This window comes from Plectropomus leopardus, chromosome 15 (assembly GCF_008729295.1).
Source record: "Plectropomus leopardus isolate mb chromosome 15, YSFRI_Pleo_2.0, whole genome shotgun sequence".
Classification (NCBI taxonomy): domain Eukaryota; kingdom Metazoa; phylum Chordata; class Actinopteri; order Perciformes; family Serranidae; genus Plectropomus; species Plectropomus leopardus.
In genome coordinates, this window is record NC_056477.1 from 6,955,218 (window position 1) to 7,217,695 (window position 262,478).

The 262,478-nt window shown below is 38.6% G+C and overlaps 10 protein-coding genes across 29 annotated transcripts; 6 read left to right on the forward strand and 4 right to left on the reverse strand.

The window, feature by feature from the left end:
* Positions 1 to 574: 574 nt before the first annotated feature.
* Positions 575 to 8,006, forward strand: mtrf1l (mitochondrial translational release factor 1-like). 2 transcript variants are annotated; one of them, XM_042502247.1, is made up of 8 exons: positions 575 to 1,647; positions 2,311 to 2,390; positions 2,572 to 2,676; positions 2,964 to 3,042; positions 4,862 to 5,025; positions 5,572 to 5,689; positions 6,305 to 6,441; positions 6,914 to 8,006. In XM_042502247.1, exons 1-8 carry the CDS (start codon positions 1,218 to 1,220, stop codon positions 7,112 to 7,114), a joined length of 1,314 nt encoding a protein of 437 aa, XP_042358181.1. In that variant the 5' UTR covers positions 575 to 1,217; the 3' UTR covers positions 7,115 to 8,006. The 2 variants fall into 2 exon arrangements, with proteins under 2 accessions (XP_042358181.1, XP_042358182.1); XM_042502248.1 differs by having other exon boundaries at positions 1,569 to 1,647; positions 2,311 to 2,424.
* A 1,001-nt stretch (positions 8,007 to 9,007) lies between these two features.
* desi2 (desumoylating isopeptidase 2) lies at positions 9,008 to 31,688 on the forward strand. The gene is made up of 5 exons (XM_042502203.1): positions 9,008 to 9,598; positions 20,957 to 21,029; positions 21,219 to 21,312; positions 25,058 to 25,199; positions 29,139 to 31,688. Exons 1-5 carry the CDS (start codon positions 9,551 to 9,553, stop codon positions 29,415 to 29,417), a joined length of 636 nt encoding a protein of 211 aa, XP_042358137.1. The 5' UTR covers positions 9,008 to 9,550; the 3' UTR covers positions 29,418 to 31,688.
* Positions 31,689 to 36,733: 5,045 nt separating this feature from the next.
* LOC121954678 (cytochrome P450 3A30-like) lies at positions 36,734 to 44,851 on the reverse strand. The gene is made up of 13 exons (XM_042502340.1): positions 44,667 to 44,851; positions 44,458 to 44,551; positions 44,094 to 44,146; positions 42,893 to 42,992; positions 41,399 to 41,512; positions 40,583 to 40,668; positions 40,321 to 40,463; positions 40,101 to 40,225; positions 39,940 to 40,024; positions 38,106 to 38,266; positions 37,734 to 37,960; positions 37,156 to 37,318; positions 36,734 to 37,062 (listed from the first exon to the last, which is right to left on the reverse strand). Exons 1-13 carry the CDS (start codon positions 44,735 to 44,737, stop codon positions 36,988 to 36,990), a joined length of 1,497 nt encoding a protein of 498 aa, XP_042358274.1. The 5' UTR covers positions 44,738 to 44,851; the 3' UTR covers positions 36,734 to 36,987.
* A 3,277-nt stretch (positions 44,852 to 48,128) lies between these two features.
* mrpl57 (mitochondrial ribosomal protein L57) lies at positions 48,129 to 53,383 on the forward strand. Its single transcript, XM_042502334.1, has 2 exons — positions 48,129 to 48,262; positions 52,188 to 53,383. The coding sequence occupies exon 2, from the start codon at positions 52,203 to 52,205 to the stop codon at positions 52,512 to 52,514; it is 312 nt and encodes a 103-aa protein (XP_042358268.1). The 5' UTR covers positions 48,129 to 48,262; positions 52,188 to 52,202; the 3' UTR covers positions 52,515 to 53,383.
* Positions 53,384 to 55,055: 1,672 nt separating this feature from the next.
* On the forward strand, positions 55,056 to 102,999 carry kcnh1a (potassium voltage-gated channel, subfamily H (eag-related), member 1a). The gene is made up of 13 exons (XM_042501914.1): positions 55,056 to 55,305; positions 59,870 to 59,896; positions 63,341 to 63,464; positions 67,130 to 67,236; positions 67,609 to 67,737; positions 69,416 to 69,534; positions 69,793 to 70,185; positions 83,589 to 83,746; positions 85,371 to 85,642; positions 91,802 to 92,001; positions 94,443 to 94,695; positions 96,933 to 97,129; positions 102,130 to 102,999. The coding sequence occupies exons 1-13, from the start codon at positions 55,233 to 55,235 to the stop codon at positions 102,997 to 102,999; spliced, it is 2,922 nt and encodes a 973-aa protein (XP_042357848.1). The 5' UTR covers positions 55,056 to 55,232.
* Positions 103,000 to 111,710: 8,711 nt separating this feature from the next.
* Positions 111,711 to 133,410, reverse strand: hhat (hedgehog acyltransferase). Of its 2 annotated transcripts, none has more exons than XM_042501582.1 (11): positions 132,919 to 133,410; positions 132,758 to 132,822; positions 131,572 to 131,685; positions 131,278 to 131,472; positions 129,807 to 130,019; positions 128,419 to 128,596; positions 126,878 to 127,028; positions 122,962 to 122,997; positions 118,492 to 118,693; positions 117,838 to 117,976; positions 111,711 to 112,638 (listed from the first exon to the last, which is right to left on the reverse strand). In XM_042501582.1, the coding sequence occupies exons 1-11, from the start codon at positions 133,037 to 133,039 to the stop codon at positions 112,553 to 112,555; spliced, it is 1,500 nt and encodes a 499-aa protein (XP_042357516.1). In that variant the 5' UTR covers positions 133,040 to 133,410; the 3' UTR covers positions 111,711 to 112,552. The 2 variants fall into 2 exon arrangements, with proteins under 2 accessions (XP_042357516.1, XP_042357515.1); XM_042501581.1 differs by having other exon boundaries at positions 117,838 to 117,982.
* Positions 133,411 to 134,834: 1,424 nt separating this feature from the next.
* Positions 134,835 to 140,523, reverse strand: myoz1a (myozenin 1a). The gene is made up of 6 exons (XM_042502493.1): positions 140,286 to 140,523; positions 138,363 to 138,449; positions 137,568 to 137,755; positions 136,800 to 137,079; positions 135,708 to 135,873; positions 134,835 to 135,624 (listed from the first exon to the last, which is right to left on the reverse strand). The coding sequence occupies exons 2-6, from the start codon at positions 138,445 to 138,447 to the stop codon at positions 135,393 to 135,395; spliced, it is 951 nt and encodes a 316-aa protein (XP_042358427.1). The 5' UTR covers positions 138,448 to 138,449; positions 140,286 to 140,523; the 3' UTR covers positions 134,835 to 135,392.
* A 4,080-nt stretch (positions 140,524 to 144,603) lies between these two features.
* Positions 144,604 to 158,242, reverse strand: synpo2la (synaptopodin 2-like a). Its single transcript, XM_042502794.1, has 4 exons — positions 157,863 to 158,242; positions 152,957 to 153,108; positions 151,930 to 152,648; positions 144,604 to 149,536 (listed from the first exon to the last, which is right to left on the reverse strand). Exons 1-4 carry the CDS (start codon positions 157,962 to 157,964, stop codon positions 146,895 to 146,897), a joined length of 3,615 nt encoding a protein of 1,204 aa, XP_042358728.1. The 5' UTR covers positions 157,965 to 158,242; the 3' UTR covers positions 144,604 to 146,894.
* A 5,040-nt stretch (positions 158,243 to 163,282) lies between these two features.
* si:dkey-174i8.1 (arylsulfatase I) lies at positions 163,283 to 173,574 on the forward strand. Its single transcript, XM_042502758.1, has 4 exons — positions 163,283 to 163,341; positions 170,263 to 170,511; positions 171,308 to 171,640; positions 172,497 to 173,574. Exons 1-4 carry the CDS (start codon positions 163,283 to 163,285, stop codon positions 173,572 to 173,574), a joined length of 1,719 nt encoding a protein of 572 aa, XP_042358692.1.
* A 12,673-nt stretch (positions 173,575 to 186,247) lies between these two features.
* Positions 186,248 to 261,929, forward strand: camk2g2 (calcium/calmodulin-dependent protein kinase (CaM kinase) II gamma 2). 18 transcript variants are annotated; one of them, XM_042502213.1, is made up of 21 exons: positions 186,248 to 186,434; positions 187,453 to 187,547; positions 219,377 to 219,436; positions 222,283 to 222,337; positions 223,588 to 223,653; positions 227,095 to 227,167; positions 232,376 to 232,478; positions 233,141 to 233,224; positions 233,374 to 233,468; positions 236,723 to 236,845; positions 237,572 to 237,655; positions 237,744 to 237,786; positions 238,734 to 238,793; positions 243,297 to 243,337; positions 248,456 to 248,536; positions 250,605 to 250,649; positions 252,229 to 252,283; positions 256,770 to 256,845; positions 257,117 to 257,211; positions 258,183 to 258,439; positions 259,112 to 261,929. In XM_042502213.1, the coding sequence occupies exons 1-20, from the start codon at positions 186,370 to 186,372 to the stop codon at positions 258,413 to 258,415; spliced, it is 1,632 nt and encodes a 543-aa protein (XP_042358147.1). In that variant the 5' UTR covers positions 186,248 to 186,369; the 3' UTR covers positions 258,416 to 258,439; positions 259,112 to 261,929. The 18 variants fall into 18 exon arrangements, with proteins under 18 accessions (XP_042358147.1, XP_042358146.1, XP_042358148.1 ...); XM_042502212.1 differs by having other exon boundaries at positions 258,183 to 258,434; XM_042502214.1 differs by having other exon boundaries at positions 252,229 to 252,274; positions 258,183 to 258,434.
* Positions 261,930 to 262,478: the final 549 nt, after the last annotated feature.

Here is a 262,478-nt window from a genome sequence, read left to right on the forward strand (position 1 = left end):
AACTTTATTCTTTGGTGATATTATACTATTATTTATTATTTTATTATTTATTTTATTATTTTATTTTATTTTATTTTATTTTATTTTTTTATTTTTTTTATTTTTTTATTTTATTTTATTTTATTTTATTTTATTTATTATTTATTTATTTTTTTCAATTAAATTGTATTCTATTGAAAATAGCTCAAAAAGACACACAACAAAATTGTATCAGGTAGTACAGGTTATGTCTGAAAAATTATGTTGTGATCTGTGATCTGCAATTTGCACTTAGTCTAGATATCTGAAGGATTTATGTACAATGCACACATACACTTGTGGCCATTAAATCAGAGGCATAGAATACATCCTATAAATATATATAATGTCTATAATTTTGTCTATGTTTTTTCTTTGCTGTCTTTCTTATACCTTGTTTGCAGTGTACTGTTTCTTGAAGAGAGCTGAACTGGGCATTGTAGGAGTTAACTACCTCCAGAGGGTGGCAGTAATGTAACACCAAAGATGCAAGCTGCTGTAAAAACACCAAAACAAACGAAGAAGAAGCAAGCGCGTCATATTCAACATGTCTGCGCCCTTCAGCAAGGTGGTAAAGCTGCAATATTATTTCAACAAGCATTAATAATCAGGTTTTAGACGGTCTTTGGAAAATTATTGACTGAAACCTGTTTCGTTATAGTTATGTCTACGCGTCCGATAACATGATAAATCCGACGGAGCCGTTTTAACGTTTGTTATATAAATTCAAGATCACATTTTAGACATCTGGAAGCCCTCAGTCAGTTGTTTACTTCCTCAAATGCAATTCTTTAGATTTATAAGTTAATATCACGCTGGTAATCGCAACAATAGTTATTTAAATTTCAAATTGATTTTTTAGTCTGGTTTGTAGTAGAAAAACTACTAAATTGAATGTCGTTTGCGACGTGAGCTTACTACAAAATGTAAAATATCATCATAATAAAGCACTTTTGCCGTGAAACATTCATGCCGAATTTAAGGATGCCTTCATTGAATCCATAATATCTTCTAAAATAGTACTTAAATTGACATTTAATTTTGCTAGGCATAAAAACATTTAAAATCATAGTTTTTTTGAATGGACTTTGGCCGAACGTTTCTTCCGGATCAGAGAGGATTATGTGCCAAAGCCAAGTCATATCGAGCTTACATTGTTTTGCCACATAGTGAATCTTCTAAACAAATCCGCTCACACAATGGCTTTCAGGAGAGCGACAACCCTTCTTCAGTGTGGAAAGGAGTGTGTCTTTAGTCTATGGATAACTCATTGTCAGAAATCACCAAATGTCATGAGGAAACCTGTCAGTTTTTATGAATACTCCAGTAATCACTGTGGCAGAACTACAAGAACTCTTCACACCGGTACACCTTTGTTGGTGGCTAAGTTGCTGTCTGTGGATGAGCTTTTTGCCAAGAAGTCTCTGCAGGAATACCTGAAGAACATGGAGACAGAGTACACTGAATGTTTGAGAGCGACCACCAGCAGTGAGACAGAGGAGCAGAGCAGTGAGGACGAACTGAGGGCCAAAAGGACCAAAGTGTCCCTGCTGGCTCCTCTCATCCAAAGCATCAAAGAGCTGGACACCAAACAGAAAGAGATGGCTGAGACCGAGATGCTCCTGAAAGGTGAGACTGCTCTGATTCTGCCACACAAAGACAAGAAATATGTCGAATAATTAAGACACAGTTCCATTTATTTTGAGTCAATAGACATTGTTCATCAATCTAAAGTGGTGAAGTAAGTAAAACAGTATACTTGTGCTTAGATCTATTTGCACACGACATTTAAATACTCATTCAAATACTACTGTAACTGTATGGGAAGGCAATTGTGGATAAGAACCTTAAAACGCTGTATGTGCAGTTATATATTGTGATATGATGTTGGGGTAATGCTGAGCATTACAATAACATTCATTGCAATATATTGCGATTTATTACCTTTTTTGAACTACAAATTCAGGAAAAATACATTATTACTTGTTTTTATCGAACAAGATTTCTGTTCATTTTTGTTGCAGCAGCATGAATTTAGTAGTATAAAAAAAGCAGTTGATTTATCATTCTAGTGGACTGCTAAAAGTTTAATTTGTGTCTGCAACAGAAATCATTTGTATAATACAATATTGTTACTTGGCACCTGTGTTTTGTTGCAATATTGCTATGCAAAATCCTCCAATACTCTGTTGTATCAGTTTTTTACCCCCAGAAATTTAATTATCTCAATTCATAAATTGTCATTTTGCACAACCCTAAACTTTACTGTATGATTTTTTGTTTCTCTCAAAGATGAAGACCCAGCCCTGCGAGAACTGGCGGAGCTGGAAAGTGAAGGATGTTTGCAAGATATTCAAGATCTTCGACAAAAGGTGGAACTGCAACTCTCAGCTACAGGAGCATAAAGTAACAGAACACCAAAGACAGATTTGTAACAGCAGTTTGTTGTTAACCGATAAGCAAACTCAGATGATTCCACTTCTTATATATTCAGTTATCACACATCACATTTATTTGACATCAGTGTTGTCGTCAACCTGCTTCACTGATCAGATCCTGGACCTGCTGATCCCTGAGGAGGCGGCGGATATGAGCGACCTCGTTCTGGAGGTTACGGCCGGTGTCGGGGGTCAGGAGGCCATGCTGTTTACTGATGAGGTCTGGAAGCACTTCTTCATATCATTTATTATTTAAAACAGTTCTTGAAATAGTGGACTTTTTTTTTGTTTGAGTAAAAGTAAGTCAAAAGTAGCAGCATATTGATTAAAAACTAGGATGATAAATATATTTCAAAATAAGTGATATGATTCAACATCAGGGCATCAGTAGGAACTTAAAGGAGCATAAAAAAGCGATTGAAGAAGATCAGAGGAGAGAGGACTCATTGTGAAGCAAGAAAACGAAAATCCTTTCTCTGTTTGTTTACATTTCTGTCCTCTCTTCAGGTGTTTGACATGTACCAGGGCTTCGCTCAGCACCACGACTGGTCCTTCGACATCCTGGAGCACATGACGAGTGAATTAGGTCAGTGCACACAGACACAAGTGATTATTGCCAGACTGAAAACACGGTTCACCCAAAGCACAACAAAACTTTTTTCCACATATTTCTGTCGTCAGCTTTAATGTATCTGGAAGGAGACGTCATGGTTTTTGATATCCTAAAACCTCGGCTTTCTTTTGCCTCAGGCAGACCGACCTTTTAAGGCAATATTATTTATGCAACTGTCACGTAAAGACCTTAAAGGCGGAGTCAGAGATTCTGGAGAAAGATTGATGATATTTGAACTCCACACCAAAACAAATAAACTCCTCCTGTAAATGGTCCCATCAGCCTCCCTGTTGCTCTTACTGCGTTTGTCTTTGTACATCTATTGCTGCCTTCATGTGCTCCTTGAAAATATTGTTTTACGAGTTACAAGTACATGAACGGCTGTCCAAAGTTATAATTACGAGTGAGAAATTGGGAAATTTTGATACCCGAGTTGTAACATTTGTGTGGCATTCCAGAGCAGCAGAAATAGCAGAAAGCATGGAAACGGTGTCAGCAGTCAATTTTTGTTGCAGTTACCTCTGCAACACCTTAAGCCCTTATTCACTGAGACAACAGGGCCATAAAGCTAGCTAGCTAAGCAAATATTAGCTGATTATAATGTTATTTATACCTATAAACAAATCAAAACCTCAACTACATGTCTGATGTGTATTATATGTGCTTTGTTCTGCCGCTAAAACACAAAGAGGCTCTGTGCTACTTGCTTTTGGTAAAACATCAGCCATGACAAAACAACCTTTTTACTTCTAGTGTCCATGTTTGTGTTTTTTTTTCTGACCAGAGTGCTTGAATGTGTGTATGTCATAATTATGACTGCACAACTGGGAAGTATGATATTTCTAAGCAACACGAGAGGGAAGCATAAGGACTTTCCCCTGTCCTGTGCACGAGCAAGACCGAGCAAGTTTTGTGTTAGAATCACTGACTGCATCTTTAACAAGTCTAGTGTATTAAGTTTCAGCTATTATTAGTATTTAGTATTAAGCTGTTGAGTCTAAAGGACAATTAAGTAATTAAGGAGTCAGGATAAAATGCTGTTAAAAGTGCTGGATTACTTGTCAGTGTCTGGATTTTCTGTTGTTTTGAACATGTCAGAAACATCATAGAGTGAATTAGATATCGTCTATTGTTTCTTTATAAGAAGGATGGAAAGTGAAAGAGGACAAACACATTTTTGTGTCTTAATTAGGGACTTATAGTGGGGATGGGATTAGAAAAGGATAGTGTTATATGTCAACAAAAAGTGCAAAACCCCGTGCTGTCTTTTACGCTAAAAGCACCGCTGCATTAACTGACTATGAACACAGAGAGGAGCCCTTTCTGTGCCGCAGACGTGTGGAGTGTCCACTGAGGTTTGCCATCAAATGCTGATTAACTTTAACTTTTTTAAGACACATCAAAAGACACTTAGTACTTCTCTTTGAAATGACACTTGAAATACCCACGTATCAATACCAAGTATTCACTTATGATTCGGTATTGTGTGCAGTATTTTATTCTTTGTTTTGTAAGTGACGATTTCGTGTAGTTTTATGTTGTATTGTCTGTCTTGTGTCTTCTTCTTTATGTCGCTTTATTTCATGTACAACTGCGTGTATTATTTGTCTTGTGTGTGTCTTTCTTTTTATCCCCTTTTTTTAATTTTTATTTTATTACTTTTTATTATCATGTCATTGTGCGGTGTATTTGTTCTGACCTGCCGAGGGCCTGCAGATGAGAATTTGCTGTAAAGAAAAGAAAAGTTTGAAGTAACATTTTTTGGTACTTTTTGGTGCTCACCTATGACCAGGTGGACTGCGTCACGCCTCAGCCAGCATCAGTGGCCCTCAGAGCTACAAGAGGATGAAGTTCGAGGCTGGAGTCCATCGAGTTCAGAGGGTTCCCAGGACTGAAAAACAGGGCAGAATGCACACCAGCACCATGACTGTGGCTGTACTGCCCCAACCCACTGAGGTACAGCTTTACACCAGTCAGGGATGGCACAAACAACCCAGTTAAAACAGCCCAGCTCTCCAACAGGAATCATGACAGATTAAGTATTAAGAAGAGCATGCATTTCCTGTTGGATTGAGATGCTGGATGGAAATGATTCACAATATCACATAGAAAAGATTAGTTTGTAGTGAATGAAAGCACTCAAATATGTCGGGTTGTGTTGGTTGTTTTTTATATTTCAACCTGCTGAGGCAGCATTTCATATCAAAATACAAAAATGCAGGTTTAAAATTTTGAAATATTAATTAACTAATATTATATTATAATATATATATTATATATATTATAATTGTTATTATATTTATGTATCGTGTTTTAGTGTGACTCAGTGAAGTTTTATCTCATTTGCTCTAAATTTTACTGCCTTTTTAGCTCTGTGTCCTTTTTTCGTTTTAACACGGATTTACCGTGCAGGTGGAACATTTAGGATTAGGTTTGTCTTTTCTTCTCATCTGCTATTAATTAAGATGTAAGTAAATTGCGGTGTTTGTGTGTTTCTGTCAGATCTCTTTCACGCTAAACTCAAAGGACCTGAGGATAGAAACTAAGAGAGCGAGCGGAGCTGGAGGCCAACATGTGAACACCACAGACAGTGCAGTCAGGATTGTCCATCTGCCGACAGGTAACAACTGTAACCACCCTGTGTTGTAATAGATAGAACATACTTTACAGCTTATTTTATTTTACAGTGAGACACTGTAAAACAGATGGGGGCATCAGGCAGACTCTGTCCCCAGTGAAATAAAATATTTTAAACTTATTTCTTCTTTATTTTTAGATCATAAAGCTTGACAAAAAATGATAGATTGGTCTCTATTTTTTCCCAACACTGGGGACCACAGCGCTTATCATAAATGTACTTGATAGATTGTTTAAAAAAAGTGCCATTTAATACAGCAAACAGCCTAAGCCATTTGTAATTGGGATTTCCATTTGAAAATTTCTCCAACATGGGAAATGCAACTTTCTTCTCCTATATTACATTTTTTAAATGCAAAGTTTTAATATTAAAATAAAAACCTCAGAAAATCAGAGGCCATGTCTGAACTGATCTCCTTGAGGTGTTGTCTTATGAATTTTCTGTGATATGTGTAACAATCAAGGTAGGGCTTTGGTGCTGTCTACACGGGTCTGTATTTCTCTGAGTGTTGTTATGAAACGAGCATAACTTTTCAACTACATCTTTTGGGATGCCAACATAAGAATAGGCCTTTAGTACTTGTTTTATGTTTGATAGGTGTGGTTGCAGAGTGCCAGCAGGAGCGTTCCCAGATAAAGAACAAGGAGAAAGCCATGAAGGCTCTGAGAGCGAAACTGTACAGCATGAAGCTCGAGGAGGAGACCAGCAAACGCTACAACCAACGTAAAATACAGGTGGGACTCAGAATAAATACAGAAAAATACAGTATACTGTGATCAACAAGTGAAGACATTCAAATATTATCTAAAATACAGGTGTGACAACTGATTTTTTCCCCCCCAAAATATTAAAAAAGGTTATTTTTGAGACACGGAGTTCTTAACCAGCCAAAAAATAAATAAATATAGCTCTATAAATTTGAATGTTCAACTGATTTTGTGGGTCTTTCTGAAAAAAAAAAAAGGCAAAATAGACAAAGCAAGCCCAAAAGTATGCATGCAAAATAAAGTTAAGATATTTTATACTAGTAATGCTACTACTACTACTACTACTACTAATAATAATAATAATATATTATGCATGTACAAAAAATAAAATTCAATAAAAATTTTTTTTAATATATATATATATATATATATATATATATATTTTTTAATAATATATATATATATATTTTTACTCTTTTTCTTCTTTCTCCTCCTCCAGATTGGCACAAAAGGCAGGTCAGAGAAGATTCGGACGTACAACTTTGCCCAGGATCGTATAACAGACCACCGGATCGGCATGACGGTTCATGACATCAAGAGCTTCCTGCTGGGTGAAGATCTGCTGGACGAGATGAACTCCTCACTACAGGAGTTCTCCAATCAGGAGACGCTCGCAGAACTGCTGGGAGAAATCGACTAGGAGGGCTCATGAGTTTGGATCTGAGGAACCTGCATTTTGATGATATGGAAACTTTTTTCTACATGGTTTAGCAAAGTAATGATGCTGTAATGTTGGCCATTCCTACTCGGCTCCTGGCAAACAACATCTAGCCTTGTGCAAACACATTTCCAGGAATGACAAAAGTGGCTAATAAAATGACTCTACAATGGAGTGATGGTAACCTCTTATATTTTAAATTGAGCTTTGATAATAGTAATGACTCATTAGTCGACCATGTGCACCAACACCGGAGTTTCTGTTCCCATTTATTCAGCAGCAGTATCTCTCAGACGCAGACGTGTTGTGCTATAGAGCTTTTATTGAACATCCACAGACTTTGCAGCTTCTTCATATATTTAAAGAGTAACAGTATGTGTTTTGCTTATTCATTTAAAATGTGTGTGTGTTGCCTGATCTTGAACAGCTCATGTATGCTCTTAAGCTGTAAGTATGTGGACACCCAAACACTGCCCTGAAATATGATGAAAATTTGCATAAATTTCCTGCTATAACAGCATCCACTGCTCCAGGATGCTCTCCACAAGATTTTGGAATATGACTGCAATGATGATGTGCTCCCATTCAGCCAAAGGAGCATTAGTAAGGTTGGGCACTGATGTAGGGTGACATGGCCTGAATTGCAGTCGGTGTTCCAGTTCATCCCAAAAGTGTTGAGTGGATGGGGTAAAGTTAAGTTGTGCACGCTAATAAAGTTCTACTACAGCAAACTGGATTGTTTTTTATGGATAAATTTGCAGATTATTTTCATAATCAACTAATTGCTTGGTCCTTAAAATGCCTGAAAACAGTGTAAAAAAGTCCATGTTGACTCAGTTGTTTGTTTGCCCAAGCAACAGCCCACAACCCAAAGGGCTTCAGTTAACTGTCGCAGAAGACTAATAAAACCAGCAAATATTTACATGTGAGGAGCTGGAACCAGTGAATATTTTTGCTATTGTTTCTTAAAAATGACTAAAACTCTAGACTAGAAGTACAATAAAACTTTCCACATACTTTTGGATACATTTTGTATTTTAGTCTTTTTGCTTTAGTTTCAGGCAGTGGTGAAATATAACTAAGTACATTCACTCAAGTATTATACTTAACCCTTTGAAACCTGAATCGACATCAGTTTCATTGTGCTGTGTTCAGACACCTTTCACAAGCTATTTAACCCTTTGAACCCTGAGCAATTTTTAAAAAAAAATCTTTGATATTAAAAAAAACATTCAAAAACATAGGGGAAAAGACATTAAACAACAAGAAATGTCACACAAATTATGAGAAATTAGTAAAAGGTGACAAGACAATGACCTGAAAATTTGCTTTAAAAAATGATGGAAAAAAGTGCAGAAAACAATTAACAATTTGTATAAACATATATTTTAAAATTATTTTACAGAAAAAATGTGGGATATATATGTGTTTTTCAAATTTGAGTGAATAAACGACTTTATTTCGAACAAACAAAAACAAAATAAAAGTTTTTCTTTTAACACACACATTTCTGCTTCATTTTGGGTGCCATGGCTTGTTAAGTCGCTCATTGCCTTCAGTTGTTTAGGTTTTAAAGGGTCAAGTCAAAAATCAGAAAACGTCATCCATCACTGGTTTTTGGTGCAGCAAGCTGCTGGGTTGATATCATAGACTGTATGTAAATATTTAAATATATAAATTTAAAAACATAAATTAGTTTAATTTTTTATTTTATTTTAAATGTAAATATATAAATCTCTATATACAGTCTATGGCTGGTACATTTTAATTCAATAACTACATTACCCATAATGCTCGGAGCATCCAGGTTGATTAATCGAGTGCGGACTGATCGTACCGCTCTGCTCGCCCACTCTCACCGTCCGTCCAGTTTGCTCAGCAGCAGTCGCATCCTGCTGCCAGCTCGAGCGCTACCGTTAGCTAGCTAATGAGGGAGTAGCAAGTCATTCTCACGGAGAAAATCCCGTTTTCATACCTCAGCATTATGTCATTTTGCTGAATAATTCGTTTGAGAAAATGAATTTGCGATTTTTCAGTGCCAACTCGCGGCCCAGAAGACAAAATAACCTCCGTAAAGTCCGCTTTTTCACTTCGACCTCGGTAGCTGAACGGGTTTAGCAAGTCAGTTGGTTTTGACAAGACGAGTGTCTCATCTGTCCGCCGCTGCGGCTCCGTGACGGGGGGAGGTTTGGACAAAGCCAGTCAGATGTTGGACGGTAAAAAATATCCACGGAACTCAAACGTTTTTTACACTAGGTTGTGAAATTGAATTATCAAGCTGAATTTTTGTTGAGAAAGTGTTGGGAATAAGGGGAGGAGTAAGGTCTATTTTTGGAGAGAGTTTGGATCTCGCTCCGGAGGGGTGTGCGGAGGAGGGAGACCCGCAGAGAAGAAGGGACGTAGGGGGAGATAAGCCTGATGCCAGTGATGGCAAACGAGCCGATCATCCTGAACGTCTATGATATGGTAAGTGCTTAAAGAAAGATGGATGTTTTATCACTTTCCCAGGAACTATGCTTCAGTCGTTTATTGATCTTTCTGTGTCAACAATGCCGGGACACAAAGCCGAACTTCATAAAAAAAAAGTCAAATTTAATGTTTCGTTAGTCGTCAGCACACATGCAAAGACACAAATCAAAAACTCAATATCTTTTTCAGATGATTGTAAACCACGCTTCAATTCGGTATACATTCACAGTACCTAACTCTGCTCATTTTAATACAATTTCACCTTTCGATTCAGCTGTTCCCATAGTTTTCCAGCTTAACACACAATGGGTCACAACAGAATCAGATGAAAACTTTTCTTTACATAAGGTGCTTCTATAAAGGCTATTCACTCTTCAAATAACGTTTGTTTGTTGATGTATTCAGTGCAAAACATCATGGTGGATGAAGTACCTGAGAGCCGCCTGAGTAAAAGTCTAGATATCTTCATAGAAAATGACTTTGGTTGAAGTTAAAGTCACCTATTAAAATATTACGGGAGTAAAACATTTAAGTATCTGATGATTGCTGTACTTAAGAATCAAAAGTAATTTTTATTTGTTAAAATATAAAAATTTGAAGTAAAGCCTGGTAATAAAAAAGCAAGTGGTCAATATATTGAAAATTATTGGATTTATTTCTCCATAACATACACCACTTTACAATTAGAGCGTAAATTACTCTTAAAGAAAAGATGACTTTTTTTCACAACTAACAGGATTTAAAGAAAAAAAATCCAGTTTTTCCTTCCCTCCAATTCCCTCACTAAACTGTCCGTCCCGTCTTCACTTCATCATTTCCTTCCCTATTCTGTTGTAAGTGACTAAAATGTACATTTTATTTTGAAAATGTGCTGGAGTAAAAGTGAAAGTTGACAAAAGAAAGTAAAAATACTGAGATACCAAAAAATATTTAAGTATTGTCACAAAGTTTTAAAACTTTGTTACATTACACCAGGACAAAACACTACAGTATCAGAAGACACCAGTTAAAAATGTCTTTCCTATAATGGGGCCACGTAAACACACATGTAACATTGACAATATCTGTTTGCCATATGAGGAGTGCAGTGAAATAGTTCTTGTTGGACTTTCTACACTGCTGTTGTCAAAACAGAATAGTGGCTCAAGTAAAACATTGACAAGAGACAAGGTGATCCAAGGACTCAACGTTTCTTTTTAGCGTCAGTCTGTGAACAAACTGTAGTCTTGTTTTTCAAGGATTTCACTTAACTCAGGGTGAAAACAGGAAGACATGACAGCTGCAAGTGAATGTGAAAGTAAGGGGTTTTGTTTTTGCTGTTTTGTCTTTTTTTATGAAGCACTTTCTCACATCTTCTTTTGAAAGGTGCTACACAAATAAACTTATTATCATTATTAAACTGACAGTTTCACCCAGACTGTATTTCTACCGGGGGAAAATGTATTTCTTTTTCTTCCAGCGGTTGAATTTGAGTCATTGTGTTGTCACAGTGCAGGGGTGAGTCAGTGGGGAAGGGGGTTGGACATTGACTGATCTGTTGATGAATCATTGATTGATATGGATTCCCTGTGGCGGACAGATTACACTAACAATAGGTATTGTCTTGTTAGACTTTATAAAACAGGCGGAGGCAGCGTTTTTGGAATAATGTGCACGGAAAACTACAATTTGTCATACATTTAACAGGCTTTTGTTCCTCTCTATAAATCCACATGTTTTTGTTTCCTTTCACACCCCTATACCTGTAAATATTCAGTGGTTGAAGAAGTATTCAGATCATTTACTTAAGTAAAGGAACTAATACCACCTTGTGAAAATACTCTGCTACAACTACAAGTACTGCAATGAAAATGGTACTCAAGTAAAAGTAAGTAAATGTAGTCAGGAAAATGTGCTAAAATTATTACAATTAAAAGTAGCCAATTCAGACATAAACACACACCAAAAAGTATTAAAAAAAAAAACTCAAAATGATTTAAAAAAATAGAACTAAAAACGTAAAACTCAAAATTAGAAAGAAAGAAAAAAAAATAAATAAAAGAAAACCCTCTAATTTAAAATAAAGAAAAAAACACCTTCCTGAAGTCAAAATTATTAAAAAGAAGAAGACAGAAAATGACTTTAATGTCTGTCGTAATAGTTGGCAATTAATTTCCTGTGAATCTACTGATTACTCAACCAATTATGGCAGCTGTACTTGGGTAAATCGTTTGGTAATTTAATTTAGGTCTATAATAAACCATCATATTTTATAAACCCTTCTTATGTTTTTTTATGCAAAAATCCCAATTTGTAAAGTAACTAAAGCTTTCAGATAAATGTGGTGGAGTGAAAAGTATAATATTTTCCTCTGTAATGTAGTGGAGTGAAAGTATAAAGTAGCATGAAAAGAAAACTCTCAAGTGAAACACCTCAGATTAATACTTAAATACAGTACTTGAGTAAACGCACTTAATTTCATTTCACCACTCTAAATATCGGATACATTTTTTCATTCCTGGCTGAAGATCCTCTCTTTCTAGACAGGACTTGTCTTCTCCTGCTCCTATTTTACTTCTATTTTTAATCTGATTTATTGCTGTTGTGTTACCGTTTGGCTGATGGTCAATATATCATGTGAGGCCTGAGGTCACAAGGCTGAAGGCTGTTTTTAAGTGGATTACATTGAGAGCTACAGAATCATTAAAGAGCCCTTTGAGTATCAGTACAAAGGTGTAGAGTAAAGTGTACATAATGTATAGAAGCAGAACGCAGTGTGTGAAATCAAGGCTTTAACTGTTCCCGCTCATATTTATCGCCATAATTACTGCATTTGTTCCATCCTTCTTACTCATCCACTGATTCACGCTCTACTTTCCTTCATATCTTTCATTATTTCTATCTTTGTCATCCTCGACTCCTTTTCTTTCCCCTCTCCCCTCTCTTTCTTCTCTCCTCCCCCTCTGTCTTTCACTTCCTCATTTTTTCCACTTGACTTGTGGTCCACATTAGTTTCTTCTCTGTAAAGACTGAGCAGCTTTTATCTCTGTCTCACTTCCATCCATGTGCGCGGCTGCAGGGGCCTTGGCACACTTTCACACGCAAAGGCTCACAAAAGCTACTCATACATATCTAACACACACACACGCACACACACACACGCACACACACACACACACACACATGCGTAACCTGGATTTCCAGTTACAGGTGCTCTCGGGCTTTCTGCTCATTGATTCATTGATGCTGTATTGAGTATGTGAGTGTATGAGAGATGGAGGCACTTTGTAGTTTGTGCTTGTTCATGCAGATCCACTCATATTTGTGGTGTTTTGAGACTGTGGGAACAAGATTTTTGGCTTGTTTGCTCTGGTGTTTTGTAGTGCTCTTTGAAAACAGTGAGGCGATGGCTGCGATCCATTCATTCATTCACTGCTTGGCTTTAAACACTTCCTGTGTCTATTGATCAGGCTGGTCTGACATGAGTGCTGTAGGAAACGTGAGTGGTAGACTTGCTGTCCGCTGGTTGGCTTACTGACTTACAGAAAACAAAAGAGTGGGGGTTAATGGTGCCCAGATTTTTCTTTTTTTTTATTTTAATATAAAGATTACTTAAAGTGATTATATGAGTGCTGGATGACTTGCTTACTGTATAGTTGAGTCACGGTGTCGCTTACTCACATTTTGTCCCAGTGTTGGTCACCTCTGACTCTTGACTATCTAGGCTTAACCCTTTGAAACCTGAAAAAAAATTCTCAGTGAACAAATGAACAAGAAATAACCAAAAATTGAAAAAAAAAAAAAAATTTAAGTTCAAAAGAAAATTACCAAAAAATATATGTATTTAAAATATACAACGAAATGAACTGGAAAAAAATAGGGAAAAATATCTATTTATAACTACTTTGTGAAACATAATTTTAAATGTATAATAATAATTGCTATAACTTTATATTTTCCCCGTCTTTAAAAAAATCTAATAATACTATCTCCCTCTTTGTTATTTTTAAGTTTTTACAAGTTTCTTGCATTTTGTTGGACATTTCTTGTCAAATTGCGAATTGCCTTTTCCTCCATGTTTCTCAGTGAAATCAAACCAATCTGCTCACGTTTCACAAGTTAAAATGCTTGTGAAAGGCGTCTGAATGCAGCACAAGAAACCTGTCAATCCAGGTTTTAAAGGGTGAAAGGAATAGTTTGGAGGTGCTGTAGTAGCTCACCTGGCAGAGCATACATCCCACGCACTTAAGGCTGAGTCCGTAACAGCGGCCCTGGTTTGGCGTTGCACTTTTCTGCATGTCGTCCCCCCTCTCCGCCTTTCCTATCTATTTCAGCTCCACTATTTAAAACAATGCTACATGGTACATCCTGCAATGTTATTGTACCTGGAATGCGCATTTCTATAGCTGTGTGTTATTGTAGTCATCTGACAGTCTAAACTTATTTATTTGCTTAATAACCAGTTGAGTGGCTAGTTAGGTGAGTGACTATTTGTTTAAGCAGAGGTCAGAAAAATGTAGAGATGAGATACCAACAGAGGTCAACACAGTGACAACACGCACTGCAGGATCCCCAACACCATCTCAGATGTTCACACAATGTAATGAACAGTGACAGCGAGCGGTAACTGAGGTGCAGCCTGGTGGGGGGCAGAGGAGCGGCATGGTGGCACAGTGAGAGCATCTGTCACTTTGGGCAAAATGTGAATCTTTCTGCCCTGTACGGTTTACTCAAAACTGCTGAAAAGACGAATTGCATTTTCTGAGGATCAATGATGACGATCAATACTGTCATGTGACTTTCAGGAATATCTGTGCAGACTTGAGTACAAACCCTCACCCATCACCACCACCACCACCACCACCACCACCACCATTTCTTCTTCCACAGTTCCCACTCCGTCAGGTCCTCCCCGCCGTCCCGCTTCCATCTCTGCTAAGTGGATTTCCTGGGCAGCTCTGAGTGCTTTAGTACGCTGCTCTAATGAGACGGTATTATCTGCACACCACCTGTCTGCCTGCCAGTCACCACCACTGTGGTTTACTGTATCTCTGTATGTGTGTGTGTGTGTGTTAGGGTATTGGATTTAATAGTGTCACGTAGCTAGATACTCAGCAGAGCAGGTTCTGTGTTTTGGCTGTGGGTGCTGCTCTGCTCTGGATCAATAAGCGATTTCAGTTATTCTTTTGTGCCTTGTAGTTCACAAGACAACGTGTGTCAAGACAAGAGAAATAAGTCAGAGAGTGTACAGTGGTGCTATTTGTGGGACATTACAGCACTCACTGTTAGTGTAGTATCATGTGGTCACATTTTTGGAGTCGCTACACATCTAATGTCAAACATCTTGCACAATACTTGAACACAGAAGTCAGCTAGAAAGTCAAATAGTACTATAGTTTAGGGTTTGGTAATAAGACTGAATATAGCTTTAGATTATAGCAATTTGTTGACTTTCTGATTATGCAGAGGTTAATATCTTATCAATACATGTGGTTGTTTTCGGCCATTGTGCACACTATTGCAAATGAATGATTCACTGCTTTATCGCAAGTTTGGATGTAAATGATTTTTGCATTGATGTCAGATATGTAATCTAATCAAAAAGCCAAAAACAGCCATGCTGACGTTTGTGTTTACATAAAAACAAATGCTCTATTGAGTTGATAGAGATCTTACTATATGACGATATACACTTTGTGGTCACTTTATTAGGTACACTTGCACAATCTAATGCAGTCAAATGCAAAGCTATCAGCAACTGAGTTTCCAACACTGTCACTAAAACCTGCACAGTATAAATGTTGTAAAGGTAAAATTACTGTCACAGCTATTGTATTTGAATCAAATCTTTGAGTTTCTTGTATAGTTTAAAATAAGTGCCTACCTAAATCTAAATAGGATTGCATTATATTGTACAGGTGTGCTTAATAAAGTGGCCAATTGAGTTATCACTATAAAAAATATACACACTATGGTAGAAGAATTTATCCTTATCACCCAAAACTTCACTAAGGCTTATAGAGAGAGTTGAAATAATGACGTGATTGGTCAGCCTGCAGATAATTAATGCAATTATATGCTGATAATCAAATATCTGTTTGTCTTTTTCAAGCTTAAATGCTGACATTAGACAGTTCCTGCTTTTTAATTGTTAAGACAGGCTGCCTGTCTTTCTTTTATCTAATAGTGAATTAAAATTAAATTGATTTAATAAAGAAAATTGGCAGATCAATCAATGATTAAAAATAGTCATTGCTTGGTGAGTTATCAGTGGCCGATGAGTTTTATTTTCTTCTTTGAGTCCAATTACAAGCAAACCATAGGTGTGAGATTAATTCAAAATTGTACTTAACTTGAAATATCATGCAAAGCTCATTCTCTTCACCTTTGTCTTGCATTACTTTTACTGGCAACAAAACTCTAAGACTGTAAGGTGACTGTATCACCTTGCACTGTCTTTGCCAAAAATGAATAGGTATCTTACGTCTGGAACATTTGCTGGCAGATATAGCCCTGCGTACTTTACGGCTTTCATAAGTTAAGCAACAGTACAGCAATAACATTTTCACTTTCTTGTTCTAGTTTTAGGATGAATGACTTAAGTAAATCAGCTCTCATGACATGTAAAGTTTCATTAGCTTCATTTCTGTCACCGAAATTAACTTTTTGATTAACATTAAAAAACCAGGTCAGGCTAAGAAATATAATAGCATTGACTCAAGCAGAGCAGACGATAAATTGCAGCACAAAATGTACCAGCATTTAGCTCGTGGCTGTTAGCTGTGTCCTTCTTGTTTGTGTTTTCAGTTTGGTTTCAGTCCGTATGTGTCTGCTTTGTGTCTGCTACTGAGTGCCAAAGCAGTGATCTACCCGCTAAAGCTGAAGACCTTTCATATCTCCTTGCTTATTATTATGTTTAACACTGTCAGAGATTATAATCCTACACAGAAAATTACACTTTGGAGTGCGATGATTAAAAACAAAGGCAGCCTCACCCACTTTCTCCTCTGTCATCTGTCTCTTTCCCTCCACTCTGTCTTTAATTCATTCACAAACACACATTGTGCTTTTACACACACTCAGCCGCTCTCTCTCGTTTTAACGAGCTTTGAAGTAATGAGAGCTCAGATAATAGTCTTATTGCACCACTGAGGAGGGGGAGTAGCGTACTAAAAAAGCAGATAAGCTCAGTTAAAATATTTTCTACCACACATAGAAAGACTCATCCAGTGGCTGCTTTTGCTATTTCGTGTTTGGGCATCTCTGACGCTCCACTCAGAGGGATTTAAAGTTAGTGCAACTGAAGAATTAGCTTGTATTCATGTTGTTTTCTTTGTGTGAGGTCTGTTGTGGCTTTGAGGGTCTCTGGTAGCTGTGGGTTTTCTTTTGCAACTTAAATGCCGTTGTGGATTCCTATAGTCGTCAGTTTTCTGAGCAGGATCCTCTTAAAGCTTTCGCTTCTTAGGAAAAGCCCTGGATAGAAACTTGAAGCACCAAGGAAAAGCTGATACACAGTGTCTGAACTTGCGGGCAGACTTTGAAAAGCCGGCAGCTGAGGTTGCTGCACAGTCTCTGAGAACCAGCCGTTGTAAACACAGTTAGGTATTGTTACTAGGCTCAGAGAAACAACCACAAACTGATTCAAGCAGCAATTCAATAATACTGTTTTTGCTCAGTTCTTTAAAAAATCTTAAGATGAGATCGGCTGATATAAGAATTGATTGGTACTGGAAAAACCGTGGATAAAAACATGACTAGAAATTACACAGTGAGGTGGTGAAAGGTTGATCCTCCTGGAATTGCCAACAATATGATTTATCCAAATGTGATGGCACACTCGGCCCTCTTTAGTAAGACAGCTGACCTCAGTTCCAAAATATAATAAGTGGCAGCGGATTTGGATTTGATGTTGGACAAAACTTGGGGGGATAAAGATTTTTTTTAAGTCCAATTAAATGGATCTGAAAGGAGCTTTTCTCTGTCTTAAAGTAAAGCCATTCGCTGACTCGTGCTGTAGCTTTTTTTTGCAACATTTCAACCTTATGTAGGTCAGGAAACAGACATACTCTACAGCGGGAGACACTGGGCTGAGATGTTGCGCAAGAAAACCATCTTGGCTGAGCAGTCTTATGTTAAATTTACTGCCTTTGTCAAAATGACATAAAAATAACAAGGAATGAAAAATACAAATCTAAATTAAGTCATCATTACCCTGAATAAACTCAGATTAGGCCTGTGTACTGAGTATTTTAAATTACCAGGAATAGACATGCAGTTACCCAAAAATGGAGCCAACATTCATCTTTTTTTCCTCCCTTTGTTGCTGAAAAAGAGAAAGAGGAGGCGGAGAGCTGAGCAGTCAACGAAGCTGACTCACCTTTACCTGCTTTGACTCCAAGTCATGCTTGTTTGTTTTGCGCATCAATGCAATGAAGAGGATTCAGTTTTGCAGAAGAATCTCAGAGGGTTGTGTTCAAACTTGAGAAGAAAAATACATTTGCAGAAGATAAAGGGTGTGTGTCTTTTAATGCAAGACCTCTGTGCAAAAGGTTACAATTAGCCGTGTGACTGACTTATTCTTCAGTAGTTGTTTGGCATTTAAGAATACATTAATCACACCAAGTGGTGATACAACAAAGAAAAAGCAAATAATTCCCATGAAAGCTGTCTTGAAAAGGCATCATTGTCTCCTTAGTGTATTTTTTGTTGAGGTAGATTGCAGAGGGGTTGATGTTAGGCGTAAACCAGAAGGCTGTTAGTATGTGGAGAGAGGCAGTTTGACTTCATAGAGGAGTAGAAAGACAGCTTCAGTTACACCCACTAGTGCTGCATGAGGTCACTGCTGAAGAGGCATTACTCATCAGGAAGAGTTTCTTTTCATGAGACCTTCAAAAGGAAAGTGCACCCCAAAACCAAGAATATGTATTTTCTTCTTGTGTATTGCTATCAGTCCAGATTGTTTTGATGTGAGTTGCAGTGTTGGAGATGTTGGTCATAGAGATGTCTGCTTTCTGAGTAATATAATAGAACTAAATGACACACAGCTTGTGTCAAAAAAGTGCATTTGAAAAATTCAACAGCAGTGTCTCTTTCCAGAAATCAGGACGCGGTTACGCAAGATAATCCACAGACCTTGCTGTGAGGTGTCATGCAGGAGTTATTTTCTTTCTAGTCTCGCAAACCGAATCGATGCGCAGAAGGAAGCATGCACCTCACTTGGCAACACTAATATCTCGTTGCTACCAAAATTAGAACATGCATGTCAGTTTTTCAAACCAGGATAAATGATTGAGTTCATTTCCACACCAGTGAAGCACACAAGTCTGCCTGATCTCAGTCCCTGAGTTTAAGTGTTTTTGTGCTGTGGGAATGAAGCTTAATGTAAGTACATCCTCTCGCTTATGAGTATAGATCTAAGCTTCCTTCTGTACCGTGATCCAGTTTGCCATTGCCCTCCATGCACTTTTATTCAAACCATATACAATATGAAAATAAACTGTCAGAGACTTAGAACTTCGTTGAGAGAGATGATCCTTCACAGCAGTCAAAGTTCAGCCATTCAGTGAACTTACTCTACTGCTCACCTTCGTTCCTCTGTTACCTTTCACAATTTGCCCCTCGTGTTTCTGCTCAAGTCAGAAAGGTGACACCTCTCCAGCATTACTTACCATCAGTACAACAACATAAACCTGAATACCAGTTTATTATTACCTGACATTAAGTGCAACAAGTAGTTCAGAGCTCACAATCGATTGTGCCCTGAATTAATACAGTAAAAGGTGAAAAAACGTATCTTTCCATAACTGACTCATCACACCTGCTCTGTCAGAAGCACAATGCAAATAGCCAAAGGGTGATACAGTCTCCTCCTTACCTTTTGTGATCGCACAGTGTGTTTTAACTGTTACAGACAATCTGCAGAGAGAACAATTTGCATTGCAGATGACGGCCAGCTCTGCCACTGCTGATTGTGTGCAGCCACATACTGTATTTGGTTAAAACTACACAGGAAGTACCCGAATAGTCTTTTAATAGATTGCTGCGTTTATCAGACTGCTACATATGCTTTGCAAATTGTTTCTTAACATCAAGGAGATATGTCTGCCCATTCACAGTCCAAAAAAAGGGAAAAAAACATGTAATTTGTGATCACTTTGGTGTTAAATTGTCCCTCTCAGGATCATAGTGTAGGACAACTGGTGTGCAGTGGCAGAGTGGGATTGTAAAAGAAGGAAAAATAAAAGATGTGAGAAAAAGATGAACATTTAAAATATTAATTGTAAATTATTTTGATAATTACTAAATATTTTAAGTCATCAATCATGCAGAAATATCATGCATTAGGTGGTAGGGCTTCAACTATCAATTATTTACATAATGTATTAGTAAATATGGATTATCCGCAATATTTCCATGTCATGGCATTATAACATTTTGCAAACATTAAACATATGACTCTTTGTTTGGATGCAGCTTGCGTAGAAAGGCAGCTGAGACAGACACATTTTATATGGAATATTGTTTTTGTGAGTGATTTTGGTACCTGTAAGAAAAGTGTATGCTAATTCACTGTAGATTTACTGAGTTATTATTTGGCATCCTCTGATATTAAAATCAACCTTCACATTTCCGTGCTCCATCCTCTGATAACAGATCTTTTCACACAAACGAACTCTGCCTAGCAACAGCCAGGCCAATCAGCTTGTAGCCGCAGGATGTTAGACAGACACATGACTGGAAAGATGGATGGTAATGTCACACATCACTACTGCTGCTGCAATTATTGATTTGTGTGCCCTTTGTTGTGTTTGTATGTGGGCCTGTGTGTGTATAAAGGACTGTGTAAACATGAGAGGTTCATAGATCATATTGCCTCTTCAGCTGCAATCTGTAGTGTAACTGCAGTGATAAAGTAGTTTACATCATACATTTCAGAAAGAGTCATGTTTTTTGAAAGGAAAATAATTAGAATTTTATCTCTGCGATGATCTGCTTTAGTGCAAACAACAATAGTTCAGTCATTGCTTGACAGAAAAATTACTGAAATTACTAAAACACTAAATATTTATTGGTTAAACCTTCTCAAATGTTGGGATTTTCTCCTCCTCTCTCTTTTACATCAAAATTAGTTTGCATTTTAGACTTGTTAAGACAAATAGAGCAACTCAACAACACCACTTTGGCCTCCAGGAAGTTGTGATGGACGTCACCATTTTCTGAAATTTTATAGACTAAAGAGGTTAATTGAAAAAATGATAGTACAGTATAGTTGCAGACCTAAGCTGCTTAATGTTGGCTGAATGCGTCATGTGTCAAAAAGCAGCAATAAATAAAGCTATTTTGGACACTTTTTTCTTTGTCTCTTTCTGTCTTTAGTACTGGATCAATGAGTTTACCAGCACTCTGGGCATCGGAGTCTTTCACTCAGGGATTGAGATCTATGGAAGAGGTAAGGTTACCCAGAAATATGACACCACATGGATCAGGTGACTTCCTGTGGATTGCATTTCAGAAAGGATGCCTTATTTACACTTTGACTAAGATTATCTGCTGTTTCTATTTTGATCAGATAGACTTATTGCATGAGACTGGTTTGTATTCATGTTTTCATGTTTTGTGTGTGTGTGTGTGTGTTTAGAGTTTGCCTATGGCGGACACCCGTACCCATTCTCAGGGATCTTTGAGATTACACCAGGCGATGCAACCGAACTCGGCGAGACCTTTAAGTTCAAGTGAGTATGAGATATTTGGTGTTTATGTGCATCAAATTGCAGACATATTGCAGATGTACATGTGCTCTTAGCAGGGGTCGACCAATATTGTTTTTTCAGGGCCAATACTGATATCGATTATTAGTAGTTAATGAGACTGATAACTGATATTTGGAACCAATATTAATTTACAATAAAAATAAAAGTTTTTCTGTAAATACTTAGAATTTGGAATATAACAAACTCTAACACCAGACTTCGTTTTAGCAAATGTTTAATCAAAACTGGAACTTTCAACATCATATACAGCAAGTACCCAGCAACTTTTTTTTATAAAGTCAGTGAATAAATAAAAACAATTCCCTGAGGTTTTACAAAGTTAAAGTTGCTCCCATGCTGATAATTTCTTGGCACTTTTTAATTAATTAATTTTATCAGTGATCATTAAAACAAAAAACTGATACAGATAATCAGCAAAATCCCAAATATTGGCCCCAGTAATCGTCCAGGCCGATAATCTGTCGATCCCTAGTTCTAGTTCCCGGTGTCTCAAATGTGCATGCAGCAGCCTGCCTGCTTAGTCAATGCTCCAGCCTGTCCGCAACTGGTCAGACAGCTTACAACAAGCCAGAGAGCAAGTCAGATATTGAGCCAGTCAATCTGTTTTATGGTGAGTCAGTGTTAGATGTGCATATCATGAGTCACACAGTCAGTCTGTCATACAGCTGGATGTGTTGAAAGTTAATAACCATTGTCAGTTAATTAGTGGGATAGTTGAGCTTCTTAGCTCAGCAAGAGAGTCAGTTGCTTCATCCATCACTGAACTTGTTAGTTGATGTGTTTACATGTTACTTATGTAACCGTGTTACAGTCTGATTTCTGCAGTAAGGTGATTCAGTTAATATCATGAGAAATAGTAACCCATTTTCCATGTCAGATTAAAAGGTTGGATGATTCTCTGGCTAGAATCTCTGCTGAAAGCTGATTTCTTGACTTGTGTGCTTGTAACAGGGTTTCTAATGGGGTTTTTACATGTACACATGTGCAAGAGACCTCAGACAGGAAAAGTATCCCCAAGATGGCAGGTCAGAAGTATTAAAGGAGAAATAATTACACTTGTCCTCATGTTTAAAGTCATTCCAAAGTCTGCCAAAAACTGAAACTAACAAAGTAGCCTCTAGAAGTCCAAACATTTCCGCCACAAAAACATGTGACTGAATTTAGACTGTTTGACGCCGTGAGGTAGAGCTGTGCTTTGTCTGGCCTCTTTTTCCTCCCCCATATTGAAAAAAATGCAGGAAACAGCATCTTCTGTCACAAATACAGTTAAAATAAGAAAGCCAGGCTTCCAAAATAAGGTCAGGAGGAGGGGAAAAGCCTTACTACTGGCCTGCTGTATCACAGTTTTACACATTAACTTCAGAGCATTTACTCACGTTCCCAGATTACCTGAGTTTCTCTTAGAAATCTGGTGCATGTTAACATACTGAGTAATCTCGTCATTCACACAGTTATGAACTGTGCAGGCAGCCTGTCTGAAAGTCTCCTCAGCATCACAATTAAACACACAAACACTTTGATGCCAAGCACCGTAAACTTTTATTAGTGTTTGGGTCATGAGTTGTCCTCTAAACCAAATTTACGAAAGAGGTGATGACGATGATTTGACCCTCAGTCAAATAATCATCGTCCAACAGTCACTCTGTTAGCGAATCATTAATTTATTAAGATTCCAGTCTATTCTGTGTATCCAGTCAACCAGTCAGTCAGTGAGCTGGGATGTGCCCGTAATGAGGGCTTCTAGTTATTATTGCTACTGTAGGACAGAGAGATGAAACAAAAAATACATGTATGGAGAGGAGAGGACAGCATGTGACAGAGATTTCATGATTTCACACTATTTGCTCATGGTTCAGGGCAGCTGACTTGTCTCGGACAGACAGAAAGAGAGTGAGAGAAAAAAGTGTAATTTCTGCTCGGTCTTCATGTGATACTGCATGCCGTAACTTTGACATGGAGAAAAAAAGCAAAACTGAGAAAAAACATTGTTGCATGAAACTTAAAATTACCAGTTTTTACAAACATTTGCACCTGTAATGCAATCCAGTACAGTATCCGAGCAATAATGCATATGTTTGTAAAGCTTATGATGTTCTGTTTATGCTGTGAGAGGGGACTGCAGTATATTAGCAGTATTTCTTGATTTTGCATAAAAGCCGATGAGGTGAGAAAAAGAAGTTGCATGAATTTTAGATCCATAAAACCTTACTGTGGATAGTCCAGTGTATGTTTTCAGGAAATTAATTGAAGGTATTAAACTAAAAATAAAGTTGATTTCTCTTTAACTGCAGAATTTAAAGGGCTTGTAAATGTGTGATTTTCCTCTCACATCATTGCTGTTTTGGTGCCATTTTGTCTTATTTTTGCTGCAGCTAAATGTGAGTATGTTGTGGTGGTGAGACGAGAAAGCATCCAGTCAGTTCAATACGTTTTTTGGATTCCCAGAATCAGCCCAGGGTCTGTGTTTGTGTGTGTGCAGCTACCCTGTGCTGCTGTGTATTACTTCTGCTCTAGTTGATGTGCCCTGTAGCTTTAGACAGACTCCGGCACACACACACACACACACAGACACAGACACACTTGCTGTCTCCATGCAGGCCACTAGAACAAAAGTATGGATCATCTGGGACAAATGCCTGCATATCACCCACTGTGGTGTCTCTTTGCCAAATGCAAGATATTATTATTTTTTTAAACGTTAGTGATATGTTATGGAGGATTTCCCTAAAAACTGATGTATGCTCTCTCATACAAAAGTAATCCCTCTCAATGATCACTTATAACTGTGGATTTATCTGCAGAGCTCTGCCCTCTGATTTTCTTGTTATTTCCTGTGCGCAGGACGTTCCTGGGCACTTTATAAAAGGTAGCAACCAGGTGCCAGATTGTAAGCAGCAAACATCCGAAGGACGCTATAAAGATTGTAGAAATAGGACTGAACAAAAATGTAAATATAGTGAAACAGGAAGCGCACAAAGCTGGGTTTGGCTTTTACTTTCACTGATGATACTGTTCACAAACAGTAACTAAAACTGTGTGCACAGTCTACCCTTTTGTAGGCACAAACCAGGTGAATCCAGGTGGAAAGTTGTGACACCTCACTGAATAGATCTAGCATGCAAATCACATGCCAATTTAGCAGCAAGCGGCTTGGCTCTGTGGATGGCCAGTCATACTGTGAGTCCACCAAAATATATATTTCTTTAACAAGTATTGGACTGACCTTCATAAAATTTGGTGCTTGCATTCATGGTCCCCAGAGGATCAGAGGATGTTTGTCCCTTATGAACAGAAGGTTCATGACCAAATAGCTTGCGACAGATATAAATTGTATTTGATGCCAGAGCAAATGTTAGCATGCTAATACACTTAACTAAATTCAAAGCACTGCCTAAAATCCTAATTCATCCAGATTAAGGCATTAAGACACTGCAGTGTTGAGAAAATAGCTGGCAAGCCACAAAAAGCTTTGACCCAGCTTTTTACAGAACCACTTCTACATTTTGTTAAATAGGAGAAAAAAACAGTGAGTGGCTCATTCTCTTTAATCATTCAAACAAATCTGTTTGTACAAGGTATTTGTGCATGAGGCTGATTTGTCACACAAAAGAGGTTTAAACAAAATGCTTGTAAGTCATTCTTAACTCTCTGTCAATGAGTAATGAAGTCTAGTAACACCTGCATCTGCACCCTGTCATCTCTGCAGAGAAGCCATAGTCCTGGGCAGCACCGACTTCACAGAGGAGGATGTGGAGCGGATCGTGGAGGAGATGGGGAAGGAGTACAAAGGCAACGCCTACCACCTCATGCACAAGAACTGCAACCACTTCTCCTCAGCACTGTCAGAGGTAAGCATGCACATGCACACACACACCCAAACAAACAAACACAATGTCATGTTTGCATTAAGTTTGGACACACACAGCTCTGCACCGTTTTGGCTGTTCAACTGCGTTTATCAGGTGCAGAAAAAAGCAACACACTAGGTTAAATAATTATTTCTTGACTGCTTCCTGCTCTGTGTGTGTGTGTGTGTGTGTGTGTCTGTGTGTCTGTGTGTCTGCGTGTCTGTGTGTACATACGTGCAATTGGCTTATCCTGGTGTGACTAATGAACAGGGAGTCTTACAGTTAGCATCTAGCACTGAGATGGGGATTAAGACACACTGATACAAGCCTAGACATGCAGAGCCAGCTGGCAAACACACACACACACACACACACACACACACACACACAGACACAGACACACACGCGGATGGCTGTTGCAGCTTTGAAAGATCAAGCATAACAATTAGTTCTCCAGAGAGAACATTTGATGTGCGTGACCTGATGTCAGTCGTCTTCTTGAAAAGCAAATCCACAAACTGTGCCCTGTTCACATGTTGTCTGTGTCTTATTATGTAAGTAGATTATCTGTACGCTGCGCTGTTCATCTGAGAGGCGGCGCGCAGGTTATCCACTAATCACAGGGTCAGTGGGTCGATCACTAGCTCCTCTTGTCCACATGTGATTGTGTTGGGCAAGACATTGAACACAAAAATGCTTAGAACCTGTAGAATATAAATTTGTCCTAAAAAAACCCCACAGTTCTGAAGATGTCAGTCTGTCTATAGAACAATAACACAATTCATCAGTATAATCTTTGAGTTTTTTGGGGAAAACTGACAGGAACTTTAGGCTAACAAAGCTTCATAAACAGTCACTGAAATAGGTGAAAATTAAAAAACATAAAACAAAATTTAAATTTTTTCTCAGACAGACCCTAACACTGATGGTTCTGATTTCATGGGGTCAAGAGTCAATAACTACATTGTGAATAGTTCACTAAAGCATCATAACATTAAATAACACGAACTGAAGTATTTAGTAAACTAAGATTTTAGGGAGAATAGGTCACAACAAAACTTAAGCTTATTGTTTTGGTTTTATGGTCCACAAAGTTACTGTTTTGGTTCAGCGTCATCAGCACCGTCATCGGCTACCTGCCCATTACCAAACAGCACACAGACAAAGTCAGTGACTAGCTCATGAACGTAGTAGGATATTTAGCAGCTGAAGTTTTGATGGAGTTTATAAAGAGCAAAACAGAGCTAAAGTAGGAGATAATATTGTTGCTGGCCAGAAACTCATCCCCAAATGATTGTTTATCTATGTCTGCGAGATGTGTACACGAGTCAACTTTATAAGGTGATGAAATAAAAATGTTATGTTTTCAGCTTCTTGCACCGCTCTCCTATTGACAAAAAAAATCAATGAATGCAGCTCATACATCCAGAGGGAGCTCGGAGTAAAGCTGTTGCCAGCGTCGAAAGGGGCCATTTGAGGTGGTTTGGGCATCTGAATCTCCCATTAGAGGTTTTGCGGGCATGTCAAACTGGAGGCCCTGGGGCAGACCCAGAACACGCTGGAGGGATTATATATCTCATCTGGTCTGGGAACATCTCTGGTTCCCCTAGGACAAGCTGGAAACTGTTGCTGGGTAATACCTTGTTTAGCCTGCTACCCCCGCGACCCAGCCCTGGATAAGCGGATGAAAATGTATGGATGCATGGATGCATGCAGAAAGGGTTTAGAAAGATTGAAGAAGAACTTTGAATCTCTTTCACTGCCATCTTGCCCTTTTCTTAAACCCTGATGAAGGCCACAATCCCAAACGAGTGTGTCTTGCAATAGAGTTGTTCTAAATACTCAAAGTGTTGCTGGAGTTTCCACCCCCTTTAAATTTTTTTCAAGGGTTCCCCTGGATCCTTAAGCAGTCTTAAGAGGCATTAAATTCATAAATCTTAAAATAAAGCCTGAATTGTTATACAAATGTATAAAATGTCTAAAATTTAAATGTCTTAATAAGAGATGGAAGACATGGGAAGTGGAATTTACTATATATTATAATTATTATTATCATCATTATCATTCTCAGTTAATCAGACTTCAGTTGTGTGTCAGTTGAGTGCTTCCTACAATCCCTAGCCAAACACTCCACCAGGTCATTTTTTAGAAAAGATTAGCCCTTTCTTTTCTCGCAGATTTTTGCTTGCTCCTCCTAGTTTATGCTGTGCTCATCTGCGGGATCATCTGTGTAGTTGGGACAAGTCAGAGCAATCTGCATGTCAGAGAGCCTGGGTTTCTTCCTGTCAAAACACACTCATCTCTGAGAAAGTTGCTGCAGCTTAAAGAAAGTATACGCTCTAGTATCGTGTCTTGGCTGCATTTGACATGGCACTAAATCAGCTGTTCTGTAAGACAGTTTTGTAGATCAAAAGCAAATCAACTGTCCCTGTCTCCCTTTGCATCCTATAAAACGACCTATCAGCAGCTTCTGCAAATGTTTTCTTTTTTTTTTTTTTTTTTTTTTAAAAAAAACCCACCATTAAGCACTTTGAGTGGGAAACACTCTGACTGTTTTGGAAGCCACTCGCCCCATAATGCTGTAAACAGCACTGATTAAGCAAAGAGAGGATAATTAGCCCTCACATTGACAGTGTATCTGCCTGTACCTGCATGTTGTCTAGTCTGTTAAGGGAAGGAGGTGAGAGAGAAATACACCAGAGACTTGAAAGGTCTTCCTCAAACTAGACCAACTCCTGCACAAGCGGTTAGTTACAGTAGAAGAATTTGTCGCCATAAAGGCAGAGTTTTTTTCTCGTCACAGGTCATGGAGTTTCTAGAATGTCTTGCGTTTTTTTTTTTTTCTTTTGAGACATTGAAAGTTGGGAAATTTAATAAGGTTTCCAGGAAGTTGCAGACATTTTTCACATCACAAGAAAATAGCAGGATGTATTTTCCAGTTAAGCATTCATTGTTTCAAATTTATTCCACAGCGAGCTCAGCTATACAGGGAAACACTCTGTTTACCCCCTCAGATGTCGTCTGACCTAGAAAACACGAACAAACCAGGAAGAAGAGTATAATATGCAAAGCACAAAAGCCTTTTGGTGTAGAGAGCAAAGCAAAAAGTAAAACACACTGAAATGAACAGAAAATTAATTTTATTTTAACATTTAATTAGATCTTTTGTTTGATATACAAAGATGTGACTTTATTAACAGAAGAATCAAATGTTTTTTGAAAAAGATCCCCCTACAATGTGTCACTTTTTTCATTGATGTGCTGCCCTCAAGCTTAACATTGTGTTAGTTTTTTAGTTTATGTCTGAAGCTCCAACAGTCACCTTCTTTGTTACCAAACTGCTTTACAAAACCTCTTTTTTTAAAACATTTTCTTTGTTGTAACTGGTATTGTTACAATGTGAGAAAAATCTGGAAATAATTTACAGTGAAAGAGGAGTAAATGCATGGATTTTGTGCGTGTATTTCATTAAACAAAAATATACCTATTATTGAAATACAAAAAACAACAAACACAATAACACAAAAAGGCTACCAAAGGTATCTAAGATTTGATTCCCCACAGAAATATTTGTTCATAAAATTCATACCCAATCTCAGGTGTAGTTTAGTTTTGTTAATTTAGCTCTCCATTTGCCGCTGTAACAACAGCAGCTACTTATATAATTATAATTATATCCACATAATGTTTTTACAATGCTTCAATGAAAAACAAACAAACAAAGAAAAACAACAAATATGTATAGATATATACATACAGTCCCACTGTGTTTCATTTGTGGGACAGATAAACTGGGTGCGTGTTAATGAGTGCATGAATATGATAAAAGCACTATATAAACAGACTTTAAAAATGAATAATATTAAACTGCAGAAGCTTGTAATAGCTGATATAAAAACAATAATATCCGTCCTCTCCTCCTTTGTCTCCACTCTTCAGATCCTGTGCGGCAGGGAAATCCCTCGCTGGGTCAACCGCCTGGCCTACTTCAGCTCCTGCGTGCCATTCCTCCAGAGCTGCCTGCCCAAAGAGTGGCTGACCCCGGCTGCCTTACAGTCCAGCGTCAGCCAGGAGCTCCACGGAGGAGGAGAGCTGGAGGAGGCCGAGGACGCCGCTGCCACAGCCTCCCTGGCATCCATGTCGCCCTGCTCACCCTCATCCTCCTCCAGCCCCTCCTCTTTGCCTCGCCATTCCCGCCACCACCAGCCCCGCCGGTAGAGGCTGCGATGTCCACCGGGAGACATCGGGGCAGGACAAAGAGACTGTGAGGTGACAGAAAACCTGCAGCAGCTGATGAGTCAGCAAAAAGTTCTGCCAGACCGTCCTCAAACGAGGCGCTGAACTGCTACCTGCTCCTTGGTAAAAATGTCGGCCAGATCTCTGCAGGGATCCGGAGCCGTCGAAGGAACTCTTGGTGCTGACAAAGGCAGGATCGTCTCTCTGAACGTGGCTGATGGATTCCAACATCCCATCTGAAATCCAGTCTGTTTACCTCCAGTCTGTCATCATTTTGCCAGCCGACCTGCAGGGCAGAATGGAAGCATCGTGAGTTGTTTACGCTTCAGAGTGTTTGAAAAATTTACCAGCCACATTCAGATTTTACCAGCAGCTAGTTGGTAGATGGTGCTCATCCCAACCTTGTTGTAGTGGAAACCAGTGAGAGCGAAGCTAAAAAAGAAGGTTTTGCGTCAGTTTATAAGGAATGTCCTTTAAAAATCTGATATAATTAACACTAGATGTTCAGAAGTTTCCAAAATTATTTTACCATGTAACAAGCATTTGTGAGTAATTTTTGCCTTTTTTTCTTGTGAAATACTGGATAGTTTAACTCCTTCAAACTGTAGCACACAGCTCAAGACTCTTGTTTTTCTGCTGTAATGTGAGTAAACCACAAAGATCCCTTTCATGGTAAACATCAATACAATGTGAGCTGTTTTTGGGGAAGGTAGCCGACATTAAAGCTCTACTTATCACTGTATATAAACGGCATGACATCTACCCAAAAGTGAAGCCCAGACATCCCGATTGCACTTCCCGATCCTGACTAGGCAACCTCTGGCCCCAAATGACCAGTGCATCATCAGAGGAAGATTGCACCTGTATTCAGGATATTTTGGCTTTGTTTTTGTGTCCATGGTCTCAACATTCAGCCATTTTATTTGCATTTTTCCTGACATCAAGACACTGAATCCTCTGGTGACCTCTGTCTCACCTGGTAGAGTGTGCGCCCCATATAAGCACAGTCCGTGGCAGCGTCTTCCGTTCGAATCCAGTCCTAGAGCATAATAAAGACAATAGCCCTTAAAAATAATCTTTAACAACAACAAAAAAATCATGAGCATCTTAAGTGTGACACCATCTGAAGAGAAATAAATAAATAAAATAAAAAAAGCAAACGTTTCTACACTGGAACATTTTGTGATTGTAGTTTTAAATGAGCAGAGCGCTGGTATAATTTGATCTGTGGCTGGTAAACGTTTACACTGAATCTTAACTGTCATTGTGATGTGCTAAAATATTCGGCTGGCAAAATTGTGAAAGCAGCAAGTGGAATCTACACACTTTGCCTCAACGTGCTGTGTGTGCATCAGGACCTCAGACTTTTGTTACGTTTCTCTCACAGCAGGCTGGATTGACTTTAGCCAGAACTACAATCACTTTCCTTCAGCACCACAGAGACACAACAAGCCGAACCAGTGTGTCTAAAGGGGTCAAAATCATCTAACACACCTTGGACGGGTTCAGTTCCAGGTAATTTTTGCTTCCCGGGTCCTTTTATTTGTTCCTTTTTGATGTCAAATCAGGATCAGCGGTTGTCAGGTACCTGTAGCACCTCTTAAAATCCTACCTGGGGTAACCACGTGTGATCTGAGTAAATTAAACCCAATGAAGCAGATTTTTAAAATGTATCAGCCCTTAATGTAATATGAGGAAGCACCAATAATATAATATTAATTTCTTTTCTTTAAACACTTTAAGAAATAGGTTTAGGCAGTGACACAGAGATTTTTGTTACCAGAAAAAAAAAAAAAGAAAAAAATAATTACTTCTCAGTAGCAACTGCCAAGGTGCCTTTGATCGAGGTACTTAACCCACAAGTGTTCAGTGGCCAGCAGCAGAAGACTGGTTGTACTGGACTGCTCCCAGTTGTCTCAGTTTGTGTAAAGCAAAACATTTCGTCTGTACCAGAGGTAATTCAAGGTTCAAGTTTACATTCAGGACATGAAGTCAGTCGGTTTGTAATCTGCATAAACAGAGTGCTCCAGGAATGAGTCCGAAAACATGGAAATAACTTTGCCTTTTTTGCCTCCTGGTTCCCTCGTGTCGATGGATTTTCTGAATGGGTTTTTGGTTCAATGTCTGAAATAAGGTCACTTTCATGTTTTGTTCTACGGCATAAAACAGGTCAGTGAATACCCCACTTGTGAACTTTGAAGCTTTTATGTGTCGTAACCCTTTGAAACCTGCATCAACATCACTTTTTTGTGCTGTGTTTAAACACCTTTTTAAACTTTTAAACCCTGAGCAAATTTGTTTGATTTTTTTTTAAACATGGGAAAAAAAGGCAACGAGCAACTTGGCAAGAAATGCTCTGCAAACTGCAAGAAATTAGTAGATTGAGAAAATCATATTTTATAAAAGCTAGGCAAAAAAATGTTCAGAAATATAAATTTTCTAGTCATTTTCTAGTTTGTTTTTCTAACTTTTTTCTTACTTTTAGGTAATTAAAAACCAAAATATTTCTTGCTCATATTTGCTCATTGCCTTTCCATGTTTTTGGAAGAAATCAAGCCAATTTGTGTAGGTTTCGGAGGGTTAAATAATGTGGTTGCTATCAAGTGGCTAAAAGAGAGTACAAAACGTCATCAGGCCAAACACAGTTTAACAGCCTCATTGTGGGATGGATGTTAAATTATGCGACCGTAGTGTAGTTCGTTTATAGCCTAGTGTTAGCTTTTTACTTTGGTGATTGCATTTAGGCCTCAAAAATCCTAAAGGGGGTGTTAATTTGTGAAAATTATCTTTCTGAATAAAACATATATACACATATATAAAACATATATAAGTATCACAAATGTTTATTTGCCACAGAGCTTATTAATTGCAGTAATCCAAAATCCAATGGAAAAAAATCCACAGGCGTTTTGATGAGGGAACCAGGGTGACGTTAACTATTTAAAACCTGGATTAACAAAAAAAAAATAGGCAATGAGCAACTTGACAAGAGATGTCCTTCAAATTGCAAGAAATTATTAGATTTTGAATTTTATTTTTTTAAACTAGGGGAAAAAAGTCCCAAATATTATGTGATATTTTCATTATTTTTATATGACAATAATAATAAATTTAAAATTATTTTACAGAATTATTATAATTTTTAAGCACTTTTCCCCCAGGTCCTTTCCTTGTTTTTGTGTTGTTTTGTTTGTTTTACTTTTCCATAGTTTTTAGTTGTTTTCTTCTGGGTTTTTTTGTGCTAATTTTCAGGTCATTTTCTTGCACTTTTATTAATTTCTTGCTAGTTTTTAGTTCATCTCTTGTGAAGTCGCTCATTGCTTTCTTCCCATGTTTTTGAAAGAAATCAAGCCAATTTTCCCAAATTTCAAAGGGTAAACTTCCAGTCATCCCTGGGGCACTCGGTCTGGCGACGACAGGCAGGTGAAGCAAAGAGAGGGAATTTTCAAAAAGTGTGTCTTAAATGGGAACAGAAACCGTCTTTAACTGACCTGCAATCAGCCTCCTGACAGTCATTTTCCTCACGTCTGCGTCCGGTGAGGGATGATGCACATTGGTGTTAATTTCAAACACATTTTAGGTTTTATTTCAAGGGTTTGTACTTAAAACTCACTGAAGTGATCACGTACTCAGCATCATTTTTACACTTTACAAAAAGATGCTGCTTTTTGCAAATGATGAGCACCTCATTTTTCAATACGCTGTCTAAGAAAACAACATGTATGCTGCATAATGTGCATCGTCCCAAACAAGAACAATGGATGTGTCGAAATATATTTCTCAGTCATTTTGCTGGAAGTCCGAGGACTCGACTACAAACAGGAAAACTGTCACATTTTGTCTGAAAAAGGTTGTTTTAATGTATTTCCATGCTATATATATATATATATATATGGACTCTGGCCTTTTATGTCTGTTTTGTTTATGTTCGATAAACTCAGGACTTTAAAAGGCTTTGTAATATAATCCTTTTAACTTTTTTACCCCACGTTTTATGTTGTCGTTGCTTTTTCTAATGCAGTAGTCACTCCATAGAGCTTTACAAGAGCGCACTGTGGCGGTGCAGTTTTATACTCCTCTCTTTGATAAAAAAGAGCTTTTGTTTACAAACCTGGATGTGCGGATGTGAGCCTGTGCTGCTCTTTTGTTTTCCTGTCTGTGCATGAATGTGTGAGTGTGTTTGACCACTTGTATTATAAATCAACATGCTGCCAACTGGGCCAAATTTCCAAACATCAAACACACACAAACTCTGCAAGAGAGAACAAATGTAGCAATTTCTCCAAGTTTTTTTTTTTTCTTTTGCTGTTAAAAATATTGTCACATTTTCAAGAGATTCCTTTTTTCTGTTTTTTCTTAAAGAAGTAAACTTTTTTGTCCTCCAGGTAAATTTAGGATATTTTCAGTAATATTATTTTGGTGCAGTTGCAGATATTTTTGATTTTAACTGTGGGTAAAAATATCATTTCTAGACGTTTTTTTTTTTTTTTAAACAAATAAATAAAACAAGCAGTGTTAAAGTGAAGACATTTCTCATGAAACCAGCATATTTGTGATTTGGAGTGAAAGGATTCAAGTTGTTTGTGTTACGAACTTCATTTGAAATGTTACTTTTTAAATGTTACAAGAAAAGGTAAACCTTAATTTTAATGCACAGACACACACTGACACACACACTTACGGCTCATGTCGGCGCCCTCTGCTGACTGTTATCTGTACTGTTACCTGTCTGTGGTGCTCCACACAGACACTGAGGTTTCCCTCAACGTTCATAGCTTCTGATCGTTTCTGCTGTTATAGATCATTTCAGTGTTTTGACAAATTATAAGTAGGCCTATGTCATCAAACACTAATCATCCACCAGCTGCCAAATGCTGAAGGAGTAAATAGTTACTTTATGTTCGTATCTTGTCATTTAAAGTACCATAAATCACCATCACTGAGGCCAAAGATAGCTATATCATTGAATTGTCACGCATCTAACTTTTTGTCTCTTTAAGTAAATATAGTTGTTCTTTCATTATAATAATTCTGATTATTTGTGGGACATTTGCACCACTTTGTGTGCTGTGAACAGGAGTTGGGAAACCTCAGTCGTTCATACCCCAAAAAACTGACTGCAGCTGTTTTTACAGCGAACTCTCACAAAGCCTTCAGAGGAGTGGACCCGATTTGTACCCTGTTGTAAAGTTATTAAAGAAAAGTCTACAATCTGTGACTCCTGCGCTGTCTCATGATATTTTTGATGTTGGTTATGCTACTCTCTTTGTCGCAGAAAAATGCAAAGCCACCTGTTTGTTTTTTGTTTTTTTTGTCACATGGAATTTAGTTGCACCTGCACAGGATGTTGAGGCTGCGGCAGTTGAGTGAGGAGCTGAATCCTTGCACCCAAATTCAACAGAGGAAATGCACTTTTTGTTTAAAGAATAGTTTTAAATGTGGAGAAATATGTTGATTAACATTTGAATTATAAGCAACCAAGCTAGCAATGTTATATTTCTCTGTTAACCCTTTGAAACCTGAGGAAACTGTTTCTTTTTAAGAACGTAAGAGATAGGCAATGACCCAAAATACTGGCAAGAAATTAAAGTCACAAAATAAAATTAAGTTTGCATAAAAGAAGTTTAAAACAAAAACAAACAAGAAAATGCTAATAAGTACTTTTTTAAGACAACTTTTTATTTCTTTTTTTTTTACTTTGACATAATTTCTGATACATACAATAATTCTGAATACCGTTTTGTGGGATTATTATTTTTTCTGTTAACTTTTTTTCTGTCTTTTATTTTTTAGTTCATTTTTCTTGTCACATTTTTTATTATCTTTTTTTTTATTACTAATTATGTGTAATTAGCAGGATTTCTTTGGGCTGCACGTGCTCTTTTGGTAACTTTCACTTCCGGCAATATTAATTGACACGTGGGGGGCGTGGTTTCTCATTATTTACCTGTTCATTCACTGGCCTGGCGACATTTAAACAACGGGGGTGAGTTTGGCTCCGACAGTTTCAGACAATGTCGCATTTCATCGCATTTTGCTTTAGGTATTTCAGTTTCCAGCCTTTTGTCAATAAATAACCATAAAAATGCATCGCTGGACTTCAGTATGATTTTCTTGTAACGAGCCTGCTCTGCCATTTAGCGGCTTTTTTAATCGATAGTAGTCGATATACTGTCTGCAATATTTTCTTTAAACTAACAGTTAAAAATACTCAGGAAGCTCCTTTTCGACAGTTTCCCTTTTTAGGTGCTCTATGGCTACATAAGAAACATGCAGCTTGATTGGATTCTCTAAATTACCCACACATTAAAAATTGAGTGTTAATCAGTAATTAAAGTATTTGAATCTGACATTCATATTCTATTTTTCTTTTGATGTGATATGAGGTATGCAGTTGTAAAAGTTATATTAATTAGAAGTTATATTTTAATTAAGTCAAAACAAAGTTGTGTCTCGTTAGCCACTATGGGGAGACAAATGCCCATCAATAACAGATCTACACAATGAAGTATTTTACAGTCTTAAACCAGCAGTCTTTGTTTGTAATTTTATTATACCATAAAGCTTACATAGTAATATATGTGAATTGAAAACATTTTTTCATCAATATTCTTTACTTTGACACGTTAATAAAAATTACAATTCACTGGAAAAGCTGATGCATATTGAGATAGCAGTCATAAATCTATAATACACTTTTTAAAACAAAAAGTGAGTCTTTAACACAATCATTTAAATTAATGCCCCATAGGCCTACCATTAAAACGATACAGGTACAGTAAAAATTTAACATTTAACACCATCTATATATGAGCAAGTATGTGATTAAAAACATTTGATTAATCAACATACCGAGAAGAATCAGATGATAAAAGTGTTTTAAATTGAGTTAAAGGGACGATTTACTCTAAAATCAAAGACACATTTTTACTCTTAAACAGCATTTCAGCTATGAGTAAAATGAGTATTTTCTGGAGTTTTTGCTGTGAACTGTCTATTTAACCCTTTTTAAAACATGGGGGAAAAGGCTATGAGCAACTTAAGAAATCACCCAAAGAATGTGTAAAAAGTGCAGGAAAATTACCTAAAAAAAAAAAAAAAACACAAACAAAAAAGGACATCACCTGAAAATAGTACTTAAAATTTGATTAATTATGTGAAATATTTTTAAATATATAATTATGAACATAACAAATATTTTTGGACATTTTTACCTCGCTTTCCAAATCTACTACTTTCTAGTAATTTGCAGAACACTTCTTGGTGTTGCTAATTGCCTATTTCCCATGTTTTCAAAAGAAAACAAACCAAGCTGCTCAGATTTCAAAGGTTTAAATGCTTCTGAAGGCATCTCAACGCAACACAAGAAAGCTGATATCGATGTAGATTTTAAAGGGTTAAGTACTGGATTTATGAATGTCAGTGTACAAACATAACATAGAAACTTTAAATGCTTTCCCGCCAGCAGCTTTCACACATAAGAACAACTTTAAAAAAAGAGTGAATAAAGGAGTTCATAAGTGAGTCATACGTAGAGCTGCTCCCCTCTGGATTATTGTTGTCTGCGAACAAACTTGAGTTTTACTGGTTTTGTCGGCTGGAAAAACGCGTTAAACTCCAGCGGGATCTGAAGAAAAAATTGAATGTAAAATCAGCGACATGACAGCAGAGGACTTTGCCACTTTGATGCATGTTAATGTGTGTGGAGTGTTACTTTTACCACGGTGTCTCTGCATGTTTCCACATTGTAACTCTGCAGGAGACGGACGAGAACCATCTTCATGGTGAGGAGAGCGTAGCGCATCCCAACGCAGTTACGAGGACCGAGCCCAAACGGCATGTACACGTATGGATTCACCTCCTCCCCGCTGTCTTTACTGAACCTGCACATACAGACGGACACACAGGTACAGAAAAGATCATGAATTCAGAAACGTGAGAACAAGATTGTGTCTGAGTTTGTATGACCGCTAAATCGTTGCATGTCGTCTTCTTGTGCTACTTTAACACTGCATTTTTTATTCAGATTTGTTTATTAGGATAAAAGCCCTTGAGATGTGAAATGTCATTTTCGAGGGGGTCTTGCAAATTTTGTTCAGGTTCAGCGCTGAGATGATTTTAATATTGCCATATATCCTGCCAATCATCCTAAAGCTACAGCACTGCTACTGAGTGCCCCTTTTGTCACCTTGCCTTAATAACAATGTGCCAAATTTGAGTCATTACATTTTCCTGCAGAGGAAGAAAAAACTCTCACAGATTCATGCATATAAAGACAGAATTTAAGTGTACTTTTACCTCTCTGGCCTGAAAAGCTCAGGTGAGCTCCAGTAGTTTGGGTCCATGTGTAACATGTGCACAGGAATCCCAACCAGCGTTCCTTCAGGGATAGTGACTCCGTGGACCTGGACAGTTTTTTTGCACATCCTCTCAAGCCGAGGCGCAGTGGGAGTCAAACGCATTGACTCACAAATAACCTGGTCCAGGTACTGAAGACCAACCACGTGGTCGTATGAAATGGGAGCCTGGAAGTAAAATGTAAAGGAGGAATAAAACACCCAGATAACCAGATGAGAACTGGAACAATATAGACCTATGAAGCTACTTATGAAGCTACTAAATGCCATTTTTTTTCTTTTTCCCATAAAAAAAACAGAAAAGTTACTGTACATCTTTCGGTACACTGGCGTCGATTTCCTCCTGTAATGTCTGCATCGCATCAGGGTTGGTGGCCAGATTGTAGAGGATGTAAGTGAGAGTGACACTGGTGGTTTCATAGCCACCAAAGATGAAAACAAAAGCCTGGGAAAGGATCTCGTGCTCAGTCAAACCTGCAAGTGGAGAAATTTTGACATTTATCTTCAAACCAAATGAACACAGTACATTTACTCTTTAAGGAGCAGTACTCAGAGCAGGGCTGTTTTTTTAATCCCATATCAGACAAATGCTACTGTTTCCACCGCTCCTAAAGCTGCGGTCCTCACTGTCGACTGTACGCCTCTTTGCTGTGTCCATGTCTGCATCCTCATGCAGCAGGGTTAATGATCCATGGCATTACTTGCCAATAGTTGTCAATACAAGTAATTATGTGATTTGAATTATTTTATTTCCATACTGCATACTCTAAATACAGCGTCCATTTTGACTGATACTGATTTTGTTTTTTTAAAGATATTTTTTAGGTGTTTTTGCTTTTAATTGATAGGACAACACGAGTGTGAACGGGGGAGAGAGAGAGAGAGAGAGGGGATGACATGCAGCAATGGGCCGAGACCGGAATTGAACCCGCTGCTGCTGCGGTGAGGACACAGCCCCCAAACATGGGACGCCCGCCCAATCCACTAGGCACCCCCCGTTTGTTTTTTAAAGTGGCTGAAATACATTTTGATATGCCCTGTCTGTTTCTGCAAACCGAGAGTAGGCCCACCGCCGGTTACTGTATGTCATCAGGTTCCTGTCATTTTATTTTGTTCATAACATTTTGGGAAGTCAGTAGACTTTATTTATTATTTCTAAATATTTATTTACTTATTATTGTTTTATTTACCACTTATCGTGGTCAGCCTGCAGTACGCTCTCCCTGTGCCTTTACTGGAGCTTTTGATGACGGATGGTTGTGAGGTCTAATGTGATTCTGTTGTCTTTGGTTTACAGTTTGCTGTTCCTGTAAATATCCGTCTGGTCAAAGCCAAAGAGAGAGAGAAAGAGCACACAAACCTCTTCAGTAGCTGGAAATGTCTGCTGGAAGGTAACTGTTCATTCGTTTACTCTCTGTTTATAAAAATTTTGTTTCTGCGTGCATAGTTTCTACATGATGCATGTCAACAAACTGTATTAAAGTCCTGCTGTTGTGAGGTGAGGGGAAAAAATGCAAAGTGATATTGCTTAATTAACCAATATTGTGTGGTGGTCCATGTCTTTTTAAGTTTAATTCAGTTTATTGTATTAGGACAGTGCACATTAATCAACATAATAGCAGTAAGCATCAATGTAAATATGTCGGAATGAGAACAATTGCTAAATTTCATCCGTAGTCCTCAGACAACACATTATAAATGGACACATTACATCAAAATACCAGAAATACCTACAATAAACAATAAAAAACACATTACAAATCAAAACAGCCCCTGGGAACAAGCATCAGAGGAGAAACTGGTTTATGTATGGATGCATGGTTTGTTTTCAACCAATCTATGAGGCTGTTTGTTTTTTTAAGGTTAAGTAGTAGAAGTTATATCTCTAACTGGCACCACCATTTGATGAAATTTAGTCCTACGCCTCTGTAAAATACAGTCTCCCCTAGTTATCACTCTAGTGTTTATTCAGTATTGTTTTTTCTGTCTTTTCTGTATTCCTTTAAGTACATTTTGAAAGTCAAGCCATTTAAAATTGGTTTCGAAGGCCACAAAGCCCCTGGGTCAGACTTTGGACACGCCTGGTTTAAAAGCATCTAGCAGTGAGGCTTCAGCCTTCATGAATTACTACCGAGGTGCAAACGTACCTTTGCTTGGCTGGTCCTGTTCACTCTTTATGTCTGTTTCTGGTATCTCGCTCTGAACCATCACCTGCAGGAAGTCTGGTCGATTCTAAAACAACACAGAAAACAATAAAACAGCTCTTTCCTTAATTCTCAGCAACTTCTATATTCACTTGGACACTTACAGATTCCTCTGCACGATGCTCATCTTTAAATTTCTTGATGATGTTGTAGAAATAATCCATACTGGTTTTGGACATCAAATCAATCTTCAGGAGCTTTAGTACACGTGCAGCAAAGGGAAATGTCACTAAAAGGAAACCAAAGAGTTGCTTATCATAATTAGCAAAGTACAGATGAGATTAAATGATGTCTGCCTGTAACACAATTAAAAGGAGAACCTACATATAACAAAGAAGAGCCACATTTTGAAGTTAAGAATGTTCTTGATATGAACAACAATGGGGTCCTCTGGATTGTTGATGGAGTTTGCCTCGACACTGAAAGATGCGCTGGTCACAACATCTAAACTATAAGGTGCCATGAATCTACAGCAGAGAAAAACGAGAGGCGGTTTGCTGTTAGGAACAAACGTGGATTTAGCGTTACTGTGTTCATTTGTTTCAGAGCAAATGACATACTGGCATATAGCAGATTAACAACATACTGTTTGACATCGACGGGTTCATCCAAATTTGTCTGTCCAAGTTTTTCAGTGAGTCGGTCTGCATAGCGAGCAACGATGGGAAACACCTTCAAAAGTGAACATTTGTTTAATATTGATATAAGTATACATCTCTATTTCTATCACAATTTGTCTCAGACTGTGAACACATATATGTAGACATATATGACAAGTTGATTTCACATAAAATAATACAGATTAATAATCCGATTGCCTTGAAAAATGTAAGTAAACACAACTATTACTCTTAATGTATGTTTATCTTCTTGTCTTGTGTTGTTCACTTTACTTAAAAATCAGCTGTATTAACTAAATTTTGTGAAGTTGTTGTACCTTGTTGTAAGTGTTAGCAACTCCAGTAAACAAAGTCAGTCTGGTTTAGATAAATTATAACAAAGAGGCTTTTTGGCAATGATGAAGTTATGAGATCTGCAAGTTCTGTTTTGTTAACATGTTTAAGAAAATACAAATATGACTGACTGGTTTGCAACCAGCAGAATAGAGATATATAGCTCAGTATACTTAGTTTACTTAGAAAGACTAATTTAATTACACAAATTTTTAACTTCCAAAATTAAGTACATACACATTTTAAGTAAACTTAACAATTAGATATAAAGTAAACATGATTTAAGACCTATGTTTAAATTTACTTACATTTTCAAGGTAATTGGTTTACTAGATTTCTTTTTTAAAAGTAAAATCAGCTTGTCAGATTTTACAGTGAAATGCATTTGTATCGCAGCACTTGGTCAAAGGCAGCAGTTGCAGATGTGGTTTTGAGAGCTTGAAACTGACCTGTTTCAGTCGTCCGCTGGTGAAGCACGGTGACAAAGTGCTCCGTATTCTTTTCCATCTTTCATCTTTCACTGTTGTAATTGCATCATCCATTGGTCCCTCTATTATATTTTCCTGTGAACATGAGTACACTAAATGTTTAAATTCTAGTTTGGAGGAGTTTTACAGTTCTCTTCTGACAACATTTCTCCCTCTGAAACAACACAACAAATTTTTATTATTATTATTAATTTGTATTTTTTATTTATTCTACCTATTTTATTTACGTTTGTTTTCTTTTATTTTGGGTTTAATTGCTTTAATACTTTTGTTGTTTTTGGTCCATTATTTTATATTGACATTATGCATCATGCATCTTGCATTATTTGTCCTCTGGTTTTAATTTATTCTAACTCCACCCTACTTTCGTCTCGCTTGTGTTCAGTGGGACTGTTTGCTTTTCTTTTGTCGTATTGCCCAATATGTATCCCATGTCTGCTTTTGCTTTGCTTATCAAACCACTTTGTAAACTCTGTTTTAAAAGGTGCAATATAAAAAAAACTATGCTCCAATAATATCAGAGCTGAATCATCATATTATACATAAACTGAACTTCCTCTCAGTCAAACAGTTTTTCTTTAGTTAATTAAATATGGGTCAACAAAACCTAAATCTCCAAGGGACAGCATGCATCCCACTCATTTTAGCAGCTATGTTAGTCAAGAACCATTTGGCCCTCCATGTTCAAACAACTGATGAAAATTACTTTTCTACTCATACACTCAGATACCAGCACAGAGACACCAAGATACACACAGTAAATTATACTTAGTGTCTTCTTATTCCAGCGATATGTTTGGCTCCTACAGTATCAATCCGGACGTAAGAGGTTTCTTAATAGAGATGTCAAACTGCCTTTTTTGACATTTTTGAGCCTCAGCATCAGTCTACATTTTCTTACTAAAACCACAGATGTGTCTTCTCATATTCCTGTATTCTCACATGTCACTTGTGAAACAGTGACGAGAGACGTTAGCGTTGTTTTTTTTCACCTGCCCAACCAGTTGTTTGTGCAGCCTGGCTTAATCTTTGAGCATAAATCTCTGACTCTGTGTAAACTGAAGGAAATCCAAACATTGTGATTCAAACGAGGCTTACTGAGCTGCCTTTTCTTCCCTTACAAAATAAGTGTACTTAGAAATTATGAGGTCCTCCTCAGCCTGATAAATTGGCCATATTATGGTTTTCCTCAGCACATCGATCTAAAAACAGACAGTTATCTGCCACATGATAAGTATCCTGCCACCTTTGTTATTCTTGCATCATCGCAGAAAGTGTTGCAATATGCCCCAACTTCCCTGCAGAGTGATGCACAGGACTTCCCAGAGTTGCGTAATTTGATATAAATCAACAAAATGACTCAGCTGAAGACATATTATTATGTTACTGAAGATGATATGCTTAATTTTCATGTTCTTAGGTGTGTGATAACATGCAACAAGGTGAGTCTCTTACCCTGCGGTTGGTAAAAGTAGAGTAGCACTCCTTCACCAACACAGTTTTAATTATCTCAGGGTCCGCCACCATTATACATGGTGATCGCCCTTCAAACAACCTGCATAAAACAACAACATCACAGTAATTAATGTGAAGTATGAGCAGATTTTTATATCAAAAAGATCCCAAAATGACCAAAAACAGAGATTAAGTTTATAAAACAGTTAAACAAGCTATTTTAAAAATTTAGTCTTAACAAACTTTAAGCTTCAGGATCTATTGTACATAAGTATAATTTTGAAGTAGTTGTACTTTACTTAAGTATTTCCACTGTCTACTTTTATAATTTTACTCAATTGGAAATAATTAACTTTTTAATTGACAGAAACATTGCTGGTTTTATCTCTGATTTACATTTTACATTAAAATAATGATTTGTAAAAAATTGCTTTTCCCAACATTTTTGGCTTGTAAAAAAAACCTCAAAACACTGCCAGTGGTTGTGTTTCCCGAAACAATGTAACCCTTTAAAACCTGGTACGACATCAGTTGTTTTATGCTGCGTTCAGATGCCTCTCACAAGCTATTTACCCCTTTGAAACCTGAGCAAATTTGTTTGATTTCTTTCAGAAACATGGGGGCAAAAAGACAATGACCAACTTGGCAAGAAGTGTCTCAAAAATTGTAAGAAATTAGTAAAAGGTGACGAAGAAGATGATCTGAAAATTAGTTTTGAAGAAAGGGGGGGTGATTATGAGAAAGTTTTCAATGACTAGGGGAAAATGTTTTGAAAAATATATTCAAAATCATTATAATCCTATGTTTAAAAATAGAAATAATAATAGAAATATAGAAAAATAAAAATAAATGTATACATATATCAATTTTCTTGTGTGTGTGTTTAATTAATTAATTTATTTACTTATTTTCAGGTAACTTTCTTGTAATTCTTTATTTATTTCTTGCTGTTTTGTGGCAAGACAAAAGAAGAAAAACTATATAAATGATATAGCAGAAATTTGAAAACAGTAAAAGTAATACGTAACTTTTTTTAATTGTGTCCAGTCAGATTAATCCTCTAATGACCTCCTTTGATTTATTTTAGGACCAGGTTCCTTGTTTGTACTCATACTTTTACTCAAGTAAAGAATCTGAGTACTTCTTCCACCACTGATGTTTACTGCAGTTATTTTCCTGAAAAGATGAAGCAGCTACTCACCCCCAGACGTCTCCATACTTGGCTCTGCACTCCTGGTCAAAAGAAATGATTCCCTAGGAGGAATATCATATCATATCATATCATATAATATATCATATCATATCATATCATATCATATCATATCATATCATATCATATCATATCATATCATATCATCAAATGTGTTAAAGCCACCAAACCACAGAGGCTCACACAGGTACACTCCTTATAGATAAGTCATGTAATGAGACTGTTGAGTTATGTTTTAGTAAATATGACATTCATTGTCAACAAATTCACACGTAACAAGGACATAATAAATATGTTCATCTCTCTCTTAATTATCAAACCAAACATCTGCTAGGTTTTGTTTTTGCTTATTTACCTTTCTGAAATGGTGCATTGTCCCAATAAAAGGCAGAGGTCTTGGTCCGCGTATTCCCAGTTTTTTGAAAATCCTGTACGGCCATGTGCTATACCTGTGTAATAAAAAATATGAGTTATACATGTTTAGTAAGAGTTTAACAAAGAATCGTGGCAGTAAATGAGCCCCAAAAATCGCCACCCGCACGTTAAAAGTATGAAAGTACTCACAGTAAAAGCAGGGTGAAACAGAGACACAGTAAAGTCCAGGTGGTCGCGGAAAATAACGCAAAGACAAACATGTTGAGTGTGTGTCGAGGGAGAGCTGGACAAACACTGCGTGAATAATGAGGAAATGCACTGGAAAACAAGCGATCTAAACTGGCCGGTGGTGGGAGGAGCTCGAGGACTGGAGCTCGAGGACTGGGGTTTAAGTAGAAATAACCTTAAGTGCCTTTGTAATTGTTACTTACCTGGGAGGAGCTATATGATCGCGTTTCTGTCACGAGGGTTGCATTACTGTGGGTTATGGGAGTTATTATAATCTTTGTGTTACCGTATAATTTACATCATCAGTGAGATGGCAGATAAGTCTCAGCGATTTATCCAATCCAATCCACTTTATTTATATAGCACGATTTTAACAAACACAAAGTGCTGAACAGCAAGGTAAAAAGCACAATAAATAAATAATACACTATAGAATAAAAAAATCAGATAAAATCAAATAAAATAAGATAAAAACACAAATAAAAACACATAAAATAAATAAAGTGCACTGCCTGCACAAGATAATAATAACAATATAAAAATATGCACATACACATAAAGTCGTAAAATCAACATGCTACATGGTGTCAAACGCCAGAGAAAAGAGGAGATTTAATACCTGGGCATCCTCCTCATTCATCTAAAAGAATAATCACCTTTATAATGGTGTTATTTTTACACCGATTTTTCTTTTAACAGCACGTGCAGTGTATTTATGTCTTCTCCTAAGTAAGCCCACACAATCATTTTAAACACAATTATCTAGCCTACTCAATACAGCCAAAGCCTATCTGACTGTTCATTCATCATCAAATACAAGTAGAAAATAAGTAGGTTTGTATAATTTATCTACATTTAGTCTGACAGCATCTCTCCCCAGACTGTCCTCCACACCCCGCCACGTAAATATTGCTTTATTCTTCATAAATCTCTTTCAGCAGCATTTATTAAAAAATAAAACAGTGCTCTAATTTTTTTCCCCTCTTTCTGACTCATTTGAGCATCTTTTCGCCCAGCCATTCATGTGGGCTTCTTATGCACTTGAGATGTGAACACAAAGCAGACTATGCAAACCTGTCCTGAGTCAGCCTTGATTAAATGATTTAGACTTAGTGGAATTACTTGAGGCCTGATTGGGAGATAGAGCTAGTTTAAGCAGGGCCCTATTTCAGAAAGCAGATTTAGTGAAAACTCGAAGTATGTTAAGCCTGAGATGAGGGAAACTCTGAGTTTTCCGTTTCACATCAGTCAATGAGTCAGTTACTATGGCAACATGCTGGCTGACAGGTTTGCTTCCTCTGAGCCTGAGACCAATCGCCTGCTGAGCGAGGAGCAGGAAGGAGAGACCTGGTCACTTCTGAATCAAGCTGTGAGGCATGTTGAGGCCCAAATTATTCAAAGGCTGTTGCGTCACCTGTTTGGGTGTCTTATCATTCCTGATTGTGTTTCTCTTCCCAGTCTATTATTTATCTTCTTGTAAATAAATGTATAAAAATGATTCTGTATTTTCTGAATATTAGAGATAATATTGAATATGGTCGCTGGTGAATGACTTTCAGAAATCCAAAGTAATTTCTTTTCACTGAGTATTCAAAGACTTTTATTGAACATTCAAATGCAGGCCATAACTTCAGTGGCTTTGCAATACTAACACTTTGATCCTCTGAAATGTGCAAATAAAATCTTTATATATGAATGTTTCATTCCATACCTGCAAATATAACATAAGCCCCCCAAATCCTACACATTAAGATAAGTCAAGCAATGAGCAGATGACTGACACTGCTGACTCATGTTTTCTTAAATGTATTCATTTTCAGCAAATGTACACATGATCAGGGCATTACGAAGACCCTCGACTCTAACTCTCACTTCCCAAATCAACGAACTACTCAGCCTGCAGTCTCTAAGGTTTGTGTTTATTCATAGGCGCACCTTTCCTTCCTAAAGTACTGCATTGTTCCAATAAAAGGAAGAGGTCTTGGTCCAGGTATTCCCAGCTTTTTGAAATGCCTGTATGGCCAAATGCTACACCTATATTATGGAAAAATTAAGAGTCATACTCAATATTGCAACAGTTTAGTGCACAATGGTTATGGATGGGCAAAGTGCAAGTGTCGGAAATCACAGATCTGATAACCTTGTACAGTTACATGAGCTCACAGTAAAAGCAAGGTGAAACAGAGAGTCAGTAAAGACAAACATCTTGACTTTGTGCAGCTGCATAGACACTACATGAATAATGAGGAAATGCACTGGGAAGCATGTGACCTCTGCCCCAAAGTGGGAGGAACCCTGAATCTGGAGCAGAGATTCAGGACAAAACCCATATTCATGTGTTTCACGGGCTGCAGCGGTAACAGGTTATCTACATGGGTAGAGCTACTAGCACTACTTACATGCTTCGTTATAATTCTTTATTTTCCTCTTCAGGGGAAATTTGCTTTCACAGGATGCACAAAATCAATCACTCAAAAATAAGCAACACTTAAAAACAGAGTATTACAAAAAGAACAAGAACATCACAACAACAAAATACAGTGTGGCTAAGGGCACAAAACTGATTTCAAATGATTTCAAATGAACAAATGATTTCTTCTTAATGTTTAAGGGCTCTCGGCTTCTGTGATAGTTTCAGCGATGTAAATATACAAAAGTGCATTTTAGAAAGTGTTGTATTATTGTTGTAATGGCACACACGATTTTTTTTTGGGTATAGGTCTATGTGCAGGCTTGTCCTACGAGGCTACCATACCACTACAAGATGTAAACATTTAGAACTTAATTAAAGCCAGATCTTCCTTTAAAAAGTTTTTGGTAAAAATTTTCGTTGTCATGTAAATTCCTGAAAATATGATTCTAAATTTTTCAAAAAACTGCAAGGAGATTTCAGATTGTAAAAAAAAGTTTTTCACTTAAATCTTTATTAACAAATATATTCGTGACATACCATGTCAAGACTGTACAAATTTAGAGAACTTATATGTACCAATTTAAGTTTAAGACTATTTACATATATTAATAAGATATTTTTATTGTTATTTACAGTATGTGTACTTTTTAAAAACATTTTTTTCTTATTATTTTTACAATAATAGGCTATAATAAAACAAACAGACACAAAGCACCTGGCACCATTTACAGAAAATAACCAAAAGAAAGGGACATATGTGCACTTTAATTTATTTGTTTTGCATTATTGTTTTATTTTATTTACCCAAAATTCAACCTGACTTTTTATTAGTAAACTTTAAAATGGAAAAAAATAAATTTGAGATCAAAGTACAGCAATAAGTCCATCACCTATGGCTAACAAAAGTATTGATGATGTTATAATTTATTTCCTAAAAGATGTGGGTGGAATTTCTGAAAATGTTCGCTTTTCGTTTCGAATACATTTGAGCCTTCTTCTGCGCCGTAGATGACCCGGATGCACTATCAACGTCCCCAACCGCTGTCTGTCACATTTTAGCTTCGACTGTTTAATCCTGATTTTGTACGTTTTTTTCTCCACCTTGAAGTCGAAAAGTGCGCAACATTTATAGTTAAAAGTTGAGGTAAGAAAAAAACCACACGTCTTACAGATTTATGTCTGTTCGGAGTATTATATGACGCATTGTTTTAATCTGTCCTTGGTCTGTAAGATTAGCCTACAGCTAAGCTAACGTTAGCTTCACATTGCACACGACCGCTTAGCTAATGTTAGCAAAAATAAATTACTATAAAGTAGCTTTTTGCACACTCATTATCACTGTTGTTGTAAATCTAGGGTCATATGTTGACTGTGAGTGTAACGGACCCTCATGTATATAAATAAAGCGTCTGCGGGGTAACGTGAGGCGACATAATGTCTCACTAACGTAACTAATGATGGTGGAAGATAAAGTAACGTTAACGTTACTCTATTTGACTGCCAGTTTCAATGACAAATTTAGTATAATGGTTAATTGCACACATCCTAACGTAAAAATAGCAATACCACGATGTAGAAGTAAATAAAAGTTTTGCATCTGAAGTTTTGCTTACTTTAAAATACAAATATCAGCATTGAAGTGCCCAAAGTAAAAGTACTTAATGTGCATAATGGTCAGTTTCAGAATAATATATTACATTTCTGGATTATAATTATTGATGCATTGATGTGTGCATTTCTTTAATGTTGCAGCTGGTAAGGATTTAGTAAATTAAATTAAAACAGACCTACATACTGCTGGGTATCATAACATATAAGACATCATAATTTAATACCCGATACCTTTTTTTTCCTGACATATGGATGAACTGGATATAAGCTCTTGTGTATAATAACCATAAAGTCTGAATCACATGGCTGATCAGATGTTCTGATACCCAGTTGTCTTTGAAAAACCAAGAACATCATTTAAAAACATGTTGATGTATTCCCAGATACGCTGAATACTTTTCTAACCATGTGGTTACAAAATATTTTGTCTGCAACATATATAACATTTGCAATACATTGACATTGTTCCCTAAGTTGCAGGAAAAGCACAGGTGTATTTAATAATCTTGAGGTTGTAATTGATTGAAGTTTTCAGCTCCAGGACCCAGATATTGTGTATCATAGTTCACTGATATGGCTGACACTTTAATGTATATGCGTCAACGTTTTTGTTATCATTTACACCCATGCTTCTGCTGCTATTTTAAGTAAAATGTTTGCTGTTAAAAGGGTCTAAAATACCCAAATGTAGTTGTTCTAATTATTTTAGTGTTTGTATGAAAATCAAATTTATGTATTGCCAGTTATTTAATCAACTATTTGTTTAACCTACAATAACTAATCTCTTTAGCAACTTGGATGCAATGGAAAAAATGTTGTGAAAACAACACTGGCATTATTATCACTTTCAGAGTTTGAATGGCAGCCTTGTGAGCAAACAATTACTTATTTACACATCCAGCAGACATGGAGCAACATTAATATTCATTTGGAGTGTCCCGTTTCAGGCCTCCTGGTGAATTTACAGTGGATATAAAAAGTCCACACACCCCTGTTTTAAATGCAAGTTTTTCTTGGTGTAAAAAATAAGACCTATAACCTGCTCAATGCAATTGAGAAACAAACTGAAATCATTTAAGGGGATGAATATAAAAATAAAAAAATAAAATAATGTCATTGCATAAGTGTGCACACCCTTAAACTAATATTTTATTGAAGCGCCTTTTGGTTTTATTACAACATTCAGTCTTTTTGGGTAGGAGTTCATCAGCATGGCACATGAAAAGGCTTCTCTTGCCACCCTGCCCCATAGCCCAGACATATGAAGAATACAGGAGATCGATCTGTTTCATCCAAAGTAAATGAACCTTGTTCCTCTCTACCCACAACTGCGTGGAAATGTGTGTATCTAGGCTTTTCATTTAGACCAACAACATTGCTTTAGTCCAATAGTTAGTTCCAATATTCGCTCTCCTTTTAAGTTCCTTAGGTAAATATCTGTCTCTTTAGCTGACAAATGCTCCGCTGTGTTAACCAGCTAGTTTCTAAATGTGTTTATCTGCTGTTTGTTGGTCAGCAGGTAGTGTATAGGTTATTTATTTATTTATTTTTTTAAAGAGTTTTATCAGTTGAAAACGGCTGCCTGCTGTGGCCAAAACCAACACGACGAGAGCAGTAATAGAGAACCAAAACTGATGTTGTCATGTGTTAATAAAAACTACTGATTAGAAGCAGTTTTAACAGTTACACTTTTGACTTTTTCCCGGGGAGATAAAGCTGTTGACATGATGTCACTGTCATGCACTTCCATTAAACTGTAACCCATGACTCATTGGTGTGGCAGAGGTCGACAGTAAGTACCCCAATCAATGCTTTAAATACAGTTCACCGCCTCATGAAGTAGAGATTAATCTTAGATGCACTCTTACAGTTTTTTTTAGTTATTTTCTTTTTCAGTTTTTTTGTTCAGTTCTCTACAGGGTTGTTGTCTGTCCACTGTATTTTATCTGACTTTCTGCAGAATTTACACACCAGAACTGAAGAAACTCAGACTTTTAATATGCAGAGATTCACAAATGGGTCAAATTCCTCTCTGGTCGTAGTAAACAAGGAACAGTAATCCAGAAAGAGTCAATGTCAAGGGCATAGGATAGCATTTTACAGTGGTAAAACTCTTTGATAATAGTGTTGCAGGGCTGACGTTATTTTTTTGTAGGTCACTGTTGCCTTGATTCCCTTGTCAAAACGCATATGGGATTTCTTCAGGATGCTTACAGGTTTTGTTCAGCAAGATAATCTTCACAATGAATTTCACTTATGATTTTTTTAAGTATAAATGCAATCACCAGAAATAAAAAGCTTAGATTAGATTAGATTTTATCGCTATAATTAAGACTTAAAACCTTTTTTTGTGATAAAAGTATGTGTAAAAAGTCTCACTTTTGAAAACAGCTAAAATAAAGGCGTGATTCTCTTTCTAGTTGCAATTTCTTTTTCAATATTGTAGATAAGCAAATGTTCACTGAGTAATCTTCAACTTTCATGTCACTGTATACCTGAAAACCGGTATATCGCTGCAACACTAGTCTCAGTTAGCAACTCATTGGCACCACCTTTTTCAAGACACATAAAAGCTTCAAAGTTTATGTGTGTGGGATATTTACTAACATGTTTTTGTTGAATTTTTTAGTTTGAGAGCAAAACGTGAAGGTTTCTGAACTTAAATGTTGTATTTTATTGTGTATTTTAGTGTATTCTATTTTATGTTTTTTTTTTAACTTTTGTAAAGTGTCTTTGAGTACCTTGAAAAGTGCTCTGTAAATAAATGTACTATTATTATTATTATTATTATTATTATTAAGCTTGTGATAACCACAGACTCTATTTCAGAAATCAAACCAAAAACCTGTTGACTCTGACATATCGAGGGCTAATATGCTAACTTATTTCTGGGTTTCCAGGACTCATTCCTGCACCACTCTATATTTATGATGTTTATTTTAATTTTAGCTTAGAATGACAGTCCCGAGCCTCACAGAAATCAAGCTGGGGAGTGATTTTATTTCTCTTCTTGTGTGTTTAATTTGCTTTATTTTATTTTGCAGGATGTTTTTTAATGTCTTTGGGGTTTCTGAAAGGCCGTTCACACATCCACACGAGCGGTTTCATTTACCTTGACCAATAAGACCTCCTCAGCTGTGTGGGTGATTTCAGACTGCACTTGATCAACATCTCCATTACTTTTCTGTTACTTATTGTTGCACATTACTTACAGTCCAAAGGTGCAGTGAGGAAGGCGACGCATTAGCTTTGGGCTGCAAAGTTATCAAGCCTTGGTTACTTTGCACAGAGTTCAATCCAAGGCCCCAGTGTCTGCGGGGTTAAGCTGATGACCATGAACCACAATATCTGGTTGAAATCCAACTTTTGTTGCTTCTCTCGCTGTCATTTCATGTCATTTCTCTACTTTCACCATCTAAAAGGCATAAGTTTTATGTTATTTTATTTGTCTTTTTCAGAAATAAGTTGCCACCATGTTCCTCACCCTCACCCTGCTGCGGAAAGGCATCCCCGGGAAGCAGTGGATCGGAAAGTATCGCCGCCCACGAAAGGTTACATGGCAGATGAAGCGCAATACGGTGAAGCATCTGGAGCGTGAGGCCGAGAACGAATACTGGATCAGCCGGCCATACTTGACTCCGGAGCAGGAGTACAAGCACGCTGCAGAGCGCAGGGCCCAGAACTGGCTCAATATCAAAGAGGCCAAATTTGCCAATTTTCCTGAGCACAAGAATATCACAGATCACCTGAGTCATCTCAAGATCACCAAGAATTGGTCGAGTTAACGTGAGCGGAGAAATAATGTGCAAAGACTGTCGCTACAATGTGACTATCACGTGTTTGTGTGTGCAAGGAAGCTCGGTTTCATTGTGTCTATTAATGGGAAGCAGGACTTTGTGTGTCAGCTGAAAAGCTACCATGAAAAGTTGTCAAACACATCCACAATTTTGACTCCATCTGCCTCCACGAAACAAATCTGTAAACTGGGTGTTTTTGGTTCTGCACAGGAATATAATTGCTCCACATTCAGTGCAGCTCATCGGATAAAAACAGCTTAACATTCTACATCTGATTTTTTTGGTCCTTATTTTAGCTCTCATTAACAAAATACACTTTCAAGTTGAGAAAACAGCCTCCCAACGGCCTCAAAATCTCAATAATTATATGAACTTGCTGAAGTGTGTTGCATGAGGGAAATGTTGGAGGAATTATATAAATAGTCTGGGGAGGCTGGGGCAAAATTATGTAACTTTACAAAGGGTTAATTCACTGTAATATAGCAGGATGCATTCTGCTGTTTTACATTTTAGGGATGTGACTGTCAGTAAGCCCAATTTTGTGTCTTTGTGTCAAATGTTTAATCCCTTTGAAGTTAGAAAATCCAGGAAGGAATACATTTTCCAAGGTTCATGGAAATGTGCTTGCTTCATTAATGGATTCTTATAAAATGTAACATTTTACCATTTTTGGGAGCCCTGTGATACTCTAAACTCTTAGTAATGTTTTTGTTTGGCTAAAATACACTGTGCTGATGTTACAACATATTAGTCAGTGGTTATCAGTGAATTATGCAGGAATTTGACCCTCATTTAAGTTTCCATCCCCAATCTGTTCACATGCAAGATACTGTGTTAATGAATTGTTTGCCAAATTATTATTGCTATTACATGACCCTTTTTTTATTACATAACTACAGGAATAGCAAGGAGGTAATCCCGCTGCACTTGACTCTCATTTCCTTTTAAGGATTGAAGGGAGTTATTAGAAAGCCAGAAGGTGCGTGAACCATAAAACGCAACGCAAACACTGACTCAGCATTCACCAGCCTTTATATGGAGCCATGAACATGGGCCTTTATTTGTCCTTTATTGGTAACACTGTCCCTTGCCAGCCATGAACCAATGTGAGCACAACTAAGTGGACAAACAACAGCATGGCTCAGCTGTTTGCAACCTTTTAAATTGGTTATACACAAAACTGCAATATCCACCAGCACACAGAAAAAGCCCTGCTGCTTTCCACACAGTCTTCCAGTCTGATTTGAACAAACTGAGTGGATAGAAAACCAGCGGAGAAACTTTTCATGACCTTTTTTCCCCCTTAGACTATTTTTAACACTGTTCATTTGTTTAATTTTGATGGAAATGTTGTCACCTGAGGAATTATCTGAGGTCTGTCTCACTTTAGGCACCACAGGGTCCAAAATAATTGAACAGGATTAATGAGCTGGTGGGGAAAAGGCAGGTCTTTGAAAGAGCCAGCTCTACTGCAGGAGTCGAGGGGAAAAAAAATCCACGTTTCAATATCGCTGCTCTTGTGGGACACCCGTTTCAAGAACTTGACTGTAAGTGATTAATCTGGGAAAAAAGCTTTCTAACAATCCTCCACAGGTCAGGAGTCTTTCCCAACTGCTTTTTTCAGTTTGGTTACAAACGCCAATCTGAAATGAGTACAGTTTGAGGGGGTCTGCGGGTCCTTAAAAAATGTTTTAAAATTAGTTTTATAAAAATGAGGCCTTAAAAGTGGTTAAATAACCTTAAATTTGGATTTATGAGGTCTTAAGTGCCACAAATGTTTTTATCTAATTTCATTCATCTTTTTCAATTTTCTTTTTGCCAAAATGCTTCATGACATGGTTGTCTGCATGTCTGGTGTTATAAATCTTTACCACTGAACCAAACAGAAAACTTTAGTGCAGTAAACAACAAACTGATCAATGACTTATCATTTCAGCTATAAACCGCTACGTAATTTAATTTATCACGTTTTAATTAAAAAATCTGAATTTGTAAAGTAACTAAAGCAACAAGAAAAAGGTGGAATTAAACCAGATTAGAGGCAGAAATGTGTCAGAAAAATACATTATCAAAATAAAAGCAGTAAACAGAAAATGTCCTTAATAATAATGAAATAATAATAATAAAAAAGATAAGCAGGATTGAGACAGTATAAAATGTATGTTAAAAGAAAAAAAAATTAGAAGAAAAAACTTAAAAGTGACAGAATAAAAGAAAAAAAATCTCAAGTAAAAGTACCTTAAAATGTAACTTTAGTACGGTACATTGACTTTATTCAGAGTAGGAGCGGAATTATAAGGTACAAAGTACAAGATCGATTTATTAGTCATTTTTAAATCATAGTATTAAAATGTGCTCTTAATCCTGCTACATCTCATGGAGTTGAATTATGGGTTTGCACATTGTTTCGTCCAGCAGATGGAGCTGCAGGTCCTGTCAGTGACCCATGCGGAGGAGCAGAGCCGCGGCCCCTCCTGCGCGGACCAGGAGGAGGTGCTGGTCGTCTCCTGGATGATGAGGTGCGTAAAGAGGCGCCAACGCACCGCACCGGGCTGAGGAGGTAGCCGATGAGCAGAGCAGACAAACCCGCTCCTCTTCTCCAAGACATCCACACCGCGTCTCAGAGCCGGAGGGACACCATGAAGACCAGCAGCCGCAGATGGAGGAGTGAAGATTCACCTGCAGAGCACTGAGTGAAGCGGCAGGATGGCGGGGGGTCGGAGGGGACTTGTGGCCCCTCAGAATACTTTTTTGGAGAATATTGTCAGACGGTCGAACGGTAAGGATCATGATTAATATGGTACTGTGATAATATTTAAACATTAATTCTATATTTGAAACGTGCACATGAATTGTCTGTCCGCCTGCGAGCCAATCAACTAATTAACCACATTTAGACTAATTAGTGACAGCTCATCTTCATGTGCGTTAAAAAGTTCGTCTTTTCGATGCAGTTACGTCGCCAAAAAACTACTTGAGTGTCAAAACCATTAATTGAATTAGTGTTATAATTTGCAGAATGTCAGTATTTTCTGACAGAGCTCCTCCTCGCAATTGGGAGTCCCTGCAGGAGTGCACGGTGATCGAAAAAGACAGCATGTTACTATAATCATTAAATGTACTGATTACATAAGAACACTGGAAGTCTTACTTAAAAATGCATCAAATGTGTTTTTGAAATATGTCTTTTGGGGTACTTTCTACAGTCTTAATGCGAACGCAAGTAAAGTATGATCTGAATATGCTAATTATGTTTAAAAGCATTTAGACTAATGTCAGCTCAGATGATCTCAGACTAATGTCTTTGATATTTTCCACCACCATTCCGCTTTGGGCTACAGATTGGTTTGAAATGAAACTATTAGGCTTTGCTGCTGATGTCTTTTAGCCTTTAATGAGCATTTAATGTGTAATATTAACCAACAGAATCTGAGTGTTGGACTGGAGGCCAAGCAAACCTCAAGCTGGGTCTAATTAAGACTACTGGATGCATTTTTAAAAGACTTTGCATCATCTTCTGATTTCCAGTGTCGACTTAATGGCACAGGCATTAGGGACTGTGCTTTATTTATCAGAGTAGGAGTGTGGATGGGATGCGACTTAGGGGTTAATTCTATATTAGACCTCTCCAGATCTACTGGTATTTTTCCCTAAGCCTCCCCCTTCTTGTGCTGCTTTCAGACACCTTTCACAAGAATTTAAATCTTTCAACTGTGGTGCAGTTTCTTTCAAAACATGGGAAAACAGGCATTTTCTTAAGAAATGGTCCGAAATTGCAAAAATTAGTTAGTTAGAACATTGTTTTTAAAATGCTAGGATAACAAAATGAAAGCAAAAATCATGGGAGAAGCTATTTATAATTCTCATAATTACACATTTAAAATTATTATTATTTTTTTTATTTTTAAGCACTTTTTTAATTTTCTCTTTCATTTTTTAAGTGTTTTTTGTGTATGTGTTTTGTTACTGACTTTCAGGTAGTTTTCCTGTACCTTTTTACTAATTCCTTGCTAATTTTTGGCTCATTTGTTCTTACCTTGCTCATTGCGTTCTTCCCATATTTTTGAAAGAAATCAAACCAATTTATACAGGTGTCAAAGGGTTAATTTCCAGTTGCAACACAACCATTTCAAGTTAAGTGTGCATAACTCCCTCCCTAGTGCTTATAAAATTATTTGAAGTGTCTCCCCGTTTTGCACCAACCCCTCCTCTCTCATAAATAGTGAACAGTCCCTAACTAATCACTGAAAATCCTAAGCAGAGAGGATTTTTTGATGTATTTTGGTAAAATGGATTAAAATAGAATAGTTTTTCTTTACTGTAATGGTTTCCATCTACCGCTTTTTATTAAAGTCTTAGACCTTAATTTTATCCAAAACACAATAAACATCACAGTAGATTATATTTCTTTATCTTTACTTTATTGTTTTACATGTAGTTTTCGCTCTATAGCTTATTTTGCTACTGAGACAAATGGGACTCATTTCGGCCAATTAGTGCACAGTATGCTGTCCAGGTGTAAGACAGTTAACCAGTTTGAAAGCTAAAACGAATTAAACACTGACAGAGATCTTGTATTTTTGGACATTTGGGTGTCAGTGATCCTTTGGCCTTTCTGTATTATTAGATCCAATTGGAAGTGACAGTACTGACTGGAGAGTTATGACACTGGACAGCTAGCTGTGAAACAGAACCAGCAGCGTTGTGTCTTTCTGTCATGAACCACATTCAGGCGACGGTATTGGATACACACCAGCTAACTGGTGTGAGCTATAATGACTTCTTCTTGTAATGGGGTTTGGTTGAAATTAGGTTTGGGGATTTTTTTGTGTGTAATTTGTGGCCAGCTCCCCCAGAGGTATGCCGAACCAGAATGTGTGTGTGTGTGTGTGTGTGTGTCTGCACTCCTTGGGCCTTGCTGTCAGCCTGCCCCTGTAGCACATATCTACGCTAAAATGTGTTATGACAGAGGGGAACAACTTGTGCGGAAAGAGTGAACGCATTTCTCCAGTGCGAGGCTTTCTTTGGAAGAACAGTGGGAGAATCTGGATCTCTTAGGTGTACGATCAGCAGTGCAGCGGTGTTAAAAACGAGCAAAATCAAACCTTAAAAACAAAAACAGCACATGCATATGTTTTTCTCCTGACCTTGGGCGGTCCATGGATTAGCGAGCAGTAAATCTCCACCAAGCTAGAGACAAAGGAGCCAAGGCTTTAATCTGCAGGATGCCACTGAGACTCAGTGGAGTGACTGGAGACACAGTGGGTGGGTGGGTGATCACAAGCAAAGAAATATTTCTTCCTTTTTTTGTAACTTTCAATGTTTATGATTAGAGTGTTTACTTTTTTGTCTCTATTTTGTATTTTTATGTTGACGTTCGCCCAAATTTAACTTTGAATTTGAGGAATAATGTGAAAAGGTCTGTTTTTACACAACGTATTTTGCTGTGGGTTTTCACTTTAAAATTCTCAGGTGTGGTTCATTACTTTAATTACGTCTCAGTTCCATTTGAGTTTCATGCTGCGTTCCATTGCAAGGCGGAAGTCGATAATTTCGTGTTGTTTTTTTGACTCACCATCTAAATGCATTCCTGTGCATCTGCTCTGGAAAACATGGATGCCCGCAGGGAACTGAGGACCTACATGAGCTACCACAGCTCCAGACACCCCACCTCCCATAGAAAACTTTTTGCCGATTTTTAGATCTTATAGTAGGCTACATGCAAATTCATTGATTTAGGGTGGGAGGAGTAGACTAGGAGGCTGGTACATGCTCGCAAAGACTTCTATCAAACACAAATCAACTGAATGGAAATGCCATTACAAAGTTGTTATAGCATTTTTCATGACACAAACTCTACGTAAAAATAAAAATTGACGGGTAATTCTGCACACCGTTCACCGTGTGCACTGCCATATTGCTGTGACATCAGTCTGATCGACTCAGTTTACATGGATCATTCCCGAGTCTCTGATTTGGAATCCTGACTTGAGTGGCTGTTTCATGGCACTTTTCCAAATCAGAGGTTGTTTGTTCCCCGAGCTCTGAGTACAGTGAACGCAGCATCACTAAATAATGCCAGTAAGCAAACATGGACAGAAACAGAAACCTGGCATAAAATGTAGCCAATGTGCGTATTAGAAGGTGTTGTACTATTTAGTTGATACCAATAGGAAGCCCTGAAGTCCTCAACATTAAGTTTTTTGGTGGCTTTGGTTAACTATGGTTATATTATGTTAAAATGTTGAGAGGTGAGAAGCAGCAAAGAAAATCTCAGCAGATAAATTGCAGCATATATTAATCTTACTGGTGAACCAACTGCTAGCAACAGCATAGTGATGCTGCTGGTTAAAACTGTGCACCTCCTCCTGTTGCTGCACTGCTGCATAATTTACAAAAAGACTCATTGAAAGTCCTTAAACCTGCACTGAATGATTTGGGAACAACTTTGGGAACAACAGGAAGTTGTGAACACAATATCACCTTTTAAGAAGGGCTGGGTGATATGGCTTTAAAATAATACTGGAATATTTTAAGGCTATATCACAAAACACGATATATATACATTTTTTAAATGTCCTCTGAACTAATGTTCACTACTAAAATACAAAATGATTGAATGAACTGCAGTCACAATGAAGTTAAATAAAGGAGCTATTGTCATATTATAAAGTCGATTACACCGCTGTTATAATACATTCAATACAATACAGTTACAAGGAAGTTAAATAAGTACTTTTGTAATGAAACATGACTTTATGTCTTGATGTGGTGATGTTGAAGTCATGTGACTGTGGTGTTCATTTTTAGCCAAACATTAGCTTTTTACTTCTGGCGACTGTGTTCAAAATCACAAAACTGGTGTTTATTAGTGAAGATTATGTTGCTGCACAAACCAGAAAGTATCAGAAATGTTTGTTTGCCACAGAGTGTATTTTCTGCAATGATCCAAAATCCAAACAAAATATCCCATATGCTTTTGATGAGGGAACTAATGCAACTTCTGGGTTGACCTACAAATAAACTTCATCCCTGCAGCACTCTATAAGGCTTGCAGTGTCAGTCAACATGTTTTTATCTGCTCCTTTAATGGCCAAATTTTGATAAATGCACCTTTAATTAGTTAAAGTCAGCAGTTAGAGCAACGCCTTCCTCTAATACTTGAATTTCTTGTTAAATGAGCTCCTTGTTACGTTGTTAGCATGTAGCATTCACTCAGGTTAGAGTGATTCACTGTGGTGTTGCCTCTTTTTGGTTGACACGTCTCATATTTTTTTGTGTGACACTTAACAGATGTTTCTCACTGTAATCTGTTAACCTTCTTTTCTTTTCGAACGTTTCAGTTTGGACACTGTCACATAGACAGACAGGTACTACACAGTTTAGTTTGGTGTGCTGCTTATGTTTTCTCTGCAGTATCTATCTCTTTGTAATGTCCCACTAAATGTTCTATACCAAATGCTGTTAATTTACAAAGCACTTCACAAATTAGACTTTATTTGAAATTGTTTTAAAAAAAACTTTGTGAAAGTTTTCACAGCAAATTCAGGGCTAAAAACAATAATAGATCTTTGGACTTTATTCGCTCACAAGATTCATCTGATCATTGTAAAATAACACGTTGGCATGGAACGTCTCGTGCATCGTATTCTGTCAGTGTTTTCATGCTTTCACTTGTCATTTCTGTGTTTTACTTTGACATGATCAATGTGATCAAAGACTTTTGTGTGTGTGTGTGTGTGTGTGTGTGTGTGTATGTGTGCTTTCATATGTGGTATATACAAAAATAGCATTTCTATTTGTTTTTATTACCTCTGCTCTTTCACCCATGTGATGTCACATTGTTGAAGCCTTTGTGTGTATATGGTTTGCTTTGAAATTCACCATACAGATTTTTATTTTTGAGTTTTTATCTCCAGTTATCATCACTTCTCCTGTCCCATTGAAAACATTTTTTTTATTAACTTTTAGTAATTATTTGATGTCAAAATCCTATACAGCAATCCTTAGATTGTAATGTTATACTATGAAACGACACTTCACCTTACAAAATGAAAACATTTTAAGCTTTGTTTTGCACAATTATATTATTGGATATAAAATGTCGAATTGCGACACGCAGTTACGCAAATGAGTAATCATGTCTAATCTGTCAATGAAGTCTACAATATACAATTACAATTATAGTGTTTTAAAATATGACAATTATTTTTATTTTTGACAAATTTAAGGCAAACATTGATGGCCTGTTTTCATGTTCAAGTCATACTCCAACCAGTTCTCGTCCCAACTCGTCAAATATTACTGCTTTGTCACTACACCTACAAGTCAAAAATATGAGGCGCTTGGTACCTCCTACATCAGTTTTGGTCATTCACGGATGGCATGTCAATTTATGCTTGTTACATGCATTGTGTCCTTTGTTTTTAGGTTTACTTCCTTAGTTTTAGGCAACAGAAGTACGTGGTTAGGTTTAGAAAAGAGAGTCATGGTTGTCATGTAATGTCACATGTCTTACCTCACTAGTGTAGCATGCTATACATGCCAGCACACTATGTTTTTATTGAAATTCATTGACTTTTGGTTTCGCACTAGAAGCGAACAGTAGGCTCACAGGTGAATGTCCGGAGTTTGTTTGACCGATTCACCTTTTCTTCCTTCCTAAAGACTTTCTTGTTCTTTATACTGCAGTAGTTGCTGGCAGTATTTTATAAAGTGCCACCAAGTTTTGTGCATCATACTGCCCCAAAAGGTGTCTGTGTGCATTGGTGTCTGACAGCCACTGACAAAGCAGTGGTATTTTACTAGTTAGGTTGTTGCACGCTGTGTCAACGATTGGCTCCGCCCGGTGCTTATCACACCGCCACAAAAGGTTCATTTGCGTGTGAGTCTCTGACGCTAAGATCACAGACAAAGCGGCTGTATTTGACGAGTTGGGAGTGAAAAGGGGCTGCATACTTATATCCAGCACATTAAGTGTAATGTATGTCGTTGACTTTAAAATGACAAGTATATTTGAAGCAAACATTCTATATGTAGCCATTTCTTTTGAGTCCAGGCAAAATTTTGCATATTTTTCCATGGTAAATACATAATACAATCATTTGCATGTTTGTTTCAACCATTCATTGTTGAAAAAGCCAGCTGCGACAATAAAAAAACCCCCAAAAACCCCACCAGTGTTATCCTTTAATTTAGTTTATAATGAAATGAGGACCATTTGCAGTTTAAGTAATGACACCGAGTAACAGTATGTGAATGTTAATTATAAAATCGCTGAGGTTTGAAAATAGGACAGAGGCAAAATAGGCCATTAAAAATGTACATGCATTACTTCGGTTTATTAACATTTTGACAATGAATAAGTTTTGCTTGGAGGCTTTGGTAACATTTGAATATGCAAAATATGCCATATAAGAATTAATGTACTGCTTTTTCATGACATTTAAAAATCGATGACGGCAGAAAGTAGATTTACTTACCAATGAGGAATGTTTTATCATAATAATCCAAAGCTAGAAATTGGACTTAATGACTAACACAACATTTTTTCCCCAAATACCTCTGAAATAGCCAACTAGGCCCATTAAACAGTCCACATAAGCAACACACAAAAAGAAACCACAAGAGTGAAAAGTACTGCTAACAAGCAACTCCTGATAAAAAAGTAAAGGGAGCAGATATTTGGATGTTTACTTCATAAGAAAAGAGTTTTTATTTGGTCTACATTTGTGTATAAGTTTCCCATATGGGCAAAGATGGAGAAAGACAAACACATAATTTTAAACAGGAAATGTGTTTAAAATAAACATTTAAAACAAACATATAGTATGAGGAGACGTTAAATAATATCCCAGCTAGGTTTTGTGGTCATGGTGAAGGGATAACCTCCATCAAAACTGGCCCAGTTTAACTGCAGAGTCACTTTAAAGTCCCTTTCCCACTGCACAAAAAACCCACTAACAGCCACATACATCTGGCTTTTGTTTGTTATGGGAAATGTTACAACCGGTATTCACACCCGGATCAGTTGACTCTGTGGTAGGGTTGGGTATTGTTTGGGTTTTTTCCGATACCAGTGCCTTAACAGTGCCTGAACTGATACTTTTTTCAAAATAAAGCACAAAACGATGGTCAAGGATGTTAAAAAATGGCATTTTGTTTAACTGCAAAGGCAAATTTGAACTTAAAATATTACCAGTTATATGTACACACATTAACAAATTCCACCATAGCAGGGCTCCAGCATCATTCTGAACTACTCTGCACTAAAATACTGTGTATATATTTAAAAAAAGGAACCACCATAGGCCTCCATGCTGCTTTCTACAGTTTACCCACCTGTTCTCTAACATCAAACGTGACACACCAGTAAAAGGAACAAAAAGGCTTACTGCAGAGCCGTGTACTCAGCTCCAGTCTGCTGGCAATTGGAAAGGAGTCTATAGGCTAGTTTTTGAGGGTTTACCCGTATTAAAAAACAAAAAAAGAAAGGCTTACACACACTAACTTTGGTGGTAAAGCGGTATTAATGTTTTCACTCTTCCCTGTAAATTTGTGCTGATCAAGTCTACGATATGGTTTACAATAAAAATGTCCAAGCTTAGACATCTAAAAACGTGATCTCAAATTTAACATTTAACATTTGCGTTGTAGTTGTGCCCTGTGGTTTACATCCAACATAATAGGCCTTTATGCTTTTCCCAACCCAAACTATAGTTTAAGTGTTTAGATATTGCTGTTTTTAAGATGTAATTAAAAACTGTCACCCCTCAAGTTATTTGCTCTTTTCTTTTCCATTTACTGTCGAACAGATACCAACTTCGTCCTGGGAAACGCTCAGATAGTCGACTGGCCCATCGTCTACAGCAACGATGGTTTCTGCAAGTTGTCGGGGTACCACAGAGCCGAGGTGATGCAGAAAAGCAGCACCTGCAGGTAGGCAAGAGATCATCTGTGTCTTTAATACTGATGTTTTGGGAGTAATGTCAATTGTTTCATAATCACATATTTGTTTATTGATTACAAAACCATAATGTGAAAACATATGAGAACACAGTATTTTTTTATTAAACTCATTCAGATTACAAACTCATTTGAAGATAATAAGATTAGTTTTATGGTATATTGGCACACTTTGAATTATTTTTCCATATTAGATACAAGTACAAGATTGGCCAGCCAGATTGCACGAACTTGTTACAACTATCAAGATTTTCATCTTGGCTGGCAAAGCAAAACTAATCATGCTGTTCCTGCAGTTATACCACAGTCAGAGAGAGATTGACTGCCTTTGCAAGTGTTTCTTTTTCTTTTTTTTTAAATGTCAAAAGTGCCTGCAGTAAAAAGTGGAGCAGAGCTCTCACGTAGATCCCCGCGTCATATAGAAGTGGGCTGTTGAAATGCAAGTGCTATATAGTAGAAGTCATTTTCTGTCATTTTGTGTTTATTTGTATTTACAACTCCAATCAGCATCTTATTTTGAGGTATCTGGTAGACAGAATAATTGAGGAGGATCTGGTGTACACAGTGTGCCAGTGTTCATGCTCACGTTTGTGGTTTCTCGCTCTCTATGGAACATTTTGGCTTTTTGAAATGAAAAGGAAACAATTCTGCAGAAAATCACTCAGTGCCACCATTGCACATGTGCATTTTTTCAGGTTTGATTCCACAGGGTTGCTGGGCTCATGGATAATAGTGACAGCATGAGGAGAGCCCAGCGTTTCAGTTCTCAGGGGCCCACCTTTGCACTAGACCTAGATGTTAGGAGATCCTGGATCGACTATGACTCCCAATTCCCTTCAACAGAGTATCTCAGCAGAGGAAATTAAAATCACAAGATATTCTACTGTTTTAGTGAGAACACGCACAATTATTATTAATATGATGTTTCCATAATTTAAGACAGTTCAGTAGTTTTTTTGAATCTCTTGCAAAGATAAAAATCAGATAAGACATAAATCTGTGATGTAATCAGGTTGAAACAACTGAAACTTTTTCCACATCACAGACTGCAGCAGTCAAACTGTGGACAGTGTCCCCGGGGATGCTTTCTCCAAAACCGTTCACATAAAGGAAGAAAAGGAAATATTTAAAATGAGTAGTATACCTATTGGAGTGACTAATTTCTGGACTTGTGTTTATTGTGCCTGTAATAACCATGCCAGTGAGAACTACATTAATAGGACGACATGGAAACAGTTGGTGCTGCCAGATTTGAAAACCGTGGGAGATTTCCTCTGTTGTTGGAGAAGGCGTTTGTCACAGCCAGCACTGTGGCGGCTATTACTGATTTAGACCCTCGGGTCTCTAAGCATAAGCTTCAGAGAACTTGCCAATACAAATATCGAACAGAGTGTGAGGCGATTTGTTTTCGGTTTATTTTTAGGTTCTGAGATGGAGTGAAGTCGCTGTGTTTGAAAACAGACCTTAACAGAAAACATTTCTCTTTACGTAACTACTTCATATGCAGTTGGTGTTATGTGTAGCCTATAAATATTACCGTACATTTCAGTAAGTGACAAATAACTATGCAGCAAGCTAACACGCCTTTGTAGCACTTACTGGAGGGAATACATTTACAGTTTAAGTGGATTGTTTACATTTTCTATTTTTTAAACATTGATATGTGAATCTGCACAGCAACTGTTTGGTTTTATTCTGAGAAATCTGAGAGATCAGGTCAAGATTTGAATTTGTCCAGTACTTCAATTTTTTTTTTTGTTGCCAAAAACCTGCATAACTAATGGTATTACCCTCAGCTATAGATAATGTCGTTTGTATTTAGCTTAAAGCCTGACTCACAATGTGCTCACGTCGGTCCCTCCTTACAGAGGTTTCATTTATAACCCACAGACTTTAAAAATAATTCACAGTTACTGTGATGTCACCCATTGGTTTGCGAACTGAACTTAAATTCAGCATTTTGCCTGTTGCCATTTTGGGTTTTTGGAGCCAGAAGTGACCATATTTGGCCAACAGGGTGGAGCTGTGAAGAAGGGAGTAGTGCATCTGACTGTGGCAACACCTTTCAGTCAGCCTGTCAGTCAAAGCAGCCCCATTTTTAATTATGCGTAATATTAAGCCTTAATAAAATTGTAAATAGGTGAGTTATATAAAAATCCACTCCTCGTACGGTTGTCATGAATGTTGAAATTAGCTATTGAGACCAAGATGGCTTCATTTCAGCTCCAGAAGTTACAGCTTGGTATAATCTCATTTAAGTAAATAATATATATTAGGGTTGCAAATCATAAGCACTTTCCTTAATCAATCAATATGGTAAAATGAATTGGCAATTAATCATTACTTGAAAAAACATCAAAACTTTGCTTATTTCAAACTAGTTTTTTTCCCCCAAATAAAGCGGGGTGGAAATCTGTTTGAACAGGATGGTGACCACACAGTTAAAACATGAGTTTGCAGATTCATCTGGTTCCCAGGCCGTAGGTATCACTACCCCCTTTTATTTTTCTTCAAATATACCTCCATGCCTTTAATCATTTGGTCTTTTTGGTTGCTTTTTTCTGTCAAAACTCTCCATGAGTCTGATTATGAGGCCATAAAAACATTGCGCATGTTTGATGTTTCTGAGGATGACTCAAACATAAAATGTTTGCTCATCTCCCCAAAGTGTTTAAGTCTAATATCTGAGCCTCTTTTGCTGCAGATGTGTGCGGATCAAAGATGTTATTTCCATCTCATCTGCTCTTTCCATGTCTCCTCAATTATGTATATGTTTATTTTTGTTCTATACCATATCCTGTAAACATACAGTCAAAAACCTGTGGGAATTTTTTCACGTGTGACGAGTCATTTGAGGAATCTTTTTTTTTTCTTTGAAGCAAGTCACGTTCCCCGCGGCTCAGAAAAAGACAGGATATTCATCAGTGATATCACATCAAGCACTGGTCTGAAAAGTCTCTGTGGCGTCAGAATGTAGTCTCATTAAATTTAGCCTTCCTTTTTTTTTATTTCATAACAAACTCAGAGTTATATTTAGATCATGCTGGAACAGGCTGCTACTGAGGGTGGCAGTAACAAGCAAAGTGAGATGAATGCCTCTGCAGCGTGGTTAAATGTGCTCATGGTTGCTTGACCCATCTTCAGGTTTAATTTGTTTTTGAGAGGTACTTTGCATTTGGCCAATTAGACATCAGGCTGCATTTATCTTTTTAATGCTTTCAGGATACATTACAATGATTTTTAATCTGCTTTTACGCTATATTTAATGCAGCCTAATGTGATGAATGTCTCTAGAGGTCTCTAAAATGCAGTCAGAAACTGGCCTACACAGTTTAGGTGCAACTCTTGATAAATGGCATCATTTTATTTTGTTTTTCAGAAAAATACACAGCGAAATTTAAGAGGAAAACATGGATAAGACATGATTTTGAAGCTCTACTGGGTTACTCACGTCAGATAAATCGGAGACAAGAACAAAGTACCACAGCATAACCAGGGAATACTTTTCAACTAACACATTATGATATTTACACAGTCAAGCCTTCCTCATCACACTTTAGTGCAAGAACGAGCATGCTTGTCCAACGTGCTGCTGCCTATTAAATATTAAAATACTTATTTCCCTTTGTGTCTTTCAGCTTCATGTACGGGGAGCTCACGGACAAGGACACGACGGAAAAAGTGCGACTAACGTTCGAGAATTATGAGATGAACTCGTTTGAAATACTGATGTACAAGAAGAACAGTAAGTTTGGGCGCCATATGTGAGGAAAAGAGAAAAATGTGAAGTTTCCACTCTCTTGTCATGCAAATGTATTCAGAGCTCCTGTAACATCAAGTCGAGTTCAAAGGCAGCCTAGAACATTTCTACCTCTGTAGAAATGTGCTAATTGGTTGAGAGCCAGACCGGAGAACCCCCCCCCTCCCCCCCGAAAAAATGTGGTGATGAGTTTGTTTCCACTTGCAGGTGTAACCTCGCTCTGCTTGGAAAACATGGAAAGTTTTGAAAGTCTAGAACATTTTAGTTGAATCTCTCTGCTCCATGTGCACTCAGTGTCATTTTTGCTAAAAATAAGTTGCAGCTAAATATGTGTGTTGTTCTCTTTATACTTTTCAGGGACGCCTGTTTGGTTTTTTGTGAAGATTGCACCCATTCGAAACGAACAAGAGAAAGTGGTCCTGTTTCTTTGTACGTTCAGTGACATCACAGCCTTTAAACAACCCATCGAAGACGATTCTTCCAAAGGTAAGAGTCAACAAACTTCTTTTGCTCAGCTTCATGGTTTCTATCAAAAAGGTTGTTTTTCTGAAACTGCAAATGTTAAAGGTCCAGATCTGTAGGATTTAAGGGGATATATTGGCAGAAATGGAATATAATATTATAGGTTTTCTTTAGTGTTTGAACACCTGGGGGTAAAAAAAGAATCTAGTGAAAGTGATGAAAGTAAACAAACGGCTAAAGTCAAAAGAAAGTGTCCTTTCGGTTTTATGGGATCCTTTTTTGAAAGTGAAAATGCATCACTTACATCAGCTTGTCATTTTCCTGGGAATTTACGGTTGAGAATACTGCAAGTTAAGGGCTTTTATCAGTGAGTCACGAGCTCAGTCATCATTGTTTGACTTAATAGACATTTACTTAAATTTCAATACTTAATAAAATAGAAAAATACATTTGCATCCACACCTCAAAAGGCCCAGTAAAATCCCTTCTCTTTCCACACTGTGTAGAGGACATGTGTTATCTAAAACTTTTCACACAGAGATGATAAAACGAGAGAGGCTGAGGTAACATTAGCTCGCCAGCGATCCCCATCCAACCCTGAGCATTGTGCATCTGCTCCGGCACACACCCACTCAGTCAAATACGCACCCCATCATGATGGTTATCAGCACACAACAGAAAAAAAATGACTCACTGGACTGTGTAACCGCTGAAGACAGCCAAAATAGCACAGGCATCGGTGCAAGTGAGCGACTACAAACAAGCCATAGTGACAAAAACAGGATGTGGATTTAGAGTGAAATTGAGATTGTTGTTCAGCACCAACAGGTAGCTCTGTCGTAAAGGCTGTAGCTCTCTGTGCTACATGGGACATGGCCTGCAGGCAACAATCGCAAGCATCAGTCTAAGCTGCCTGAGCAGAGAGTAGAGAGAGATGCAGAAGCCCACATGAAGTTAGGACCGTCCTCACTGTAATCACGACTGCAGTCTCTTTTTGACCTCGACCAGGCAGAGTAAACCTACAATAACAGATTTTTTGGAGACCAAAACACAAATTATCACCATTTAAACTGGCACGGTGAACTTTTTCGAAAACTGTTGTCTTTTTACACAACCAGCAGAGTGACTCAGAACAAATGTTAGTCCAACATTTACTATAACTCCAGCTCTGTTTTTAGTCTACACCAACTCTTGATCAAAAATCTAGGTTGTCAATAACTTTGCCCATCATTTGGTGCTCAGTAGAGAGTGTAAAGTGGTTTTTAGGGATTTTGTTTTGCAGAAAACTGATTCCTGCTGAGAGTGAACCCAAACAGCTGAAACATGCCAAAGGAAAACTGCTTAAATTTCCTAAAGAAACCTGTCACATTGGATGACCAGAATTCAAGTGCCAGTTTCAAAAGTATTTGCATCTTTTTACTGCATATACAGCCCAATTGATTAAAAGAACGTCTTTCCAGTGCTGAAATACTTAAGTGGCTTATTATTGCTCTACAAAACAGAAGCAATTAACACAATTAAACCCATTCACTACAGTTTATGAAGTACGCTTTTCTTAGCAATTGTTCAGTCCTATAAAAGTCATTCTCAGACCCTGATACTTTGAGTGCTGTAGCCCCAGGAATTAACACAGCAGCCAAAAACATATTGAAAAAAAATTTTGTTAAAGTTTGTGCTTACTGTTTGTGTTTATGACCCTCAGGCTGGGGAAAGTTCGCCCGGCTGACTCGAGCTCTAACGAGCAGCAGAGGTGTCTTACAGCAGCTGCAGCCCACAGTCCACAAAGGAGAGAATGTCCACAAGCACTCCCGCTTAGCTGAGGTACGGACGATTCATGTGGTCTTTGTTTCTGATTTGATTTGGTACAAATAAATGCTGTATACAAGGGAACAAAGTTAGGACACCTAGAAATCTTTTAGATCAGGTCAACTTGTAAGACTTACACAGCACTTCTTGTGAGCAGGTGAGCTGTAGTCACAGTCAGGACAACATGATTTAAGCCTCAGTATTTTTGGCCTCCTGCTGTGTGTGTTTATTCACCTGTCTGCTGAGTTTAACTGATTCGCTGTTTTTCGGCAGGTCCTGCAGCTTGGCCAAGATATCCTACCTCAGTACAAACAGGAGACCCCCAAAACCCCTCCCCACATCATCCTGCACTACTGCCTCTTCAAGACCACGTGGGACTGGGTCATCCTCATCCTCACCTTCTACACCGCCATCATGGTGCCCTACAACGTCTCCTTCAAGACCAAGCAGAACAACGTGACGTGGCTGGTGGTGGACAGCATCGTGGACGTCATCTTCCTGGTGGACATCGTTTTAAACTTCCACACCACGTTCGTTGGACCTGCGGGCGAGGTTATCTCGGACCCCAAGCTGATCCGAATGAACTACCTGAAGACCTGGTTTGTTATCGACCTGCTATCCTGCCTGCCGTACGATGTCATCAACGCCTTCGAGAACGTAGATGAGGTGAGTGCTGTGGTTCTTCTACTTCCAGCTTCTCACATGTGAAGATTTGCTGCTCTAGTTTGTCTCAGGCGATTGTAAACCAAGTATTTTGGAGTTGTTGGTTGGACATAAGCAATTTTAATATGTCACTTTCTGTTAGGGAAGTTGTGGAAGCAGAGTTCCCGCGGGTCCTTAAAAAATCTTAAAAGGCATTGAATTAATTAATATAAAAATAAGGCCTTAATTGGTATTAAAATGCCTCAAAATCAGAATTTCAGAAGTCTTACAAATGCACAGACATGGCAAGTATTATTTTACGAGTCCATTTTTTTTACATTGCTCTTTAAAATCTTAAAAATAAATGTTAACATCTTTTTTTTTTTTAAATAAAAAATCACAGAGAAAACTCACTAACAAAAGCCATGTATTTCCCAGTTCTAACCAGTTCTAATTTTATTGCTGGACTGTAATGTTTTTTGTAACAAATGTCACACTTCTGATGCCAAAATCCCATATAGAAAAATTTTTCAAACAAACAATCATCCAAAGATATCACCTTGGCCTCTGAGAAATTTTGAAATCTTTTTGAATTCCCTTTTAATTGTTTTTTGACATTTTACAGACCATGAACAATGAATCAGTCACTATAAAAATAGATTACAAATTTATCACCTTTTTTCAAATGCAAATAGCAACCCCCAAATTAAATTTTACCATCATCTGTTTTATCTAATAACATCAAGTTGCTCACTTTTATTGCAGAAAATTTATCTTGTGGCCTAAAAAAGCATTTTAATGATGTATTTTAATGATAATGATGTATCAATTTTTTTCCCACAGCCCCTAGTAATCTTTAGAGATATTTCCGAAACACAGAGTCACAATGGAGACTTATTTAGTCAATCACATTATCACACAGTGTCCAGTTTTGCATGTCTTATTAATATGTAACAAGCTAATTATTATAAATTACATTATCACTAAATTAGAAATTATATAACATAGTTTGATGAAAGACGTGATTAAATACACGAATCAGATTACAGACCAACAATCTGTTTTAAATATTGTAACTTAATAACCTGCATTATTGTACTCAAGTTAAACATCAGACAGCGCTTAAAAAACGTCGCCATAGAAACAGTTACTGCAACACACAGTAAGCTAGGTGAGTTAGCGGTCTTAACGCTGACGGATCGGAGGAGCTGAAGTCATGCTCTGTCTGCTCAACTTTCGGTCACCAAATAAGGACAGAATTAAAATCCTAGAGATAATCATTTCTGAGTGGACTGACAGGTTATTAGGTCTCAGTGCAGGCACTCAAACACAGTTAATATGGACGTGACGGTGAAAAGGAGGTGATGTTCTCTGGTTGTTGTTTTTGTGTAGTGACAGTGAAAAAAATGAGGTTGGAATGAGCAACATAATAATATGCTTGTTTGTGAATTCATAAATGTTGGACCATAATGAGGAGTGTCTGCTGGAGAGCTATCACAGGATCTTGAGATAATTGGCACATTTTAATTGGGGAAGGAGCGTTACATTATTAAACTGAGGCGCTCCTCAGCGCTCTGCTGTGTCACTGATGCCCTAAGACCATTAACACCTAATGACAGCTGACAAAAAGGACTGAATCATGGCCTGTCATCAAAACTAAGGCATGTAGTGTCACCAGATGAGAAGTTTGAGTTGGTCGCTTTTAACTGGATTAATTTCAGTTGTTCCGTCTGCTCATATATGTGCATAAATTAGACTTTATGGTGTTTGAACTGAAAGTTTGTCTCTTTTTGAGCAGTTTTCTTTTGCAACATGGAAGAAAACAGCTTGTTTATTCGTTGCACAGTTATAACATTACATAGCTTACGTTTATGCGTTTCAATAAGGTGAAAAAATAACTTTACAGGACGTTTAAATGTTAAAATATTGCATGTATTTCCTCATAAGATCTATGTAAAAAATATCCGGCTGATACACACGTTATATCTCCAGCTGCATCTGATTGAAAATATCTTTTATGGCGCAGCCACAGCTTTGAATCAGGTCCAAATGTTCACACACACACACACACACACACACACACACACACACACACACACACATTGATTAAATGGAGCCTCAGGGTCCTGCACTTGCCGTTATTCATTCTAATAATGCATCATTGTTGTGTGTGTTTGTGTGTGCCTGTGTGTGCTTAAATGTGTCACGTTTCATGATGTGTGTGTGTGTGTTTGTTATTGCAATTGTGTAAAATGCTGTGAAAGCATTAAACGGCGTTGTGCGTCACACAGTGAGCAGCACAGTGTATGTCGGCTCTCGGGGGCTGCCGGGTAGCACTCACAGTACAGGGTAATATGAAATGCTGTGGTAATGATTTAAAAATAGAGGCCTGTTGGTTGGCCGCGAGCACTGAGTTGTATTTGCAGGTCCAGCATTTTGACTCCTTTCTAGTCTTTCAACGCTTCAGCATCCTAAACGCTGACAAGTTCAAGTGGCCGGGGCAGACGCAGTCAGAGGTCAGCAGGAGGGAAAAACTACAAGCTCTTGGGATTTGAAAGACAGGGCTGCTGTTATTTGAGCTTTTCAGTTTTATCAAGGAAAAATGTCACCAAAAAGAGAGCCACACTGTTGCTTTTAGAGGCAACTTTTTCATTATGATGATGGCTGTGAAATCTGAAGTTAGCCGATTAACCCTTTGAAATCTGGACAAATTGGTTTGATTTCATTCAAAAACATGGGGAGAAATCAATGCAGCTTAACAATACATGGCCCAAAATAAGCAAGAAATTCATAAAAACTTGAAAGAAAATACCCTGAGAATAAGAAAAGGAAATTCAATAATTAGATTAAATATAATGTAGTTTACAGGACAGTTTTCCTTATGTTTATAAGCATTTTTTTAGTTGTATCCCCTCCCTTAAAAATAAAAAAAATCAAGTCATTTCAGGTTATTTTAATTTCTTGCAATTTGGGAGACATTTCTTGCCAAGTTGCTTTTTGCCTTTTACGTTTTTGTAATGTTTTTGAAAGAAACCAAAGAAAATTGCATAGATTTCAAAGGGTTAAATAGCTTCTGAAATGTGTCTAAATGCAACACAAATACAACACTGATGTCAATCCAGGTTTGAGAGGGTTAATTTGCATCAACATTTTTATACTTTACACTGTTAGTTGAAAAAAATGAATGGTTTGAGCTCAGGGAAATAGTGTTGTGCATTTTTACTCTCCTCTTTTGTTTTATAATTCTGTAAACCAAATGATCTGTTGATTTAAGGTGCCCTGTGGAATTTTCTTCTTAGAAAAAGTTATGTTTACTTTCAGTGTTACTCGCCAAAACTCACTGGGTGTGCATCCTTGAGGTCTAACAAACAATTAATGTATTTCCTTCCTCATAAAACATTTGCAAAGGTGATTATTCTTAAACATTTGAAACCTGGATTAAGGCATACATAGCAGTCATCTTCTCCTCTGCCTTTGCTGACGCGCTGCTGCATATCTTTTGCATATCTTGGCATGTCAGTCAGTGGCATAGAGTGAAACCATTGGCAGGAAAGTGTGTCACATCTCCTATGTGCATGAGTTTGAGACAAACAAAAAAGGAACTCAGTCATATAAAAACAGCTCCATAGCGATGCCATAGGTCAAAGAACAAGAAATCGGTAATCGATAATAACAATAATTGTTTGTTACAACCATAGAATATATCCCTCAATGCAACATAAAATGGTTTGTGCAGTTAATATTTATTTTCTTGAGAGCTAACTATCATGTATTGTGTAGGCAGACAAATGTGGGGGATTTTGGCCATCTGGCACTTTACAGTAGAGTTCCCAATATAGTAGATGAGTAGTAAATGCAGAGTTAGTGCACAATGTGTCACTGCCAGCGTTGTTCATTTGTTTGGTGGTGTAAAAAGTGAACCTTGTCTCTAAGCGTGATCAGTGTTTACCAAAGGGCGACCTGCCAGTAAGTTAAAGTAAAAATATGGGGGCTGTGATCATCTTAATGAATTAAAATGTCACTTTGGTCCAACAGTGTGGCTGTTAAATGCGTTTTTAATAGTATTTGGACAGTCTGGCACAGATGATTAAATGGTAACTTTGCTTTTTTTTCAACCAGGACCCTATATTCTGTTGTTTTTGTGTCTAAGTGAATAATGGAAACAGCGTTTTTTGAAAGTGGTCCAGTGTTGAGCCAGACCACTGCAGCCAACAGCAGTGAAACAGGTTGCAATGTAATCCCTGCGGCTGTTGTGCACAGTCATTTGTTTTTGTCACTGACAGACTCAGGATGTTCTTCTATGTGTCTGACAACACAACTTTTTTTTATTTTTTAGCATAGAAAATAAACAACACATTAATTCACAACAATATTCCCACCTCCACCCACACTCCTCATCCTTGAAGGCACCGCTATCACATTATAAAAGGCCTTAGAGAATCTACAGAAGAAAATAAATAAATTACTAGGCAAAAAAGGAGACTAAAAAAAATAAATGGTTAAAAAAAGGAAAAAGGGAAACTTGATGAAAAGTAAAAAAAAATCTTTTTTTAAATAATAAAGTTGTATTAGACATACAGGGCCTACAACACTGTGGTTGTGCATACAAGATCTTTCACTTTGTCGATAAGGTAAGCCCAGACACAGACGGTTGATTGTTTGACATTTTGCATTTTTGCTACTGACAAATCCATATATTTTTTATCCAATAAGGGATTGTAGCCAATGATTTGGAGAGAGAGAGAGAGAAAGAGGAGGCTGCTGTCAGGCCAACAAAAAAAAAGAGTTAAATCCTTTTTGTTCAACTAGAAATCATATGGAATCAGGTGAGTTTGGCGACAGCGATTCTGTTTAAGATTAAACAAAAAGGATTTTACTGCTCTTATAATAAAAAAAAAGAAAAAAACAAGGACTTTCAGTGGACGCACATTAATGTTGCTCAATCAGATTACATTGTAGCCTGTTTTGCTGCTGCCGACTGCAGCGGCCTCGCTCAATACTGGACCAGAATCAAAACAGTTGTTCCCCTTAGTCACCTAGGCACAAAAAAATAGGAAAATAGAGTTCAGGTTGAAAATACCAAGTGTTCCTTCAAGCGATGTATCAGGCTTTGTCTACAAAATAGTTTTTTTTTGTAGATTATCTTGTAACATCTGTCTCCTTATTGGTAACATATCCCATTAAAAGAGATTTAGACATTATGCTGTCAGGCTTACTGTATACTGCATTTGCCCACTGAGACAATTAGTCATTTAGACAATTAGTTGATTCAAAAATTAGTAATCCATTTTCAAAAATGTACTTTTCAATCCCAAATCCCAAACATCCAGTTGTTCACAAATCTTTAAAATGTGAGAATGTTGTGCTTTTCTCAGCTTTATATAATAGTGCATAAAATATTTCATGATTTTTAACAACAACAAAAAAAAAAACAACTTTGCTGGCCTCACCTTGGACTCCAGGCCATTTTATAGACCTAATGGTAATCAGTTAACTGACAAAAGAATCAGCAATAGTGAAAATAATTGCAGGTTGCAGCCCTCCACTTCACAGTACAGCTTCTAACTTTATATTGACTGTGAGGTTCTAGTATACATTTCGCCTATGATAAGGTTATAGATTCACTGGCTGCGAACCGACATGAAAGCTGTGACCATCCACTTCCAGGATCATCTTCCACTGTGTTCCTGCAACAACTCAGTGACTCCAATTTGTTCCAAATTGCTTTGAGGCAATCCATGGCAAGGGTAAATGAGAGCGGGTAAGCAATCGCCCCACGTTATTAAAGCGGGAGCCGAAACATCTTGCTGCTGCTACAGAACTTAACGACTGACATGAATAACTTTGATGGCTGTTTTCCCCAACAGGTTTCCAAATAGGGAGGGGAAGATCATTAACGAGGAGCGGCTGTCAAAGTTGTTCTTGGCAATCTTAAAGCGCCGCCACCTCGAGACCGACTGAGCCTCATAGTCATTGTGTTATTTCAGTTTGTTATGACTGATAACCCAAAACAACAACACATGATTCACTTCATGTTGCTGCAAAAGAGCTGACGAATTTAGCCCTTTAACAGTCACACTAAGAAATGCCTTTGCAAAGATATATACAATATAGACCATAAAATATGTTAACAAAATGCATGTTTTTTAAGAAAAAAACATTTTCCCAGTATAATGCATGCAGAATTCTGAAAATAAAAGTGTCTTTATGCAATAAACAAAGAAAATAAATAAACAAAAATTATTAGATACAAATAAAAATTAATCTAGCAAAAAAAAATCTGTAAATAAAATATATGGTAAAAAAGGAATTGGCAACATTATATAATAAAAATCTGAAAGTTAAAGTTACTTCATAAAATAAATAAACAAAAAAATAAATAAATACAAATAATAATGAGTCTAGTGACAAAATCTGTTTCAAATGCATGGTAGAATTTTTTTGTAATTTAATACAATAAAAATAATAGAATTACAGCATATTTAAAATACTGCAATGCATTATATAAAAAACATCTGTACATAATAATTTTTTCCCAAGTTTGTAGTAAAGCCATTTGCAAAAAATGTCAGCCACGAGGTTACAATGCCTGTTAAAGGGTTAATGAATGCTTCCAGTGCATACTTGCTCACACTGCACATGCATTAGAGACGCATAAAGTTTTCTTTTTTATTTGAAGTCTTTATTGAACTATAATTTTCTCATGTGTTTATTCACCGCTTACTACTGATAAAGTGTCTACTCTCTCACTTGTGCTTCATTTTTGTTTTTCTTCTTTTTCATCCGTTCTGTTTGCATGCCCCTCCCCCTCCACTTCCTCTTCTGCCTGTATTCATGCATGGGACGTGATGGGAAGAATTGGAACCACCGAGCTGTCACTCAAGTAGGCTTCAGTTTGATTAGAATATCATTATGAACAGTTTTGTGTGTTATTTAAGTGCAGAACAAACGTGCACACTTGAAGTTACATAAACTCTCCATCAGGCACATTTCCTGCGACATTTATTCTTGCACCGACACTTCAGCTGCGGTGAATGATGAGAGTACGACAGTAGACGCATCGGTGCATGAAATAGATGTTACAGATTTAGATTTTTGCTGCTTGTTTTTTTTCTGCCAAAGCTTTTCTTTGCCAGGAGATTACATCTATCACATTATGTTCTACAGGACAATTTGAAAATGAACAACGACGTCATTAAAGCTGCATGAGATCTGTTCAGTCCTCATGTCAGCAGGAACAAACATGTCATTTGTGACAAATTGACTGCAAAAACATTAAAAAATAATTTCAAAATAAAAGTCATCCTGGCATTGAAAATATGCTTAAATAGACCGAGTTTTGAGTATAAGTGTGCTGTGCATTGTAAGATCCACCTCTTTCTTTAAGTTACCTCTGACAGCATTTTTTCTTTATTTGCCTAACTTTGCCAAATTGGGAGTCAGAAGTTGAAATGTTTGACTTTTAATTATGATGTTTTAAAGTTCCAGTGTGATGGATTTAAGGGGGTATAAAGGCAGAAATTAAATATAATAAAAAATGTTTAGAATAAGCCATTTATATCCCCGTTGGGAGCGGGTCCTCGTCCATAGGGATCATGTTTTTGCACCGCCATGTTTCTACAGGAGCCCAGAACAGACAAACCAATCATTGGCTCTAGATCGCGTTTTTATGTTGGCCACCATATTTATAATTCTCTCCAAGACCAACAGCATCAGAAAAACACATTTTAAAAAAATATGACACTGCTTTATTTATTGTTTTACCAGTTTAAATTACCGGGTCCGTTTGTTTTGGAGGGGAGGTGACCTCTGCGCATAATTGTCTCCCAGCAAAAAAACATGCCAGAGTTGGAGAAATACTATTACTGCTATTTTCAGTGTTTTGTACCAGTTTAAATCACACAGTCTGATTGTTTTGGAGCAGAAGAGACCTGCAGATAATTCAGCACTGCGTTAAAAAAACCTCCTGAACAATGAACACTGGAGGAATTCTTCTGGTTTCAGCTGGTTGCAATCTGCAGCCCTCACTGCAAGACACCACTAAATTTCCCTTAATTTTACACGCTCAACCTTTAATATTTGACTTTGTAGAAACGTGAGCTTATGGGCTATAAAATAGTTGTCACAAAGTCCTTGCAAACTGGCAAGTTTAAAAATACTGCACACTGCTCATTTGTCACAGCTGAATGAATTTTACCTGATAAAAGGTCTGATTACTGAAACGCAAATAAAGTACAAGTAAGAATACACAAACTGACAGTGTGCAGGATTTCCTGGTTCCTTAATAAACCTAAAAGTATGAGTTTGCTAATGATATCGAATAGATTAACTGCTTCTCGGTGTTTTATGACTGTTGAAAGTTACTTTATTTTCAAATAAGTATATCTTCTGTTCATAATTAGAAGTATTTGAAAACTGCGACACCTACTTCCACAGCGTTGATTGATAATAAATTAGAGCTGCGTAGGAGAAAAAGTCTTGCAAAAGAGGGTATTAAACTAATATTAGGGAAAATATTAGTTTGTGGGAGTTTACTGCCTTCTCAAATCTAAATAATTGCACTTTATATAAGAAATTAAACTACTTTTTTCGCACAGTGATGACTCTAATCTTTAAAGGAATACTTTGACACAGAGGGAAATATGCTTATTTGCTTTCTTGCCGTGCCTGAGATGAGTGTGAGGTCTGTGTGAGTCAGGAATCGATTAGCTTGGTTTAGGAATAAAGAATTTAAGCAGGGGAAAATTTCAAAATCACTAATCGGTGTTTTTACATTTGTTTGTGTGCAAATTAAACCATCACAGTACATTGTGATAATGCAGCAGGTTTGCCCAGCACAAACACAGACATGACAGTCCTCTCACAATGTTCTTTTAATTCGATGACTGCTCACACACACTTAAATAAATACGTAGCTGTTTGGCTCGGCTTCTCTGGCTCTCGTCATCCAGCTGCTCCAAATGTTCGGACACAGCTCGGCAAACAATATTTTCAGCCATACAGCAAACAAAATCCAAGCCGGTCTCTGGTGGGAGGAGCACCAGCTGTGCCCATCAGCTCACCTGACACCGCTCTCCTGAGCCGCCCCCACACCTCTTTGCTCCTGCAGCTGAACACCAACCATGCTCACCTCCAAAGTTAAACCATGAGGTTTAGAGGTGTCTCTATCTTTAAACTTTGAGAGCCAGGCTCGCTGCTCCCCCCTGCAGTCTTTATGCCAGACTGAAGACGATTTCACATCAGTTACACTTGACCCCAAAGTCCAGTTTGTTTGATTGTTTAGTTTGACTTTAAAAGGTGGTCCCGTGTATGGTTGGTGTGTACTCTCAGGTACCGTTTGCACTAATGTGCAAACCAGCTGTAGCAAAACAGGGAAGTGGACTGCTATTTAACGTGAGTAGAGTTTCAAAGGCATTTCTCAGTGCTGCCGATGCGCTGAAATCTGCATATGTGTGCAACATGCACTGATCTTATCCTCTGAACTACACTGTTATGGATAATTAGGTAGGGGGACAGACGAGAGGGTCATTCTTGACGTTGTGTTCAAAAAGTAAACCATAGTAAGCATAAAGTGAAGGCTGACTCCATTGCATGAGCTTGGGATCATGTAATTGATGCACTTTTTTCATTCTAGCAATAACAAATGTCGCTCAGATGGCCTGGATCAGAGCACACTGTGAACACTAGGCGGGTTTCCGTCACAGATTTGTGATAATTTTCAAAATGTCAATAAAACACATTAGTGAGATGACTGCGTTTCCATTGAGTGATGTTATGCAACTTCTTCTCTCGCGATAACTTTCCAAGAAGTAGGCGATGGATGTTCAAAGCATTAGCAGGTTTACTTCTGCTGAAGCCACCGCACTAGCTGTCATTATTTCCAATCTAAGGTGATGTAGGTGTGTTTTGTGAGTGCTAATTAAAAGGCAATCCCCTTATATGTGGAAGGCATGTATAAAGGATTTCTGGGAGGTGATAGTCCACGAATTCACAGAGGAAATCGTGGATTCAAGTGGATGATCCGCTCAACTTTTTAAAAGTCATACGTTGCACTAACACCTGTTGTAGCTTCTGCTGCATCATGTCTGAGGGAGCCAGTTCCTACTGACAAGCACATAGCCACAGCATCATGTGACCTATAAAGCCAAAAAAGTGTTTCCATTGCAGTTTTGAGAAATGTAGCTTTTTCAAATCGCCTGAAATACTACCTCATGCGAACGTAAAAACTTTTTTTTGCGATAACTGGGAGTTTTTTCAGAAGTGTCATGTTTCCATTAGGTGTATTTTATATTCATAATTTCAAATTTGCGCAGTTTGAGGGTTAATGGAAACCTGCCCACTGTTTCCCGCACTGGGGCACGGTACACTGATCCGTGCTGAGTTCACTTGAAAAGATGATCTCGAGTGCAGTTCATTTGTACTTCGGTAAAGTTCACGTCAGTTGTAAACATAAACTGTCCCAAAACACATAAGTGAACTGCTGTTTAACCAGTTATGAAATACACTCAATTTTATTGATGCCTCTTTATTCAATGACATCGCAGCCTGTTGAGAACAGACCTAGATCCGACAGCAGGACCAGGAGCAGAGCTTTGACTCACTGCTCTGCGGGTCCCCCGCTGGTGACGGTCTCCAGGGCAGCGGTGGTTGCTGCACAGCAACTGTAGCACAACAAAAATGTCATGTAGGTGATGACGCAAGTGTGCTGTCATACGGAACAACTTTACTAATGTGAAATCAGAGCGGTGGGGCAGTGGCGAAGCGGGCCAATCATACACAAGCACGGTACAAATCAATCATACCTAATATGAAAACGCCCTAAGCTGACTGTCCTCTCACTCTAGTTCCGGCACGGAGATGAGCGTGATCTCCTCTAACCTGAAATGAACTCATTTGTTTCGGTCTCAGCAGGAAGGTGAATAATGTCCCCAGTTTGATTGCGGCCCAGTTAGCCTAATTCAGCGTAAAGAATGTGAGCAGTAGCATTCTTGCAAGTAACTCCCTGATTTTTTTTTTATTTCTGTTTGTCACAAAATTAAACAAATGAAATAAATTGTGTTGTCTGATAAGCTTTAGAGATGCTGTAGGGTGTGTTTTAAAGTGTGGGCTTCATATTTTAAGTATGGACATCTCATCGAACTCTTTGCAAGAAAGCAAATATATTTCCCAAGATGTCAAAGTATTCCTTTAATCAAATCTCTTTAACGTCTATTCAGTGGTGAACTTTTCTCCCAACTTGTGTTTGCGGAGTTTGCAGCACAACTTAAAAACACGACCGCACCAATAATTGAATTGTGTTGGAGCTCAGGTCTGTAAAGTGATTTCACAGAGGCTGAGGTGTCTGACAGACAGCGAGATCAGATCAAGTGACAGCGAGCACTGCAGTTGTACTCGCATTGCAGACCACAGCACATTAGCAGATCAATACCCCTGCCAAGAGAGACACACACACACACACACACAGACACACACACATGCACGCACAGGGAATACCAGCAGCAAACTGATGGGACTGCAATTGTCTGTTTGAGTGGGTGTTTCAATATAAGCTGAGCAGACATTTAGCTGCTGGTTATGTAACTGCAAGAAGTTTTACAATTTCATCACACTGCAAAGAAATGTTTTTAAATTCAGCTGAGTACATGTTAACACTTTGAATCTTGTGTTTTTTGTTTGTATATTCTGTGTTCGCTGTTATCATATATCACATTTACTGTTCATACACTTTCATATTGATTCTTTAAAGTGCTTTAATGCGTTTTTTATTTAATTTTTGACAAATAAGCCAGACCCTGAGCAAACACAGGAGTGCATCACTTTATCATACTTTATGTCCTCTGTGGGTCTCACTATTACTGCTTCTGTATGATAACAAATAGATCATTTGGAGTGACAGCAGAGTGAGGCCAATTATTGTTAATCAACTGTGAAGTAAATAAATGAGGGTTTTTAAGTTAGGACACATTACAAACAGCTAAAAAAACAACTACTCCATATAATATGTTCTGTACAGTCTATCAGATCTTGTGTAGTATTTTTATACACAAAGAGCTATCAAAGTTAATTTGATCTACTGCACACTTTATTGATCCCAATGGGAAAATGCAGCGTAACAGCAGCCAAGTCACTCATAAATCATTCAACAGAGAGAACATAAAGACACAAAGACTTAAATAGGAAAAGATAAAATATGAATAACTCAATTTTTAACTTGGAACGTTACAAAAACAAAACTAGGACTATATTCAAAAATTATACAAAAATAATGCATCAGGCCTCATGCAGTGCTTTATAAACAATAACAAAGGCATAACATGGCATCAACAGTCATTTACTGTCCCTCTTATGTGGCGGCTGATCTCGTCCTCCACTCGGAGGATAAGGAGCTCTTGGACCTCTTAGCTTCACAAGTTTTGGACATTTTCTGCTGCTGTTATTCTTCTTTGAATTAGCCACTTACTGCTACCAGCTATGACCCCGTCCTGTTGGCTGTCCCATTTATACAGACAACGTTTCGGCACTTTTACTAACTCTGATGCCGGCTTAAAGGCGAGACCATCTTCCTTTTATACAAAACAGCGAGGCGGCAAAACTGCGTGTAATTCCCAACTTGAGGAGGCAGTGTAAAAGAAACTCTATTTTCTGCATCTGCAAGTGTCTGCTTTTATCCATGTGACGTAAATGTTGTCATCTTCTCAGTCACGTAGGCAGTAGGAAGACGGTAAGCTCACCCTCCAGTCACTTCTTTTATTGCTGTGGGCTGAGGTGAACCGTCAGTTGTACTGTGAATAGAACCACATGCACGTCCGCCAGACTGCAGCTTGTCTTGGATGTTCAATGTGAAAAAGTATGTCCGAGCCTTTAGATGCACGTAAGCCATACATACTTCACACTGAGCAAAATAAAAATTCATCCTTAGTTCTCATGAATTTTAAAATTACCTAAAGAGACCAAAACATTTTTTTGGTACCTGGCTGTAAACATGTTTATTTTTGCTGTAAAGTTGGGCATTTTAACTTGGAGCTTTTCCTCATAGACCTTTTTACATGGGGGTGAATTGCTTTCAGAGTCAGCTTTAATTGGCCATTAGAGGAAGTGCAGTTTTTGGCACTACTGTGTTGGCTTCAGTTTGTCAGCCTCAGAGGTTGCTGCTTGGTTTATAGGAGAAGTTGTAAATTTTGAACAAGTACCATACATCAAATAAAACTTATAAAATGTCCTTGTAGCTGCGTACAAGAAGATTATAGTGTGTTATAAGATGTTTATGAAATGTTAATTTAGTGCTTATAAATTAGGGACACCAGCAGCACCATCTTTGTAATATTGATATTCCTTTATGTGTTGGGTCACGTTCAAATTTAATATAAAAAAACACAAAAACGTTTTGAATATCGTTCCTGATGTCTGCCTCTCTGTCTCTGTTTTAGGGAATCAGCAGTTTGTTCAGTTCACTGAAGGTGGTCCGGCTTCTGCGTCTGGGTCGAGTAGCCCGCAAACTGGATCACTATATCGAGTACGGGGCGGCTGTACTGGTCCTGCTGGTGTGTGTTTTTGGACTGGCTGCTCACTGGCTGGCCTGTATTTGGTAAGTTTATTATTACTTTCCACTTTTTATCATTCATCAAACAAATTCCACATATTCCCACCATGTTCTCCTGCTATTAGATATGTACAGAACAGATAGTGAATTATATATGTTACATACAAATCAGGATGTCTAATGACTCTTCTTGTGAATATAAATTGCATAACATATTCTCACAGAGTGCTGCCATCACTGTGATACAATAATAGCAGCGCCAATTAATATAATGAGGCCATTGATTAAGCTAATTAATGCATTAATTAGCAGTTTATTTTTTGTCAACATGCTTGTTTTCAGGCATCAAAACTGTATGCTTTTTTTGTACCTTAAAGCCAGAAAGAGTTGAAGTGGTTTCAAGAGAATTCGTTTTTCTTCATTAATATGTAAATTTATGACGCACAGGCCTCCAAAGTCTAATCAGATCATCTACTCTACAGGGGGGCAAGTGTGGTGGAAGCACTGACTTTCCATCATGTGTTGTGCTTGATTTATTATGTTTACGAGTTTGTCTAAACACAAACACACACACGCACACAGAAGCAGATGCCATCATGACAACTTTATGTCCTGCATACATAAAAACAGGGGAAATGTGTTCGACAGTTGATGAACACCAGTTTTTACTTTGCAGATGAGCTTTTATGTTTATATTGTGACGTACTTTCAGCCATAAAAACTAACCACTTGCACATACTCGCACATTTCCATGTCAAGACAAACACTTGGGCCATCTCGTAATGAATCAAGATTACAAGACATCTTCAAGTAAAATATTCATAACCACAACATTGCGTCCGTCTGTAAGCGGGATTTTATGCACGTTTATTCTCGTGGTTCTCAGGCTGGGATTCGGGGTGCCATGAGAGGCTCTCATAAACATTGTTTATTGGCTCAGACAGATTAATGAATGAAGAGTAAGTTGAATAAATGAAGCTGGTGCTGCTCCAAAACCTCAGACACAGATACCAATAAAAATAGCTCCTGTATCATTTCCCTCAAGGTGGTGTCTCTGGTTGCCATGGTCACACACCAAGCGGTTGTGTAGAGTTGACAAAAATTAAGGGTAGTAGATAAGAAAATCGAAGTTCTGTTACACAAAATCTCAGCGTTCTGTTACACTCAGACTGTATTTATTTATTTATTTATTTCAGATTTTCTCAGTTTTATTCTTTTTTTTCTTGTGAAATAAAGTCCAGTTTTGCCTCTTCAGGCCTCTAAAACTGATTCAAATGAAAGTGTCTGATGTGAAAGTGCTTCAGGTGGGTGCTAAACAACAGCACAGTAAAGCTGGACTAGGCGAGACACAGTCTCATGATTACATGTTTTTAGGTTTTTTGTTGTATTTATTGTCTTAAATGGTTATTTTACTATAGTATGGTTAATTTGTTTTGGGGTATTTTTCAATGTTTTGCTTTAATGTTTGTGTCCAAATCATGTGATACCCTGCTGTCCACTGTATATTGTTTGCCTTGTGGCCAGTGTATTATGTATTGAATGTCACGTAGCCGAGTTTAGCACCTTTTTTTTGCCAGACAAAAATACAAATTTCTTTCGTGCCAGTAAAGTTTATCCTATCTTAACTGATTATTTGTTTTCCGACCATCATTGCGTCTCCACCCTCCAGGTTCAGCATCGGTGATTACGAGGTCATCGACGAAGAAACCAACATCGTGCGCATGGACAGCTGGCTCTACATCCTGGCAGAGACGGTGGGCACACCGTACCGCTTCAACGCCAGCGGTTCAGGGAAGTGGGAGGGCGGGCCGAACAAAGACTCCGTCTACATCACTTCGCTGTACTTCACAATGACCAGCCTGACGAGCATCGGCTTCGGCAACATCGCCCCCACGACAGACGGAGAGAAAATCTTTGCAGTGGCCATGATGATGATTGGATGTGAGTGAAGGCGTTTTATCTTTCATCCGGTGTAGCAGATACATGATACATGAGACGTTAAATATGCTCTTTAAAGCCACAACCCACTGAGGTAGGTGAATAAATGAATTATGAATTGAGCCATCGAAGTTCAGAAAATAGAACTTTACAGATGATTAGCTGAGCAATTTTTCTAACCCTCTTGTAACCCTGAACACACTCTCAGGTTGAATACAGTTCAGAGCATAGGTCTGTGCTCACAGCAGTGCTTTCACTGCATAATATGTACTGTGCAGTAAAGTCCTTGAACACAGTCACACATGAAAACCATTTTTCAGGCACATGCAGTTTTTTAGGCAGTTTTAATTTTCAAATGTTTTTTTTAAATTCTATTTTCACCTGCAATGATAAAAACACCACTTTGATTGGAAATTAGAAATGTCATGTTTACATACTGAAACTACAGTATGTGTTCAGTAATGATGTGTGTTGAATACACATATTATTAGATTTTACAAGTGACTTTTTTAGTATTTAATGAGGGAAATGTGAATGTGGCTTCATTTTAATGTGAAAACGTGTTGCATATTTACAGGGAAACTTCGCCGACTTTTAAGCAGCTTTGTACTGTAATAATGTGGGTATGTGTGGAGGCTAAACTCCCTTCATCTAACAAGTGTCTAGATCAGATCACTGTTACTGCTGTTGCTCGAACTACCACAAACACAAACAATATATATGTATATAAGCTGATTAAGAGAAAGACCCGCCCCTCTCGCGCTCAAACTCAAAAAATTCAAGCAGCTTTGCAGCTTGTGTGCGTGTGTGCCTTTTTTAAATCATTCTGTGTCCCCTCTCTGCATTCTGATGATTTGGGGGTCCATGATCACAGCACAGGCGGATCTTGTTTTAAGAGGAGCAGCTGCCACAGAGGCTGTGAATGCAAACTTTTAGTTTAACTTTGACTGCACCCGGCGTTTTGTTGCTCCGTCTTCATCTATATGAGCTCTGCACTCTTATGTTGAGGTGCAATGTATAACCGAACTCTATGTATATGCCAGTAGTGTTTCTAATGAACGGTCCAGCTCCACAAGTAAAAAATCTATTCATGGCAGCAGATGTTTTCAGAAAAATGTTTTTGAGATCGTTTGTTAGCAGCCGACTGCTATTGTGTCAAACGGACAAGTTTGCATTACGTCACTAACCAGCGGGAACATTTATTGGTCTGGTGCTTCACAGTGCGTACTGACAGTATGTTTTTTACTTGAGTAAAAGCGAATGCCACACTCCTTTTCCTCTGTTTTCTCTGGTCATGTAGCCCCAATTTCAAAAGTATTTTTCTACTGCAAACACAGCCTAGTTTTAAAAAAAAAGACCATCTTTCCGACAGTGAAATTCTTCTTTAAATCTCATTCAGTTTACATCAATATATGTGACAGTCAAACAATGTAAAATTAAGAAAGCTGTAATGAGTTTCAAATTGTTTTCCAAAATTAGCATCCACCACTTTCTTTTTCAGCACCATCTACTCTGCTGTCAACTCCAGTCTGTCCACTTTAATACAGTGACATGACATATACAGTACAGCAGGAGCTCTGTTATTCTTGTCTACATTAGACTTATTACCTCCATCGTCTGTGTGATATCGTGCTGCGTTATGGAGATTTTCTGGAGCGTGATGCATCACTCACTCGAGTTTCTGAAGTGCCTCCAAAAAATAAAACACAATTATAGGAGTGAAAAAGGCAGCTACTGCTCAGAGGATGGCATTCAGTGGAGCATTTTTAACAAATTTGTGGCCTATCCCTTTGAAACCTAAAGAAACTGGTGCAATTTCTTTCAATAACATGATAAAAAAAGGCAATGAGCAACTTGGAAAGAAATTATCCACAAATTACTAGAAATTAGTATGTATTACACATGTTTTTAAAAAGATACGGAAAATATTCTAGGGGGAAAAAACACCAAAAAAGCCATAGCTTTTCCCCTCTATAAAGGAAAAACTATATTTTTAATTATCATATTTACCTATTCAAAACTGTTTGATTTGAATATTTTTTCCCTAGGTCATTTGCTAGTTGTTGTTTTTTTAGCTTTATTTACTTATTTATTTGGTGGGTTTTTCTTTTTTTTTTTTGGTTGTTTGTTTTCTTGTACTTGTACTCTACTAATTTCTTGCTTATTTTAGGGGCCCTTTTTTTGCTAATTCTTGCTCTTCTTGAGTTTTTGAAAGAAATCAGGCCAATTTGCTCAGATTTCAAAGGGTTATTGGCTGTTTTTGAGACTCTTGATGGATATATTTTGCTAAAATGAAACATGGGAGTCATAAATCTGAAGAAATCAGCCATTAAATACATTAATTTATTATATGTTAATAATAATAATAATATAATATTTTGATAAAAGGGGTAAAAATGACATTTAGAGTATGAAAAAAATCACCTATTGTGGTCTACCAACATACAGAAATGGCCAGTTTTGCAGTAGATAAAAACAATGACTGGATTATAATACAGCTAAGAAACCTGCCCCCACTAAATAACAAAACACGCTCTCTGTTAGGAAAGAGGCAAATACAAGGCAGCCTTGCCTTTTTTCCACACCTCAATATTAAACATTTATAAGGTATCTTCTGCTTGTGTGGCTCACAATACAGCGTACAGCTCGTTACCATTATCTATGACTGCACACACACAGAGAGCAACACCTCCAAGCAATAACTGACCGCCGGATCAATTTTGCACAGTGCTCCCTCCGATCCCGCTGCAATCACTCCATTGTACTTTCTTTCAGCCACAATCTCAGCCCGCAGACAAGAGGATTATTGCCCCCCCCTACATTTTGGCTGCTCAGGTTTATGAATACACTCTCGGAGGAGCTGGCAAAACTCATCTGCAGACTTGTCTCTGTCTAAATCTTTCATTGTGAGATACAAATCTAAATGTCTAAATATCTAAAAAAACAGACAGCCTCAGGAGGATTCAGTTGTAGATGCAATCTACTGTAGTCCATGGCTGTTCTCTATGAAATATGGATGCTCTGATACTGTTCTATTTTTACCACCAGCACTGGATCGGTGCTGGCAGTAGAAGATCACAGTGTGACGAGCGATGTGGGGGGGGGGCACAATACATATGTCCTGTTTCTATAGCAACTGTTGGCCTGGGGGTTGAGTTTCTGACAACTGTCTTTTAACTACCCTCAAACAAGCCAGCTGTTGGATGGCGAGCAACGCTGCGGCGAAGTTGTGTTCGTCAGCAAATAAAAAGCGATGTTGGGGACACGATGAAGCAGGGCTCTGCAGGGACCGATTGAGTTTCCTTTGTTAGAGCATTTTCTGCTTATCTGTGAAGTGAGCGTTGCCATCTGTGCTCGAGCTCGAGTAGCAGCCATCCAAAAACTTTGACAACTTCAAACAGAGATGATTGTCGTATCATCTGAGATTTAATTGGCTCAGACCTTTTTTTTTAAAAAAAAAGATCTTACTTGGTCTAATAAAGGGATAGCTCAGATTTTTTTTAAAATGGGGCTGTACGTGGTACTCATCTGTAGTCAGTGCATTACCTACAATAATAATAATAATAATAATAATAATAATAATGATAATGATAATATAATAACAACAACTTTATTTGAATCGCACCTTTAAAAACAGAGTTTACAAAGTGCTTTGGCAAACCAAGCAAAGCAGAATTTAAAAGGTTTTCCTGAAGTAGTAAATTAAATATAGAAGTCGAACAATAATGACGAACAAGGACCAGACAAAAATGAAGGTAGAATTAAGAGATCAGAGGCAAAAATATATTAGAAGGAAGGCACATGATGATGAGAAATAGAAATTAAAACGATTCAAAAGAAAAAAAGAAGAAACCCATTCCAATAAAAGTATATACAATAAAAAGAGTAAAAGCTGTAAACACAACAACAACAACAACAACAACAACAATAATAATAATAATAGTAACAGTAATGATAATAAGCAAGATCACGACAGAGTGAAAAACATTAATTAAAGATGAATTAAAATACGTGCATTTTAAGAAGATATTTACCTTCACTTTAATATTTTGTTTATCATGGACATCACTGTTTTTTCTCAGTGGACTCTGGCTTTGAGGCACACACAAGTACAGACAAAAGAAATAAGCTGATGTTCAGAGTTTGACAAGGTTGAATAAAAAGTAAAAAATGCAGCAAACCAAATAAGGATAATTATACTGTGAACATTTTACTCTTTGTTACTGATTGTTTTATGGGAAAACTGCCGGATGTGAAATGTGGAAGACAGAAGAAGAAAAAACGAAAATAAATAAATGAAAATAACAATGACAGATTATTTTAGGAGGAACATTTTTTAGGTGGCCCCATCCACAGCAATACACTACTTAGCTTCCGTAGCAGTGCTCCTGCTGCTTCTCCAAACTATCCTTTTAACTTCTTGATTTTGATGCCTTCACATGTGTTTCCAACAAGAGCTTATTCTTTGTGTGTAGGTGATAAAAAATATCACATCGTGCTGCAAGGCTTGATATCGTGGCTGTGCAAGTGAGCGATGGTGATGAAAGGATGAAAGTTGCGGTTATCCTTGCCCTTGAGGAGTTTTGAACGCTTTTTAATTAGCATTATTCCCTGTGCAGTTTTTCAACACTTTGATTGTGGCGCTGCGAAATAAACAAACAAACACACACACACACACAAACGCATGCACAGGTTACTGTCATCATCTGAGGATAATTGAAATGTGTGGCTGGCATGTTTCCTCTCCGTCCCTTCGAGCAGGGCTAATTAGGGCTCCACTGCCAAGAGAACACTACACACACACAGAGCAGACATCTGATAGCTTTGATCCACACACACACACTCACACGCGCCAGCTGTTGCACCAGTTCAACTACCCAACCACCTCAAGGATGCACCGCCATAGTCTTTCTCTTTCTTCTATCCCAAGATATGATAAGAGAAATATCCTAATTTGGAGCGATGTAACTGGGAATGGATGCACGCGCTCAATATGAGGCTGTAGTTTTTCCCTTTCGGCGAGCATTTGGTGGATTGTATTTGGAGATGATGAGGAGTAGTACCTGTTAATTTCCCATATGACTGATTAAAGTGTTCAAAACATAAAACAATACTGAGTCTGGAGGCGCACCTTAGGTCTGATATATCATGTGATGTAGTATATATTAAGGCCACCACTGTTGTGAAATTTTTATGTCCTCATAAATGACATTTTTGGAGATTAGTCCATTAAAACCAGATTTGGAAATTCATTTTGTCTTTAAAAACCCAACAATGGGCTTTTTATGTCCTCGTAAACCAGATATTTGAGATTTTTATGTCCTTGTTAATCAGGTTTTGGAGGAATTCACGCCCTCTTAAACATAATTTTATAGATTTTTTTTTCTCATAAGTCACAATCTAGAGGTTTTTATTTCCGTTAAAGTCAGGTTTGGAGATTTATTTTGCCTTTTGAAATCCGACAAAAGCATTTTTTAATGTTTTCATTATGTTTTCATCAGGTATTTGAAATTTTCATGTCCCTGTAAACCAGGTATTGGAGGTATTTATGTCTTCATAAACCCTATTTTGGAGATTTTTAAACCAAACTTGGTGATTTTTCTGTAGATCTACACTACATTTTGGAGATTTTTATGTCTTCACAAGCCTCATTTTGGAGATTTTTATGTCAGTTAACGCCAGATTTGAGGAATTATTTTGTCTTTTGAAACCCCCTAATTAAATTTTTATGTCCACGTAAACCAAGTTTTAAAGGTATTTATGTTCTCATGAATGATAGTTTTTTATGTCCATGTGTCTTCATCCATTATTTTGGGATTATTTTGTCCTTATAAAGCTGGATTTGGAGATTTATGTTTAAACCCAGCACTGGAATTTTTTCACCAGATAAACCGGGTACATACAACTTTTTTTTAATGTCCTTGTAAAGGTTCAACGTTCTGAAACACACATATCTATTTTCATATGTAAAGGGGTATAGGGGGTGTTGATCAAAATACTGAATAGCGAGAACAAATGTCATGACCAGACTAGTCAGATCTATAAATGGCTTAGCAACGCTGCGATTTTCATCCCTTTCCTCATGAAGTGAAATCAGTAGAAGCAGCTAAAAACTTGGTATCAATATTAAACTTCTCCTTTTTCTTCTCTGCATTTCCCCAGCCCTTCTGTACGCCACCATCTTTGGTAACGTGACAACAATCTTCCAGCAGATGTACGCTAACACCAATCGTTACCATGAGATGATTAACAGCGTGCGGGACTTCCTCAAGCTCTACCAGGTGCCCAAAGGCTTGAGTGAAAGAGTTATGGACTACATTGCCTCCACCTGGTCCATGTCTCGGGGAATAGACACTGAAAAGGTATGACTGCGTCATCTTTAACCCTCAGGGCCCACTTTAATATCACACACACACCCCTGCACTTTTCAAAATTAAGTTTTAAAAAATATTACACATTAATATTATTTACTCCTTTCATTGAGATAATTTTTAACAAACATTGGTCCTAATCATAAATATCAAATATTCATACATTTTTGGAATGTTTTTTGTCATGATTTCACTGTGTTTGTAGATGAAAAAAAACCCACAAAATTGAATTATTTTCAATATACTAAATGCAATGGTGCATTTTTTGCACTTAACAGTATGCATTTAACAATTTTGTTAACACAGTATATTTTAGATTTATTTTAGGAGCTGAGCTGGAAATTCTAAGATCAAACAAAATACACAATCCTGCCAAAATGTACGCCATATCCATGAACACAGCCAAAATGATCAAGAAACGAAAGAATGAAAAGCGCGTAAGAACAGTGCCTGAGGGTTAGTGCAACCACTACCCTCATTATAGAAAGCATGATAACCTATTTTAACATTATGATTGTTAAAATGTATGCAAATGTAGTATGATTTGTGTAATATAAACAGTACATAAATACAGTTACATATTGTGTGTCATTGAATTCACATATTTTGTTATTGGCTGAAGAACCAAAAAAACAACAACAAAACCATGCCATTGATGCTCCCTGAACACCACTATATAAAAAGGTCATTTTTCATTGTTTATTTGTTCTGTAAAAACTGTCAGGTTATTCTGTGGCAAAAAATTTGGCATCCTATTATCTAAAGCAGATGGTAGATAGTTACCACCAGCCATCCTACTGAATTGAGATGATGCTGAAATGATTTGAGTGTGTGGAAATTAAGCATTTAAAGCTGGCAGCGGATAGATTGAACCAGTGCCGCGCTGACTGATTCGAAGCCAGAAAGCATTCATATCGCTGCGAGCCATTTAAATCCACCTGTCCAAAATCCAATCATGGAAAAAGTTTTATTATTTCACCAGAAAACAAAACTAGAAACATAACTTATAATAAGGGCAGGGATTTTGTCAATCTGTATTTAAACAAACTGGGATTTTTATTATGTCCTCTTTGGACTGCATCTATGTTTTATTTATCCGTCTGGCTTCAGGCCACCTTAAAGGGTCTAAAAATGGCATATAATCCCTCTCTGCTTGACATTCATCTTCAAAGAGATTTGTTTTAAAGGCAGAGCCCTGCAACGGCCTGGCATCCTGTTGATTAGGTGTACTTTAACAACATACTGCCGCTCAGTGACACACAGCAGAGAGGCGGCTGCACATGTGATCTCCTCATGCAACTCCACCTTAAAACAAAACTCATACTGGGCACATTCAGTCCCAACCAACAGGGAAGTCAGCTAGTAGTGAAGTTTATCCCAAAGCTCTCTCAGAAAGAGAGCTCCATCTGTTATCTGTCGTATAAAAACCAAATGTTTTGTCCTGACAGTTGAATAATTTTTTTGATAACAATAACAACTTCAGAACAACTTGGAGGTAGATACTGTGGAAAACGAATTGGAAACTTTAGAGTACATTTGTTTAATGAGCTTTCAAAATCACACAAGATATAACAAGTGCCTACTGTGTTTTTAGGCTGGATTTGATCAACCATAAATAATAGCAGATAATTAGTACTCAACTAAACATTTCAGCTCCTGGTATGTACTTGAAAAACATGTCCAAAGACAATTTCACAGCCAGACCTTAACATGACATAATAGCTTTTTTAACCCTAAGGAACTGTTTTGTGCATTTTACTCACTTTTTATTCTTAATTTTCATGCATATGGCATACATTTTGTGTATTTTTGTGTGATCTTAAAATTTCCAGCTCAGCTACTACAATAGTCTAAAACACATTGTTTAAACAAAAGTTACATTCATGCTGTTCAGTGCAAAAAATGTACAAAAATGTTTTATCCCTCAGCCATCAAAACATAAAAACAAGCTTTGTATTATTTCTGCGTGTCATTCTGGGCTTTTGGTAAATTTTTCCTATTTTCCACCTGATGACGTCATTTTTTTTTTTTTACCATATATGGTCTATGGAGAAAATACATACTATTTCTATTAGGTGCAATGTCACAATCAAGGTTGCTGCAAGTCACGGACATATCCCAGGCCGTGATGAACCAAAAAAACAAAGAAAAATCTACTTTGCACATAGTATATTGAACATAATTCCCTTTTTGTGGCATGTACATCACACATTTTGAAAAACAACAAGCTATGGTTGTCGCTGTCCAATATGTAGCCTGCCACTTATCTCAGTCACATCATGGCAACAGTTATTGCCTCTACAGTTGTCTAATGTGACATCGTGGAGTCGGATCAACTGAAGACTGTCCAATAGCTCAGGTTTAATATCATTATCATCTAAAGAAAAACAATTCAAAATACAGCTGTTTTCTCTGCTCTTGTTTCTTTCCAGGTGTTGCAGATTTGTCCGAAGGACATGAGAGCCGATATTTGTGTTCATCTCAACCGAAAGGTTTTTAAAGAGCACCCAGCTTTCCGTCTGGCCAGCGATGGGTGTCTCAGAGCGCTGGCCATGGAGTTTCAGACCATCCACTGCGCCCCTGGCGACCTGATCTACCACGCTGGTGAAAGTGTGGACAGCCTCTGTTTTGTGGTGTCGGGTTCACTGGAGGTCATTCAGGATGACGAGGTGGTGGCCATTCTAGGTGAGTTTACGTTTTCCACAGTTCCTGATGCATGTCTTTGCATCAACCTACACTGAGCATTTTGACATAATTAATAATGGAATTCACCACTTATGTTTATTTAATGAAAGAGGCGGTCAAGGCTTCCCATTCCCCCAACTGTCAACGGACCTGCCCCAGATCTGCTCAAGTTTTCAGATTTTCTTCAGCTGTAAAAGAAAGTGACAGAGAGGCAAAGATCTAAGATGCAGATGTGCTGCTGCAGTATTTTGCTGCTGTCTTAATTTGTTATCTTAGAAATACATCAACGCTAAAACGGCAGTGATGATAGTAGAAAAACATTTCAGTCAAGCTGGCCTCCAGCACGGCTCTAACAGAATGGTTTTGCATCACAGTATTTTTTTATCTTAAAATCCTCCCCTTTTTTGCTTTTCAAACCGTTTTGCACTGAAGTGAAAAGTGATATTTGGGGATCTTTTCTGCTGGGTCATGCACTCAAGATTTGGAGAAGATTTTGTTTGTCACAGAATCCTTTCAGACACATTTGAATACGGCCTGAATATTCAATATATTGACACACAGACCAGAGAGCTGTGGCAGTAAATTGAGACCCTGAGTGTAATTTGGAAGCTGTCCTACTCTGGAAAGTACTCTGAACTATAGTAACCCAAACCTTACCCATATTAATAAGGCAAAAACTACCAACTGATAACTGTTTTCTGATTTTTATTTTGCAACTTGCTGTGATCTAACAATAGAGGTTATAGTAACAATAAAGAAAGAAAGAAAAAGGAAATTAAAAAGGAAATTACCATAACATTATTTTGAATATATAATGATGATAATTACAAACTATATATATATATATATATATATATATATATATATATATATATATATATATATATATATAAATATATATAAATTATTATTCTCTTTATTCTTTTTATTAGAATTTTCTGATATTTCTCTCTTTTTCTTTGTTTTCTTTTCTTGGTTATTTTTCTTTTCCCTTTTACTTTTTTTTTTGCCAAGTTGCTCATTACCTTTTTTTCCATGTTTCTGAAATCAAACCAATTTGCTCTGGTTTCAAAGGTGTAAATGTTTGTGGAGGGCGTTTGAACGCAGCAAAAGAAAAGTTATGTTGATCCATGTTTCAAAGGGTTAATCCCAGCAAAGAATTTCCTTCTTAAAACTTAATTTCAATTTGCCAAATAATTGATTTCATGAATAATGGATGGCATGCTCTGGCAGGTCCTGTGATGCCATCTTGGCCGTTGTTTTTGTCAATAACCTGCTATCTGATCCTTTTGCAACAATCAATATGCTGTCAGGCTAATACCATTGACCCGGGTGGAGACTGTAATGGAGCCTGAAGTGATAAACAAGTTACTCCTATGAATCAGATTCTCATTAGACTAATGGCACCGTAGAACTGAAACATGTTAAGTGCACATACAAGACAGACTACCTAATTTAATCCTCAATCTGATGCAGTTTCACTTCTCATCCCTCAGACTGCTCTACTAACAGGAGCTCTAAATGTTATTAATTACTGAAACTCATGTGTATATCAGCAGTTATTTAATTACTGCTTTTGCAACGTGATCGTTTTAATGAGCTGCATTGTGTACAGCTTTTCATCCTGTGTGTCAAAGAAATAATCAGATGTTTTCAGTCATGTAAAATTAAATACCTGAATATTTTCTGCGGTCACACTGTGTGAGCAGCTGTTGATTTAGATGTTGATGACGTTGAGTCACAACACTTCATGGTGCGTATGGTTATTATGGTCACGTTGAGCCTTAAAATAAATAAATAAAATAATGCTCTCTCTGCATGACTCACTGGTTTGGTCAGCTCTGACTGTGCTGCACAAATGACGGCATGTTGAGCACCTATAAATACTTGACTTTTTTGTCTAAGTTTACAAGCTAGAATTAATAGCTTTTGTCATTGTTAATAAATAATGCTGATGATTTTCTCATGTTTTTGAAAGAAGTCACACCAATTTGCTCAGGGTTGAAAGGTTTAAATACTTGTGAAAAGCATCTGAAAGCAGCACAAGAAAAGTGATGTCGATTCGTGTTACAAAGGCTTAATTTGTTAGGAACTTCCCTGTCAGTAACTTCTTGTTATCAAATTTTGGTCCAGATGACTCGCAGCTTTTCCAGATTTATTTCCAGCAAATTTATGTATCTTATGTTTCTTTACTCTTTGGAAGAATTACCTGGTTAAAACCGTGTCCCTTTATGCAGGTAAGGGAGATGTATTTGGGGATGTTTTCTGGAAAGAGGTGACTCTCGCTCAAGCCTGCGCCAACGTCCGAGCTCTGACCTACTGCGACCTCCATGTCATCAAACGCGACGCCCTGCAGAAGGTGCTTGAGTTCTACACGGCGTTTTCCAACCACTTCTCACGAAATCTGCTGCTCACTTACAACCTGCGAAAGAGGGTGAGTGACTCAAACAGCACAAAGAAAGAACAAGTTACAGTTCAGATTTGGGTTTTACACAGTGGACAGAAGACTTTAGCTCTCTGTTTTCCACAGCTGCTCTATACGTAGAGCCCGTTAGATAAAAAACATTTAAAATGGAGAGTCCAAAAACACTAACAGCTCTGTGTTTGAACATCAGTTTGATTAGTTTTTTTGACACTGTAAGGAAAAATAGCTTTAGCAGTTTGATTTCATCTCAATTTTGAGACAACAAATAGGATGACCCGCTGGTTTGTTACTTATCATTTGTGTGAGATTCTTTGGATGTCACATTTAATAGAAGTGTGCCTCAAATGGCAGATGGTGCGTTTTTGATTGAGGCCACACAGCGAGTCGTTTGCATTATTTCACCATGACGGTCTTTCCAGATGTTGCGACAGTCTCCGAGTAATTTCCTCAAGCAATTGATGAAGTCTTCTTATTATATCAACTGCCAGGGTCATTATGAATAATACAACAGATAAGTCAGGCCAAGCAATCAGATTTTCAAAGACATCTTTCATCAGAGCTTTTAATTCCCATAAACCGTGGATAGATGGGCGTGATGAAAAGGCAGCAATGAGCAAGTCGCACATCTTTCCTGATATCTAGTGTTTGATATTCTCATATAAAAACATTACAATCACACACATGATACATATGTATTGTATGACAGGCGTTAATTTTTAACTTTAGTGATCCATATTCCTGCATTATACAACGATTCACATGATATCTTACAGAAATGCACATACAACAGTTTGTATACCAAATGAATTAGCAAGGTTAAGTTTCGGTAAGTAAAGTTATGAAGGTTAGGCGTAGGAAAAGAAACATGGCTGTGTGTCACCACATTACGAACTTAGTGTAAAATTATGCACTTAATGTAAATTAATTTGGTTAACGTTATATAGGTTAGATTTAAGAAAAGAGACATTGTTGGACGCCGTCATGTTATGTTCTTAATGGAGGGTTGCATAGTTAATGTAAAATTACATTGGTTAGATTTTAGATAATAAAGTTATGTAGGAAACTCTAGAGTCTCTAGACTCCTCCTTTGGAAAAGTCCTGTGTGTGTTTGACCCACGTGGACTTTCACTTTTAAAGCTACTTCCTTCTGTGCTCCTGTCAGCTCATTGGTCATGCGATCGCAGCCTTCCCAATGAAGTGTACAAATTCTGGTGCATTACTTTTCGTAGGTATATGTGCAAACAGTGCATGAAAACAGCCCTAGATGATAACCGCTGTGCCCCTTACCATATTTTAAAGCTATGAAGAACAGAGTGATGAATGCCCTTTTGTACAACATTTCTGAAAATAAAGTGTATTTATAGCTCAAACAAAACCTCAAAGTGCAGGTTTGATCATGTAAACATTTTTTTACTGAGTCAACTCTCTTTACACATTATATATCTGTCTGTGGCAAGAAAAAGGCCTCTACAGCAAGAAGTAAACATATTATATTCCACTGCCTCTCAAAAAAAGTTAATTGGATTTTCAACTCCTTTTGACCCATTACTCCTCCTCTGGTCAGACCATTATTTTTAATGAGAGCTTTAACTTCATACGGGCTTCCTGCATTCTGGTTTTATTTTCGTGACAAGTCATAATTGCTCTGATGTTTTTTGCACTGTGCTTCCCAGAGGTCATATAGTAATATGCGTGGGCAAGTACGATGACTGCTTTTCTTACTACAGTTTCTAATGGTACAGTTTATCTCTCTGTGTTGAGCCACATTGGTTGTTGCTGCTCATGTTAAAGGAATAGTTTGAGATTTTTCAAAACTACAGTTTAAGTGTGGACTTGTAAAACAGTGTTTTGGAAACGACGACGTAATCCTCTCAATACGCACATGCCCATTGTCACTTTGTTGAATGAACACATGCTAGAAACAACAACAACAATGGCCGACTACAGGTTTGCTGACGTTTTGTTTGATGCTGCTTGGTCAATTGATGACACTTAAACTTATTATAGAGTAAAAAATCCTAAAAGTGGTGTGTATTTGTGAAGATCACCTTGCTGAGCAAAATGATAATTGTTTGTGGCAAACAAACAATTATCATTTTGCTCAGCAAGACAGATCTTGTTTTCTGCAAAGATCCAAAATCCAATGGAAAAATCCCATAGGCTTTTTGACACAGAAACCAGGGCAATGCTAACTTTCACGTACAGAAAAACATCGTCCCTGGGGCACTATTGCTGCACCATAGCAAGGATGAAGAGAAGTATTTGCTTTGTATTTTTGCTTCGCCTCAGCATCCAGGGATTAAGGCCTGCCACAAATGACAGTTTTGAATTATACCCTGTTTTTCCAGCAGATAGAGGGACTCTCAAGTGTGGGTTGAGTAAGAGATAGGTGTTAATGAGGAATGGAAGAAAAATGATAGCATCTCCAGAGCATGACTCGTATGTTTTAGAGAGCTCCTTAATCCTTATATCAAACAGGAATAGTGATCTGACGCGCAGTAGGAGTTTTGAAAAAGCTAACATTAGCATGCATGCTTTACGACCTTTGTGACAAGGGGAGGCAAGCTTTTGGTGTCATTTTAGTGTGGATGGAGATATTTTTTACAGTGAAGGTTGTGTGGACAGAATTATTATTTTTCAAATTGAGCGGAAAATAAACATTTTCAAAAACATCTATATACCCCCACATGGCCTAAAGGTGCAAAAATCCCATCTCACCGACGGACACTAGAGTGGTTTCAATCTTATCATCCTCCTTTCAGCAAGAAAGTGTGTATTTCCCAAAATGTGGCTGCTACCAAAAACATTAAACATACAGCTCAACATAAATGTAGAAGTATCTAACTGTTACAGCTACACGTCATGCAATGACGCAGTTCCATTATACAGCCGCCATATATTAAAGCCACTCTTGCATCCTTCATTCAGAAATGAACAGCTGTGATCAACAGCTCAAGTGTGGCTACCAATCATTACCTCATTCATAATAAGGTTAGCCTGCCCAAGAGAGTGCCAGCGAGATTGAATTGCTTGCATATGAAGAGGCAATCTCATCTGCTGCATTAAACTCACAATTCACCAGGGTCCCATACTTTCTGAATGTATACTGCGGGGAAATCCAGAGATGGGTTGAATAAGGAGCCAAATGCTGCCTTCAAATGGAGCTTGTGAGAATGTGTTTCCGACTTGGGAAATTTGGCACGGGATGTGTTCGACATTCGAGTGGTTCAAGTTGTGAGAGCAGTGTTGCTATGAGACTGAGAAGAAAAAAGGATGTCGGTTGGCGTTGTCTTGTCTTGTCAGAAATTATAAATAATTTTTATGAGATAAGAAAAAGAAAAGAGTATTGTACAAAAAGTGATAATCATAAACACAATGCTTGAAATTGGAGCTACCCGAAAACTACCACTTACAGCAGTTTATTGTTTAAATACACGAGTCTTCTCATGAACGCAGTGTCCAGAGGCTAAAATTTACTAGCTTTTTCCAGAGCTTACAATCATATCACTCAGTATCCAGCGGAGGGATTTTACTCAGTTATTATAGAGATGCAACTGTTGACATGCTGCAGCTATTTTTATTTAATTCATATCACTTTTAGGTCCTCTCAATTTGGCTTTTAAATAAAATATCATACAGCAGTGTTGTAGTCAAGATCACCTGAACTGAGATCGAGTTATGACAAGGACTAGAGTGTATCAACCCCAAGACCAGATCAGTGTGAGTCCCACACTGTACCACACACTTCCACATTCCTATGAAAACATTCATGAAAAACAAATGAAGATTCCTCTTTATTCACCTCTTTTATTTCCGTATACTTCATATATGTGTATGTATGTACCAATGTACCATGAGAAATGTCTTGGTAAATAGTCAAAAGGCATTTCAGGGGTGAATTTTGTATTTAGGAATTTTTTATGAGCAAACAAATGTAAACAAACACTATGGAGCTGCACTCAACTTAACCATCTTCATTTAACACTCCTTTTTTTGCACAGGCCATTTAGTGATATCCCAACAGTTGTGGTCTTGACCGGTCTTGAGTCCTCTTTGTCTAACAAAGAGACAGGGCCGTGTGAAAATGCGATCAATTCCAAGACGAGACCTTCTAAAAGTGGTCTCTCGAGACTGATCTCTAGATGAAGACCGATCTCGAGCACAACAGCACTTTCACATAATCTTGAAGACCATTTGATACTGTGGAAAGCTCCAGAAAAACCTAGTAAGTGGACCTTGAGTTGCAGTTGTTTTGGGTAAGACTTATGGGAGGTGTAGTTGTTAAATGCTAGAATATATAATATATATAAAAACTTTCATAGAATATATTGTATTTAGCCTTTAATTGATGGTTTAGGTTCACATTTTGTTAGAGGCAAAGAAATAATAGACATAAATTAAAGGTATAGAAGAAGAAGGTAAAACTAACCAGCAAACATTAAGATGTTAAATGACCGTTTGAATGTCCCATCTGTTAAAAAACAAAGTTAGGCCCATTTTCTAGTTTCATAGCATTAATATGATCAATATTTCCTCGCTTGTAATAGAGGGACTGATTGGACCATTATTGGATGTGAAAACAACTTCACCATCTGCCTTACAGCCATGTTGCACACTTTGGCGTCCGACCAGGACCATTTTTGGCCGGGGACCCGACGGCACCATCCAACAAATGTTTGCTGGGTAGTAATGCAAATGCTTAAAACATAGTTTTCCATTAGCAGCTGTGTGGTAAGCTCACAGTCTAACAGAGAAGCCAGAGGCATTAGATGAACTTTCCCTCTGCATCTGGGGAATAGCCTCTTTAAAGGTGACATTTACAGAGCACACACATTTGACACAATGACAGTCTTTCTCACACAAACGATACAATCAGTAAGATAGATACACCTGTTCATTTAATCTCAATGTGGTTTTATACTTTTATTTTTTACTTTAAGCAATATTACAATTTCAATTTTCTGATGGCTGCTATGATTTTAGTCATGAGAACTTTAAATCTCTTTCAGATCGTCTTCCGGAAGATTAGTGATGTGAAACGAGAGGAAGAGGAGCGACAGAGACGTAAAAATGAAGCGCCATTGAACTTGCCACCGGATCACCCTGTACGCAAACTCTTCCAGCGCTTCCGGCAGCAAAAGGAAGCCCGCCTGGTGACAGAGAAACCAGAACTAGATGACCGCGATGTCGAGAAGGGTCCCGTATATGTGGACATCCCGATTGCTAAAGCAGCCATCACAACCACCAGCATCATCACAGTGACAGAAAGTCCAGCAACACCTTCATCTTCAACGCCTTCATCTTCAGCAACCCCCAACTGTACGCCCTCAGACAAGGCGAAGCTGCAGGTGCCGTCTCCCGTTTCTTTGGTAGGAGGCCGAGCGGCTGAACCAGTCAAGGTCAAAGGCTGGGGTCGCTTCAAGGAGTCCATGGCCAAAGCCGACAATTGGAACAAAGTGTCCAAAGCCGAATCCATGGAGACTTTGCCCGAACGGACCAAGGTGCACGAGTCACAGATGTCTCTAAAGAAGACAGACTCATGTGACAGCGGGATCACCAAAAGTGACTTGCGCCTGGACAAAGTGGGCGAGTTCCGCATGACGCCCCAGGACCGCAGTCCTGTCCAGCCTCCAGAGACCAGGCATGCCTTCTACCCCATCCCAGAGCAGACGCTTCAGGCCTCGCTCCAGGAGCTCAAGCTGGAGCTGAAGGACGACCTCAAGAACCTGAACGTTCGAATGTCTGGCCTGGAGGCGCAACTAACGGAGGCACTTCAACTCCTCAAAGCAAGGAGATCAAATGCTGGCTCTCCGCAGCCTCTTTTTGACATTTCTAGACCTACTTCTCCAGAACTGGACAAAGAGGACATCTTCTCTTGAAGGATGTAAGTTTAACTTATCAGGTTACCTGGAAACTCAGCTGGAATCCAGTAATATCCAGATTACTTGGATAGCTGAGGCTGCACTGGGCTCACCGTTTAGCTTAGGCGTGGTCTTTGAGACGCACCGGCCTTTATCATAGGGGTGTAGCTGTCGGTTAGCAATGGTACGTCGTGTTGAGAAGTCGAGGTCGTAGCCCAGATTTTGTTGTCGTAACACTGAACACTCTGAGGTTACAAAAACACTGACAGCTCTATGTTTGTACATAAGTTTGATTTATTTTTCCATCGCACTATAATGGAAAAATAGCTCGAGCAGTTCGATTTTATCTCGATTTTGAGACAACACGAGATAGTTGTGTCTCTGTTGGGAGGAGAGTAGAAACAGCATGACCCACTGGTTTGTTACTGAATAATTTGTATGAGATTCTTTGCATGTCACATATAATAGACGTGTGCCTCAAATGGCAGATGGTGCATTTTTGATTGAGGCCACACAGTGAGTCCTTTGCATCATTTCACCATGACGGTCTTTCCAGATGTTGAAACAGTCTCAGAGTAATTTCTTCAAGCAATTGATGAACTCTTTCTTATTATATCAACTGCCAGGGTCATTATGAATAATACAACACATTATTCTGGCTAAGAATCTTTCATTAGGGCTTATAATTCCCATAAACCGTGGACAGATCAGCTTGATGAAAAGGCAGCACTGAGTAAGACAGCCATCTTTCCTGATATCTAGTCTTTATTCTCATATATAAACACTACAGTCACACATGATACATATATATTGTATGAGAGCTGTGCATTTTAGCTTTGCATAATCAGGTGATGCAGATGATAATGGCTGCAGCCCTTATTTTAAAACTGTCAAGAACATAGTGATGAATGCCCTTTTGCACAATATTTCTTAAAACGAAATGTACTGATAATTAAAATAAATCCTTAAAATGCAGGTATGTTCATGTAAAAGACCTAGTTAGTCATAGAAACCTGTTTTAGTGATGATTTTTGCCTTTAATGGCCACAAAGGTACATTGTTACATTTGTTACAAAAGTTGGCATGCATGATTTCATGTGTTTGTTTCACGTTCACTTGAGGACAAAAAAATATCCCTTAATGACACAAGATAGAAGTTGACTTTTAAGAACAGACAAAGATCAAAAATGTTCTGGCTAAATGTTGCAATAGAGGCGATTTCTTTCAGGACTTGCTTTGCTTTATTTGAGGCCAATATTTGGAGGCAATACCTCCCTCTATCCAGCTTCCCAAAACTTTTTGTTCACTAAACTCTCCTTTGAACTAGGAGACAACTGTCAACAAGCAGATAACAAAACATTTTAATTTAAGAGTCGTTTTATAATAGGAAAAAGAGATAAAAAAGCATTCTGAGAGATAATTTACAGAGCAACCACCTTTGAAATAGATTAAAACAGTTTAATGTAATTGGGTACTATTAATTACACAAAATATTACGTATAAATACACCAGAGCACAGTAATGCTGCCTTCACATGGAATCAATCAAACTGTAGCAGGACAAAACCTTTTGCATGGTGCAGGAAAAACAGTCCAAAAGAATAGCAGGACCTTAAAATGAAATATGCATGATGACATGTTGCTATGGTGATGCCATATTCTTTACAAAGAATGGAACAAAATTTATTAAGTAACGTCATGTAACATCTGGGTGTAAATCCCATGCGAAGGATGATATATACTTAAGTATATCCAGTTTTCCTTCTTCTGATTCCATATAAACAAAACAAAATCCAGTCAAATAAAAGAAAGTTCAGGAACATGCAGAAGATATGATAAATGTCATGGCCTTCTCTTCAAAGTTTAATTTTTATTTTAACATTTGAACCCAATTGCAATTCCACCACAAAAGAAAATGGCATTTACAGAGCAGCAAACTTACACAATAACACGATAAATGTTTGAAATTATTTTAGATCAATGTGTCTAATGTTATACCAACAATTCTTCTCGCCCTGTCGCTAAATTAAAACTCATTAAAGGATTTATCCTTGATTATATCGTTAACCAAAATACGTGAAAACAAATCAGTGCACTATATTTGAAACAAAACAGGATAGACAGCAGAGACAGAAGGACGAAACGTGCTTTACAGCATTTTTGTGTTAACTGAAATCATTCATTCATACAAAATCAAAATAAATCCTCAGAAAAAGATGCATCAAACATCAAGTCAAGCAGAGCCTGAGTGTCAGGAATCAAGCAATAATTATGCATATTTAGCTGACAGTAGAATTTTGTGCTAAAACATCAGCTGAGTCTTTTTTAAAAATATAAATAATGAAAGAAAGTCTAATAATATTCAGTAAATATGACTCATTTTTGAAACCATCAAACTGTTTTTGCAGTTTTTTAAATCCAGAATAAATTAATTGTCAGTAGTCAGGAGGTTTTACTGGTCTGTCTGAACCTTTCATGGCAGAAAATAACCATCGTTCTATATTATTTATTATTCATATGGATAATTTATGTTCTCTGCATGCTTTTTCTCATCAAGACAAAAGACAAGCCGAGACGGACACAGCTGAGGGGAAAAGGCGCTGTTTATTTTTCCCTCCAACACACTCTGTGGCTCCGTTTCCATCAAAAATTCAGCTTACTTAAATATAAATGTGCATCACAGAAGTGAGAACTCATTTGGTTTAGAGCCAGTGTTTGCAGGTCTTTATGGGTCTGCTCTCATAAAGAGTTTTGATCTTAGAGAGGAAAAAGCGCTAAAATCATCGTGCCGGCTTCTCTATCACAGAGAATTCATAAAGCTGCTGCTCGCACACGACTTCAGGAATCAAAAGGACATGAAAAGACAGTTTTGAAAGTGTCTCTGAGGACTAGTCACGCTAGTTAAAAAATCCCAAAATTATCTAATGGCAGATCCAGTCTTAAAGTTTTGGCATGTTTAAATCTACAAACAATTTTGGTAAAAAATGATTACATTAATACTAAACAATCCTCTCCAGTTATTGTGACAGAGACTGCCACGGCACTGAGTTCAGTACACACAGTGAGTCAAAACCGACAAGTCAGTTCATCGTTTCTCTGTGATAAAAGCCTCGCAATTATCTGTTCTTACAAATGACACATTTTGAAGTTCAATTTAATATTATCCAACAGATTTAGTGGAGATTATCACAGGAGAAATCCACTAATGTAATGCAGGTAAAATGTTAAACTGTTGTATTTGCAACCAATCTCTGTATTTAAAGAAAATATATATATATATCAGAACACACACCACACTACAGATTTAAAAGGTCAAGTGTGTGGGATTGAAGGAGGTATATTGGCAGAGCTGATTGTTGTGTTTTTGTTGCCTTAGAAGGAGCTGTTTATATCTAGATTGTGCTTCCTCACTTATGGAAATCATCCCGTCCATCACAGAAGTCCAGAACAAACAAACCCAGAACTGGCTCTAGATTGGGCCATTGCTGTCTTCAAGCGGGCCACCATATTTAGCAGCCCATCTGCAATGAGCAGCACTGGAAAAACTGATTTGTAACGTGAAACTGCTTTATTCAGTATTACTGAAATCGGTGTAAATCCCCTTATTCGTTTGTTTTGGAGAGGAAGAGACTTCTGTGAATAATTCGGCTCCTGAACGAGGAATCCTAACCAGAAGAAGTTTCAGCTGGTTGCAATCAGCAATTCTCAACTCTAGATGCTAATAAATCTGCCTAAATCATACACACTGAACGTAAAAAAAAAGAAAACTTTATCACTGGATAGATTAAAAAAAAAGAACCTATTAAATTATTTTTAATTTGGCTACTTTATTAAAATTGGCGAGTTTGAAGCTCTAATTTGGCTATTTGTCATCACATTACATACACTACATGCTCCACATATGCTTTGCAGTGCATCAATACTGTACATTGACTGTGGGTTTAGAGTCAGGAGTTTATAGCTTAGCTTAGCATTAAGACTGGAAACAGAGGGAAAGAGCTAGCTTAGCTCTTTTTAAAGTTCAAAAGCGCCTACCAGCAGATCTAAAGCTCATTCATGAACACATTCACGTTTTCATACTCTGGGACTTCCAGCTCTAGTTTCATATATTGCAGATGAGTGGCATCAAATTTCTCATCTAACTTTAAAAAGAAAGTGAGTTGATGCTTTTGACGTTTTCTGAACACAAACTGGTGGACTGGAAGCTTCAGTCTGACCTCGTCAGCGTGACTTTGAGTCACGTTGTGTGGAGTTAAAGACGTAAATCTTTGAATGTTACACCGCAGTTTAACCACAACTGTTTAAATGAAAACAAAATATAACACTATCTGTGACTTACCAAGAATAGTGAGGTGCTGACTATCATTTTATTATTCATAATTTGACTCAACAATACTGAACTCACACGGAAAATACTATTTATTTTCTTTTACAGATGAATTTTCTTTAAAGTGACTTATGGAGGAATTTTTAATTTGAGCCAAAATGACGTTTGACTTCACCAATGACACAGATGAATGACAGAATTGGTAAAGTATATTTTAAATATTCATTTTGAATGACACAAACTATAATTATCATTTTTGTTTGGTTGTATTTACACTGTAAATTTTCTTTAATGTACATTTTACAGTACCAAACAAGAACAGAACCAGATCGAACTGAATTTTCATCACAAATCAGTAAAAAGATCATGTCTTTTTCAGCTAAAAGTCTGATTTTGTGTATTTGAATGCAGCCCCAAAACAAATATATGGCATGTGGAGAGTACTTTCACCTACGCCTGTTTCAAGAGGCTGAATTTTTTTTACCAACATTATCAATATCCGTTGCTAAAGTGGGATGTAGGTGCACTCTCAAACTCAGAGACAAGATCCTTTAAAGCAATATGTAGTTCTGTGTTGTGATTTTACATTTACAAACAAAATGGTGAGAAAAATACAGAAAAATGTTAAAGCTACAAAAAGAAAAGGACTCTTACAGTACTGCACTACCACTTCATTACCCTAATAGTATTACAGTCATTACCTTTGATTGCTACTGAGAAGCATGCAACACTGTGCCTTTGCAATATTGCCCCGTTCTCCTTTTTCCAGGCCTGCAGCGAGAAAAAATCCAAATTACTCCTTGAATTTGAACACAGAACTATTTTTGTGGTCAGCTCCAGAAAGCTGCCTAGTTATAAAACCCTACACGTATACATATATATGCACAGATTATATTGCAATGTTTAGATTCTTAAGAAAGAGAAGATTTGGTGTAATGTAATATGCACATGCCTCTATGTTCACAAGTGAGAAATGTAACTATTTCAAGCACAACGGGAACCCTTTGTTATGAACTGTGACATACTGTACTATTCATAATAAATATTTTATACAAACTGTACCCTGTCTGTTCTGTTTGGGGGGGGGCAGCCTGCAGCATCCATTCACTTGTCAGTCTTTGTGTTTCAGCTCCCCGCCTGTGACGAAGGCACTTTACGGAGAGAGTGTAACTCAGCAGGTGTATTCTTTTGCTGATCTTCTTACGTCAGATAAACCTCACCGTCTTGTGCTCATTTAAGAGGATTCCTCGCTGACCCTCCGCTCACATTGATCCTACTTAGTGTCACAGATGTGATAATCCCAAGAACAGACAACTAATGAAAACACCCAAGTCTCAGTTCAAACAACAGAGTCCAGATTACACTTTACTTTTATTATAAGACTGTTTATTCACCAACGATCAAATAAAAAAAGACCCCAAACTATAAAAATTTACAGGTTCAGTGACTCAGAGCTTCAACATACAAACCTTGGGAAAAGTCAATAGTTGCATGACAATGAACGACCAGCGGCAACGTGAATTTTATGTAAATGATGAATCAGATGACATCTGTGACTTAAAATTCACTCATTCCTAAACTAATCTCCTTGGAAGCCGCACCCTGAAGCTGTTTGCTTTTCTTACTGTGTACTGTGAATAGTAAGAGGATCACATTGTTTTTTTTGCCAATTCACACTTTCTAAGCCCAAAAGACAAAAAAAGCATGGATCAGCTTTTTAAAGTAGCTTCCTGTTACATCCTGAAAAACAGACTTTGTCTTTAGAAACTGGTGACAAACCAGCCATCCCCCACAGGATTACAGTAAAGTGAATTATTTATTGTGATCTGAAAAGTTCATTCCAAAGCTTTTAAGACACCCAGTTTATCACCAAGAGCTGTTTATACTGTGCTTTTAGTGTGAAGCTAAATTACAGCTTTTTATTCCCTATTCACTTATTCACTATTCATGTGTATTATAAGTGAAAGTAGACACCCTGAATAAGTGTGTTAAAGACCATAATTTGTAAATTTCACTGGCTGAGATTACTGCTATTGCTGGCATTTTTTGTGATGTTTGGTTTTATTTTCACTTTTATGTTCTTGTGTCTGTTTTTATTTTGTGTTTTTCATCATGTCATCTCATCATTGTGAATTCTAAAAAAAGAGGAAAAGTAAACACCCTCCAAATATCTAAATTATTTTAAAAAATTGATGTAAATGTTCAGTCAGCTGATTGATTAATCAACTAATCATTTCAGTTGTATTTGATTCATAAAAAAACATCTGAATTTATTCTGTTCTATGTTTTTTTACACACTTAATTAGAATAAAGTAAAATAAAGTAACTTGTAACTAAAGCTGTCAGATAAAAGTGGTAAGTTAAAAAGTACAATATTTCCCTCTGAAATGTTGAGAAGTAAAAATATAAATTGGCATGAAAACAAAAGACTGTAATCTAATTTGTACTTAGGTACAATACTTAAGTAAATGTACTTGGTTACATTCCACCACTGCATGTTGGACAGCCTCAACCAGATGACTCTTATTAGAGCTGCAAAGAAATATTATTTTCATGATTAATTTATCTGCCTGTTATTTTTTTCAATTAATTGATTGATTGTTTTACAAAATATAACCACAGAGGCAGAGAATGACCGTGCTTGCAGTTTAAAAAAATGCTGTTACCCCCTGGGTCCCAAATTAATTATTTCATTATCTTGAGGAAAAAAAGCTTTGTTATCTGAAGATGACAAGAAAATTAACCCGTTATCACAAGAAAACAAAAGGTTATTTCCTCTTATTGCTTTTTAAGTTAATCAGAGATCAGGAGCGCCACGCCAGCACGCATCGATGACGTCTTAACTGTAGTGAGTGATTCAAACTGAAAATGTCAGATCAAGGAGTTCTCATTATTTATACATCAGACTGTACTTCAATCAAAGCTGGGTTATGAAATCCTCGCTGACTGTGAACGCTGAAACCAGGTGTGATCAAATCAACCAGAAACTCATTTTGAAGTTTTCCATAATTGTCTTGAGATCTCCAGAAAACAAAAGTAATTTTTTTGTGATAAATTCTCTTATTATCTTGAGAAATCTGCCTCATGTTTGCTAAAGAATCAGCAACCCATTATCACAAGAAAACAAGGTTTGATATATATAATGGGTGAATTAACTTGTATTTCCAGATAACAGCTGTGTGGCAGTTCTTGGCTTCCATAAATTACACAAAAATGTCCATAACATTTTCTGGAGACTAAGTTGGCTTCAAAAGATGTCTTGTTTGAAACCCTAAAGATTTTCATTTAACAGTGATTTACAGTAGAGAAAAGCAGCAAATCCTCACATTTAAGAAGCTGGAACCAGAAAAAGTTCAGTATTTTTGCTTGGGATAAAATAACATAAAACAAATCAATTTTTAAAATAGTTAACGATTACTTTTCTGTCGATCGACTAATTGGTTTATTGACTTACAGCTGCAGCTCTGTGCCTTCATTAAATCTAGTTGTCATGTAAAAGCCTCATACCTTATTAAGCATGAGTGAACATATTAAGCCCTCCAAGAGTCCAGCAGTTTGACAAATGTCTGCAGCCGCTCTTAAAGGAAAAGTCTGTTCGTTTTCTCGAAATGTCCATAAACGCCAAATTAAATTGACAAAACAACAGAATCGATTTTCAATGATTTTTATGTGTAGTCGCTTATTCCTTTGTGTCATGGAGCTCTATTATTGTCCAAAATCTATTTTCAGCAATGAGTCGCACTATTATACTGGCTAACATGTAACTATGAACATGGGCATGATAGTTTAATTTCCTCTTATATAACACTGTTCTGGTATATTATAAATAGTCAATATCAGGACCAGATATTTATTAGTCCACAGCTAAAAATAGTCCTAACAAATACACTATTTACTCCTGTTTGATGAGATGAGAAGTGCCCCGCTATTCAGGAAAATTACTTAGCCTTTTAAAAGCAATATATTTTATTAACCTGTTTTTAAAAATTTTGGTTTTGGCATGAATAACGGCACATGAACTCAGGGCTGAGCGCCACATACAGGAAGCAAAGTTGAAAAGTACTGAAAAACAGACTGAAATGTTTTTGGTCTTTTCACAGTATTTGTAGAAAAATATAGAATCACACCAGCCTAAAATATTCATAAAAATCTTTTAAAATTGAGTATAAAGAATTAAAATGAAGCTATTTTTATGCATTTGATATGTTTTATACTTACACGTTCTATAGGAAGAGTTGTATGACTTAAGACATGTTTGAGGAGTTATCCAGTCTGTGGTACAGCAGGCAACCCCTGTCAACATATCCCCAAAACACTTCTAATTTGTACGTATCAGAATGTAAAAACAGTTGGATCAGTGAAATGATGAATGGCTCATTAAATCCAGTACAGCATCAGTTTTCATTATAACATGGATTATTATTTACAATCATGAAACTTTAAAAACAAGGTTTTAATCCAAACTTAGACTGAGGCATTGCACAGTTGACATTTTGGAGATATGAGGCATTATATAACAACACATTAACACAAAATTAACAACTTGCTCAAAAATAGCTTTCCTCTGCGTTCCACTGAATAAATGTCATTTATCATTGTTACTGTGTTGAATTAAAAGTTCGTAAAGCTTTTTAGCAACACATCTACTAATATTAGTGTCATTCTACTTTACACAAATTGCATCTGTCGGGTTAGTAATGACATCGATCAGGTTCCTGCAGCTCTGTTCAGTCTTCTGTGCCTTTCGTCTACCTCGCTATACACAACTGCTAAAAGAGGACTTTAAATATGAAATAAGCATTTTTGTGGCTTACCGCACCATCGAGCAATACCTTATCAGAGCCATACAACCAAGACAGATTCAGGGTCCGTATTTCTTTTACTGTTTCTTAGAAAACAGTGATTCAGTGGAGCTTATTGGCACCGCCGAGGCTTTTATCAGAGACTGCTCTGAATTTACAGCATTACACCATTACAGTTTGCATGCACTTACATTTTTCAGGAGGAAACTCTCTCCTTAGAGAGAATAGCTTAAGTCTCATCTTACGGACAGATTTTGCCTGGTCTTGCAGATTGTGAAAAGTGGCTGCTCAGCTGCACTTCAGCCAGGTTTGGACGGGTTCTGTGGCCGTGAGCCAGGTTCGCCACAGAGACTCTGGCTTGTGGGGAGAAGGCACTGGACTCAGCAGGTTGTTCTGGTTGTCCGGTAGCAGGGATTCTCGCTCCAATAAAAGGTCAAGGTGACTCACGGTGGGTGAGAAGTCCTCTCTAGTCCGATCTGAGCAAAACAGTAGAGAAAAGCCAGCATAGGCGGGGCCAACGTGGACCAGCCTGGAATGAAAAGAAAAACAATTTATTTAAAAATATTCAGACTACAATGTGATGACGCTTTAACCCTTTGGAACCTGGAGCTACATCACTTTTCTGGTCTTGTCTTTCACAAATATTTAAACCTTTGTTTTTGAGCAGAATGGTGTGATTTGTGACTTTCTTTCTTCTACAAGAGCTGGAGAGAAAATGCCCTCAAATTGGGGCAAAGAGGTTCAGAAGCCTGTTACCCTCCGAGCAGAAGACGAGATCAGCCGCTATATAACAGGAGCGATAAATGATTGTTTTGCCATGTTGTGCCACTGTTGATGCTGAGAAAACACCACAGACGGGTATGTTACACGTCACACACCACACCAGATAGAGGCTGATGCTGTTGTGTTAAACTTCATGCCTTTCACGCCTCTTGTTCTTCTGCGATGCCGGCATGCTGTCTAAAATCACACACTGTGGTGGCATGATGCCTCCACGGTTTCTGTGTAAAAATGTAAAGCTGGCATAAAGAAGATACTTCTTAGCGGCCCTATAGCACAAACTCTGTGTAAAAAGGGCTACTGAGTAGCAGATAGTTTGCTTAGTGCCCTTTGCTTTGCTGTATTGTGTTGCTGTTGTGTTGTGTTACGCTTTTTCTCTTTTTCTATTTATAGTTGCTTCTTCGAGGGTCTAGCAGGCAGGTAAGGACAGCTGTCTGCACCTCCTCCCCAACTGGCTCGCCTCCAGATTATCTCACTAACCTGCACCTGCACCCACAATGCTTTTCAATGGTCTATTCTTTTCCATTCATGTCAAAAACCTAATTCACACTCACACACAGGCCGCTTTATACACAGCTGTACTGTCAGTTTCCTGTCCACGGGAGAGAAAGGTTACACAGGCCGTATTTTTGCTGATAAATATTTCTATTTTTGTGCTGTGAAGTTCGCACAACACAAAACGTTAGTATGCAGAAAATTAGCATAATGTTGATTAAATGCCAGCTAATTATTAATGTTGGTTTAATCACATTAGACATGTTCATGCACAATTTGATATATTATGTATTTCTGACATCTAAATCTATCATACAAAGCCTTTCAGCTCCAGGGCCCTGTGTGCACCATGAGCAAGCCTTTGCCGATGTGCCAAGACGTCCCAGCGGTTTGTCTTTGCAGGTATGTAAATTTCATTAACACCCTCAGTGAGACATAAACTCTCCAACCAGTAATCCAACCTGCTGTTACTGACTGTAAACTAAGAGGGAGAAGCAGAACTTAAAGACAGCATTCACCACTTAACTTATAGAAGTGCTGGAATCGTAATACAGTTGTTACTAATAATTGTGTCCTGGCAAAGAGTAAATGAAAAATTAAACCTCATTCAGTTGCATGTTACTATGATTTTAATCAACCAGTGCTAATTACATCAGAGTTTTCTGGCACTTGATTAACAGAGTGCTTCGAGTTCAAACAAGGTGGAAAGACCACTTGCAGAGAGGCAACTAAAACCTAAATATAAAAGTGATTAGTGATCAGTACAACAGTTCTCCTCTGTAAAATAGAAACAATGTTTTGGTTGAGGTCATCCTTTTCTGTCTCTCTGGATACATTAAAATGCATCATTAGACTGATAGAAAGAATGGACATCTCATGTGGTTCAGCAAATCAGCAAAAGTTAGTTTTTTTAAGCAATGCTAGTGGCGTTGCTCTAAAAACGGCTGTCTGTCTGTTAGTTCTGACTAAAATATCTCAAAATTGAATGGATTGTCATGAAATTCAGTTCAGACATTGATTTTCCTCTCAGGATGAGGTGTGATCTCTCTGGTGACTCCCGACTTTTCATCCAGTGCCATCATCAGGTCAAAATTTCAATTTGTCCAATACTTTGATTCATAACTAAATACCATAGTACCAAGTTTGGCCTTTTGACCATCGAATCTTGTTTTTTTGGAGCCGGAGGTGACTTTGATTTGACAAGAGGGGTGAAGTGCACCCTTAAATATGCGTAAATATTTGTTTAAATATTATTAACAGTTAAAGTTACGCATATTTAAGGGTGCGCTCCACTTATGCTCCACTATAAAAATAAATACCCCCGTACAGTTGTCATGAAAGGGCAAAGTAGCTCCAGAGACCAAAACCTGTATTTTCTACCAGGCTGTTAGCATGTTTATTTCTGATGTAACGTTGGGCATTTTGACATAGGCGTCTATGGGGATCGACTCGCTCCTGGAGCCAGCCTCAAGTGGCAATTAGAAGAAGTGCACTTGTTGTCACTTCCAATTTAGAGTCAATTTTCAGCCCCGGAGGTTGCCGCTTGCTAAATATCTGCAAAACTAATGACATTCCCATAAACCTCAGATTGCTGATTAGCAAATGTCAGCATGTTAACACAATAAACATTAGCTAAATGTGCTAAGCATCATCATCTAAGCATTATTATGATGAGTTTTCCAGCTACAGCCTCTCTGCTGGTGTGGCTGTAGACGCTGTTTCTCTAAGAGAGGACATAGCAATCAAAGTAAAAGTAAAAGTACTGTAATTCTAGTGACTTAATACTTAAACAAACATTAAAGCTCCCTGTCAAAAGTCTACTGAAGTAAAACATAAAAGGTTTTCATTCTAGCTATTATAATTTTATGCAATGATTCATACTATTAAATCAATAGTACCTCTTGTTTATACTAGTATGTTAACCATATTACTTGTGATAAATAATCAGATAATAAAGAGTGCTTAGTTCTGCCTTTCAAACAAATTACTTATTGAAAATGAAAGATTATTTTATTAAACAAATGGAACATTAAACATAACCCAAACAGCACTATATAAAAACCCTGTTGGGGAAAGATAAAGTCAGAAACAAATGCATTTTTGGAAATAAATGTTTCATCTGAAGGAGAGAAGCTGCTGCGTTTTCTCTAATCCAAAAATTAGGCCAGAGTCAAACTATAGTTGCCCACATTGTTGTTTACAGGCATCAAGAAATAAAAAAATAAAAGAATGATGGTCAAATTTTAGTGCAGTTTTCTACAGATATTCCAACCAACTCAAAAAAACTGACATCACAATTACTATTAAAACATGTTATTCAGCCCTGCTCTCTATGTCACTCAGATCTAGGACTTTACATTAATCCTACATTGGGGACATTAGGTGGCCTCTGAAGATAACACACACACATCATCAATTAACCTACATCACTACAGAAACAGTGAAATTAAGAATTTGTTTTTGTACATTTCACTAAAGAGGTCAGAGAGTGCAATCACACCACGGCCTGCGGCAATAAAATTCCCAGACAGGCTGATTTAAAAGCATTGATCTCATGTTAATGAAGAAAACCGCAACTCCCCCATCGGAGCTTCACTGTGCAGACACATGCAGACACAAGAATAGCTTCAGGCATTACGCGTGGATCCATTATATTTCAATTTAAAGTACAAAAAGACAAGTACTTAGTGAAAGCAACAGCATTATCAAATGTTTTGTTCAATGGTCTAATCATTATAAAGTAAGCATCAGGCAGTGTCATTTAAAAGAAAAAGTATTTTAATGGTCTGAATGAAGCTCCATAAAGACAAACTGAGATTCTTAGTTTAGTTTCTAGGTCTTCCTCTGAATAATTCACAACAGAAGTGGTATTTTAAAACACCCTGCTCTTATTTTTAGGTTTCTCTTAACTTATTTACACCAAGTCTACTAGAAGAAGCATAATGTTAACACACAATTTGCTGTGAGCCTGCAAGGCTTCAAACTATTTTTAGCTGTCACAGTAAAGCTGAACTGGTGGCTAGAATATGAGTGACATTAAGAGAAGATAAATGTTATAATACAAATACAAATGTTATGTTTTCTTTACAGATTGTCTCATTGCCTCCAAGCAGCCCAAAAAAAAATCAATAAATGCTGCTTTAACAATTTGTAAAATATGCATTTTTCATTCAGCATTAATTAATAGCTCTTGTTAATATTTATATAATTATATTACATGAGAAAGTATCAGTGCTGAGCTGAGCTCTGGGCACTGACTCTGCGCCCAACCCAGCGGCGAGTGCGGCGCAGACTGCTTATCATGAGTAGACAGGCTTCAGGACGGCCTGCCATCTTGCTTTAGGTACCAAATGAGCCAAATAAAAAGCCACGGGGAGCAAAACAGGGACTGGCACAACCACGAAGCAGATGTCTCTCTATTTAGGAGAGTTTGCCCCTGCAGATGCAGAAAATGCCCCGCTGTAACCAGAGCATCAACATCCACTGAAAACACTGTTAATTAATATACAGACTGAGGCTGCAACTGACTGTCATTTTTATCATCAATCAATCTGCCAATTACTTTCTCAATTAAGTGATGAATCATTTTGTCAATAAAATGTCAGAAAAAAAAGTGAAACATGTCCTGTGGTGTAATTTCCCAGAGCCCAAGGTGACATCTTGGTAAATGATATCCAAATCTATATTTTTATTTCTGATTATGCATGACAAAAATGCATCAAATTCTAACATATAAGAAGCATAAGTGCAGTAAATGTTTCGCTTTTTGCTTCAATAACTGACTAAAATGATTGTTTGATGATTAAAATAGTTGCCAATTAATTTTCTGTCGATTAACTAATTGATTGATTGAAGCAGCTGTAATTTTTTGTGGGCTTTTTGAGGGATTGTTGCAGCCTAAAAAAACCTGATTTTATAGCAGATTTTAAAAAATACAAATAAAAATTGTGAGGCATGTTGCAGTTTTTGTGAATTTTTGCAATGAAATTTCAGGAGCAAGAGAAAATTGTAAAAATAGTTTTTTTGTATAGTTCACAAATTAAGGAGTGAGTTTGGTGACGTAATGCGGTGGACTGCTATGATGGGTGAAACGCACAGGAAACTACGATGATTGGTCAAATTTGCAGAAAAGCTGCTGTGATTGGACAAAATGGCAAAGTTGATCGAAATTCCACGGAATTGGTTGAGTTTGGGTTAAGTGTTGCAAACACGACATGGCAACATCCTGACCTCTCTCTCTGTTCCTCTACATATACTACCCTATCTTTAGCTACCTACTCTCCCCACTGAAGGAGAGTGAAATGTCCCAAAATGCAACTAAACTGTCAAATTAAAAGACCACATGACTGATACTTTACGTCGGAAACAAACGCATCAACGCCAGCTGTAATAATCCTGTAATTAAAAGGCACACAGAAATCCCATTGAGTGAGTGTTGTGGAGGACAATTTACCTTGAACAAAGACACGCTTCCAGAAGATTCTTCCAACATGTATCCCCCCAAGGAACACCAGATTAGAGAGGATGAGCAAGGCAGTGGAGAAGGCAGAGACAAGGGCAACGCAGCGCCTCTCCATCGCCGCAGAGAAATTCTGCTCCTGGGAAATCAGTAAATAAATAAGTAAATTACTGCAGAACCACAAGAGATTTTCATCGTAAATCTGAGAGACAAAGAGCTGCAAAGCACCTGCTGCTAATGAACTGTGTGGCCATAAACTAGGAGGATTACACAGTGTGCCGTCAGACTTTACTGAGAACATGAACCTTCCCTCAAGGCTGGAGGCCAGAGAGGCAAGAACAGCCTGAATGTTTTTACTGTTAATGTAGTGGAGACTTTTACTCACATTAATGTTGAGTTAATGGTACACGACAGCTAGATGTGACAGGATCCAGTCCTGTCGGTACGTACTGTAGCAGCCTCCGGTATGATCTCTTATTAAATCAGATTATGTGACCCCTTTATTTCTAACTACAGGAAATATTTCATTATCTTAACTGAAAATCCAATTGATGAAATAACCACAAATTACATCTGTGCACAATTCTAATCTGTTTTAACATCCTTTTTTTGCACTGTCAGAGGAAAACGCTTGGATTTCAAACTTACAACGATGGAGTGAATAAAGGAAGAGGCAAAGAGAGACTTCAGTCCATTTTCCATCAGAACTCCAGCCCAGTTCATCAGAGCCCAGTACTGTAAGTAGTCATGGCCGCCGTGCCAGAGGCAGACGAATCCGAATGCAAGGCCAGTGGATAACATTTTGTAAAGAGGACCATGCCGGGATCCTCCCAGCGGCACATAGATGTATCTGGAACATAAGTACGTAACAAGAAAAGAATAAATCTTTAAACACAGTCAGAGGTAATACAATGTTGGTGCTCTTTAAAGGAGATTATAAACCTGTCCAACGCAAACTGTGAACAGGGTTCAGTTTAAAGCAACATTTTAGCAATTTTTACAATAACTAAAATTGAAGAACAACTAGAATGACAAAAAAAGTCAATTACATTGGGTAAAGAAAATTTTGACCAAATGTTTATTAAAGCATGAATCATGACTTTTTTGTCTTCACAATAAAAATGAAACACAAAAGCAAATACGACAAGATTAGGCAATAAAAGACAGTCAATGATAAACATAATACGCAGCTGGAGGTAAAAAGAGACCAGTGAAAAAGGCAAAAATAAGAGAATTTGTATAAAATAATAATCAGAAGAATAACATTTATTAAAAACCAGTCTAAATCAGTGGATTTTCAGCTTTAGTTCGAGAATGTTTACCGAGCTCGTGTTTCTTAAAGCTTTTGGAAGGGTATTCCATAAGTTAGAAAAAGCTGAGTTGAACAGAATTTGGAAATATCTGGTGTTTATTGGCGAATTTTCTTGAGGATTTTGTGTTTCTCACTCTGCATGTAGGATGTCATTGCCTTGAATCCCATCGTGAGTTTGAAAAAACATTTTGCATAAAATACACTAACACTCGTATGTATTGTGTTGCCATGACAGCTTGGTTAAATAGTCTATTTTTACTGAATTTGCACCTCCTCATGTTGTCCAGAGTACAGCGACAGCTGGGTAGCACACAGTGGATCCTCTGCTCTGAGCAGCCCGGCTAGAAACAAAATACGAGTGTTGCTGGTTTCACTATCCAAGTACCCATAATTTTTAGATTTTAAAATACAACATCAGAAAACCACGATGTATCCAACTTCTCAAGTCTTAGTACTTTTAAGACTTTTACTACATCAATACATTTTATTACCAAATAAGGCTTTACTTTTAGATTTCTGAATTCAATGCCTTCTAAGGCTTTTTAACAATCTGCAGGAACCCTAGTAAATAAAACGTGATGATAACAAACAAATCTTTTGTAAGAACAGGACGCAAACATACTGCAGCTGCAGTGAGTAGTGCAGATGTAAAACAAAAGGGGGGTTAAAATGGCCCCACAATGCACCAATGATTTGCAAAGAACACCTGCTACACAAATGGTCATGTCATGTTCATTGATTTTTAATGAAAAAAATGTTGCTCTGGCGTCCAGTGCAAAAATAGAGGCGCTTCAGGGAATATCAATAATTGCTATTGCAATTGGGTTAATGATTCCAAAGTGGTTTCTGAGATTCGGACCAAAACCTTGACACACATTTAACCCACTTTTTTATGTCAAATTGACATTTATTTTTAGTCCCCTTCTCTTTTTTTTTTTTGGTTGGGTAAGATCCGATTTTAACATTTTGGTGAAAACAAAAAAGCAGATGCATTTAATTCTACTGTGCTTTAAATGAGATCACACTTCATGTGGCACAAAAATAGCAGATGACAGCCCACATGATGTGAATAATATCGCACCAATCAGTAACAATTGTGGTGCATGCTGTGAAGAAAAATGGTCTCAGATATTGTGAGAACCTCGTCTGTCCCAGAGGTACCTGGAGTCACAACATGCTTCATCACTCCAACACGCTTACAAGCAAACATCACATTCATGATCTAGTGTTGCTGAGCAGGGAACTAATTATCTCGGCCACCCTGTGGATAATCAATGTACGTGAAAGATGAGCCAGCATTTTCTGAGCCTTAAATAGAGAGGCCAGCTTGGCCATATTGGAGGATGAAAGTAGGTGCAAAACAGATGGAGAGGAACCAGAGTGTAAGAGCAAACTGAATACCTAAACATGCCGAGCGTCTATCTGTCTATTAAATTATTTAGATGGATTCTAAACAGATGTGAATCAACATATGACACTTTTGAGATATACATTAATAGCTAAGTGATAATGTGTTATGCAACACCTGCAAGTAGACAGTGCAGACAGCATGCAACGTTAAGAGACTGACAGTAGGAATTAGACAATCAAAATTATCTGGTAACTATAGTTGTTGGTTTCTGCGACAAAAAATGTATGTGTAATTTCTTGCTTTAAAGGAATACTTCACCTCCCAAACGACAATTTTAATGTCGGTTACCTGTATAATGTTGAATTTATGAAGAAAATATTGTTTTTCTTGTGTGCCGTCAGTGAACAAAGAATCCAAAAACAGAGAAAATTGTTGATGAAGATTATGTTATACAGAACACCAGGAATGAGTCCAAAATCCTGCAAATTAGTCAGCATTTCAGCACCTTTTCATGTCTCAAAGTCAGTGTTTTTTTTTTTTAAATGGTATTGTGGAGGTCCGAACAGAAAGTGAAATTGAATATAAGCTCCTCAAAAACAGACACCATTGACAAAAATAGTAATTTTACCTCGCTGAACATACTACCACTGCCTTAATCACTTTGTAGTTTTGTGTGACTTTGGTGTTTTGAAGGGTTAGCTCAGATTCAACAACGTCACACAATAAAACAGGCAGTGAAAAACCCGTTTCCAGCGATGTAAAATTACTGTTATCCTCAATGGAGTTTGGCTTTGAAGAGAGCATAGATGAGTTTCACTGTAGGTCTCATTCTCCGTCAGAAACGGGTGTCTGTTTTAGAAAAGGACTGAGTGTACGACTGGAAAAATCGGGCTTTGATTATGCTGCACGGGTTGCGTGAGAGTTTCTGAACAGATGTTTTGATGTAGTTTTGCTGTTGTTAAATGTGGTCCCCTATGACTCAAGACTTTTCTCAGTTTTTCGATTCTGCATTCACTGTGAAGGCATGCAAGAAAAACAAAGCTTTCTTCATAAATTTAGCATAACAAAGGGTGAGTAATTGATATACAAATGCACGTTTGAAGGAAGAAGTATTCCTTTAAGCAATTAGAGTCAAACTTAAAAAGCTCCCAACCCACTCCCCATGCCATTTATTTACAACTATTTTCCCCAGGATTTAGGATCAAATGCTTCTCCTCATATGTAGCAGCATTAACTCAACAAAACAGGCAGTAAGAGCTCTTTTGTTGTCTGATAACTGTATGAAACAGAAAACCTGAGACCCAGTGGCACACAGATGAGGGAAAGCGTAATGGAATGGTGAAGAATGAGCCACTTAGCTGCCCAGGGAGACGGGGTGTCAGTGAGTCATGTAGAGCACATCATTTAACACCTACGCACTCATCTAGCGCTCTTCAGACAATTTCAACAGAATTTCAGAACTGCATTAAAACCTCTTTAAAACCACTTTCACAAGAAGGAACGTCGGGGCATTGTGTCATGGGTATCATTTTGCATCTGCAGTAGGATAATTGCAAGCGATGCCATTAAGCAGGAGAAAACAATTTCCAATGGACACGGATTAAAATGGAAATTTCATTTGCAATTTAAATTCTGGTATATTTAGCACATTATTTAGAGCCTCTTTAGCAGTACGATATGCCAAATTTCCCTCTAAACTCTTCCTTAATGTCTAAAAAAACAAGTGTACATGCACACCATCATATGTGTTGACACAAGAACTAATTAGCAAACAATAAACAAGGCAGGGTGTGTAACATTTTCACAGAACACCAGTGTGTTTTCTGACAGCTGTGCAAACTGCAGCGTTGCCTCAATGTAGCAACCCGCATCTACCAAGCGGACCATAACCTCCCAACAGGCTGTATTCAGCCAAGTGTGCATCATTAAAAAGCAGACGAACTAATAATGTGCGTTGTCCAAAGTACTAGTGAGCAAACACATAATGCTCCCATTACATATGCACATAATAAACAAGGAGACATTTCTCCAGGGTGAGGGAAACACAACAGAAGAACTATTCAGCAACAACATGCAAGCTCATAATCATGAGAAAGCCTACATGCAAATGCAGCACTCTTGTCCATTATGATGACACATGCGGGCAGGCAGCTGGAGAATGGCAGCTTTTTTTAAAGGTTATTCAGCTGCAGGAAATGAGCCCTTCACAGTAAGTGTGCAATAAAAAGCGGATACGGTATAAATAAGCACACGCTACTCCAAATATTAGGCGAGAAAAACTGCAGAGAGATATATAAATATATGAGTAGACTGAAAATAAAATAGACAGCTAGATAGATAAATAGACAGCTGGATGGACCGATGGATATTCCAGACATATTAGATGACATTTCACATTTTTAGTAAGCATTAACATCTAAATTAGTCTGTCCCCAGCTCATGAAGTGCCTCTTACCTGATGAGCCATCGATACAGGCCCTCGTCAAAGTGCCTGAGAGTGAACGAAAAAAGGGAAAGAAATGAACATTGAGTCACAAATTTACATAACAATATAGCAATGAGTGAGAAACACCTGAGCACCAGGCTTCACGTATGCAGTGTGTATGATGGATCAGTGTTTGCATACACACTCTCTGTCATTAAGAAGATTACAAAAAGTGTTGGGTTGTTTCCCCCCGCTGCTGTCTATAAACTGAAGCTGGTTGGTGAACGATGTCGGTGGACAGCTTTATGCATTCCATCAATGTTGTCAACATTGGCCAGCTCAGCACACACAGGCCGGATTGTAGTGCACCGGTGTCAGCACATTGGTCGATCTGGTCTACAGCCGGTGCATTTTCAATGCAAAACCAGACACATGGCCTTCCATCTCAACTTTATGTGCTCTGAATTAAGAGAGCAGTTTCTCATTGTTAATTACATTTAGGAACAGAGGCACTGTGCTGTGAGACAGGGACATAAAACTTGACACTCCCGGGTCCTTTTACAGTGTAAACATGAGGGAAACCAGATGTAACTCCCTGTCAGACTGATGTTTTGATTGATATGTTTTCTTATTGAATGAGGCATGCATTTAATGGCTTTTAGTTCTGTCTAAACCTTGTTGATACACTCAGTTGCCAGTTTATTAGATTCACCTTGCTAAAACGAATGCAGTTGAATACAACAGTCCTGCTATAAATCCTACTGTCATTAAGGTTATAAGGCAAGAAATATAACTTCAATATATTTTATAATGCAATTTCATAATGGTTTTATTATTGTTGTTGTTATTATTGTTGCCTTATGTCAAATATTTTTTATTGCTTTATAGATTAACTTTATTATTATTCTGGAGGATGTAGTTTGTGATGCTGGTGAGCTGTAATGCATTTAACAGAGATGTGGTTCTGTTATTTTATCCTCACCTTATTGATACATAAATAAGAGAAACACCTAGTATCGTAGTATAATCCAAATCAGTCTGACAGCACCACAAACTGTTGTGTCCAATATAATTATACTATAAATCAGTAAAAGCTGTACAATATTACTCTCACGAGGGTAAAATTTACTGAAGGACTGTTGCACAATATAAGTTTCAGCTAAGTGTACCTAATTAACTGGTAACTGGGTGTATAATATAGCATGTTTTGCAGTGTATGCATAAGTCTTTTCCTTTGTCTGGAAGTTGCATGCATCCTGGGGGACTTCAACAGTAATTGGTAAACACAAACACAGAGCACTGTGACAAAAGATGTTCACTGTTGCATATACCTGAATGTCCTGAAATATTTCTCAAAGCAGTGGAAGTACTGTTGCCTTTAGCTTTTTTTTTTTAAATATTTGAAGTCTTTGCTGATTAAGGTGCTTTATTTCTATGTAACAAGCACAGCAATGTGTTCATTTAACTTGAGCAAGTGTGACCCCTTCAGCATAAGCCAGGCATAGTCTTTTCCTTCGCTGGGACACGAAAAGCCCTAATGAATGTAGCAATCGCTGTGACGTTTACTTTTGTAACGTCCGATATTTGTGGAAGGAGGTAGGGCAGAAATAACTCCGTATTAAGTGTGTGTCCACAAGTTCATACTAAATGTGTGTTTCAAGCATGAGGGGAAAGGAAGGTGATTAGATACATCAGATGCACCTGTGAGCAGAGGAGGGGGACAGCAGTGGAGACATGGAGCAGAACAGAAAGAGGAGTAAGAGTGATTAAAAGAGATAAAAACTAAAAGTTGAATCTAGTTTCAGGACATTTTCACTCTAGAAAAAGAAAAACTGACAACAGTGACATATAAAAGTAAATAGAGTGGCAGCTGCTCCAAAAAATGGCTGAGTTTCCTGGAGTTTCCTGGGCAACAATGTGCTGCTCAAAACGTGCTGATCCCTGGAGAAGGCTTCGATTTATCTTGTTAAACTAAATTTTTTTGACCTGCTTGGATGTGGCTGCAACAAAAGTCTTTGTTGGATCTACAAAAGTTAATGTAAGTCTCTTTTCCTCCAGCTTCTCCTTTTCTTCTGCCTCAGGTTAATGTGCAGTAGCCCTCATCATCTACCCCTCTCCCCTCAGTCTAATTGCATCTATTTTTGCACTGCCCCTTACCCTGCTCATTTTCTCCCTGGACAGTTTATTTAATTAAGGGACATTTGATTTTCGCATCAGGACTCTGAATTTGCTCTGTTTTGATTTTGTGAGTCATAGACTTTGTCTGATTAATAACCTTTTGAATCTATTTAAAGTATTGGGTGTTTTGAATACAGAAAGATTTAATTGATGGTTTGTTTGTTTTTTTTTTTTAATCTTGTGTGCTTTTGTAACAAGGATAACAAGCCCTCCGGGTTATTTTTACAACTTATTTCTTTCTTTGTTTTTTTTAAGTATTTTTTATGAGGATTTCCCTTTATTTGACAGGACAGAAAGCGGGAGAGAGGGGATGACACGCAGCAAAGGGCTGGGGGTGTAACTGAACCCACGACCACTGAGGTAAGGACACAGCCCCCTGTACACGGGGCACCCGCTTCACCAGGTGAGTACTGGGTGCCCCTACAACTTATTTCTATCAATAATTTAAAAGTGACAGGTTAAGGAGTTATAATTCTTTTCATGTCAGGCCCCCAACTTTTACTATAAATATTTGGGATACATTTAAGTTACACCATCGCTGACTTAACATGAAACACATAAAAAAAAATTCTCTTTATTGCTGTTGTGCCAGAAAAACTGGCATTTCTCAGATCTCTTTCAAAACTGTAATATATCTAATTAGTGATCTATCTGGTCATTTTACCATGTTGATGGGTTTTCTTTTGTATCGGGACTTTGTTGTCTGAGCAATACTGTCTCTAACCAGTTTTTACTTAGAGAAAAAAAGACTAGATGCAGCCTGAAAAGTATAAGAAACCTCCCAGTGAACAAATCATTTTACCTTGAATAAAATAGTGATACAATGTTCCTGCTGTGTGGAGGTGACCTACTGTTCTGATTGCCAGTAATGACAGAAGATGGAATGATTCGCTGTCCTAAATCTGACTCTTATTGTCAAATCACACTGAGCACTTAAGGCACTTGACATTAAGTTTACCTTTTTCTCAAGGACACCAGGGAATGCAAGGTTTTTCATTCATTTAAATGTTACCTGGTAACCTTTTATTTTTCAGCCTGGACCCTATTTTCCTATTTTTTTTTTTATGTCTAGGGGACTAAAAAGAACACAGTTTTTGAAACTGTATTAGTGGGTATTGAGTGTGGGGGGGGGGGGGCGTGTTGTTATATTGCCAAGAAGACAGTGAATTAGAATTTTGATTTAATACCTGTTTTTGTTTTGGTTAAATTCTGTCTGCAAGAATTAAGTTGACCAGTTAAAGAAAACTGAAAACGATGTATTTAAGTTGGAAAGCAACATTTGACTGTCCAAATACTCACGTGAGGCAGGAAAACCTTAAACGAGGTTTATTTTGGGAAAAAAAAAAATTGCAGAAAAACACAGCAGGCAAAGTCCATCCATAATCACATCTCATCTGGTCCACTACTAACTTGATGCCCCATTCCTCACATAAAATGGTAAAAGGAAATGTTCCTACATGATAAAGCACTGGTAAAGCACATGTCATATACCAACACAAACATTCTCACCAAGTATAAAGTATCTGATCAAGTGGCCCATACACTGACGGTGCCCAAAGTGGTTACATTGCAGCCTGAAGCTGCTGTTGGCTGAAGTCGTCTCACTCAATACTGGACTTATTTCAAAAACTTTGGTTCCTATTAATCACTTAGACACAAAAACATGGGGAAAAGAAGTCACGGACAAAAAGTTACCCTTTAAGGAAAGATACAAAGTCAATATAATAGTGTATAAATGTCAGTGGTGTTCACTGGATTTGGATCTTACCTCCACATCCCTGTGAAACTGTACATGATGCTGACACAACGAGGAAGCTTTGGGGGAGCTAGTTTATCCAAAGTAGCCAGCATGGATGGAAGTCCAAACAGCACCAGATACTTCAAATAGAAGAACTGGACGAGGGCCAGGGCCAGACCGCCTGTGACAGGAGGTGTTCAAACAATTATGACTCATTTTAATGATTAAGACAAGTTCTTTTCTTTGCAAAGACAACTTTCCTGTGTTACAGTTCAAGTAAATTGTATTTATGTAGCCCAAATTCATAAATTTGCCTCAAAGGGCTTCAAAATCTGTATGCTACAACACTGTCTATTATTAGACCTTATGTTGGAAACGGGGGAAACGACCCAAAAAATTTTATTTAATGAGGAAAAAAGGAAAGAAACCTCAAGAGGAGCAACAGAGGAGGATCAATAGATGACGTTAGAACTTGGCAAACACCATTTGTTGCTGACATTTAAGAGCTGCTGAGAAAAGGGAGGCAGAATTACAAAAATGAGGCCAGTAAACGATAATGATTCAGTTTTTTATACCTGTGTATAGCAACTAGAGGCCAGATAGGACAATGAGCAATAAATAATGACTGACTGGATGAATGCCTTAGTGATAAAACTCTAAAACCCCAGAGATCCCGTACATCTAAAAACTTCTTAATGAGAGTTGTGCATGCAGAGTATCCATAAACAAGTGGTTCTCAACTGGTGGGTTGTGGTTCAAAAGTGGGTTACGGGTCCATTTTAAATTGATTGCCAGTGACTCCCAAACATGTCAAGTTTGTATAAAACACTTTATTTTGAATTTCTGGCACATACATTTTGAAGTACTGTCTCCTCCTGTTAAGGTACAATTTCATTCACCTGTTCTTGGAATTATTTGGTCTAAAAATAATGCTGTTTATTAGCAGCGATTTTATATCACTTATTCTTGAAGCATTAATATGCACTTTTTTGTTGTCAATTTATTCACTAAATTTTAAGAAATTGCACTTAATTTTTGCAATATGTTTTATTCTAGTGTGTTCTGAGCTGACAAGTTTGATAAATTTGGTGAAATAAAATTGAATATTTTGTAATTTATCTTATGTTTGGACCTGGAACTAATGACAAAATCTGGACCCCGTAGCTAGACCAGTTGGGAACCACTGCTTTAGACCACAGTAGCCACCTGTGTAAATTACTTATTCCTCCCAAAATTTAGGACTCCAAATGTCCTACAGATACACAGGCTGATTATTTCTTCTACTTATGAAACAACTATTGAGTCACTTTATACAAAACAGCAAAATATAAAGAAAGTGAGAACACAGATCATAACGACTGCATTATGGATCGAGGCCAATAAGTAAGACAGTAACCAGCATATCTGATGGAGTTTTAGAACCAACTGAATCCTGTGGGAGTAACATGCTTTTAAATTCTGCATGTTGAAAACACGTTCAGAGCGTGTCTGAAGGCAGAGAAACATAAAAGCTGAAACTCAATGTTAAACTGTACAAACCAGCCAAAAATACATCCAGTATAAAGACTTACCCAAGGCCCAGGGAGGAAGGATTTCTAAGTAGGTCTCATTAGACTGGATGGAGTGCATGTACATTACATGGATCATGTATTCGGCGATGCACCACCACAGTATGATCCGTCCTGATCTGAGCAGCAGATAACTAAATGCAGATTCGTCCCTGTCGCACCCCTCAGCAGGCCTCCGCATCTGCAGGTGTAGAAAGTGAGCATGTTGATGGGTTGCTGGATGGATTTTTTTTTACAATGAAAAGGACAAACATGACAAAAAAGAGCAAAAAACAAACTGTGCAGATTAGCAGAAATCTACTCCAATGATGGATATGAAAACAAGCTGCCATAGAAACGATGATGCAGAGTAGGGCTGCAGTTATATTCGTTACTGATTCATGCAAGGATTATTTTATAGATTCATCATTTGGTCTACAAAACATTACCAAACCAGAAAATGTAAAGTAAGAAAAGAGCCTAAAGTGACTTCTCCAAATATCTTGTTTCATTTAACCAACATTTCCAAAACCTAAAAATATTAAATTTGCCATGATACAGGACCAAGGAAAGCAGTAAATCTTCACATTTGAGAACTTTGAAATACATTTTTTAGCATTTCTGCTTGAAAAAAGTAACTTAAAACAACTGATTAGAAAAAAAGTTGCCAATTAGATTTCTGTCGACATGTAATCAATTGACTGATTGTTGTAGCTCTAATGCGGAGGTGACTGTCCGACATCAGATCAAATGGTAACTATTTCTCTACAAATCTGAAAAATTAAAGTAACTGTCCTCTTGTAAATAGCCTGCCACTGATATGTTGTCTACTAGGGCTGCAAAAAACCACATCCTTTTATTATTTATCAATCTGCGGTAATCATTTATTTTCTAATTTAAGGTTAAATCGAATAAGTTTGGTCTATTGTCAGATACTGAAAAATGTCCAATTTCTAAAAACCCAAGGTAATGTCTTTAAATGTTGTTTTGTTGGTGCAAAACCCAAAGACTTTCAGAGGAATATAATATAAAACAGAAAAAAGGAGGAAATCTCCATATATGAGAGGTTAAAACAGCATTTACTACCATTTTTGCATGAAAAATACCAAAGATTTTCTAAAAAATATGACACATTTTCTGAAAAATATGATAGAAAACAGAAAAAAAAGCAGCAAATCTCAATATTTGGCTGAAACAGCATTTTTTTGCTATTTTTACATGAAAATTAACTAATAATTATTCCATCATCACTTGATTAGTCAAATGATCATTGCAGTACTTTGTCTACTATATTTCTAAAAAGATGACCAGTGCTGGGGATCATCGATCGGCCTCCTACAGACAAAAACAAAAGAGTCAATTTTAAACTACATAACATTTAATTCAGGAATAGCCACTGTTGGCTCTCTTACCTGCTCAACGTAGTCTTTGTATGTAATAATGGGTCCATTGTAGAAAAAGGGATGATAGAAAGTGTATGAAAACAACCAGCAAAGCTGCACAACTCCACCACGGTCTGCGGGGCACCAGCAGTGCTCCAGGCTGAAGCTGATGAAGCGTAGACCACAGACAGCAACACTGAAGAGCAGCAGATAGTACTCCTCCTCAGTCTTATACCAGCCTCTCTGTGCAACACAAGGCAAGGCCAATTATTTTTAACACATTCCTGGGGAATCCTCATATCAGCAGTGACAGTCTGACACTAAATTTAGACAGGCTTTTAAAAATCACCCTCTTTTAAAATATGACATGTTATAATGAGAACATTAGCAGATTACAGCATATTTTGACAACTGATTGTGAAAATCTGTCAGCTCACACTAATAAACATACGCTCAAGACAACATTTAATGAGGTCTGCTTTTACAGCAGTGGGAATATCACTGCTTTCAAAATCGTGCTTTATCACTCAGCTGTGCAATTGTGTGTGTGAGCATGGAGGGAAAGAGGCAGATTTTTGGAAGCGTGCACAGGTCTGTCAGGTCTGTTTCACTCACTAAATTCAAAATTTAAACCATTGTATCTGGAGCATGACTTCCTGTCTAATACAGTGCAGTGAAAGGGGTGTTTTTAGATCACAGTTTTACAAGTGGAGGATGTTAGATAACTCTGAATATGGTGAAACACCAAGAGCCAATGTCCATTATAACCAATGGTATTGAGTTCCTAAAGTCATATTAAAACTGAAGTATATATTTTTTAATAATTGTGTTGTACTGAAGAAAAGGAACTTCAGTAAAATGTCTTTCATTTTCACTGCAGTAATATTTGTGAGTAATATTGAATAATTATGTATATTATAAATTAATGATAATAATAATATCAAATATTATATATAAAATATAAAAGTATGTAATAATGATAATAATAACAACATTGTTGGAAGACACTGGGCTTTTCACATCTTCAAATCTGTAGGAAATACTTAAAATAACCTTAAATAAATTCATGCAACTTTTCTCTTGTATTATGGACAGAAAGTAATTTCGCTGAGTGGACAAGTGTGTCTATGTTCCTTTGGTATCTTGCACCCTCTTGTGTTCATTTCAGATATGACATCTCCTGATGATCAAATGGAGGGTGAAATAATTAATACATTAGAATGAACAGTAGTTTTTTTTTAAATTGAATACAAGTATGATAGCATAAAATAAATAGCCAGCCCTTGTTAACTCTAAATCGACATGGTTTTGTGATGCTGTAGTTTTTTTTCTCTCGCACACGACATTTTAAAACATTTATCCAATTAATATTAACATTGCATAAAGCTTTTAGAATTTTCGTTTTACTTTATTTTGAAACCTATCTTTTACTTTTCTATTTTGTCCTTTTAATGCAAGATAAAGACACCCCTCCAAATATAACTCCAGTGGTCCAACCCACCTGGATCTGTTGAAGTGGTTGGATGTGAAGTGTGGAGAGCAGCAGCAGGTTGCAGGCCCATGACAGAGCAGGCTTTCTCAGTTGAGCCACTGAAAATGACAGGCCCAGCTGTACCAGCAGCACACTTACACCTTTAATCCCCAACACACTGCTGGCTGCCAAGAGGCCATATATTGTGACTGCTGGTACCCTGAGCTATTAAAGAAAACATAAAAAATGTGCGAGATTAAAACATCTCCCACTTGAAAGAGAGGAATAGTCCCATCAAATCATGCTTAAGCAGCTGCTCCCTACCTCGGGGTAAAAGATGCAGGTCAATCTCGATATCACGCCATGACCAATCAAAGTCCAGAGTAAAGACTTCTTAGCCCATTCAGTCCAGAAACTCCACTCAAAGTCTGACGGGTCCTGAGGGAAAAAAATATTTATATATATTAATGTTAAAAATGTCTTATGAAACCCAACTCACATGCATCAAATGGATAAAGTCATACAAAAACCTGAATAACTAAATTAAAACACACTTTTTGAAAACTGGGACTGTACATTATAGAGTTGCAACAGTTAATTGATTAGTTGTCAACTATTAAATTAATTGACAATGAAATAATCTGGTTTAGTAATTTTTTAAGACCAAAAAACAGCTTCTTAAATTAGAATATTTTTTGGTTTCTTTACTCTTTTATGACAGTACACTGAATATCTTTGGGTTGTGGACAAAACAAGACATTTAAGGATGTCATATTGGGCTTTGGGAAAACCTGATCAACATTTTTCAACAATTTCTGATATTTTATAGACCAAAAAAACCCAGATTGATTGAGAAAACAATTGACTGATTTATTGACAATGAAAATAATCACTAGTTGCAGCTTGCAGTAACAAAGAGCAAATGAAACATTTCAGATTGCACCAATCAGAAATGAAATACCATCATGAAACTCATTATGTGCATGGTCTGTGATAATCCCTTTCTGTCTGCAAAAGAAAATACTGATGTCTCATACTTGTGACTTTTTTTCTGCCAAGACTCATTTTGAGGCATAAAGGTTTTTTTTCCCTGATGCTGTTTCCAGTTTTAATGTCTACAAATGTATAGTTTATAGTAGAGCTTTGATGACTCTATCAATATATGCTTATAAATCAAATATTAATACATGTGCTGTTACAATTGCCCAAGCAGGTGGATACAGATTTAGCATTTAAGTGTTTTAACCAATAATGTGACTCTAAAATTGCCTGCAAAACAACAATGATTGTCAACAAGTAGAACCATAAGATACAAGTTACCTGCATAAAAATTGAATCAAAATAGCTTGAGTTTTTTGAGTAATCACGTCAAAACCAAAAAAGAGAGTTACTATTACCCCCAGTCTCCTCTACATTGTGGACTTAAAAACAAACGTGTGTTTTCAGAGAAATGCTCCATAGTGTTGATTCACATTGTACATTTAATGAATAAATTCAACGTTAAACTTACCCTTTTAAAACCCTTGACAAGTCCCTTTTCCAGCTGTAATTCTCTTTCTAATCCTGTTTCATGCTCTGAGGTACAAAACAGAAAATAACACCTAAATAAGTATTCACCTTTACATCTTAATTCACTGAACCAACATCCAGATCTCAGTCTATCGACCTTACCTTTGGAGAATCTGTGCAGCTGGTAGAAAGAGTACAGGTGAGAGCCAAAGGACAGCACCCAGTACACGAGGATCTCTGTCCGCGGCAGGTGTGCCAGCTGCGCCTTTGTTTTAGCTGTCATCGGGTCAAATCACTGCGCAGGTAGCGCACCTCAGAGGGCGTTATACCTGTGGCGTTAACCGTTAGCGACCCTTCGTTTTCGGTTAAACTAAACTAACGTTACTTAGCATCGTCTTAGCGTTTGAGTTTGTGACAAAACCACCAACTCTTACGACCGAGTCGGCGTGTATGTTTACGTTTTTGCGCTGTTGTGGTCGTTTTTTATTCAAACATTGTTGAGTTAACTACCTGAAAACTTCCGTGAGCAATCCTCTTTGAATGTCCGTTAGCTAGCATAAGCTAAGCTAGCTAATAGCTCGAACACGTTGCGTTGTTACCTGCTGAAACAGAGCTAGTGTCCATTGCGATGCTGTAAACTGTAGACTGTCCTGTCTTATAATGCTTGGACGAAGATGGACATAATGATAATACTCCCCGGCATCCAACATTCAAAGGTACTGAATTCTTCTTTTGCTTTTTCATTCATGATAGCTGGTAAACAACATTTTAGAGCATGACTGCCCCCAAATGTGTCGGAGTGGCAGCTTAACACAGAGGCAGAGAGACAAGTGTCATTGCTTTCATTTATTTTATGCTACTTAATACTGGTTCTTCATTATACTAGTGCCTGTATTTGAAAGCTATAGTTTCTTTGAATATCTTTCAAACAAAAAATATGATAAAGTTCCAAATTATGAGGCATTTCATGACTAAACTTCCTAACAGGTAGCCTAAACTCGTTAAAATTACCACACAACTGTTTATAAACTGGTTAAAATCATCTCAACATCAACAAGCTAAAACATTATAGTGCTGCCAACACGGTAATGCAACAGTCATAGTTATAACATCATATGTAACACTCTGCTTAATGATATACTGAGTACATTTTGCTGCCAGGACTTTTGTGGGCTATTTCTATTTAGAGTTGAGTCAATTGAACTCAAAAAATGCCCTGCATAGGAGTAATTGCAATAGTAGGCTAATGTTTCATATTTTTTATTGGTGCTAATATCCTCCTGCAACATACAATGAAAATGTACCTTCATGGGTTTAGTAGAAAATATTTTCCTTAGGTCAAAAGCAAAGGTTCAGGGTTTTACAGTTACACAGTCTGGGTTGATAATGGAGGGTATGTGAGCCTTTCTAACATATTTAATGTCTTTTCCTAAGTTTTGGGGTTCAGTCTTTTTAATAAGACATTATTTCAGGGGATATTCTAATTTATTACACCCTTTGGGGGTTAGTACTGCCCAGCACCTTTTTTGTTTGTTTTGGCAAAATATAACAGTTTTGACACTTATAAAGGGGATCACATCCAGTATTAGTCTAATTATGGATGCAGGACAGTTAATTAATGAAACATGTTATAGTAGGCTATGGTAGTATTACTACTTAAGAAAAACATCCTATGTCAATGCTTCCTCCACCATCAGCATCTAACAGAGCAGTCAATAGTATAGGTAAGAAAGAATAAAATGCCTAGTAATGCTAGATTCCTATGGTTGTTTTGTTGTTTTGTTTCATTTGAGCTGATAGATTTGTTTTGTTTAATATTAGTGAGACACTTAAATAATTTAAATGTTATATTACCATGCCACATCTTGTGCTGCATAAAGCAGGAAATGCAGTTAATACCAGTAATTGATTGCAGAAATAGTCTGTCCCTTAGACATCCACAAGATATTTTGTGTTGACAAAATATTTCCTAGTTTGCTTTGTGTACAAATATATATGGCCATTGGAATTTTAATTTTAGGGATTTTCACATGCACAAAATGTTTTCCGCTGTCATATTAATCACTCTGCAAGAGGACTTACAGTTTGAAAATGTTTATTGTGGAGAAACTGTGTTGTTACAGTTGGTTAATGGATCAGCAAATGACTCAATGCATGCACTGTGAATTAGACAGGTTTATAGTTTTTTTATAGCTCAACAAATGAACAAAGAATCTTAACAACAAAAAAGGCACCGGGAAATAACAAGTATGGTAACGAGTTGACATCAAGACAATAGTAACATAGCATAAATCAATCCTTCATACTTCATTCTTTCCTCATTGGCAAAATCTGCAGCTTTTCACCGTGCACAAAAACTCTTCTGACCAATTGAGTGTTTAAACTCAACCTAAGAACTTAAAGAAACTTTTCTGTTTCTTCCCCCATGACATCTACAGCTTGTTTTTTTGCTTTACAACCAAATATAGAGCAAAATAAGAAGACCACATTTCATTTACGCTTTCAGTCATCCACACTTAGAGATCATCAGTATAACATTTCACTGTAAGCTCATCTATTTTGTGTGTGTGTGTGCATGCATTCATGCTTGCGTGTATGCATGTGAACAGTGAGTGTAATCACAGTATGAATATTTTTCACAGCTCGTCGGTCTCTCCATCGAAGGGAACAGCATCTGTCTCCATGTGAATAGTGCCAGGCTCACAGCTGCCCACCCAGCCAATAGGAGTGCGGTTGAAGGAAGGCCGGCAGCCGATGTCTTGTTGGTACACCACTGCAGGTTCAGGCTCCTGTTTGGCTTCAGTTTCTGGCAGCTGGAATTTCAAGAACTGGTTGGCCTTTTCGAAGCCGCCAAAGGGCATGGCACACCTAACAAAGCAAGGTGAGTGGATTATAAATAAAGCTCCTGTTTGTCACAAAGCACCTACAAAGTCGGACCTTGAGGGAAGTACCTGTTGAAGCATTTGTACTTTCGCATATCCCTATTTACAATGGGACCAGGCATTCCAGTTTTCAGAGTGGCTATCAGATTTTCATCACCCTTCATGGCCTTCTCCCATGGAGACACATATGTCTTCACAACAATCAGCTTCTTGGATGCGTCACCCTTTCCACCTCCTGTGAAGAAAGCATCCGTGACAAGAGCATAAAATACAGTCGACTGGAGTCAGTAGCACTCATGAGTTGTAAAATTTAATTCAGCAGTACACTGGTTTAAAGCTGTGAGATGTGTGAGTATTTACACAAACATTGGTGATGTGCCCTAATGTCACATGCCTGCAGGTGAGCTTGCCGCATCTCCCACACCCAGGAGTGCTCTCCTCCCTTTTTTTTCCTTTAATCCTTCCTCTGATTAAGAAACATTTCTCTGATGTTTTTTGGGATTTTCTGCCATAGCTTCTATCATACAGTATTCCTATCTGCTGCTCCATCACTATGGTCTCTACCTCTTTCCTGCTCCCTTTATCTCTGGCTGGTTGACATAAAACGCATTGCTTCTTGTGCACCATAGCGACAAAAACTGGACTCCACATCTGCAGTGTACTTCATAATACAGAGAGCCAAGGGCTTGAAACAGACCATCATTCATAAGTAAACATCCCACACTCCAACCAAAGTTTTGTCACTTTGTATCCAAAGTGAAAAAAATGACAGAAAATACAGAAACCTCTAAAGTTCACAAATTTTGTGGAAGTAACTTTTTAACTTTTCCTTTTTTAACTTTTTAGCATTTCCAAGTGATATTATTGTTGGCGCCACAAAGAGCCATCCTCTTCCGCAATGGCTGACGCACTTCCTGCTGTTTGTCAAACCTTCATTTTTGTACCTGGTGGCAGAGAGAATTGCATAGCGAAAGCGAGGCCTAAGGGATCCAGTTAAAGCTCATCACAGGCATTACATTGTGCAATCAACATTTACTTCATGATGATAAGATATAGCAAACTTGTCTGTTTGCTTTAATCCATATAAAGTACAATGAAGGTTAAAAAGTGCTGGACCATAAAACAGAATTCTCCATAAAATGGAAAAAAAATTATACCAACCTTTAAGTGGAGACCACTCACTAGCTCCTTCTCCTTTTCCACCTTTCCCTTGGTCGCCCCCACCCACTCCTCCTGCACCTCCTGCACCTCCTGCTCCTCCTGCTCCTCCTGCTCCTGCACCTTTGCTTCCAGGCTTTGGAGGAGGCACGGGGGCTCCTCCAGCCTGCATCGCTCCCAAATGCAGGTGTCCAGTCTGTTTGCTAACAAAATGCCCACCAACAGTTATCATGTCACCTCCCATCTGACCTCCCAGAGCAGGGACAAACTTCTGGAGGTTGTCCTGAAAGAAACGTGATCAATAAAATTCATCATACGCCACACAGCACATTCATTTGTGTTTGCTAATTAGCCATGCTTCATCTTCTTGAGGTCACAGCTGACAAGTGTTACTAAAGACAGTGAGTCCTGATTATGTATTTGATGTCTTTACTTTCTTCCAGACAGTTATAGTATGGAAGATGAAAAAATGAAAATCTCAATAAATAAATAATGTTTAAATAAATACAGGAGTATTAAAATAAATATATTGATAAATTATACATAAATGTATAAATACAAACAGGTATTATTACATAGACATGGAAATTAAATAAAGAAAAAATAAATTCTAAAATACATAAATTAATAAATGGAAGTATAAATAAAAGAATAAGTAAATGTTAAATATGAAAAATAGATAAATGCATTTATAAATAAAGGTTGAAATTAAACAGAACAAAATATCTTAAGTAAAATTGATTTTGTGTCTTCCATCATCTGTGCTCTCACCATAGACTCACTGCTGAAGACGTCGGGGTTGTTCTCGTAGATGAACCTCTCCACTCTCTGCTGCCTCATCTTGAACATCTTGGATCCTTTGTTTTTCATCAACGAAAGCTCCTCCAGCATGATGTCTTTGGGAGTCCTGATCTTTGTTCCCAGGTCGAACTCTGATGCCTCCGGCTCTGACTCATACTCTAGGTAAGGGATGTGCGAACAAATTACATTGTTTATTGCATGTAGCATAAGCATTACATGTAGATGTCTTAATGTGGAAACTAAATGTTACTTAGAAATTTAGTAGTCTCTGTAGTGACATGCCAAAAACAAACTTGAAAAGTAAAAAGAATCACAGAAAAAGTCATCACAGCCTTTGTGTTAACAAGATGACATCTAGAATATTTTCTCATATTCTCTCTTTTCAAGCATTTATATGCTTGAAGAGAGAGAACTTAAGACTAAAGATTCACACTTTTTAAACTTACAACTTGATGACATTTAGTGACTGTTAGTGGTAAAAATGTACAGTAGTCTTAATGGGGAAGACACATAACTATTTTAATTGAACAATCAACCTAGGGTCATATATATTTACTGTTAATTATTTTTGTATTGTTCATGTTATGTTTTTGTATGTTTTTGTACTGCAGACTTAACCTCACCTATCCTGTAAGATTAGTTCCCCACCTACAGTACCTATCATCTATCATCCATCTATTTATGTTTTATGTGTTTATATGAAAGAGCTGTACTGAACATATAGACATTTGGTTTCATATTCATGTAATTTCATGTCAGCCTTACCATCCTGAGTGATATGTGATAGGTCAGTTATGATCTTGGTGGGCTTTTTCCGCTTGTTTAGCGGGGCAGGTTTTCCCAGAGGCATGGCTGGAAGTTCAGGAAAAAACAGGGAGTAAGCAGTAATACTGTTAGGGTTAAAAACAAACTGGAAAAAAAAACTCAAAGAAAACTGAACATTTGCTCTGAGATTTTCAGCAGTGATAAAAGTAATGAAAGTTAACCTGTTTCTTTCAAGAAACAAGAACTCAGTAATGCCAAAACCTCCTCAGAAAACTTGTTGTTAAATTATAAATGAATATGAATAATATAGTTTCTATGTCATAATGTTAAATACAAAATAAAATGAAAGCAAAACAAGACATTGAAAGAAAAACAAAACAAAAAAAAAGTTTTCAGTGCATAAATTTGAGTCCATTTTGCTTGATGTCTTGATTTTATAATAATTTTATATTTCACAACATGATTCCTATTCAAAAAAATTAATCGACAGTAATATGACTCTAAATTTGCACAGCTGCAGGTTCAGACAAATACTGAAATGCACTGAAGAGGTCTTCCTGCAGTTTTAAGATTTCACACAATTAAAAGAAGCTTGGAGTGCTTTGTGATTATCTTTGATCATCACTTCAACTTATCAAGATCAGTCTTTACCGTCAACACCTACAGTACAGGCTGTACTGTAGGTGTCGTACAGCCATCAACAACCTCTGAAAGTCAATCCACGAGACATGAATGTATCGGACAGACGGCATGGGCTCATTTTTCAAGTTCAAAGGGGATGTCAGTGGCCTCAGATTCCCTACATTGCCCAGTGAAGCAGATGTCTGCCGTGAAGGAAATGTATAGCTTAATGTGTTTTTCTGTTTTGTTTGGGGACATGAGATGTGACAACATAAACAAAAGCACACTGTAGTTCAGGCAAAAATTTGTCATCAATTAATTATGGTACTATGCAGTAAAAGTGAAGGCCTCAGGATCATAAAATAGCGTCTGATCATATTCCCAAATCTGCAGCTTGCATGCAAACATGTAGGGGGGGAAGTGAGAGTAATACTTTCCTCTGTCTCATCTGTCGGGATATCACTCACCATTAAAACATATTAACTTTAACAACCACAGTTCCTTTAACCTTTGGTGTCTCCCTAGTGTTGGTTACATTATCTTATGTGTTTATTTTACAGTTTTCTGTCTCCCTACATGCATATCAGCACCTTTAGCTCTCAACAGTTTCTTTAAGGCCCAGTCAAGAGGCAAAACATCACATCTACTGACTGTAACTCAACCCACTGCAGCTATTTTTAAAAACAATTTCCAGCCAAGACATTTTAGCGACGTGTAGTGGCGTCATTCGACTATCAAATGGGCTTGACACAACCCTAAGGACACAATACACACCTCCACAGAACAATTCTTAGTGAATGTTTGAACCTCCGTCAAAACACGAGTGAGATCTGGAGAAGTTGTGGATGTTAACGAGTAGGATTTTGGACACAGTTTAAGTTGCCTTAAATAATTACAGGCCTAGGGACCCCTTGCGCTCAGATTTTCCACCCCCCTGTTAGGGCTTGGTAACACCATATAAAATCTCTGCAACGCCCACTGAGAGGGATGGTCAGCACATTCACCCATTCCTTTGGTCATTTTAAGACGTACTAAGAAAATCTAAAAGCAGCAAAGTGACTTCCAGAGCCATTTTACTGAAATCATCAGTAGAATCAAGCATTCTCATCAAAAGCAAAATATTAATCTGGTTTACTGAGTTGTTGAGCTCCTCTTCAATTTTTTTTCCTGCTGCACAACCCGCAGAAAGTATGTTTGCAAACATGTTGCACATCTTTATTTCCTCTCCCCAGTTTTGTAGTAGCCAGAATTTAAACTGTTTTAGTAGAACAAAGCACACCGATGGGATGCAGATCCACTCACCGGGTTTTTGTTGTTATCCTGGGAGGAGAGACAGACCTATAAATACCAAACAGAGAAGACGAGACCCAGGGCTCAATTCTGGTGATCTGGATCGCAAGTTTACAAATCCCTCAGTGCCTCTGACCCTATGGCTGGACCCAGGTCCCGGGAAGTGCAAACCCACCCTACACTCTGATGGCAGATCTTCCAGAGGGTTGGGGGTGTGGGTGGCAGCAGTGTTGGTGTCAAGACAGGAGGAGGAGGAGGAGGTTGAGGTTAGGAGTATGAATAGGGATTGGGGGGGGTAAGGCAGGGAGAGAGGCCTCTGTTGGCCAGCTGAAAGTGCTGATGAGGATATTAAGGGAACAAAATCATTCTCACAGATGGTTCAGAAGCCTATATTTAGTAGCAAAGACCGGGGGGAACAGAAAACAGCTATATGATAACCTCAAAGGACTCTGGGGTGTGTTTGGGGTACACACAAGTGCACAGAGCAGGTTTAAGGTTAAGTGCTGTATGTGAGTATATGAAGGCCATGTCAGTTTGTGTTACACAGTGAGCTCCCTTACTCTCGACATTACTCTAACCTGACACCAGATTGTCACATTTTCAGTTTCTCTGAAGCAGTCATGTGACTGGACATGATGGACATGTGGACACAGAGCTGTCAGACACTCTAACAATGTTTGCATGGGAGGAACAGCTTGTGCAAACACATGTGAAACACTGGAGAGCACCCAAAGGTCAAAGACCATTAAAGACAATGCACGTCTTTTGTCTTGCAGTATCCTTTGTATATTCTTGACAACTTTTAAAGAATTGCAGCATGAATGCATGTAAAAAAAAAAAATTAAAAAAATCCATGTTTTGGGTGGTGGCCAGGATTTTAGAAATACTGACGTGTGTCCAGTTGTGTCCCCAACCCATTTGGTCAAATATAAATACAAATTTTGACTAGCCACAAAAAAACAGCAGAACTTTTTAGTCATAATGGTCTAAAAGTTGTTTTAAAGCCTTTTCCTTAGTACCAGGAAATAAAACACTGGAAAACATTAAATATCTTACATTTTATGGAATTTCTTTGTCTAAAAATAGTCAAACTTAAGAATATTGACTTAAAAGCTACCGTGTGTAACGTATGTGTAATTATAGAATATAATTGTGCATCTGGCCTTTAAAACCCCCAAAATGTATTGCCATCAGTGGCAGCTATTTTTTCTGTAACGCTACAGAAACTGCATCTTTTCAAAATAAAAATAAAGAACAGATAACAGAAAAAACAAGAAAGATCCGCTAAGTATGTATACACCATCTTTTATTTCGGCTTTATAGTTTCATCATCCTATATCTCACCGTGTACTGCTGAGATACATTGTAGTATCAGGTTTTACACATTTATCTAATTCAGACTTGTAATAATTCTCCTTTTTGCAACTATCAATAGCATATCAACTTTCAGAATAAATAGATAAGATACAGAGTGAATTCAGTTTTAGAAAACATTAACATTAACATTAAGTATAACATGGATTGTAAACTATATACTGATCAATATCTGTTACATTAAAAAAGCATAGCAAGTTTTGCTGCAGTTTTGATAAATATTGTGCTGATAGTAGATGACATTACATTTTCATAATTGTGAGATGATCACCAGTTAAGCATGCAGACAACATAATCCTGAGGTTCTTCAATGAGATTTGGCTTTTTATGAGTGCTCAGCTTAGAGTTGGGAGTCTGCAGGCTCAGCTAAATCTGACAAGAGCTTTCTCTGAGAGTTTTTCAGTTTGTGCTGTTGAACTGCGGTTAAATAGAAAATGTGGCTAGCTACTTGTGTAGCTTTTGTTGTTATTAATATGTTTTCCTGTAGTTCTTCTATTTAAATAAAAAAAATAAGTTGCTGATCCACAGTATATGGATATCATCCACACATCATCCACCCTCAAATCACTTTTATATACTCAACGTACAAAGGCCTTCTCAGTTTGAATTTAACACATTTTGAAAGCTGAGCATATTGGTTCAATTCTTTCAGAAATAAGAAGACAAAAAATACCCTCCAAATTAGCAAGAAATAAGGAAAAAGTACAAGATAGTTACCTGAAAATTAACACAAAAGGGGGGTGGGGTGGGGGGGTGGGTACTTGTGAAAATGGGGGGAACACTTGTGTCCGGAATACTTGTGGAAATTATCTGCGCAGCACGAGAAAATCGATGACGATCCAGGTTTCAAAGTGTTAAATATGGTTTCATTATATGTGCTTCTTTTTGGCTGTTTTTCATCATACATTTGTTTTCACGCATCCTCTTCAAGTTTTCATTTCTTTGAGAAAAAATCTTATTCCCTCTCCAGAAGATCTCTGGGGCAAATATTTAAAGGTCAAATCAAGTGCCAACCAAATATTAGATTAAAGAGAAAGATGAGTCATTCAGGGTCAAAGCCTCATCAGGAGATTTGAAGAACTTGTTCATCTGATAATTTATCTGGCTTATCTCAGTGTACTTCTATTTTTGTTGCTAGAAATGATAATATGATTCATGCATAAGTGCCACAGAGACCACTGTACATGGGCTTTTTGATACATCTTAATATAGAAACATTCCAGAAGCTGAGAAGCCAGTTTTTTTATGTGATCTTTTAAATCAGTTAAATTAAGAACATATTCTTAATTACAGTAGTGACCTAAATGTCATTTCCTCTAAAAATAATCTTATGTTTGGATATTAACAGCCCTATATATAGGCACCCTGTGAGTGTGGAGGTTGGAAACAAAATGCCCTTCTGACTGCACGCTCACTCACAGATGATTCTGCAGCACCACTCAGTGGCAAATCTTTTAAACACAGGAAGGCTAGAGATGACTTTTCATACATTAAGTTACTCTAATTAACAAGAGTTTTGAGATTACAAATGCACCTCTTGAACAAAGCTCTTTTAAAAATCGATCCAGAATGCCACAGTTTAAGTATGTGCACACGTTTCTGCTTGATTATTAAATGTGGAGCTCTGGTGCTATTTTTTTATTTTTTTATGCTATGTTGAAAGTTTTCTTTAAAAAAGAAAGTCAAAGTGTTTTGCTCATGGTCACTTTGCTTTGATAGATTTGTGTTTTGTCAGTTAACAGCAGAGTCTCTAACTGCTATGCCACCTCCCAGTGATTTAGTGGGTAAATAGGGGTCCGTTAATGATGTGCTGACAATCCTGTAATAGGTCCTGAAATAGCATTTTTTCAGTTTTCTCTGCAGACCTTATAAAGAAGACCCCACCAAGTCCTCTGGGAACAAAACGGCCTGGATTTCAAAAAGCCATTCATATACAGAGGTAAGTGAGGACTCCAAGCAGAATGGAGCAAAGTTCTGTCTTTTTTGTTTGTTTTACAAATCTCTCCCTCTCTCTCTCTTATTTTCTCTGTCTGTCTCTGTCTCCCTGTCTCTCACTCTTTCTCTCTCTTTCTGTCTCCATCTCTCTCTTCTCTAAAAAAATGAATAAATAAAATCTTTCAACCTTGCACCCTCTAGTGACAAAGCTTAAAACTGCTTGTACATTTGCAAATCACTTGTACTATTTATTACCCCCAGAAATTTAACAAAGTTTGATGTCATTATTTTCCTCTAATCATATACATTTATCCCCTTTACAATTTGAATACTGTGAATATTGTGATTTTCTCTACATCTTAACTGCTAAAAGATGTTTACGTGTAAGATCCAACATGAAACTGGCAACAACTTTGAAAAATCAATTTGTCAACTGGCCAGGTGATTAATTTAGCAAGATAATTTTCATTTCTGGAAACTAAGTTCAGACATAATAGCCTCCTTATGACAAATACTGCCAGTGGTGGAAAGTAACTAAGAACATTTACTTAAGTAACGTACTGAAGTACAATTTTGAGTCCTACTTGTATTTTACTTGATAATTTCCATTTTATGATACAGATGATATTTGGCCAATAACCAATACATCCCCTTTTTTGTCTCAACCTAATTCTAGTGATCATCAAGTCTCTTCTGTAGTGGAATGAACATATACTGTATATATGTATGTATGTATATATACTGTACATGCATATTGTGATGGCCCACTAGCAGATGGAGACATGAAATACAATGCTTTTTAATGTAGGCTATGTTATATTCATTCAGTGTGCAACATTTAAAAAAGCATGTTAGCCGATTTTGATGACGTGCCTATATTGTCGTGCATCCCTTATATAAAGTTACAGTTGTTGCACTGCTCAATTATCATCAAATGCATGCATGTATTGTGCATTAAAATAGAAGAGCAGGATCACACAGCCAGCAGCAGGTGGTAGTGTAAAATTAGACATTAGACAACTTGAGAGCTTTTAAAACTGATTTTATTCCTCTAAAAATGTTCTGTTTCCTAGTCAGTATAAACCTCTACTCAGCAGTAATAACAAACATTTTAACATGTTTTATTTAATCAAACTACATCCAGACACATTTATCATATTTTACACCTCAGCATTACTATATCCACACTCTATTTTCGTAGCCATAATATGAAAAAAAGACAAAGCTTTAAGAGATATTTTATTTAAAAATGGTAAAAAAAAAAAAAAGAAAAAAAATGTCCCCAAGAGCTCCGCAACTGAAATCCACATATTCGTTTCTTTCTTTCTTATTTGTTACCTAGTCTTTTAAGGTAAATAGCCATTTAATGTTTATCCTTACCATTTTACCAGTACCAACTATTGTACTGTTTAAAAGTGAAACCTCTGTGCGTCTTTCCATTAGCTTCTTTAGCTTTACAAACAAACTTCAGGTACCAAACTTTCCCATCAATCCCCCGTTAACTTCACTACAGGCTGTGGGACTTCATAACTATGTACAATTCAACCATAAATCCTAGTAGCTCACAAATGATGAGCTACTACCTCATTCATCTGCCCTACCTACAGTATATACTGCCTTTATCCTCCTCCACAGCCACTCTCATTTCTTGTGTCTTTTAAAAATTTCTGGGGCCTCCCAGTAAGTCAACTTCCCTTTGCACCACTTCGGATTAATTGAGAATTAATCAAACGAAATACACATTCCTTCATCTGTGTTATTTGTTTAATAAAAGTTAAGAATTTACATATATCTGCAAAGATCACATGGATACTAAGGAGGCTCTGGTGTGCCTAAAGTAAGCTGTGATATCCAGTGACAAGTATACATTCAGTGACAGCCCAGGAACTTGTTGAATGTGACCCATGCTAAAAACGATAGCATTTCTTTTTCGGCTATAGTGAGCAGAGGTATTTGGCACAACCTCGCTAACATTTCCAAGACCCAACCTTGTTGTCACAGATAGTTCCCAGGTGAGCATGGGCATTTAAATACATCTTCAATGTTCAGATGATCATGTGTCATTTTAACCACTTGACAAGGAGACTAGGTCATCATTGGTTTCTTTTTGACAATGCTACAAACAGAGAGTAAAACATTTGGTGCACATAATTTAGTAGGACAAGTACTGAATAACAGAAGTAACTGTTTAAAGATAGATAAAAGCCTGCTGTTTTTGCATTATAATCCTCCACCTGTCAACATACTACAACATATTTCTTCAGTGATTTAATCCTATGATCCAAACCACAACTATTCATTTTCAGCATCTCTCAGACATTTCAAGTTTCAAAGAATATTTCAGTACAGGCTCTGTTCAGATAGCATTTCTGCTAAATTAGTAGAAAGAGATCTCCAGAGGCCTTACATAAACCTCCCCCAGGACAGGCATATGGTGGACTACACAGCATACAGTATGTGCAAGTATTGTTATGTCACTCTGATACATGTGTGAGTAAATGTGTTGGCAGCAAAATAAATGTGAGCAGCATTTTGAACAGAAAATAGATTTTTATGATCTATTATCATTATTCAAGTTCTAACATACTTCAAAAACTTAACTGGCTTCTGGATTTCAAACTTTAAACTGAATCATTTTGTCACCTTATGGTACTTCACCATCATATGTTTACAGCTGTATTTAAGTTTTAATTTAAAGGCTCAGTGTTTCAGGATTTAAGGGGATATACAGGCAAAAATGGACAGAATTTTAAGAACTATGTTGTTGTAAGTGTATAATTTCAACTGAAATAGTTCTGTTTTCATGACTTTACAATGAGCCCTTTATATCTACATATGTAGCAGGTCCTCTTCCCAGGAGTCCACTATAGTTCTACAGAGGCCCAAACAGACAAACCAAACACTGGCTCTAGACAGGGCTATTTGCGTCTCTGTGTTGGCTACAGTAGTAATACGACCTTGGCATGTGGGAAAAGTTCTGCAGCATCACCACTAGATGCCACTAAATCCTACACACTAAACCTTTAATGGTGTAGGATTGCCTGTATTCATTCATGTGAATTTAATAATCAATGAATTGATTTGAAAGTTGCCCATCACAATTTCTTAAAACCTAAACCCAAAGATATACAATTAACAATGATGTAAGATGATAAAAGCAGAATATTGCCACATTTGAGAAACTGGAACCAATCGGTATTTGGCCTTTTTAACTTAAACAGTGAACCAATTTTAACTGAATTGTTGTTGATAAATTCATCAATTTTATCAGTAGATGAATAGTACATGTCCAGCTGTGGTAGTGAATGGTGTTCACATTGCCCCAGGCCTCCACACACGGGGCTGGACGCCTCCCTTGGTGGCTACAAAACGTGGTTTGGGCGCCTGAAGTGCGGTGGTCTTGAGTGGGGGCAAAGAGGCAAGGATACTGAGCTCAGGAGCACTCTGGAACTGCTTGGCCGACTGGAGTCCGCTGTTGTATGATACTGGAGTGTAAGGTGTAGGGACTGATGGGGGCACAGGGTGTGGAATAGGGGTGGCAGAGAATTTTGGGAGGCTGGGCAGTCCAGCTGGTTGGGTGGGTGGTGAAGATGGTATTGGGTCACTGGCTGGTGCTGGTGCACTGGCTGGTGCTGGGGTTGGAGTGAAAGGAGCAAGAGGTGGGGAGATCATGCCGGAATGAGTCAAACGTTCTCCAAGAGTGGTGGCCGAGCGGGGTGCAATGACCTTGGGAGTCAGGGTGGGAGCTGACATGGGTGTTGGTGTGGAGAATCGCTTGACCTCAAAGACACGGGCTGTTTTGATGGGGATCTGCTTTGGTGGGGTCAATGAGCTGCCCACCATTGTTGCTGATATGTAGTCACCCTGCTGCTGCCTCTGAGCCTGATAAGAAGGCATAGCTGATAGATTAGTGACACTACCCCCATAGTTGAACATGGCAGAGTTGAGCTGGTATGGCTGCCTTCTCATGAAATCCAGAGCTTTGATGCCCTCTCTTTGGGATCCTCCTCTACCCCTGCTTTCTGGTTTCTGGCCCAAATTCCTCTGAGGTCCTATCGGGATAGTGGGGGCCAGGAGTGGGTTATACCCAATGGGTGGAGGAGCACGGACATTTGGGGAGTATTTCCACTGAGAGAGATGGAAAGGATTGGGGGAGGAATCAAGGTGTTGGGCTGGACTGTGTGAGGCCACTTCCTGCTGGTAAGGGGTCTCCGGTGGGGTGTCCACTACATACATTCCCATGCGGGTCTGCCTGCGGGCAAACAGCTCGGCCCCCTTACCCCCTGCCTGAAGAAACTGCGGGGCTTCGTGGATGACCCGAGGCTTAGGTGCCACAGGGGGAGGCGCCCTCCCTCTGCTGGCCTCACGAACCCTCTCTTCCTCTACATCATCATAGATAGCCTCAGATTGCCCTTGCTTGTGTCGGGTTGACCTGTCATCCAGATTCTGCACCATAGACAATAGCTCAGGATTGGGGGAGTTCTTCTTGACCTCTGGAACATTGAACATAGGTTTCGGTTTGCCACTACGCCGTCGAGCATCGATTAAGATTCCTGTGCGACCTGTTGGACCAGGAATAGGGGTTGGAGCCACAGCTTCTGGCTGAGAGACTACTGACACTGTAGCTACAGGCGCCATGGAAAACTGAGGAGGAGGTGGTTGAGCAACTGGTACTGGGAGTGGAGACACTGGTATAACTGGGTCAGGTGAACCAGGAATTTGAGATACAGGAGGAGCTGGGGCTGGATCCATTGGTATTTGTGAAGCCAGGGGCATTGAGGGAACAGACACTGGGGGCACGGCTCCAAATGAAGTCTGATTAGTGGCAGTTATTGGTGGTGATGTCTGCAGCATCTCTACAGAGTTAGAGACGGCCAGAGGATAAAAGGTAACAGGAGCTTCTGGTGCCAAGGGACCTTGAGGTACAAAGGATGGTGGGGAGATCACTGGCGGAGGACCAGGTGGCAGCTGTGCCATTACTGGTGAAACATTCATGGCTAGTTCAGAAGCAGTGGAGAAAGGTGGTGGCACAACAGCTGTTGAGGCAGGACGCTGGCTTGTCTTTGTGACAGATGGTCTGAACGTTACAGGGGCGGTTGCAGCTCGAATGCTGATGAAGCCAGGGGTGAAAGGACGTGCCGTTCTGTTGAGAACATTACTGGCAGGTAGTTCTGGTAATGGTGTTTCAGCTGGTGGTTCAGGTCTGGTCAGAACGGTCACTGAGGGAGTGGCTGGTTTTGGTGCTGTAGGCGGAGGTGACATTATCATGCTAGCTGTACTAATTGCAGAGTAGGATGGGTCGCTATTAGACATCCCATAGGCCGCAACTGGAGCTGGAGCCTGAGATGGCTCTTGCTGTATAGTAACAAGGCCAGTTGATATTATCTGCTGAGACTGGAGGTTTGGCTGTATCTGTGGTTGTATCTGTGGTTGTGTCTCTGGATGTAACATTGGAGCCTGCCCCTGGACATGAGATGGTGGAGGAGCCTGAGGTTGTGCCGCCTCTACCTTCTTGGCATGCTCAGCAGCCCTCTTTCTCTGCTGCTCAAACAACTGGGCGCCCTTGCCTGCAGTTTCACTCAACCCTGGACTTGGAGCATCCTCTGCCCCATCCCCGCGACCTTCAGTGCCTGCAGTTGCCCTCTTCTCCAGAATATCCAAGGTGTCACTATCCCAAGTTGGATCAGGAACAGAAGAGAAGCCATCCTCATCGAACTCTGATTCACTTCCAGGAAATACCCCATCCTCCTCTTGTGAGTCCTGACACCTATCCTCATCCACACTACCAAAACTGGTGAGAGTGTACTTCTTGGAGCGCTGCCGCCTCTTCTTGAACATCAGTACCCCCTTAGAGTGGGGGTTGGGAGCATCAGTCAGTAGGGACGCAATTGTTCGACACTTGCTTTTGGCTTCTTTAACATGCTTGTCTTGCTGAGTATCCCCTCGGTTCAGTTCTGCAGGGTATGAAAGTCATTGCTATTAGGAACAGTTGCACATTAGCATAAAACAAGGACTGCAGTAAGGTCAGAGAAGTCTGAATTATTACATTTAACCTTTAAACCAAGAACTGACTCTGATATGAGCATTTAAACCTGTCCTGACCAATATGCCTTCAACAGGCATCCATCTCTTAATGTGCCACAGGAGCATTTCCGGGAGAATTCCAGACAAGCCTTCAGCTTCTCACGTTAGCTGGGGTGAAGGATAAATTTGCACATTATTAGTCTGTGCTCTGACATCTCACTTAACTAGAAATATCTGCAAGCTTCTGGAAAGTTGCATGTCGTAGGTGACTGGAAGGAGAACTTCAAAGGGTAGCCACGACATATGCTTTAACTTGTTATGGTATTAAGAAGATTATCATAGGCAACCTAATTCTGTTATCCTAATATGCACTGCCACGTGAAGGGGGTTCTTAATTTGTCTAGGACAGGGTCCCTAAGTAGAACATTGGAATTTAAAACCTGCACCCAGTGATGGCAAGGGGGATTTACAACAGTAAATTTATTTAAGTTCTTTAAACAGCCCATTGACTTAAAATAGCCTTGCTCTGTCCTTTTCCTCAGCTGATTATGGATGATGGACAGGATGACAAGTTGTTGACAGGATATTAGTACTCTGTTGTATCAGTGTATTTTTGTAAGCTTTCTTTAAAGTTTGTAAACTGAAAAACAGTAAGCCATGGTGTGACTTTTCAGCCCTCAGTATCTTGAATGACACTTTATGATAATCAGCAAACTCTGTGAAACATCAGCTTCCTTCCTGACATTTTAGATACACAAACAATCTTCAACTACCAGTCAAGGAGACTGTTCCCTTTTATATTTGTGACACATCATCTTATCATCCATGTTAGTGGAGGATTACTGAGTGATGTTGTCTTAAAGTTGTAAAAATATCAAAACAAAAGCACAGCTAGAGAATTGGCGAAAGAATGAAGATATGGAGAAAGGGGCAGCAAAATTAGTTTCCCTGCTTTGGTACTTGATACCTTAAAGCAGCTAGAGATGCTTTTCAGTGCTTCCATGTTGATCACTGGGGTTTTTACACACATAACTGGAGGTAAATATAGTAAATTGTACATGCCATGCTCTGTTTAACAGCTTTAGCTTAGGCCACCCACTCTCAATGGACTATTAACCTTAAATGTATGTTGTGCAGGAGTTGTCCACTACTGTTTGGAAACATTATCCCCAATGAAATTGAAAGCCAACCACAGCTTTGTCTGCTCGGGTTTCAGCTTGCTACATTTGTAGAGGTTTTTGCACTGTGGCTGCAATTTTTGTGGCTGCTTCTTGAATGCGCGCCTCTTATGGTCTGACACCTGGTCGCTACCATTTTAGAAAGTCTCACTGTCACCTACTTGCTGTGCCTTTGTTACGTTCCAAACACAACCAAATAAGAGGAAAATACAGGCAGAGGGCAGGGTTTCTGCAGAAAAATAAAAGTGATGAGAGAGAAGGATCATTTTTGAACGAGTCTTTATATTTTTTATTTTGTTTTTTAGGATGATCATGCATAGTACACATTTAAAGCAGTTTATGGATGTTTATTTAGTAATGGTGATTGACTGTCAGATCAAGTGACTGAGTGATTTTCTTGACTAAATTTGAATTAAGATCAACACTTTTCCTATTGGTACATCATACATGTGCCAATTTGAATTTTGTAGGATGAATTTTGAAAATGCGTATTTTCAAGCAGAACAAACTTGTTACAAAAGTTTACCATTTGCTGACACAGTTCTAAAGTTTCTAAAGGGCTGTTACTTTTATGGAGGTGTGGTTTAGATTTTGGTTTAGTTGTGAACAAAGAAGGCTGTGTGGTGATATTATCAGTTCGGTGTTCAAGGTGTGAAAACTTGAACTTACTGTTGAACTCTACAAATATCTAGGGTTTTCTCTGGGAGGTTCAGGGGTATATTTGTCTTGAGCTGCAACAAAGGAATGTACTGTACATCTAATCTCTTCTTAGAAAAGTCAATATCATGCTGGCATAGAAAGCTGTAAGAGAACTTCTGTCCCTGCATATGGGAATGGAGGAGATCAACCTATCTTAACTAAAGTGATGTATTTCTGTGCTGAAAAGCAGATGGCACATAGAAAGAGTACATGAAATATAGCATAAAAACTGTATAAAAAAGAGCATCCTTGAGAAAATATAAAAATATGAGGACTCTGTATCTATAAGATTAAAAAACTCAATGACTTATATTTATGTGTTTTTAGAAAAAGTTTTATGACTTTTAAACCAACCAGTGACTTTTATCAGGAATGTGCACATAAACTTGGAGAACCCATGTGAAGCACTGGCTTTTCTGTCTTTGTTGTTTCTCAGCTGTACTTACTGGCTTGTTTGGCCTTTTCCATGTAGGTTGTTGTGAGCTCCTCATCAATGGGATTATTCACAGGACCCACCATGGGCACTAGCTGGCTGCGGGAGCTCAGCATCAGGGCCTCCTTTGCCCTCTCGGGGGACACCAGTGGCACATTGGCTGGCTCTAGAAAGCCGCTATCCTCCTCTTGCCCTCCATCCCGTGGCCCCTGGTCATCTGCTGAGGAGATGATGGAGGAGGTCTCAGTGGATGTCTGGGAGGACCACATTCCTGGACCAGGAGGCTGGTAAATCACCTCCCTCCGTGCCACCCCCGGCAGCCCCCCCTCTCCATTTCCATCTCCCCCACGTCCATCCAACAAACTGGGGAAAACTTGTGCATCTGGAGCACTGTCATAGCCGCTCATCTCGGACGTCTCCCCGCCCTCAGGGGATGTTCTTCCCGTTGGTTTTCCTGGGTTGGAGTTGCTGGGGCTTCGGCGTTTCTGCCGGCGCTGCCTCTCGTAGCCTGCCACATCTGCATCACTGTCAGTCTCGCCATAGTACGCCTCACTACCAGGTGGAGATGTCAAGCCACTGGTTATGGAGGAGCGGCTACGGTGGACCTCACGCACAGGTGCATGGTGGGGGCTGTTGGGTGACATGGCACGCAGAGCAGCGCGGTACTCTTTGTCTATGCGGGGAGATGGGGCACGGGTCACAAGAACCACGGACTGAAATCCAGCAGGCACCCTGCAAAGAAGAGGAGGGTTTAAAATATTAATGGAGCCACATGAGTGCAGTTAGATGCGATATTAGCATATAATGTCCCTTACAGTGAGTGTGTCTTAGCACAAGCAGCAGAAACATTTCTTAGCCCTATATATGAAATATTTTGTGTAATGTGCAGTCGAAAATGTGTTTGAACATTTTAAATGGTGCATGTTTTGTCTCAGACATGAGTCTTTGATGTGAGCATGATATAATTTTTTCTTACCCAATTATGATTGGTTGATGATGGTTTATCACTAGTAAGAGAATAATTCTTTTGTTCCTCTGACCTTTTGACCCGAATATGTAATATCCCAGGGGAGCTGTCAATGAGGTCCATGGCCTGGGCATGGGATAGCGTTCCACATGGCTGATCGTTGATGGATACCAGTTCATCAGCCTCCCGAAGCCCAGCCCTGCATGCCTTGCTGCGTTTACGCACCTGCGCAAGTAAAAAAAAGATACAATTGATGACAATTGACAATAACTGATGATTGATAAAGTTGCAAAAATGTTGAGTCTTGATTGGCTATATCATAAAATATTTTTGGTATGAAGGGAGAGCAGCGCTGCTCAAGACTGTCTCAGCTGCTTCTCAGCTGTGACAGATCTCGAGAAATTATGTCTCGCCATTTGTTTTTTTTATCAGCATAGACAAACCCTATACCACCCTTTACTACAATTTCAATGTCTTTGTCACAGACATGAGGAAATACAAATTTATCTGTTTCAATCAATCTTTCCTGTTTCTCTTTCAAAATAAAAGCCCAGCATTTCTGTAACAGAATCCCTTCGGTTGTTGACACAAGGCTTTTTATTATGAACTATTTGCAGGACCATGTTGTTAACAATGCAGGAGCTCGCACATCTTCAGTAATGAGTGAAATATGTGCTTATAACTGTGAGAATACAGTATTCATAGCAGCAGACAGCTCTGCAGCAGTGTCACAGCAACAATGCTGCCAGTGTGAACGCCGCAAGCGTGTAAGACGCAGCAGTTCAGCAAGGTTGCCGACACGTGCTGATCACACCTGCAGTGTGCCCTGGGCCTTTATATGTCTCAGGGGCACAGCTCAAGTCAAGTCAAGGCCTTCAGGAGAAGCCCAAGGCTTTCAGCTGACAATTTAATGGAAGGGCATACAGTACGTACCCTTCTTGGTTCTTTGTTATTGGTATTTATATCCTCTTGTTCCAGGATTTTATTATACCAACTGCAACTTGTAACTTAAGTTCAAGTCCCACGTCTACAGCTTTGGTTCAAAGAGCTGTGATGAACAGTAGATACTTAAAAGAGGATTTTAAGACAACTGGTAAAAACAGAACACAATTGTTCTGTCTCTCGTTCACTGCTATTTAAATACTGTATTTTCCTCAGAATGGTATTTTTGTCTTGTGTAACTGCAAGCATAGAAAGCAAAATCATGACCAAGCCATGGTCTTAGTCTTGTCTTTGTTTGTGACAGTGACTGACAGAGAGCAGCTTTTGTCCTGACAGCTCGATCTTGCTGCCGACATATGCCACATATTGCAGCTCAAGTGGGGCACTCATACACACTTTAACATGGAAATGCCAGCCAGCAGCCATCTTCATTTGGTGCTTTGCTATTTGTGCCCGAGGTCTGTCAAGACCATGGCTTTATGCCCACCTTAAATTGCCTCAGGTCTATGCAGGCCACGTTAACATGTCCTATAATAAATTCAAAGCAGATGTTTGAAGATTTTCAAACTACTGCAATGTTGATTGCACTCTGTGTGGGCACTCTCACGTACGAAAAGAATATTGTTTGTAAGATTTCAGAGATAAGGAAGCGTTTCATCGGTTGGCCTAATAAGTTTTCTTTACAGCTATTCTGGTAACTTGCCTGTAATAAAATCTCACATCCGCATTTAGCTAAGCCTTCCTAAGTGGTCTGTGCCTGCTTGTGGTGCGGGATGTCAGTTATTCATTCAGTCAGTCAGTCACCTTGTGGTTGCAAGTCATAACAGTTATAATACCCTTACATGTTCTTACACACACACAGGCCACACGGACTGATACAAAAATACACAAACTCACATAAATAAACGCACAGACATGCACATGCACCCCCACAGGCACAAACCCAGCACTGACACACCAGCTCTTTCAGTGCAGCCCCAGACTGCTCCACCTGTTAGGGACGGTATACCATGAGACCTGACAAGATTACTCCGTCCTGCTCTCTGGGGTGAAGGAGCACTCTGTTTTGGATGGTCAAACAGAAGCAGCTGTCGTCCACTGCCATAAAGGTGATTTGTTGTCCTGTGGCTCTGTGTACATTCTGCACAAGTCAACTACATGTAGGATTCATATTTTAAAGAGTTAACATTCTTAAGACGCTAAATACTGTCTAAAAGAAGTGGTTGTTTTATGATTATGGGAATTGTCTCTGTTACCTTGAGCACATTTTTTTCTCACAGACAAACCAAAATTAGCCTTTTAACTGGTAAACATTCCCCTTTGGCTGGCAAACAGCAATCTTTGCGAGATAAGTCTTACTATAAAGAACTTGCGAGGTCTGTAAGCAGTGGTTCCCCCCAGAAATTTTCCACCAAAACCAAAAGCCATCACTTGATTTTTAGGAATTCAATTATGCTCTTAACGTTTATAGGCCAATTGAAAATGATGTCAATATGAGAGTTAAGAAATCGCATACTGTTATACTTCAGTTCTTATTTTACAGTTAATGTCACGAATTATTCTACCCGAAAAAACTGATGCCAGTTAACATTTTGGGTTTCACAATGACCCTTTTATAATGTGTTATGTATCTATGCATGTTAGGTGATAAATTGATGTTCAAATAGGCTGGTTGAAAAAAAACAAAACAAATATACACCTTTAATTGGAGGGAGTATATTAATCATATGGAACATAACATTTATTGGGCACAAACCCTCTCAAGTTTAGGGGAAACTTGTGGGTAAACATAGAACCCATTTTCATTCAGATATCTTGAGGTGAGTTCAATGGAGCCCTTTGAAAGTGGCCTTGCCTGTTGTTCCTGCACTAAAATTCAGTCCACATTTTGAGGCATTATTTATCTCTCATAACAACAAGCTTTGCCAACATAATCAGTTGCAATGGATGCCTTAGGTTTTCTAGTTTGACAAGATATCGCTATCTTTGCACTAGCCAAAATAATGAGTGTTCTTCAGCCTCTTAAAAGCAGTAATGTCTTCAATTACTTTCGCTCAGTGAGGCACAAATCATATTAGGATGGCCATAGACCCCCCGGTCCCCCTCTTGGATGGACCACTGTCTGTGAGGAAACATTTCCTTTATCCAATGAGGATTATTGTAATAACCTTTAGTTTAACATAATTGTGCGTGATAGAGGTACATTATGTAAAAGCAATCCAATGACTGTCTTAGGCATTTATGACGATATGGATAAGAAAGGTTTAAGACAAATGTACTTGATGAATAGAATGTCAAAAAACAAAAAGCAAGTTAGTTTCTCTCTCATGGTCATTTATTTAGAGCTTGTGGTGTCTGAATAAGAACAATATGAAGTATAACAGCGCTTTAGCAATAAGGATTTTCCTTAAGCATGAACCTACGGACAGAAGTTTAATGTTCCTCTCCAAGCAGTGAGATACTGTTCGTGTTCATGTTTAAAAATAGTGTATGAGGTTAATTTTTGAGCACTGAGCTGAAACGCACACCTTGGCTGACCTCGTGACCTGCCGCTTCTCAACCAGAAATAGTCACCTTAAAAAGTAGGTTTGCTCAGTCAACAGATATTGAAAATGTGTGTGGATATGCATCGTGAGTGCATATGTGCATGTATGCATGTGTGTGTGCAGGTGTTTTAAAACTTTAAACATCATATCCAGAAATAAGATATCTCTACGAAAAGATTTCATGGAGGAAATAGTTGGTCCAAGTTTCTTTTAAGCAGGAGGACTGATAGAGTGACGACTGGGGATCGGATTTTTACTCATGTGACAGATGATGATGACGTCACTGACTCAAAACAAACAGCAAAGGATCAATATGATGTCAGAAATGTGACTACAACTTTATCTGAGTTTGTACTGTTATTTTGTATTTATTTTTTAACCATTTTCAGCTTTATCTTTCAGAGGTGCTGTTTTTTTCATCTTGAAAGCCTAATTAATCCTTTTATCCAGTTTATATTCTCCTTTGGCTTACATTTCAAGCAGTGCTTTCTCAAATGGAGATCAAGATTCAAATCTGGACTGCTCCACCAGTGCCAAATGTGGTCACCAAATTCTTGTCCATGAAGAATTTGCTTTAGCGGAGTAAAACGAGCTGAGAGTCGTAAGGTTAAATATTTCCTTTACCCAATTAACATTTTATTTCAGTGAACTTCGTCATACAAGAGGATCCATAAAAGTAGTCTGTAACTCTCACAAAGAAATTTATTATCAGTATTTGATCACAGACAACCATGTGGCCTGAGTCTTGCCTGAGTCTGGCCAGTCGCACGGATTTCAAGAACTGACCTATATTCAGACTTTTGTGATGTTCATACCTCGCCTATAGGTTTCTAGATAGATCTCAAGTAACCTGCCAGCTTAAACATGACCAAGCATGGCTGGAGTGATTTGACTTTCTTACTTGAAGTATGACGTAGTGGAAACATGCTTGTTGAGGTGGGCAAATCAACACATGGTCATGGGTGAACGATGTGTCACATCCAGCTTCACACAAGACAAATTAAATTCAAAAATGACCTCAAGGTACCCCATATCTTCTATATTTTGCATATTTTACTGCTCAAAGAATAGTGCCAGCAGGTAGCTCAAAAAACAGTTCAGACTTTCTTGTCAGTGTCACACACAGCTTTGAGCTTTATGCAGTTCAATAAGAGAAGCAGCATACATCGGAAGATATGCGACCAGGTTGCCCTACATTCACAGCTGAACTTGAAGTGTAAAGTTCACCTGATCAATCATTGGTGCGCCTCTGCATGAAGACCACTCTCAAACAAGATGATGACTCATATTCAGGCCCCAAACCAACCTGCATCACAGCCAATATTCCATTTGACTTTGTTCACAGCTTCTTAAATCTCCACCTGATATATCCCAGCTGATGTTTCACTTCTCTTTACTGCAGCTGTTGAATCTAACGATAGTTTTCTTCTTTCCACTTAGCAAACCATGAAATGACTGCTTCTGTCCAACCTGCTGCGTGACCCGCCTTACCTTAGCCACCTGGAGTGGTTTCTGATGTTCCACGCCTCCCTGGAGACGAAAGCCCCATGGCGCTCCACCGGACAATGTAATGATCACTTCCTCTGCAACCATTGTTCTGCTTTTTTTGTCTTCTTTAAGCTTTTCTTCTTTTTCTTGGTTATTTTCTGCTCCTCTTTGGTTCCTATATTTTCATCTGGGGGGCCCTCAGTGCGTTGGCCCCATGGTCAGCAGTCAGGGCCCCCTGAGCGAGCTCTGACGTGCTCTTTGCCTGCCACACTGTCCGAACGCTGACTTCTTTCTGAGTCCAGCTTCAAGGCCGACGCTCACACCTGAACACACACACATGCACACACACTCTCCTGTGCGCCCACCCATACCCAGAGTGGGCCAACCATCACAGCAAGAGGAGAGAGAGGGGGAGAGGGAGAGAGAAATATGATGGAAGGAGGGGGGTCTGTGTCTGCTTACGCTGAGGAATGCCTGCCCCAAATGAGCGAGGGGAGGGTCCAACGCAACACTTGTCCTGTCACTCAGACCTATGCCACCGGGTCGCTGATAGCCCCTCCAAAAATAGGACACCACCACCTCTGCTGCTTTGCCTGCTCCTCTGTAGACCGAGAGAAAGTTAACATTCAGAGCGTCCAAATGGCACTGTTTCATATGTGGCTTTACAGCATTGAGGTCATTGGTAACCTTTAGTCGGGTCGCAGACAGACTCTCAAATCTCAGGGCTGACACTTGTTATGATAGGACTGTCCACTCTTGATCAGTTGCATTCAAATATCTTTCGATTTAGGGGTGCTGATGAAAGTTAATGACGTTGACAATACGTGTATCTGGTGCTGGTTAATATTTAACTCCTGTGCATCCTGCCAGCTCCTCTGGACCTGGAGACATTCTGGGCTGTCATCATAGAGCTGGTAGGATAAATACTTATGCCCTGGATGGACAGCCTGCAGCTACATTGAAATATGTCCTAAATCCAAAGTGTTGACTGAATGACAAGTACTTTGAAACACAGGCGGGACCCCTGCTTGCATGTGTTAAACTGATACAGAATGTAGACACAGTGTGGACACACAAGATAACTAATTGTTAAGTTTATTATGTAATAGTTTCTTGTGGTGTCGGCTTTGTTGAGATAAAACGGATATCAGTTTACAGACGAGTGGCTCGTGACAGCACTAGATGTAAACATTAATGGCGCCATCCTTGTCTGAGGTGAAATGTTAGCTAGCTCAGCGGTGCTAGGTGCGCTAGCAGTAAATGTATGCTTTCTTCTGTGCAGTGGTTAGGTTGGCAGGTGTAGTTTGGTTGAAGGAAAGTAGTTCCTACATGAAACTGCTCCCAACAAGGTCTGTGAATTATCTTGAGTAACTGGGTCATGATTTCTGAAAAAGAGACATTGCTGTTGAATTTTTTAAACAGATTTTTTTTAGGCTTGTAGCACCACAAGCTGCATAACATCTTGTTCCATTATATTGGAAAGAAGGCAGACAGTTTTACAGCCAACATCTCCAGCTGTCTGCAACTTAAACCAGAACAATCTAGATCAATAAACAGCACCAGCATGAAGATGTTAGCATAGAGCACAAAACACTACTGTGCCTTAGCGCTTCCTCACAGATCTGCTAGCATGACTGTAAACTTTTACTTTACTTTAGCTGTATTCTGCATTTATAGTTACAGTAATATCATTCAGGTTCAAACTGGTGCATTGCCAAAATAATGGATTTTGATTCTGAAAATGTATTAAAACTCCAACATTTTAAGCATGCATGAATTTCCCCAACATGTTTCTTTCTTTGATTTTCATACTGTAGCTTATTATTGTTGGGAGATTTTTTTTTTTTATCAAACACTGCACAAGTAAAACACAGTCAAAGTACTTACCTGCAGCCTGGCTTGAAGTAAGGGTTTCTTCATGTGATTTCCACATAAAACATCAGTACTAGAGAGCAGGTCTGAGTTACCTGACTGAACCTGTATAGTGGGTCAGATACAGTTATTGGGTGAAGTACACTTTCTTTCCAGTCTGGTTAGTTGAAATTCAATGAAACGAGATCTATGCTCATGAAAATACTGGTAAACTTAAAAGTCGTATCTTAAACTGGCCATACATCTCAATCCCATGATCTGGCGTGACTGCTTCTTTCTTTCACATTGTTACCATGTCTCTCTCCTCTTGTTCCCTCCTGGTCCTTATCTCTCCCGCTGTGTGTACATGTCTTACCCTAACCCTAAAACTCACCCTTAATCCTAAACTAATTCAAGTTTAAAAATAGATTGAAAAACTATCTGACAAACAAACAACAAACACCTTTATCTCCAATACACACAGAGTCTCAATGGAGATGAACTTTCTTTAACTATGTTTTATTTTCCTTTGGGGCATCGACAGGCCTTTAAACCTGTTGATAGAAGCTGGATCATCCCCTTGCTGCCATTATCAATGCTGCTGTAGGTTACCAATGATAGCTGCTCCCCTTGGCAGCCTTGCTCTGCAGCTGTCTCCAGACCTCAGGATAGTAACTAAGATCAGTCCTGGGTCAGACACTCAGAGAAAATGTCACCCTCTCTTCCCGGAGACGGTATCAGATCTATCAGAGTACCACAGTTGGAGCAGGTGCTCAAACACATAGATACAACTGATCCAGTTTATATCAGATCTGTATTTACAAAGTGAGGTATTAGATGGATATCTGAATAAACACGTAGCTGGAGATCAGTCGTGTCAACCACTCCCCCTAGTGGTTAACGGTAGGCTAGTTGTTGTCCTGGAGCTTTTACGGTTCTGTTTATTTCTCACTATTTTAGCTTTGATTTTTTTTCTCGTTCGTCATTGAAAATGACAAAATTAGTTTTGACAGATTTTTAACTACTCTCTTGTTTTTTGTGTTGGAGGTTTCAGTACTCGACAAGCAGTTTTCAGGGTACACCTTAACCATGGATTATTACTAAACGGCCCTACTGGGCAAAGGGCCCCAAGGTGTCAGGGGACTTGATGGCCTTCATCTGCAAAATAACATATACTGACCAGCAAACCTCAAAATGACACAAAAAAGACGTAAAAAGACCACAAAGAGTTGGAAAACCTGTAAAGAGGCAAAAAGTAACTACAAAAAGAGACAAAACAACCATAGATACACAACGACCAAAAACAACACAAAATTTCCCCAGACACATCAAATGACTACTAAGAGCACAAAGCACCAAGATGATGCAAAATGACCAAAAAAAGACAAAAATCACCACAAAATGACCACAAAGAGAAGCTAAACAACCACAAAGAGACACAAATGCCCCCAGAGGCACAAAACAACCATGAACGAGATGCAGAATGACCAAAAAATTACCACAAATAGACACTGAACAACCACCAAGAGGCATAAATTCCATGAAGAAGTATGTTTTAGCAGGAGGCATCTCCTGTAGCGTTTTTTTTTAAATTCTCACAAACCTCCGAGTCCAAAATCAAAACTCTAATACTGTCCCAATATGAGTGCTAGAGACCTAAAAGACCAGCGAAGGAATTAGAAATCTGAGGATGGAAAATAAAATTTGTGACGTTTTAAAACAGACTTGTGTAGCCAGACGTGTCCTGTTTGCTGTCAGGGACTGTTTTCCTGTCAAACTACACAAAGACGCTGCATTGCAGAGAGCTGCGGCTTTAGCAACAAGTGAGGATGAGGTCTGCTAAGTCACTCTGCCCTGAACACAAGTTGGCTGTCTTTCAGGAAAAGTAGAAAGGTCAAAATCCATATGCAGCAGCATGACTGAATGTTTTACTTTCCCTCGTGGCTCCATATGTTTTTTCACTCCATATGCTTCTGTTGGCATCAAAATTAATTAAAGCGGTGTGTAAGGGTGTAGCAAAGACTTGCTGATTGTGGCTTTAACTCTGCAAATGGCTGCTGAGTGTTTTTTTCCTCTGGACATGGGAGAACTGTTAAGTGAGGCGGCAGCTTCATCCCTCTCATGTTCCCCCTGTTAATTAGTTCGTGTTGGCCTATCTTTCCTTTCAAGGTTTTTTTCTTTCACTGTTTCATGGTTTGTCTTATTTTTTCCCCTCTTTTTCAACCATTTTGACTGTGAAGAGCTTCAGACATTTTCTCTATTCTCCCTCTCTCTGTCTCATTTTTCTATTTAATGACTTCTCTGTTGGCCAACTTGCCTTCCCAAGACGACTTTGACAGACAGATTTGTTGAGTAGCAGCAGGCACAGGCCCAGTGCCCTTTAACTGAGGCATCTGTGCCAGCATGGCAGACACTGCCAGCCAGCCTCTGCCAGCCCGGCCCCTCAGCTCGGTTAGGTGAAAATGAGACTGCCATACTAATAAACACGATGTAAGCAGAGCCTTTACAAAAGTGCAAAAAGTGAGCAGTGCATATGTTAAATGAAAGTCGATGCAGAAAGTAAGGACGGTGACTTAGCCAAACATTTGTGTGTTAAAGCAGGAATATTTCGGCACAGCAGAGAGGCAGTAATTAAACAGAACGGTGTGTGTTTTATATGAGTAAATGCAAAAATTAAAAATTTAAAACATTTTAAGTCTTTCCTTTCAGTGCAGTTAACTGCATGCAATAAACCTGTACATATTAAAAATGCATTTGTAGAAGTAATTTTCCACAGTGTGGCTTTGGAGAACATATTGTACTCAACATCATACTGTAGCCTTTTGGGAAACACATTTTATGTGTACCCCCGGGAGACTCACGTTCTTAAAATGTCAAGTTAAAAAGGTTGGTTTCCCTCTTGAAGGAGGTATTATTCTGACATTTTGCAACATAATTTTGAACTCTAGCTTTTTTCTAAGGCCCATAACGTTGTTCTCTGCATTAATTATACTACTTTAGCTGACATTTTTTCAGATTACAGCCTTTTGTATAAATATTGTCTCATGATACAGTCGATTGGTGCCATCCAGTTTACTTCCTCTCTTCCTGTAAAAAAAGTCCTGTTTTTTTAGTGTTCGCATATAACTAAATATTTATTGCAATCTTTGAGACATCAGACTGTGTACACTATAGTTGTACACTACATAGTAATGTATGTGGAGCTTGTTATCACATCATTAAAGGCATTTTGTCAGTTCTACACGTTGCTCACTCCTACACTTGCAGAAAACGTTTAAAGAAGTTGGCTTTTTGTTTGGTAATCAGTTTCTCCAGGTCTGATTCTTCCAAACACTGTCATTAAAAACCAAGATGTCCTTTTCTTTACTTTTGGACATTTGTTAGCAAAAAATCTCTGCTCTAATTGCAGCCAGTTAAAATTTCCTCCACACGAACTATAACTCCTGTTCTGTGCCTCCACCCGTTTCCCCCTCATACAGTGAACTCTTGACCCCACTTTGTGGCAGACTGTGCTGCATCTCTCCCAGGACTCCCACTGTCCTGGGAGAGATGAGTCCTGTGTCACCTGCTTCATGACACAGAGGCGGCATTGCGCCAGGTGGCCTCTCATAACCTTCGTGTGCTGTCACCAGTGAGTCACACAGCCACACATACTCCTGCCAACAAACACAAAACAATGGTGTAAAAAAATATGTAATACAAGTGTACTGTGATTGCTTTTTTGTTTTGTGTTTGTTTTTTTAGAAGCCTGGATTTCAGGTCGTATAATCCACAAACTAAGTATTGCATCAGTATTTGTACCTTTATGCATCAGTAACCTGTATACATGGTACAATTAAACTGCGGTTTTGCACAGTGTTACTAGAGTATTACACACAGTATCACTACAGTATTACACACAGTATAACTGCAATATTACATGCAGTGTAACTGTAGTATTACACACAGTATAACTGCAGTATTACACACAGTATAACTGCAATGGTACACACAGTGTGACTGCAGAATTACACACAGTGTAACTATTGTATTGCAAACAGTATAACTGCAGTATTAGCTATAACTATAATATTATATACAGTTTAACTACAGTATTACACATATTATCACTACAGTATTACACATAATATAACTGAAGTATTAAACACAGGATAACTAAAGTATTACACACAGAATCACAGTAACAAATGCTCTTTTGTGGCTCTTTCTTCATATAATTGTTTGCCTGACTAAGACCTTGATAGCTGAACAATGCAGGATTTCTCCAAAACACAATATATAAAAGAAAAATACAAAAGTACGAAACTAATCCCTGTCAGACGTGACCCACTCAAGGTGTGTGGTTGCTATATTTATCAGTAGAGATTTTGCCCTTTGCCTGTATTTCCTTTTTTAATGTTTTATTTCTCTTTGTTCTGGACATTCTTGTGTATAGCATTCAGGTGAGGTTGGGACTTTCTAAAAAGGTAGCGACCAGACTGTGAACAGCAGGCAGAGGAAGCTATGAAAATCATAAAAACAGTGCCGATAAAACAAAAATAGCAATGATTCCTGCATAGTCTGCCTTTAAACTTCAGGGAGTTTGCAATATTTAGCATAAAGACTCCTATACCCAGCTGGGGTTGTAATACTATCAGCCCACTTTGTGAGTCTGTTGGAAGAAAAATGTATTTTCGACAATTTCGCAGATTCTTTTCCAAAATCGAGCCTTTACCTAAACTGTACAATTTGAGGTAATAAATTCACCTACTTGCACCAGTCATTTTCAAGTGTTGAAAATTTCCATTACAACCCTCTTCTTTACTTTATAGTTCTTTGTGCCTGGATTGTAGTTTGTAAATTTTTTTTATTTAAGAAGGAACAATGTACATTAATCCACATTTAAACAAATGACCCATGTTAGCTGGGGAGCTATATGAAGAAACTTTATGTATAACTGGTTAAAGACAAACAACATTAAAATAAAAAGTCACACAATATGGTACACATTAATAATATACAACACCGTTTGACAGTATGAGTGGATAAAATCAGTACTAATAAGTACCTCTATGGCATATTTTGAGAAGCAGGGCCCTTTAATACTCTCCCTAAAACATTTTTGCCATCAATTTGCATTATTCCTTAAATCCTCAGGGTGGCACTCTCCACTGACTGTGCCACCACAGCACACACACACACACACACACACACATATATATATTGTACACACATTGAGCTTGTGTAATCCCTTTCATTTTTGATGAGTCAAAGCCAGCACTCTCTCTCCTCGGGGGAAATGTCTGATAGGGTGGAACAACCCGGCTAAGGAGGTACTGTAAAGAGGAGGAGAAAAGTTTACCCAAAGTTTGTGAATTTGACATGAGGCCACCAGCACTCTCTGTGTGGGAGGTTTGTTTGATGTGATGAGAGCGAGTGGTCCCCCCGCCCCCTCAGCTTCATCTTGTCAGTCCATCACACAGTAAGGTGAAGAGAATAGGCAGTGGATTGAGTTTCTGCGGGCTGGAAGATGATCCTCGAGTATTTCAGGAGTAGCAGAGCCAGGGTCTCTGTCAGTGTCACCTTCAGGGCCAGTGGGAGTGACTGTGTTTGTGTGATGTCTCAGAGCCCACGTCTGCCTGTACGGAGAGACAGACTTAACTTTGGACCACATCGCCTTAGATTACACCGTCTGTGTGTGTGCTTGTATGTATGTGTGTCTGTAGTGTATAGTTTCAGGATATCACAAAGTAATGGAAACTGTCAATTTAAATTGACTAATAGCTAATTGCCTGCCATAGCTAATTGCTAGTTTACCCCTTTGCATCCTGAGCAAATTGATTTGATTTCTTTAACAAGAAACGGCATGGCCCAAAAATAAGCAAAAACATGGTAAATGAAGATTAAGAAATGTACTTGAAAATAAGTTTAAGAAGAAGTAAAAACCAAAAACACAAAAGAAAATTACCTAAAAAAAAAGTCCTGAAAAATACTGATTTTTTTCCCCCCAGTAACATAATTTTAGATATAAAATTATTATAATTATTAAAATAGTTTTCCATTTTTTTGTATCATTTTCTAACCTTACCCTTCTCAAATCTAATTTTTAGGTAACTTTCTTGTCACCTTTTACTAATTTCTTGCAGTGTGTGGGACATTTTTTGACAAGTTGGTCATTGTATCCCCCCATGCTTTCAAAGGAAATTAAACTAATTTGCTCAGTTTTCAAGGGGTCAAATAGTTTGCGAAAGGGGTCTAAACACAGCACAAGAAAAATGGTGTTGATCCAGGTTTCAAGGGGTTAAAGGAACTCTGTAGCAGATATTTATGTCATTGTGGGAATAATTTCAGTTGCTGTGAAAGAGCAGTGTCAACAAGTTAAACCTGGTTTTGATGCTCTCTGGACTACCCACATTCCTATACATTCACGAGGGCGTCAAACTGGAGCTGTAAGTTGTCGATTTTAGAGCACCACGTTACTCTGTGAGTCAGCTGTTGAATTTTGTTGCAATGCCGAGCATTTATTTTCCTTTTTATTTTTGCCATACAACAGAAAGGTAGTAAGACTCTTCATGGCCAAATCTGCACCAAACTTCACGTTTTAGAGTCCCGGCCTGAAGACATCTACATGCCAACACTTAGTAACAGTCGTTGCAACATGAAATTACATGTTTTATACTTTGATTTATTCCTCCAAGCGACTGATCAGATCCAAATTTGGGCAGCAAAGTCTTAAGACCTTGCCGATGCTTTATTGTGAAGATTGTGAGTTTTTGTCAAGTGTTGCTGTTATGGCACGGCGGCAAGTTTGCATGTTTCATCGTTAACATGAAGTTGTTGAAATTTCAGCATACATTGTCCAATCTGCCTCTAGTTCCCTAATGCTTGATAACAGTCCCGGCCTCATGACAACTTCTTGCTGAAACTGATTTATAATCATAGTGCCACCTACTGGCAACAGGAAATTTTTTGTGTGTGTGTGTGTGTGAGTGTACATTGATGTACTTAAAAGTTGACCAGAACCACCTCAAGTTTGGGCAGAAAAGCCTTTTTTTCTGGCTACTATTGGACAATTTGACACTGCAGTGTTGGTCCAAAGTGCATTAACATGGTAACTTGGTCCGTTTTCATCACATTATAAGGCCATGGTGCTTGCATGGGTGTATTATAAGACAATGGGGCCTCTGAGCCATTATCCATGAGTGCTGGTTAAACTTATCCTTAACTTTTTATAAAAACAAACAAACAAACAAAAAAATCTCTTTAATTGTTTTTTGGGTTTGTTTTTTGAGCTCTCAGCATTCAAAGTTGCAGCTTTATTTGCAACATTTAGGGAAGGTTTGTAGAAAGCCAGCCGTGTTTTGAGTTAGAAAGGAATGCGTAAGTATCAATGATATCATTTTCCATTTGTCAGTAGTGACACCAGTTTACTGTACCATGAATACATCTGTGCATATGGTGAACTTTTTAAATACCAAAACAAATCTCAGACGGGGACTTTTTAATATAAAAATAGGGGTCTTTATTTTTCATGTTGGATGATAGGCAAGATGCAGTTAAACACACACACACACACACACACACACACACACACACACACACACACACACACACACACACACACACACACACGCACGCACTCCTCCACTTTAGCTTCAGCTCAACAGAGTGGCTCCAGATCGAGTGAGTCACTTATTCGTCGTCATGAATAAATCACACCCACTGCTACTCTCCTCTACTCTGCACCACTGCCTTTTCCAAAACACACCAATACACCCACACACACACACACGCGCGCACGCACACACACACACACACACACACACGCACACACACTCTCCCAACCGCAAACACACTGTACAATACACACTGGGCTATAGGTTGCATCATTTGCCCTACAGAGACACTAGGACCAATATCCCCTTTGTTGCAGTGCAGAAAGTGCATTTGTTGATAGCTGAGTTTGCAGCAAAACTTGAAAATGTTGCAAAAAAAAGTACAATAGAAAAGCTGAGACATTTTTTATTACTTTTTAAAATGTTATTGCATTTTTGACCTCTCTTTTTTAAAGCAAGCTTTAATCATTTAAAGTGCACCTCTATGGAAAACACAAAATATACAAACTGACCCCTCTGAAATATACAGACAGTTTAGGAAAGAACACAATCCCTGGCCCTCTCTACTCCTCAAGAAGACATTTGTCACTTTCCATTTTTACAACCACCCTCCCCTCACTCTCCTCCCCCCTCTTAGCGGTAAAACGGAGTTCATGTCACCCTGCATTTCCCTGAGGCAAACTGATGGCTACACCCAGAGACCCAGACGCGCATACACAGCAAGACAAAGTGACTGCTCCTTTTATGCCACTTTGTTTATGCTGTACTCTCTCATCTTAGACAGTGAAGCTTTGTGTGCACGTTATTGCTTTACATCTCACTGTTATCCCTCTTTTTTCCTCTACTTTCCAGCACTCCTCATGTCGTTTTTACTTACTGCCTAATTACTCTTTTTTTTAATGTCATATATTCCGTTTCATATCTTTCCATTTCCCACCAATTCCTTCATTTAATCCACCTCAATGTATCATCCCCACACCCACTCTGTCAACCTCATCATCATCTTTCCCTCTCCTGCTTTATAGATCTCAATCTCTCCAGCATGCACCTCACTCTCACTGTGGGCAAAAAGCCTGTGAAATTTCCCACAGGGTGAGGCAACATGAGTTTGCTTCTACAACGTAGGAAATGGACTCGTATCTGAGGCATTGATTTTCTCTCAGCATTATGGGAAGGAGATGGCAGGGCCCTTTGGTCGATAAACATTCTCATCACAACACCGGATGTTCCTCCATAGTCAGATTGGTTTTATTGCCCCGGCACGGGCAGTAATTGTCATCGGGTGACTCTATTAATTGAGCAGTATCAAGCAAGGAATGACAAATGATGGGGGTTATTTGATTTTCATGAGGCAGTTACAGTATAGGTTGGAATATGCAGTACGGGAAATCACAGATGATATATTAGCCGTAGCAGTCGTAAAGGCACTTTAATAGGAGTGTCAGTCAGAAAAGAAATAAGAGTGATGACAGTATTAGTGACGGTTATTGTGGTAGTACCAGTAACAGCAGTAATACATATTGTCTTATTAAGGGTCAGCTTTAAATAGAAAAAAATACATATTTTTACCCTACCATCAGTGGTTTCTAGCTGTTTTATTTGTCCATGTTTTGATATTTGTCAACCTAGTACAATGATAGTAATGGATTTTTTTTTAAAGCAAAAAAAGCAGTCCCTATGCAAACAAGTACAGAAAGATCTGTGGATTTATCAGAGCAGTGGTTCCCATGTTCCCAGTGTTTCCTGTCGGCCCCCGATTTGAATGTAGCAAACAGGGTCACACTGAACTTTTACACACAAAGAAATGTGTTTTATTTTGACCTGTAAAAGCAGGAACAACACATTTAGAACAAATCGCATTAACAATGACTCTGATCAAGTAATTATTACACATATTCATTCTTTCATGCATCACATTCCCCTAATGTTTTCTGCTATACCATTATTTCATTAAAAAAAAAAAGACATAAAGAAACTGTGTAATTCAACTGCCAAGGTTGAAAGACACCCAAGCTGCGCTGCCATGCAAGTAAAATCTTGCTGCTTTTGCACTTTTTGCACATAGTTAAATTTTGTTATATAAATTTATTTGGCACATTTCTATGCAAGTTAGCCTCACTGCAAACGCAAACCAGTTCACAAAGATCAGTGCTAATGACCACAAGCAGTTAGAGTGAAATTATTACCATCTTCAGATAGTTGGTAGTAATTGAAGCGCAGTCGTAAGGTGGTTAGATTTTCCAGTGATCATGGCAGCACTGATTGTAGCGAGGTAAAGGCATTGCCATGCCAAGCATGCTCGTGAGCCGTGATTTGAAGAGACTGGTTTTTGTGATTATCTTGACTTTCTAAAAGCAGTTTTTTTCTTACTTTGGTGATCATACAATGAGTTACAAGAGAATAAGTCAGAAATGTAACCAAGTAAACAATGTTAGGCTATACTGTCTGTATTGTAGATATACTGTACCTGTCTGCTGTGTGTGTGTGTGTGTGTGAGTGAGTGTGAGTGTAGGTGTTTATTTCACTTGGCAAGGTCTTCCCAGCCTTCATATTAGCCCCCTGAAATACAGAGGAATGTTGCAAGTTACTGCAAAGAGGGAAACCTCTCTCTCACGTACACACACACACAGACACATCTACCAGCTTCTTGCCCATCAGCAGTTTTTCTCCACCCACCATAGCAGCTGGCACCAGCTCAATCCCACCTCACAAAACCAAGAATAAGCCCCAGAAAAAGACGACAACTCATACTTAATGGGCAGATAAGACCTTTGGACGAGCTCCTCGGACACACAGATCTGCCTATTTTTCAGCTGAAGCGATCCGGCTTGAGATTTATTGACCGCTGACTAAGCAGAAAAGAAAACACAGACAAAATCAGACTTGGGTAGATAGCTGGAGATGAGGAGAGGAATCCGCTCTGTGTTTTTCCTCCTGATTGGGGTGACCTTGCTCAGTGGCCTCTGCTGCCTGGGTGAACACAAGTCTGTGGATGACGGTGTCGGCACAGAGGAGGTGGAGAGGCCCAGGCCCCCACATCTTATCTTTATCATGGTGGATGACCAGGGTTACGGAGACATTGGCTATCATGGCTCAGACATCCACACTCCAGTGTTGGACCAACTGGCAGCCAAGGGGGTCAAACTTGAAAATTATTACGTCCAGCCTATCTGCTCACCCTCTCGCAGTCAACTCATGACAGGGCGGTGAGTAATTTCCTCATCATTGCATCATTATGAGAAGATTATCCCATTACAGCATCTGTTCACATATTATATAATTATGAATAGGCTTTATAGGCATTTTGTCTTTGCTAACATCTCTAATGGTGAATTTGGTGATGGAGCAGCTTTCAGTAGAAGAAAGACCATAAAATAAAAGTACCACCAGTAGAGCCAAGATGAAGCACTAAATTATTTATGCTATCTAATCACTCAAACAAAATATGCCCATGTTCTGAGTTATGGATGGATATAAAAGCAACAGAGAGCTTATTTCTGTTTCTAGACTTTAAAGTACAATTAGTTTGATCATATTAGCTACAACAGCAGAAATCATCCTTTTCATTGCTGGAGAGAATGCCATAGACTGCTGCCTGACATCATAGCAATATTAAAACTTATAATACAATCCATCTAATCTTTGCATCCTTAATAAAACACACTGTAAAAAAAACAGCTATTGGCAAAGCACTTCGTATCTCTGAGTCTGTTCTGTTGTTTGATCCTGAATTACTATTATCTCTCTGGATGACCTAACACTGACACATTTCCAGTGCAGATTAAAGCATTTTCTGGCAGACATTTTGCAAGTTGAAAGTAGATACAAAAAAAGTAACAGCTTGTCACAAAATAATTGTGTAAAATCACTAAACTTCTCATCTTAATGTTGTGTAACAGTGAGAGAGTATCGGAGGGTGCAATGTTTCTTAAACCACCTGTCAAATGTCCCATTATTGTGTTATTTTATGCGGTGTATCTTATCAAGACACTATCTTGCCAGCTACCAAATTCACACTGGACTCCAGCATTCAATCATCCGATCACGTCAACCCCTCTGCCTGCCCCCGGACATCCCCACCCTTCCAGAGCGTCTGGTTGAAGCCGGTTATGCCACACACATGGTGGGGAAATGGCACCTGGGCTTCTGTAGACCGAGCTGCCTGCCCACAGGACGTGGCTTTCAGACTTTCCTGGGCACACTGACTGGAAGTGGAGACCACTTTTCCTATAGGAGCTGTGATGGGGCTGAAGCTTGTGGATTTGATCTACATGACGGAGACAGACCTGCCTGGGAAATGACTGGAAACTACTCCACTCTGCTTTACATAGAAAGGTGAGCATCAAGGCACAAACTGAAAGTACATCATGTTATTCTGGAGATAGATAGTTGATGTTTGACTCTCATTTCCAGGTCCTCAAATACCAGTGACCTTGGATTGGTAGTCAGACAGAACCATTAGCCAAAAGCATTAGTATTTGCAACACCTCATCACACCCTGTCACATGTTGCCGCTTTGTTAGTGGACTTCCACATCTACATATTACGAGTTAGGTATCCTACTACATCTGCTATTTACATTCCGGAAAGCCGCTAACATCAGGTCAACAAATGCAAATGGTGTAGAAAACAAAAAAAAAACTCCATCACATTCACAGGGGAAGCGAACAACAGACTCCTGCATGAACCTCCTTTGTTTGTAGGTCCATCCACTATCCCTCCCACCTGCCCTATAAGCACCCTCTCGCTCCTTATATTATGTTGTTACCGATAGCGTTTCAACTTCAGGCCGTCCTGCCACTTTTCATGCGAATGCTACAGGTTCCATTCGGCTGCATTCTCAAATGACGCCACCTGTGCACATATCATGTTGACGTGGCAGATACTGTCTGGCCCTCTGACAGCGTATAAGAACACAACCCGTTCTGTCCGGCCGCAGCCCATTCCAGTGGCGTTTAATGTGCCCATAAAAGGTGTCTTTTGATCACACTTACTCCAAAAGCACTGAAAGAGTGGCGCTATTTTACAAGTTTGGAATGAGAATGGACTGGTATTTGATGACTTGGAAACGAGACTCAGTATTTGAGTATCTTTCTCCAGAATTACATACTGTACCTTTAAGTTAAACATACTCATACATAGAAAGAGACTAACTTTATCAACCTCCCAATTTTTCTTTCTGTCCAACCAGGGTGAAGCAGATCCTGAGCAGCCACGACCCCCACAAACCACTCTTCCTCTATTTGTCCCTTCAGGCTGCCCATACACCCTTGCAGGTACCGGACCATTTTCTGCACCACTATGATTCCCAGGGCAATCGTCTCAGGCGCCACTATGCGGCCATGCTGAGCTGTCTGGACAACGGGGTTGGACAAGTGGTCGAGCAACTGAAGACCAGTGGGCTGTATGAAAACTCAGTGCTGATCTACTCATCTGATAACGGTGGGCAACCACTCTCTGGGGGAAGCAACTGGCCGCTGAGAGGTGGCAAAGGGACCTACTGGGAAGGCGGCATCCGGGCTGTGGGCTTTGTCCATAGTCCCCTCCTGAAGAAGAAGAGTGTAGTTAGCAGAGCACTGATCCATGTTTCTGACTGGTATCCTACATTACTTGGGCTGGCTGGGGCCCTGAAGTCCCACCACGGCCTAGATGGTCACGATGTGTGGGGGACCATCAGCGAGGGCCTGCCCTGTCCTCGCACTGAAATCCTTTTCAACATTGACCCAGTCTCCAGGAAGCCTGGGGAGCCATATGACAAGGCGTTGGTTCTCAATGGCTTTGGGATCTGGGACACAGCCGTAAGGGCAGCGATAAGGGCTGGGGACTGGAAGCTATTGACAGGAAATGTGGGTGATGGGGACTGGATACCACCACAGGCTCTTCCCGGTGGCCCAGAACGGTGGCAGAAACTGGAGAAGCGGCGCAATAAGCTAGGGAAATCGGTTTGGCTGTTTAATGTCACCTCCGACCCCTACGAGAGGTCGGACCTGGCGGAAGCTCGTCCAGAGGTGGTGAAACATCTGCTGATCAGGCTGGCAGAGTACAACCAGACAGCTGTGATGCCCAGGAATCCACCAGATGATCCTATGGCTGACCCTGAGCTCCATGGAGGGGTGTGGAGCCCCTGGCTGGGCCTGGAGGGGCATAATGGAGAGGAGGATGGCAGGAAAGAGAGGATGATAAAGATAAAGCACTGCAAAGTATGCAAATTAAAAGCCCTCTTCAAGAAGGTGGGGTCTCGCCTGCAAAGGAACACCCTGTTCTTCTAAGTGTCTCATCTAGCAAGATTAAAGAAAAACCTCTGTATTTGTCAACCTAGAGCCCATTTTCCCATGTTCTTGTGTCGAGGTGACTAAAACAATTTGTTCATTATCGATCAAGACAGCTGCAGCCCGCAGCTGCAAAACAGGTCAGCCTTTTTGTTGAAGAGTGTGATCTTTTTGTTTAACAAGAAACAGCTTTGAAATCACCTTTGCTAAACCCACCAGACTCCATATAATGTAATTTTAGCGTATATAGAGCGAGCATATTTTCAGATCTACCGGGGTGATTTAAGGGTTTATTTCAACTAAACCAGACCCACTGAGCTATTTAACATTAAAAAGATGTTTAACAAATGTTTATGATATGTTTCAGGCTATATGCAGTTGATAAATCCTGGTCTATAACAGGGCTAAAGCTCGAAGATGACGACTGTTTCTCAGTGAGGAGTCAGTGATTGTTGAACAGTGGAAAATCACACGAAGTCAGAGTTTTATTTTGTTGCTCTCCACTTGATATGAAGTTTGTTTTACAATAATAAAAATGATTATTTAAATGGAGTCTGGTGGTTCGACATTAAAGGATTCGGGCTGTTTCTGGTGAAACAAAAAGGATCTTACTCTTTAACAAAACGGTCAGCCTCTGTAGAGATCCTTTTAATAATGTTTTCAGAGTCTGTCAGTGGCAAAAACACACCTTTAGTGAATGGAAATTAATGGTGCTGAATTGCCCATGAGGAGGAAGTTCAGAAACATTTGTCTCCATTAGTCACTTTGACAGAAAAAAATAGGGTCCAGGCTGAAATATACAGAGATTTCCCTTTAATTCAATTACAGGGTTCAATATGCTTCAGATGAACTAGGATATACAAAGTTTTGTTTAAAGAGATCTGAAGGCAAAAGTGTTCATAATAATTATAACCTTATTGATATAGCACCTTTAAAAATAAAGTTTACAAAGTGCTTTGACAAACAGGACAGGTTTCTTGTAGAGGCAACATAACAATATGAGCCAGGTGATAATGCTGACCTAAGACAGAATTTAAAGAAGAATTAAACAAAAGAGAAACAATTACAAAACAAGAATAACAGCAACAACCAGTACCAATAAGAGTAAATACAATTCAAAGAATATTAGCGGTAAAAACAGAAATAATAGTACTGATTGATTGATTGATTTGTATTTGTGTCATGCACTTAATTGTGCCCAGCCCACATGGGCTTTTAGGACACTGAGTACTAATAATTGATTTAAAAACGATCGAGACAGAATACAGGAATTAGTTAAAAGATAAATTGAATGACAAACTAAAATAGATTAATTAAAATGGACAAATTAAAATAGCCAGCCTTATCTCCCTGGGCAGGTCATTCCAAAGCTGAGGCGCCCTGATGGCTACCGGTACCCAAAAGGCCCTGGACAGCTGGCCACTGACAGAGTGAAGTGGGCATGCTTGTCATAATGTTGATTTGTCATGTTGTTATGTTGAAGCTGCAAAAATTAACAGACGCAGCCAATTTGAATATCATAAATTTGTGGGGTGGAAGGTTTCAGGTGTTGTTTGAATGATCTATCTGGTCCTTCATTTGAAGCATATTAACACCTTTACCAGGAGAAAGTGAAAGTGAGGGAGAAATAATCAAAAATACAGACGAGCAGACAAGTAGGAAGGTCAGATAGACAAGATAGAACCACAATCAAATACTGAAGGTCGGCAGATAAACAGGCAGTCTGATAGAAAAGCAGACGGGGCTGTGCGGCCGGCTCAGCAAGCTGACTCACTCACTGTCCTGCGGCCAAACTGCGGCAGGGTGACTTTGGGCCGTTGTTGGACCACGTAGGGAACAATGTGTGTGTCACTGTGCATGTATGCCTATATTCATGAGTAGTTTGAATAATACAGATAGAGTGCGTGCATGTGGAAGTGAGGCCTGAAGAGATGGGAAGAGGAACGGAGGGTGACGTCTCGATGTCTCATCTCCTACTCATCCGAGAGGACCCTTTGAGGATGACACAAAGACACCCACGGGGGTTGTTTTTGTCAAATGTCACCTTGTTGGGAGGTTATACAGATTCACTTCTGCTCATAGTGTAGCACACTCCTCTGCCTTTGAAAAGACCTCTGACTGACACACAATGTCCAGTCCCAGCAGAAATAACTAACCAACAAAAGCTCACTAGCTGATACTATCATGCTTTTCTTGACTTTTAAATGTTACATAACTCATCTGTTGTATTATGAAATGCTGGAAAACTGATTCAAATTTTATGAATAAAAGCATTAATGCAAAAAAAAAAAAAAACAACTAATGCTGACATCTTAAGACTGGACTAAACCTGTTGGGTACAAAAATAAATAAAAAATAAAAACAACAACTTTTTGTCCTACTACGCAGTAAAAGCTGTTATATCTCAGTATAAAACTATATAAGCAAATATTTCACCAAAATAAGTTCTCCCTGGCACTATTTTGCAAAAGCGCCACCACTGCATCCCTGGCTTAGCATCACCCAAGACCACTGTGATTGGTTTAAAGAAATACAAACAAGCCAGAGCATTTTCCCCCTACACAGCAGAGTGATGATGTGTGCTTCCAGACATTTTGAAATGCCATGCCAAATCAGTGGAATACTGCTTTAAGGTTAGGGAAACATGGTAATGGATAGAAAAAAAACAAAATATTAGTTGCAGCTCTGTGACAGGATGCAAACTCAAAAGTCAGATGAGCTACACGCCCATCCACCACCCTCACCTCCTCACTACATGAAAGGTACACTTCTTCCCGTGTTGGCACTGAGCGCTGGCACTGGGCCTAAATCTTGAGGTGCAGAATCATCCAATGTGGATGTAATACCTAGGGATCCTGGTTTGGGGAAGCTGTAGTTTAGGCTCATGCTGTCTGATTAGGTGTGATGTATCTGCCTGCTGGTGAAGCTGCCGCTGTGCTGCTGATGTAGCTTAACAGGAATGAATCAGAGGTGGTGCTGCTCGGTCTCATACAGCCTGTACCATAGTAAACAGCTTCAACATTGATAGGTACTGAGTGCAGCGGCTCATTCCATGACCCCAGCCTTTAGCTGTGTGTCTTAATCTGTGTGTGTTTGTGTGTGTGTGTGTGTGTGTGTGTGTATGTGTGTGTGTGTGTGTGTGTGTGTGTGTGTGTGTGTGTGTGTGTGTGTGTGTGTGTGTGAGAGCAGCGATCCCACACAGTAGCAACAGGGCTGTAGATTTCTCCCCAGCGGCCTGATAATGAATATTCAACTGTCCTTCTTCGCTATTTCTTCCCAACTTGCCTCCTCCTCCCTCCCTGTCACCCTCCCTCCCTCCAGTTATCCCTCAGCTCTTTGCTCATTCCCTCTGCAAAACACCCCCACCCCCCCTTGTCTTTCTTTCTCATTTTGCTCCTCATCCTACTCACTTGTTTGTGCTCATTTGGAAGATCGAGTTAGAAGCATTAGCCATGTTTTTGCTCAGAGCTCTGTTAAATAAAAAGAGTGGAGGAGGGAAGAGAGAGTTCCCCAGGGGCTGCAGGAGGCTGTCATGTCTGAAGTGCTTGTAGATCTGATTAAAATATCTTGTTTAGTGAAAAAGCCTCACTGCATACATAACACACAAAGAGACGAGCAAGGATAAAGTGAAATTTGGAAAATCTTCAAGTTTAAAGGATGGGGTTTTTATTATTGTCAACATATCCCATTAAAGGATCAAACTGCATTACTCTCGGTCTCTCAGTTCCTACCTACTGTCTGTTGTTAGTTTTGTGCTAATGTGAATGTACAGCAAGAGGACATGTATGACAAAAAACTCAAAACTATGACACCCTTGTTCTGAAATGGGGAGCATGTGGCCCACTGCATGTATGCATTATTAATGTAATAATAATATATTTCAGACAACAATTGCACAATAAGATATATCAGGGTTAGGCTGCACACAGACAATGGTTACGTAAAGAAAGAAAGCTTAAAGAAAAAACATGACAGACAGTGATGAACTGGTGTTTCTGTTGCAAGTCTACGGACAATTGTGCTGTCTCCTTATATTTTGGTAATATATTAATATGGTTGGGATACATGGAGTTGGACATGAAAAGTCTAACTTTAAATGGCGTTCCATTGTACTTGGAAGTTGGAATATCTCCATTTCCCCCCTTCAATGGACCCAAGCATAACTAGCATCATGAGTCCATCCTGCAGGTCATCTGGTTTTTGCTTTCTGAATGACAAATATAGATTACCGCAGACTGCTGGTGTGGACATTTGGCAGGTGCATGTGTCCACCGGCTGTAGTCTTTGCGGCGTGTTCAAGTATACGCTATGGGGTAAAACACAGGTGACTTGAGGCAATTAGTTTGAGGATGCAGATAATGTTGCACATTTTCATAAAGTCTGCTGAAGGTATTCATAGTGTTGCACTTGGTTGTTTGTGACAGAAACAGTTGTGTGTCAAATGATAAAAGAGACAGAAGTTAAAACCCTGACTCCTTTCTCTCTTGGACAGAGCTGTCCAGTCACTGTTGGAAGTGGGCGTAAGTGTCAGATTGTCCATTTGGGAAAAGTTGCAAAAAATGTTGGACCAGGCACCCCTTAAATCCAACATCAGAAAGTCATTTGCTATTTGAGCATCCGACAAGCTGCTCTGACCGGTGACTCACAGAGCAGAGAGCGTGGCTGAGGACTCTTAGTCTTGTTAATGAAGAGAGCACTACTGAAACAGAAAAGATGTGTGGGGCTTCCAGTCTTCTCTATCAAGCGGTATTGCTACCCATCAAGAGTTGTTTCACAAATATCAGGATAAACTCAAACAATTTCTGTGACCTCCGTCTTTATGAAAAACAGTGGAAATGAAACAACTGGAAGCTTTCTATTTTCAAATCCATCTGCACAGAGTTCATGACTTCCATGACTTCCCTCCAAGGAGCATTGAAGCTGAAGGCGCTCTGTTCACCTCCTTCATGCATGCATGCAACAAACACACAACCTCACACCATCAAAACTAGACTCTGGTGATTAGATCTGATGAGACTGCTTCAGGTTAACTGTAGAAATGTTGCTCAGAGACCCTCAGAGTCCCGTACATGTGAGAAACTGGTGAAGACAATTGTTAGATGCCCACACATCTGATTCCCAGTATACTGTGATGGCCCGCAGAAATAAGGCACCGTCAGATGATATAAATCACGGAGGAGGTGTCACACACACACACACACACACACACACACACACACACACACACACACACACACACACACGCACATGAACACAGTGCTATCCAGTACGTGGGAGGGAGCTGTCGTATCCAGTGTTGGATAATCGGTTGAAGGTAAAGCTAACTTCAGATCTGAAGATTCTTTGGCAAAGTCGTGAAATTAAACACAATGGGCTCATGAAACTGTTTTAAATATAACTTTTTTTTCCTTAAGATGGACTTTCTCTGCACTTACTCAGGGAGACAGAGTGGTATCAATGACTCGATTGGGAGGCATTCACGAGGGTCTCTTGCGCTGTAAATTGCAGCTCATTAAGCGCTGAAATAGACCTGATGTTCTATTAAATGCTTGTTTGGGACAATTTGATAGTGTGGTTATTGTCAAAGAAAGGTAATAGATCCACTCTAATGTACTGTACATGACAGACTGTTCCCAAGGAAACTCTTAAAGGTTAAAACTTGAAAAGACATTTACTGAGTGACATCCAAAGAGCTGTCTCAGTCCAGCTTAGCAGCAGATAGTAGGGTTCGACTTCTGGGTGTTAAGCTTAGTGGTCACTCCCAGACATACACACACATCTCAAAACCATACAAGTCGTGTGATGTTACTGGTCAGCATGAGGGAGGAGAGGCTCTCAAAAGATACGTAGTGCAGCCGTGAGCCAAGTTGAAAACATTCTTGCAGAATGAGTCACTCCTCTTCCTTCGGCCTCTGTGGCTCCACAACACTGCTGTTACAGTATCATCACTGCAAGGAAGTCGAGCTTTAAGAGCACAAGAGAAGGAAACACGATCTGTTTTTTTAATCTCATGCACGCAAGATAAGTTACTATCATGTGCAGCTTGTTAGTTTTAGTGCACGATAACCTTATCCCAGTAAAGTAAATCCCAGTACATGTTTGCACAACTCCAAACTGAGCAGGTCTAACTGGACACTTAAGTGAAAGCACCTGTGTGGCTATGTCTTTAATTCATCATCTCATTTAATAAGTTGATCATATTTATGTATGTGAAAAAAGTACACATTACTCTAGAGTAAATGAACTTAGTTACTGTCCAACACTGTCATCATTAAACTGTTATTCATTTAACTTTTAAGCAATGCTAATATGTCAGTGGTCTTTGGACAGCCCTGTTGCCAGAGGAAAATGTTAGCAATGTATGTTTCTGCAAGTCATGGATACGTTACATTTGTACGTTTCATATGTATCATATTGATGTTCTAAAGTAACATAGTTTATGGGCTGTCTTTGTTTTAAGCAAGACATCAGCCACATTTCCAGTGGTGACTGTGCCACTTAAATCAAGTGGGGTTTTTTAGCAGTACATTGCCAGCAGTTCTAGAGGCAAGGGCCATCACGCTTTTTTTGTTTTTTTTTAAAAAATTTTTTAGCAAACATCTACTGCATTTCCAGTGGTGAATATGGCACCAATACTGTTTATTAGAAAGGCATCTGTGGAGTTTCTAGCTTTGATTGTGCTATCAACGCCAGGTGTTTTTCAAAGACATTGACTGCATTTCCATGGGAGATTGGACCACCAAAACCTTCTTTTTTTTCTTTTTTCTTTTTTTTTTTTTTCATCAGCAGAATTTCCAGCGGAAATCATGCCACTAACATTTTCAGCAGCAATAGTGCCTTTACATTTTTAATGTTTAATTGCAAGACATTGGATGTATTTTTAGCATTGATTGTGCCACCACACTGGATATTTTGAGTTAAAACATGCCAGCATTTGTTCTGCGGATTGGCTTGTTTTGGAGGCTATAGGCTCTCTATGAACCCACTACTGGAGGGTTTATTTTTCTAATGTTAAATAATGCAGTGTCATGTGATGAGGCAGCAGCTACCAAAACAGGAAGACAGGACAGTGGATTATTTCGAATGAGAGGCAATTACCTCATTGAAATGAAGGTTTTTGAGCCTGTGTATGTGGGTTAAAGGGGAGGATGAGGCAGAAGTTTTGTATCTGTGTTTTATTAGACTTTTTCCTATTTCCTTCTGCTTACCTCCTCACTTTACACGTACCTCTGTCTGAACTGCTTCTTTCTACTGAGGTATATTATACCAGTGGTTGCAGGGGTTACAAGATAAGTCTAAGAGGATGCACATTGATAAAAATAGGGCAAGAGAAAAATGTCTTTGGTCACACAAAATTATATTCACACTGTCTAAGTTTTACTTTTTTCTAATGTAACACAGAAGCATTTTTCCATTTTCAGACTTCTAACAATTAGCCTAGAAATGAAACAATCAGGTTAGAGGGGAAAACACTTTTGGTCAAATTGCTCAGATGCAGCTTGTGCGAAGGGTTTTCAAGTACACACTGCTTCATTTTTTAAGGGCTTGCAAGGCTGAAAGGTTGGTATGGCTGCTCTATACCACTGTTACCGCCCACCCTTCAACCTGCCACTGCACAGCCTGTCCAAGACCCGTCTGACAGGCACATCACCAAGAAACACAGCAATTCAGCAATTAATACGACTGTACCTCTGCACCCTCACTAATTAGGCTTTCATATCAGAGCGGCTCCCTGTAATTATGGCAGAAACTGGTCGCACTGCTCCTGTGCTCACTGCAAACACTCATTAATCGCCAGCATTGCTCTTGAAACACTGTTCCAGATATACACTCACAGTTCAGGGGCAAGGCAGAAAGAAAAGGAAGAGAAAGAAGATTCACGTTTGCATAAATACATATTGAACATACTAAGGGCATTGTGATGTTTTACTTAGTGAAGAGATACAAAAGCCTCCCAGCGTTTGTCTGATTGTTAAAGAAATGTATAATGACCTTTCGGTACTATTGTCCATGTCATCTTTCAGTAATGGTGGCAACAGGAAAATTTGGACACACAGGCAGAGAAGAAACGTTTTAAGGGAAATGTATTGAGAAAGGGTGACACGGACTAGCAGACTTACATAGCCTGTTTTTGGGAGATACTTCACAGTTAATCTTTGTTAAAGAAATTCTCTTTAAAATTACAGGCTCAGTGTGATGATACAAACTTCTCCACTTCATGACACATGGAAAGAAGATCCAAGCATGGCGTTCCCTGCAGGACCTTCGGATTGCCTTGCCTAATATATTATCAGGTAAAGGACAGTTCCCAACATCATGTCCAGGTTGATTCAATTTATCATTTATCCAAGTGTTAATCGTGTGTCTCAGACATTTTTAAGTATAATTGCCCTTTGATGTTCACTCTCAGTTCAGTCTCATCCAACAACCTCACAACTTAACATTAATATTCATTTGGATATATGTTTGTGGTGACCTGTTGAACTCTCCAATATTCAGTCCCTTTTAACTGCTTTTTGGTCTCCACCAGCTCCTGAAAATATCTGACTCTTTTGCTAAATGCTCCGCCATGTTCACCTACAGCTAGTTGCTAACTAAGTCTGCTGTTTAGTGTTGTACACAGTGGGTTTTCAAGCTTCTTCTTTTAACGGAAACAATGTTGATGAGAGTGAACCACAATAGTGAGTGGGCTGTGAAACCAAAGAGTGAGATAAAAGATGTTGAAGCACTCTGTCGAGCTGAGTGTTGGGGGATTATTATCTGCATGTTTGTCACAAGAGGCACCTTTCATTTTAAAGGTAGTCATTTGACCCATTGTTAATGTAAAATATCCATTAGAGTAGCTTTAAATTGCTCAGAAGACATGGAAATTTAAACAGCCACAATTGTAAAATGAAAGTAGTTTTTCATCATATAGGAGTTAAAGAAACACATATCGAAAATCAAATGCAGATGATGCAGATGAGAGACAAAACATATTTGCTAAGTAAGCTCATCCCTGTACCTCACTGCAGCGTGTGCAGCGGTAATCACCCACAAACACACATACAGTACATACTTAAACACGGTGCCAAGAGGATATATTAATACCCTTCATGAGATATTCATGAAAGCTCAGATAAACCTTTACAGTGCAGCAGGCCGTTACATAACACATATAATTCCCTGTCTCTTATACAATGACGCTCCAGCTTACAGTTACAATCCCTAAAACTGCACGAGTCGGATCGAAGCCTCGACTCCCTGAACAGATCTCTCTCGGCTGGTGTAAGTGATGAACTAGAGGTAATCAGATATCTGCTATCAATGATCTTTGAACACTGATTTTTGTACCTCATTTGTATTTAAATTAGGTATTTATTTGAAATTCCTCTGTGAAACTGCCACAGTGGGGATGATGCAATGGTCATGATTAAATTAAGAAGACAGTTGCGATTGTTAAAAGATTAAAAAAAAAAAAAAGTGAATACACAGTGATAATCATAATCAGTGGTATTCATGAAGTCGTCAGCACTGTGACTGAAGGCGTTTAGGTGCACACAGTTGTAAAAGATACAGAGGTAGATGTGCATTTAGCTGTGAGGGTGATCACTGTCACAGTGAAACAGCCCTGAGGGTTATACTAACACACACATCCTAACACATTGTTAGATCATTATTGTGGTATTGCAACATTTTTAAACTATAGCTGTGCCCTAAAATCAACGTCAGACATGCAAGTGCTCCTCAAATATGGAAACTAGAGGACACATGAGAATCTTTTTAAAAGTATATCTTTAAATCTTTGTTTTTCAAGACATTTCATTAGCAAAAAAACATTCAGAGCATATATTCTATGTCGATCTTGCGTGTAAATTTTAAATATAAATGTTAAAAGAAATACATAGAACTGCTTGTGGTTGAATATGATTTATAAAAAGGTTTGGAAACAAACAGTAGAAGGTGTGAAACAAAATCCAAACAGTGAGTCATTACTGTCTCCTGGTGCCACATTCTGAGCGGTGACTGATCCTCCTTTTTTGGGAGGCCCAGTTTAGGAAATGAAAAGCATAATACAGTGGGCATGCAGCTCATTGCTCTGTGCCAACATTAAAATATTGCGGCATCACATCTCACTACACGGTCTTCGAAGGATGCTGCTCTTTTCAGCTGCTCTGGTGTCAGCTCTATCTTTGTGCGTGTGAATAGAAGATGTGAGGGAGAGATGGTAAAACTGAACCTGGATCTGTAGCTCCTGGTACAAGAGAAAAGATCTCGCGTGGCTTTCATCCCACCTCCACCACTACTGCCAGAGCAGATGCAGCGGAAAGAGGTCTCACTCTGCCGTTTTTTCTGGTTTGAGAAAACAACAAAACAAAACACAACAGAGGAACATAGAACAGTGTCACCTCTGTGTAGCCAACTGAAGATATGATTGTGATGCCAAATACACGGTGAATCACCACCAAAGGGGTCATTGTGCATTTGCATAGAAATCAATCAATCAATCAATCAATCAATAAATAGATGATCATTGAAAACAATGCCATGATTACTATTAAAAAATACAAAAAGAACTCATGCACTTAATGAACAAGATCTTTATAGACTGATTTAAGCTTAAGGGAAGGGCAATGTTAAGCGATACTTAAGAATGAGCATAAAAATCGGAAAAAAATACCATCAAATTCCACCTCATAAAATTTTCACAAGTGCAAATGTTTCATAAAGCCGTTTTTAATTAATTTTTAAAAAGCGGACAATATTAAAACCACACTTGTATTTCCACATATTTGACTTAATTAGCCCTTCAGTCCGCATGGCTAAGAGCCTTTTAAATGCAAATGTTGGTCTGTCAAGTCCACTACTTTGGTCCAGATCTTAGACAGTATAAAATAATAGATGTGAAGTTGAATTTACAAATTCTGTTGTTGCAATCTTGTATTTTTGGAACCAGAAATGACCATATCTGAATGAGAGGGTGGTGTCTTGGAGGAGCAAGGGGTGGATCTGACTGACATCCCGAAGACACTATTGGCAGACAGCCTGTCACACAAAGCGACCCCATGCTTAACTATGCATAATTTTGAGCCTAAATAAAGTGTAAATGGATAAGTTATATAAAAATTTACCTCTGTACAGTTGTCCTGAATGTTGCTATAAAGACCAAACTCATTTGTTTTTTGTACCAGGCTATTAACATGTTCATTTCCCTTGTAAAGTTTGGCATTTTAACATTGGTGTCTATGGGGACTGACTAACTTTTGGAGCCAGCCTTAGGTGGCCATTAGAGGAACTACGTTTTTTTTGTTGGGTTTTTTTTTTTTCAATTATGGCTTCATTTTTCAGCCGAAGAGTTTGCCACTTAATCAGGATTTAGAGTGCATTGGATTTCTGTCATAACTCTTGACTTCAGTGAACACCTTTGTTTGTTGTATATGACTTTAAAGGTCTGGCGTGTGGAATTTAGTGGCATCTAGTGTTGAGGTTGCAGACTGCAACCAGATGAAACTTAACCCGTGTGCCAAACATGAAGGATAACTACAGGGTCCGATGCTACAACACCCGAAATTCTGGGCTACTGTAGAAACAACATGTAGGATCCATATTGCATATGTAGTCATAAATGTCTCATTTTACCTAATTAAAACACAACAACTCTAACTTTCAGGTGATTACGCTATATACCAATGAACATAAAGTTATGAATATTATACATTTCTGCCAATACATTACCCTAAATCTTACACACTGGACGGCTTTTACTTAGATAAAAAGCAAAAGATGCACTCTGTATAATGTAAACAATACATTATTTTAACAACATCAAAATTCAAAGTAAAGATGTTGAGGTGGCTATTCTTGCTTTTGTTCATCATCGGCTAGATTACTGGAATTCTTTATATGTAAGAATAGATCAGATGGCATTGTGTTGTCTGCATTTAGTTCAAAATGCAGCTGTTTGGCTTCTAACTGGAAAAAGAAAATGGGATCACATAACTCCAGTATTGGCCTGATGGTCTTTAAGATTTTAAATGGTCTAGCACTGCCTTATCCAGAAGAGTTACTTTATCTTCATACTCCAGTTTATGCACTGAGGTCGACTGATCAGGGGCTCCTGGATGTTCCCAGAACTAGGTGGCTGCCCCTAAACTATGAAACAGCTTACCCATACAAATAAAAACTGCTCAAACAACAGAAATGTTTTTCTTCACTACTGAACAGCCAGCTCCTTTCATTGGCATGCAACTGATCTGAGCATGACAACTTAAACTGATTTAATCTTTTGTTATGCCTCATCCTTTTTTGTGGTAAGGGTTGCTCTATTATGTCTATTCTCTCCTAGGTTCCTTTTGTCTTATGCTTCTGTATTTCTGTGTTTTGTATTTTATGACTGTGAAGCACTTTGGTCAGCTGCGGTTGTTTTAAATGTGCTCTTCAAAGAAAGTTTGACTTAACTAAAAAAAAAAAAAGTGAAAATAAAGGATCAAATAGAAAATGGCATAACCACAAAATATGACATCCGATCAGGCATTAGATTCTTAACGCCTGCTTTTGAAAACCAGTTTTAATTTCACTTTTAAAAAAAAAACTCATCCTCGCAATAGAAGATCTTTGTTACTACAGCTCCTCTCTGCCCCCCTTCCTCCCACCCTCCCCCTCTCTCCTCTCTCTCCTCCCACTCCCTGCTCCTCTCTGTGAGCTCGAGCCTCTCTTCCCTCTCTCTGCCTTCACGAGTTCTCCTCCCGAAACCTGCGCGAGGCGGCCACTGAAGCGCGAGGCGATTCCCCCCCTCTCCCCTGCACTTGAGTCAACATGGCTACAGTTGTAACCTCGACCAGATTCACAGACGAATATCAGCTGTATGAGGAACTCGGAAAGTAAGCGACCGCCGCCGCTGCTCTTGTTGCATTCAGTGTGTCTGTGTGTGTTTGCACGTTTTTCTGCTGCTGCTGCTGCTGCTGCCATTGTGCGCGTTTACTTCACTGTTGACAAGGCAGGAGAGGGGCTGTCAAAAAACAGGGAAGGCGAGAAGAACCACCTAAGCAACAATGAGCTGTAGGCATGTTAGCGGCACAAAGGCTTGCATTTAATCCCGAGTGTGTATTTAAAGGTGTATCGCATCATTGAGGCGCTCTTTGTAACCCAAAAGGTGTATAACATCCGTGTATAGGACCAACTTGTTTGTCAATTTATCTGCAGGTAGCACGCGTCGAAAACTCATTTGCACGCACCCGTTGCCTGGTGGCATCCTCGCGCTTATGTTCAATCATTCAGCTGTGTTTTTGTGCATTTCTAAGCAGACTGCAGGGCTACTGTATATGTCAAAAAAGGGGAAGACAAGGCTTTGCTGCAAACAAGACTGTGGTGGTTGCACATTTTGGCTATGCGCATCACACATGCGATGCACTCAGGATTTAAACATGAAAGGACTCTAAGGTTGCAGTGTATATGGTGGCTACAAAGCCACTTTGTAACATCTAATCTCTGCATGTGGCTAATAGAGCTGCTCCACCTTCCGACACAGAGTTTAAAGGAGGCGTGTGTGCAAAAATGCAGCCAGTTCAATGTTAATTCTACCTCTCAGCGGCTTCATTCTCCTGTACTCACGTTTCTTCCTGTGAGCTAGTGACTGAGTCCTCTGACCATGAAACAAACCCTCTCCCTCTGCCTGTCATGCACTAGTCGTCAGGACCTCTTCTCACATCTCAAAGACAGAATATCAGATTGTATTAATTATGCATGTGACTTCCTTTCCCCTCTCTTTAGGTGTATGAGATTCATGCATGCCTTTAGTGTGTGGCAAGTTCATGCATTCCCCCCCTGTGTGCAGAAACGCTATGGAGGGTTTTGTTAAGCTTTCTTAAACTGATCTGTCATTGATTTCTTCTGCTCCAGGGGTGCCTTCTCAGTCGTCCGCCGATGCGTCAAGAAGTCCACCGGCCAGGAGTATGCTGCTAAAATTATCAACACAAAAAAGCTCTCAGCCAGAGGTAAGCACGGCCGATATCCGTTGTTGTAGCTCGGCATTACAGCCTGCGTGTATTCATGCAAACTGAAAGCTGACAATGTTAGGCTGCTGTCCGCTCTGGTGTAGCTGCTCGGTGATGTCAGTTCAGCTGCAGGTTTGTTAGTTTATTTCCTGAAGAGCAGCGATCCAGGCGCTCTGTCCCATCCCTGTCAGCGGAGATTCCTCAAGAGCTGGAGGCCACTTGGCAGAGCTGGGCTGCTGCGGTTTAAGTTGAGGTTCAGTGGGTTTTGGCAGCTGCCTGCAACCATTTTTGGTTTGTTATGGTTACTGTTGGTCTCTCGCACCGGCTCGACCTTTAGCCCAAAATATCCTCAGCAGCTTGTAGGATGAGATAAAGGAAAGTTGTGTTATTTTAATAGTTTCGGCCGTTTGGTTATGATAACACTGGACTCACAGTTAATTGCTAGTATCTGGGATCTGGGAACCCGGGAACATAGCTAAAAATAAGTCAAACATGAGGAGTCAGATGATCAGAGAGGCTTTGAACAAACCTCCAGGTTAGTCGAAACTGACTTCCTGGTTTAACGTTGACCTGCTGTTCTTACCATACTTGTGAAGGGTTCATAGTTTCCCATAACTGCGTCTTAATGCATCTCTTGTATGATCAAACATTGGAGTCACAGATGCTTAGTTTGGTGACTCAGATGTGATGAGAAGTGTATATATATTGAGGATACGTATCCCAGTACAATGAGGGATTATTGCCAAATAAGGCTGTTTCATAAAAAATGGATTGAATTCAAAGTATTACTTAATTTGTTTAAATTATTGTAATGCAGCACATGTAACTTATCCAAAAATGCAAAGATATCAATAGAGGGTGCTGACAAAAGCATCCAATAAACTGCAGCCTTAGAGCGCCTAGTAGCTCAGTTGCTAGAGCGGGCACCCCATGTACAGGGGCTATGTCCTCGCCGCAGTGGCTGCAGGTACGATTCTGTCCTCGGCCCTTTGCAGTATGTCATCCCCTCTTTCTCCCTCTTACACACTTAAGCCGTCCTATAAAAAAAAGGCAAAAAGCCCACAAAAAATCTTTTTAAAAAAGGCAGTCTATTCCAACTCCAACTCCAGCTGCAGTTTGGATAAGTGGTTACTAATTACGTTATCGTAAATTGTCATCGTCATGTCCATATATTCGTTCGATATTGCCCTTACACAGATATGCATGCAGGCTTACATAAGCATGTCACCAGCATAGACAGTTGTATAGACAGCAGGCTTTTCCTTAAATTGTAAAAGACCTTTTATTTACTCAGCGCCTTTTCATTGCTGGGGTCCAGACCTTTGAATCCACCCACTCCACCGAGTTTGGGTTGACCGACTCGACTGGCATTTTAACATTAAACAGAGGTTTCCTGGTCAATGTAAAAACAACCATTGAGTACCATGGGGGGACTCAAGCTATGTCAGTTGGTCGGTGCAACTATTTGGACGAAAAACCACATTGGTGACCGTTATAGACAAGATAGACACTTCTTTCTAGGCTGCTCTAAATCGATACATAGATGACATGTCTTTTCAATATGGCCCAACATCATAGTTTGTTTTTACTTTGCTCTTCTCGACTCTTAAAACCCTGATAAAACAGATATGTCTGCACGGCTATGCATCAGTTTGTGCTTAAAATAAACCCAGAAAAATCGGTTAGAGTGGACCCAATGTCAGACTGAAGATAGAAACAGAATGTAATGAGTTCAAGACAATTCTGTCTGATATCAGACCACTCAAAGTGCTTCACACCACATTCACACACCCATGGCACAGACCTTGTGAGAAATTTGGGGTTCAGTATTCTGCCCAAGTATACTTCGACATGAGGACTGGAGGAGCCGGGGATTGCAGATTCCTCCGATGAGTGGACGACCCACTCGACCTCCTGAGCCACAGCCGCCCCTGACATTATAAGCACAGCGCCTAAGCTGAATGAACAGAAAAAAAATATGCTGAGACACATTTTGCTGTCATTTCTAGTCACGCTGAGTCTGTCCTCTCGTCTGCTCTCTGTTGGAGGGTCACTGCTCAGCTCTTCCACACACAAATACACACATTTGTTCTAATTAATGAGGACATTTATTTTTTTTCACATTTGAATTTTAATGTCTGAATATTCTTAAGAATTTAAAGTTAATTTCTCTATAAAGGGTCTACTTGCATAATTTTGCTTTTATATTATTTTATTAGTGGCATAAAATGGTTTGAAAATGACAATAATATAAAATATCGCAATTATCTTTTGGACAATATATTGTCCAACAAAAGTAGTTATCGTCACAGGACTCTATTATATCTCTTGTAAGTACAATGTTACTGTAACTGTTAGAAATTAATGCCAAAACTATGAAAATATGCTGAAATAACCAGATTTATCCTTTACATTAATGTGGTCATTTCAGATTTGGGACATATGCAGTGACTTACAGTGTGCTCGTGTGTGTGTTCACATGCAGCAGCGTAACACATGTTGAAATATCACCACCTGTGCCTCAGTATTTGCGGCAGATTTGTTGTCGTTTAGTCTGCCTGTTGCTCTGCGTGTGTCATTGCGTTCCTTCTGCCATGTAGCTGAATCCAGGCATTTCTGTCTGCTGGTTGTTTTGGTTGTCACACGTGTTTGTGTTTGCACATGAATCCCATTGACTCTTCACTGTATGTTTTCTTGTCTTGGCATGTGAGCGTGTTGCAGACGCTGTGTGCAAATGCCAGGAGGTTGCACCCAAGGTTGTGTGATGATATGAAGTGCAGATTGGGGCCAGTTCTGCAGCAGTCGGGCTGCTCTTTTCCCAGGAGATGCAGGCTGAATTGCTCTGTCTCCCCCTCTGCCTTTTTGTATTTCTTAAACACCCCCACCCATGTCATTTTCATGTTTTCTCCCTCCTTTCTCTGTAAACAAAAGATTGATTTGAGAAAAGATCTTAAAAACCCTTCTCACCATGTGATTTGATCTAGTGTGTGTGTGGATGGCTGTGTTGGCAGTGGTCCGGAGCTAGTAACCCGGCAACAGCAGGGGTGAAACTCTTCATCCCATAGGCTGTCTGGCAGAGAAACTGCGTTCTCTGTATGTGTGTGTGTGTGTCAGGGTAGTGGTCACAATTATCACACACACACACACACACACACACACACACACACACAAGGACGATTGCTCTTTTTTCACTTGACGCACAAACATTGTTGCACACATTTTCTCTCACCTATTTAAATGTTCTCACACTTAACTATATGTGAACAAGGCCTGTCTTTACAGTTTCACATCATGAAATACACACACATTAGACTCTCCTTCAGTGCGCATTGCTCTTAATCATAGCTGAAATGTGCTGGTGCTGCCATTGTGTTGTTTTTACCAACACAAGAATCATGTTTTCCCTGCCATAACCCCCCACACACTTACAGACACACACACACCATGCCTATACAACTGAAAGAAATGTGTCACTGGGACAGGTAACTTTGCATTGAAAAAATATTCCCGTTTATAACAACTTAAGTCTTATTTTCATAGTTAAAGCAATGAGGTCATGTTGAACTTACCAAATCTATTAACGCAGCAACATTTGTCAGACAGGTTCTAAATAAACTATATTATTATTATCATGCAAACCGTCTGTTGTAAACATCCATCGCAGTTTACAGACAGACAGTTTTTTACTTTGACCCACTGTACTTTTGGTATTTTTGCACGTACACTGTAACCTTTAGTCCACAGTATGTGCTTCAATAACATTCAATAAGCTAAGCCCCAGACAAAATCATCAAACTGTCCGTTTATAACATCCATCACAATGCCCACAGTGGTGGTGAGGCTTCACTGTGATGTGATTCAAATCCAAGTAAAGTGGTTTTGGTTGCCTTTCTCAACTGTTGCCTTGTTTAGAAACTCGTCCGATCATCTCATCTCTTGTTTCTTCTTCCCCCTTTCAGTACATTGTTATTTGACGGAAATGTTAAAAAAAATCACACAAAAAATATTCCCTATTAGTAGCCAATTTAACACAAAAGTAATCCAAAACATGTGTATTTGCAGGATGCCTTTTCAATTGGTGGCTCAACTCCCGCCCGCCATACAAGCCAGAATGGCCCGTCCATCAGTTTGTTTACAATTCAAAAAATGAAAAATAAAGTGAATAAGAGAATAAGAGACATTTTGCCACAATGAATCCTTCAAACAAGCACAGTGCTCCTATGCACTTGCCCTAATGGCCCCTGAATCCCACAACCCACCAGTGGGTTTGAAAGGCACATTTAAAAAAAAAAGAAGTGCCAAAATAACATCATTTATCATAGCCAGAAACTTTAAAAGCAGAAATTATTTTCAGAATTTCAGTTTTCCATTTGCCCATGAATGCATCATGAATGATGGAAATGTAACCAAATTGTGGCCTAAAATCATAATATTTCATTAAAATTACCTCATTGTAAAAGTCTTATAGTAAAACAAAATTATGTGCTTCTCAGTGCAACTTTAAAAACCATGAATGACTCAGCTGAGACTAACAGTCACTTGACAAAAATTCAGCGAATGTTCGACTGAACTGCAGGATGTCTACACAGAGAGAAAAGGGCAAGAGAGGTTGTGTAAATCGCAATAGAGCTGAATAAAAGTTTTTAAAATGTGGTGACATGTTGTGTCAATAATGACAATTACAGCTCAGGGATCTATCCGATAATACGCCCCCCTTAGCAATGTAGTTGAACAGCCCTGATTTACAGTAACCTTGTAAGTCACATTGTCTCCATGCATACACAAATATTAATACGTCAGGGCTGCCCAGCAAAAACAAAGTTCTGCTACTAGCATCCCTGCAGCAGCTGGAGCCTCAGCTGTTAATTAACAAATCTATACTGTGCATGATTAGTCTGATCTCTGCTCGTGATTCTCGTTGTTTGCAAACACTGAACATACAGAGTATATCGGCTTTGGCGGTTTGATGTCTGGGCAACTTTGGAGTATTGCTTGTATTTACCAGGTGTGTGTGTGTGTGTGTGTGTGCGTAGGCGGGATTAAGCCCTTTTCTCTGTGGCTCAGGGAGGGCACAGTGGCTGGCGGTGAGGTCAGCGATTATGGCTGGGTCATGTGGTGTCACATGCATGCGCATAGTCGGTCAAGCGGATGCTCGCACATGCACACGTAGTGCTGTCACTTCCACTAACATTCACACATGTGTGCAGCGACACAGACACACATTGTTAAAATCACCCACATTTAGTAATTATTGTAATCTGCATTTCAGCAGCTGAGAGTCGTATTTTCTGTTTTGGATACATTTGCTAATTAATTAACCTTAATATAATATTAATATTTTACCTTCAACCCCAAAAGTCAGTTCAGTTCATAAATTATTGAAAAAAATATAGAAAAGGACGACGGGTATACACATCTTGAAAATGTTGATATTGCACTCGATAGGCAAAGATTAATGTATACCGTATTTTAAAGTTTAGTGTTCAGGCTGAAAGATTGATTTAACTGATGGATCTGCATTTCTAGGAACAGTTTAACATTTAGTGAAACACGCTCATTCACTTTGTGACAGAAAGTCAGACTAGAAGTTTGACACCACTCTCATATCCTTCAGCTAAATGTAATGTAATGAACTTAGCACGAAGACTGTGAGCCTGGATCTGTACATAAACAAAATCCACCTACCAGCACCTGCAAAGCTTAATAATCAACATGCTATATTTGTTTTTTAAATCTCTATAACAAGGGTTCCTGCGCATTCTTGAAAAGCCTTAAAGCCCCAAAGGTATTGAATTAATTAATCTAGGCCTTAACTGGTATTAAAATGTCTTATTTTGATTTTTTGAAAGTCTTAAAAATGCTTAGACATGGTAAGAATGATTTTATGATCATAGTTTTTCTGACATTGCATGTTAAAAAAACATTTGGTAAGATCTATTTTGATAATAATCTACAAAATGCCTTTCGCATTATCTTGACAGATCAGGATAAAATTGTCCCTAATCCTGAGTTATTTTTTAAAATCAAATTTGAATGTTGTAAAATTAGCCTTGAATTTTCTTCTAAGTGGCATCAAAAAAAGTTGAACTCTTATTTGAGATGTTGAAACACTGTAAAAAAAAACCCCTCAAAAACTGATGTAAAAATGACCAATTCCCATTTTTCTGTGGGAACGTTTTTGGCCAGTCAGTTGTTTCTTGGAGTCTCTAGTGGTTGCCTGGCAACTGCTCAGAGCGAAGAAACAATCTGACACATAATTCCCTGCAAAAATTGTTGTTTTTATACTTTGAATAGCTGCTACTTTGATGTGTAAATGTTGCAAAATTGCTAGTCTTAAGATACTGTAAGCTTATAGGTTACTTTATTTCGCAAGCGACTTAAGCATCAGTTTACAGAAGTAGATAATGACAATTATTGTTAGCCTGAGGATGCCTGATAAAAATCATGGGAAGCAGAAGTTAAGAAGGGAAGTGTGCTCATAAGCTTATGTTACTTTTACTTTAGTAGTGGAGGGCTCTCACATGCTTTTGTGCACTCTGATGAAAAGAGGAGATAGAGCGATACAGTCCTCTCTTTGGCTTTTGTGATGAGCCATGACTTTTGTACGTCTGGTAGAGAGGCTTTATTCCAGGTCGTACAAAGATAAGGTACCACAAGTCAGTGGTTAGATTTTGAGAAACAATAAAAGGAAGTTTTGAAGATATTTCCATATCTCTTTTCTGACCGGAGGTTCGTTACAGTAGCTCATCTCATTGTGTTAAAACCAAACCTTGCATATCTACACGTGTATTAGCAAGTCAGCAGTTGCTTTTGCCCACTCAGCTTTTGTCCGCAGCTTTAAGGAGCTCACTGTCATCATCACCAGCCCTCTGCTTTCACTGCATCCACTGATCATGCTGCAGTAATTCTTCTAATACATGTTATTGTAAATAAATCAAAAAGCATACAGCTGGAAAGAAATTCAGTGATGTTGAAATTTTCATGATAATGTTTAAATTTCATTATTCATTTGAAATCATGTTTATAGTCGGCTCGCAAAAGTAAGTGCAGATTTGCTCTCTTTTTAGTCACAACCAACTCCCCAGGGACATTTGCTGTGGACATGCTAAAAGCTTGACTATGTTTTGGGAATTGGCATTTTTAGTAATGTCCATATTCGAGTATTGGCATTCAAGAGCTTACTTGGATAAATGCTAACTTGAGAGTAGAAAACAAATGCAATTTGAAATTACTTTATTGAAAACATGGGCTTCAATTCGCCTATTAAACCATACATTAAATATGAGCATAAGAAAAATACGCAAACTTTCTGTTGCTGCCATCACATACATTAGACACAGTGCTGCAAATCCGTCTCTGGAGTCCGGTGCTGCCGTCCTCGTGATGAGCTAAACATGGATGTGTAAATATTTTGTCTCTAGTAGAATCAAACTGTGTGAGGCTGCTGACCAGAAATTATTTTACAACAAAAACTTTCCAATATCCAGCTTTTATTGAATTTGTCAAAACATTCATCTACTGCTGAACTCTACTGTGGTAATATACAGTCTCCAGGGTGACTGTGAAGTGTTTGCTTCCACATCACCTGAGAAACGGTACACAGAGTTATATCAGAGAATGTATACGTCTCCCAGCTTTGTTGCCACTTTGCCCAGCAAATGTAAACGTTGACAATGTTTCCCTTGAACTAAAAAGTACAGTATGTTATTTTTGAGTGTCCAAAACTGATCGCTTCCTTTATGAAAATGACACTGTACGGAATAAGACATGTTGCTCAGTTGGTTTTTGCAGTTGCAGGATTCACTCTGTACATCCGAATCATTCTTGTTCGTTGTTAGCTACCGAAGCAGTGAGCCAGCGATTAGACTTGTCCTTAATGGTGCCAAAATTGCTACATTCTCAAGGGATTGCATTGATGGAGGCATGTTGCTACAGGTACCAGTAAGAAGATAAAATACAAGCTGGGGACGCGGAGTGGTTTATGGGACTGGGACAGGTTTGACAGCTGTACTAGGAATGTGCACTTGCAAGTATTTGATTAATCCATTTCTGGATGATGTATGCTGCAGAAGTTGAGCCTGGTCCAACTTCCTTCGCTGGAGCAATCCTCACCAGCTTGGAAGGCTGATTGAAATGAAGGACGAGGCAGAAGCGTCTCAGGACTTCCCTGACATCTGTCCCACGTTGTGACTCTTTTTTCAGGTGTGCTTTGTATGTTTGCCAGGAAAAAGGAAAATGATTTCTTTTGGGCTTGAACTAAAAATCATTTTGACCGATATTGTTTTTTTTTTCAGGGCAGATACCAATTATTAGCGATTATTAGTAGTTAATGAGACCGATAACCAATATTTGGAACTGATATGCATTTACAATAAAAATGAAAATCTTTCTGTCAATATTTAGAACTTGGAATATAAAAAACTCCACCAGGAAACTTTGTTTAAATGCCTTTAGCAAATGTTTAATCAAAACTGAAACATTCAACATCATATACAGCAACTTCCCAGCAAGGTCTTTCCATACAATTTAAATAAAAATTAATATGAATATGAAAAATGCACTTTTTAATTAATTTTATCAGCAATCATTCAAATAAAACTCAGATACAGATAATTGGCAAAATGACAAATATCGGCCCCAATAATTGGCCAGGCTGATAATCTGTTGACCCCTGCTCCTAATTATTTTCTCAATGAATGAATACATTTTTTGGTCCACTAGGTTTTACATAATAATAAATAATCTCCATCACAGTTTCTCAGAGGCCAAGGGGTCATTTGTCTCCCACTAATAATGAAAACCTGATTATATTTCAGTATAATATCATAAAAGATACCAGAAACCAGCAAATACTCACTATTAAATGTTTTTACTACTAAAAGATTCATTGGGTATTAAAATTGTTCATTTTCTTTGTTGACTTCTGACTAGTTGTTTCAGAGGTCATTGGCCATTAGTGGCCATTAGCTGCAGTGAATCTGCATCTGGCAGTTGGTATTTCCAAGCACAGTGCCCAATCAAAGCCGATTAATCAGCACAGTATTTTGATGAATCGGTTGATGGTTTCAGTCATTTTCCAAGCAAAAATGCCAAAAACTGTCTGGTTCCGGCTTCTCACATGTGAAGATTCGCTGCTCTTCTCAGCAGTTAATTGAACATCAGTTAATTGAATTCAGGCACAGTTTTGAATGTAGGTCACCCGCGTTTTGGCAGCGCTCAGAGCCGAGCACACAATCACTGTAGTTATGCAGCGACGTAGAAAATAGAATTGAAGTGTAAAAATGCTCCAGGATGTGTTTACCGTGTATGCTGTGAGTGAAACATGGCCTGTGTGGAAAGCTGGATTGGTTCAAATAAGAAGCGAATCTGCTCTGTCAGACGCGTGTTAGCCTGACGACTGAAAACGTGGCTGAAACGTTTTCTGTGTAGACACGCTGTGACACCCAATGGAAACACTGATGATAGTGTGATCTATCTCGTCGGCGTTTCATGTTATTTTTAGCTACAATTATGTGTCACGTATTGTGTCGAACTGTGAAGTGAGTGTATTTTTACTCTGATATTAGGTAAGGCCCTATGATGTCAGGGAAAGAGAGAAGGAGGGGGGAGGCTGGCGGCACTCGTCCCGCTGTTGAATTATTGAGGTGCAAGGCTGCTCTGCTCTCACTGAACATGGACAAGAGCTGAGGAGTGGACCCTCAGACTCCTTTTCTTTGCTTCCTTCCTTCAGCTGATTTTCTTTCATGTGTCTCCCTCAGCCACATCCCTTCCTTTTTTTGTCTCTTTCTCTGTTTTGCCACCTCTTCCTCCCTCGTTCCAGTCATCCCCTCTCCCCTCTCTGCAAGGCTGCCACATTGCAGGCCATGCAGACAGACGTCCTGTGTGTGTACGTGTATATGTGTGTGTGTGTGTGTGGGTTGTTTTTTTTTTCAAGCTCTCGGTGGGCTTCTAGTGCACCCGCTGGAGGCTGATTGGCGGAGGGCAGATAAACGTAGCAGCGCAGCGCGGTGAATGTTTAATGGGACCAACTGTGAATATTTGATGAGAGGAAGAGAGTTGGAGAGTCATATATGGAAAGAGAAAGATGCAGACATGGAAAGAGAGAGCGAGACGGTCAGGGTTATATGCACTGTAACACTTGCACTGCGTTAGTCTCCCACAGCATGCAAACCTTCCTCTTTTCTTATCACGACTTTCAAACACCACAGTGCTGTCTGTGTCTGTGAGTGTCTCTGTGTGTGTGTGTGTGTGTGTGTGTGTGTGTGTGTGTGTGTGTGTGTGTGTGTCGGTGTGTCCTGAGGTTCAGTGTGTTTCTTTTCCAGGACTCTCCTCCTGTCATATTCATCTTGCCCTCTTTTTCTCTCTTATGTGCTCGTCATTATCCCCCCTGTCCGAAGCATATGGCATCATGTGGGAGCCAACTTGAATGAAAATTTAATTTGCCATATAGTGCTGGACAGAGACGGAGGATGCAGATAGTTACGCGTGAGGGTGTTGATCTGTCACTAGAAAGTCAGCAGGACCGCAATAAAAGACATAAGACGTGCACAAAAATTGTTATAAATGAGGCTGCATCGAGTTATAGTTTTCATCAGATTTTAATTTGTTAATTATCTTGTTTGGTTCATAGAATATCAGAGAAGAATTTAAAAAAATGCACACGACAGTCTCCCAAAGCCTAGGCTGACATAATAACATTTCTTATTTTGTCTTACCAACCATCCAAACACCAGTATACTCAATGGTTTGTCATGTATGACAAAGAAAACCAGACAATGCTCACATTTGAGGAGCTGGAATCTGTGAATTTCTGGCCCTTTTTTCTCAGGAAATGACTTGAATCTTTAGTTTTTATTTCCTGTCATTTCAGCTGTAAAAAGTAATGTAAAAAGAGTAATAAATACCCTTCACAAATCCTTATTTGTGAAGCTGTAACTTACGGATTCCTGATAATGACTTCAATTATTAATTCTCTGTCAGTCAACTAACTGTCCCATTTTAGAGCTGCGACAGTCGGTCAATTAAACGATTAGTCGATTGAATAAAATGTATCTCCAACTATTTGAAAGTTGATTAAATGTTGTTCAATGTTTTTCAAGCAAAAATCTCAAACATGCTGGTTCAACCTTCTTAAATGTACACTTTTGCTGCTCTTCTTTTGTCATTTATGATAGTAAATGAAGATGTGTTTTGGTTTTGGATTGGTTGTTGGACAAAAAAAAGCAATTTGAAGATGTTATTTTGGGCTGTGGAAACTTGTGATTACAGTTTTCACTCTTTTTTTGTATTTTATACACTTTATCATTATTGTGCAAAAAATCGGCATATTAATTAATAATGAAAATAATGGTTACCCCCCCCCCCCCACACACACACACACACACTCAGCATGATGATGTCATTAGTCTGTCCTGTTTCGTTTGATTCAAATTGGTCCTGTACTTTTGTACATTTGTTGTTGTTTTTTCTTCTTGTTTTTTTTAGGATTTCATTCAGTTGCTGAAAAAAAGTTTTCCAGCCAGATTCAAACCAGTGACATTAAATTTAGGTTGCATTCATCTTACACCAGTGGGCCACAAGGTCACTGTTGTACAGTGTTATTTCGCTAGAGTTGAAATGATCAGTTCATTAATTGATACATTGATTGGCAGAAAATTATTCAGCAACTATTTTTATTTTTAATTTTTATAATTTTTTAAGCAAAAAGACTTAATTGATGATTTGCTTACAAACTCAATGTCTGTGGACTTTCTTAAAGATAAAACAAGGTCAACCTGGCCTTTGAAACATTATAAGCATTTTTAACTCTTTTTTTTTTTTTTTTTTTTACTAACCTAACAACTGATATTTGTCATGTGGAAATAATTTGGAGATTCAGTTAAAACTGAAATAATTTTGAGTTGCAGCCCTTAGTGTGTTTTTTGCCCGTGTTCATCACACCATGCAAGCTAGCGAGTTTGTTTCAAAGGGAAGTCTGCCTGCCAACACTTCATTGGATTACATTACATTAGAGTATCTCAGGTGTGCGCATGAGTGTGTGCACGTGTGTCCGTCTGTGCGTATATGTGTGTGCTTCCTTGTCAGTTGCTGTCTTGTCAGTGTGTGTGAGTCACGCAGGTCTTGTTTGTGCGTCCCTCTCCTGACAGTGGCAGCAGATTTGTTCATGTGTGGAGCTTGAAGAATGTCCTTGACTGAAAAACACTGCACAGACTGGAGTGCTGATGCTCATACTTTTATTTCCATTGAATTCTGTCTTTAACACCTGCAACAAACATTTATCTTGTGCAAGAAACTCGCTCACTTCCAAGTAGCTCTCTGTCACCACTGTCTTTGGTGGTGTGCCAACAAGAGGTGAATGCACTCTGTGTGTTTCTGGCGATGTATTAGATCACACACACACACACACACACACACACATCAGACTTATATTTAGTTGTTAGATGGGTGCAATAATTACACTTTACAGGTAAGTAAGTTTCCAGCACTGAAGTTGTGCTGTTCTCTAAATAGAGAGGCTTTTATTGAGATTATTTATTGCGACAGTTGGAAGATTGAAAAGGCAATAAAGCAAGGCGCACACACGGGAGAGGCATCCAGCAATAATGTTTGTGACTGTGTTTGTGTGTGCGTCTGTGTGTGACAATGAGATCACGTCATGCTGGCAATACTCTCACCTACGCCAGCCGTCTCCAAATTTGACTCTCTGCGTCGCTTGCTTTTCTTTCTGCCTCTGTGCCTCATAAAAATTTTAGCCTGCCGTGTTTCACACATGCATATGTTCACTGCTTATTGTGTGAGTTAAATGTGAAGGTATTTTTTTATTTTTTTTGAATGGATTTTTCACCAAAGAATGGCCTTTTTTTTTTAATGAGTAGATGGGTTGTAAGTCTTTTTGTGGCTAACCTGTTTGGTGCATTCGCCCTTTTGGTTGGGTTCGTTTGGAGTGGTATGAAAGCTTTATCAAACTCTAGAGTGGACTGGACAGAGACTATTCTAAAAAGGAGGCTGTTTGGTAATAAGCACTCATAAAGCTCATTTAAGTGTCTTCAAGGAAGGAAGTAATGAGTGAAGTAAGTGCGTAAAGAGAAACGCAAGCAAGTACGAAAGAAAGTTGGTAAAGAAGAAGTTAGGGTATTGTGGTGGTCATTAAATAAGGAAGAAGGGTGTTAAGAGAGTAAATAAGGAGTTAAAAGTTCAGTGTGTAAGCTTTTAAGGCCTTTAGTGTCATCTAGCAGCAACAAAGTAAAATTAAACGTATTTGAAGTGAGCACTGAGCAGCTGTATTATCTAGAGAAATTGAACTATTTGATTGGGATTCTGTGTCGGCAGATATTCAGTATTAAAGCTGGGATGTGGGGGTTCAGGGGGATTTAGAGGATTGCAGATTTCAATCAGTTGAAACTTCTTCTGTGTTCATTGTTCAGATGGTTTTAACAGAAAGCTGAATTATCTGTAGAGGTCTTCTTCTTCAAAACAAACGGACTCTGATTTAAACCAGAAAAAAAACCCACCAAATAACAAAGTTCCATGTTACAAATCATTGTTTTTCTGACGCTGCTCATCGCAAATGGGCTTCTAATGATGGTGGCTGACCAAAAAAAAAAAAAAAAAAAAAAAAAAGCCAATGGCCCCATTTGGAGCCAGTGTTTGGTTTTTTGGTTTGTCCATTCAGTGCTACAGTGGAAACATTTCAGCGAACATAGTGATCCCCATAAATGAGGACCAGCTGTTGATATAAATGGCTTGTTCTAAGGTAACGAAAACACATCAATTCTTATTTTCAGATGATTATACACAAAAGAAATTGTTATATTGTACTACATTTCTGCCAATATACGTTAAGTCCTACACGCTGGATCTTTAAGTAAGAAGGTGAGCAAGTATGTAAATTTTGCATCAGTCTTTTTGTAAACGTATAATAATCACTCATACATTCCTAAAATAATAACAATAACTGTGTGTGTGTGTGTGTGTGTGTGTGTGTAAGCGTGTATACATGCAGCTCTCCAGGCTCTTCAGACATGCCAGAGGATAATCCATTGCTGATCACACACTCACTGTCATGCTGTCAATCATGCTGCCTGTCTCCATGGTAACAGCTAGCTTACGTGCATCCTATTCGTCACACCTGACAGCCGAGATTACATAAACTCGGCCACCATATTCACTGGGTGTCATGTACAATGAATTGTAACATTGCGCAGTCCGATTCACTGTGTGAATCTTAAGTCCTTAAGCACGAGGAAACCCATTCAGAGCGCCTGGCTGTCAGTCAGACAAATTTCGGTTTTCCAGAAAATGTCTCTGAAAAATTTGACTTTTTTGTTAACTTTGATTTGGAGGGCTCACATCAGGAGTTCAATTCACAGAATGACTGGCAGAGTAAAATCTGTGTGGCTTTTGTGGGTCCAGAGAGAGCTGTGTAACATATAGGCTTGCTGCAGAAGTCGGTGTTAGCGCTGTTACGCGGTGTGGCACACAGCGATTACATTACTTGCTCGCACTACTTTATTATGCTTCATCTCCTCATCTCTGCTAGGTGACACAAGTAGGGATGATTAAGAATTGATTCACTTAAGTATTGCATTTAAAAAAAAGTTTTTTAAATTCATGTTTTACTGTCTGAATTGATGTCATTCAATTGCAGATGTGGAAATAAGTTGCGACTTTTGTGTGACTTCATATCAGTTTCAAGAACAACAGTGCGTTGTGGGTAATGTAGGCACCAGGTTTTTGACGAGGAAAAAGAATCCACGGAATAAAACTGCTGTGAGTCAGTGTCGTAGAACGGTCTCTATACGGTCTGACTTCCCACAGCTGTCTGTGACAATCCCAAAGACCATTGGTTGGTACCAAACATGGAAATCTTTTTAAAAACAGGCTTACAAAAATGTATTTTCCTTTTCAAAAAAGCCAAAATCATTTCCTAAAATAGTTTGGCCCTGTAGATTTTAGCATGTATTACTCAAACCGGAGTAAACTGTGTTGTTGTTGGGGGGGTGGGGGTTATTTTTTGCTGTGGAGTAATACATATTTAGTAATTCCTAGTTTTCATGTAAGTGAGACAGTATATGTGAACACATTAACTGACGTTGTAATGGAGCATGTCAGCCATTGCAACAGTGTGGCTCACTGGTGAATGGTTTAATAGGTTTTGGACACTAACAGAGGTCTATGATAAAAAGGACTCAGATGTCAGACAGACACACAGATATTACGTGTTAGTATGATACGTTTATTGTTGGTTTTAGTTTCTTCATTGCATTTGTTGACATTAGCAAAAATTTGGCACTGCACCCCTGAAGTGTGTTTGACCTGCCTCCCTGCGTAGTTGTTGCATAATGAGAAGTGAGATCTGAGTCTGTGATAAATATGTGAAACCCTCTGAGTGGTGGGGACAACTTTGAAAATTGAAAATATTTTGGTCTTTTACAGAGTGCAGGCTTTGAATACTTCAGCCAGTTATGGTCGTTTTAGTGTTACATTTATTTTGATACTGTCAAAGCATACTTTACATACTTCTAAACTGCTGTCTCAGCCTCATCTAAATTCTTTTATCACATCACTCTTTTACTCTCATCTCACTCCGTCATCTCTTTTTAAAAGTTTATTCATCCAGACAGCAGACAGTTCTGTCTACATGCCACTTTGCATAACTGATCATTTTACTGGTGTATGCTTTTGACTGAACCAGGAAACCACACTGACACAGCAGTGTGGCTCTAAATGCAAAGAAACAAACACACACGCCTATGCACACAAAACAAAGTGATCTGTGTAAATATTTGGGAACCTTTTGTTGCCATTATCTCCATTTACATTAAGGTTTCTTCGCCCAAGGCCACTGTTTTCACAAGACGAGGATGTTTGACCAGCCACACACAAACACACAGCCAAAGTCAATAACATATACCAGCGCATACAGCTTATACTCTTTTCTGTGTGATGCCTTGTCAGTTATGTCTGTCAGTATTTCACCTTAACAATTGACACCTGCCTGCCTGCAGGCTCTTAGCCAACTTCAAATCATTTGATAATCCTTGCTGAAAGCTCCTGTGCAGCGCTAACAACAGGCTAGTGTCCCAATAAATTTGTTGAATGGAGTCAAGTGTGCTGCTTCATCATTTTGTTGAAGTGTATACTCTGTTGACTGGCACACCACCAACATAGTTGGTGCGTTTGTGTCTGCTTCCAAGGTTACAATCAAAACAGCCTTTCATAATAAAAGTCTTCCCACAGTAATCCTATTCAGGGCCTGCTGCCTTGACACACTTTTTTTTGTGGGGGACGCAGGTTTTGTGAAGGCTTTTGTGGAGTGAAGTTCAACCTTCTATTGATCACCAGTGGATTATAATTACATAATGAGCTGTCAAAATAACAGGGGAATCTGATTTCAGCCCCTGTTGATGATGATGATCCAGAACCAGGATCATTTGCTTTTTGTTAACATTCTTTATTGCATCTGCTGTCTTGCAAATCAAGTTTGGTACAACATAAAAAAACAAACAAAAACACTTAGTCCTCATATGATATCAAACAAAATGTGGACAACTGATTTGCATGATATGTTGTACAGATTTATAATAGTATTGTACGTATGTGTCAGCAGCTTTTTCTAAACAATTACAAAGCAATAACGTCAGTCACATTCATTTACCTTCTCTGTGAGATGGTCGTTGATCTCATCCTCTGCTCAGAGGGTAAGTAGCTCCTGAATCTCATTATTTTCCCAGTTTGCGGACATTTATAGCATATATAACAGCTGCTTTTTAAATTTCCCACCGCAGGTCTCACACTTAAACACATCGTCAAAAGTCACGCCCGTGCTGCCTAAGTTCACATCTTTACAGCTTTAAGTTTGCTCATTTTGGGGTTGTTACTACCTCCGTTCCGGGCTCAGAGGGGAGACCACTCTGTCCCCCCTTTCTGCTATTGGACATTACATAAAGAACAGCAAGGCGGCATAACTGCGTGATTTTCCCGCCTTGGACAGGCAGTGTAAATGCAGCTTCTCTCTCTCTGTCTCTTTTTCTCTCTCAAGTACTCTACTGGTATCGGTCTTGCTTTAAAAGCACTGGTATTGGTAGTGGTATCTTAATATTTTAAAGGATACCCAGCCCTAGTGATAGTGGCACACAGCTGTGTGCAAGCCTGTATTGTGTCAAGTCTAGCCCATATCATGTCCAATCCTGTTTGTTAAAGCTGATCTTTGCATATAAAATGAACTTGTTCCACAAGTTCCAAAACAGATATCAAATATCATGGATGCTCGTGAGGAATTGTAGAGCAATCCTAAAAAATAATGTCATTTTTTTGCTTTTGAAGAGGATCAACTCATGCAGGCTGTATCGCTGCTCAGCTGTCAGACATGATGTACGTCAGCTGTCACTCTTTACACAGATTTACTGGTTGCATTAAATTTGTGTCGTATTCTGAATGTTCATATGTTGCTTCCTGTCTTAGCAAAAGAACTGGCAGTCCTACACATAATGTAGGCCATTATCCCCCCTCTCAGGGAATAACCAAGAGATAAGTCAATATGTGTGTTTGATCAGCTCTTGGAGCTGGTCATTGTCAGGGTTGAAGCTTGTCTCCCTGGAACAGCCGCTCATCAGTGATTAGTTATCAGTAAGCGAGGATCAAGGCTGCGCTCTGACACATCAAGGCTGGGAACCCAGGCAGAGCTATTTACGTGCTGAAATAAAGGTGCCAGTGTTTGCTTCCAGATCTATTCTTAGTGCTAATTTGGGTGTCATCATCACACACTTTTTGGAAGTCCTTCCAGCCAATAGCTTGTCTCAGCAGCAAACTTAACATGCAGTACTGGAAACACTGCTCTCATACTTCAAATTCTCCAGCTAAAGCCGGTATTCAAATATGGTCAGCACAAACAAATGATGGTTGGTTATTACTAAAAGCCAAGTAAAACGTTGTGTGAAGGTGGAAATATCTGTTCCCAAATAATTCACATGTTGAATGAACATTTCAACAGTGCTAAAAGAGTTCTCCACTGATAATGCATTGTGCTCTTGTAATAATTTTCACACAGTTTTTTGGGTTATTTTCTTTAAGGATAAAAACTGATGGGGGTGATTTGTGAGTAAATGTTTCAGAAGCAATGATAGAGTTGTGTCACACTCAATAATCTGTTGTTCTGATTGTAGCTAGCGCAGTGGAAATGTACATACACTGAATTTATCAAGACAAACGGTAAACATAGATGATTCTAGCTAAAATGTTAAGAAATAGTTGTAAAGTAATAGGAGAAGTAAAGAAGGGAAATTAGAAGTGAAAGTTTACTTTGCAGTTGGGCTAAAAAGAGGCCTCTGCAAATACTTGAGACTTTGTGGTATACTGATAACTAGTCCTTCCCATTATCCCTGGCACAATACATGAAGACATTCACTCCAAAATTAGTCACCAGTCACCTTTGAATCTGTTCTGACATTTAAGTAATGACGGTTATTGAAAGCGTTAAGAATCTTGACCCCATGCTTTAAAAATAGCACAGTTTCAGTGAATGAAATCATCAGTTTCCCGTAAATATTGAGCAGTGAACATGATGTCATGTGCATTTCCACAACATTATGTATTTCTTGCTACAGTAAGGCTGACTCCAGCTATGCCAGTGCTTCAGTTGTTCCTTGATAAACTCTGTTGAGTCGTTGATTTAAACTAGCAACAGGGTCACCGTTCACACCTTGCAGCTCAAACGCTGATAAGCTTCAAATGTATTTAATGACCAGTGACACGGTGAGCTGGCGGAGCAGTTGTGATAAATCTAACGTACCTTTAATCTCTTGATTTATTTGCTTTGTCACAGTGTAATTGAGATAGCAGGAGGAGAAAACAATACTTGTAAAAATGTCTGAAACCGCATGTGGCTGCTGTTTATATTTAGATGCATTATTACTTTCGGGGATTTTGTGATGTCAGTGTTTTTGCTTCCACTATTGAAAGGGCCGTCAAACTTTTACATGCAGGGCAGTTTTCTGCTTTTCTGATCCATTATTTTAAAAGAACAGTAAAACTAAGTACATCAGTTTGGGGGTCACTGGACAAAAACGATGAGATGACGATGCAGCACTAATGCTGAGGATTTTCTCAGTTCAGATTTAATGAAAAATGAAGGTTAAAAAGGGGTTCTACACAAGACCAGAATACCTTTTGTATAAAATGTAATTCCACTTGATGGTTGAGTTTTGGTGTGTTGACCCAACTGACCGTTCTATTCAAGGCTTTAAAAACAAGCAGTAAAATCTGAAAACTTGGTCGCTTCTGTGGTGGAAATTCTCTGCTGCTTTTGCTGGTGAAGAATGAAATAGAGACTTCTGCCGGCCGACAAAGTTTTATTTTCTTTGCAAAGAAAAGGTCAATCAACATGTGAGCGGTCAGGATGAAGAAAGACCCCGAGCATGGGGAAAACTGGACATTTTATGCTTGTGGAGAAACACACCCCTCGGCCTCTTATCAAAGGTGTGAGTTAAACTCATCACAGTTCAAAATACAAACGAATTTGAATCTTGATGAGGAGACAGAAGGGAAGGATGTCTCACGTGGTTGAAATGCAAAGGAACTGAATTCTGACATTTTGGTGAGGCGGTGGGAGGTTGTGTGTCTCACAAAGAAGTCAAAATTACAATTACACTTCTCTTAGTACAATTTAACGGCGTGCCAGCAGCGTTTCGTGTCAGCTGCAGTCTTTGGATGCTGCGCCTGCTGATGCCAGAATAAAGTGTGTTGAAGTAGTCAAGTCTGGACGAGATAAAAGCACAGGTGACCTTTTCTAAATCTGCAGAGGGAAGGAACCATCTGATCATAGTTTCATGTCTCAAAGCAGGACTGCGGCACTTTAGTCACCGGATCATCAAAAGACAGAACAGGGTCAAAAATAACACTTAGGTTCCTGGCCTCTTTTTAACATTAATAGATAAAAAGCACTCAGACTAGAACAAAGATTGTTAATGTTATGATGGGACCGGAGGAGGTCATTATAACTATGTCTGATTTTGGAATTACTCAGTTGAAGGAAATCTAAGTCTCAATGTCGGGGAGGCAGGACAACTAGGTGGTGTTCAGGTAAAGCTGAGGAGATGATGCCACTGTTTCTGTTTTTTGAACATTGTATTTGACTGTTTCTTCTTTCTGTTTTGATGCACTATTCTTTATGTTGGTTGCATGTTAACTGTCTTGGGGGGAAAAAAAGTCCAGATTTTAATCATTCAGTGTCAGCAAAGATAAACAGTTACCAGAGTTCAGAAAAGTCTGCACCTTAGAAAGTGTTTTAAAAAATCTTAAAAATCACAAGAGGCTAAAATGTAGAGGAAAATATACACTTCAAAAATATCTCAAACCATCTAGACAGAGCACAAGAAGCTGGAACTAAATTTTGTTTAATATTTTTGCCTAAAGAAATTACACAAACAGTTAATTATCATAATGGTTGGTGTTCATTTTCAAATGATTGTGATCGACTAAGCTCTAGACTATTCAACTCATCAGGTAAAATCAGCTATTTGTATTTATCTTTATTTCGGTGGATGTTTTCCCTGGTTGTTGTGTAAAAAGCTACCAGCAGCCTTTCAAGCAAAGGTCAAGACCCCAAAAATAACCTCTTTCCACCTCAATACCTTCCTCCTACTGCAGAGCGTTACCGTTACTGCTGCCTTCTTCCTGCGGCGTTAAACTCCCCCAGCTTTTAGGGATCATAAAGAAGAGTCCGTACCTCCTTCTGCTAGCTCCCCACAGGAGCCATATTCGTTATCCTGTGGGTCAGAGTGAACTTTTGTAGCTTAACACTGTAAGGGGTCCTGGCAGGGACACACACACTCTTTTCACAAAGCTGCGCAGCAACCTGGTTTTAATGGTCTCTCCCAGCAGGTCAGCTGAGGTCCGAATAAACTTCATTTAATGGCTCAACTTAACACACCCAATAAACCACACACACTGACTGAAGACAGCTTCTCTTAGCATGCAGAACATAATGCAGAACAGAGAACATTATGGTGAAAAACAGACAAGAAGGATACACAGTGTGTCACTACAGTTATGGTTGAGCTACTCTGATGCCTCTCAGACCCACACACACACACACACACACACACACACATTCAGACTCATGCCCTGTTGTTTTTCGAACTAAATTTGAGAACAGAAAAACATGCAAGAACTTAAATGGAGCAAGTCCTGTTTTTATAATCTCAAATTGAACTCTAACTACAGCGCGCTTAAAAATGTAAACACACGACTTGTGTTCAGAGCGAAATTTGAAATGACTGGGATCAGCCACGGGGTCAGAACAATTTAAACTTGAATGACAATATTTTGTAGACGAGACATGCGTGAGAGGTTTTGCAGAATAAATAAAAGAGCACAGCTGTGCAAAGCTGTGTTTATTAATGCAAAGCAAAGGTCAGGACAGCCTCTTTAAAAGTAATGAAGGCTGTTTGATTTTTTTGCGTCACTATATGCTATGAACTGAAATCAACAGAAACAGGAAGGGAGGCGGGTTCATTTAACATATGTAGTCTTTTGGGAAAAGATCTTTTCTCCTTGAGATAAATCCGCCTCTTAAACTGAATGCACACTACACAGGAATGAAGCCTTATTTGTCCCTGTCCACAACTGTCCGCAAAGTCCAGATTTATTTGCTGCCTTTAAAGATCATGTTGCTAGATTTCCTGTTTTATTGGTCATGTTTCGAGCCGGGATGCACGTTATTTGATTATGTTCTGATATCCAATATATTGATATGTAACAATTAATTTGGCCAATAACTGATATCACTGTATCCACATTTTTGCCAAACCTAATTTTAGTGATCATCAGGTCTCTTCTGTAGTGGAGTTAACATTATATCATGCATACTCTTATCAGATGGAGGCATAACATATGATGCTTTTCATTGTATGTAATATTCATTCTCTGTAGAAATTAAGAAAAATACTGCAACTTACGGTTGATGCTTAGTACATGTTTACCTTGTTAATAAAAAAAACAAAATCTGCCAATATGGATACCAATGACGTGCCGATATTATCGTGGTTCCCTAATTCAAGGTATTTTGCCCAGAAGTTGATCCCAGCCATCTCAATTTCAACGCAAACATTCACGTTCAGTATTTTTGATCCATATTTATGATTCAGTATCAAATAGGATTTAACTCAGAGTTTACTCACCTCCAGCTTGTGGTGAAATGCAGTCTGCAAGGAAACTGTCAAAGAATTGTCCAGATACACTACGAGCGACGACAGTTTCAGCGAGTGATTTTTCAAGTAAGCAACAGGTCACTTAGCCAGTTCACTGACACGCGGAGAAGGTTAGGACGTTTTCATTGGAAAATACTGAAAGTTTCCCTCGTTCACATCATGTCGTTAGGAAGAAGTGTAACAAGTACAGTCTCATGTTCACACCAGTTCCATGTCTTCATCCATAGATCTGTCATTTTTCTTTGCAAGTTTTTTGTAAAAAGTAGTGCAAAAGCTAAAATCATCTATGTTTGTTCACTCTAAAGTTTGATGTGTAGAGATTTACGAGATTTCTGGTCTGATAGTCGGGACTTCAGTTGCTCGTGAGTGGAATCTGTGTCTGTGTGTGTGTGTGTGTGTGTGTGTGTGTGTGTGTGTGTGTGTGTGTGTGTGTGTGTGTGCTGTTTTGGACAAATCGTTGCTCTTTACGCACTATGAGAACAAAGCTGTTCAATTTATCATGACATGTCGTTATGTGTGGGGTCTCCCACATTTTCATCTGTTAATGTTTTACGAATCTTGTCGTGCGGGCCAGCCTTCATGGTGCTCGGCATGGAGACTGAGAGGGAACCTGGAAGCTTTTTGGTTTGTTAGCGTGCTGATGTGAGCATCTATCTCAAAGCTGCGGCTGTGTACAGCCTCACAGAGCTGCGAGCATGGCAGTGGACTCTGGGTCTTGTTTCTCGTTTTTTCTTTCAGTGTTTTCTTCCTCTTGGCTGACTTGCAGCAGTGCACTGTGTCCATCTCTGGGGTCCAGCAGAGCAGAACTGGTGTCTGTCTCTGTCTCATTAGCATACAGCAGAGAATGGGTAAAAACAGTAGCTGGATGGGGTGGAGAAGGTGAGGGGTTATGAGGATTGGGTGTTAGTCTTGAACAACTGTAAATAGTTTAGAAACAGAGAATGAAGGAAGTGACAGCTTCCTGCTGTTGTTGAATGGAGAGAGAGCGCAAGAAGAATGAGTCTTAAAACCTGGAAACGAGTTAGCATTTTAGCACTTCTTGTTCTCTCGTCATGAAGTCAGTGGGTTTTTGGAAAGATGGCTGCAATAAAGCCTGTGGTCAAGATGCTTTCACATTTTGTTCTACCACATAAAGTATGTCTTTTATTACCCAACCAGGGGGATGCTTATTTCTAGGATGGCCTACAAAAAAACTCAACTTTGCCCCCGATCCCGATCAGAGTCATTCAGTCATTTGAAATTGAGTATCTGCAGATACCGAGTCCTGATCCGATACTTGTATTTACCTGGAAAACACAGCTTCACAATGCACACTTCAAGTGCTTTAAAGTTATTAAAATCAATCCAGTGAATATACTTAAACGTTTAATCCAATGCAATACAGGAAAACATATCTGCATCCAAACAGTTAAGTTTTTAATTTTTTTTTTTTTTTTCAGAAGTAGCAAGTAAACAGACTAAAAATATTTTATATGGCTTTTATCCTAATAAATACCACTCAGTGCAGCATTTGTTTTTGTTTTTTCAACAAAATGACAAAGTAAACAAACTAAAAATATGTTTATGTCTCTTATTACAATTCTACTTAGTGCAGAATTTGGTTTATCAACAAAATAAGTAAACAAACAAAAATATGTCTTCAGAAATTGCTCAGTTCTCACATCCACTCTGTAACATTGCAGTAAAAGTACAGAACACTGCAAATGATTCATGTAATCATAATTCCACTTCAAAGTACTTTTTATAGCTGAATTTCAACATTCCCAGTCACAACACACACACACAGTTCTGCTTATTACAGCATTATTGTAAAACCAGTTCACTAAAAATGATCAAAAATTTCAACTCAACTTAAAATGGTGTGGCATCTTAAATTAAACATGAAAAAAATGAGTTCCTACTTATTGGAGTAGCAGCATTACATTAAAAACAGAGTATCTGCCTCAAATCATGCTTTCCGTTTATGACACCTGTGTTAAGAACATAAACAAAGAATAGGGCTGGATGCGTGCTCAAAATAACCGATTTCAGTCATTTTTTCGGGCCAAATAGCAATTTCTTTTTTCCCAATCCGATCTGGACATCCCTACAAAAAAACTAGAAAGTCCCTACATTACTCCGCAGCTACAAGTATTATATTTTGGGGTTCACTGCCATCATTTGTATCATCATCAGCTTTCCTCTGGTCTCCTCCGTCATTTCCCTCCTCATCGTGTTTACATCACGCTGTTGGCTTTGTCATGAGCCTCAGCGTTGGCCCACTGACACAAGACTGACCTCTCACAGCGACGGCACGTCTGACTGGAGCCACTTGTTGATGAAGGAAGCTGTGACAGGAGGGGAAATGATCAGTGTCAGAAACTGGCCCCCCGCACCTTCCTCGTCTCTTTGCACGCCCCCCATCTGCCAGTCTTCCTCTGTTTCTGTTTCTCTGTCTCTCACTTTCTGTCTCATTGTGTCTCAGCCTCTGTGCGTGGTGATGCAGGGCGGGCCAGGTCACTGTGATTCAGGGCTGTAAGCTGGAGGAGGATTGGATCTATTTATAGTCCTGTCTGCTCTCTGGGCCACACTGACCCGAAGTCTCTGTCTGTTTTTCTGTTTCTGTCAGTCTGTCATTCATTTATCTCATATCAGTTGGTCTTGCTTTTATCCTGTCATACCCTCAGACAGGGAGACGTTATCCTCCAGTGTTTAACAAGCTCTACCTCACTGTGATTATCTTGCAGTAATGTCTTCAAGATGCTCACACACAGTTTTCTTCCTTCTCTTGGGATGAGGTTTTAAACTAGATTTCCTAAACTTCCAAAAACTCAACACTGATCCAGATAAGAATTGCAATTAACAATATTAACTGTTTTTTAAAAGGTATGAGTTCAGCTAATGCTTATTTTTTTATGAATCAGTTGATTTATTTGTATATAATATGTCAAAAATGCTGGCAAATGCAAATCTCAAGATAAATAAGCTCAGAGTAATGACTTTCATTCCCTTTTTTGTCAGGCCAGCAGTCAAAAAAAAAAAAAAAAAAATGGTACAATTGTTAGTCTCGAGATAAATGAGCTCTAAGTAATGACTTCGAATTCCTTAAGATGTTTGGTCAGCAGTCAAAAAATGTGACTTAATCACAACAATATTTAAATTATTATCTAAATAATAGCCATTGATAAAGTTTCTGATGAAGAGAACTAAAACAATAAGTCCATTGATCCATTCATATTACTAACTGTAAATGAATCTACAATTATTTTGAAAATCTGTTTCCACATTAAATGCAACATATTCATCAACAAAACTGCCAAACAGTTGTTGGTTCTAACTTCTATTTTGTGAGAATTTTCTGCTATAATTTGTCTTTTATAATTTAATATGTAGGGGTTTTGGACTAGCAAGTGATTGGAAGATGCATCCAAAAGAGGTCCGTGTGTATTGAGGTTGTGTTGTTTTGCCTGTGTGTGTGGATGCGTGTGTGTGTGTGTGTGTGTGTGCGTGTCATGTGAGGAAACTAAGCTGAGAGCCATGCTTTTAGTTGTGCTCACAGTGCTGCTTTCATTGACTTGTCTGGAAAGTTGCTAAAGGCTTCAAATGGAATCACCAGGTTATCTAATGGCTTTGCTCGAAAGAAGGTGTGTGCAACAACAACACACACAAATACACACATGCAAACTTCAGCTGCTGAAATGCACACACAGGCATGCAAATACGATACCCGACTAGAAGTGTTAATACGTGACAAACAAAACCGACAATTTTAAAGACCATTGTCATCTATTGTTAATATATAGCATACAAAATTCAGCTCCATACCCTTAAGTAAATGGTTAAAAATGAATATCTTCAATGAAGATATTATTCTGCTTTAGAATTTGATTGATCTGCTTCTTGAATAAGTATTTTACCAATTTGACCTCTGTTTTCCATTATTTTACACTGGTTTTTAGGAGACTTCAAAACATAGCTATATATATATGTAGTATCACAAAATTTCCCAAAATGTTCACAGTTATATATTAAAGCCCGGACTGTGCTGACTTCAGTATTGTCGGCTTAGTTGTAAGTTGTATGTGACTATTTTGGACCAAAAGCAGCCGTGCACAAGTGGCTTCATGATTCTTTAAATGGAGAAGCTGTTGAGTGTGTGCTGGTTGTGTCTAATCAGTGACTCATCATGCTTATATCCTGCTATGCTTACGGTGCAGGTTGCCAGGTCAGCTCCAATCAGCAGATGGAGAGCCGTACATGTCAACCCTGATCTTTTGTCGACTTTGCTCCGTCTCCGACAGTCGCTGTGGAGACTTTGACGGAGCTGCAGACTGACGTGCTGACTATCTTAAAAATTGCTAATAGTATGTGATGTGCATACTGCAAAGGGATGTTTTGCCACTACTGAAAAACCCAAAATCATTGCCCATAGTACTAAGTCTTATTTTTCTAAAATACTTAGTGTATGGTTGGTCTTTTGTCGGGGGAAAAAAGTATCCAATAGACAGGAAGTTTGTTGCAACTAGAGGTCAAAGAAGAAGCCATGTGTGTTAAAAGCTACATAAAAGCCAAATTCAGCAACAAAATCTGCAAATGCCCACGTCTCCAAGATAAAAAACAACAACGTCAAAGTGTTTTTAGGTTGTTTTTAGTCTTGGTGTTTACTCTCTGAGCTCAGTTAGTTGGCATTTATTGTAAAGCATTGTCTGTGTCTTTCCCTTCAGGCAAAAGTTAATTGATGTATGTGGGGGGGGGGTGGGGGGGGGGGGTGGGGGCTATGGAATGGTGGATGTGGGCTGAAAGAAGCCATCCATCCATCCATCCATCTATCCATCTATCCATCCATCCAGCCACTGCTGCAGTCTGTTCAGAGCGGCTAGATGAGATAGTAATAAGGGGGAGGGCGGATGGATAAATGAATATGATGATGTGCCACGCCGTCGCTCATCACTCAATCCAATTGGGCTAAGTGCTGTGTGTTGTGCTTTTCGGAGTAGACACTATGATATCGCTGCGTGTCTCTGGAAAGCTTTAAAAGGGGGGTGTGTGGGTGGGTAGGGCAAAGGAAGGCCATGAGTTTTCACTATTACATCCCACAAAGAAAATGAATGAAAAGTCACCAAGAATCTTACACACCTGCTTGTCCTCGTGTATTAACCATAGTAGCACATCATGATGATAACGTTATAGTTTTACTCTGAAATAGTTCAAGTTTTTATTTGGTATTCTTAATAGTTCACTTCTGTTTATGTCCAAAACATCGTTGTTTTGGTTTGGCATTTAGAGAGGGAGCATAACAAGCACCTCCACACGCGTCATAGATCTCTATCAGTTTTTGAGATTTTCTGCCAGTTTTATGAGGTATATATCTAGTGTTTATATATCTAGCTAAAATTAAAGCAATCTAATACAACAGTACTACAACAAATCTTCCCTACATGAAGGTTATAAAGTTCAGTTTTTGGTAAAACTGTTTTAGAGAGGTGTTAAATCAACTTCGAGATCATGTTGGAGGATGTAGTTTGTGGGTGCTGTTTAATGTACGCTATCACACAGAGGTATTTAAAGGTATCTAAATTTGACACTGATGGATTTAACGTGAATCAGTACCAACGTAATTCAGTTGGTACAGTTATATTTGCAGTATTCAGTACCCACCCCCAGTAACCACATCATTGATAGTTTTTCTTGTGTTTTGTTGAGTTTGTCTTTGTTTTCTTTAAATGTGCTACATCAATGAAATTATTATTCTTATAGTTTTGTTTGAGCTCAGCCTTGAACCCACTGTGTTTTCTGTAGTTGAGTAATGTCAGTTGAGGCCCTTTAATGCTGCTTTGTTAATGTAATATGTGATATGTCATGTTAAGTTTGATGATCAACTTGCTCTTTTTGCTGATTTTACAAAAGAACATTATATTTTTGTATGACTGCTATTTTTATCAGTGTTACCTTCTGTATTTGACACTGATCAACTGCAGTCAATTTCTCTTGTTTCTTTTCTTTTTCTATACAATTTGTCCCTTTAAAGCATGCTCTTATTCTCTCATCTTTCCATTGAAACTCCTCAGTCAGTTTTTAGTGTTTCTAAGCAGCAAGCTGCCAAGACTGTCTGCCATCACAAGCATAATAAAGCCGTCATCTCAGGCCAGCATTGAAAAATAGTCCTATTTTCGCAGGCTGATCCAACTTCTAAGAATACAAGCAGCCAAAATAGCCCATTATGGCTCTGAGAAGAAGGTTGAGGAATGTCGGCAGAATGCTTTGATTTCACATCCTCTGAACACACTGGTCAGATTAAAGCTTTGCTCGGTGTGTGTGTGTGTGTGGTGTGTGTGTGTGTGTGTGTGTGTGTGAGAGAGAGAGAGAGAGGTCTAAACAAAAGTATGGATACTGAACTGAGCAGGATAGGCCTACACATGTCTGTATACAGAGAGAGACAGGATAAAAGCTGCAGCTGATTGGCCCTGAAGGGTCAGAGGTCTGGGGTCACACTTGGGATAGCCTGTTAAACCCTCCCTGTGTTTTCCTGCAGGAGCTTGTTCGTGGTGAAGGATTCAGTGGAAATCAATGCACAAACCTTTACACAGTGAATCATTTCAGAGCTAATTGGCATCTCTTCTCATTGCCTTGGGTCTCTCAAAAGCAATCCTAAATATGAAACAGAACCGGTCAGAACCAGCAAATTGAGATTTTTGATACATTTTGAGGTGTAAAATATGTAATTGAGATTTAATGGCCATACGTTTTTAAATGCTTTGTGTGCACACAAGACGAGAAATAACATATTTTACATCAAGGTTCCTGCGGATCCTTAAAAAGTCCCAAAGGGTGTTGATAAAAAATGTGGCCTTAATTGGTATTAAAATGTCCTCAACCAGTCTTTTAAAAGTCTTAAAAATGCTCAGAAATGGAAATCATTGCAAAATCTCAAAATATATGGAAACATCAAATTTTTTAAAAAGTGATTTAACAAAACCCTCTTCTAAATCTCTTCATGATGGCAGCCAAAATCGCCAAGAAAACCCTAACAAATGGCAGCTCTAACCAGATCTTTTACTGGGCTGGAATGTTTTATGTAACAAACATTTGGGCAAAGCTGTCCTTAACCTTAAAAAATGTTGGTTCATGTTTTTTATTCTTCAACTTTGATTATTGTAAAATTGGTCTTAAAATTCATCCCTTCTGACAATAAAAAAGTCTTGCATTAAGCTGTAGGAGCCCTGTTACATGGTTTTACATTTTGGACGCAGTTTTACGTTTTCTGCTGGCTCTGACGTTCCCTCAGGGTTTGCTGCACAGGAAGGAAGTATTTGTCTCCTCACTTTTCCTGCCTGTGTTTTTCCAGGCAGTCGGGGGATTGGAACAAACTGAAGCGTCCTGTAACCTCTAGGTTACCTCCACCCTATTAGCTTGATCTATCGATTACACACAACTTCATTAGTTTCCACTCCAGTGATGTCTAACTGTGGGATTTCTGGTTTTGACCATAACTGCTGCTTACTGCGCACCTCGATGTGATAGACGGCTCTGTAACCAGAACAGTTAAGATTAGGAAACCATGTACTACTTCAGTTTACATGCACTTTGTATTAGCTGCGAGCAGTAGCTCTGTAGGTCCCTCTGAAGGTCAGTCAGTCCCCAGAAATGTCCTTACCCTTTGGCGTCCACGGTTTTTGCCTTCAGAGGCTTAAAATTGGCATTGAGGTCACGTTTGTGTGAAGATGTGTGTTTGTGGTCATGCCAATTGTAAAGACAGTAAAAGCAGTCTGTGACAAAAAGGTGCATAACTTCATTCACAGGAGATTGGTTATGAGACAAAGGACGGTTCATTAACTGCTCAAGCTAAATGACTAATTGATTAGTTGTCCACGATAAATTTAGTCGCCAACTAATTTAATAATCGATCGATTTGAGTAATATTTGCAGAAAAATAAATCATTTTTTTGATATCAGCATCTTAAATGTGATTGTTTTCTGGTTTCTGTCCTTCTCTATGACAGTAAACTGATTTGAACATTTGAAGACATTTGAAGGCTTTTGGAAACACCAATCAACATTTTTCAAAATTTTCTGACATTGCATAGAACAAATGACTAATCTAGTAATAACATTCTTTCTCCTGACAGGTTTTAACAAGTTTAATCTCATCTCTTATCTCTCATTTCTAAGAAGTCATCTGAATAAAATGCAAATCAGTGCTCGTTTGCATCAGCTGCTGTTGCGGAAATATATTTGAGGACATGAGAAGATTAGATAATTTCTCGAGCACTAGTCACATTGAGGCATTTCAATGCTGCCTTCCATTATTGATGCCATGTGTACTTTCTTAACAATTTAATTGATACATGTGCTTTTCTATTGTCTGACATTTTATAAATCAAAGAATGGATCGACTATTGGAAAAAATAGTCAGCTGATTACTATATACTGAATATTATCACTGGTCACAGTACTAATGGACATCTATACACCATGACACTGCATTGGATGGGACAGGGGGATTAGGGATGTCCAGTGTCTCTTCCTCTCTGTCACACACACACACACACGCACACACACACACCAAAAAAATCAAATGCACACAGGCGTATACACCCTCATAAGCAGCCCATCTGTCCTCTGGGACCAGCAGCTGGCGGGTGGCGGGACTGTCCAGTATGAACTTGACCTCTGACACCCTGCAGTAAGAGTTGTTATCTATCTGCTGTATCTGTCCTGCAACCAATCTGCCTGTCCTAAGCATGCAGTTGCACACACAAACACACAAACCACACACGCACACACACATGGACATCCTCCCCTTGCCATTAGAATCATTAACTGGACACTGATTATATTAAGGCCGGACCCACAAGACTAATTTCACTAAGTGCAAAAAGCTTGTGTTAGAGGTTTTGTGTGTGTGTGTATGTACAGTATGTGTATATGTGTGTGTGTGTGTGTATGTGTGTGTACACACAGTGTCTGTCTGTCCACTTGTGCAGACTCATATTAGTTGACATCCACTGACTGCTTTGGCCTCTTAGCTCGTCTGGCTCGCTGTACCTTTTTGACATCCTGTCTCTGCCGTCCCCTCCAGCTCATGTCCATTTGATGTTGGTCATAAAAATGCCAGTTTTTAGAGGAAAACTATTGTTCTGAGCGGAGTAGGAGGAGCAGAAAAGGTTGAAGAAAGGGAATAAAGTGTCTGTTTATGTGTTACAGCAGCACAGTTAAAAGAAAATGTTTAATCAGTTTACATAGTTGCTAGTACAGGCGTTTTCTGAAATCCTTCCAAACAAGATATCAAGTTTTAATGGTTGCAAAGATCTTTGCTTTAGAAAAACTAAACAAATTATTTATTATTTATTAGCACTACATCTGTTGATAAGCTATGAGGAAAAAGCTGTTTCCAGAATGCTATGCTGCAAAAGTGTTATTGAACATCATGAACTGCAGACAGATTTAATTAATTATGTTAATACTTAAATTTTGGGGTCGTGTTCCTCTGTGTCCACTCTCTCTGTGGGATTCCAACAATTTTTTTCTCTGATATTTTAGTCACCTCTGCTCACAGTTTAGACAAAAACAGAGTGTCTTGCTCCTTTTCCTGATACTGGCATTGTGTACTAACTGTTTCCTCTCTCTCTTCTCTTTTCTCAGATCACCAGAAATTGGAGCGTGAGGCAAGAATCTGTCGTCTGCTGAAACATCCAAACATAGGTGAGTCATTTTTGAAAGCCGAGTGGATTAGTGAAACGGCTGTGTTAATTCAGCACATCGGGAATAAGATGTTAAGAAGTAAGAATTCAGTCACTACAACAGTTTTAATTTTTTTTCCTTTAGTGCTGACCTTAATAAAACTCAGTATGTAGATAAACACTGAATGATAACCCTAAATTTTGCCACAAACTTTGCTAATATGTTTGTCAGTATGTCAGGTCTTGGAGGTTTAGGGCTTCATAAAAAGTACTATCATCTGAGCTCTAGATTGCCACCAAAATGGTGTGCGACCATTTCTTGTCAGCACGCAAGTTGAAATTTTACATGGTTGTAATAATACAAGTGCATGATGCAGACTGCAGTGTTTAACATCGACAAAAGCCTAATTCCCACTGCACTGGGCTAAGTTTGAGTCTCTTGCATTATAATTAGATTTACCAGGTGTATCTTACACTTGAGTCTAAGACATCTTTTACTACTAAAATGTGTGTGTGTGTAAAATTGAGACAGTACGCAGTAGCCCCTGGAGAAAGGAAGTACATGGCAAAGTATCTCTGTGGCAGAACAGCCGAGTATCTTATCGTACAGTAGTGTGCTGCCCAATGCAAGCTGTACTCACATTCACACACACACACACACACACACACATGCAGGGTATGATAACAGCATAATAGGTATGGTTTCATTTATTCTCCCTTTCTTTTTTGTCCCACCTGATTTCTGCTTCGTCGTCGTCCTATTCTTCCTTTCTTTACCTCCCTCAGCTGCTCTTTTCTTATCCTGTTCTCAAGGGGAGAGCTTGTCAAGTTTTCCTTTCTCTAAATGTAAGCCATCTGAAGCAAGAAGAGAGTAATATCCAATATTTGCAGGCCTAATTTAAAGTACTCAAGCACTTTCACCCACCTTGACACAAAAGGGTTTTTAAATCTATCTGAGAACATCCAGTTAGCCGGTCATCGTATTGTAAAACTATTGGACTTGAGAGCTGCTGCTTAAAGTGTCTTTGTTGGCAACAACTCCTCCTTTGTGCAGAAAAAGAAGAAATGTTCTCCCCTCTGTGTAGCGCGATGCTGCCTGCCTGCTTTTGTGCTTCTTTGACAGAGAGAGAACCTAAAAAGAAATTACCAGTATCACATTAATTATAACTGATTAAAATATGGCAACTATTCTGTCAACTTTGTCATCTAAAAACCGATTCCTGGTTGCCAACAAGCCAGGTGGCACTCAGGCTTTAGAAACTTAGTGTCCAGCCCTGGAGTGGATAATTTCAGATACGCAGGGAAAACCTGCAAAGCTGGTATCCTCTCAGCATCGTATATTCCTTTACCGTATGTGTTTGTTATGGTTATGGATGAATTTAGCACAATAACATTGTGCTGATTTGTGTTAAGTGTGGCTCTTAAATCCCCCTGGTCAATGATGTATCGATCGACTGCCACATCAAACAAGATCATTAAAAGCTAACCAAACGCAGTTTTTTTCCTCAATAAAAGTAACATTAAAAACAATTGACCCTGGCTGTTTTTGCAGCATATTTTGAATAAATTAGTTTATTTAAGAAAACACAAAGTCAATTATTAAATGATAAATCTCATAGCGCAAAGTTGTGCTGCTCCTCCTTCATTAAATTTAATTAAAAAGATCAAACACATAATGCTGTACCATTTACAGTCTTACATAAATGAGATTAGACTAACACAAAAGCACAATTAGATCAAAACTCCAGCTTGTCATCAAGGTAAACGGCACCTTTTATTGTGCCTCTCCCGTCTTGTGAAAAAACTCTCTGATCGTGGTTGCTCATGTTTTGCTTGCTCCAGGTATCAAGTAACTGGATTTGATGTCTTTGATGCTTAAATAATCCAGTACCTTCTTTGCACAGTTTTTTTCTAAAATATTCTTTAGCAATCAAATATAAAAAAAGTATAAAAGTTCTCCAAAATATATATCAGTTGTCAACATGTGATAAACACATCGCAGAAGACAAGAAAAGTGTTTTATCCGTACGCTGGATAAGGGTAGGCCTAACCAGCGCAAACCACAGCGCCGGGATTCACAGCAGCTGGATTTAATCTGTGTAACAGCAGCAACAGAAAGTTTGCTAATCTGCCTTTTTTTCACTGAGCTAGCTGAATTCAGTTTGTTATTTGAGAAACTGAAGTTCCACGTCTTCGGACCATCTTTCATGTTCTGCTTTTTCGCTTTGGCTTTGCTTTTTCTTAAAAGGATCACTACGTTGCTCATAGATTACAACAACAAAATTGTCAATTTCCACAGCTGTATCTGAAATACAGATTCAGGCATTAAAAATCAATAAACATTTCATTAATGTAGATGTTTTTCTTTTCTTATTTTTTTCTCTCACTTTTTTGAATATTCTTTTCATTTTTTTCTTCAGTAGATTCATGAAAGCCTATTGTAATGTGCATTGGGCTGCTGCCAGGGGTGGAGGTGGGTAAATAAATAAATAAAAATTGATGAATCAACTCTAAACAAAACTAGGTGACTCCTGAATGAAGACTAGCACTTAGTGGACTTGTCTTTTCACAGACACAGAGAGATCAAGCTGATCAATAACCTGCCATCTAACTTCAGTAACAGCGAATAAGCTGATCCCCAATGTCAAGCTATCAAGTGTTACTGGGATAAGGAACTGTCATGTAATTACTGACTAGCAAATTGTAATCCCTTTCACTACCCATTACTGGAAAAACATTACTGCCCGACACTATAATGCATGATAATTTTAACCCCCCTTGCCCCCCTTTTATGGCGAGTTTCCATATCGTTGTCATGTTGGCTAATAAACTGATTTCTAATTGTAGTCTTTCTCTCTCCCTTACTAGTCCGCCTCCATGACAGCATCTCGGAGGAAGGATTCCATTACCTTGTCTTTGACCTGTAAGTAAATCACATTAAAACAAACACACACACACACACACACACACACACACACACACACACACACACACACGGCTCAGGTTCAAGCGGCAGTATACCTCTAGGATGAATTGCTTCACCCTGGAGGTATGCGATTTGACACTTTTATTTTCCATGACTGTCACTGTTCACAGCTGTACAGTTTATCAGCTTTTCCACTGACTTGCCAAGATGGAAAGGTCTGTATAATCTTAAATCAAGCCCTATCTTAATAGTATTCACATAAAGATGTTTAATAATGACAGTATGTTAATAAAACTTCTTTTCAGTAATTTTTCAGAATGTTTATCACATATATAATGTAAATTTATCTCCCTGCCCACCAAATTTACCCCACAGATAAAGATGATGGCAACTGTTAAGATGGGCAAGCTTTTCTTTTCATCCTTCATTGAATTGCATCAAAGAAAAATAAAAGCAAAAAAAAAAGAGTCTTTTCACATCCTCTCTTTTAGTAGTGCTCTATTTCTGTATAACATTTAGTTTAACCAGTACTATATTTGTTTTGATTTTCTGTGAAAACAACTAATGTGTTAAATATCAAGTTTTATATTCCCCAACTCAGTGTATATTTACAAAACAGCTGTCTACTTTCAGGTTCAAATTTTCAATTACTTTAAATGTTTCTCACAGTTACAGCCTTCTTGCCACACATTCATCTTTGTTACACGTGTTTCAGAACAAAAGAATCTTTCACACGTCTATTTCCAAACTGAGAGGGATGAGTAGGAGACAATTTGCAGACAAACTCCTGTTGTTGTTTTGATAACTACAGAAGTCGCGGGATCGTACCAATAACTTTATTTCTTTTGCAAGTTAGTTTGTGGGAGTTTGTCTTCGAATTGTATCCAGCATGTGTTTCGCCTACTGAAATGTTATTTAACAGTGTTCGATTGTGACGGGCAAAAGGTAGCAATAACTGTTTAGGATAAACACATAGCACTGAATAAGTTTTGCTAAAAGTTTCCATTCAAGCTCTAGTTTACATTTGGTGAAACAGCTGATCAGTTCTGTATCTGAGGGACAAAAAAACAGCCATGCAAGTCTTGTAGAGGCTTGTATTATCAGCAACCTATTAAGTGGCCTCTTAAAGCACCAGTTTAAGCACGTTACACATTACCACAGAAGTGAATGAACTTATATCAACATGAATCAATACCTGAAAAAAAACATAGAGAAATATTGAAAGTGTGAATTTTGTCTGTCTGCAGCGTCACTGGGGGAGAGCTGTTTGAGGACATCGTTGCTAGAGAGTATTACAGCGAGGCAGATGCCAGGTACAGTATATCACCATGCTAATGTGTAAACATGTTATGTATATGTGTCACTGGTCAAATTTACTGCATGTTAAGTTTTTTGTGGCCGCCAAAGCAAAAGTTCAGGCTGCAAGTAGCGAAGTTTGGTTGTGAAAGCACAAAATGTTTTTCCATTAGAATCTGTGTTCATGTACTTCGTGCTTTGGTAGCAGAAGCAGTGCTTGTGGTTTCTAGCAGTTCTCTCAGTTTGTTTTCAGTACACAGTATTCGCTTTGTTTTCGACCGTGTGACTCAGGCCTTTTAAATTTAATTCCATGAATAAATAATGCTGTCCTGAGTTTTGAAGCATTATTTTGGGCCTGTTGTTAGAAGTTGCAGTTGTTTTTTGCAGCGCAGCACATTACCTGCATGAAGTGTGCAGGTTAATGGTGGAGCAGGCTTTGGTCAGTCATGTGTAAGTTAGTTGATGTACTGACTCAAACTTCAGTGCAAATTACATTAAATAATCAATGATCAAACAAAAACATTAAGAAGACATACAACTCTCAACACATTAATAAATAGGGATGTAACGATGCATCGCAAAGCAGTTAAAAATCGATAAAAAATATGAGATTGAAATCGGTGAAATGAAAAGTGAACCATGATACTCTTTTAAACAGCAGAGGATGTAAACTAGTCATACCTTCGCTTGCTCGACGTGCCACGTCACTACGTGTTAAACGTCCTACGTCATGTCAGAGACTAGACACAACTCGCCAACGTAAATAAGACGAAGGAAAAGGCTCCGCAACACGCGATAGTGAAATAGATGCACCCTCCAGTTTCAAATCGAAAGTGTGGCGGCATTTGAGCTGTCTCAAGTCAGAAAGAAATAAAGGCAAGAAGATAACAGAACAAAGCTTTTCCAGTGGCCATGTACAAATTTATTAACTTTGGCCAAGCCTCTCGGCACATCTGCATAAAAAAAACAAATTCAAGTCAGACTCAGAAAGTTTCTTATTAACAAATGCCAAAACTCCTGCCAGCCTTTGACACATAATAATGTCATCTTGCGAGAGTGTTTTTTCTGAACTTCATTTAAGAATCTACCAAAAACAAAACTTGTTATTGACAATGCCATGATGATCTCATGTGTTATGTCCATCAAATGTATGGACAGCCAGTTTAAGTGCCTCAGCTTGTGCTGGTAGTTAAAGCCACATACATACAAATAACAGCTGAGCAGATATTAGCTTGGCTGTAGTTAGTGGAAACAAAGCAACAGTACAGTAAAGAAAAAGACTAAAACTAGTCCGGGCTATCAGGCATTCACTTTTGAGTTGTCTAGAGGATGGACAGATGATCCTAAACCAAATAATCCATTTGAGACAGAAAAAATGAGCAAAGAAGAAGGCGAGACGGGAGAGATATGGGGTTAAGAGAACTGGAGACAGGGCAAGAGAGAAAATGTGAGGGGATGTGTGATGCGTAAGTGAGAAAGGACAGCAGAAGGCAATCTGATGGGCATCAGTTTATAGCTGCAGCAACAGACAGGAGAAAAAAATGTGGAATCCAGATGTAGCCTAATTTGGACACAAAGTCAAGGCCTTTTCTTTTGATTCTGTCTCACAGAGAGAGAGCACTACTCTCCCAAAATCTGTCTGTGTGCACCCGCCTGCCCCTGACCCTGGTTTCAACTTTACGAATGTCAAGCTCAACGTACTATAAAATAAATAATAGTAATTTTAACTGCGCATCAGACCAGCAAAACTGCTGACACGTAAGCTTAGGACAAGCTTACATAAGATGCCGCCTCAACAACACACACACACACACTGCCCACCCACACGTTCATATTCACATAAAAATGCACCAAACTTTTCTCCCACATACACCACTTATCCTCCCGTCCAACTCCAGGCAGATTACAATGTGTCAGTGTGACGTTTCACAAATGATTGTCGCTTGTAAAATGCAGGTGCATTTGCAATTCTTACAGGGCTCTCACACGCTGATGCATGACTCTTAAATGCACCAGCTGCTTTGATTAGTGTCATAATAAGTGACAGGAAATTATCTAATGTTGCAAGCTGCAGCTACCATGTTGAAAATTTGGTATTTTTCTCAGACACACACATCAGCACACACAGCATGTATAACCAGATTACAGCATGCACAATACCTTAACTGTTCCATTTCTTAAAATTTCATCAGGTAGGTGACTGTAATTAAATGTGCCTTAAAGATGCATGTAATAAAATATTAAAGAATAATATTCTTGAGTAAAAAATCCTTGTGATATGTTTCTTACATCCCAATATCCTAACCTATGCTATATCAAAATATTCAAACTTTCTTCTCTGGGATCTTAAAAGGATAAAGAGTATGGGATAAAGGTAGATGAAATATCATTTAAGGCTTTGAAACCTGGAGTGATATCACGCTTTCAGATGCCTTTTGAAAGAGTTTAAACCTGTGAACCCTGAGCAAATTAGTGTGATTTCTTTAAAAAAAGAAAAAAAACATAGGACAAAATTCAGTGAGCAACTCAAATTGCAAGAATTTATTAAATAAAATTTAAAACTTTTTTTGACCTGGGAAAATAGGAAAACTAGGGAATTCTTTTTTTAAATCATAATTGCTTATTTAAACTTTTGTTACAGAATTATTGTAATTTTTCTTGTCTGTCTTGTTTGCCTCGTTTGCCTTTTTTTTCTTCTAATTTTCAAGTAATTTTCTTGTACTTTTTGCTTATTTCTTTATAATTTTCGGGTCATTTTTTCTTTTGTTGCTCATTAGCTTCTTATTCCAATTTGCTCAGGTTTCAAATGGTTAAATAAGGCGCACAATTTTAGATTGTCTATTCTAAAGATATTCATCGTGTTGCACTCAGAGGTTCACATGAAAAGTGACAGAAACAGTTGAGTAAAAAAACAAATGAAAAAGAGAGCTAGAGAGAGAATTTCAAAACCTGCTTGCTTTCTTATCCGTGCACTGCTGGTCAGTCAGGGCGTGAGGTGTGTGTGTGAGTGTTTGGTTGTCTGTCTCAGAAAAAGACAGAAATGGTCAAACACAGCCCCCACAATTGTTGATTTGTCATCCGTCCTTGTCGTTTATCCGTCTTTTCCTTCTTTTCTTGGCCTGTTTCAGCACGTCTTTAGTGTATCTCTCTCTCCAGCTTATAATTCCACTCAGTGCTTTTGACATTTCTGGGAACAGTTGCCCATATTTGTTTATTTTTGTTGGAATTCAGAGTCTTTTATTTTACCGTTAATGTTATATGAATTCACTTAAAAAAATCCCCGTTAAAATGTACACAAATGACAAGATTTGGACATTGTGTTGGGTTCGAATATTTAAAAATCCTCAGTTGACATTTTTTCTTTCTCTACCTCAGTCTGCACTCTGTTGTCTCTCAGCTGTTGTGGACTGACAGATGTGTCTCTCTTCTGTTTCTCATTCATCTCTTGTCTCCTGCAGCCACTGCATCAATCAGATCCTGGAGAGCGTCAGTCACATCCACCAGCATGACATTGTGCACAGGGACCTCAAGGTGAGTTATCATTTACCAGTTGTGGATAGCGTCTAGTTGTTGTTCAAAAATCTCTTCTAAACAGCACTATGTGTTGTGAATGAAGATGAAAGACGTTTGTGGAGGTTCACAGCAGTAGGCGTCACACTGTGACGTAAAGAACACCTTAACAGATAAGCGTCATCCCTCTCTCTCTTCACCTGCTTTCTCTATTCCGATCTTCCTCTATGTCTGTACCCCCTCCCCGTTTCCCTCTAACCCCTTTCTCTTTTTCCTCCGTCTACTCTTCCCCCCTCCTGCACTGCTGAGGAGTGACGAAAGCAGACCAGCTGCTATTAATAGCGGGTTGGTGGATGAGATGACGGCCAGTGACGATTTCCCTCGCAGCCAGACTGTTCACCCCTAACAGAAACCAACAGCACTCTGACCTTCTCAGCTGTGTGATTTCCTTTTAATATTTACGGCGAATGAAGATGGCGAAGTGAGCTTAGATTTGAACACCTGGATAATTGCACCACATTTCTTTTATTGCCAGTTCAGAGTCCTAAACTTTGATAGTTTGCCTGGCAATCGGGTCTGTTACTTTAATGTGGCTGAGCAAAATGAAACCATTACTCTAGGGTAAGCAGACAAACCTAATTGGAAAAGAAAGAGTCTGGGTTTTGTTGAGTGGCATAAATGGACTCGGGTTGCATTCTATAGATTTTTCGACTTGCATATGGATCTCGGTATCAAATGAACTCGGAGTGGGAAGAGTTATAGAAAGACGATAATGATGAGAGATGATGAGGATAGAAATGAATTACCGGCACATTAATAGTTAATGTACAACTCTCTTTTCATGTATTCAAAATGCACCCGTGCTGCATCATTCTGTGTGGTCGAATATCATCCAGACCGAACCAAAATGCATTTTAAATTGTGTTAGAGATCCCACAGTTTTGGAAAATACCAAATATGTCAGGCTGAATGTATGTGTCCACAAGACTAAAGTGGCATAAAAACATGTATGGGATTTGAGTATTGAACTCAACTTTAAATATTGTAATACATTACATTACATGTGTTTGTCAAATGTTTTTACCCAAAGTATGAGTATTAGTAAGGAATAAGTGCATTATTTCCATAATAGCTTCAATGAAGAGCTGATACAAATTTATATCCAAACTCTGAGACAGTGAAATCAGGTGTTTTTTTCCTATTTAAACCTATAATAACTTATTATTTTTTTGGTTGGTAAACTTTGTTTTCTTGTTTCCATCTCATCAACTTGGTTCCCAGCAGCTATTTTTAGTGGAAAAAGCACTAATAAACCCACTGTACAGTACCCGCCCGTTCCAAATAACAAACGGACAAAGTTAGAGACGTGCTGGTGAACATAGTCAAGCATTAAGCAAACCCAAGAAAAAGGGAGAGTGAATTTTGGATTTTGTGTGGTTGTGAAAGTTTTCCTCAAAGGCATGGAAATATCATCGAAATTTATTGTCAATTTATTGTTTTGCTAAGTGGCCAAAAAAAAAAAAAAAACATCAATTGCCACTACTTTCAGGAGGAATATTCTTGGTCCTTAAGCAAATATTCCAATCATCTGACAGCTAAAAATGAAGCAACATCTGATATTTTTTTCTTCTTTACAAGAACTTCCTGGGGATGCAGCTGCCAGGAGTGACATCTGTATTTGAGCCATAAAATTACTAATAACGCCAGCAAAGTGTGCCATGGAGAGGTGTGACCTCACACGTCATATTTTTGCCTCCGTGTCATCTCGGGAGGGCTACTCGCTGAAGGGAAAACAAGAATTAGAGAGAAAGAGTTGAGTGCTGTTGGCTGGTGGCAGGCTGAGTTGCCATGGTAACTGTAGGGTGAGGTCACCCGGCTGCTGCAGCGCCAGCGTAGGGACTCATTATGCCACCTCCCATCTATCTGTCTCTATCTGTCTCTCGCTCTCTTTTCTTCTGTTGCTTTCACTCCGGCTCTCTGTCCCTGTGCGGCTCCCCCCGTTCTCTCTCTTTCCTATTGTTTCAGCTCTGCCCGATAGAGGGTGGGAGGGATGGATGAATGGATAAGTAGGAAACTAGATGGAGAGAGTGACAGATGAGAAGAAGCAGACTATGAGCCCAAAGACAGTGTCAGACATCAGTCTGTCTGTCAGCATTTGAGGTGATGAGGATGTTTAAAACCAGTGCAAAGACTTTTGCCCTTAAGGAACACACATCACACACACATCAGGTCTGCCAGTTGGGATTCGTACTGTTTGTTTGCCCATAAACACCTGTTTTCTATTTTGACCCCATTTACACCTGGTATGTTCACCTGGATACCTGGAGAGTTACTCTGTGTGCAAATTAGGTAGGAAGAGCTGGTAGACAAAAGGTCTGAGGTCTAGGAAAGCAATGCAAGATACTCTAGAGACCTCCACAAGAGGCGGCAGCCACAGACATCCATACGCTATTTTTCCGCTAACATCACTTATACTGTAAGAGGGTAAACATAACCAGCAGAGCAGTTTGTTAGCATTAGCTCAGGCACCACAGACAGTCACATGACCCTCGTCTTACATGTCATCCCTCGATGCCCCTGCACGGACTCTCCTTTTTCCAAATTTCTTCTTTGTCAGGGAAAGGGTCGTCTGTTGCTTTTGAAAGGCAGGTTGAGATAGCAAGAGGAGTGAGATGACCTTTAAGCTCGTTCAGCTTGTTCAGTTTCATATCGTTTCCCAAGAACAAGGTCTCGATGTTCAGATTGCATTTACACCCGGCTGAGATCTGATCATTGTGCGAGCCAGATCATCATCAGACTCTTAATGCCCAAAATCATGGCAGGGGAAATTCAAAAAAGCATTTTGTGTAGCCCACAGAAGTGTCTCTGCGCAGTATTCCTCATACAGCATTTGTCGTCCTTTTTACGTCTCCGTGCCGGTGATGGCCGTGGCCAAAGGCATTATGCTTTTGGGATGTCCGTCTGTCTGTCCATCCATCTGGCACATTCTTGTGAATCTCAACAACACCTCAAGTGAAATTCTTTAAAATTTTGCACAAATATTCACATGGAGTCAACGATGAGCTGATTAGGTTTTGGTGGCCATAGGTCAAAGGTCAAGGTCACTGTGACCTCATCAGTCTTGTTCTTGTGAATGTGATGTCTCAAAAGCATCTTGAGGGAATTTCTTCAAATTTGGCAAAAACGTTTGAGGAGACTCAAGGACAAACTGATAGATTTTGGTGGTCAAAGGTCATAGTGATCTTGCATTTGTCTCATTCTTGTAAACAAGATATCTCAAGAAAACCTTGAGGGAATTTTTTCAAATTTGGCACAAATGGACTCAAGAATGAACTGGTTAGAATCTGGTGGTTGAAGGTCAAAGATCAAGGTCAAGGTGACCTCATACATGTTTTTGGCCATAACTCAAGAACCTTGGGTGTCCACCTTGAAACTGTGCTGATTGTATAGATCTTATGTGTGCGAAGAAACTGTGTTTTTACAAGCATGGATGTAAACTGTAAGTGCAACTTGACTGGTGCGCAGAGGCAAACAACCCTATGGCCGTTATCTTGTTTATTAAAAGGATGGTTCAGATCTTTTGATGTGGGGCTGTGATAGATACTTACCCATAGTCATTGTTTTACATTCAGTAGATGTCAGTCAGCAAGCCCAGTTTAGAGAAACGGACAGGTGTACCAACACCGAAGCTGAGCAAGGAACTGCAGTTGACTACAACATATTTTAGCCTCCTAAAAAAAAATCTCCTACAGTTTCAGTGTCTCTCTATTGAGAATATTTTCAGGACTTTACCTTGCTGCAGACGGCGCATTTCCACAGGGAAGCCCATCTATGCTTTTGTCAAAGCCACCAGACTATTAACAAAAACAGTAATTTAAGTTCACTGAATACGGTGAATCCGAGTTAACAATTTTAACTGCTAAAGTCACACAATAATGCAAGCTTACTAACTGATTGAGGCAGCGGTAGACCAGCAACTCCCATTTTTGGCAAAGTTAAATAACTGTTTTTCCTATGGAGTCTGGCTTTGAAGAAAGTGATATAACACCCTTGAGTTATCTGATGGAAAGCTCTGACAGACTGCAATATAATGTGGTGAAAATATTCTAAATAAAGTGCAAATTTAGGAGTTTTGAAAAGTTTTCTTTTCAATGGGGAGTTTTGTTTAGGTGGCTCAAATGTGTTTTGTTGCTGACCCCTGTATAGCAGTACATTAGTTAGGTTCTGTGTCGGTACTCCTGCCAGCTTCTCCCAGCTAGGGGTTTGCTGACAGACATCACTTTGAGTGATTTGAAGTTTGTGAGGGGGCGGTGCATACGGTTGAAGATAAACATTACAACCATGTCAGTTAAAACCTGCAAATTCATCAGAGAAAGAGCTTAAATGGCTGTTTGAGTTAAACCAAAGGCCAACCACTAAGTCACCTTATAAAGAAATAAGCAAGTCAACTCTGTATTATAAAGAAAAATCTAAAACAGCTGTGCTGCTTTAATCACTGTTTGACCTTGTGTCAAATTACACTTGAGCTGAAGCTTTTGCTCACTTTCTTCTTCCTTTCATCTCTTCCTTAAGTGACGGGAACTATGATGTAATGAGACACAAATGAGGAAAGCCAGGAAGCAGTTAAGACGACCAAATCAAAGTTAATGTGTTCTTATCTCTGCCAGGTCCTGGCTTTTTGCATGATTGTGTGATCAGAAGGACAGTGTCAGAAATTCTGTGTTAGATTCTGTGACTGCTGACTGAAAAGGTCTTTTCTTTGGGGGAAGCCTTTGTGGCCTGCTTGACCAAATCATGCCTCATTACTACTGTAGATGTCATCGAGCTCCTGCAGCTCATCCAGTCATGCAGACACATAGGACATTTCCTGAAGGAGGGTACATGCTTATCTCTTTTGCCCTTAATTAAATGTATTTTTCCCTCTTATTGCTCATAACTATGCTAGGATGTATTTTGTACTATGAAAAACATAGTTTGTTCAAGGTTAAATTTATTTTCTGTTCTTGATAACTGACTTTTCTTAATTTCACTAAAAAATTGAAGACCCTTGGGGGGTGAGAAAAAATCTGAAACTTGATTGATTGTGATTATGATTATTATTATTATTTTTTTTTTTTTTTTGCTGTATGTTTTACAGATAAATTAATTAACAAGTTGAAAACAGTCACTAGTTGTAGCCTAAGTGAAAATATTTCATCCTAAACAAGTATTTCTCTCTGTGTGTTGCAGCCAGAGAATCTGCTCCTGGCCAGTAAGATGAAGGGAGCAGCGGTGAAGCTTGCAGATTTCGGTCTCGCCATCGAGGTGCAGGGGGACCAACAGGCATGGTTCGGTAAGAAACAATGTTTGACAACAGCTTTAATTTTTAATCTTATTATCTTCATTTATTCCACACTGTTGCCTTTCAGCAGCAATGTTTGCTTCAGAAGAGAAACCTTCATCTCTGCTTGATAAAATAAAGTTTTATATTAGTGGTGAGCCAGAGTTTGTGTTTATATACATTATGATAATCATTTGCTCTATTTTTTTCCTTTTATAACAGAATTAAAGAGTGTACATATTAGAGAAGGTACTAAATAATTAATAATTTGTCCTGAGGGAAAAATCTTTGTTAAAGAACTGTCCAAAACAATTTTGTGTGTGTTAACAGTCTTGTAGAATCGGTGCATGTGTGTGTTCATAGTTTAGTTATTTTACGGTCTCATGTGAATCTTAGTTTTGCATTCAACACAGCATAAATGGGGGACTCAATTGTTTAATTCAGTTAAGACATTAAAAGAAGAGGAAGATAAAGATATGTTGAGATAATTTCACTGCGCTCATTTGTCTAGAAAACACACACACAAATATTTAGCATTTTGTAGCACTTGATAGGGAGATCAGAAACTCTTGTGAACTCATAGTGTTTCTTAAATCATACATTAATCACACATAATACTGTATTTCATTAATGTGTTGCAATTTCATAAAACAAGTTTATATGTTTTTTTGCAGGTTTCGCAGGAACTCCAGGGTATCTGTCCCCAGAGGTGTTGAGAAAGGACCCGTACGGCAAACCAGTGGACATTTGGGCATGTGGTCAGTCTAGTTTTTGTCTGTTTGTATGCTGCTGCATTCATAATCTCAATGTTTATTAGGAAATGCATGCCTCTGAAACTATATTTCACATGTTTTTCTGTGTAGGTTGTATTAACAGTGTATTCATGTAGATTTTATGTGTTTGTCAGGTGTGATCCTGTACATCTTGTTGGTGGGCTACCCTCCCTTCTGGGACGAGGACCAACACAAACTGTACCAACAAATCAAGGCTGGCGCATATGATGTGAGTATTTTTTATTATGTTCTTGTAGTTACCTTCCTCTACATCTGTGTGTGTAATCTGCATATGCAGAGGTTCAAAGAAATTTGAAAACCTTTTAAGGGTTACTTGTGTAAGCCCAAATTCTCCAGACTCCATTTAAGAAATACTAAGTATGACATGACCATGACAGAATGAGTCAGTCGTGTCGTGGAAATGTACATTATATTGAATTTATCAAGACAACAGGTTAATATGGAGACAGTTTTTACTTCAATTGTTCAACAAGGCGAATTAGAAATAAAGGCTTGGTGCACTCTGGCACTGGGGTAAAGCCCACTGCTTAAGAGTTTACACATCTTATTAGTAAAAAATAATTATAAGTGCGTTTTGATAATTCCTCTTTCACGGAGCTCATTTTTGCTCGCTCATCACAGGTTTGCTTATTAAATGTATTTTACAAATGGATCCATGAAGATGAGTGATGCGTTTCGTAGAGTCTGTTAGAAAGAAAACTCCATCTGTTTTCATAAAACTTGAATTCTAATACATAATCTTAATCATCATTTATGCGACTGGTTAAACAAGCACAGAGCCTCGAGATGAGCCCTGCAGGACACCTTCAGTTCAAGTCTCGTCAAATAACACACTCCACATTCTGTCATGCAAGTCATTTAGAAATTTAATTTTAGTTTTTAATTGCTTGTGTCTTGTTATTGCATGATTTTGATCTAGCTGTAGAAAGGAGTGATACACTATGAAAGAGCAATAGGCTTATTTATCAGATCTTGTCATAGTCCTCTGGGAGATAGGAATTTATTACCCGTATTAATTTCCATAATTGGAAGCAACCACATCTAATGAATGTGCATAATATGAGCATTGAAATGAAGAGACTGACAAGCACTTGTAATAATGTGCACTTGAGTATCACTGTCATGTAGATGCCTTAAATTGCATTTTTCTTCCTTTTGGTCAGTAATTGACAACTGGCACTCTAATGCTTTAAGTAAATGTCTCTGGACAACTTGCTTTGATTTTTAGTAGTAAACATGTTTGCTGGCGATTAATGCTGCTAGTATGGAGAGCTGAGGGCGGCAGGTGTGGAGTGCGAGAACTTATGCTGACTTTTAACACTCCCACCTGTTACAACTGAAGGGCTTGCTCCTGAAGGGCATGCATTGACTGTGAGCCACGGCAGTCTGAAAATCACTCCATTTTACTTTAATAAAACAATGAGTGATTTTCTTTCATACTACTGAAATGACCCATTAAGACAAATATTTCCACTAATCAACACATTGTGCATTTCCCAAAACAAAAGAAAGTAGAACATTTTTTTGGGGGGGACTTTCAGACAATTCATTTTTCTAATCGTTTTTAATCACAGAATTTCTGTAGTTAATAGTGATTAATCGCATTTTTTGATCGCATGTTTTCAGTTACAAAACAATTGTGAAATCCATGCTAACAAACTGAAGCAGTTCTTACTAGATTGTCTTGATTAGGAATCACATGACAGCAGAAAACTGCATGGGATGAGAATAAAGAGACTCATGGGTACCCATAGATCCCATTTTCATTTAGATATCTTGAGGTCAGAGGTGTGATTCCTGTGAAATAGCTATGCCGTTTTTCCATTGCCAAAGTTTAGCCTAACTTTGGACAGTTATTCTACCTTCTTACTGAGAAGATAGCAGGGCATGACACCAATAGATTCCTACTGTGTTCTAGTTTCATATGATACCAGTATCATCACTCTAGCTTTAAAACTCAGCCCGGTACAACCTCTTAAAGACAGGAATGTTAAACAGAGATTAACGTGATCAAAAACAAAAGACAAGTTAATTACAGACCTTAATTGGGTGTCACTATTGTACTTATCAAACGTTTTTCTCAGAGTACATACATTGTCCGGATAACATGCTTTATCTATATACAATCTATTAATAATCTGCAAAAGTGTCTGACCCAAATTTAATAAGAAAATATCCATTGCAGAAATGCACGCTGCAGTTTTTATTAAGTTTGCGGTCTGATTGTGCATGTCTTTAATGCCTAGATAAACATGATGAATCATCTTATGTTTGTGATAAGTGATTTTAAGTGGATGTATTATCACATAAGGAAGCATTAAACATGTTCAGGAAAAGTGAAAAGGTAGATAAAGTGATAAAACAGACAAATCAAAGTGGCCGACAAAGCACAAGGTCCAGCATTTCAGAGCAGAGCCGGTGGAGATTGGGTTAATACTGACGTAATTTCAGTCCAGTGCACCCATGAATGCCTTGTAAAAAGAGATAAGTTGCAGCCTGTAATAATTGAAGTCTATTAATGGTGAAGTTCAAATTCAACTTTTAATGGACCCAAACCAAAACTCCTGGTCTGCTATTTGTATATATTATAATGATCAGATATTGTATTCATGAATAAAAAGATGATCTTTCTATTTTTGCTTCAAATGATCTGGTTATAGAAGCTACAAATCTATATTAAATGCACTTTGGTTTTCATCGCTTCTTCGTATTTGTAAATCCTGTTTGCATGAAGTTTACACTTGATCATCTGAAGTTGAGAATTTTCTCTGTGAAACTGACAGTCGCAAATTACACAATCTAAGTAGATTCAGCAGAATAGACATTCTTATGTCTCCTGCTATCATCACGATCCTTCTTGAAATGCATATGCAGAGAGACACAGATTACTCACAGGCTGCAACTCTAGCCTGCTGTGTCTGTAATTATTTCAGAGTCAAGAGTAGCAGGGTATTACACTAGATATCATCTTGCTAATAATCAAAATATAAATGACAATATGAAGAGAAGTGCATTTAATATTTTATTTCTTTTAACTGGCATATCAGTAACTGTCAGAGCTGTTTTTGGTCATCAGTACCAACATAACATCCAGTCTCCTGCTGTGGTGGTAACATACCACTCATGATTCTCTAATTTCTGCCTAACTACCTGGTGTATCGGCACATTTTGCAGTTGCTGGGCTCTTGAGGGTTAATTATGCTAAGATGACAATGTTTTTGAATCATAAGCTGAATCTCAATCTGGGTAACTAATTAGTGCCAAAAACAAAATATTGTCAAGTGACTGAAACAAGAACAATTTCTTCATTTCTTTGACACAAACATATGAATTTATGAGTATATATGTGTTCATAATGCATGTGTGTGAAGCCAGTTGTTCCGTGATAAAATGTTAAATGAAAGCGCAAGAACAGTGATATACATTTTTAACACCTCTTGCTCTTTTATCTCCCTCTTTCAGTTTCCCTCTCCAGAGTGGGACACAGTGACCCCCGAGGCCAAGAATCTGATCAATCAGATGTTAACGATTAACCCTGCCAAAAGGATCACTGCCGACCAGGCCCTCAAGCATCCCTGGGTCTGCGTAAGTCACATTCCTCGTCTTCAAAAGAATTCTTAACCAGCACGTCAAACACTGGCGTAGATGTTGGGGTCATCTTTCAACAAATTGCGTTACAGTTTTTCACCCTCTGCCTTATCAAGCAGTCACCTCTCTCTCTCACACACACACATGCAAACTGCCAGAGTTACACTGTAAAATATGTTAAGTGTTCAGGTTTTGGCTCTGCTTTTCAAAACAATAACACAATCATATCTATTAGTTTAGTGTTAAAATCATGGAGTGCTCTACACCTACAGAGACCTACATTATGCACTCAAGCACTTTAGACAACTTTTTGATAGGTGTATATGTTAATACCATGACCATAGAAATACGTGGTTCTGCTTCGCTGACAGGTGTCCATTAAGTAAGGAGTAATGCACAGTGAGTGGGTCATTATTGTTTAAAGTTGTTGTAGTTGTTAATATTTTGTACTGTTGATGTAACTGGGAAAATGTCATGCCTTTCCAAAGCTGGAGATGTGCTCAAATTGAGTCATGTAACTGTGAAACTGCAGATATCCAAAGCAGTGGTACCAGCTGTGGTTGCTCATTTCTAACGGTAAAGCTAACTCCCACTCTTGGTCAAAAAAAAAAAAAACAAAGTAGTTGGTCATTTAATGTCCTAATATAGAAAAAATGTGTATTTGGCTGGAGAAACAGGAAGTTAGATTTCACTATAATGTTGTTTCCTCCCCTCTACATACAGCAACGTTCCACTGTGGCCTCCATGATGCATCGCCAAGAGACTGTGGAGTGTCTGCGCAAGTTCAACGCCAGGAGGAAACTCAAAGTGAGTGTGGATATTCACATGCGCACACACACGAGCACACGTCCGTGTAACACAGATTCTTATCGTGTTGATTTTTGTGTCTCTCCAGGGAGCGATCCTCACAACGATGCTGGTGTCCAGGAACTTTTCAGGTGAGCTTTGGCAGGGATACTAATCACACATCAAGGGAGTCTGATTTGGCCCACAAACTACAAAACGGGGCCCGGTGCTGCTCATAATACACATATTTGAATGAAGCCGTTAAAGTAAGCACCAGGATTTAGAGAGACAGTCTTGTGACAAACGTCTCTTTTGCTGTTATATTTGATAATAATGACATTTTAGTTTGAAGTTTTATAGGCTTTATTGGTAATCATTTGTTCCTCATTTGATATCTCATAGCGGCCAAATGATAGAAATCTCTGTTCTTCCTCTCTTGTACTTTTTTTTTGGGTCTGAATCTGTTTTCCTTATAACTGCAAATTTTACTTCTTGTTCACATTTGCTTGTCAGCTCCGTCTGCAGTTTTGATTTTTCACTTCAGGGCTTTGGCTCGGATTTCCTCCTCGTAAGCAGTTTGATCACCAAAACACAGTTCACTTTTGATTGAACACCCAATTCTGTGGGCCAGACAATTGTCCAGCAAGCTAATGCATTAATGCTATTGGCCTTGTGTTTATATGCGTTCATGTAAGTAAAGCAGCTTCCTTGGATTACAGCCAGCTACTCTCTACCGGTCAAGATTGATCTGGACTGAAGAAAGCAAGACGAGCCAGACCTCTGAATTGCTTTATACGTAACTGCAGGCACGTTTATCAAATGAATGTCCACGGAAATAAGACTGATAAGTTTGGGGCGCAGGTACTTTGGTGCTGAGAAGATTTCCCATCTTCTGCTTCACTTCATTTTAATAAAAAGGAGTTAGGTATCACAAAAAAGCTTGACTACAGTAAGCCCACTTGATCCACCTTGTTGAAGCCCATGTTTTGTGTAATACTATGAAAACTTTAAGAAATCCAGAAAATAAAAAGGCTGTCAGGTTTTAGCGAGGCTCTCGTCCCACCTTTGCGTCCACATTGAATCCCTTTCTGTCCAATAGTGGGACGGCAGCATACCAGCCCTGCCGCTACCACCAGCACGGCCGCAATGGCACAGGAAGGTACGTCTGCTTGAGGGGGTGCTGGAGTCGGGCACTGCCAACTTTGTACTCAGGCTGTTGGCATGTGGCCTGGGCTGCTTGAACCCCTCCACCTGCTGCCTGCTGCCTGCACACTGATGAACCACTTTTGTATGGTCGTCGTTGCACTGGGGCATCCTAAACACACGCACAAACATGTAAATGGATACCACAAACAAAGCTCGGCTCTTGACCTTTCAGTATCGCCGCGTGTCTTGATGCTCTCATAAACAGAGCTCCTCTCCAGGACCGGCTATTTAATTTCCTGTGTCGAACACAACGGCCATTTAACTGACACCCAGCATGACCCTCTGACATCCCTCCAACGAACGCAGCTGCCACCTAGCAAAGCTCTGTTTACACATCTCAGCATTACCACAACTTGTGCAGGCTGCATATCCTTCTCTCTACGGTGTAAACATTTTAACCTTTTATATCACAAATATAAATAGACACGCCAGCCTTCAACCTCACGTAACGCTCCCAGTTTTACCTCCTTCGAATTGGTTTGTATCCACAGTCCTCGGCTAATGCCCAGTCGATGCCTGCCTGTGCTCGCTGCAACCTTCCCTCCGCATGGCTCTGGCACTAACAGCCAGCCAAGCATGTGTATGAGCATACAGTACAGAACAGTATGCCAACCTGCATGGGAAGCTGTATCAACAGAATGCACAGTGTCCTTTGTTATCTCTTTTTCTTTGTCTCCTCTCTTCCGCCTGCTCTGTTGTGTTTGTGTGACCACAAAGAACCTAAAGGCGTCAGTATGCTTCAAACAGAGTGTTTGTAGGATCATCAAACAGTGTCTTAAGCCACCACCCCTCAGACCTTTCCGACTTCGAATTTAGGAAGGGCTTTGTTAGGTATTTTTTGTCATTTTCCAAAAACCTTAATCTGAAGAGGTCAAAACTCTGGCAACAATTTTGGTATGAAAAATGTATTTTCAGCTTATGCACATTATTTTTAAATAAGATCATAAAAACTAAAAAGCTGAAAAAAACATATAAATGACAGCCAATCATATACTAAATATAGACAAACATATCAGCCAATGGGGTGTTCCCACTTTAATGTATTTGGTCATGTGATTTCAGGCCAGTCATATTTGCCATATTTGGTCCATGAACAGGAAAAATGCATCTATAGAGAAGCATCCTGCAGATATAGTGTAGGGCTTTTTCCTAAAATGGGCCCCTATAATGTGGTGTACTTTGCAAACACTATATATAGTAAAAACAGAAGAACAAGTGGTGAGATACTTTGTAAATGCACAAATAAAAGATGGAATACCAAAAACTATATACCACTGAACAGCAACAAGCTAATTAACTGAGAAGTTTTCAATCATGGAGATAAATTATAAAAAAAAATATCAGAAGTCATAGTCCTGAGAAATTATTACTGTACCACGTCTTTGGCTGAACTAAAGGACTTCAGTTCCTTTATAACAGACAGAGATAAAATAAGAAGTTTCAGTAACAGAAATCCGTAATTCCATATCCACATCGCCTGTTTGCTCAGCAGAAAAGCGATGGCAGAGCGCTTCGCCCCAGCACTTCATAAAAACTGATGTGCTATGCATTGGTTTTGTTTCTCTGGCAACAAAATCTTGACACCACAGCTAGATAATTTAACACCTTATTAGCCAAAGGTTGAATAAACAGTTAGCAACAAGCTTAGAATCTATACAGTTATAAAAGCACAACACTCACGAGCATTACTTGTTTCCAAAAAAATTAGCTTTCCTGTCTTCATTGTGACAGTAGCTTAGCTGAAGAGGCAGCAGTGACATCACCAGTGTCTTCCTGAAAACTGTTTGGAGCAGCTGCACAAAAAAAGCCAAAGCACTCATAAAGTAAGCGCTCTCCTTATTGGGAATGACAAAGATGCTGGTGTTCTAAAAAAAGAACGCAATGTTGACACAGGCCGTAAATGTTGCTGCTGCTCCATGTATTAGGCTGTTTTAAGGACTTAAGATAAATGTTCCACACTTAAAGTTTCCCCAAAGATTTTATTGCTTATTGCCATTTTTGAAACCAACATCAAACAAACGCGGCTACTTCCTGCCGTCTGAAATTGTGCCTCCTTATCCCCATTTGCACGGTTTATCACGTCTTTGCTTTGTGTGACGGCAGATTTTTAGCATCACCTCTGAAATTCAGAACAACCTTAAACGCTCTTGTGTTCAGATGTGCTCGGTCGACTCGTCGTGCAGACTAGTTTGTATGAAGCATACTGAACCATTCACAGAAAAAAGTCAGTCACATGACAGGGTCAGCTGCTTGCTTAAAGGCCGTTCATGCAGGATTTCTGGTTTGATAAAGCAGATGCGACGCCAATAAGTTGTTAATGTGGATTTATCTTGATGTTTGATTTCAGTTGTTGAATTTCCTCACCTCCTGTGTTGCATACAGTGTAAAATTGGAAAATTTGGTTATGACTTTGCAGAGATGTCTTGAACATAAAGGTTTCTGCTCAGTTTGATAACTGTTGAGAATGCACTCCTCGGCACCTTTTAAGATAAAGACTTTGAAGTGGATGCTGCATGTTTATGAGCCACTGTCATCGCATGAACCCACCACCTCTGTGAAATGACTTACAGAATGCCTTTTGACACACACTGAAAGTCTGACAGGTGTTTGTTCCTGCAGTTGTCATCTTCAGTTCTGTTTTCAGTTCAGATGTTAAGATGCAGATATTAAATACGTTACTGTTTTCTCGCCTTCTTCATTGCCCTCCTTCCTACTTTATAAATGGAAGGTAAGGGAGGATCACTGAACATGACTAACACAAATTTGAGTGTTTACACTGTTACAATGTATTTGTGTTTATTTTTCAACTATGTGTGTTTGTATGTGCATGCATGTGGACATTTTATTCAGTCGTGTGCTGGTGTCATTTCTATGTAAATCTGGTCATAACTGTTCAGTTTTTCAGGTGCATGCACATGGTATTATGTCAATGTGGTTAATGTAGGCTAACAGACAGTTTCGTTTAACATGAACTGGTTAGATTGCAGTTGGTGGAGTATATGTCAAAGGTTTGAATTTTAGTCTTATTTTAACATGTCACTTTTTACAAAGCACTAGTGGCTCAGTTGACAGTGTTAGCTGTATGGCACTGAAATAAAATGCATTTTTGTTTGTGGCACTCATGCAAATGAATGGTTGTTCTGGATAGAGGTGCCTCATGGACTCAGAAAGTAACTCATTTGATTAATTCATTAGTTAATTCATCCATTCATATTTGCTCACCTCTGCAGAGAGGTGGATTGTCTGCAGATAAAACACCTAACGACGATCAAGTTATCAGTTATTAGCAGAAGTGCTTATTATGCTGTGCTGAAATTTATGTCAATGATTGGGGCTGACTACTTTTTTGTTTATTTGTTTCTCCTATATTTAAAGTTTATTGTTTAAGTTGCTTGCAGTTTTTTTTTTATCTCTACAACCATTCAAATTTTCAAAAGAAATAAAGTACATGGGAAGGGAAATTTGACCAAATTAAAAGAAACATTTGAAAGCCAAAAACCAGTGATTTAATTTAAAATTGCAATAGACAGATATAATATTTATAAGTATCTGAAAACAGAACTACAGCATGAGTGCCTCTCAATCTCCAAAATGTCTCTTACTGTTTTGTTTTTTTAATTTCACCAAAGGTCACCGTTGTCAAGCTGTGAATCTAATTTCTGCCAATAAAAGAGAAAAATAGATTAATTTATGCATGACAAATATATTAATAAATACTTGTGTTCAAGAATCAATATTACGAAATATTAAGTCATAATTATAAGATAGTCACAATTGTATTATTTTACCTACTAAAGTTTTTACTGATACTTTTGAACATTTTTTTAACATTATTTCTAATAAATGTTATTCACTCATAAATTTTGACTTACTACTGTAGCTCATATTTTTCTAAGTTCAACACTTATTCAAATACTTACCATTTTTATTATCATGTACAATTTTTTCTAATCTTTTTTTTTCTTCTCTTAGCAGAAATTGGCCTTCATACAAACATAAACTATGTCCCTAAAGTGAATTGAAGGTGTGATTTGGCTCTGTAACAAAGTCAGTTTGTATTTATACCAAAAAAAGGCCCTCAGTGCACAGACATGCTTCAAAGCAGTTATTTTAATTCTTTTAATTGAAAGTTTTCCCTTTTTTTAGCTGATTATTCAATTTTCTAAGTTCACTTTTTATTTTCAATTTGCAAAACATACACATAGTCATAAATATTACATTTCATTAATTGCCCTCATTATACGCCACACTTTTTGGTGAGATTTTTGCTTGTACAACAGTTGCACTCTACTAAATACATGTTGTGAAATCAGGTGGATGCTTTACAAGGCCTGATAAACTTTTATTGGACGCTCTACTTAGGTTTGTCCTGCCGACTGAGTGATCTCACTGTGGTGCCTGTAGGACGATTACCCCTCACAATGTGTCTTAACCATCTTGTCTTTCTGTCTTTCAGCTTGCAAAACCTTACTAAACAAAAAGTCGGATGGTGTGAAGGTAAGTTCTCTAACCCATGAGGTTTGGTTTTTTTTTTTACTTTACTGCTTCTGTCTTACTTCCTCTTCCTCTCTCCTGTTGTCTCCCTTTTGGTCTGTCACCCTAACTACTCTCTAATAACATGTGTCTTTGATATTATGAGCATATGGACAGCAGTATGTTCTTTATGTTGGATTACCTTTGTGCTCTGGTGCTCCGTTTGTTAGATTTTCTAGTTGCTTAAAATGTGATTAAAGATTTCTCAGGTTTAGGGAAATTGATTAATCTTGAATAAAAAACGAAAGTAGCCGCTTATTTATGTGTATGAGGTGGCAGTTAAAGTTGGGGCACAGATACTACTAATGTGAGATTAAAATGAAAGTAAGGGACATTTTAAAGACCAATAGACTTTTAAAATGCTGTTTTGTTTTTTAAATGTATTTATTCATTTTATTCACAGCGGTACGAGCCACCATGTCTTGGTGCTTACTTTGTTTTGATCGACAGTCAGCGTCAATGCATGCAGTGAAGCGCCATGATCAACAAGGGCCAAAATAAAATTCCAATTACATACAGTAAATTAAACAATAGCTGACCCCCTTTAAAAAAAACCCAAACATTATATGGATAAACTGCACGACCAATAATTTAAATCCTTTGGTTCTCCTTTAAAAGTTAACTCCCTGTAATGTTTTTGCAGCTGATTCTTTTTCTGTCCCCTTGTCTCATCTTTCTTCCTGTACAAGCTTGTGCAGCCAATTTATTTTTCTCTCTTTCTGGGATCAATCTGGCAGCTTCACTTTTTAACTCTTTTTATAAAGTTCCTTGTTTCCCGATGACCCTTTTTTTTCCTCCTCCTTTCCATTGCTGTCTGTCAGAAAAGGAAGTCCAGCTCGAGTGTTTGTTTGATGGTGAGATCGGCTCTGTCGTTTTCTTTCATTTTTCATTCTTTGTCTCTCCGAGTCTTTTTCCCCCTCCGGTTCTCCCCTTCCTCTTCTCTCTTTCATTTTTTTCCCTTTTGGGCAGAGATGCTTAAGGCGTTGTCTATGGCAGTTTTCGTCTTGTTCCGATTTCTGTTGGATTTCCAATTTCCATTCAACATTTCTGCATCCCCTTTCTGCCATAAGCGCCACCAAAACCATTTCAGCTCCTGACAAATAAAACACACACACACACACACACACACACACACACACACACACACACACACACACACACACAGTTACTTACACACACAGTTGCCTCTAAGCGTTAGCCTCTCCTGATGTCTAACCCATCCCTCAATGGATAAGATCAAGTATTTTGTCTTATCAACATCCCTGGCATCACAGGAGTGAGAGACATTTTAATCGTCGTAATCATCAGTATATAATCATTTTCCTTTTTTTTCAATTATTGCATATTTATTTGACCCTCATTATTTTTCATTTGTGTGAACTTTTTTTTCTCTCCCTCTACCTGTAAATGAAACAGCTGTCTTGGTCAGCTGCAGATAAAAAGCACAGTTGAACTTAACTTGTTTTATTTTTTATAAAATTTTGAGATTAATTTCATTATTTTTTGGGGGGGGTAATTTGGTCTATTTGTAATTTTAATTAGATGCACTTTTATTTTAATTAATTTTCAAATTAAAATAGATGCTGCTAATAATTATACCCTATTAACAGTCAAATGTTGTATCTAATGCAGTACAGGAGTTTTAGATAACTTGCTTTGGGAATTATATATATATATATATATATATATATATATATATATATACACATATAAATCTACAAAATTCTTTTCATTAAAAAAAAAAAGAAACCAAAATTGTCAAATGTTGCCTAAATACAAGCAGTCACAAAAACTTCCAACTGAACTACCAAGGTAAAATACAGATTAAAATTGATAGAATAGATATTTTATATTTTATGTGTTATAGACACAAATCAAATTATAAATAAAACATTTTGAGGTTTGATACTCAGCCTTAATCAGCCTTTAGTTATAAATACTGATACATGCTGCTCCGAACTTCTCAGTTCTGTTTTTTTGTAGCTGTTGGGGAACTGAAAACATCTCACTTTATACACGAAAGTCTGCAGTTTAGGTCCTTGGATCCAATTGTGCTAAACAGAACTGACATTTTTAAGAATAGTTAGTATGAGTGTGCAACAGGATAAGAACCTAACATGTCAAACATGTCAAATCAAGAACATTCGACTTCCTGAAATGTTTATCTCTGACCCTGTAACATAAGACTAACAGCTGTGGCTTCATAAAGCTGACTGCGGAAACGATGGGGAAATATAACATAGCATGTTTGTGCTTCTTGAGGGAAGTGTAGTTTGCCTTGTCAGCCTCAGTGTTGCACATTAGTTTTTCTGTTAGAAGATGTTCCTAGTTGGCCACGGAGACCGCCAAAATACTTTTTAAAGCCACACTGGGGTATTTGCTCGTTTCAGAGTTGTAGAAAAAAAAATATCTGAAAAACCTCTGAACACTTTGCTCTTAACCTTTCATTAACCATTCATCCACACCTCTTAACTTACTTGTGGGAATTCTGTTTTGCATTCAAGAAGCTTCTCCTTCTCCTTCCCCTCCAGTTAGCCCGAGGCCGAAGGGAGAGTCCGGCTCAAACTGTGTTTTCTGGTTCAAATCACACATCCCATTTTTAATCTGTGGCTATAATCTACGTCTCCTTTGTGGTGGAGCTGTACCACTGTTCTGTCTTGCTGTTTCCAACAAAACAGGACCAAAATAAGTGTTTGAGCGAGCAAAAAAAAAAAAAAAACGATACAGCGGCTCTCCAGGAATTTAGTATTACACTTCCAGTATGGGTCAAGCTCCAAAAACGAGATCCTAAATTTCCCATAATGCAACTGATATCATGTTTTTGTTAGTTAAACCCTCCATGGCTATTTTTCTTGTGCACACCTTTAGTTTAACAAGACTTTCTGTTCAAAGCTTGTAGTCTTTAATCCCAAAATGAGAAACCGTGATTACATTACTATGACAACATCAGTTTATTTTGTCAGACATGAAATTGCTTCTCCAAAGCAGATTATACAGCTTCATTCAGACGGTCAAAACGGGTCTAAACACGACTAATAAGATCTGTAGACTGCAAAAATAATGTCACGCATTGGTTTGTGCACTCCCAATATCGAAGCCTTGAGTTTGACATTTTGATTGCTGTCAATTTGGTTTTTGGAGCCAGAAGTGACCATATTGTGGCTTGTGACCCTCACGAAAGGCCTGTCTCTCAAATTGCCCCGCCCTTAATTATGCATAACTTTAAGCCCTAATTAAAGGTCAACTGGTAAGTTATATGAAAATTTACCTCGTGGCACAGTTTGCCATTCACTATAAAGTGACCCAGGGAAGATGTTTGGATGACCCGGAAGCTGATGTCACCCTGGTTCCCTCGTAAAAAATGGGAATGGGATTTTTCCATTGGATTTTGCATTACTGCAGAAAATAAGGTCTGTGGTAAACAGACGTTTATGATAATTACACATTTTCCTCAGCAAGATAATCTTCACAAATGAAATCTCATTTCACCACTTGTTAGCAACTGCCTTTTTTAAGACACATAAAAGCCTCAAAGTTCACGAGTCTTATGTCGTAGAACAAAACGTAAAAGTCTCTTAAACTTGTGTTAACCACAGACCTTATTTAAGGCTTCTGACCAAAAATCCATTAAAAAAAACCATTGAAGGTTAGACAAGGGAACTGGAGGTGCTGAAATGCTGCAGGATTTCCAGGATGTCCTAGTGCAACACTAGGACTCATTACTGGAGTCCTAAAACTGTTTTTGTACTAGGCTGTAAACATGTTTATTCCTGCTTTAAAGTTGGACATTTTAACATGGGGTTGACTGTGGCTATTCAAGGAACTTTTTTTTTTCTTGCTCTTCCATGTAGACTTCATTTTTTTGCCCCCTTTCCACTTTATAAAATTGCTTGAGTTACCATTTAATACATAATAGCCCATTTCTTGCAGTTATTGTGAGCAAAAGGATTTGTTTTGTTTCTCATAAAATATGACATAGATTACAGAAATCACCACAATAAGATTAGAAATAATGTTTATACTTGCAAATATATCTTAATACCTTCAACTGTACTTACAACTCCTGGCTCTCATTATATCTGTTAATTTCCCAGGACTGCATCCAATAAATGTGACAGTGAACTCAGTTTTTTATTTAATTAAAATGCATGCTGTACTCAGCATAGGCTCAGCAGGGTGCAACACTGCACCTGCAGGAAAGCAAACAGATTTAGACTGTGCAGGAGACTGTGTGAGAGTTGTGCATTAAGCAGTTTCAGCAATGCTAAAGTAGTTTTGTACATCAAATAGGCTTAATAATGTCTTCAAGCTGACTTTGCATGAGGAAAAGGAGGAAAATAACCACATACATACATACTTTTGCACGCACTATTCTCCACAATTGGAGAAAAACCTGTCATCAAGGCCTTTCACTGCATGCACAGACCTGGACTGGTAACCATTATTATTAATATGAAGTTATTTTCTGCATATTTTTAGCTGTGTTTCTGCCAGCAATAGTTCACCAATTTCTGGTGCTTGTGTTAGATACAGACTGTGATTTCTCTTTTTATCCCAGCAGATGTTGATTTTACATATTTGTAAATGTGCTGGGAAAATACCTAAAAACAATCTGAAAATATGTTCGTTGTTCTAAAAAAAATACATGTGCTGACTAACTGTTGTTTATTTTTACTTTTTTTTATGTTATGAAATGTCTGCAAAAATTGTAGACAGTGAATGCAGGCATACACCAGGACGCTAGACTCAAAGAGCCCATCAATCAATGCGCAGATTTCTAATTGAATAAAAATGTCAGTTAAACCAGTAAGGAAGTCAGCGCACTAACGTTGTCGGAGCAGGGCACTGTTTCTTCTGGTTCCTGATGACCAAAAGGAGAGATTATTTTCAAGCTACATGCACAAAGGCACGAAAGTACAACAACAACTGCCCTTTAAAGTGCACAAAGCAGCAAGGTGCAGATGATTGATTCGTGTAATGGCTCTATTCCTGTTTTCCACCTGAGATTCCCATAGGGTGGTTTATGGTTTAGACCCAGCGGGAGCAGCGGGAGTCATTCTGTGTTGTGTTTCTTTGCCCCAGTCGCAGGGAACCAACAGTAAAAACAGTGTAGTAAGCAGCAGCAGCACCAAAGACAGCAGCATGTCATCTTCAGCACCAATGGTACCTCATCTCTATTTGGTTTCTCTCACATTGCTTTTTTTTATGGCATCACTTCATTGTTTCCACCTTTTTAATGTTTAGTTCTGTCTCTTCCTCATCTTTCTATGTCACACCACACATGTTAAGTTTTGTACTTGGTCCTCTCTCTCGTCCTTCATCCTCTGCCTCTTTGCTTCTGTTTTGAACACAAACTGTGATGTTGGAAGGGGATTTGATGACTTTAAAATTGAACGACTGCTTTGGGCCTCAGAGTGTCTCCCCTGGCTTGTGTCTTACCCAGACCTCCTGTGGACGGACTTGTATATATATTTACACAGCGCACCGCGCTGACAGGTAGACAAATGACTTTCATTTTGCGGTACAACCGCAGACACCTCAATCAAGTTCTGCTCAGCCACATTCTGGTGACTCCTTGTTGATGGTTTGCCTTTTAAGAAAAACAGGTTTATGGCAATTTTCTTGGAAAGCAAAAACAGTTGAACCTCTGCTGCATCAAAAAATGGCCTTTTACAAATTGATATTTGGTGTGTGAATTGTGAAGGACTTCTGGGTGAAACAGGAGCTGGAGTGGACAGGTAATACAGAGATCATAACTGTACAAAAATGCAGCGCCTGTGGCCATATATGAAACCGGATGGAAACATATACGCAACTTACAATAGAGCTTGAACAAGAAAAATGGATAAAATCATTGAGATCTATAGATCAAAATGACATTCAAAGGAATAATTCAACATTTTGGGAAGATCAACACCATTGTCATGTGTAACATTTTTAGTATTGTGCTAGAGCCCGGAGGTAACTAGTTTAGCTTTCCATTCAGACTGGAAGCAGGGGAAAACAGCGAGCCTGGCTCGGTCTCAAGTACTTCTACTATTGTTCGTCAAGAGGTAGTTCCAGCTTATAACTGCATCTTTTTATTAACTTTCCAAAAGTAACAAAATCCACCAACCAGCACCTTTAGGCACTCTTAATAACAAAAGCCATGCAGCTAGCAGAGACCCCAGAAAGTCACGGCTCCTGGCCAAGAAATTGAGAATGTAAACATGACGTCACTGAGTGTTAACTTTTTTAAATGCTAAATTCTGCACACCACTAAAGGCTTGGTCCGTAAGCTCGATGCCAAACTATCAAAAGTGAGAACACTGAGGCAAGGCATTGAGCTAAGGTCTGTTTAAAAAAATCCAGTTTAGATCTAGTTTTAAAATCTAGTTTAGATCACCCCATAATCCCACATGCCATCAAAGGGGCTGGATACTCTGAGGTTGTAGCTTCTGGATTTTGGGTCTAATGGTGATTGGGATCAGGAGCCTGAGTAAGTGACTGACTCACTGACTGACTGACTGACTGACTGTGGGTTTGGTATCCAAACGGCGTGGTAGTCGGATCGGAGCTCTGGAACTTGCTTGGTGCTGAATGTCTCTGTGGGAGGGTCAAGGTTGAGGAAGAGGAGGGTACGCAAACACAGTCGCCATGCTTCATGCATTGTTCATACCATCTAGGATGGAAGTTTGTGATTGGGAAAGATTACCGAGGTCATAACCGGGAAGTGTTGTGTTTTTGAAGCTTGATGCACTTGTTCATTTAATGTATCAGATACTTCTGTAGTAATTTAGCACCAAGTTGGATAAATCAGAGCTCCCAAGTTGTAACTTTCACTTGGACATTGAGGTAAACTACATTTCAAAACTGTTAAATAACTTCCAGGTGACATGAACGTGCACTCACACTCACATACAGTCACTCACAGAAACCCTCCTCCTCAGTCATGGCCCTGGCTGGTGAAAATGTGTCCACAGCTATTTTCATGCTTTTTAGAAACTAAATGATCCTGGTTCTGGGGACATACTGACACAGAGCACCTTGACATCCACAGTCATCTATTTAATCACCATAAATGCTCCACAGCCTCTGTGATGTAGCTCCCGTGCTTTTGTTTTGGTGTGCGCACATGCGTCTGTTTTGTATGTTTGTCATCATTGGTGTTCCTTGGCATCTTCCCTGGTGCCCCCCCTCCACACCCTCATCCCCTCCTTGCATGGTAAAGTGTGTCCTACCTCCCCCCCAGGAAGCCCAGACAACTGTTGTACACAACCCAGCTGACGGCACCAAGGTAAGCCCCTCCTTCTCCCACCTCTAGCCACCGGCCAGCACTAACACTCACAGACAACTCGTGGAGGATTTTCTCTAAATATGCTCCATACATCGCTGTCAGCTCTCTACGCTTCATTGTGCACCTAATGTGGGCAGCTTCTGTCAGCGTGTTTCATTATTTCTCTTCCTGTTTACCAGAAGGGATTTCACAGGAGAGTCGATCCTGTGAACTCCCCAAATCTGGAAGCAGATCAGCACAGCTGCTGCATGTATTAAGACAAGCTCACGTTTTAACCTATTAAAGGTGCACCATTATGGAGCCACTGGAATAAATGTAGAGTTTCTGTGTTTTGTTATAATCAGTTAGTAAAAATATTGTAGCTGAAGGAAAAATTAAAAGAACAAATGGGAAATTTAAAAGTAATTTTGCAATTCCATTTAACAATGAAATTATTAATGAATGTAAAGATTTAATAATGAAAGATAAAAAAGCCAAGTGTATACAATGTTTTTGGATTTTTTGAATTTCAGTTTAGAAATGCAACATTTTTAGTTTAGATGTAACTGATTAAAAATACCTTTGTAAATTGGTCAATACTATTAACTTCAACTCGGGAGGGGGCTGTGTATATATATATAATATATATATATATATATATATATATATATATATATATATATATATATATATAGATAGATATAGATATAGATATAGATATGTAGTATGACCAAAAAAAAAAAAAAAAAAGAAAAACATAGTATAGTATGACCAAAAGCATCACTGCTACGTCACACATCTTTTTTAAGCTGTCTTTTTCAAGCTAAAAAAAACTACTTTTATTTTGCCTTTAAAATGTAATGATTTCTTTTGACGTTGGCAGAAGCATTCCTTATTTCAGGGAAGGTGCCTCCAATATAAAAAACAACGGAAACTGAATTGATTATGACTGAACACTTCAAAACTATATAATTATTCTGGTGTTACCCTTCAGGATCAACATAGGATCAGGGCAAATTTCAAATTGATATGAAAGAGAAAATCCTACACGTGCCGTTTGTAACAGCAGCACTTGAACACACATATCTTCAGATAATCATGTCAGACTTTTTACTAAAATAGGCACCAGCTGCCACTCTGCTTGCGCTGCTACGTTGGTGTACAAGCTTGCTAAACATTAGCATCACTAGATATTCAAACACCAGTGCCGTTACACAATTTTCTTTACATTGACACTTTTCTCACTCGCTTCCTTTTTGAGGAGCACTTACACACTAACTTGCACTCGCTCTCTCCTTCCTGTTAAATTTAATCACAGTATTTCAAATTTCTCACACACTTTGCTGCTCATATATGTGTGGCTCTCTGCGCTTCCCCTCGCTGCTGTCCTGGCTGGTTTGTGCTCCTGGGAGGGAGTCGTCCACCCGTTCACCTGTCCATCAGGTTGTCTGTGTGTCCGTATGGGCAACGTGTCCAAAGCTTCCCAACCCTGTCTCACTCACAAATTAAAAAAATAATTTGTCTTGCTATTTCTCTTCTCTCCCTCCATCCATCTTTTTCTCTTTCCATCTCTTTTTTTGCCACCCTCTCTGTCTCACAGGGCTCCACAGAGAGCTGTAACAACACAGAAGAGGAGGAGATGAAAGGTAGGAAAGGTACTTGTCCAACTTTCACCTACTCTGCATGTCTCTTTTCATTCACATGAAATGTTAAGTTTTGTCACAGTGTTGAACTCCAGATCAGATAGAGAAATATTGCAATAATTCACTTTATATTTGAGGTAATGCATGTCTGCTGGGTGGAGGTTTCAGGCAGCTGTCAGCTCCGCTTCAGTCAAGGTAGTGCAGGCTTGGAGATCCAGTGGCTGAAAAAATGACAGATGCCTTTGAGCATCACAGGAGAGACAAATGTGACGTGAAGAGTTGGATGTAAACATTGTGCATGTATGCGGACGGTGCTGCTATCTCAAGGAATATACTTCAGCTGCGGTCTCCATTTACACGCTGTTCAGTTGCTCCAGAGCAAAACTCTTCGCCTCATTGTCACTGTTGGTGTGCGTGAGTGTGTGCATGCCAGCATCACACGCCACTTAAGCCTTTAATCAGTCGTCTTCAGCTCGGGGATGACCCTTCGAATGTTTTTAGGTGAATGAAGTAGGACAGAGCTACCTCCAGAAGAGTTAATCCAGTTAGTTAAGGCAGCTTTACCAGCGCTCGATCTTATAGTGGCTCATCACTGACATGCAATAAAGAGGCTGTTGTCCTCTGTGCTGCTCCAGAGTTGAATGCACTTCTTTAAAGTTGCTTTGGATGAACGCATCAACTAAATGTAATTTCTCTTGGTTACTGTGAAATATAAACACTGTGAGGATGCATGAGCTCCTTCATGTATAAAAGTGTAGAGTGTTGAGTGTAGTTTGCCCTCTGACACAATATCACAAGGTCTAGGAAAGGTCTATAAGATGAAGCACATAACGTCACATATTCTGTAACTGCATACCAATAACTCTGCAGCTCACAAGTTTTTGCAGCCTGTTGCACCAGCGTGTAAATTAACCCTAATTGCTGCCTTGTGAGAAGGTTCGCACAGTTATGCAAAACCTGAAGAGTCATGGAATTTCACAATCACATTTTTCTGGCATAAAATTAGTAAAATTATTGAATGTTTTGGAAAAGTGACAGAATTTTGTTGTGTGTAATGAAGTTGTTAGAGAAATCTTTCTTTCTTTAATGTTAGATAATGGCAAATTTATTTTCTCTCACTGTTGATGTAATGTAGCTCTGATATGTGTAGATGTGTTTAGTTTACCATCGCGTACACTTCTTTATTTTTTATGTTTAACAAATGCCAGGCAAGTGGGAAAAGTAAAAATATATATTATGGGTCCTTAAAAAGTTATGGAAAAGTTTGACTCAGTGCTGGACAAGAGATAATACGAGAGAGAAAAAAAATTTTATTTGTTTTTTTTCTTCTCCTCAATAAAGTCAACCAAACATGGAGGCAGTGACGTTTCATCTGCAGTGTTTGAGAAAATGGCTCATAAAAATCAATATTCTGCACCGTTTATTCCAAATTCTTGATCATTTTTCACTTTTTAACGTCTGTTTTTTGACTGGTCACAAAAATGTAAAGTTAAAATGTGTGTGTACGGGGTAACAGTGGAGCAAACGTTATATCAGGAGGTGATAAACTACCAACAACAACCCAAATTATTTCTCAGATTCCTTGTTAATGATCTATTTTTAGTGTTTCATTAAAGCCACAACTTAGTGGAACTCCTAAATGTTTCAAACAGAATATTTGACATTCCAGTTCACAAAAGTAAAAATTATTTAAAAACTGTGGAAAGTATTTAGTCTGCTGGTGCAACAGGCTGCTGCTCTCCGTGTGGCTACATGAGGTTTGCTTGTCCAGATTATTTGTTTCTTACTTTCTGGCGTGTGAATCAGCTGGATTAAACTGTTTCTGTCTGCACGGTTTGTTTTCACCTCACTGCTCTTTGTATCAGTGTGGTTTCTTTAGTGTGCTGTGATAAGAAATCCACAATAGAAGACTTTCAGGTTGAAACTTTTAATCAATGAACTGAATGGTTGATGGTAAATTAAGTGAAAAAAAATATAATTTGAAGCAATAGTCTAATCTCAGATCAGCTCATATTTACTGCTTTTCTTTGAAATATTGTGAATGAAATTGAATAAGTTTGCTCAAACAATACAAGCAATATGAAGATATCTTGTGAAGCTGCAAATCTTCACATTTAAAAAGTGGGCACTATCAAAATTGTTACACCTCTAGTAGTCTCACCTTTTTTTCATATTGCAAACTAAAAGCAGATTTATTCTATATTTATTTATTAAAATAAAGAATTCAAAAAAATAATTGAAAGATTAAGTTCTAAAGAGCTAATTCAATAGTATAGAAACATCCTCTCAGGCTCAGTGTGTGTGTGCGCGCGTGCGTGTGTGTGTGTGTGCGCGTGTGCGTGCGTGCGTGCGTGCCTGCGTGTGTGTTCTGCGATGGGGGCAGTGGCTGCCTGTGAGTCTGCCGGCACAGACAGTGCAGTGTTGAGCCAGTGCAGCACTATTGAGGAACAGACGGTGTCTCCTCGCTGCCCACCGCCCTCCTGTAAGTCTGCCGCAGTTTACCTGATTCCACTCTCAGCTCTGACCTTTGTGTCCTGACCTTTCCTCAACAAACAAATCTGTCCTGCAGGCCGGGGATACTCAAGTTGCTTTGCATGGGGGCCACTTTTGCAAAATGACAGGAGGCCCGGGGCTAGTTGGGGCAGCCCCATACATGTCTAGGATTTTTAGGATATTTCAAAGATTTTAGGACATTTTTTGGACTTTGGGACATTTCTAGGGTTTTAGGATATTTTTAGGAATTAAGGACTGCTCTAAGATTTCAGCGTGGTTCTTGGATTTTAGGAAATTTCTAGGAATTTATGACATATCTAGGATTTTAAGACGTTTCTTGGATTTTAGGACATTACCAGGATTTTAGGATATTTTTAGGATTTAAGCACAGTTCTTGGATTTTAGGATATGTCTCAGATTTTAGGACATAGGGGGTTTAGCTAGGACGTCTGTCTCGGGGTGTAAAGAAATAAGCTCTATTTTGATTCTGTTTTATGCACTCTGGCACCTTATGTTTACTTAAAGTACAAAGAAATGCCCAGTGTGAATTACTTTATTTTCTCTGTAAATTAAAAAATGGTTTGGGGGCCAGATTTGGCCCTCTGGCTCTGAATTGAGTATCACTGCTTTAAGCCAAACAAAACTTGTGGCCTTTTTTATGTCCTTCTCTTCCACTCTAACCCTGTCCTCTGCTGCCATCTAGTGGCACTCAGACCAAACTGCAAGCTACTGTTCCCCCTCTACACTTTCAGACATGAATCTTTACCTGAGTGTCTGGAGTCTAATTTCCTGCCTCACAGCTTTACTTTGTGCAGAATAATTAATGTTAAATCCCATGTAAATAGCTACACACAGTTTCTCAGCTTTGTTAAATACAACTTTATTTTACTGGGATGAATGGACCGGCCTTCAGCTGGTCCCCTGCAGGAAGCTGCCAGCAGCCCCAGTGTCCCTCAGACCGGTCCAGCTCAGACCTCCCGTCCTGAACCAGAGTCCACTCTGTAGCCCCCCGCAGGCAGCAGCCGCAACCTGCTGCAGAGTAAGTGTCAGGCAGGCTGTGCAGTGCTTGTTCGAAGTCTGTTTACACCGTCTGCTCTGACGTTGTGTGCCACCTGATGGCAGCAGGTTTGAGGACTGATGAACAGAGTTACATGCAGGTGTGGAGGATTTGCTGGCCTGCTTTTCTGGCTCAGCAGCTGCATGTTTAGTGTGTGTGCATGCAGTTTGTGCTTTTCTGTTGGGATGTTTTGCGATGAATCTTTGGTACGTACCCTGGGTTTCTGCTGTATTTTCGCCCTGATTGCTGTGGGTTTGTGTGTGTGCACAGTGAAATGTTTTGTACTTAGTTTAGGCACATTTTGAGCTGTGATACCTCGAAAATTTGTCGTTGCACTTACCTTGACCTGATAGAGCCATTTCTTACTTAATGTCACAGGTGGCTTCTTCCTAGGATGGTAACGATAGAAAAGTCACTCATACCATGTGTCCTCTTTGTGGTTTTTATAAGTAGTTGGTTTCATTTTTGACAGTTTGCTGAACTCAAATAGTCAGATGACTGTCTCTGTTGATCAGCAGAGATGTTCCTTAACGGTAAAGTTTTTAAGGCTAACATTTTATTGTTGTATAGACAGAGACTAAATATTTACTGTTGTATGATAAATAAGAGTTATTTTTAGAGTTTTATTTTTTGACTATTCTAAACAAATTTAATTGTTTTATGAGACCATTAAAGTTCAGGTTTCAGTGGACTTTTAAGCGTTACATGCAGTATCAAATAGTGTTGATTCTGAGTTAACGTGTCGAGTAGAAAGTGCGTCGTGTTTAGTTAAGCGTGACTTAAATTGTCACCGTCATCATTGTCAGAGGGCGGTGCCTGTGTGATCAACTCATTTCAAATGTCACAGGTTTCCAGTGAGTTCAGGGATTATTTGTATTCTTTGTACAATGATATCTGACCGTCTTCATCCTCCTCTGGTTGTCTACCTCTTTCTCCTTCTGCTTTCAGCTCGTAAACAGGAGATAATAAAGATGACGGAGCAGCTGATTGAAGCCATTAACAACGGGGATTTTGAGGCTTACACGTAAGTTTTTAAACTGAAAGGGAAAAAAATAACAGCCTTGATTAAGACTCAGTATTTTGCCTTGTTGGAAACATTTAATCACTTCTAACACAAAGAAACTCTTAATTGACTTTCCTGTGAAATGTACACAAACACACAGACACACACACACACGCCTGGATCTCACCAGTGCTTGAAAAATCATGTTGATGTATTTAGTCATCCTCATTCTCTGCTGAAGAATCCATCTTTGTAGCTGAAGTTTATTTCTGCTCGTGTTTTCCTCTGGCAGGAGAATCTGTGACCCTGGACTGACTTCTTTTGAGCCAGAGGCTCTTGGAAACCTGGTGGAGGGCATGGACTTCCACAAGTTCTACTTTGAGAACCGTAAGTTGCTCAGTATTTAGGATCATTATTTTTGCCACAAACACCTTAACCAGCTTACTGTAGACTGACTGTTCTCTTATAATCTATAAGCACAGTGTAGCATGTCTTTGTTGACAAGAGTTCAGTCTAAAATGAGTGTTGTGTAATGTATCAAAGAAAAATATATTTATATTTTAAAATCTGCGTTAAAACAGATTTTTGGGGAAAATTCAGATTGACATTAGCCCAAATTGAAGGTGCCCAGAGGATTTTTTTCCTTGTAAAACATTTGTAAAGCTGATTTCTTTTAAAAAGTTAAAATGTTTACATCCATGTTTGCTCCTGTAGCTTCCGTTTTCTTCTTTACTGCTCACATTGCTGTATTGCTTAAAAGTTTTTCTGTCCGTGGATTAGCATTAAAGCATCAGCTTGTGGCAAAAAACTCCACAGGGTAACTTTACGTTCTGTTCTGTGGTGAGGTATTGAGTTCACTATAACAAATAAAATAAATAAATAAAAACAGCAAATATTCACATTTGTCGAGCTGGATCTAAAGAATTTGGGACATTTTGGCTTTAAAAAAATCAGTTTAATTGAAAACTGATTCATTAATAAATTAACCGTCGCATCTGTCAGTTCATCCTTTTAAACTCTGCAGTCTGTCGTCCTTTATAATGTGCATTTTGCCGATATGAAACAAATTCAAAGGTTCAAAAAGGAGATTCGGACTTTTCCAAATACACAGTTGTGCTGAATTTTGGTAGAAATAGGTGTAAAATGATAAGCGAGTCATCTTTGTTTTTATTCAAAAACATTCACTAACATCTCAGTTATCTAGCAGTTAGCCCCTCCTGCTGTTTGAAGCTGCAAACATGTGTTGCCCATAGCAGCCATAATATTCTGAATGCTCTCTAATTTGGTTTCTTAACTACACATTGACTCCTGAAAAGTTCATTTACAAACAGCTGAGCTGCACATTTTTATCCCCACAGTGTTGAGTAAAAACAGCAAGCCAGTGCACACCACCATCCTCAATCCTCACGTCCATCTGATCGGCGAGGATGCTGCCTGCATCGCCTACATCCGCCTGACGCAGTACATGGACAGCCAGGGCCGGCCGCGCTCCTGCCAGTCAGAGGAGACGCGTGTGTGGCATCGCCGCGATGCCAAATGGCTCAACGTGCACTTCCACTGCTCAGGAGCACCGGCTGCACCCCTGCAGTGAACAGACAACCCAGGCCCAGGTAAGGTGATGACACTTCTCTATTACGTCTTTTAAATACACGTACCACGACTTTTTCAGAAACTTGTTACAACGTGCTGTACAATAACTTTTGATGGCATTTTGGACGTCATACTATACCATGACTTTTTTATGCTTTTTTTTAGATGACATACTAATCGATGACATTTTTATGCTAGTTTGGATAACATTCTTTAGTATGAAATTTTTATGCTCACATTGCACATTGCACTATGACATTTTTTATTTTATTTTGGACAGCATACTTTACTGTGACTGATTTATGTTAATTAAACTTTTTTTATGACAGTGAAAGACATGCTGTACTATGACTTTTCTTTACTATTTTTGAGGGCATGGTATAATATTACTTTCCAATACCATTTTAGAAGACAAACTACACAAACATTATTATGTAATTTTGGGTGTCATATGACCTTTTAATGCCATTTCAGGCAACATGCAATGCTTTGACTTTTTGCTATTTTTGAAAACATACACACTATGACTTTTTTACGCTATTTATTAGGTCATACTATATTTGACTTAATGCTATTGTGGACATGGCATAAAAACAGTGTAATAGTGTGTACTTTGATTTTAATGCTATTTCTGTTGACAAGCTATTGTATGAATGTTTCAGTTTCCACACTAACCTTTGCATCGTTCTTTCTTCAGCTTTGCCTGAACTCTAAAGCTGTTTGGAGCATTTATCCTCCGTGGTCGGATTGGTGCCTGGATCCTGGCCGGGAAGAGGCTGCTTGGAAAGTTGTAAAAACAAAAAAGAGGGGAAAATACATTATAAATTAAAAAGAAAAATAAACAAACAAAAAATGCATATTTCAAAGGCTTGACTGAATTACCGACCACACCGACCAACACCAATCCAGTCCAACCCTAGCTAGGTGATGTTGGGGCCCGGCTGACGTCAGCCCCTTCTTGCAGATGGTGCATGTTTCTGGTGGCGACACGGGGGCGATGCTGTCCTGGTCCTTGTCTCCCATGGCCTTTATTTCCCTGTCTTTGTTTTGTCTCCTGTCTGGAAAAGTATTAAACCTGTTAAAAATATATATTTAACAACAGAATAACATTTCACATACATAGTAATTAGAAATTGGGTGGAAAGTAGATTATCTGGAAAAATATTTTGTGTTGTTTTGAGAGAGCAGCAGAACGTCGACTTTAATAGAAGTTTGTTTTACGGTTAACAGGTATATGTGGGTTGGGTTTATGGGAACGGGAGCAACTAATATCTACTTAATATCAGAGTTTAACATTTAAGTGTCAGGTTTGAGTACACACACAATGTTTTAAAGGGTTTAGGCGTTGTGATTGGTTATTGAAGGGACCTTTATTTTTATTTTGTGTTTTTGTATTATGTGTTATTAAGCTGTTTTTACCTGAATGATGTATTTTAAAGTATTTTGTGTTGAAAAAGGATCATTTTTAATTGAAGGGGGATTTTATTTAATAGAATTATGTATAAATAGATATTTATATAGGAGAAAAGGGGAAACATGATTTACTTTCAGGGTGTTGGGAGGAGAGTTGAGCATGAGTGGGTGTTTTTTTTTTTGTTTTCTGCTTTGAGGTCCCGAGTTGTAAATACAAAAACACACGTGCTCACACACCATGCATGCACACACACACTTTCAAGGTCCCTGTGCTCCAGCCTTTAGGGTCGAGCCTCTCTTGAGCTTTAGACACAACAGACGTCCAGGCCAGCTCATCCTGAAGTTGCAGAAGGCCTCCGCGCTGCATTGTTTGGAGTCGAACACTGAGAGGCGCCATCAGTTAATGTCTAAAGCTCCTCACATTTCTGAACTACCTAATCTGAAAGCTCAGACGCTCTCTTGCGCCAACTTTTTACTTTTCTGTCGTGTGTTTTTGACGTGAAGCATGAAACATTTGAACTGTCATATGGCCTGTACTGTTTTTGCACAGACACTTGAGACTCGATGCTGTTGCGTTCGCTCTTTTGAGGGAGTGAACCTTTCTGCAACTTCAGGTTATGCTCGCCAAAATCCCTTCCGTCCGCCCTACCTCTGCCCTTCTACTTCCATCATTCCTGCTCTACATCCATCGCTAACGAGCCCCATTACTGTCCTAGTAGCGCCACGCCGTGTGATGATGATGTCACCTTTATGCCTGTCTCTTGTTCTGATTGTGTTCTTAAAATTTGTGTGTTGTCCGTCTTGGCTTGCTGTACTTCTGTGTGAAGTCCTGGCACTATTTTAAAAAAAAAGCATGTTAAAAAGGGAATGCGGCCGAGGTATTGGACAAAAAAAAGGCATGATGGGAAGAGGGCTATGCCGGCTGGAGGGCCGAGGGACCTTTGCTGATGGCAATCAATGTATTTGGTCCCTTTTGTCACCGTTTCTGTTGTAAATGTTGTAGTTGTTAGTGTTTTGATGTTGATATTTTTATCACTTGTTTTAGCCAGAACTATATAAAAAATTAAGGGTTGAAATGAGAGGAGGCCGAGACTGCCACAACCCTTTTTTACTGTCCCTGTTTCCCCTCACACACTGATTAATACACACACTGAATGCTGAAATCTTCACAAAAAACACTTAACACACTCCTAATTATATTGGAACTCAGATCATCATAAAAGCACATGAGATTCTCCTTTTAAAGAGGACAAAACATATCTGTGTGTCAGTGGTTGAACTTTGCAGCACTGTTTTTTCACTGTGTCGTAGAAACTTTGTGAGTGTGTGTGACTTCGTACCAGCGGAGGGGTGTTCCGTCTCTGTGCTACGCTGCTCCGTAGTAACTCATGCTCGACTTAGGCTGTTGCTCATGATGATGCTACAAATCATCACATACAGTGTCTATGTGCGTACTCTGACACAGTCAAACAATTTTAAAAAAGAAAAGAAATCATATGTGAGACCTGTCCTACTGTATCAACCGCCTGTGCTTCTTTCTGAGTGCTGTGACATATCTGACATGCCATGAAAACTGTGTCCCCCAAACACACACACAAACACACACTCTTTTTGCACCACGACGACAATGCGTTGTAAAATCATTACTGAAACTATGTGATGTTTTTTATGGCTCTAAGTAGATCTGTTTGTGCTGTGGGCACCGGCCCAGTTGTCTGTTGATGCCACCGATCTGACAAGATGCTTTTCTTTCGTTGTGTATTTCCACAGTCATGGGGATGTTTAAATGTTACAGATCATCTACAAGAAGGAAAAAACTGATATGATGAAACAGTTAGCTGCACAGTCAGTTTGCCGAAGTATTTGGACAGCTGGATCGAGTTGAAATTTGCATTTTTGATTGATTGATATGAAGCCAAAATAGACCTTCACAGCAGACATTTGACACACAAAAGCACAGGTGTAAACAACATAAATAAAAGCTGCATCACATGCATATGGCTTTCACACAAAAAATATGTTTTTCCTGTTATCTATAGTGCTATCTATTAATTTAGATAGTTTTGGTGTGAGTTGCAGAGTGTTGTAGATATCGACCTTACAGTTGTCTGCCTTCTCTCTAATATATTGGAACTAGATGGCACTCAGCTTGTGGTGGTCAAAGAAAAACAAACAAAGAAAAAAACATTTGAAAAAGTCAACAGCAATGTCTCTTTCCAGAAATTATCACTGGGTTTTGTGTTTTCTTACAACTAAACAATAGTTGAATTTGGAGGATAATGCACACCTTTAAAAGAAGGTGTGCATTAGCCAATTTGCGGCGAGATGCAAAATATGTAAAGATTTAAAAACAAACAACAAAAAAACTCCACACTGTCCAATTACTTGCACTAAACTTAATTATCAAGGAAACAATGTTTCGGTCATCAGACTTAACCAGATGAAGGTCCGAGCGTATTTTTTTAACTGAGCAAGCGTACATCAGCGCCAGATGTAAACATTAATTGTCCGCGCTGAGCTGTTAGGTCAGCTAGCTCAGTGTTTTGTCAGTGAGGGAGCAGTAGATGTGCAGTGAAAGAAAGAAACAGCTTCTACATGAAACTGCTCACAAAGGTGTGCAGATTATCTTCAGTAACCAGGTCATGATTTCT

Bases quoted from the DNA above. Each gene is read 5' to 3' on its own strand.
- mtrf1l (XM_042502247.1), top strand. From the start codon at position 1,218: ATGGCTTTCAGGAGAGCGACAACCCTTCTTCAGTGTGGAAAGGAGTGT. The intron at 2,391-2,571 runs GTGGAACTGCAA...TTCACTGATCAG, and splicing joins TTCAAGATCTTCGACAAAAG to ATCCTGGACCTGCTGATCCC. The intron at 6,442-6,913 runs GTGGGACTCAGA...CTCCTCCTCCAG, and splicing joins ACAACCAACGTAAAATACAG to ATTGGCACAAAAGGCAGGTC.
- desi2 (XM_042502203.1), top strand. From the start codon at position 9,551: ATGCCAGTGATGGCAAACGAGCCGATCATCCTGAACGTCTATGATATG. The intron at 9,599-20,956 runs GTAAGTGCTTAA...TTCTGTCTTTAG, and splicing joins TCCTGAACGTCTATGATATG to TACTGGATCAATGAGTTTAC. The intron at 25,200-29,138 runs GTAAGCATGCAC...TCCACTCTTCAG, and splicing joins TCTCCTCAGCACTGTCAGAG to ATCCTGTGCGGCAGGGAAAT.
- LOC121954678 (XM_042502340.1), bottom strand. From the start codon at position 44,737: ATGTTTGTCTTTGCGTTATTTTCCGCGACCACCTGGACTTTACTGTGT. The intron at 40,226-40,320 runs GTAGGTTCTCCT...GTTTCCTTTTAG, and splicing joins GTGGCTCTTCTTTGTTATAT to TGACATTTCCCTTTGCTGCA. The intron at 37,063-37,155 runs GTAAAAGTAACA...TTTTTTCTTCAG, and splicing joins AAACATGCAGAGACACCGTG to ATCCCGCTGGAGTTTAACGC.
- mrpl57 (XM_042502334.1), top strand. From the start codon at position 52,203: ATGTTCCTCACCCTCACCCTGCTGCGGAAAGGCATCCCCGGGAAGCAG.
- kcnh1a (XM_042501914.1), top strand. From the start codon at position 55,233: ATGGCGGGGGGTCGGAGGGGACTTGTGGCCCCTCAGAATACTTTTTTG. The intron at 59,897-63,340 runs GTACTACACAGT...ACTGTCGAACAG, and splicing joins ACTGTCACATAGACAGACAG to ATACCAACTTCGTCCTGGGA. The intron at 67,237-67,608 runs GTAAGTTTGGGC...TATACTTTTCAG, and splicing joins ACTGATGTACAAGAAGAACA to GGACGCCTGTTTGGTTTTTT.
- hhat (XM_042501581.1), bottom strand. From the start codon at position 133,039: ATGACAGCTAAAACAAAGGCGCAGCTGGCACACCTGCCGCGGACAGAG. The intron at 131,473-131,571 runs GTAGGGAGCAGC...TTTCTTTAATAG, and splicing joins CCTGCATCTTTTACCCCGAG to CTCAGGGTACCAGCAGTCAC. The intron at 122,998-126,877 runs GTAAGATCCAAA...GTTCACTCTCAG, and splicing joins AGTTTCACAGGGATGTGGAG to GCACTTTGACGAGGGCCTGT.
- myoz1a (XM_042502493.1), bottom strand. From the start codon at position 138,447: ATGCCTCTGGGAAAACCTGCCCCGCTAAACAAGCGGAAAAAGCCCACC. The intron at 137,080-137,567 runs GTGAGAGCACAG...CGTTTCTTTCAG, and splicing joins TCTTCAGCAGTGAGTCTATG to GACAACCTCCAGAAGTTTGT. The intron at 135,874-136,799 runs GTTGGTATAATT...CTTTCTTCACAG, and splicing joins TGAGTGGTCTCCACTTAAAG to GAGGTGGAAAGGGTGACGCA.
- synpo2la (XM_042502794.1), bottom strand. From the start codon at position 157,964: ATGGTTGCAGAGGAAGTGATCATTACATTGTCCGGTGGAGCGCCATGG. The intron at 152,649-152,956 runs GTCAGAGGAACA...TCTTCTTTGCAG, and splicing joins TTACATATTCGGGTCAAAAG to GGTGCCTGCTGGATTTCAGT. The intron at 149,537-151,929 runs GTAAGTACAGCT...CATACCCTGCAG, and splicing joins GGAAAAGGCCAAACAAGCCA to AACTGAACCGAGGGGATACT.
- si:dkey-174i8.1 (XM_042502758.1), top strand. From the start codon at position 163,283: ATGACACAGAGGCGGCATTGCGCCAGGTGGCCTCTCATAACCTTCGTG. The intron at 163,342-170,262 runs GTGAGTCACACA...GACCTTGCTCAG, and splicing joins ACCTTCGTGTGCTGTCACCA to TGGCCTCTGCTGCCTGGGTG. The intron at 171,641-172,496 runs GTGAGCATCAAG...CTGTCCAACCAG, and splicing joins ACTCTGCTTTACATAGAAAG to GGTGAAGCAGATCCTGAGCA.
- camk2g2 (XM_042502213.1), top strand. From the start codon at position 186,370: ATGGCTACAGTTGTAACCTCGACCAGATTCACAGACGAATATCAGCTG. The intron at 186,435-187,452 runs GTAAGCGACCGC...CTTCTGCTCCAG, and splicing joins CTGTATGAGGAACTCGGAAA to GGGTGCCTTCTCAGTCGTCC. The intron at 250,650-252,228 runs GTAAGCCCCTCC...TCTGTCTCACAG, and splicing joins ACCCAGCTGACGGCACCAAG to GGCTCCACAGAGAGCTGTAA.